Genomic DNA, 288,358 nt, shown 5'->3' on the forward strand with positions numbered 1-288,358 from the left:
TCAAGTTGTTATTTTCATGTAATTGTCTGGTCTCAGCCCAAGTCTCAATCAGATAAACCCACCGAATTCTCCATTGATCAAAGTCTCTCCAAGAGCCAGTGCTATATTCAACATTGATCTTCCATTGATTTAGTGTTATTTAAACAAGGCTAAATTTAAACTAGCATTTTCAGACAGATAATCAAGAACAAACCAAGTTTATTGGGCTTCTTAATAAATTACGGTGGATTGAGGAACTCTGTTAACCAAAGTCAGTTTTATTCTTGTAAAATACAAACCCAGAAATGGTGTCAAACTAGACAGTGGAAAGATGTTCCAAATACACTTTGAATTATGTAGCTCTTTTTCAGTGTTGAAATCTCTGTTTATATTTTTATGAAGGCATTTGTTTTTGTCATCAAGAAACCATGAGAGAAAAAATGGGTGTAGTACAATATTCACAGAAAAATCATGGAGTGAGACATCTCTTCTTTACCTCCTCCATAAATATAAAGCATCAGATAATAGAAACCAATTCATGTGATGTACTGTAAGTCAGGTACTATTAGAGTCAAAGGTGTTATCTGCCTTAGTAAATAGTCGCAATAATCTATAGCCTAATACACTGTAAACGATGGTAATAGATAAGAAGAAAGCCAGGAATACAAATAGTATCTAATCTTTATTTGAGTTTTCAGGCATCAACATGGAAAGATTTTCCTACCCCATCACAATCCAACCTGTGCAAATTAAACAAAATAAATAACTACTTTTGAAAAGATAAAGAAGTAAGAGTCTGGAGAAGCCAGAATCTCTCAGAACTGTTTCCACCCATTAAATTTGAGGGAGGAGGAACAATATGTTTAGACTCAGTTTCTAAATCAGGTATCCACAGAGACCAATATCAACGGTTGGTGAATATTTGAATCTGAACATTATGATTCAGCAGCCTTGTGGAAGCTTCTCTTGACATTATATTGGCACCTCAGGTATTTACTCTACGTAGCCAGTATACTGACAAGTAAGAAAAGCACTAACATTGATTCACCTGACAGAAGAGTAAAACTGCTAGTGCAGCACACTCTAGCTAATTCTGATTTTTACAACCAAAGCTTTCCACTGTCTTTAACCTGAACTGTTTCCATTTATTGACAGATGGAGATGTAGTTTTCTAAGCATTTACAATAGATACTGCTTTGTACAAAGTCCACAACCATATCAAATATATAAACCAAGTCTTTAAACACTGGTTGTATGAGAGACAGCCTAGTAATACTAAAAAGTTTAGGACTCTGATCAAAAAAAAAAAACCCAATCCCAGTCTTCAACAACAAATTGCACAGGACCAAACTCAAAGTTTTTTTATACATTTTATTTATACATTGTTTTAATTATGCTTCTTTTTCCCCACCTTCATTTCTTATGCCTTCTCTGCTCTGTTCAGTAAATTTCTGTATTCATATTTCAGTTCTTCAATGTGTATATCTTGTAGCATGTGCTTTCCTGAAATTTAGGTAATTTTCATTAGTGGTTTCTCACTTGTATCAATATAAAAATGAACAAGTTGAGCAGTTTTAATACATTTCTTGGCTGTGATGCCTTTTTTATGAGTCCACTTTGATTGCCTTTAATATATTTCTAGATATTTTGTACTCTCTTCTCTTACTGGTAATTCTTATGTCTTTCATATATCTGAAGTTGGACTCACAAGTTAGCTATTTCCTGCATACTCCATTATGTTCTTTGAAGTGTGCCTCATAAGTACTCAACATAATGTTACTGAGCATACCTATGAGGAAAATAGCAAGAGGTTAATATATTAAAATATGGTGGGACCTATTTGGTGGAGTCACACACCTGTCTACAGAAAGGAAGGGCTACATTTCAATTGAATTCTGTGAAAAGAGAGGATAAAATTACAAGCAGATGATTTTTTTCTTTTATTTGTAAGTCCAAATGACAGAAAACATCATTCTCACTACAATTCTGTTCCATGACACTTCGTAGAATTATTAAGGCTCAGGGATGCAGAACATCTCTGAACATTGTATCTTTCATCCTACCTTTACCCAAGATAGATAACAGGTTCTGCTGAGGTTTTGACATATTCACATCACTTTATATAATTGTAAAAACATCACTTTTAATTATCCATTTAATTATGCCTTTGTTTTTTCCTCAAGTAGGGACACATGGCTTGTGACAAGAAAAGCAAAAATACCATAGAAAATGTCAGTTAAAGCAATTTCTCATAGGAATAGGAAAAAAAATCCATTATGAATTCTACTTAACTTTCCAACTTAAGTTTCCAAATAAAAAAATAAAATCAGGAAATTCAGCTGAAAATACACATTGCTACAGAGATATGTGAGTGGATTTGGAGGATTCTTCCTTGCTAATTGGCCAGTGATGAGGTTGATTGTTCATATATGTTTGTGAATAGTGGCGTTAACCTCTTCTGATGTACAGTCTAATGAAACCACATTTAGATTAGCTTTGTTTAGTATTGCATTAGGACTTCTCAACAAATCTGACCATGTTTAATTATCTACGAGACTTTATCCTGAAACTGAACCAGTAAGTGAAGTGAATACTTTCAGTGTCATGATATGGTTTATATATCACTCTTTCAAAGGTTTTAAACTGATAGCTGCTTGTTTTCAGTTACATTGGATTTTGATAATTGTTGTTTAAACTTTGTTGCTGTTAAACAACTACAAAAGTGATGTCTTAGTGGTACAAAAGCACCCCAAACCTGTGTGAAGTTCTGTGAAGTGTGGTTTGAGCAGCATGATCTGGAGAGACCCAACGCTGAGCAGAGTCACTTTTCACTAATCAGCCTGGAGCCTTTTAAAACATCTGTTATGGGTTGCAATATCAGTAACTCAAGATATTCAAAGAAAAATGAAAAAAAAAAAATGTTTAATCTCCACAAAAGAGAGAGACAATTAGTTGCTATACAATTTTTTCTATGACCATGTACTTCACAGAAAGTTGAAACACTGACATCTCCTTTCCCTTTTCAGCTTGGGCTATTTTTCCTCTCTCTTTTTTTTGGAATTGAGGGTTTATTTTTCTTTTCTTTCTTTTTATTTTGCTTTGTTTTTAAACTTGAAGTCCTCCAACCCAGTCCTAACGTACAGACAGCACAGACTGTTGCTATATGTGACTGTCTATCCTTCTGCCAGCTCTCACAAATGTTTAATAAAGGGCCTCATAAGGACTACATAGGCAGCTGAAATATTCATACACTTCATGGTTATATTATTCTTTTATGTTCAAAATATGCAGAAATAGACTATTTCCTGTCTTTCTAGTTCAAAGTCAAAAATAAAAAGGAGAGGAAATGACCAAGTTGCTCATACCCATCATACCAAACCCATCACTGAATTTATCCCATCAGCAGAAGCTGCAAGGGTAATGTAGAAATGAAAGTCTTCATCATCTTTCCACTTATTTTTCCTTTCTTACATTTTCTGAAAGCCTCATCAGTTCACTTTGATTTATATTTTGCAGTGGTTACTAAATCTTTAGGGAAAAATCAGTTTATATAGGAAGCAATTACGCAGTTTACCAGCGTTTCATCTATCAGGCAAGCTGAGACATTGAGATGGCCAGCAGTTATTGAATGTGGTGGGGTAGCAGAAGTAGGCCAAGAAACCAGAATACCAGTGAATACAGTGATGGGATGGTGAATCTCCCACACAGGTCATGAAAGGCAACTAATCTTGTCAAAAAAGCTTTGCAATTATTAAGATGATCTCTGTATTTGACTGCTAATTTTGCTAATGACATTCACCCTGCATTACCAAAATAGAGAGGCCAGCATAAACACTACACCCAAATCCTCATGTAATCCCCTAAATAATTGCAATTTGCATTTCAGTCTTTTAAGAGGTATCAGTTCACTGGTCTGAGTGGATTAAGTCTTTGTTGGGTTGTACAATGTGGGTTGCTGGAGTCTGATCTTTCTGGCTGCTTCCACAGCGTTGTGCAAGTAAAATGTCACAAGGATTCTCGATGCCTGCTTTTCCTGGCTGTTTGCATATGTTTAATAGAGTCTGATTCACTTATGATTTCTGACTGCAGTTTATTGGTTTTGCCAGAAAGAATAAAATGCAAGGCAAATTCGTTATAGCAGATGTGAATGTTTTTTAAAAGAAAATGTCATTCTTTTTTTTTTTTTTTTCCTCCTCTTACTGGTCCAAAACCATAGATTTCCAGGAAATCTTTAGGGAACCCTGGGGAAATTAGAGTAAAATATTTATAACTGAGTTAGAATAATTGGTTGATTTGGATACAACTGGAAAGGTATCCCTGCTATTTTTACCCTATTACCTGGAATATCCTTATTGTAACAACCTTTTCATATTCAGGAAAAATGCAGTTTTAGCAGGTGATGGAATATGCAGACAGTGGCCACATCTAAGCAGTATATATTAATGTGCCACTGGACTGATTTTCTCTTTATTGTTAGAGACTTCAACCCTGATTTTTCATATAAATTATGTATATAAAAACGAATGAAGTTGCTTGAGTAGCTATTCTGAAAAACTTTCTAAAATAAATTGTAGTTGTTGTTAGTGACCTTCTCTGTTTTCTTATTTCTAATTTTGATATTGGAGGTGAAATGTTGAATTTTGAAATGTGTTATTCTTGTCTTCATTAATATCTGCTGTGCAGTGATACTGTGTCAGCTTCTTTAGAAAAGGCTTGATGCACGTGGCCTTGCTTGAAAAACTTGTAAAGTTGACAGTCAAAATGAACAGCTGATGTGTGAACACAAGAAATAATATCAGAGTTGAGTCACAGATTGGTAGTTTCTCTGTCTTTAAGGAGAAAAATAATAGGTCAACTCACAGTTTCTAGACATTCTTTTAAGATGTGATTGAGGAAGAAAGGACATTGAAATCATTCACAATCAATGACTAAAGCAAAATAGGTGTCCATTTAGCTAAAATAGCCTGAGCCTTCAAAGGATAAATTTAAAATTTATTGTTCCAGCTGAGTTTATATCAAAATCATATTTAAATGATACAGGTGATCCCATCAGTGACAACTGGCATTCCTCAGGGGTTGGTGTTGGGACTGGTGCTGTTTAACATCTTTGTTGGTGACATGGACAGTGGGATTGAGTGCACCCTCAGCAAGTTCATCGACAACACCGAGCCATGTGGTGCAGTCGACACACCGGAGGGAAGGGATGTGCCATCCAGAGGGACCTGGACAGGCTGGAGAGAGGGGATGTGCAAAGCTCATGAAGTTCAATGAGGCCAAGTGCAAAGTCCTGCACATGGGTCCGGGTAATCCCAGACACAAATACACACTGGGCAGAAAATGGCTTGAGAGCAGCCCCATGAAGAAGGACTTGGGGTACTAGTAGATGGAAAACTGAATATGAGCCAACAATGTGCTCTCACAGCCCAAAAAAACAACTTGGGTTGTCCTGGGCTGCATCCAAAGCAGTGTGGGCAGCAGCGCGAGGGAGGGGATTCTCCCCCTCTACTCAGCTCTGGTGAGACCCCCCTGCAGTGCTGGGTCCAGCTCTGGGGGCACCAACATCAGAAGGGCCTGGACCTGCTCAAGCGGGTCCAGAAGAGGCCACAAAGATGGTTGTGGAGCTGGATCACCTCCCCTGTGAGGACAGGCTGAGAGAGTTGGGGGAGTTCAACTGGGGAAGAGAAGGCTCCGGGGAGACCTTAGAGCGGCCTCCCAGGTCTTAAAGGGGGCTACAGGAAAGATGGGGAGGGACTCTTGATCAGGGGGTGTAGGGATAGGATGAGGAATAATGGTTTTAAAGTGAAAGAGGGAAGATTTAGATTAGATGTAAGGAAGAAATTCTTTACGTTGCAGTTGGTGAGACACTACAGCAGATTGCCCAGAGAAGTTGTGGCTGCCCCCTCCCTGGAAGTATTCAAGGTCACATTGTATGATACTTTGAGCAACGTGGTCTAGTGGAAGGTGTCCCTGCCCATGGCAGGGGTATTGGAACAAGATGGTCTTTAATGTCTCTTACAGTCCAAACCATTCTATGAATCTATGAGTCTGTGACTATTTTCCTTACCTCCCTGAATAATCTACTTTCTTCCCAGTAGTATTGTTGTTCCTGTCTTAGAAAAAGCTTGAAAATTAAAAAAAGAAATAAAAGCTCTCGGATTTGACATAGAATAATTACTTTTAATAACCAATGTAAATCATCACAGATTCTTGATTCAATATAGTGACTTCTGATTTACTTTGTGTGACTGATGGGAAAATCAGGCCAATTGCACTTGCACTTCAAAAGGCCAGCAGTTTCATTTTCATAAATAAAATAGAGGTATTCCTAACAAGCAGCTGTATTTATTTATTTGTGGGTGTTTGTGGGGAGGCACAAGAAACTATACAAATGTTGCAGTGTAAACCACTCTGATGGATTGCTGGTGCAGAGTGCCCTTAATGTGAGATGTTCAGCTTTGCATCTCCCCTGCTCATATGTTACCACTAACTTGGTTTTTGTGCTTCATTATTAATCTGTAAACTGTCTGCAAAACAACAGGAGACGAATGTCCAGGCTGAAATGGGCAGGGGTAGTCATTGATCAAACTGCTCAAGACAGTTCCCATCGATTTCTTGAAGATATGCATCCCTACACGTCTGCAATAATATTGGAATGGGTTTTGCAATAGGAAAAAATAAAAATAAAAGTGTGTTTGGGTTTTGGTTAGAAGATAGAAGATTTTATAACGTTATATGTGTATATTGTTTGTTTTATTGGCCATGTTGACATTAGTAAATTCTGGGGACTAGACTGTTAAGAGTTTTTTAATTGTAGGTAAAAAAACCTGAACAGAATAGTGACTAGAGCTTCTGTAGGTGAAGAATTTAGATGATTCCTTTCATGTCTCTAAAAAAACTTCCAAAGTCCAGCATTTTATTATAATGGTGCAAATAGGTTGACTCAGTTATTTGGATAAACAGGCTATATAACTCATTGACTTCCATGTACATTATATGGCTAGACCATGATGCGAATAGGTGTGGTTTTCTCCCGACAACATGTTGTCTTAATCAGAGAAGAAATATCTGAAAAATTTAAGAATTTTCCTGGGAGATTCTCCAACTGTTATCTTTACCTAAAAGAAAAAAAAAAAAAAAAAAAAAAAAAAAAAAGCCTGAAAAATTTAGCTGGAACCCTCTGAGGGGAAATAGTTTCTTTCTGGTCCCTGCTGCATTAGACTGACCTTTCTAAGAGGATATTGTCTGGAATCTGAAAATATAAATGAAAAAATAGAAGGAATTGAAAAGTGCTATGCAATGACCTAAGTAAAATATTGAATTTGGCTTAAGAGATATCCAGGTTGGTTTCAGTAGAAAGAGATGCAAATTTCTATATATACACACACACAAACATACAGTTATGATGAATTATTGAGAATTAAAACTGAAGATTAATTCTGGTGAAAAAAGTATTGAATGAGATTAATAAACTTTGTGCTACTGTTCATTTCTGTCTCTTGGCAATATCTAACTGGGGATTTGATACAAAGCTGGAACAGGAAAAGTTAAATATTTCTTATAAAACTTTTATGACTTGCCTTGTTATATGCTGCACCTTCAAATTATGCGGAATGAGGAACGTTAAGAGATGGTAAAGAGGGTAACCGGTGCCTTTGTAAAGTTCCTCCAGTCCGCTCCAGATCAAACATGAGCATATTATACTTTCTTATAAGGAATTCACATTTATGCTTTTTCACCATTTTACCATCTGAACCAAAGTTAATTTAGGTGGAAGAATATGGAAAGCTATATAAGAATTTCCTCTCATGGAAGAAAATTTGCATCTTTTCTATATGAGAACTAATTGCCATGAATCATATAAACAATAGTGAGGAATACTGGATGTGTTGATGTTATGATGCCACTTCCGTCTTCCATTTCTTCCTCTTCAGCAGCAACGTTTATGCAAAATTTACTAGAAATAAAGATTTCAGCTTTGCCTTGCAGCATTGATCTGAAGCACAGTTGAACCAGTTATTAAAACATAGAGTCTTCTGAGCCAAAGAAATAATCAAAATTCCAATTAATGCTGCTGCAGCATTACACTATTGTCATAGTAACAGTGGCATGAAAGTTTACATCAAAAGCCTTGTTAGGAAGTGCCAGTCTAAAAGCAATCAAATCCCTGGGAAAGCATTCAGAAGTTCAAAAGAAACTAATGAAAGAGGCCTTTAGGATGTAATTTCATTGTCAGTTATTCTTAGTTAATAGAGGCAACCCAACTAGGGTCTTCTGTTACAAGGAAGTTCAGTGGTTAAAACAACTTGTATTAGAGCACTAGTACTAAGATTAACAGAAATAAAGAGACACGGTGCAGGAACACCAAAGCACAAATTTGCGTTTGTAAAAGGTAAATCTACAAAACATTAACAGCATTAGGAAGATTCTCGAAAAGTTGTTAAATGGACTGAAAAATGGGTAAGTAACTTGGGTTCAGAGCACACAGAAGAGAGGACTTCCAGGTTCTTGGAGACTGACCAAGTATTTTAAATGCTTAGGTAAATGGTCCCTAGCTTGTGACATGTATATAATATGCTGCCTGTAAGACCATCTGATCTGTCTTGAGGGCACAGAGGGAGGAAAAATACCAACAAAAAATAAAACAAACTGGGTGAGCACATTCTAATGTTGGTCAGCATGTTAGTTTTTATGTGATTTCCATTATAAAGTTAAGGAATGTGTACTAAATGCTTTTTCTTATTGTGTGTTTTATGTGGGGTTTTGATGGGAAAGTGGATTGTCATTGATTACAGTTTGAAAGCAGCTGAAATCCCACAGGAAAAGACATTCTTTCATAGCATTCCAGGAAAAGATAGAGGCATTGTCATAAAGATGGATATTCTCATGAGAGTTCTTCTGCTTGCATGAAGGGAAGAAAAAAACTCACACAGGATCAGAAAGTCATTCCAATATGTCCTAAACTCACTAAGCTGCCAGATTCAAACTGAGATAGAAGTCTTGATTTGCAATCTAACAGAAAACGTAGTCCTCATTTTGAAGCAAATTTAGACTCAGTGGTCAAATTTTGCAAGCTTGGATAGCTAAAATCAAGTGAATGTGACACACTGAAATAATTATTGGTCATGTCCCCAATATGTGCAATGCAGTCCTGTCAAACCAAAAGCAGACAAAAAAGAATAACAGATGTGAAATAGCATCTAAAAGCAGAGAAAGGAAGAGAAGTGATTCCTGAGAGGAAAGGGGGGTATAAGAGATTCGTGCACATTCAGGTAATATTCTTTTGATCTTCTCTCACTCCTGTATTTCATGTTCATCATTAATGCCTGCACAGAGGGGAGGAAGGATGGAAAATCAGGTAATTAGTTACACATGTACTTTGATCAGTATTGCATTTTTCTTTTTCAAGTTGTTTGCGAAAGTGCTAGAGACAAAAGGAAGGGTTTCATTTACGGCAATTGTTCAGTCAAACACATCCTCAGGAATGTTTCCATAATTTCTAAATTTAATCCTGTTCTTCTCTAATGCTAATTTAAAGGTGATTTAGACTTGATTTTTTTCCACATCATCCAATTTTTCTTCCTGGTAGAATTTATATATTTCCATGTCCTTGATCTCAAGTCACTGTACACAGGTATGTAACTAGCATGCTTTTGCAGATAATGAGCACAAGGTCTGGAGAGATAAATGGAAGGTAACTTAGAAAGTTAGAATTAGATTTAGAAATCTCCTGCTTAGTGCTCAGATGTTGACTTTCCAAAGAGAGGAAAAGTTCCCCTTCTCTTTCCTGTTGGTGGTATACACTGTCCCTTATGAAGTAACATAGTGCCTGTCATACAGATAGGGTCCCCATCTCTGCCTTCAGCTTATCATATCCTCTCTTTACCATTCAACATAAGAGAGAGGGAAAAGAAAAGAGTGGGAACACACTTCTGTAAAAGAGGCAAGGTCCTTTATTCTGCTGGAATGAACCATTTTTAGGCTAGTGTTGACACTGAAATAGGGATATAATCTAAAGAGGGGCATGTCTGTACCCATTCAGTTCCCAGCTGGAAGGGGAAGACGAGTGATACACCATCAAGCACCACAAGCGTGCATAGGTCTGTTTTTGTCCTTCCCTAACACTGCAGACAGGGAGCTGATCGGTTTGTGAGATGAGACACGGGTCATTTCCCTTTACATCGTGGCTGGGTCAGCATTTGAAAGTAGGGTTGTGTGTTAACTATGACAATTCTCTATAGGAACTTTTACTGGAACTTTAAAAATGTGCCCTATAATAATCTTAGACAGCAGTCAGCACAGGTCTGGCTTTACAGTCCTTTTCCTCTCCATCACAGAGTCCCAGGACACCTGTCCATAGAGCTCCCTATAGTCACTATAACTAATGAGGTTGTGGAGCACAACAGAACAGCATAGGTCACTCACTACCAACAGTATGACAAGTGTTGGTTCTGTATAAATTACCTTGTAGATATGTTTTGTAGAATTTTTTTTGTGTGTGTGGCAGCTTCAATAGCAGCAGTATGGAACACATCTCCCATTAGTAGTGTACAATATATTTTCTTGTCAGTTAGTCTTGAAAGCTGGCTACTGTTCCTCAAAAAGTCTGGATCTTTCATTTCCTTCTAATAAATACTTCACACTAAACGCATTATTGCCAGACAGATGTCAGTAATCGAGTGTTTATCATCACATTTTCCTTGTGGCTTATGACAAAAATATTTTCTGTAGTGGATGCAAAAGGACAGTAAAAGAGGTGATGGGAGTAAAATAAGGAAAGGAGATCAAATCAAGTGATAGATTAATACACCACAGAAGAGTCAGCTTTCCTGTAGACCACACAAAGACTGTAAGACTCCGAGAACTGTAAGAAAACAGAGACTATGTTTCAGTGGAAAAAAAAAAAAAAATAAAAGGTCTGAAGAACAGAAGTATGTAAAGTATTAATATCTCCTTGAATATTTTGTGAATCTTCTATGGTGCTTACTCTGTTCTATGTACTTTATAACCTATCTGTGTATGTAAGTGTGAGTATTTAATCTTGGCATACTTACACGCATTAAAAGGCAGTTATTGGAGAACTGGCTCTGCTAAAATTGTTGCTATGAATTTTTTGGTAGCATAAATGTGTAGGCCAGAGCAATGACCCACTATTTCTCTTGCATCATTATCTTTTGCCACTCTTTACAAAGAATTAGCCATTTTAGATGTGTTGCATCTGTTTCAGTTTTAGATTGCATGCAGAAAAAGACCACAACAGCAGCTTGCATTATATTTATTCCAAGCAGTCATGATGCAGCTGCTGTATGAGTTCTGAGAACACAGACTCATCAAAAATTGAAGCAAATGAAAGAAAATACAAAGGACTCCTACAAAAATGATTGTGAGGAAGTGGTGAGTGGAGGAATGAGAAGGGACAGGCTCAGGGTCTTTGTTTGCTTTTGCTTAAAACATTTTGAAGATCAGAAATTCATACATATTTCTAAATAAACGTGTCTGCAGATCATTTACTTTGCAAAAGAAGATTTCAGCTGATAACTTATTGACTGAATCCCACTTTTTCATTAACCGTCCAGAAAGGAACAGGTTTATAGCCTTCTTAGCTGCAAACTCTCAAAGGCTCCAGAGAACCAACTCTCCCTCAGTTATGGCAAAGTAACAAAAGTAATCAACTGAATCCTTTCACAAACCAAGCCCTGTGCCTTCCAGACCTATAGTGTGTCCATCCATCTTAGTGTATATCTCCATCCCTTTCAGTTAACAGGTGGCATGAACCCTGGTGGTTCAGGGACAGGATGCTGATATATTTGGGTCTCAACTCTTCTACAGGCTGAGAAAATCACTTAGTTTTTCTATGCCTCTTACTCCTGGTGATGGAGATAAAATCTATCATTATTTCTATACATTTTCTTGCCCATATCATGTTTATATAAGTTCTTAGGCTGAGCTTCTTATCAGCGATAAAATGGTATTTTGTAAACAGGGCCAATTTCAGTGTCAGAGGTCCTTGGTGAACTGTTGTACAGGTATTAATGAGAGAATGAGGTGAACAGGGGTATTTGGCACATACCAGGTCTCAGAAATTCAGAAGCTGCTTAACTGGAGAGTTTTTAGGTATTTTTGAGCCCTTAAAGCCCACTGATACATTTAAGGAAAATAAAAGTGAAAATTCAATCTGCTCTAACGTATCTGCCTGTCTATCTGTGTGTTAGTTTTACATTACTGTCCTATCACAGTATCTGAACAGTTTTCTCAAAAAAAAAAAAAAAAAATCAATAACAGTGGTGTTATATCTCCCTGCTCTCACTGGCTTTTCTCCTTTTCACTCCTTCTCTTAGGCTGGCTCCAAGTTTGTCACCTTCATGCTGTGAGCACCAGCACTGCCCGACAGCTGCCTCAGCTGAGGAAGGGAAGGCATTTCATTTGAATCGGCCAACAAGTGCGATTTATCCTTTTTATCACAACAACCATGTATCATGCTGAGATGCAAAAGTCTGACTGGTGGTTTTGGTGGATGGGAAATCTGCTAACACAGGAGATCTGCGTCCTGCCAGGGGGAACATGTCCTCACCTCCTTGGGAAGAGGACAAAAAATCAAGGTGTACATCTGTGGCTTTGCACTGCCCTGGGGAGGGATTTACCTGTTCTGTTTGACTTCAGTCACTTGTTGAGCCTAGGCAGTCTGAAGTTCTTGTTGTCTTTTTTTTCTTTTTCCCTTTTCCTATTTTTTTTTTTTTTTTGGCCAAGCTCTCCTGACTTTTGCATTCTTTCCGTGTGTGATGAGGGTGGTTGTGTGAGTTGCTCAGAGAATAATTATCCTTGCTGAGACCTGAGGAGGCAATTCATCATGTCAGACTAACAATGGCTGCAGATAGCACAAGGAAGCCTACATAACTAAGCACTGAAAACTAAGCACAGAGTGCACTGAATTTCCCTGGTGAATATAGAATTTGGGGTTGTTATCTCACATTTTTGCTGAATATCAGTGGACGTATTTTGAGGCTAACAGATGCATCACTTTGGCTTTATTTCCATCTGCCAAGAAAACAGAGGATTTAGGGCTATTTCACAGAGCCCAACAAGCAATGCTATGAATAGTATCAAACAGTCTTTTTGCTAAATTCTGCTTGCCTTGGGGGTATGTGTAATTATCACTTCTGATATATTGCATATGGAATTGTATTTATTTTTATTGTGATGTGCAATGGTATGTTTCTGTTCCATTTATTGGCATCTTGCAGATAGATGCAATTTTATATAAATTTGTTATTTGTTCCAGAGGAAGGCTGCAGTTTTCTCTGAGTTTTTGGACCTGGGCAAATAAACTTCATCTATAACTCTTGTAGTGATGGGCTCTTTCTTCCTTTCAGACCTCGCATACAGCAAGAATACCCATACTAACACCATGCCTACTCCTGCATATTTCAAGGCCCCAAATTCAAAGTCTTCTGAACTCAGGGAACGTATTTTCTATAAGATGAGAGAGCTTTGTTTAGGGCTGCATGGAAGATATGATTGAATTTGTTCAGTATGTCACCAAAGAAGGTGAGCCAAACCTTGCCAGAGATCTCCTTTTTTTAAAGGCATCTAGAATACATACTTACATACTTATATACGTATTCAATGATGTTTGTGAATGCATGTATATTTTTATTCTTCTTTAAACAAAGCTTTGATAATTTTGTGGATAGAAGATAGAAGAACTTGTTTCAGAGCTGCTGCTTCACAGAGCAGACTGTCCGTTCACAACAGGATTCAGAAGATAGAAGATCTTGTTTCAGATGTCCTCACAAGGTAAAAGTCAGGTCTTTTCTGTATGTCTTTTTATAGGATAAAGTATATTTTCAGTTCTTTCACAGGAGGGAGACAGAAAAGACAAAATTTTTCAAAACCTTAGTGTGCAAAAATGTAAGAGCCAGATTTTGAACAGAAGATTTTTTTTGCTGTTCTTAAATGAAAACTATATAAATACAGCTGGAAATAAAGCCATTCTCAAATCATCTGTTACAGTGACCCAAAGAAGTTCAGTAAGGGAAACCTAAAATACAAAGTATATTTAAGATTGAAAAAATAATTCCTGTGCACTCAGGGTGATCTGCATGTAAAAAAGAACTGTGCCAGAGCAGTACACTCAGAAAAATGTAATGACAGGAGAGGGAAGTTCTCTAATCAACCTCCATGTGCATCGGTACCCACCTCGGTGAATTGTTCTCTAAGGGTTGTGTTGTAACACAGATTTTTTGGCCATGAAAGAGAGAGAAGACATATCAGCTCTCTCTTACTCCTCTACGGGGTATGAAGAAGAAAGGTGAGGTCTGGGATATGTCTCTCCTTGATGCCTCGCACAACATGTTGACCAGGCTATCCATAAATCACTAAGCCACAGTTTAAAAAGAAAGAGTGATGCCTTAAAGAGGGACCTCCAAAGCAGAGTTTTGTGTTTGCACCTTGTTTTAAGACTGCATCTAATGCTGCTGACAAGTCCCCCCTCAGGGTTTCAGACTATTATCACACAGAGAGCTTGTCAGGTCAAGACATCATTGTGCCAGGGAGCAGACAGTGTGACAGCCTCTGTTTTGGCATGATTAAAGTGGGACCATTCAAAACTCTGTAACTTCCCAAAGCTTGATCTGTAGTTTCACACGGTTTAACAGCTCCTTTCCTTCTTGCTGAACTTACAGGCTTCTGTGCCAGCTGGCCAGAAATCATTTGTCTGGAATTCACAATGTTTTTCATCTTTTGCAAGACTTTTTTATTCTGTTGAATGGTGAGTTTGAGAGATTGGACTGTAACTTTTCATAAAATAAAATCAGACCTGGTCAGATACTAGAGCCTTTGTTTTCTGGAAATTTTGAAAGCATGCAAAAAGTTAAAATAGATTTCCTTACAATAGGTTTATTGGAGCATAACAAGTGATGAGTCCTCATGAAATTCCACAACTGTGTTTAGAAAATGAAAGTTGTGGTAATATTCCCTGTCAAGATGTTAAAATTTGTCTAAAGCTTGACTAGTTACAGGGTTAATAAAGAATTAGTCTTCCTGGAGAGTTGCAAGCTTTGGATCCATGCATACCTTGCTGGGTGGCTCCTGATTTCCATACGACCACGCAGGGCTACCAAGCAGGGCCAAGCAAAAACCATCTGACTCTGGATACTTTTGCATAGCAAGCAACAAATTCTCCCAGACCTTCCTAATTTTTGCCAAAATTATTTCTGATGAAGTAAATGATTCTCGTTTCTATGCAAAAGAGTTGAGTTCAGAAGAGGAAAACCACTGAGTCGATAGTCTCAGTCACAGATTAGGATACAGGGAGACGTATGTATCTATCACAACCTGCTGTGAACAGACAGTGTGCTCTGCAAAGCAGCAGCTCTGAAATGTGTCAAACACACAATTTGGGATTTTGTTTATAGAAAGAGAGGGGAAGGAAGTGGCAAAATATATACAACTTGATACTAACCTGGAATAAAATTCCAATAAAATTACATTTTTAATATAAAATAAATTGCATGGCTGCAATACATCAACACCCCTCTCCATTCTGTGACTTCTGAAATTGCGAGCATAGTGTGAAAACCAAGGTGATTTCTGCCATGTTTCTACTTAACTGAGATGCAGAAAATGCAGCTCTAATCTTTCTTTGCTGTTTTTCAGACCCCCAGTTTAGAGAAGTTAATGGTCTGTTGTAATTCAGTTACGAACTGAGCTCAGTCACCAAATTTTCGAAATTTGCAAGGCTGGGTTACATTTTTCAGTTTCCCCCAAAGGATTGTAATTTTTAAAAGTCAGGAGGATGTCCAAATAGTATATTAAAAACAGAGTTGAAACTTGTTTCTCAATTCATGCTTCAAAGTCCTGGTTATAGTTTATTCCTTAACAATGTCTCATATAGGAATAAGATTAGTTTCTTTTGATCCATAAGATATTTTAATGTAATTGAGAATTTCTTAGCTGCAGAGAGAACCCTTCCCCTTTCCTTCCCAGCCAAGGGAATGAAGGGAATCCTTCCCATAATAATTTGCAAGCATAATGAATTTTATGACTCAGTATATCGAGGATTTGCTGCTATACTGCTAGAATAATACAGTTTATGAAGATGCTTTAAAGGAGTTTATGATTTGAGGAATATTTTCTTTATTAGCATTTTAATTTCAGTGAAGATGATCCTAATTTTAGGATAACAAAACAAAACTCACTCAAAGAATAAACTTTTTTTCCTAACCTATCATTTACATCTATGACACAACTCAGCCAGGTTTCAGGCTCCACTCCAAAAGTTGACTTCAAACACCTTGAAACCATAAGAGGTTTTGAGTTCTTTTGAAATAAGAGTTCATTGCTTAAGGTCTGGCTGTTCATGTGTGTTACTCCAACAGCTGTGGTCAGAGACCTAACACTTCACCTAGCACCTAGGAACAAAAATCATCCAAGGCTGTACTCTTCAGGTGTCTCCTCTTCATCCTTTATTCACTTGGAAGTCCCTCAAGCAATGAACATTGCTCTATTTTTCACAGTCCAGGAGTGATAGTCCTTAGGAACAGTGCTTATCCCTGTCCAGTCCCACCACCTCCCCTGTGCACCACCACTACCCACCTATTCTAAATACTGAAAATGAATGCAATAAGTGATATTCGCTCAAAAGCAATATACGATGTAAATGGACAAATGAACCATGGTTATTCCTGTTTCACAACTGGAGAAACTGGGACAGTAAAAGGTCTGGTGGTTTATATAAAGCTACAGAAGTAGTGGCAGAGAGAATTATCAGACTCACAAAATCAAGACTTACATACCAGTCCTTCCTCAAGATTGTAGGAGTCACATTTAACTGATGAGCTGATTTAGGATGAAGCAGAGTTTGCCATCAGTTACAGAGCAACATTATTGTGTCTAACTTTGCTAAGCCCCTGAATGAACCAAAGGTCTGGCAGGGCCAAAAGGGCCCCAGTCAATTCTGCTAACTGTGTAATTCAACAGAGCTGAATTCTCCTAAGCTGTATTTATGCTAAATTTCATGGCACTGATGACCTCAATTAAAACCTTTCAGAGGAAATCAAGAGTGCCATCAAGGTCCTGCAAGATGAATGTCTATGGCTTTCTACTGCTAACTGCTGATATAAACCTGGTGATTTTAAAGAAGATTTTATAGCAATGCTGCTGCTGTTTTTATCGAAGGTGTCAGAATGCCAGTAGTGATAATGTCTCAGTGAATGAGCAGCTTGCTTTCTCTGGTCCCTTTCCTAAAGAACATAATAGACATCATTAGCATCCAGATAAATCTCCCTTTATGGTACATTTGGTCACAGAGAAGAACAAAGTTGTGTTTTCCCAAATTTCCCAAGATAATTTTCATTATGATCATGGTCAAGGGCACAAACTTTTGTAACTTTACTGGTCTTTATTGGACAAGTCAGTAATTACACAGAAGAAAAGGTCCATTTCTTAAGAATGGATCTATTTTGACAAACAAGATGAAAGCCTGCATGCCATTGGCTTTAAAATACATATATAATGTAACTTGTAGGTTACAGAGAATGGTAGAGGGCAAATTCCAGGTACAAGCATAAGCACTAAACCCCACACATAATTCTCCTACAACTGAATAAATATATTTACAAGAGTTAGAAAAAAAAAAAAAAAAAAGCCAGATGCTTAGTGTTCTTTAATATCACATTCTTGAAAAGATAAATGTATGCATCTACTGTTCTTCTGACAACTCAAAAATTTCAGCTTAAACTTTTCTATGAATAAATATTTAAGCCCTGCCAAGGAGTTTAGAAATTTCCTATTTTAAAAATTTGAATAGGAAATCACACTGAAATGACCATAGAAGTTGTTATTTCATTTGCTTCAACTTCAAGTAAGGACTTCTTGAAGGTTCAAAAATGTTTTCATTATTTTAATTGCAAAGAATGATATTTGAACATTTCTTGATGCTTGTGATAAGCAAAAACTTGGCAAAATATCCACCTTGTCAGAAATGTTTTCAGCAGTGATGGAATGCAATTCTGAGGATAATATATTTTTAATTGCGTGTCTGTTATAATACTTAGGACTTAAAATAATTGTCTAATTATGATGAAGTTTAGGCATATTTTTAACTGCACTGACCCACAACTTAAATATATTTGCGCTTGAACACAGGATTTGCTTGAACAATTTTAAATCCCCACAATCACAAGTATGCAGCAACCGCAGTCTCAAATTGTTCATTTAATGTTAATCACAGCCATTGTAACGTGGAGCCAAGCGGCTCTAAGGGACATGACCTTATCACAGTGGACAGATGGCAAAAAATTTTCAAGCCGTGTTAAACCTTTTTCTTCAACACTTTTTTGTTCTTAACATATTTATTGCTGACACTATATATCAGTGTTATAGCTTCTGTTGAGGTGAATACGATCAGTTGGCAGTAATAGGTTCAGCTCTGGGAACCTTTCAGCCATTGCTTTTTGAGCTGTTTCTGTAAACTCACCGTCTGGAAGAAACAAGGGAAAAAACAAGAAAGGGAGGGAGAGAAGCTTTTGGAAACCCTTCAGTTTGGCTTAATTCCCATGCAGAGAGCAGAATAAATTAATGCAGACAATGTGTTTTCCTGGCTTGGATGTCATATTTTCCTGTGATTGGAAAGATCAGTGGCAGTGTAGGATTCATGGAAGAAAGAGGGGGAAGGAGAAAATGCGAGGGGAAAAATATATTTGAAAATGTTAAACTCAGCTCTAACAGTACTTGTTAAATATCTCCTGCATTTGTAAGAAGACTCTGTTTCCCCACATTAATGTTGAGCCTCCGCTGCTTCACTGATGTCTGTCATCTTAGTGAAAGAACCAAATATGGTTTGAAGTCACAGTAGGAAACATGCCTTAATAAATGCTTTTGCAATTGTATCGTACGACCTTATGAATGCTCCGCATAACTGCGCAAGCTACAAATGTATTTTATGCATGTCAAATCTTCTATTCCCTTGCTTCTTCCATATTTTTCCCCTGTTCTTGAAGAAGAGAATAATATAGACACCTTTCTCATTATATTTTTAGGTTGAAGAATTATCCCTGTCTAACTCCAATTCATCAAGTCCAAGAAGGGCTTTCTAACTTCAATAGCACTTTTCTCTTCCACAGGCAAGTATCCTCATGATATGACAAAAGAGTTTTTAAAGGGATTTTGTGTTTTCTGTGTCAAAACCAAACTCAGCTGCAAATACTCATTCCTATTTGGTAAATATCTTGGCTGAGGTGACCTCGTATACATTGGACATATGTTCCGCATGAGAAGTGTGAGCATCAGTAGGAAGAATAAGAACATCCCACCCAGAGAGTCATCACTCAGAGGTCCTAAGAGCAAATTTACTGAGATGAGGATGGAAGGAGGTGTGAGGATTGCCTCTCTCAGCAGCGAGGAGCACTGATCCTTGGTAAGTAGCATCCCTGCAAGGTTGTATGGTTACAAATGCATCAGACTGACAGTGCACAGCATGTATTTTGGGCTGAGAGGCTCCCAGTAATTAAGTTGTACGTTCAATTAAACCTAATGCCCCAAAAACTTTGAAAAATGCAAAGGGCCCATGGATGTTGGAAAGAACAAAATCCTCAGGCTCCCTTTACTGGCCAATAAACCTACTACAAATGCTCATGACTGGAGGCCCAGATCTTTATATATAGCTGCAAAGCAGCGTTTCCATTAGGTTTAGCAGTGACAAGCTGGTTTCTGTTGGTTTCAGAATAGGTCGTGAAAACTCTAGATAGTGCTCCTGTGCCACTTGGGGAAGGAGACAAGGGGCAGTGCTTCTTGGTCAGGGACCAACTTTTAAACTCAGTTCTAAGCATTTCTTAGTAGATTAAGGCCTTTTAAAAATAGGGGAAAAGTTAAAAACATAGTTAAAATTATTGCCTGTATGCTCTGTTATTTAGAAAGCATTACTCCAGCTCTCCCACCGAGGGTTCCTGAAGAATTCACCAGGCTGACTCTGTAAAACAGGTAGAGATTTTCTCACCTAACATTAACTCTCTCAAAATTAAGAAAATGGACAGTGTGGCTGAATACAGAAGGAACCAAATCACTTGTTTCAAATTAAAAACGTAATAATTAGGCAGATATACCTACTGAGTATATTAGCTGTAAAGAGAAGCCCACATAAGGATCAGTTTAAGACATATATGTCCAGCAGAGTTAAACCTCACCTAAAGAGAGGTGCAAGGTCTTCTTATCTTTCTGGCAAGTAACTCCCTCTCCTCTTGTCCCTACCCCTAATTCTGTGTTTATGAAGCTCATCACAAAGTGATCCACCAACTGAAGACAGCTCTGGTAATGTAGTGGTACTAATACAGATATTTCATTATTTGTTGTTTTCTCATGCTCTACCCTGTCTTTTTTTTTTTTGTTTTGTTTTGTTTGTTTGTTTGGTTTTTGTTTTGTTTTGTTTTGTTTTGTTTTTCTTTTTCCTATCTATGTTTCCTGTGTTAGGCTTAGAAGGGAAATTGTAAGAAACAGAGCCTGTCCTTTTATTTTGCTAGCAGAGACTTCTCAGGAAATCTGAGCCTACATTTGAATAAAGACTCGGCTACTCTGCTGTATTATTACTGCTCCTGTTTGTTTTTCTCAGATGGTTCATCTTTGGGTATGGAAAGAAGGAATCATTCATCATCCCCAATAAAACACAGCAAGTGAATGAAAATAACATTCAGACAGCAGACCAAACCTGGAGCCTTTGCAGAGAGGTTTCCTTTTAGATGAGAAATCAGTGACCTGGGACGTGGAGTACTAGGGTGGGAGCAAGGGGAGGAGACTGATTTCTCATGGCAGGCTTTGGGATGTGGTGTGACAGTTATTAGCCAGGAAACACAGCTGAATGTAAAGTGGCAAGGCAGACTGGGGAGCTGCGGTGCTGCTGAACCAAAACTGAAGGAAAAGGTGCTGCTGAGTGAACTGTAAAGATGAAATGTGTACTTGGCTGGAATTGATAATAAAGCATGCTACATTCGGTTTGGCAGCAGACACCAAGAGCTTATCAAAAACAACATATTCTCATGTAGTAGAAGGCAGAACAGCAACTATGTGATTGCTGAGCGGGCTATGTAAAACTGTATAAAAATTTTCTTATTGTACTTAAGTCAGCAGGAGACAGAGATTCTCCCTGGCCTTACAGGGAGAGAGGAGAACGATAGAGTCATCTTGGCTTACACAGAGTAGAGCAAGTGGCAAATGGGAATTTCACAAAGAAGCATTTTCTTTCTTTTTTCTTTAAAGATATTTTGACAGCTAAGTGTAAGCTGTTCTGAAAAGTGTTAATGTCCAAATAGTTTTTATAAAAAATAAATCCAATAGGAGTCTAAAGAAATTATAGAATTAAACTTTTATAGTAACTTTTAAACCAATAAATAATTTCAAACATGTATATACCCAGTCGGGATTTCATGGGTAAAATTGTGATTGTGGATTAAAATCTTCTTAATGTGTTCTAAATCATCAGAATCACCCATAATAATTTAAAGGTCCTAAATGAAAACACAGTCCTCCACAAATTCTATATCTTGTCTTAGACTATGGTTAAGGTTAGAGAGCAGTTATTCTTCCCTCAACTGATTTCATAGAAGGGAGTGAAATAGAAAATGTAAATAGAAAATTTAATTTTTCCTTATTGAAACTCTTTCTTAACCAGATGTACAAAGCAGCTAAATTCCTTTGGATTTGGTAAACAGACACATGTGGTTGATAACCATTACTATTGAAAAAGACCAAAAGATTCAAGGATCCACATCTAAGAGGAGCCTGATTGTTGGAGGTTCATTTGCTACAGATTAACCCAACTTTGACCCTAACCACAGAGTATATGCTGTATATGCTGTATAAATAAATAAGCACAATTTACTCACTCAACCTGTAGGACCAAGATCTCCTTACTGAATACAGTGACCCGGCTATACAGAACAGCGCTAATTACAAAGTGGTGATTGCCTGTGATTTCATGACATGATTAATGAGCCTGATTTGCCACTGTGTGATTATTGATTGAAACTGTGTCTGGTAATTTTGTATGGATTTAGTACTCCAGCTACTAAAACTTAGACAAAGATACCTATAAGATATGGAAAAACTTTTTACACATTAAAGTCAATGGCTTGCTGTTTAGCTCACATGCAAGAAATTACATGGCTGATATTGAGCAGAGAGGAGTGTTTGTTGCAATAGAGTGGCCTGCAAGATCTGCTGGCAGCTGATCACTTCCAAAAGGTAAGAAAGATCCTTCAGATCTTTCAAAACTGTAATGCAGTTACTGAAAATTTACAGGATATGTTTTTCACCTTTTGCAAAATGAGGTTTTGCAATAAGGATGAAATTGGATTGGACCAGCAGCTGGCTCCATTAAGCATACAAGCTGAATTAAAAAAAGAGAAAAATAAAAATTCTTGTTCTATAAACTAAGCCAGATGGTTGGCAATGCAGACTCATGTCAGAGTGGAAATAGATGGCTGATTTGTCCATGCATTTTTTGATTTATTAAGTAAAATTTCCAGTGGAATAATGACAAGTGAGAAATGGTGATATGAAAACAAAAATTATACAAATATTAAAAAAGGAACATATCAAAGAAGATAGTTAGGTTGTGCTGGCACTACACACAGTCCAGAGGAAGAGATGCTGTAATTGTCAAGAAAAATGTGTTAAAAATGGATATGCAGCTGATTTTTTTTTAAAATTATATGAGTGTCTCAAAAAGACAAAGAAGACATGTCAATGAGACTTTTACAGGAAAAAAAGAAGCTGGAAAAGAGGTGGCAAAGTGATAAAAGATGCTGTAGATGTTGTAAACATTGAATTGGGTGGAAAGAGACAAGCGAAGGACATCAGAGAACTGAAAAGAATAAAAAATGTCGGTGTAGAGGAAAGAAACATTAGGAAAGCATTGTGTTCTATGTGTCATTAGGAGTTTGATCAGCTCTCAGGAAAAGAGTTCACTTTGATGTAGCCCACACCACTTGTATAATGGCTAAGAGAAGTAAGAGAAAAAAATGATAGATGTTCAATCAGCAAGAGCTGTATAAGGGTTACTGCATTTGAGGTGATGGTAAATGGAGAGTGGAGAGGTCTGAGCTGTAAAAGGGAGGATGTTTAAAGAGAATCAGCAGCTGCATTTTGCTAGTTAACAAAGACTGGTTAAAAGTCCCAGGGAGACATTTCAGACTGGACACTGATAGAAACTATCTCATTTCCTAGCAAGAGAAAAACACTGAATAGTAGAAAAGGTGAGTAACACACATTGTAGAGTCTCTGGGTGGGAAGTCATAGAATATATAGCCAGAAAAACTGAACACAGGATGCCAGAACAACCGAATACATGATACCAGAACATGACAATAATGTTAATCACATCCTTGCAAAAAACGTGTCTGTATAGTACTGCACTTCGACAATGGTCCAGAGCCAGCACAAAAGCGAGAGGAAAATGGTCTTTTTATGACAGTCACTATCTCTCACATGGGGGATCCTAACAAGCAAAAAGCTGGTGTGACTGGTTCTATGCTACCTCTCAATACGTGAAAGAAGTGCTTTGGAAAAAAAAAAAATAAAAGAAGCTGCCGTAGCTAAATGTTCCTCAGCTCTCTCCAGCTGATATATAACATTTTGATCTGGACTCTAGCAAAGGACCCAGCAGCATTAATCTACTTCTGATAGCTTCTCCCTTTAAGTGTGGAAGCAAATGATACATTCTGGTAGGTAGTAGTAATATTTTTTCCCATCTATTATATATAGTTTCACGGCCATGTTGATAAATCTATCCCCTCCATTTAATACTGTACTAACAAAATTTTCTTACCAAAAGGTCATCATGCTTAATTGTCTTATTTGTAATTATAACAGTAAAAATCCAATATGAAATATGTATTTGCAAATAAAATGTTTTAGCTCAACAGTTATACTTAGCACAAGGATAAATTCTTGACTCATGAAATAATGCAGATAGATCGAAGTCAAAGGTAGAGTGATAAACTTTCTTGTGCAGTGGCCTTTTCCCATGAAAAAAAATCATTATTCTTTAGCATACTCTAATTTATACCACTTGTTTACATCTACAGTGAGTTTTAACAATTTCGCACATATTTTCAACTTGTTAATATTTCTCTTGTTTTCAGTATCTTTACTTTTCCCCTTCACCCCCTCTGCCATTAAATTCTATTCCATATTTATGGCATAATTTGTGTGATTTGCGGGAAAGAAGAGCAGAAGCACTTAATATAAAACAAGTTCTACAATACATAGAAGTTGATCTGTGTAACGGACCTAATGAAAATAATGGGTTTGTGTCCTTTATCTTTGCCATTTTTCTGTCAATAACTCTGAGTGCTTCACTGTTCCAGTGATTCTCAATTTCCCATTTCCCCCAATACTCCTAAACCCATTCATAAGTGCGTACCATCAGGTTCCTCTCATGTTCCCCAAATCTTCTCGTCTATTATACACACCTCCTCCCCAACCTGCTCTTTGAGACTGTGTAACACCTTTATGTAATGCTCTTTGTATGTAACTCTGACCAATTTCTCTTCACAATGCCTAAACTCTTCCCCTCTCCTCTGTCTATATATTTTTTGGCTTACACATGGAAAAACATTGGAATATAGTGAAGGTAACCTGTAAATATGTATCTGTTGATTTGTTATCTGCTATTAACAGCCAAATTTAAATGGATAAGAACTGAGTTTTTTCTATCTTTTCTTCAGTAGTAGCATCCAAAGTTTTTATTCCTTTACCCAGATGTGTAGGGACCTAATATATTTCAGAATTCAGACTTTCTCTCAGATTTTGTTGAATTTGACAAGAAAATTAAAGGTTATTAAAGGAAGTTAAATTTATTGACATCTGGACAAGAAGAATGAGACCATGACTGTGGAAACCCTTTTTCTTTAGGAAACTATGCTAAAAACCTGTCATCTCAGAAATGCAAGGCCTAACTCTTCTGGGCAGCTGAAGGATTCTTCCAGACATGAAGCACATTGTCATGATGGTGCAGTGCTGATACAACACGGAGAGGAGTGGCTGATTGGTACATCAGATGGATGCGTCTCCTTTCAGAGAGGACTCAACAGGCTGGAGAAATGGACCCGTAGGGATCTTGTGAATTCTAGCAAAAGGAATTGCCAAGTCCTGCACCTGGGAGTGACTTTCCTCTGAAGAAAGGGTCCTGATGGGCAGAAACTTGAACCATCAATGAGCTTTGTAGCTTCCTGGGAAACATTAGGACCATAAGAAAATAAATTTTGCTGTAGATTTTATGAAGCTGGCAAGAAAACTATAAAATATCAAGAAACATTCATTCCCAAGATCTGCAAATATCAAAAGCAACCTTGGGAATAAAGATCCTTCCCAGTGAAAGGATTAGCTCAAGAGAGCTAGAATATATACTTCATGTTCCCTTCCATAGTACATTTGTGCTCTCAAATGTTTTAAATAATTTTGTTTTTTTGTTCATGTTGCCTTGTAGACATAGGAAAAGCTCAACATAATGAATATTTGCTGAGACACTTCATTAATCTTCTTGAAACTATCTTAAAACTCACCCTGATGTAGAAAACAGGATTTCAACAGCTGCATTCTAAGCCGATTGCTATAACTGTCTTGAACAGTCTTAAGTAAGGCCTACCACTGGTGTCCTTTTGCTCAATGGCTGTCATTTAAGCTTTTTGGGCAGATTACTCTCTCTTTTTCCACATTTTAGGCAACAGTAATTATAATGATCATGATTGTAATAAGCATAATAACAGATTTTATGCAACTCTGCATTGTTTAATTTTAAGCATACTATTTGAAGGCACTTCCATTAACTTCCAAGAAGGTTACAGTCAAAAAAATGCATGTATTGGTATGAATGAACCACTCTAATTGCTCTCCATGCTCCATTGTACTTCTCCAGACTTACTTTTCTTTTCACATGAGAGTTACCAGGCTCTTTTATCTTCCTGCCATGCTGGGCAGTGGCATATTTGCGATATGGTTTCTTTCTGGCACTTTTTTCTCCCTTGTTAGCCCCTGGGGTTTCCTGGAATTGTCAGACACCATTTATGAAGCTTTTCTGATGCTGATAAAGCAATGTCCTCAAGGTTCAAGTGTTGTTGGACTGTAGCACTAGGGGTAGAAACTCCTGTTTCCCCTGATCTGTTTCATTTAATTAGAGATTCTTGGGATACGTCTCCATGTGTCATTTAAAGGCTAGAAACGAAAGGGTGCTTTGGTCTTACGAAAGGACATTAACTCTTGATCTCCATATGGAATATACCAGTGAAAATGTTGATAGTGATGGCTGGTTTCTCTATGGGATGGTAAGCCTGATGATAAAAGTCTGAGAGCATGACAACCTTAACACTGATGTTTTGCTGTATACAGATGAGGCCACAGTGAGGCTGTAACTAACTGCATGACCTGAGGGTGGAATAGGGAATCACGGAAGTCTTGTAAAGATCCTAAAGTACCCATGACTCTAATGTTAGGAAGGCAGAAGAGCCTACTAGTATCACACAAGGCATTTGTGTATTACCTGTAGGCAGAAGAGTTTTTGTATTCCCTTATATTAGAAAGTATATGTATATTACCTTCTTTTTTTAAAATATTTTTCTCTTCCTTGCTGTTAGGCAATGTGGCCTTAAGTCACTGCTGGAAAGGCATAGAATTAGAGTAGAAAGATCACAAGCAATGACCACAATTTAGACTTTCTCTGCTTCTCTGTGCTATTCTTCAGTTTGAGGAAGATGCAATGAAAAATTGCAGCCATTCCCTACTCCAGTAATCTTTTAAGGTTTTTTTCCCATAAATGAAGAGCTTTGATATAAACTCTTGCATTGCTGAAAAAAGCTGTGGTTTCTCTGTCACTTCAGGGAGCAAAACCAGGAGACTGAACCCTTGAGAAAGTGTCAGGGAGGAAAGGAACTTTCCCTGAGGGGAAGTGAGTGAAATTACAAGTCCAGACATCATAAATTTTAGTGCCTGCTGTTTTATAACTATTGGTGATTTTTTTTTTTTGTTTGTTTCCATCACAAGCCTCATTATAAGCAAATTCTCCTTGCTGCTCCCTTTAGGAGATAAGTACCACCTATCAGCTTCATGGTGAGAAAACATTAAGTCATTCCAGTGAGACCTGGGACGACAATGCAGCTGGTTAATAAAATGGTTAGTGTTCAATTATTTTATCACTCAAGTCTCTGTCTGGCTTGATGGAAATAGCGGTAGGTCACATGATGCAAATAGCAGTAGGTCACATGGCAGTACCCGTGTGCAGGTAAATGATAGATGGGGACTTTCATCACTAAAATGTCTCATGAATATGCTTAGGTGACAAAGGTCTGAGTCCTAAAGTTTGTCCTCCACAAATGTTTTCATGTTTTTTGTCTGGAAATGTTTCATCCAAGTTTTCTTCTAAACTTAGGAAGTGGAGGAAAAGGAGCTGAAGAAAAACAGAAAGCAATAAGTAATGTCACACTGCTCTCCATCCAACAGTTTGGTGGGCCTTGTCTTCACAGAAAATGGGTCCCACTGATGGATTTTGACCTTTGTGATTTCGTAACACTAAAAATAATGTCTGGAAATTGTGCTCATAATATTTTAAATCTAAAGACCACGAAGCTTATCAACAAGTTCTTCAAAACAAAAACAAAACCAAAACCCCAACTAAATTAAAAAAAACCCCAACCACTACCACCACAAAAAAAAAAAAAAAAAAAAAAAAAAAAAATCAGCTTTGAATATCCAGGTTTTGGATGTCTAACTTGAAATGTCATTACCATGTATAATATTTTAACATTGCATGTCCCTGCCTGCATTCTGATACAGGTGAAAACTTAATAGCTATAGGAATAACTAAAATGCCAGGTTTATGAGATATAGGTACAGAAAATTATAACCACCTGGTTTAATCCCCCTGTATTAACAAAGACTTTAGACTTTTCCTATGTGAATTGGAATTTAATTTTTAGGGAGAAAAATCACAGAATCACAGAATCATTCAGGTTGGAGAAGACCCTTGGGATTATTGAGTCCAACCATCAGCCCTACTCTACAAAGTTCTCCCCTACACCACATCCCCCAACATCTCATCTAAATGACCCTTAAACACATCCAGAGATGGGGACTCCACCCCCCTCCCTGGGCAGCCTATTCCACTGTCTAAACACTCTTTCTGGGAAACATTTTTTCCTCATGTCCAGTCTGAACCTCCCCTGTTGCAGCTTAAAGCCATCCCCCCTTGTTCTCTCACTAATCACCTGTGAGAAGAGACCAGCACCAACCTCTCTACAATGTCCTTTAAGGGAGCTGTAGAGAGTGATGAGGTCTCCCCTCAGCCTTCTCCTCCTCACACTAAACAGTCCCAGCCTCTTCAATCTCTCCTCACAGGATTTATTCTCCAGACCCTTCAGCAGCTTTGTTGCCCTCCTCTGCACTCGCTCCAGCACCTCAATATCTCTCTCATATTGAGGTGCCCAAAACTGGACACAATACTCCAGGTGTGGCCTCACCAATGCAGAGTACAGAGGGACTATCACCTCCCTGCTTCTGCTGGTCACACTATTTCTAATACAAGCCAGGATGCTGTTTGCTTTCTTGGCCACGGGGGCACACTGCTGGCTCGTGTTCAGCTGCTTGTCAGTTAGAACCCCCAGATCCTTCTCTTCCACACAGCTCTCCAGCAACACCTCCCCAAGCCTGTAGCAATGCAGGGGGTTGTTGTGGCCCAAGTGCAGGACCTGGCACTTGGCCTTGCTGAAGCTCATCCCGTTTAAGTTGGCCCATCAATCCAATCTATCCAAGTCCCTCTGTAGTACCTCCCTATCCGCATGCAGATCAACACTCCCGCTTAACTTGTTGCCGTCTGTGAACTTACTGATGATACACTCTATGTCCTTATCAAGATCATCAATAAAGATGTTGAACAGAAATGGTCCCAACACTGATCCCTGAGGAACACCACTTGTGACCGGCCGCCAGCTGGATTTAGCTCCATTGACCACCACTCTCTGGGACCGTCCATCCAGCCAGTGCTTGACCCAGCAGACCATTCGCTCATCCAGGCCATGGGCAGCCAGTTTTTCTATCAGAATTCTATGGGGAACGGTGTCAAATGCTTTTCAAAAATCCAGGTAGACAATATCCACAGCTTTTCCCTCGTCCAATAGTCGGGTCAATTTGTCATAGAAGGACATCAGGTTGGTCAGGCAGGACCTACCTTTCATAAACCCATGCTGACTAGGTCTGATCCCCTGGTTGTCCATTATATGACTTTTAATGGCACCCGAGATGACCTGCTCCATGACCTTCCCTGGCACTGAGGTCAGACTGACAGGTCTATAGTTTCCTGGATCCTCATTTCTGCCTCTCTTGTAGATGGGTGTCACATTTGTCACCCTCCAGTCCAATGGGACCTCCCCAGTTAGCCATGATTTCAGGTAAATTATGGAAAGTGGCTTGGTGAGCACATCTGCCAACTCTTTCAGCACCCCTGGGTGTAACCCATCTGGTCCCACAGACTTGTGTGCATCCAAGTGGTGTAGCAGGTCTCTGACCCCTCCTCTTCAACTGTGCTGACCTCATTCTGCTTCCCCTCCCCATCTCCCAGCTCATGAGGCTGGGTGTCCAGGGAACAGCCAGTTCCACTGCTAAAGACTGAGGCAAAGTAGGCGTTGAGCACCTCAGCCTTTTCCTCATCCTTTGTCACTATGTTTCCATCTGCATCCAGTAAAGGAGGGAGATTTTCCCTAATCCTCCTTTTGCTGTTAACGAATTTATAGAAACATTTTTTGTTATCCTTAGCAGCTGTAGCCAAGTTGAGCTCTAGCTGTGCTTTGGCTCTCCTAATGCTCTCCCTGCATAACTTCACTACATCTTTATAGTCTTCATGAGAGACCTGGCCCCTCTTCCAAAGGTCATAGATTCTCCTTTTGTTCTTGAGATCCAGCCAAAGGTCCCTGTTTAGCCAAAAATGAAACAATGCAAAACAAAACCACATCCAATCTCCATTAAAATTGTTGGTGATGGGCTCTGAGGAACTAAATCTGCGTGCAAGTGAAGCTAACAGTAGAAGAGGACAATCTTTTGCATATATTCCTTAAGATAAATAAGAAAAATAATTCAATGCCTTATTAATATAGAGATGGTATAGTATACCTTGCATAGAATACACAGTAACATATCTGAGAAAAGGGAAAAAGTTCCATTTTTTACAACAGGCCTGCACTGGTTTTGGCTGGGATAGCGTTAATTTTCTTCATAGTAGCTAGTATGGGGTTATGTTTTGGATTTGTGCTGAAAGTAATGTTGATAACACAGGGATGTTTTAGTTACTGCTGAGCAGCTCTTACACAGAGCCAAGGCTTTTTACGCCTCTCACCCCACCCCACCAGCAAGTGGGCTGGGGGTGCACAAGAATTTGGGAGGGGACACAGCCGGGACTGCTGACCCCAACTGACCAAAGGGATATTCCATGCCATATGGCGTCATGCTCAGCATATAAAGCTGAGGGGGATGAAGGAGGAAGGGGGCAATGTTCAGCGTTACCACGTTTGTCTTCCCCAATAACCGTTACGCATGATGGAGCCCTGCTTTCCTGGCAATGGCTGAACCCCTGCCTGCCAATGGGAAGTGGTGAATGAATTCCCTGTTTTGCTTTGCTTGTGAACACGGCTTTTGCTTTACCTGTTAAACCGTCTTTATCTCAAGTCATGAGCTTTCTCACTTTTATTTTTCCAATTCTCTCCCCCATCCCATTAAGGAGGGGAGTGAATGAGTGGCTTTGTAGGGCTTAGTTGCTGCCTAGGATTAAACCACGGCAAGGCCATAGGCCTGGTATCTTATTCTCAGAGATTTAACAAATAAGGACATAGAAAGAAACCTTGTTATAATAGATAACAACAGATTCGAACCAAGTTGAACTAGCTGGGTATCTTTTACTAGGAAGATAATTGATTTCCTCTGGAAAATATGTTAGATCTCATTTGTTTGGACTTCAGTAAAACATTTGATATGGTGCACATAGGAAATGCCAGTGATATTTGAGAAGAAAGGGATGAGTATTATAATTGTGCAATGGATAAGGAGATGGCTACCTAGGCACCCATTAGCTGTTAGAAAGCTGGATGGTATTACTGGAGAAGAGTTACTAATGGCGTTTCTCCAAGACTTGTCAGGACAGGGATTGCTGTTATTTTTTATTATTTTTATGAATGATTTTGGTCATTGAATCAATCATATTAACAATGTATGACTAAGTTTAGTAAAACAGAGGTAAATACAATGTACATTTATTTTCTAGTAACACGTAAGTGTAACCTCTGGATGTCATATCTTTTTTAAGACTAAAACTAGTTTTTCAATGAGCACTAATTAATTCAATAATAATCAATTCAATAAGGAAATAATTTAATAAAATTCCTACTGATCTTAAATATAGCCTTACCACCTGAAGGTCCTGGGTCATAAAAAATGCACCCTACAGCATATCAAGAAGGGAGAAGAAAGGTTTATGCAAAAGGATAATAATAAACTGAAAATAAATAATAATGAATGAATAAGTTTAGCCTGAAAATTAGAGTGCTTCTAGCAATAAAACCAGTGAGATTCAGGAAGCAGTTGTCCATTTAGGATAACAAGAACAGAAATATATCCCGTTTAAGAGGGGGTTGGATTAGAAAGGGATTATATGAAATGGCTGCTGGAAAAATGGGTTTGTGGCAATCCTTGTTTCTCTCTCATTATTTTTAATGCCTCTCTGTCTTCAATTACTAAATTCTAAAATGTGTCTAAAGAGGCTTATTTCCAGAGGACTTTTACTCGCTGATTTACACCATGAGAGGTTCCCCATAGTAATTAACCTGTCCTAGCAACTGTTGGAAATTAATTTCCACAGAGCCATCTTAAGGCTGATGGGGTCTCTGCTCTTTTGCTGTGTGCTGGTCAGTCTTTGGTAAGTCATCAGCTTTGGATACTTTCAGCAGAGGGAAGAAAAAGGCACTTTTTTTGTTTTTCTCTTGAGATTAGGAAGGTTTAAAGATCATAGGTGAATTTCACTCTTAAGTCAAGGTAGCTTTACTGCCTGTGAAACATAGTTTAATTATTCAAATGTTTCATTTAAACAAAACCCAACATTAGGCTTGGTGTGAATATATGTACTGGCATAAATTATTACCTGCTTATTTCCTTACTGCTTTTTTTGCAACAGTAATTCAAATTACTATAGTCAAAATTATTTCAATAAATGTAACAAATTATGGATGTAATTATTACAGTGTATATTTCAGCACGCAGCTTTATTTACAAAGGACACAGCATTGATTAAAACAGCTTGAATTATGCTAACTACAACACTGAACTCTCTTTACAACACCATCTGAGAAACACAGTAATTTGAGTTCAAGGGAGAGGCGGTATTACAAGAAGGCTAATGATAATCGTGTTTAAGGTCACTGGCAACTAAAGTAGTTACTGTACAGGAGCCTTCTGTCAGAGACAGTTATAGTGAAGGGCCTTTGATTGGGGTCGAAACACTCGGAGTGTGTTTCTGTGACAGCTTTGTTCCTACAATATTTAGTCTGTTTCTAGTTTATCTGTAGCACAGTATTAAATTTAGAGTGTCATGAGCAAGTGGTTCATGCAAAACTAAATCGACAGAATGCAATGATGTTGTACTTATGCCGCAGCCTTTCTAATAATGGCAATGCCTTGTTAGATCAAAAGCGTCCCCCAGGACCTAGGATGCAGCACCAGTAGCTCTGTTCGTGTGGATTACAAAAGCACTGTTGGCTGCACAAAACTGATGGAAATAAAGAAAAATCTAGGATCACATTATTTTGTATCTGGTCTTCAGTCCACAATAGACATTTTTGAGTGTGTCCTGTTTTTATTTGTTGCACATCTATTTTATTTCATTTTACTTTTGTTTGTTGAAAAGAAGGAAGTAGATGAGCCATTTTAACTGTTGTATCTAAACTTCTCAGAGTCTTCAATTTGTTTAATCCCACCACAAAACTTGATGGTACCGTGAATATTACAGATAGAAAACTGAGTCATGCAACACATCAGGTAACTTGAGATTAGGAAGGTTTCCTAAATGGTGGCAGCGTCCATTCTTCAACTTTGTGGTTTGGAGACCTCACTATGCTGCCTTTCCATCCCAAATTATACTGGTCTCCACTGGGGTGGCCTCAGCACCCTGAAGTGGCAGAGGAATTGAATAACTCCAGTGTGTATGGCAAAAACTTGTTTTACACAAACAGGATATTTAACCAGTCACGTGGGTCAGGAGTAACACACCGTCAGATTTTGAGTGGCACACATTACACCTGCGCCTGGCAACAGGGGCAGATCCAGCATTGCCTTCCCTCAGTATCTGTTCCTATGAGTTGAAGATAGACAATCAAACTAGATCTTAAAGCTTATGGACAATCAAACTGTATCTTAAAGCTCATGGGAAATTTTTCACAAGTACTGAACTTTGGAGATGATTGTTTATAATACTAGTTGTGAATGGAATAATATTAGTTGTCTACCAATATATTATTATGCTATTATTTGTCTGTTAAAATCAAAAGCAGAGACAGAAAAATGTTTTCATGGTAACCTCATTAGATGTCAGCTTGTCTTTTTCCATTTTTACAGCAGCCTTTTTGCAAACTTTGGTCTCTGTTATTTTCCTGAGAAAAATTAACTTACCTGGGTTCTGTCCTCTATGAGGATTAGTTAGAATTGAAAGGCAAGATTAAAAAAAACAATCTATCATTTTGACAACAGTGTTTTAATTAACATCTGGATTTATGGATTAAAAATGCCTTAATATTTTAATGAAAAAATAAGGAAACTCACAATAATGTTGATTCATCTTCAAATAGGTTTAGGATTAACTTTTAAACAAATAATGGAGTTGCTCAGATATCTGAATATGCTGCTATCTTAATTTTTTAAAGTGTTCTTTGCTACATAATGTAGTTTGAATTCTTTATGCTTATATCACATTTATGGGCCAGGCTGTCTTATCAAATAATAATTTTAATTATTTTACCCTTTTACAGAAGTGAGGAAAGTAGCAGTAGATTAGGCATGGTGTTTCCTTGATCATGCACTTCCCCACAAACTGTACTCAGAAGACATGGGAAAACAGGAGCCAACAAACCCACCATTTCCCGAATGCAATGCAAAATCTTATTAAATTTGCCACCTTCAGTCTTCAGTCAGATTATTGGGTGTTTATTCGAAATAAGGTAAGTTAGGTTACCAAAATGATATATTTTCATCACAGATATTTTAAATGGAAAAAACAGCTTTACGAATGTCATGGTCTGAACTCAGAGGGAAATTGAACACTACACAGTTGCTCCCTCCCTGCATCCCCTGCAGTGCTGAGAAGGGGAAAATAAAGCAAAAGGCCCAGGAAATCAAGATAAGGACAGGGGGGCATGGTCTCATTCATTATGGCACAGACAAAAGACAGGATCATTAGGGGAAGAAAAAAATAATGTAAATTTAATACAGACACTAACAACAACAACAACACGTAACAGACAGAGTAGGGCTATAAGAAGCATTACCTCATCTTGGAGACACTTTCCCCCATCCCTCCTTTCTATCCGGGCTCAGCTTTGCTCCTGATATCTCTACCTCCTTCTCCCCAGCAGTGCAGGGGACAGGGAATGGGGAGTGCAGTCAGTTCACTGCTTCTTCTTCTTTGGTGGGGGGGAACTTCTGGCATTCCTCCAGCATGGTCCCCTTCTCACAGGAAGTTTGTCCTCCACAAACCAGCTCCAACATGCGTCACTCCCATGGATGTGTGGGTCACCCCACGTGTTGCAGTCCTCCCAGTACTGTATTACAACAGTGGGGCCTTCTTCTCATGGGGTCCCAGCCTTCTTCGGGCTCAGTCAGCTGTCCTGGTGTGGAGCCCCCCACATGCCACAAATTGGTATCTGCTCCTCTGTAGACCCCCACAGGTGTCAAGGGGTGGCCCTGCCATCTCACCATGAGATACAGGGGAGTCTGCTCCGGCACACCTCCCCCCTTCTTCTCCTTTCTTCCACTGACCTCAGTGTTCGCACAGATGTTCTCCTCTCAACTGCTCCTCACAACTCTTCCCAGGTTCCCCTTCTTAAATACATTATCCAGAAGCATGGCCACCATCGTTAATTGGCCTGACCTTGGCGCAAAGGCAGGTATGACTTGGAGCCAAAGGAGCTTTGAGAAGCTTCTCACAGGGGGCCATTGCTGTAGCCCTCTTCCCTGCTACCAAAAACCCTTCTACTCACTCCAACCAGGACAATGAAGAATATAATTTTCCATTAAAAAATCATAAGTTATATGCATTTTGTTACAGAACCTGATGTGTACACTTACTACTTTACAGCAAACTTTGATCCTCTTAAGCATATGGATATGGAGGATTATTCTGCTTGTTTCATTTTAAGTGACAGACAAGAAAAGCAAAATTTAAAGCACATACATTACAGTGTGCATTAACCACAGACATATCAAAAATCATGCACTCTAGCAAATTCATAGAGTGCCAAGCAAAAAGATGTGGGGTTTTTTTCTAATGTACATAGGAGAAAGAAAATCAGCTAGATTTTCTGTTCCCTGGTGAGTGAACATAATTTCCCTGTGTTTAAGTCTGAATACTTTTTATACTTATGCATTAACATAGGCTCATTTACACAGTTTTGAACAGATGTCAGACTTAAAAATAATACACACAGCCACGGGTCGATTCTTCTATTGAGTGATCCATTTCCTTCTCTGATGGGGAAAAATGAGGGGGAAAAAGAGGAAAAAAGAAGGCAAGGAAAACCTGATCCTTTAGTGATTGGTCGTAAAGGTTGGTCTGTGAAGGCAGAGCCATTTGAGGAGGTTTCGTTGCAAGGTTTCGGGCATCTCTGGGATGCACAGAGAACTACTGGCATTTGGTTTCACCCTTAATAGTACTATCTCCTCGGCACCTACTGAGGGACATTAAATATTCATGCTCTTCTTAAAGGCTTTTGGAAAGAAAGTGTTAGAAAGGAGCATTAACATGCTGATCTTTTTATTAGCTGGTGTCAGCAAGGGGATATTAAATAATTAAGTCAATTTAAGCCATTTTTTGCACAGAAGGAGGTTAAGATTAGCAGCCCCTGCGTGCTGGGAGATGCCACCTTTTCCACTGCTGGTGATTTGAGGCCTAGGAAAACAAAACCAGAATAAAAGGACCAGGTTGACTCCCAATAAAAAATGCACTAAAGCACCATTTGTTCCATGTTGTAGCCCCTGTGTGAGATTAGAAGCGTCTTTTTACAGCTCCAGATGGAAATGTGACCTCGTAAAAACCTCTCTGTACACAATATATTCTCTAACCTCTGCCTATGACAAGGCTCATGCAAAAATTAAACAATCGTGTAAAAAAGACTCAGTTTGCTTGTGAAAATACAGATCCTCAAAGGGCTGTCCTCCCAGTTCCTGCCTCCTGACAGCTTATGTTTTATTTTCCTTTTTTTTGTTGAATCTCAGAGAGTTGAGGCGGATAGCTCTCATTGGCTGAATGTCACTGAAGCTGAATCTCCAGGAGGGTACTTTATCTCTGGGCATTTGAATCAACAGACCAAGGGTAATTTTAACCTAGTCAAAATGGGCAGAACATGCATATCTAAGTGATGAAAACACATTTGGGGAAGTGTCATGCACACACAGACACTCACGCACAAAAAAGTTCAGAACTACAAGTTGTAAACAGCTGGGCACCTTTGGACAATGTATTTTCTAGTTTGAAATTTTGGGTGGAGAATGGAATTGAGCTAAAAAATGCCAAAGATTGTCTTGGAATAATTTTCAAACCTTATCTCACATGGAGATCTGGGTTCAATTTCCATCTCTAATTAGTATTTAACTGTTTGTACAAACTAGGACTGTTTCAGCTGGGAGCGTTAGAAAACTCTTTCTTCTGCAGTGCATATTTAGGAGTTGATGCTGTGCATCAAAAGATTCAAGGCATTGATCTGTAAAAGGCAGGAATGAAATGTAAAATAGCTCTCTGACATGGCAGGTGATGGTTGGGCTATTAGCTGTTATGGGTAGATGCAGGTCTCTCACCCTCATTTTTCATAGTAAATTTGACAGCTCTTGAAACAGTCCTGAGACAAACTGTAGGGGGGCAAGGGCGGGGGGGGAACAATCATTGGGTGGGAAATGCATTTCCACACAACTCTTCCAAATGGTGTTCAGTACTTCCTATTGCAGAACAGAAAACCTTTCAAGTCAATTAGTGCATTTTTCTCAAATACATTTTTAATACTTGCTGTATTTATATCCAACTCATTAATTTCCACATACTGAACTCAAAACACAACAGAAAATTTTACTTACAGAGACTGACTCTAACTTGATTTACACTAAGGTGGGAGGAGAAAACAATACTAAAAAAAAAAAAAAGTCACTATAAAAAATGCAATGGTAGCTATAAAGAATGAAACAAAATCCCTGTTTTAAGCAAGATCAAAGCCAATCAAAGCCAAGTTTGTGATGTGGTTACAGAACCAGTCTTTTTGTAACCACACTGCTTGCTGGAGAGATTGCTTCTATGCATGTTATTTTAATGTTTTCTAAACATAGGATTATGACTACACCAGTCATAGAAGCACAGGTGCATATTAATAAAGAGCTCCTTTTACATGGCTTATGATTTTTATGCAGCATTGTTTCCTTCAGCTTTCTTTTTCATTAATATTTAAGGAGAAAGTCACTTCACTATGATATTCAGATTCTAGTGAGAACATTCCTAAAATATTTAAAGTGAATAAGGCAAGTTTCCAGACATAGTGATAAATATAACCTCAATCTCCTGACCCCATAATACTTGCAGGTGGGGAAATATACTAGAGGCATTTTAAAGATCCACATGCCAGACTGACCCCATTTTTTATATCAAGAAAGAGAGACAAACAAGGACAAAGCCATCAGAAGATTGTCTGATGTATTCTCCTGGCCACAGTGAAGGTCTTTACAATCTTTTTCTGAGAGAGCATCTGTTAAGAAAGAAATCCTTGCCATGACATTGGGTTAGAAATATAATTTCTCTGTGCTTTGGTTTTACATCAGAAGTTGGTGATAATAACTAGATCATGTTGAGAAATGTGGATTTATTTATTTTTCTTAGAATAAGAAGAAAATAACAAACTTTTTCAGCGATTACCTGTTCTGGATGATCTTCAAAGAAGTTCTGAAATACAGCCTATCTTTATCTGAGAACCTCCCTTCCCTACTCTTCCCCTGAAGAGAGAAAAAAGAAAATAAAGATAATATTTTATGTGTCAGTGGTGCTTTTTGTTGTTCTCTTATTTTTCTTTCTCTCATGGGTTCTTACTATAACTCTCCCAACATAATTTTTACCTGATCATGGTGAAATCCTGGGTATTAGAATAAGAAATAAAAGTTTCAGAGATGAGTCACTATCCATCCAAGTGTGTCTAAAGTCATGGAGCAGAGTTTGTTCCCTCTGGAGCATCCAAACTCTCAGATGGCATCCTGAACTCTGAGCCTCACAACCTCTCCTAATGGGGAATACAGACCACTTCTTTACATCCTTTCTGGTCTATGTGAGAGAAAGACAAGTTATCTGACTGTGGAAACTGTGTAGAGGATAAACAAATAACCTGCTTTATAACTATGTTTACAAGAGAAAAAACAAATAATACACTTTGGGATTTTTTTCTTTCATTGTGGCTAACCAAAAAGTGGTTGACTGAAACCTGTTTAGTGCTAGTGTGTTCAGAGAATGGAGTGATTAAAGACAAGAAATTATTTTCCTCTATCCTTCTCCTTATCACTGTTTCCCCTCTTTCTGTTCCTGTATCTTTCTGGTTGCTGGGCTCTGGCTCAATTTTTTACCAGCTGCAGGTGTGAGACAGTATGAAACCTTTAACGAACATGTCTTTGGCTTGTGACTATATGGAGTACTTTGCACACAACAACATCTCGTTTGGCTGAATAAATAAAACCCTCTAAACAAACATCCTTTCCAAAGGCAAAGAGCTACTTGTATTTTGGACTCAGCACTTACTGCATTTGTAAATATGCATCAGCGTGGCTTGTGGTATAAATGATTAGATGCTACATAGGGAGTGTTATTGTTTTGTAGTTACTGCAGCAGTAACAGTGCAGCACAGAGTACATGAAATTTTGATAATTGTGGATGGGAACTAAGGAATTTTAGTTACAGCTATTCTCTTATCCATAAATTAATCTGTGTTATTTTCTTATTTTGTTTGCAACACTAACTTTAAGGAGAACATAGCCGGGACTCTGTGCTACTTTTCCCTTCCACTCCTGTTTGAACATGCAAGTACATCCTATTGATACAAAAATAAGGGTCACTCTTCTCATATAATATGAAGTTGACAAACGACCAGATACGTACATAAATCCTTTAAATGACTAAGGAAAGCTCATTTAAAACTCTCAACTGACATCCTCATTACTGCTGTTCAACAACACAAGGCTATTCACGCAATCTGGCTCACATACCATTGTTTGAAAACCATCAAAACCACAGACAGCCGCACGCTGAGATACAATAAATGTCAAGTCTACAGTGCATATTTTCTAGAATTGTTTAATGCTGGCACAGTGTGGGTGCCAAGGAACGCATAATCAAACAGGCAGTGCTCTTCATTGTGGCCATCCCACAGGGGTTTGAAAATTGTTCAAATTCGACCCAGTAGCAGAAAATGACAAAGCAGAGACATGTTAGGACTTTGGATAGAAGCTACCTAGCAGAAAGAAAGCAAGCATACCATTATGTCAGAAGGTTTTTGATTCATTGCTACAAAAATCACCACTGTATGTTGACAACATCAACTTCTAGCAAGCAAGGCTGAAGGAAAGTCCTTCAAATTTCAAGTTTAAAAAAACAAATGAAGGTCAGCCAAAAATATCAATTATTGTCACAAGTCCCCTGAGGTCCCTTGATCAGAATTTTGTGGACCATTTCGATGATTAATACCCCCTGGCAGCTGGTATTACTGGATGGTATCAGCAGATCTACTTGTGTTTTGCACACAGTTTGGCATCTCTGGTTCATTTGTCCAGGACATATTAATGATTAGTCCCAGAACATCTCAGCTCATCCACATCTGGGATAAAGGACAAAGTGACATTCATTACACTCCTTTCTAAGACTGTCCTTTTTGTAATATATTCAAGTAAAAACTGAAAAATGAGGCATTTGTTTATGCAGTCTGTGCAAAATGTAAGTCAGAGGAGAAAGAAGCACAGGAACATGCTTTCCTAAACAGCAGTGTTGATCAATGGAGTCCAGAAGTTTTTAGGAACCCTGGGAGAGAAGAAGCAGGTAGGGAGCAGGGATGAGAATTTTTTTGGCAGCACAACCAATATTTTTTTCTGTACCTGAAAATCCTGACTGGATGTAACTGGAGATTCTTCTATTGGGCTAGATGTTTCCCTGGGAGGAAAAATTACTTTGATAAGGCTGCCAGATATTCAGGAATCTGGAACATACACACAGCATGTGTGAAAAATAGCTCTGCACATTCACAGTTAGCTTGACACATCTGGGAATTGTCAGACTTGCAAAACAAATGATCTGTGTGTCATGGATGTCTTGGGTTGACTGAACACAAAGGGAAGCTATAGGTAGTAAGTGTCCCCCAGCTGCACACCACTGGACACACTGGGCATCCCATGAATGAGCCACCAGGTGCAGTCCCCAGATGGGACATACCTGACCAAGGTCCTGACTCAGCACAAATACAACTTCATCCAGTCCTTCCAGGCTTTCCCTTTCATTCCTCCTATTTCTTCTTGTGTGACGTCAGAAACATGAACTTGAAATTTCCATCAGCATTCAGAGTCTCCAAAAAGTTGTTGTTTTGAACACCATTTATTTATTACTGAAGCAAAGTGATCTCAAAGGATTTGGCCCAGGCTATCTCTGACAGTGATATTACGTAGGCATGGGACTGAAATTGGGGAAGTTACTATTGGTATAAACCAGCAAACCAATTAACAAAAAGTAGATTCTTTTCAACTACATAGATTTAATTTTTTTTGTAATGAAGAAAATAACTAACTTTCCCTTAAAAATGATAGGAAAATGGAAGCAATAAGAAGTAAATTTAATTTTTCTGGGTTACTCACCTAGACAGCAGTAGGTCAGAAGCTAGAATCACAGTGTCTTGAGCAGTGTTTCTCAGCCTTTTAAAGCTAAGAGCCTTCTAGTTCCCTCAGAAATTAAAAAGCCCACCAACCATCCCAGTAATGTTACCAAACTTTATTTTCCATTTGCAGCTGAATAAGAGCTGGGTTAAACTTTGTCTTGTAATTTTATTATTTGCTTTTGTTTTCCTTTATATGGTTTATTTCCTCCCTACCTTAAAAAAAAAAAAAAAAACTATTACAGTTATTTCACAGACCAATTTCTGTCTTACATAATAAGCCCACAGGCAGGGATAGACAAACACTGCCCCAATTAAACTCCATCAGAGATAAATGTAGCTGTGAATGGCCGAAGATATAAGACTTGTATGTACAATTGCAAGATACAGTAAACCAATTGCTAAACTGCAGAAACGGTGAAAAAGGATCTTCTCTCTCATGTGGAGCAGCAGCTCTTGGAATAATCAACACAGACATCTTGTTGCAAATACGGGTGTTCTTTGCAGAACTTCTAGGGATTTTCTTACTGTAAAAAACCAAACAAACAGAGAGAGAACACACATGTAATAGTTTGAAGCCTTTCAGATAATTCAGAATATACTGGAAACAAGTATATATTCCTATGGAGGGAAGAAATTTAAGTGCCTATTCACCCATGTGTAAACCTAAGGTTAATAATTCATACTTGCTCCACAGAGTTGTTGCAGTGAGATCTGATTAATTAATGTTGATAAAATACTTTACAAACCTTGGGTTTCCAGAGCTATACTATATATAAATCCAAGTGGTGATGGAGATTACTTTCATTAATTTACTACTGCTGTTCTTTGTGTATGATCTCGAGAAACTTCTGAAATTTTAATCTTAAACTGAAATGTTATTGCATCATACTATTTTAGCATATTTACCTATGATTTCATCACAGTTAAGAGGGCATCAGAGAAACAGATGTAAATCCAAAAAGCTGAAATGACTTATGTTAACACTGTAGTCCCAAAGCATGACAAATCTCTATACAGAATTGTCATAGGATTTTGACAGTACGATGGTATAATGAAATTATTTCTTCATTACACTGTATTGTATATCGTTAAACTTCATAACAGATGGACCAGGACCAGAAGTCAAAGAGGTTTCTGAGCTTTAGTTGTGGGTCTCCAAGGGAAATTAAATGACAGAGTGAGGTACTTTCATTGATTTTTTATTTTTTTCTTTTCTTTTTTTTTTTTTTTTTTAATTTTTGCCTTATGTACCATAGTCTAAAAGAGGAGCTCATAATTCACCGATAACATACTAAATATTTTTGAAATAGTTACTGAAACCCTTAGTGTTTTCATCTTGGAATAAAAAACTCTGAATAAGCTAGATAATAAAAATAGTAAGAAGAGTTGTCACTGGCTGGATTTCCTAAGAAAAACAAGAATTTTGTGGTATGACTGTACGACTGCACACATCTATGTGTGTTGGTTTACCTGTTGTCCTGATAGCTTTTAAATCGATTTGACAAATTTTAACCATATTTGACAAAAGAATGGGCACCTTCAGTACATGAACTTTTAACTAGGTTCATCAGAATAAGTGGGCAGGGAGAAGAAAGAAAACCTGCCAGTATTCCAGCTGAGGTTCAGGCTACACTGTGAGATTTGTTTTTCATCAACACCAGAAACTGCACACAAGGAACATCTGTAAAAATTACCTGTATGCGAGAAAGTTTTTAATTAATGTATTCATTTTTAGAATGGAAGAAATTAATTACCAACACCAAATAAAGACAGAAAGTAAAACTACAAGGCAGCAAGTCTCTTTAGTTCTGGTCCTTCCTCATAGATGTTTCATTTTGCTTTGTAAATTGATATGAAAAATTGAATTCAAGAAGGATTCAGAATAAAGGAATTTGAGGTGAATTCAATATCAATAAATGGAGTGTGCCTGTGAATGTTCTAGGATATGTAGGTCAACAAGAACCAAATACCCTATGCCTATGGCAGGAAATGGATCAAACTTTAGAAAGAGAGAGGTTGTATGTTAATTGTTCACAAGAAAAGATCCTTCAGCTATTCTAATTATCGAATGACATCCAAGAATTATTAAGGGAAAGTGCTGGTTGGAACAAGCTGGTAAATGTTCTGTCAGACTAACAGCATAAAATATCATATTCTAGTGCCTATGAATATTTCCCAGATCATCTCAATTTCTGTTACAAAGACACAACGTATTAAAATATTTTAAACTTAATCTAACATTTATTTATCTTGAAGGCAATTTGTTTGCTTTTGAATGGTTTTGTTAGCTTTAATGAAAAAGAACAAAATAGGAGGATGGAAAAAAAACCCAGCTGTTAGGAAATCACAAAAGATTTTGACATTCTTGTCACCACCATGACAATCCTTCATGGGAAGTGTGATTGCATTTCTATCTCCTCCTTTGGAGCCTGGGTTTGCTGATGGGAAAAAAATAACTACCATGGGTTATGACCAGACACACTCAGAATATAAACTCCATGTGAACGGAGCTGGACTGCCATCCTGAAAATAAAATGTAAATCAGGAACTTTTGCACATTCTCCACAATCTTTGGAATCCAGTGTTGGAATGTGCTAACAGAGCGGTCTTAGCAATGCCATTGAAATCACTAGGTAGTAATAGTTTAAAGCATTCCCAAAGGTGGTGTAAAGTGAGCCAGGATTGTGCAGAACTAATGTTTGACTCAGCTTTATTATGTGATGCCTCAGACTCAGATCCCCCGCTGGCATTTAATCAAGGTTATAGAAAATTTTGGACCCAACAAGATGAAGCTGAAATTTTGAAGTTATAAGATATCTGATTCCATATAACTATTTGTAGCAGCATTGAAGAGAGTAAAATATGTATTAGGGTGTTTTTGGATTTTACCATCATAGTCTGCTTGGATAAGATGATGAGAAAGCTGGATTTTCTCTGCATTTTCCGATTTATTGTTAATTACTATGATGTTTTGCTCTAATAAATTGTATTCACACTAGAATTTTCAAATGCATGCCAATTTTCTGTAATAATTTATCAGAATATGTGCAGAACTGCTGCATGGAGCAAAATTATAAAACTATTTAGAAAAGATTTATTGCACTGCTTGTGGTGTAGCATCTATGACTTAAGGTCATTAGTATTTCGCTTTCCTTCTCTCAGATCCGACAATACGTGAGAGCAGATTTAGCACTGGATGTTTAACAACCAAGGATTATAAACCACATAGATCATTTGTGAAGGGCTGTTTTCCATGAAAAAACCCAATGCTGAAACCCATGTTTTTTCCTCCCAAAACTCTCTTGCTTATTCTCACATTTAAGTACTTATCATAACAGAGGTGCACGGACAGACAGACACGTGCAGGTGCATAACCAAACCCCATCATGTAAAAACCCATACTGAAACAGTTCCTTAGCCATCTGATAGGTCTGGAGACGGGATTTGTAAATAATGTTTTATTACCACCAACAACTCCCCCAAAAAAGACAGAAAGGAAATAATGCTATCATTGATAACAGTGAAGTCTTGATGCTCCTGCTCAGGATTCACTCATTTTTTTACTCAGAAAAGGAAAGATAACAGGAAAAACTTGAGGACAGAACTGATAAATTTAGAAACAAAAGATGAACTTGCAATAAAGATTTTAGTCTGAAATAGGAAATTGATGAATTTTCTATGCAGGAAACTGCACAGCTTTCTGATCTTTACAGGCACAAAGCTCAGATGAGACTCACCTATATGGCGCTGACTCACATTGCAGCGGGATGCAAAAACATGTCAAGATGCTGGTGAATCTTTCTCCCTTGATATATTTCCTGTGCCTATTTCCTTAATATATTCTTTGCTTTTTGTGTCCCAGAAATGTAACCTCTGATTCTTATGAACAATTTTTTTACCCCTTTAAAGCTGTCACTCTCGTCCAATGTCCACTTGTGGCCAATCTCTGGCACTTCAGAGACAGGACAATAACCTCAAAATATGCTCAGTCAAAGGGAGAACTTTATAAAATGCAGTGGCAAAAAGTACTTGCCTTGATTCCTTTCATACCGATGTCAGTAGTAAATCAACTATTTAGTTTAGTGAAAATAGAGTTAAACCACTTATCAAACCCTTATTATAGGAGCACAAAATATTTAGCCAACATCATCTATTACCAAGTGCTTGGTTTAGCATTTTGGCTGAGCTGCAGGAAGTATACTAATGAAATTATTGTCATTTGGGAAACGGCCCACTCTCTGGAAGCTTGCCTGGATGATTTGATATGAATCCAACATAACATGGAATATTTTTTTTTTAAACTGAAACATACAGTAATGCAAATATGTTAACTAACACTATCTTCATAAAAACCTGCTGCTGTGCTAAGATATTCCAGGCTGTGCAAGAATTTTCATTTTAAAGTCTGTAGAAAAAGTGACTATTTTTGGCCCTTTTACCTGAAATTATCATAGTAATGAAAGTCCCAGTTTCTCAGTTGAGAGTTGAAGTGTAGCTTTTGTGCCCAGTAAGATTTAAGCCTTTTTATTACAGTGTTTTTGTCTCACCATATGTTTAGAATATTGCAATCACCTTGGTAACATTACTTCTACTGCTCTAGTGAGATAATGGTTTTATGTAACTGCTAGTACTGGTCAGTCCCTTAATTGCAGAAGAGGCCTGATAAAAATGAAGTATGTTTTTATAACAGGCAGCAACATCCTTACAAAGAACTCCTAATCTTCATCTGCAGATCTAATTGTTTATGGTGTTTTCTTCAGGAGGATGTTCATCCAGACAAGCGTTTTGAAACTTTCTCAGAAACGGCAATATAGAATAGAAACAGCATGCTCCAAATCAAGACATGCAAAAAGGAGGGTAACAATATTCCGCTTCTAACGTGAAATTTAGAATTCTAAATTCATGCACCGTAATCCCTGCCTGACTGCTTCGTCACATGCTACATTTTAATAACTTTCATAGTTGTCTTAATGCTGTGTATGCCCAGACTTCTAAGACAATGAACATATGGAGCCATCTCAGATGCATAAATTAGGGCCTATGGATGGATGAACTCTGTCTCACAGCCCCTGCATCCTGAATTCAGAGTGATCTTTACTTACTATCTTAGTCTGCTTTCTTAGTACATTCCAAGAAAGAATAAACACTTTTAGGTGCTTAAAAACAGAAGAAGACACCAGCCTAAGAAAGTTTAACTGAGTTTTAAGCAGGCCACAGAATCACGAAATAAGCAGGATCTTATATACTCACCTCGAACACTGCTTTATGCTGACTAACTCAATTATTTGTCAGTGCTGGACTTTAAATCCCATTCATCTTCCAGCACTGCTTACACTTTGATTAAAGAATTCAGAAACACATTTTGGGTATCTGATTTAGGAGACTGGGAGTAAAACCTTCTCACATGAGGTCTAGTTTTTTCTTCAGGCTTTGGTTATATGTGCTGAGGGCAGATCTGATGTGAAATGTTCATGGCTGTAGATGTGTGCATGTGTGCTTTTTTCTAAGTCACACACCTACATCAGCTGACAGGATTTGTAGAAATTGTGTACCCACACATCCACATCTCTTTTTTTTAAAAAAAATATTTTTTTTTTGACTAAGATGTATGAGTTACTGTGGAAAATAAGAAGAAAAAAAAGAATTGAATCAGATTTTTCTATAACAAATTTTATTTTTTGTGATAAAATGAAAATATTTCATTAAAACATATAAAATATGGGTTTAAAGTTTAAATCCAAATCTCATGTTGTAATTTAGGTTTTCATATTCTTTAACAATACTACAGATGCCATCAAGTGATGAAGAAATATATTAATGTTATTTTGAAAAAAAACACAAAACTGTTGTTTAGTGTTAGTAGGAGACTCCAGCAGACATTTTCAAGCAGGAACAAAATTTCTATAGATACCTTCTTTCTCTTAGTGCCTAAAAAAATATCTTGTGCTCTCAGAGATAACCTTATAGGATGGGGTGGGGCTTGTCTGATTTGGCACAGAAGTGCACCTGTCACTGTGGAAATGGTAGGAGTTCCTATGAATTTTATACTTCTCATTGTAGCTGACTCCACTCACCCTGTTGAAGATTTCTCCATATATCTAAGAGAAAGATTTTATTACAGCTTGAGTCATTTGAATGCCATCATACATGTTTTGAACAAAAGCTATGTAAAGATGAACGCATTTTGGACAACTTCAGCTTTATAATTTCTATTTGCCTTGAGTGCATGAAGCTGAAAATACACCTATGTCACTGGAAGATCCGTTATAAACTCAACTATGCTCCAGATTTGATAACTGAAAGATTGTGTGAAACAATAGCAATGGTATGTAACAAAAGCAACGCTGTCCTCCTGTACAACAGCATAAAAATCTAAGATATTTAACAAGGATGGAAAAAGAGTTTCATAATATGCTTCCACCATTCTCTTGCATTTCAAATTGTCATTTAATATTGTAAGCCAATTTTCTAACAGGCTTAATTAGAAGAGATCATTATTTGTAAAAAAAATGCTTTATAAATTCTCCATTTTCTTTAATGTTTAAACACATTTGCCAAGCACAGAATTACTTAGGGCCCAAGGCTGCATTTCTGAGACAGTTGGAGGCAATCAAGTTAAAACTGCCATGGCTCTGCCCTCCCCCTTGTGTTGCCAGGTTTTGAGAGCTAAACTGGCAGAAAATTAATCATTTTGCTGCTCTTGTTTTGCTGAGTGACATCTCTGCTCCACAGGTTTAGCTGATGTGGATGGGTTCACAAAGAGGGTCAGTGAGTATAATTTCTGCATAAAGCAAGAGGCAATATCATTGCTTTAAGCCCTACCTGGTCATGTAGTAACATGGGGAATGTCACTGCCATAAAGAAAGACTGCCTGGACAAAGCCATTGTAAATCTGAAGACAGATTTTGCTGAATCCCTAACAACCATAAACCAGCTCAGATTTAAAAAAAAAAAAAAAAACCAAAACAAACAACAACAACAAAAAAAAACACAAAGGGAAAAAAAAAAAAAGAAAAAGGTAAAAGAAAAAATGTTTTTTTTCAAAACCCTTGAATTCTGGTGTTTTGGGGTTTTTTTTAAAAAGATTTCCATCAAAGTCACCTTGAAGGGAACAAGAAAACAATTTTTCAGTGTTTACTACATAAAACATTAACTGGAAACAAGGAAAACACACAAAACATGCCTTTCGATAATCAATATTTTCTGTCGAGAAGTTACAGATTTCTAGCTAATGTATTAATTTTTATATACAAATAACCTGACATGTTTGGAATTTGTATATATGATCTGCAAAAATTATTTATGTTCTTAAATTCATGTATATAAGATGGCTGAAATAATGCACTCTAAGGCTATGTTTAAACAGAGGAAAAGCCTCACTGAACATGGTATTGTCATGGGAAGCCTTCAGTAAACCAGTTTACTGCTCTTAAAAAGATTTTTTAAATCCTCTTACTTCACAAAGGGTTTCCTAATTGAAATGGTTCTTAAATAATCAAGAGTTGATTAAATCTGAATATTCCAGCTTAATTCTTATTTTGTCAGAATAAAATCTTGCTGTGTTATGACACTGTTGTGCACTTACATTGTGTACGTTTATGGGATTTTTTGGGGTGTGGGAGGGTAATAGGAGAGACCCTCCTTATCAAAATGACTTGGGAGGTAACCTTGTGAGACTATTGCCTTGACCTCTAAGAAAAGTGATTAGTTCAATGAATTTCCTGACAGCTTTATAACTGACTTTGAAAACCCTAGAAAATATGTTCAGAGAGACTTCAGAAATGTCCCTAAAGCTTAGGTTATACAACCCACACAGGTGGTGTTTCATTTTAAATTTCTGTGCTCAGATGAGGAGAGTGGGACTAAGGTAAACTGAACGTAGTGGGAGAAAAACATGCAGAGTGACCCAGAGTTGATGCAGAACAGGACATCCTTCTTAAAAGTTCAAGATCAGTTCAAGTAAATGAGTAACTGCTTTAAATATTTTTCTCCATTGTGGATGGCCTTTTTTTTTTTCAAAAAAAATGAACTTTCTCAATGCATCGCTGCTTCTAGACTCCGTAGCACTTGTTTTCCCTGCAAATTCAAAGGTTACTCATATTTCTTCCTGATGACCCATAGAAACTGAACTTCTATCACATCTCAGAACAGCTGCCACAATTCTCTCAAACTTGTTTTTACATTTACAAGGCAACAGAACACACATAAAGATCTCTGACATAGTCTAGTGACTTGAAAATATTCCAGTAAAAATTTTGTTGGCTGCACTGGTCCTGTGCTACTTTGTTATCCTTCATTCAAGGAGCTACTGTGAGAAACGTGAAATAGCTTGCTCCCCTTATAGTAGGAAATTACAGGTTCTTCTATAGTGATTACTTTAGAGGTCAAATTTGTAATTTTGTGTTGGAGAAGAGTATGTGGCCCAGAGTCACAGAATGAAGCAGACATATATGGACCTATCTGTAAAATATATGTAACTAACATATCTCAGAGTACTGAGGGTGTTACCTGGCTCTATATTCCTTCAGGGCAAACCCAGCTCCTCAGAAGCAATGTCCTGGCACTGTTTGGACATTGGCATGGGTCAGAAATCAACCCACGAAGTAATTCACAATAAAACACCTTTTTATCATGGGGTTGTGTTTGTCTCTGCCCAAGGAGTGCCCGTGCCACTGGGATGTACCACGGTGTCCTGCAGGGCCTTTAGCTGCTGCTATGGAAAGGTTGGGGTATCCTCTTGGTACCATGTCTGCCAGCTCTGTGTGGGTGCTGCAAATGCATTTGAGTTGCTCAATAGGCAAGAAAACCCCACATTTAGCTAATGAAATCAAGCCCTAGTTGTCCAAACGCTGTTTTCTACAGATAATAACCAGAGAAAGTCTGTGAATTTTTGACATTCATAAATTACTCTTTCTACCCCTGGAGAAGAAAAGGAAAATCATTCTTGTTTCTCAAGGTTTCTCAGGAAGGTCTCATGCAACTTAACCTGGATGTTGTGGATTCAAAAGTTTACAGGCCCAAAAAAGTTTTCCAGAACAAATTAATGGAAGAGGTTCAACTGAGGATCACTGAATTCACAGAAATAACTTCAGGCTCAGGAAGTTTCTCATGAATGGTGTCTGAGAGACCATACACAACATATCTAATATGTTTTAATCCTCTTTCCTGGGATTCTGATTTGGCCTCAGCAGGAAGCAGGTATTTGGTTGTCTGCAGTACAAAACATACATTCTTCTGTATTGTAAACGTTAAATTAAGATAAAACAACAGGAAGTACACTGAAAAAGGAATCTACTGACAACATTTCCTCCTATAAGATGATAGATGTTAGTCATGTTACCTAAGTCATTGCAAGTGTTTAAACTCTGAAACCTAACCAAATAATATCCCACAAATATACTATGAATTGATCTGCATGAAGTAGATCCCTATTCCTTTCAACTTAATATTTTCTAAAGATAAATGCATTTTATTTCTAGGTAAATAATGCTCATACTTCTTCCAAATCCAGGCATTGTTTTGTAGTCAGCAGCATAGCAACCCCCTGTAGGAATGTGAAAGCTAGAGAGAGACATGATCTATTAAGCTGGGACAGTTCTTAGTAGGACAAGACATAGTGCTTTATCTTGTCTAAATATAGGTGACCTAAATGTAAAGGCCTTTAACAGTTCCCTTGGAAGCTTTGCCTACCATCAGATGTATCTCACAAGTTGGAAGTTAGCCAAATATTGAACTTCTATTTACTTCTTTCTATTACTACTGATTAATGTACATACCCAAAGTTGTCCCAGTAGACTCCTCTCTCTCTCTGGCCCACTTTTATTATATAGACTAAAAATCTCTGAAATAAGTCATATGCAAGTACTCCACCAAGTGCCCACTCATCCTCACCATGAATTATTATAAGCCAAATATGATGCACTTGCACAAGTTTAGTACTTCTTTTAGGTAAATATAACCACATAAAAGTTATGCACTGAATTTAAGTTACTTTTCCTGGCTTTCTCCACAGTGAAAGTAAGAGTATTCTGGTTTGTATGGTTAGGAAAACAGTAACTGAAAGATATCAGATGAGGCACGTAGAAAATACATGCTGTGGGTATTATCAGTAATACTATCAAGAGCACGGTCTATTTTATTTTCCTCTGGTGGCACAAAAATGTGGAGAAAAAAACCTGTGGGTTTTTTTCACCCCAGCTTTACTTCAGATGCAGTTTGCAAGATAGATGGGGACAGATTAAATTCTGGGGTTTGAACACAGTGTGTGTTTGTATGATTATACATGTGTGTGTCTCTGATATTATTGAGGATGTATAGAGTATACATTTTCTAGTGAGAAAGCAGTCATATTGTGTCTGCCCTGCTTTACAAGATGAAAAGAATACATATAGCTCCAAAATGGTAAAAAAGCATTTTATTTAACTCTAAGACTTTGACATTTTTTGCAGGAAAAAAATGTGTCAAGAAGAGCTGTCATTCCCCTGCTGTTTGATCAGCACAGCTGAGGGATGGTGGGGAAAGCACATCTGCCTTCAGATGCCTTCCCACAGGTGACAGTGCTCTTGCTCCTGCTCACACCCACCCCAGGGGAAAGGACCAGCTGCAGCCCAGAGGGTTGTGATGGATGAAACAAGGGGAATTCTTCCTCCAGGTTCCAGCTCTCTTAGTCTCTACCCCCTAAGTGAGCCCACAATTGACCTTAGGCCCAACAGCAGGTTTGTAAGGCAGAGCCAGAGGTTTAGCCCTCAACACCAATGCAACATTACTGGTGCACCATATGGCAATAATAAAATATCTGGGGCTGCAATTTCTATATAGTATCTGGAAGGTGTTGTCCAAGGACAGCAGTCTGCTTCAGTATCAAGGTGAAGATCAGCACAGATGCTTGTGTATGAGTGAAATTATTGTCCCAGATTTACATCCATAGTATACTGAGGGTTTTTAACAGTGGTCTTCAAACCTGATTTAATTTACAAAATCTGACACAAGGTGGGCTGTCTGCAAACCAGTCAGACCTCCTTATCCATTAAAAGTGAAGGTCCTTTTGTGCCACAGTATGTTTTTTCCCCTCCTGTCTGTTTGAATCACCGTGATTCCCTATAAGGATTTTTATCACTCAGTGGCAAGTGGATTGAAAAGTCTCTGTCAGGTGAAAGAACTGATATGGTACTGACTGTTCTCAAATTTCTCGGCAGTCCCTGGAGGTCTATCCTGGCTCAGAAGTTTTATCACAGCAATATTTTACAGCTTCTATAACTTAAGTCTTTCTGAAGTTTATTGTTGGCAGGTATAGCATATTCTCCTAGGCTTTGTGGTTTCATCTATTTTTCTTCACATCTTTCATCCACATCATGGTAATCAACTCTGCACAGGTCGAAGAACTCTTCAAAGTACTCCTTTGAACATCTGCCTCCTTAAAGACATCCCTGCTGTATTCTCTGATAACTTGGATCTCATCCAGTTTTGCTAGATAAAGACTTAGGAGTATTTGGTGTACACCTTATTAACTAAACAAGGGAGCAGAAACAGGTTCCTACATTTTTCACTAACATCTGGTCTGAGAACAGTGGGAGGGAAAAAGCCAGCAGCAAATGATCTGCATGCACTGGTTGCAAACTGGTAGCTGCTCTCCCAGATGAAATCACATATTTGAAGTACCATTTAAAATCTTCAGCAGGGAGCTATCATATCATCTTTTATGTTAGTTATGAGGCATATAAAGGAAGGTTTTGCTACTATCATTCCAAAATTACAGAGCTGAGTATCCTACTTTTTCCCCAACTGTTCAGTTGAAACCAGCTGCTTTCAATTTCTGAAGCATACACAGTACTGGGAACCAGCAGACACAGAGAGATTGGTTCTCATAAGTATCCAAAGAAGCTTCAGTGAATAGGCAACTTATTCCATAGTCACCTGTATTCAGAGTCTCATTAGAAACCTGATGCATACTGCAGGGAAGGAAATCTAAATGTCCCATTCACTTAACTGAGTTTGGTATTGTTTCTTCCTGTTTAATTTTCCATTCTGTGCTGTGTTTTGGGTTTTTTTGGGTTTTTTTGGGGTTTTTTTATTAAAATGTGTTCCCAAATTGTCTTGCATATTCACAGCAGTAGTAATTTTTCTGACACCTTCATTTTCTAGGCCAACCAAGTTGCATCATCCACAGGATGAAGCAATTCATCATCAATTTTTATTACTTTTAGTATCACGCATCTCATCTTAGTATCCTCCTCCTATGGTGTGTGCACTTGAATCAAATCTCTAGAGACTGTCTATTTTTGCCATTATATCTGCTCTTATTCCCTTTCTAGAAGGCATGAAGACACATCCAGAGTAGGGAATGGTGTAAGGTATTCCAAGTTCACTTGATTTTCGTATATTTACTCATAATGTATTCTCCACTACACTTCTGCCTGACCTTCCCATTGCTAATAATCTCTTTATTCTGTCTTCCTTAAATTGTCTTTTGCTTTGGGTTATGGCTCTTGTAAGTTTCCAGGGACAGAAACCTCATCTTCCTCTCTGTGATTGAACTGTATTCATCATCATGCAATAATGTGTAATTCTTTTCTAAAGACGAATGTGAATCAACTATAAGATTTTTCCATTGCCTTCAGAAGAGCTGCCCACTTCCACTGACTGAATACCTTAAGTGTTGAAGCTTATTCATTCAGTGTCCTAGATAAAGAGGCATGTGTGATTAGTCAGGAGTGTCTAGCAGTGTAGCTTGCAGGAGATGTCAGCTTCTCATTCAGAAAGCTGAGTGACTTTGCAAAACTTTATCATTAAAAATATTACTTATTCTTTTCGGTATGGTTTTCGGTATGGACATTAAATTAATAGGAAATTTATGAAGAAGACAGAAGATGCAGTGCCTTTAGTTTGTTAAAAGCACCCAAGACCATCTTTTACATTGCTGGGAGTGATGCAAAAGAACAAGGGAAATAAAAATGAAGAAGAGTGAGTTTATCTGGATGGAGCTCAAGACGGAGAGGCTAGCCTTGATGTTTTGGGGTTGCAGATTGAAAATATAATAAGCTGCATAAGAATCTGTCAGTCTGCAATGTTGGAATGGGCTGAATGAAGTCACAACCATCACTTATGAAACAAATGCTGAATATATTACTTCTATCCTGATTTATTGTTTCCAGGACCAGGAATTCAGAACTAATTCATTTGCAGAATACAGTAAAAGCAGACAAATATAAAAGTTTTGTCCATTGAATTTCATAGATGTGAAATAGACTGCCTTCCTCTTCTATTAATTATGCTTAAACTATAAGGTTAAAATGATATTTTGTTCTTTTATAAAAATAAAGGCAATGTAATGTTAATATAAAAGACTTGCTTTACTTTATCCTCCTAACATTGTTCGTCAACTGCAATTCTGTTCCAGCTGCAGCCATGAAAAATAGAGCTTGGTCATGTAGTTGTTGAAACAGTTCTAAGTCTAAAAGCACTGTAAAAAAATGATGCATGACAAAGTGCTAGAATGGGAAAATCTCATTGCCACATTAATTATCTATTGACAGAAGATATACAGTAGGTGATGCAATGGCTTTAGATGTTCTTGTCTTTATTACCTCTTGGGGGAAAAGTTCAGATCACAAAATGAGTTTGGTGCTCTTGAGTGGACATTTGTCCTCATCACAAAACAACCTCATAATTCAGCACGATGTAACAAAATTGGAGAGCTCGAATTGAGGAGGCTTAGAACCAAGAGCATCAGGGAGTGATAAATCAGACTGGAGGTGCAGGGCAATGCCTCTTGGGGTGACTTTCACAGCATCTGTGAGACAATGCCATCCCTATTACAAATCATTTCGCCAGGAGGACAGCCTAAGGAGCTCCACATACTTGAAGGGACAGATCAAGTTAGAAACAGTGTTAAAAAGGAAGCTGATCAGAACTGGTCTAAAACATTATTCTGTTCAACTGCCATTCAATTTTATGAGAACAGACATTTTAATACAGTATTAAAGTCCCATTCTGTCTAGCTTCTGCTACTTTTCAGGGATTTTTTTCAGAGTCATAAACAATGAGCAATGGGCATTATGCACACTTGTATAAATAAGAGTCATAGAATCACAGAATCATAGAATGGTTTGGGGTGGAAGGGGCCTTAAAGATCATCTAATTTCAACCTCCCTGTCACAGGCAGGGACACCTTCCACTAGACAGGGTTGCCCAAAGCCCCGTCCAACCTGGCCTTGAACCCTTCTAGGGAGGGGGCAGCCACAGCTTCTCTGGGCAACCTGTGCCAGGGCCTCACCACCCTCACAGGGAAGAATTTTTTCCTAATGTCTAATCTAAATCTGCCTTCTTTCAATTTAAAACCATTACCCCCCATCCTATCCCTACACCCCCTGATAAAGAGTCCCTCCCCACCTTTCTTGTAGGCCTCTTTAAGTACTGGAAGGCTGCTCTAAGGTCTCCCCAGAGCCTTCTTTTCTCCAGGCTGAACATCCCCAACTCTTTCAGCCTGTCCTAACAGGGAAGGTGCTCCAGCCCCTCGAGCATCTTTATGGCCTCCTCTGCATCCATTTGAGCAGGTCCATGTCCTTCTGATGTTGGTGCCCCCAGAGCTGGACACAGCACTGCAGGGGAAGTTCTTACAAGAGCTGAGTAGAGGGGGAGAATCTCCTCCCTCAACCTGCTGGCCACACTTCTCCTGATGTAGTGCAGGATATGGTTGGCTTTCTGGGCTGTGAGAGCACATTGCCAGGTCATGTTGAAGTTCTTGACAACCAACATCACCAAGTCCTTCTCCTCAGGGCTGCTCTCAATCCACTCTTCACCCAGCCTGTATTTGTGCTTGGGGTTGCCCCAACCCATGTGCAGGACCTTGCACTTGACCTTGTTGATCTTCATGAGGTTTGCACGGGCCCGTCTCTGAAGCCTATCCAGGTCCCTCTAGATGACACATCCCCTCCCTCCAGCATGTCAACCACAGCACACAGCTTAGTGTCATTGGCAAACTTACTGAGGGTGCACTCAACCTCATGCACTGTCCATGTCACCAACAAAGGTGTTAAACAATGCCAGTCCCAATACTGACCCCTGAGGAACATCACCCATCACTGTTCTCCACTTGGACATTGAGCTGTTGACTACACCTCTTTGGCTGCGATCATCCAGCCAATTCCTTATCCCTTGAGTGGTCCATCCATCAAAACCATGTGTCTCCAATTCAGAGAGAAGGATGTCATGTGGTACAGTGTCAAATGTTTTGTACAAGTCCAGGTAGATTATGTCAGTTGCTCTTTCCTTATTCACCAACACTGTGACCCTGTAGTAGAAGGCTATTAAATTTTCAGGCACAATTTGTTCTTAGTGAAGCTATGCTGGCTGTCACCAATCACCTCCTTATTTTCCATGTGCCCTAGTATAGTTTCCAGGAGGATCTGTCCCATGATCTTCCTGGGCGTAGAGGTGAGACTGACTGGCCTGTAGTTCCCCAGGTCTTCATTTTTTCCCTTTTTAAAAATGGGGCTTATGTTTCTCCTTTTCCAGTCAGTGGGAACTTCACCAGACTGTCACCGATTAGCCGCTTGTGCACCTTCAGGTTCTTTAGGTGTTCTCGAACCTGATCTTCTCCTACAGTGGGAGGTTCTTCATTCTCCCAACTCCTGCCTTTGCCTTCTGCGACTTGGGCGGTGTGGCTGGAGCACTTGCCAACGAAGGGAAACGGAGGGAAAAATGTCATTGAGTAACTCAGTGTCCCAATCCAGTATCGGGGAGGGTTCTTAAACGATCCCAAGAGCAAGATTAAGACACAAATGAGGTCAGATGCCGTACAACCTTGTGAACTTTATTTCCCGCAACAACTGATAATAGCAATAGGACAGAGAAAAGAAGAAAAGGAAAATTCAGAATACCTAAGCAATCAAATGGTAGAGATGCAGCAAGATTAATTACCACCACCACGAATCCAGCAATGTCCTGTTGGCTCGATCTCGGTGCAGGTGATGGTGCTCCAAGCTCCAAGCTCCGCCAAAGTCCCAACTCCAAGTGGATGAAGAATCAAGAAGATCAAGATCATAAAGATTCCCGAGAGAGGGGTACACAGCCCTTTTATTGCCCCAGTCCCTATGATTTCTTCAAAAAGTCCACCCATTTCCATGGAGCTCATTGTCATAAGTGCCACCCCGTGGTCCTCCATGTGCGCATGCCTAGGTGATCATGGTGGTCATGCCGGGGGAGAAGGAGGGTTGACCTGAGGTTTCTTCAGCCTCCGCACATCTTCCTCACCCTGATTTCCTCTCCACCCGGCTTGTGCTCAAGTGCAGCTTAGTAGGCACTGCCAAGGATGTTGTTGTTCGAGCTTCAGGCGGATGTCATGGATTCTTCAGGGACAATTTGTCTTCAGAGCGTACTCCTCCATGGCAACAGGATGCTAGGGTCAGGAAGTGGTAGTAGTACAGCAGCAATGTTGAGACAAACACAGTCCAACACAGTCCCTTACACTCAGTCTCCTCCATGTCCCACATAACCAGGTATTCTGTTTCTTTCCAGAGAGGGCCACATTTTCCCTAGTCTTCTTTTTATCACTGACATACTATAGAATGTTTTCTTGTTACCCTTGCCAGATTTATTTCTATCAGGGTTTTAGATTTCTTAACCTGATCACTGGCTGCTCGAACAGTTTCTTTGTATTCCTCCCAGGTTACCTGTCCTTGTTCCACCCTCTGTAGGCTTCCCTTTTATGTCTGATCTTGTCCAGGATCTCCTTGTTCATCCATGCAGGCCTCCTAGTGTTCTTACCTGACTTCCTCTTTGTTGGGATGCATCACTCCTGAGCATGGAGGCCGTGATCCCTGAATATTAATCAACTTTCTTTGGCTCTGCTTCCCTCTAGGGCTTTATGCCATGGTACTCTAGCAAGAAGATACCTGAAGAAGCTGAAGTCTGCTCTCCTGAAGTCGAGGGCACTGCGCTTGCTGCACACCCTTCTTACTGCCTTAAGAATCTTGAACTCCACTAGTTCATGGTCACTGCAGCCAGGGCTGCCCTAGAGCTTCATATTCCCCACCAGCCCTCTTTGTTTGTGAGAACAAGGTCAAGCATTGTACCTCTCCTCTGTGGCTCCTCTATCACTTGGAGAAGGAAGTTTTCATCAATGCATTCCAGGAACCTCCTGGATTGTCTATGCCCTGCTGTGTTGTCCATCCAACAGATATTGGGGTGGTTGAATTCCCCCATGAGGACTGGGACTTGTGAACGTGAGGCTGCTCCTGTCTGTCTATCGAGGGTCTCATCCACTTAGTCTTCCTGGTTATGTGGTCCATAGCAGACCCCCACTATAATGTCACCTGTCCCTGCCCTCACGTCAATCCTGACCCATAAGCTCTTTCTCAGCTCCACATGCATCCCCAGGTGGATCTCCATGCACTCCAGCTGGTCACTGACATAGAAGGTGACACCACCCCCCCATCTCCCCTACCTCTCCTTCCTAAAGAGCCTGTGTCCTTCCATTCTAACACTCTATTCATAGGAGCTATCCCACCACATCACTGTGATGTCAATAAGATCATAGCCCTGCAGGCATGTGCACATCTCTAACTCCTCTTGTTTGTTCTCCATGCTACATGTGTTTGCATAAAGGCATTTCAGTTGGGTCCCTGATGAAGCTGACTTACTCCTAGAATTCCTTTGTGCTGCTCTTCAGGTGCTCTCCTGCTGACCTGTGATCCCTCTCCAGGCTCTGGACACCTGTTGCTAACACTGACATCAAACTGGTAGGAGTGGGATGGATTGAGGTTCCGCTACCCCGGCAGCTTTAGTTTAAAGCCCTCTTTACCAGCTTGGCAAGCCTATGACCAAAGATGCTCTTCCCCTCCTCTGACAGATGGACCCCTCAGCCCCCACCAGCCCAGGTTTCTCAAAGTGAGTCCCATGGTCTTAGTAGCCAAACTCCCGGCTGTGACACCAGTCTAGTAACCAATTGTTGATTTGCCAGATTTAACTCTTCTTCTCAAACCCCTTCCCTTTGACCAGGAGGGTTGATGAAAAAACTACCTGCACTCCAGAGTCCCTTACCACCATTCCCAGGGCTCTGTAATCCTTCTTGATACTCTTCGAACTGCTCCTGGCTGTGTCACTAGTGTCCATGTTAAACAACAGCAGCAGCTAATTGTCAGTGGACTGCACAATGTTTTGTGTCTTGGTGACATCCCTGATATGAGCCCCCGGTAAGCAGCACACCTTTCTAGAGAGTGTGTCAGGTCAGCAAATGAATGCCTCTGTACCTCTCAGAAAAGAGTCACCTACTACCTCTCAGAAGATAATTCGTGAGGAGGTTGTCTACATGTGGCTAACTACTGTAAGTATATTTACTTGAATTGTATTAGTACAATAGTCTATGTTAGACATCCATCTTTCAATCGATAGTACGAATTCAGGCAAACACTGGTGTGTTCCTATAACTAACTATAAAATTTTTGTGATTTATATGAAATGAGTTGATGGTCTTCTCTTTAACTTTTAACAGTTGACATCATCACCTCAGTGTCACTTCTGAGGTGCCTGAAGCAGGTAACTTTGTTTACTGTCTCTACAGGAAGGCCCACTGGCACCTATTTTCTTACTGCAGGTACAGCAATCTGGCCTACAGGGAGTAACATTCAACTTGAGAGAAGATGTTGACACAGTTCGAGAGTGTAAATCATCGCTAGAAGACACTAAAATCTGCTGAGGCCCATCTTTTGATTGTTGCATATTATTTTTTTCTGTCATGATACAGAGAGGGCTCAAACACCTAAGAAAGGCTAATAATGAGAGACATATACAAACTATATATAATATAGTTTATATATATTATATAGTGGACAAAATGAGGATAATTCCTTCTTTTCTATCTAGCTATGCATTCTTACAACTCAGTCTCAAAATATACGGGTTTTGGCGTGTAAAGAAATTGTTTTAAATCATTTGTGAAAACATCAGACCGTTAACATAGTTCATGAACTTATAATATGAGGGAACACAGAAGGTTTCTGTGCTTGAGTCCTAGGGCCTGTATGCAAAATCCATGAAAAAGGAAAACTTAAATACTGCAATATTCCACCTTGATTTACAGCCTTCCTCAGATTACTTCTCAACTAGATACAACATGTGATCTGCCATAACTGGGAAGAAGGGTAATTAACTGCCATATATTTTGTATTTGCAAGAGACACCATGGATACATTTGCAAAATGTTATTATTTTACTTTATTTATTAGTTGGCTTTAATTATAATCCTGGAGGAAACTGAATTATGGTCCAACTGCAACACAGTCTGACAGCGGAGTAAGTTATAGCTGCCACCTTCATGGGACTATAGGCAACACAGCAAAATAAAGTGATCGGTTTCCTTCCTCAAATCTTCCAGGCATGATTAGGTGAGAGACTAGTCAGAGATGGAAAAGTCTTTAGACACAGAGCTGCTGGTTTTTAATTCTGTCTGCTAGGTGTGACAGCAAAATACAATCTTCTGTGACGGAATCATAATGATTAATTAGGTAGAGCACCTTCACCCATCTTCTTGTGCAGTTATGACTTATGTTATCCTCACTGACTATAACCTCCATCAGCTCTGCTCAATTAACTGAGGTTAAGCATTATAGATTATTGAGGAATTGGGTGATGGTAAATCAGAATGACTTTCCCTATTTAAAAATAGAAGATGATCAGGTGTTTCAGAGACAAGATTCAATGCCAAGAATTTACAGCACCACACTCTACCATAGATAGGTAGGTGGAGAAATTGTTAGAGATGGGGTTTATCATATCTGAATTTAGCCATCTAAAGGTTAGACTTGGAGATGAAGCTGCTCTTTATGGAGCAACAGATAGTCACTGGAAAGAGGCAGCCATTTCAGGGGGTCATTCATCCTGTGCTAATTATCCAAGCCAGATGGGACATATCACCAACCAGAGGAACCTGCCTCTCCTTATTAACCTAAGAGAGACTCTGAATGACTAGATATCATGCTGAAGTTTTATAAGATCACAGTGGAGTGAGATAACAGAGGCATTTCTGCCCAATACATATTCAGATGCCTGAAATTGTTAATGGAAGACGTAGCGGAGTATCGTCAGAGGGTATGATACCTCGTTCTTGTAGAGATTAACCTAATACCAAATACTTTTCAAAATGTGAAAAGGGGACTGGTTGTGGAGAGACTTGAAACCTGAAGATTTCATGGGCTTGGTACACTTAAAAATATGACTATGTAAGCTGTGTCTGTACTAGTAGTTTGAACACACCCCAGGAGGCACCTGAGCACATCTATACTGTTAAATTGTTAAAATGATCTCTAGCTTGGTTTCAGACCATGCAAGCCAGCACTTTTGTAACCAGTTGCTGAGCATGGTGTAGAACCTAGTATAGTCCAGGGACTGCTTCCAACAGCAGCTTGTGTGTGGTAACGCTGCTCTGAAGACTAAGAGTGCTCATGCCAGATGACCTTCATGTCAGAGAAGGGGCATGTTTATTATATAAATCAATTTAAAATTTAATTTTAGATTATATCTATGCCCTCTTTTGCAAACTTTACTGTATTGCAAACTGGCTTGAACTAAGGTACCCCTAAAGCTACGGAGCCAAGCCAATGTTGCTATACTCTATCCCTCAGTAGGGTGGGTGTAATGACATGATAACCAATACTAAATGGTTTTCAGTTGACTCAAAGCTTAGGCATCTGCCTGAAAAAGACCAATGAGCATCCCTCAAGGTTTCTCAGGATAGTAATTTCTATGGTCTCTTATGCGTGGAATGACTGCTTTGTTCCCCTCTATGCAGTGTGCAGTGTTGGAACAGTCACAGATGTTTCCCCTTGTTATTTATTGTCTCATAGCTGCCATCTGTTCAGTGCAGCCTCCTGTTGTCTCTCCCCCAACACTTAGCTCATAAACTCTTTGGACAAGCACATCTTTTTTTCTCTAGGATGCTTGACCTAAAATCTCTGTGGCAATAAAGGTAAAATAATAATAGTAATTACAATAGTATAAATGCAGACTTCTGCTGTTGGAGGCAGGAAAACAAAAATTCAGCTTAAATACATGTGTGTGTTTGTATTCCTCTGAAACAATATTTCCAAAATAGAAATATATCCATATATTATGTAACTATATAAAGTAATACTTCTGATGGAGAATTATTGACAAGTCAAAAAATATCACTGAATTTTCTTGAAAGGAAAGTGGAGGACAAGACATCAGGTTTTAACGAAATAAAATTCTTCATGAAACCATAGCCTTTCCAAGTTTAGCAGAGCAAAACAAATAAACCATCCCCCAGATCATCCAAAACATAATTATTTGAAACCCTGAAAAACTGTCAAAGATGAAGAATGAAAACATGAACATTTACTAACAAACATACATATTTTTCTAATGATATCAATCACTTCAGGACAGACACAAATGACACTGACTACTAGTATGGTTTCATGGAAATCACAATCTTTATTTTTGACAAAATGTATGCATATTTTAATTGTAAATAAAGTCAATAATAAAAGAAGTTTGGGAAAAAAAGGTCAATGAGACTATACTCTAAACTTCATGCCAGCTTTAAAAAGGAGTATTTAAAAGACCTGTCCAACTGATCGATCAAATGATTCACTTGGATGGTCAAGGACTGCAAAAGATGGTGACTAACCTGATTCTCTCTAGTAAGTCAAGGGCTGAATGCTACATCACAGATGTTGTTATGTTCTGGGACAGAGCTGCACTGCTCTAGGGAGGGCTCTGGGAAGCATCACACAGACAGTGCTTTTGTGCACTCCTTGGTGGTATGCAGGAGTGTGGCTAATGGTGAAACATTGGAACAAATCCTCCAGAGATGTGATAGATGCTTCATACCTGGAAATGTTCAAGGTCAGGTTGAACAAGCCTCTGAGCAACCTGATCTAGTTGAAGATGTTCTTGCTTATTGCAGGTAGGTTGGACTAGATGGCCTTTAAAGGTCCTTTCCAACCCAATTCTATGATTTTAATGTACTGCATGTCTGTAGGACACGGCACCTCTGCTAGTCAGTCCTGATGAGCAATAAGCAGAGGAGACAGAGCAGTGACCCTGTAGCCTCCAGACGGCTGGTGTTATGCTTGCTAACCCTTCTGGCTAAATGGAAAGGACACAATGATGTTAGGGCTCTACAAGGTCAAAATCAGGAGCCCCAGCATTCCCTTTGGGCCTGGTTCACACACACATATTCACACACAGACATGTGCGTGTGGGCTGAGCATAGTCTAACCCTAAACCTACATGTGAATACAAAGCTGAAGGTCAAATCCCAAAGTCCTTAAATAGTCAAAATGTTCATTGAAATCAGTGTTATTCATTCCTGGGATGGTGAAATGATCCATGCATGTAGAGAGGAAGCAATAAGTGCATCCCTTGTTCTAGAGCTGGTGGAAATTATTTCTGCCTTGGATGCTGGCTTAACTCCTGGCATTTGAAGACCAGCCAGGGACCACAGGTGAAAAAACCACAGTATTTTCTCCACTCAGATTTGCAGAGAAGAGATGAGAGGGTATGTTAAGTGAATTTATTTATAATACAGCGGAGCCACAGGGCAACCATGAATTGGGCCTTCAAGGAGCTACTTCTGCAGGAGGGCTGAAGGGAAGGAACTCCAGGACATAGTCTGGAAGATGCTGTGTCAATGCTGCCTTTTTGAAATGTTACAGGTTGTTGTGGTCAGCTCCTGCTGGGTGGCTCATGGGGAACTGCCATCAGGTTGTACTTTCCTTTTTTTTCTTCAGGGATCCTTTCAATTTCCGCCACAGACTATCCTTCCTCTTCATCTTCTTCTCTACCATAGGCAGTGAGGTTTCTTTCCTTCGGATTTCCCTCACTAGTCCATGAAAGACATCATCAATGTAGAAGCGGAGGGCAGCTGAAGTCTCAAAAAAGGAGCAGGAGTATTCTCTGGCTAAGCTCATTCCTTCTTCAGTTGAAACCTACAGGGAAAAAAAAGTCCATAAATATTGTCTAATGCACAGAGCATGAATCAACACAAGAACGATACAGTATATGTAGTCTGACTTTCTGGATACTGCAAATCACTGACCTTTAATTTTACAGGAAAATATTCTAACAGTACCTGACAGAGAAGATTCAAGAATGAAAGGATCAGATTGAATCCATGAGAGATTTGAAGAGAGCATACTAACAATATTCATGTGCTCAGGTACATTATTTCCCTGATTCTGATTTTTTTTTTGTTTTGTTTTGGTTTTGGTTTTGGTTTTTTTTTTTTTCCCCATGTATTTCCTCTTTTAGTGCAGTAATCCTGTAGTTTGATAGTGCTGGTATCTTTATTCAGTAGACTGGAATGGATGTCCAGAAAGACTTACACAGAATTAAGGTCCTAGAAAATCTCTGTTCAGCATTAACCTAACCGTGGAGGCAACTTGACTCTTTAAGCACACCAGTTTTCATACCTTAAGATTTTTCAGTCACATTAATTTCTAAGCATGCCTTTAAGTGTTTTGGTCTTGGCAGGCCTGTAATCCTATCACTTAGCTCATGCCTGAGCCGTATGAAGATCCAAAATCTATTTGTTTTTCAGCTCATCTTCCCTAAGTGGCCTCATGTACTTACTGTTCTCAGAGAACACGGAGGAAGCGCATCTTTGTATTTTGAGGAACTGTAAAAGGAGGAATCACCATGACTCTAGATGTAGCCAAGACAGATTTTTTTTTTAATTTGCCTGAATTTTGAAACAAGGATGTTACTCCTAAAATTTCCATATTGGCTACCTCTTGACATGTGACCTGCCAGTCTGCTAAATGGAGGGGTGCTCAGCATGCTGATTAACATGTGTTTTAAACAGAGTTTAAATGCTTATCATAAGGAGTACTGCTGCCTACCACTTAAGGTACTTTTTGCACTTGGGAGCTCATCCAGTAACATGTAGCAAGTCTGCAGCAAAACAAGGAGAAAACTCTATGAGCTTCTAAATATTAAGCTAGCTTTCCAGCTGATAAAGTATATTTTCTTTTCAGTATTTAAACATAAAACAGAATGAATGAACTGTGTGAACGATATGTATGTTCTATATTCAAATTCTAGTTCAGAAATTCCAGCCTTTGTTTTTATTTGTATTTGGATATCATGATTTATTCAAGTAGCTTTCCAGCCATCTGGATAAAAAGGCAAAAAAGTACTTTGAGACAGTCTTGTGAAAGGCTACATAATAGGCTATGAAAAGTCTCAATTGTTACTGTCTACCACAAAACTAATCTTGTGGGATTTTTTAAATTTTATTTCTACCTTCATGCACCCAATGTGTCATTCATATTTATTAGGAAAATAAACCATGTTTCAAGATACAAACAAACTCTCTTATACCTACCACGAGGATGTTTTTGCATCTGTCTGTAAAGATGGGCACAGTGAGAAACAGGATTTGGGATGAAACTGAAAATCAGTTCACTCCAACCTGGAGGTAAATCTGCACTGAGTATGTACCTGAATAACACAGACCACAGAAATCCTTCCCATCACCTTTGCATTGAGTTACATTTCAGTTTGTAACATTAGTAGGATCATTCCTCTATGTTACAGGTATAATCTTAATTTAATTAAGAATATTGTAAGGATAAGCAGGAAGGTTGTATGCCAACCTGAACAATACTCACTGACACAATGAAAGATTGTTACCGCTTTCCAACTGCTATAATTGCCAACCTTTAGCAAAAGGAGATGGGTAGCAATATGGTCCTTGTTTTTCTCTGGGCAGCTGTGTAAGCAAAATGTGTGATTCAATATGTCTATTGGGCACCATTGAGAAATTGATTGTCTGGATAGAAGAGTATTTTGGTCTATTTTGGAGTTTATAATCATTTTTTTCCTTGCTATGCATTGTTTGAGCTGAAAGGGGGTTTTTATTTCATTTTGTTAAAGAGACTGCAGTTCTGAGCAAATGATTACACAGAGCTGCAGTTTCAGTAAAGACATTATACATTCATTACCCAAAAAGAAAAAAAAAAATACACATAAATTGAACCTTCCTCATGTTAAAGAATGGTGAGGTCGTAAATATAATTAGGGTGCAAGCACAACAATACTCAAATATAAAGCATTGTCTTGTTTTTGCTCTGTGATTGTCTAGTCTTTGCCCATGTAATTCCTCTTTTGTTCCACTCTTTTTTTTTTTTTTTTTTTTTTTGTCTTTTCTAGGATCAAAACTATGTTTTCTCCCACCTGCAAGGAAGAACAACTGCAGGGAAGGCATGCTATGCTCTCTAATGAAACAAGACTGCTAAGAGCTGTGAGAACTGGAGAATACTCAAGGGAAATAAATTGTGCAGAAAAACTTCCTCCCAGTGTCTATGTGGCTGGAGGCTTGTAACTTGGCCAAATTTGGCTGGATTTCTATATAAAGCAGCAAAAGTTTGGTTTTGGACTCCAGTTTCCTGTCAAATTACAGAGAAAACATTAAAGTTATTAATGACAATAGCTCATTTCAAAGCCTGCTACTTTTCTTAAATCTTGCCCTCGGGAACAGATTAACTGCTTTGGTGAAGTTTAATGAACTAATTCAGCATGAGAAGGACACCTGGCACAAACAAAGTCAGGACGTTTAGCTGAAGCTTTTCAGCTTCAAGGCTGAAAAGAGGTTTCTCTGAAATCTAATGTTGTCATAATTATCATTACTGCTTCCAGCAACAACGAAAATATAGCTATAGTAATTTAATTAATCTGTTTGCTGAAGAAAACATAAATATAGAGAGATGTCTACAGGAAAAATACACATTTTTCTTTCTGTTCATAATTTGGTCAAGAGGCTAGACATCTATGGAATGAGAAACAAGGGATAAAGCCCTTGATGAGGTCACTGACACCCTCATAATTCCAGGGATTTACCTTGTTCCCATTTTATTGCTAGAAGAGAAACTATCATAGAAATCCATCCCAGGTCTGCACAGCTCAGGGACTTGTTGACAAAGTGCAGCTTCCGCGGGTGTGTAGCAGTGGAAGATATGATCTGTCAGTGTGACACGGACAGACAGGTCAGAGAGCGAGGTCACTCTATTGAATATATATCTGGGAGGCAGAGCTTTATATCTCAACTTTAGAGTAACCCTCCGTGATTGAATCTGCCACTGTTTCCCAGAGTATAATTCTGGTTATATTGATTCCAATTTAGCTCATTCCTTTGCTGGTAAACCTTAAGAAGGGAATGAAATGAAAGAATGATGTAGTTAAGATAATGAAAAATGAAAATTTAAAAGCTGGCAGAAATTTTCTGAGTTTGATCCAAACTTTAAAAATTGTGATTATCTGGGAAGGGTTTGAATCAGGACTTCCAGAAGCAAGGCATGAAGCTTGCAGTATAAACAAAGAGTAAGATCTCTCAGGATGAATCCATAAAATGGGCAATAAAGCCTCATGGACATGATGTGTGACCCCCCAGGAAAACAGTCATTTCACATCTTCCTTGAAAAGTGCGTGGTTCTGAGTGCCCTTTTGGGCATGTGTGTGTTGAGAGGGAAGATATGCCGGTTACAACAGCATGTGGACTGTGGATAACATATGGGACTGTAGACTGAATTTCATAGTTTTCATCTCTGGACAGTTCAGGGCAGCTGGAACACAGCACAACTTCATACTGACAAGAAGTATTCACTGGCTACAAACCACATTTTATAGCATTAAAATTCTGTTTGTGGCTTTTGCAAACCTCCCTCAGAAAATTACAAGTGAGATTAAATGCAATGCTGACAGCCTGAGAAAGCCGTGATGGATGAGCTGCCATCTTTAAGACAGTCAGTTCCCCACTAAGGTCAGCTTCTGCACAACCAGAAAGAGAGCACAAAGCCACCTGGGCTGGGCGGTGGGTGGGGAGGCACTGGTAATCATTGGTCCCCACAGGCAGAACATAAAAATATCTGTATCTGAGAAGGGAAGTGCAAAGAAACTAAACAGATCAATAGTCTACATCTGCCCTTGGACTGTCATTATCTGGAAAATCTCCATCAGGATCAGATTATTTTATGTTGAGTTTTGTCTCTCCTTTGGTCAAGGCAGCAACAGAAACATCCCAAAGTAGATTTCATTGACAGAGATTGTATTAGCAGAGTCAACAGTAACACCTTGGCTAAACTAGTGGTGGTCTTCATGCAGGAAAGCAGTGCATTTCCATTTGTGCATCTCATCCCTTCAACAGCATAGTCTACTTGAGACAGTTTTGCAGCTTCCCCCTGTGACTGGGATCTCCAGGTTGCCATGGAGGGGTCTGGAAACTGCAGGTGGAGTGGTAAGGATTGCAAGGTTTCTCCTAGATTTTTGTTACAGACTTAATTTTGCAGTCTCATTAATTTTGCAATGGGAAATAGGGTGATAATTATAAATCCAAAAGCTTCATTCTGTGATTTTTCTTTGCTGAAGACATGTCATTTTAATGATGACTCAGAGACAGAAGGAGACACATGTTTCTCAACAGAGTGCTCACCTAAATCCCACTGAGGTTAATAGGAGGAATTCCAGTGGTTTTTGATCAAGCTCTGTATTTTTGACAGGCAATAACTTATGTGAGCTGTAAACAAAAGATAACTGTTTAAGAACATACAGAGTGAAGCAGCATCTTGAACAGCCTTCTTTGCACCACAGTGAGCAATAAAATCAGTAGGAAGAGCCACAAGTACTCTGAATGATGTCTAGGAAAGATCCATGTCCTTTCCCTTCATCTCTGGAGGATTTTTTCTGTTTCCCAAAATGCCCCATTCCAGAAAGAAAGAACCAGATGTTAGGTTGTTTATTAGCACCTGGATATCAGTTTAGAGACAGGCAGGCAATCCTGAATAATCCATACAAATGTTGAGGTCCCTTCCCATCACAGTCCATTCCCTCAACATATGAGAACAAGCATAATAAACTTTTGGTACAGGTACAAATATATAATATGCCGTAGGAAAAAGCTGAAGAGATCAAAGGTATTGCCCAGGAAGCTGCTGGAGCAGGTCATCCTGAGTACCACCACACAACACATGTGGGACAACCAGATGATCATGCCCAGTCAGCATGGGTTTATGAAAGGCAGGTCCTGCTTGACAAACCTGATCTTCTTCTACAACAGGGCGACCTGCTTATTGGATGAGGGAAAGGCTGGGGATGTTGTTTACCTTGACTTCAGTAAGGCCTTAGACACCATTTCCCACAGCATTCTCCTGGCAAAACTGGCTGCTCGTGGCTTGGATGGGCACACGCTTCGATGGGTAAAAAACTGGTTGAATGGCCGGGCCCAAAGAGTTGTGGTGAACGGAGTTAAATCCGGTTGGTGGCCGGTCACGAGTGGTGTCCCCCAGGGCTCGGTTTTGGGGCCACTCCTATTTAACATCTTTATTGATGATTTAGATGAGGGGATCGAGTGCAGCTTCAGTCAGTTTGCAGATGACACCAAGTTGGGTGGGAGTGTTGATGTGGTCGAGGGTAGGGAGGCTCTGCAGAGAGACCTGGACAGGCTGGAGCGATGGGCTGAGGCCAATTGGAGGAGTTTCAATAAGGCCAAATGCTGGGTGCTACACTTGGGCCACAACAACCCCCAGCAGCGCTACAGGCTTGGGGAGGAGTGGCTGGAGAGCTGCCAGTCAGAGAGGGACCTGGGGGTGTTGATTGACAGCCGGCTGAACAGGAGCCAGCAGTGTGCCCAGGTGGCCAAGAAGGCCAATGGTATCCTGGCTTGCATCAGAAATAGTGTGACCAGCAGGGACAGGGAAGTGATCTTGCCCCTGTACTCAGCACTGGTGAGGCCGCACCTCGATGACTGTGTTCAGTTTTGGGCCCCTCACTACAAAAAGGACATTGAATTACTCGAGCGTGTCCAGAGAAGGGCAACGAAGCTGGTGCAGGGTCTGGAGCACAGGTCTGATGGGGAGTGGCTGAGGGAACTGGGGGGGTTTATTCTGGAGAAGTGGAGGCTGAGGGGAGACCTCATCGCCCTCTACAACTACCTGAAAGGAGGGTGCAGAGAGGGGGGATGAGTCTCTTTAACCAAGTAACATGTGACAGGACAAGAAGGAATGGCCTCAAGTTGTGCCAGGGAAGGGTCAGGTTGGCTATTAGGAAGTATTTCTGTCCAGAAGGTGTTGTTGGGTGTTGGAATGGGCTGCCCAGGGCAGTGGTGGAGTCCCCACCCCTGGAGGGGTTTAAGGGTTGAGTTGACACAGCACTGAGGGATCTGGTGGAGCTGAGAACAGTCAGTGTGAGGTTAACAGTTGGACTAGATGATCTTCAAGGTCTTTTCCAACCTAGATGATTCTGTGTTTCTGTGAGGGTATTCACAATTTCCTCAGTCTCTAATAAGAAAATTTGCCAAGAGAAAAAGGGAAGTAATCTCATGGGTCTAGAAGGTGAATACCATCCTGGACAACAAAAAGCAAAAAAAATGGGTATTGCCTATCTGACACGAATGATAATAGTTTTAATCCCAGCCCTAACCACTGAGTTTATGCTGAAGGCACTCCTGCACAGGACCTGTGAGTTTTCTCATTAATGATGAACAAGGACTGACCAATTTTCACTAGTCTTAGTTCATCATTCTATGTCTAAAGTACCAGAAAGAAATTAGGTGGTCCTCGGCCACCCAGCACTGACAAGCATCAGGGACCTACCCAGTAATCTGGATGGCGACAGGTTCTATATTTTGATAGATGGGATTGTGTCTGGAGAGGGTTGAGCTGAATGTTTCTACATTGGTACCTGCCTTTACCAGAGCCAAAGGCTTTCATCATAAGCATTTGATTCCTGTTTTGAGAAACACGCAGCCCAATCCACTAACCCAAAAGCAGATCTATTATACCTATGTCATTTTTGACAGTTATTTATTATTTCCTTGGCCAAGTGTTGTATCAACAGGCATGGTGGCAGAGACTTTCTACAGGCTGGTATAAGGAACTTTCCAAGTGTGAAATGCTATTGTTCAGGTCAAAGCTCAAATACTTGGATATTACAACAGTGGCTGAGGTTGAAAACCTGAGCAGAACCAGAAAAAACAGAAAAATCAATCTTTTTGTCTTTTTAAGACAAGCAGCACTGTTGTTATTTGTTCACATAATATTTGTCATGGAATATTTTTTATAAAGAAGAAAAAATTGTTCCAAGCCCTTTTACCCTTCTTCTCTTTCTTCAGATATTTACATTTATAAACTGCCTATCATATTCTTGCCACTGAGCAATAACACCCCTGAAAGGAGTGGAAAAAACAAGATCAAGTGGAAATCAATTCAGGCTGAAAGAAATGTTGAAGATTAGGCTTTTCTGAATAACCATTGTTTCCTCTCTGTGGTGAGACATTCAGCATGACTATGTTTCAGGTCTAAACAAATGTACAGCAAATACAAAAGTAAAACAAATATCCTTGGTGTTAAAATCTTCAGTTTCCATCTCTCTCAACACAAACATTCTGTTTTGTTTCAGAATTTTAAATAAACTAAGGTTAATTGCTCTTTAAAAATATAATGTTGAAATTTTTCTTTCAACAACCGTAAACAGTTTAACCTTTATTTAAGATCACATTTACAAATGTGTACACTGCAGTTACCAATATGATTTGGCCAAGATTCCACTAGAATTCACAACTAGTTTCTGCTGACGCAAACCAGCATTTGTCATTCAACCACACATGTGCACCTTATTTTTTTCCTCAGTCTATGCAGAAGCAGACACCTCTTTTCAGCAGCCTGAGCAGTAAATGAGTAACACTGCAGATACGTGAGAGGAGAATTTCATGTCAACACCATTACTCTTAAATCCATTTGGAAGTCTTCAGAAGTAATTAGCTGAACAAACCTCACTCTAACTTCATGGCAGGCAATTCTGCAGGCTCAGCTTTGCTAGCTTTCTAGATTACAAGGGTAGATGAGATAAAAGCTGCCATACAATTAATCATTATTGTAAGGGAATTGCAATTAGTTCTGTTCCTCTTTCTCCTTCCCCAGACTTACATGAAAGCTCGTGTCTTGTAAGAGTTTTCCATGTTTTCCTTCTTGCCTTGCCACTCTGTGATGTTTTTTACTGGTTTCACACTTAAGAATTACTGGTGATCAGAATGGGGTTTAGCGTGAATGGTTGTAGACAGGATTAACAGACTGGACCAAGGAGAAGATGTGGTCTTGCTGTGTGAACTTTTGCCCTGACAGACTGGATGGTATGGAAATAGCACATGGAACAGCACTACATATCTCACATCCTCAGCTGTTCCAGCCTCTGAAGGCACTTGAATTACAGAGGCTCAGATACTCTTTCCCTTCCCCTCATAACCTGGCTTTTGTATTTGAACAGGAAGGAAAATGAGGTTTTTGCCATGTGGAAAATGATAGGATTCTCTGGAGCTTCTGTGATGAGCTTTGTGTCTTATTTTTAGGGGATGGAGGATGGAGAGTGTGGGACTGTAAAAGTAATTTGCTCATTTTTTAAAGGAAAACTGTATAATAGTTTTGAGAAAAATTAAATTTCTTGACAAAACCAGAGAGATTCATCTATCCCAAATTATGTACTTCTGGCCTGGTTAGTCACGAAGGTGGGACATGAAACACAGCTTAAACTCTGTGTTCTGAGCTAGGAAGAATCATACCCTCATTAAATGCAAGGGAACTGCAAATTGGAGGCTGGGAAAGTAATCAGATGAAATATCACCAAACTCTCCTGCTCTTCACTAGTGACCACTGTTAGATGAGACTGACATTTCCTCTGAACTGCTATGGTCATTGCTACACTCTTCTATGAAAACTCTAAGTTATTACTACTTATTTCTTTAAATACATCTGTCTTACGCTTTTTCATATGAAAAAAAATCTAGATCCAATGCTAATGCACATTTGAATAATTCCTGGAGTTTTTTAGCATCTTTTGTGATAGAGATTACTGCCCAGCACTCATTTCTGTCTAGTCTTTCTTTCCCTTTTGGATCTATTTTTTCCACACTTTGGATCTACAGTATCCCTGCAACACAGGAGCTATGACTTCAGATAATTTCATTCCTGCTTTGGGCAAATGTTTTCAATAAAGAGAAACATTGTCCATGCAGTTGTCTAATTGCAAAGCAAGCAAAACACATGAGGGTCCTAGGTCTATTGCTTCCAACTTGTGATAATGTTACTTCATTATTTCACAGATGTAATGCTAAATAATTAAATCAACATCTAATTTCATGTAAAAATCACTATGGAATCAGGGTGCTGTCTGCAGGTTAGACTGAAGTTGTTCTCTACTACAGACCATACTCTTTTGACTTCATCTTGTCAAAAGTAAGACTGATGAGTGGGTTAAAGCATCTTTATACCAGGAAATGTTTCTAGAGACATAGCCTCAGGATCTGACTGAATTGGATACTCAAAGCCACACATGATCTTGCATCAGTCAGCAATAGCTCTGGGTCTAATTTGAAGAGAATGTGGAAGTGTTAAATTTTTAGCATCAATCTTCAAGATGAACAAGTACGGGTCAATTGCTCAAAGCATTTTTCAGAGATCTGACAATTTTCTAAATTGTCCATCATCTTTAAAGGTACTTTGATTGCAACACTCAGCTGAAGACATAGATGGCCATAAGATGGTTACAAAAAGCAGACATTTCTACATCAGTTCAGCTTGGAACATCCACAAGAGGGGACCAGGTTTTTGTAGGGAAAAAATTTAGGAATTGTAGTTTTAAGTTTACAAGAAAGGAAAATATTTTCAATTTTTTGTAAGCAACAATAAAATCAATTATCATCTGTTAACAATAGACGTTTATTAAAAATTTACATGTAAAAGAAGTTTAAACTGCACATTTTAGACTTTTTTTAAGCAAATAAAGCATTAATAGTAGTATTTTAACACAGCAAGTGATTTCTATTGCTCTGTAAGCACAAGTTAACTATCAGTCCAGTACAACCAGCCCCCATATCTTTTATCTATCTTTATGCTGGTGTAAGCTATTTTCACTTATTTGTTAGACATTAAAATTCCACTAGTCACATGAATTCAGTTCTTCATTAGGACTCAGGCACTAAGCAGACTGGGTAGTGAGTAAATCTACTTAATACCTCATAACCTATGCAAATCTCTCTGTCATTATATTACTTTGAAGATGGGAGTAACACAGCCTCTAACAGCAATATTTTGTCCTGCAATCACTTCACTGACATGAGAAGATAAGAAAACAGAGCAGGAGTCAGTGAGGAGAGCAGAGCAGGACACTGCTTTCAGTGTATTATTTTCCACCATTGTCTGCTGAAGACTGGGAAACGTGATACAAGAAATTTGAAGGAGATCACAAGGAAATTTTGACAACTAAATAGAAGACAAGGAAGAAGTAGAAAGAGTTTTATATTTATTTATGTGTGTTTGTATATATAGTCACAAAGAAGAATGGTAAATGAAGTAAAAAGCCCTACACAACTAAACAAAAATATTGGTGATTTGCAAAACTGAAATAATCTTTCCAGCCAAAGTATCCAAAGCTTGTGTTCAGTTAAATGTGTCATTTTTAGACATCTGAACAGACTACTGGAATTAAGCTCTGAAAGTTCCCTTTGTGCTTAAGCTGAATATCAGTTTCCAACACTGGAATAAAAAGGTCATAAAAAATACGAGTTCCAAATATAGTAAATAGTGTTGTGTGTCCTGACACCACATATTGCTTCACTCTACGTGGAGTGCAATACACATATATTCTGGTGTATTGTTTTCACATCTAAACATACTCCCAGATGCAGTTTGCAGGCAGACAGAGAACACCATGATAAGTTCCTGGCAGTGAAAATAAAATTGCAACAGATCTCTCCCTGTCCCTTCATCTCCACGCAATTGTCATCTGCTGGGATTCAGGGATTCTGTCTTGGCTGCCGAACTGGGTATCTGACAGAAGGGAGGCAGAGGAGGAATTTATAATGGATTTATAGAGATTTGGACTGCAATGGAATTTTTTTTTTTTTTTTTTTCAGAAATTGTCTGTTGAAGCAAGTGTTGATATGTATGAGATTTCAAAGTGCCTTGTGCGCAATTTACAGGACAATGTTTCACCTTTCCACCTATTACTTCAGTTGCTTTTCAAAGAAAAAGTTAATTGATCCAATGTGAGGGGGATGTTATATCAGAAAATGGGAGTGGTGAGCTGTTGTCTTTTTTCCTGGAACATGTAATTAATTTTGAGTGTTTAGTAATTTTGAAGTTGATTGGAAAGGTTTGTCAAACAATCTCTTTATGGGAAATACTTGCACAGTATCTTTATTAAACTAATGACATTGATCTTCCCCATGTCAATATTAGTTCAAGCAAAATATTACACTTTTGCAGAATATGAATTGACTGAAAAAATTCATGAGATCTTCACTGAAGACTTCCTTATCAGCTCCTTTCTAATGTGGTGAAAGGAGAGCTCATGGATGAGCAAAGGGTCTCTTCTTGGTCACAGGAACATTGGGAGAGGTTTGTGACATAAGAAGCTTAAAATGCGAATGACAGCTGCATAAGGAGCATCCACTTAGCTCCATCATGTGATGTGATCCACCAGCACGGACAATGCATAATAAAATATTGAGTCTGAAGAACTGCATATGAAGGGGATAGCAATGAGAAATGAGTGCGCTGAGGGAGAAAAATTAAAAATCTTAAATGGCCAGTGGGTAAGAAGAGCTGTAAGAATGCATTTAGCTAATTAGACATAACAAGCTCTCTTATTGCCTGCTAACCTCACTCAAATTGCCTCACTTTTGCTGCAGGCTAACTTTCACTCAGATAGTTTCCGTGGTAACTTGTTAGTACATCTGTGGTTAGCTTGTCCTGTTGGCAAGCTCCCCATTCAGCAAGACGTTTCTTTGGATAACCCTTCTGTATTTGCTGCCTGTGGGCTTTGATTTTTACTCAGAAGACTGAGCACCTTAAAGCAAGCAAAGTAACAGCTAACAGCTGGCAGAACCTTAACTTTGTTGAATATAGCCCCAAACATTCTTGTATATATGCCCAAGGCATCTTGGATACTTTACCATCAGAAACTTAAGCAATGATTATGCTTGAGGATTAATCAGTAGGGTTTTTGTCTAGAATCTTAATTTTTGACTGAAACCAAACAAGTCGACTGTGATGATAGTTCTTGTTTGTTGTCACAAAGGAAAAGATATAGTGAAGAGAGAAGGAGAGATAAGCAGAAGAGTGAAGGTGGAAGGATGGTGGAGGGAAGGAAGACAAATTATATCTTTATTATGCTAGCTCAGGGGTAGAATGAGAAAACAGAATTTTAACAAACAGAATGTTGGAAACTCCTTGCTAGAAGCATCTGCTTAACCTCCTCTATCCATGATGTATCCATTCAATTGTGCAGACAGTATTTTGATGTGTAAAAGATGCTGTATTAACACACCCTGGGAGCCCAAATCATGATTACAGCTGAAAAACTCATATTCTTATCCAGATAATAGACTTTTAAGTCCACCACTGATAGTGCTGTAGCTCAGTTTACCTAGCAGCATGTGCGAATGTGCATCTACACACACCAAATGCTGCTGGGATTAGATCAAGTGTCTCCAATACACCTGACAGAAAAGGTTGACCTTGCAGCAAAACTTGGAGCTGGGTGCTGTCAAAACACTGCTCTAAAGAGTCACTTCAGTACCAGAAGGCTTTCAGCATCAGCTTCTCTGCAGATTAGAGCTGGTTTCTGACATTTATTTACTTCCAGTGTTTCAGCCAGCTAACTAGTTCAAACCTGCAGTCTGGCTGGGCTCTGGAAACAGCACTGAAAAGGAGAAAGGACAGCATGTGTAGTGTAGATGCCAGAAACCAGGCTGCCCTTCTGTCCTTTCTTAAGTTTTTCCAGAAATTTGTAGACGAAAAATAGTGGGTTGTAACCTGGAATACAAGCAGGCAGGTGAACTGCTGCTTCTGCATCCTCCCAGACAGAAAAGAAAATGAAGGACAGGAAATAGATAACACATAAGTTATGATAAATAAATAAATAATACTATGTGGGAAATAAACAATATCTTAAAACATAGAGTGTTAAGGGCTGGTGGGAAGAAAGTTACAGTTTCTCAGGAGTAGCCTAATCTGGCCAATGAAATATTCACAGCATTTTATCACTGGTAATCACTGTGGCTGGTAGGTAAAACTGTAACTGGTGCAGATTGCCGTGCATGCCTGGATGCATCATGGTTCAGACTACAGAGGGGAAATGTAACATCTGCACCCAGCCACACAGGTATAACAATGACAAAGAGAGACAATAAGTCATTTGATTTCTCTCAGGAAGCTTGCTCACAATTTCCTAATGGCTGTTTTTTTCTTCTTAAATACATAAATAAGCCTAGGTTTGGAGGAATAAAATTGCTCGTACTAAAAGAAACAGCTGATGAAAACCAGTAAGTGCTTGAAGCCTTAACAGTTACTGTCACTAGCAATTCAGGACATGTTATCACCCCATTATTTTTTTTACCCTTAGAAATAAAATGAGTGTTATTAAATGGTTTAGAAAATGACAACTGCCTGTGGTAAAGTTTTGTTGTACTCGACGGAAGGAATATTAATAAGAGGATAGGCATGATATCTTTGAGAAAAATGTGTGAGAAAAAGAGATGTAGATCCCATTTCAGAGAGAAAAGGCAGTTGCTATGGCTGACACAAATTTTTCAAGCTGGAATTAAATATATTCTGCTAAAGTATGTATAGAAATCAGAGAATCATAATATGGTTTAGGATGGAAGAGTTCTTTGTAGGTTATCTAGTCCAAACTCCTGCTCATAGTGGGTTCACTCAGATCAGATTACTCATGGCATATTCAATCAAGTTTTGATACCTCTAAAGAAGGAAATCTCACAGCCTCTCTGGGCACTTGTTCCACTGTTTAACCACTCTCATGGTGGAAAAAACTCCTCATAATTAATTAGATTTTATTGTGCTGTGAATCTTTTTTCATTTCTTCTCCTTTCACTGTGCACCTCCAAGAATAATCTGGTTTTGTCTTCACTCTGTCAGCTATTAGGTGGCTGAAGTCAGCAAAATTATTCCCTTTGATTCATCAGACAAATCCACAAGCTCAGATCTCTCAAACTCTCCTGTTACTTTTTGTGCTCTATCCCCAAGACCATCTTGGGGATTTCTGCTGAACTCACTCCAGTACATCAAGTTATTTCTTGCACTGTGAAGCCCAAAACAGACAGCATATTCCAGATACATTCCCACAAGGGTCAAATAAAGGTCTAAGGATCACTTCCTTGGACCTGCTGGCTACATTTTTACTAATACAATCCAGGAGGCACCTGGTCACCTTCACTGTAAGGGCTCATGGTCAGCTCAGCCACCATGACTTTCATGTCCTTTTCAACAAAGCTGTTTTCTTTCCAGTGGTGCCCAGGTCGTACTGCTGCATGATGTTGTCCATCCCAGGTGCAGGCTCAGTATGTTTCTGCTGAACTTCATGCAGCTCCTGTCAGAACATTTCTCTAGTCTAGCAATGTCCCCTCTATGTATATACCCTACTTGCCTATCAACCACATCAGTCAGTTAGGTGCCGCTCATGAAGACACCTTCTGTCCCAGCATTCAGCAGTTAGTAAAGATATTCAAAATACTGTCTTGCAATTGACCTCTGAGGAAAGCTACTAGTAATTTGTTCTTAGCTGGACTTTGTACTGCTCGTCATATCCCTTTGAACTTGGCAGTCCAGTTGATTCCCATCCACTTTATAGTCTAACTATCCAAACCATATCTCACTTGTTTGGTTAAAAGGACACTATGAGAGACTGAGTTAAAGATTTTGTTAGATTTAAGGTAAACATAATCCGCTTCTCTCATCCACAGAGTCACTCATCTGATGAACATTCAGTCAGCTTGTCAGGCATGATTTGCTCTTGGTAAACCCATGCTAGCTGTTCCCAGGCACTTTCTTATCCTTCATGTGCCTGGATGTTGTTTTTTGGGAGGATTAGCTTTATAAATGAATCATCCATTTCTTTTAAGGCAACTTAGATTGAAAAAAATTATGGACATAATTGTTTTAGCTTTAGATGACTTAGCTCAGGTATTGATAAAAATACAGACATCAGCACAGGCTGTACAGTCCTATCGAGGAACCTGAGTGTACACTCACCAGCTGACCCCCCTGTCACTTCAGCCTCACTGAAGCTTCTTTCAAGGCTGCTCAAAGAATGTTACAGACAAATGTAACTGCTGAGTTCAGATAAACATAACAAGAAATAACCCTGTCCCATGTAACTAAAGACAGGTGGAAGTTTTTGATAATTAAAGATTTTGGGTCACAACTTGAATTTCTCTACCTGCTAGATGTCTCTTTTTGGTTTTGCCTTTGTTTTTCTAACCCCTTTTCATGTTTTAAAAGCTTAGTTAAATGCTTCTGATCCTTTTTCTTTTTCTTACTAGTAATTTGTTGAAAAAAAGTGTAAAGCTAAAGTAGACCACAGATTATCAAGAAGGGCAGAATACAGCCTCACAGCCTGAGACAATGAAAAAAGAGAGTAGAAGTACTCAATTCCCATGCCATATGGGCAAGATCATTGAGCAAATAAAGCAAAATTACTGAAGTAAATGGAAAAATTCCTATTACATCTTGGTACAGGCCCTAAAGAATCAGTCTGGTAACAAGCAGTCATCCATCTCTGAACAGGTGGTATACCTTAGTACACAAAATAAAAAGCAAACCACCCATGAAGAAAGTGGTTTGCTGTTGCTTTCCTATGTAGATTTGACATTTATGGCAATGGATACTTTTCTCTGATGTCTTTAGTGAAAGATGAACTGGTTTGATCTATATCTGCTATTCAATACTGCTTTCATTTTTGAACATGTGCTGAACTTTGCACTCCATAATCTGATGGTGGGGCACATTGCAGACTGCAGAAAAGCCGTATCTATGGGATGAGTAAATAGCTTAAATGAAAATTACACTACAGCTCATCCGCAATAGGATTTAACAGTTTTCAATTTCTTTGGTCTTCTAAGGATTAAATGTCTGATGTTGACTCACTTTCTTTTCTGTTACTAGTGTTCTGTGTGGTTGTAAATCATGTAGTCCTGTGAAATCAATAAGGTTACTCACAGAAAATATGTATATTTAACTCTGCCTGTCAGCTGTAATAGTTCTCTTGTCTTGAGCAAGGATCTCTGTCCTTTCAACTTTCTTGGGTACAACTAAAACAAAAGTTTGCTGAGCTAGGTGTCAGCATCTTGAGTGCCCTGCTGACAGGAGACCATGAGATGTATCTCAGTGGTATTTCACTTGCCTAAGTGTACCTGGCTCACATATAAGCAAATGGATGGGCTGGAAAGGTTAGAGTTGGAGCAGCACATAGTCTCAGGTAAAACATTAACACTCCAGAATACATAGTTATTTTTGATGTCAAATTAAAGGATTCAAGTGAAATATGCCAAATATGTCATCTCTTGCTACCTTTTTCTTCCTCTTTGTTAAGTTTGTAACTTAATAGTTCTAGAGCAACATTTTCAGATGTTATAGAAGTTTTTCTGAAAGCCCCCCAAAAATTAGAACACTAAACAAAGAACAAAATAAATAAAGAATAAAGAATAATTATTGAAGGGAAACCTTTCGAAGGTAATCTTGCTAGGACTGGTGGCCATGAGTATATGAATAGCTATATTTAGAATGCTATTTTAACACTCATTGATACAGACCAGAAAGCAATGGAGATGCAGTATTTTATCTGTCAAATCAACTGATATAACTGGAAAAAAAAAAAAAAAACCATAGAAAAACTAAACTATGCAATCTGTTTTTCAGGTCTAAATCAGAAGCTGCAAACTTAAAGTTGATTAGAGACAATTGCTTTGGTTTTAGTTTAATGAAATCAATTATCCATACACTAGAGAAATAGGTACTGTAGCACCTGTGAAGGATGCTCAGAAGAATGACATCGTCTTTTAAGAGCTCCTTGTCATTATTTCAGTCTTTCAATGTTTCTGTCAATGACACTATATACCCCATTCAAAAACAGAAGAGAAGACAATAGAAGCTTGTGCCCCATTTCATTACCACTGAACAGCTGTCCTGGAGCCTCTGTACTGTCATGAGATGGTCAGTAACCATCACCCAACTTCTAGGCAGAAGTTGTTCCTTGACACTTAATACCCCTTAGATGTTTTCCCATCATTTTATTTCATTTAAAATGGGTTTTCTTCACAATTCTTTATGTCTTTTCACCTCTTATCAACATATGCACTGTACTTTTATCATCTCTCTACTTTCATTTACCTAGGCTAAAGAAATTAAGCTGTCTTTAATTTCCTGATAGGAACAACCTGACACATATTGTCTGCACCAATTTGAATTTTCCATCATTGTCCACAAGCAGCTACAGCTAATCTTAACTGAGATTTCACTTATAGCTTCTATAATACCTTTGATGTTTCCATGCCACTGATAAGCATATCACTCCCAACACCTCATGAAGTGACATTTATTTTATGCACAATTGCATAACGTTTCTGGTTTATAATCATCCTCTAAGTCGCTGATATATCCAAGACTTTCTCTCCTACCTTCCAGCTGATGCGTTATAGCAAACACTCTCGCTATTAGTCCTTAAGGGCATGGCCTTGTACTTTTTGCAATTACATTTAATTCCACTTCTATAACTCCTCTGGGTCACACAGCTTTTCCTCTACAATAATCCTGTCTCTTCTATATAGAAAATCGTCCCACTTCGTGTTATCAGCAAATTGTGTCAGTACACTTATGCATTTTTATGCCTAGGTCATTAATGAAAATGTTAAAGATCAGCAAATTGAAGGGTAATACCTAATATTCTTAGGGGGTTGATCCGGTTTTAACTAGTGAGGTCAGAACCAAACTGTCCCTTTTTAAAATATCACTTAAATTTAAGAATGTGTGCGGTTGTATATGTGTACAATCCAGCTGTCATAAGTTTTTTGCCAGTAAATCACCCATCTCTGTTGGCCCATCTCAACTAACCCATCTGTTATGTTTATACAGAACATAGTGGAGTGAAGGCTGATTTATGAAACGCTGGATGATTCTCCCTATTTTTATTAATCTATGATTATGATTTCCCAGCTACTTTGGGCAAAAATAGACTAATGCCATCATTTTCCATGTGAAAATGCTGAGTTGACAGACACTAAATGCTCCATGGCAAGGAGCCAGAAGCTGTCCTGCTCCAGACACCCCAACCTGTGAATAGCCCTTTGCACGGCCCCTAGCACAACGGTGACCCTGGTTCACAACCCACGCTGGTCGGCGGCGCAGTTTTAATTCCAATAATCCAGTGCCTCGAGGCCTCTATATGAATTAACTGCACGAGCTTGCTTCTAAGTGCCATTTTTTGGAGACGGGGATGGAGCAGATGGGGATTTGTACAGGCCAAACTGTTGGAAGCCAGTGATAAGCTGGGGGGGGGGGGGGAGGGGGAAGGAAAAAAGAAAAAAACAACTGTGAAAGACAACCCTTTAGTTCGTGTGCTTTGCATTGCCACCTGCCAACCTCAGGCCTTCTGATCTCCTCTCAGTGAACCATAGAGGCATCAGTTGGAAAGATCAGATATAAGCTCAGGGCAATCTGTCAGAAACTACTTTGTCACATTCCCCAACACTAAAACCCATGGAAATAACATCTATGTATTTAAAACTGTAACTGTCCCATATATGGGAGAACTGCACATTTAGCACAGAAAAAAGCACTGAGCACAGCTCCTGTCCTGACATGGTTGTTTTTTTTAACATCACTAAAATATTGGCATTTATGGTTTTTTATCTCCCTTTAGCATCTGTACCTTGTTTGTTTGCCTCTGGCAACACAGTTGTAATGTCATTCTCAAGAGAGTATACTGAATTCCATTATACAAAAAATGAAATAAAAAAATGGCAGAAGAAACTAACAGATAAATCCAACAATTATTAAGTCATTTAAAGATATTATTTGTCTATGTTTTGTCACAGTATCAACACTATTTGGGCCTTTATTTGGGTATATTTGGTTTTTCTGAGACATAAGACATATAAATGGTGTGTATTTTCTATTTTTCAATTAAGTAATGAAGTTTTTTTTAAAAAGGTATATTTAAATATGCATAACCTGTCCTTGAAGAGACAAGAATTTGTGAGCAAATTTCTAACTTTCTTCTTCTGTAATACTTTCATATACCAAATAGAATATGCTATATAGCATATCTCCTTTCAAGTTCAAAGCACTCTGCAGATAATGAGTTAAGTTTTATATCTACCTGTTATATGATATAATTTTATAATATCCATCAAATCCAATGATAAATATCCAAAGCATATTTGGAAAACAAGGAATATATAGAAGAAAATTAAATAATTTTTAATCTATACTATCATCCTTAAAGTAAGGATTTATTCAATAATTGTATTAAATTGAATATTCTAGCTGCAATTGTAACCACCACGCTAAAGCACAGTTTAATGTCATACCTGTTTACCCGTAGAGTTAACAGATTACTCATTTTTTTTTATTTAGCCTATGGGGTGGATATTCTATCCACCCTACCACGTACTAAGGGGGCTCTTGAAGTATTTTCTATTCATTTAAACCTTGTTTCACATGAGTCACATACAGGAATAAGCTTGGCATCTTGTCTGAGTCTGTACAATGAAACCACTATGTGCTGCAGAATTTGGCAGACTGGGTCAGTTTTTGCTGGAATTAAGCTCAGCATTATAATGAGGTCAGGACTGAGTTGTACTGGCAAAGGTCTGTGTTGGGATGTTCGTGCAGTATTTCTCCAAACTGCTCTCCAGTACAGATGTTTCGGTGAGTTTCAGTACTTCCATGATGCCTAAATGTACTCATATCTTTTGAAAGATAAGTTTAAAAATGTTTAAATAATTACCCAGGCAGTATAATCTCTTTGGCACTCCTCACTCTACGATGCTTTTCCACTGTGCTCAGAGACTCATAAATGTACTGACTGACCAGTCTGCCTAATATAGTCTCAGTAATATAACTTCTTTAATTTTGTGCTAGAAAGTAGCAGGTTGTTAAAATAATTATCAAGTCTAGCCATCCTTCAGAATACCATGGTGTCTGAATAATGTAGTTTCATTCAAATTTATGCAAGGTGAATTCAACTCTGTGAGCATATCACTGCAGTTCCTTCTCATTACTGAAGTAAAATTTATCATACATTTTGAGCATGTTACCTTCTTTTTTCTTTCATGTCCATGTCTTGCTGATACTTTCAAAATTGACTAATTTGGGTATCTCCATTGTTTCTCTTATGACTGAGAGCTGCTGACTGGTCTTAATTTTCAAAGGTCAGTTTCTACAGTCTTTTGTAAATAAGAGATGCTTTCTAAATATTCCCTGAAAAAAGATCCAAAAATGTATCATACATGGATATTTTTCTTTCATTTACTCATCAGTGACTTAACTTTACTCTCACTACAATTGTATTACTGGCCTGTAATACTTAGAGAGAGACCAAGAAGAAGCGCTTTTGAAAATCAAGCCACATATCACACATACATCATCATCAGAGTCACTTTAAAATCAATGACAGTCATCGGTCACCCAAAGAAAACCTAATCAACCAAACAAAGGTCGAAAAGACACTCACTCGAATCTGGCCAGTTCCATTTGGTGCCATGCATATTTTTTTAAAAAAAAGTAATAAAATTATAGAGGCAATTAAGTAGCAATATTAAGTCATTTATCAGAAAAGATTTAATCTTTACTATATTTTCTTTTTATTTTGTGCTGTCTTTGTGATGCATTCTGCAGAAGAGTGTTTTCACTTGCCTATTCCCCCTCCTCTTATCTTTTCAGATATTTAGAGGCATGGAGCACAAAACGAGAAAAAAAAGTAGGCTATTTTAGAGGTAACGTAGATCATCTCTGCATGCGGAGAGTTCTCTTAACTAAGCAACATGTCGCCCTCCATTTCCCATTGTAAATAATTGTGGTTATCAGATAAAGCAGTCATCAAAAGGTGTTTTATGAACTATTGTCCTTATATAAAGCAGGGTGCTGCTTTGTCACTGAAAGAAATTCGCAATCACCCATTTTATATTACTAATCAGAATAAGTTCCTTCACAGTCCGTAGATCTGTTTTCTAAGACTTGCACATATCCCCCTCAAAGCAAAAGCTTCTGTCCCACAAAGGCAAATGTCATGAATTTTGACCTCTAGGACTGTGCTTGCAGCAATACCAATAATGATACCAATAAGGAGCTCTTTTCACTGCTACACTGCACAGTTTTGGACTCATTAAGCCTCAGACTGCACCTATTTATTTATTATGAGTGCCTCTATTCAAACATTATGAAATAGAGGTGCCAGCAGACCTATAATACTCAGTATTTTTCTCATTACCTCAGTCTCAAATGCACATAATATATAGATGTAATATATAATATTTATAGACTTTAAGGTATAATTAACTAATCAGACCTCCTCCAGAGTAACATAGGCTACAGAGCTCATTTGTCTCAGTACCTTGTGTTAAAAATTATCTGCAAAGGAAAGGATCCAACCTTGTCAGGGTAGAAACAAGAGAAGGAAAGCTTCTGTGGTGGCATGCTGCAGTGGTCAAGCACTGCTGATAATGCTGAACCTCCTTTCAAATGCGAATGGGTTTTAACCGTAATTGAATTTAGCTCACAACCATTGCTGCTTGTTTCAATGCTGGCTACACTAAACATTAGTGTGGATTTTGCCCCCATCTCTATTCCCCCTAGGGTATTTAAACTCTGCAATCAAGTCACCTCTCAACCTTCTATTTCATAAGGCAAACAGATTGAGCTCTTAAAATCTCTCCTAGTAATGTGCTTTCTATAGGCCTCATTCCTGGGATGATATACATTTTATGAAATGAAAAAATAATATTATTTTTATCCATTCTGGTTCAATAACAGTGAGATACAGAAGCTATTCTAACAGTCAGAAAAGTAGGGACATAGTAGTACTGAAGACAACTTGATTCTAAAGTAAACCACAATGTGAAAATGGGTAGATCTTTTATTACAGCAGTATCTAGAGACTGCAGCCAGTGTTGGGCTAGATTTTTTACTCCATAATAAAATACAACCTAGACATCAGTGGATTTAGTCTACAGAGACCAAAGAAAAGAGGGGTGAGCTAGAAAAAGATACAAAGAGATAAAATGTCTTGCTTAGCTCACAGAAAAGGTCTAAAAGGAGGTTGAGAATGAAAAGCAGCTCTCCTGCGTCATTGTGCATTCTCCCTCCTGCTTCCCTTTTGCTTTAAATTAGTTTATGAATGTATTCTATAAACTGATGCCTCTGGTCAAGATCTCTTTTGCTCAGTCACTGCACTGTCACAGAGTTCTTTGGGTTTTGCTGGTGGATATGTCTGAGTTGGCTGTGAGAGCTGCATGGTTTGACTGGTCTTGGACATATTCTCTATATGTCTCTGAAGCACAAATAAAAACAGCGCAGAAAGAGCAGTGGTGATTGACTCTCCTTCATCACCAAGGCCAGCATCTTCTCTGCAATAGTAGCTATCTCCTATCAGAAAATGACTTGGAACCCCACATTAAATAGGCTGGGTGCATTAAATCACACATTGTTGGGTGGGGGGTTTTGGTCTTTTTTCTATATAATATCTAAATACAGATTTCTCCTGGTGCCGATACTGGGGCTTTACTACCTTTAGACTCCTCCCCAAACTGTGCCCTACTATATGGGTATGGATAAACATCTGGAAGATAAGAGACTAATTAATTTTTTCACTACAAATAAAGTAATACTTGTTTTTTTAAACTACTTGTCAACACATTCTCTCTAAGGCTGATTAGCGAGTGGGTGGAGAGGACTTTCTAACAGGTCGAGGGATATCGTTCTCCCCCTCTGCTCAGCTCTTGTGAGATGCCCCCTGCAGTGTTGTGTCCAGCTCTGGGGCCCCCAACATCAGAAGGACACGGATCTGCTTGAGCAGGTCCAGAGAAGGCCATGAAGATAATCAGGGGGCTGGAGAACCTCCCCTGTGAGGACAGGCTGAGAGAGTTGGGGGTGTTCAGCTGGAGAAGAGAAGGCTCTGGGGAGACTTTAGAGCGGCCTCCCAGGACTGAAAGGGGCTACAGGAAAGATGGGGAGGGACTCTTGATCAGGGGTTGCAGTGATAAAATGAGGGGTAATCATTTTAAACTGAAAGAAGATAGATTTAGACAAGATATAAGGAAGAAATTCTTCCCTGTGAGGGTGGTGAGGCACTGGAACAGGTTGCCAGGAAATGTTTGGATGCTTCCTCCCTGAAGGTTTTCAAGGCCAGGTTAGACAGGGCTTTGAGCAACCTGGTCTAGTGGAAGGTGTCCCTGTCCATGACAGGGGGTCTGGAACCAGATGATCTTTAAGGTCCTTTCCAAACCAAACCATTCTATAATTCTATCACTTCATGAAATGTCTTGTACTGGAGTGTCTCCACATTATCAAAAACTTTCAAATTACAAGAATGTCACACTTTTTATTGTCAATGCATAACCACAAAAGCTACATCCAGAGACTATGTCAGGCAGCCCCTGAATCAGGGAACAAACTCTGTTGACCATTTATTGACTTATGTAGACTGTCTTTTTGGTAAGGTTTTTTTTTAGAGACTTTACTTTCCCAGTCTAAGTCTATCCCCATATATAAAATGGACTGGACACAATTCTCTAATCCTAAATTTATATAGCTAAACTTTCTCTGTACTCCAGAGAAGGACCCCCTTGCTTATACTGCCTAACAGAAATAACCTGTGGCCTTACCTCCCTCCAAATCACCTGTGGACATCATCCTGGGAACTGCTACTTCCCATGCATCAGTACTCCCAGGCAAGCATGCTAACTACTAAACAACACAAATAACTATAGGTCAGTGCTTTAGCCTGGTCCTTGGCCATAACCACAGATTTCAGAAGAGATCTTGGACCAATCTCTGTGTCAGTATGCTTTTCTGAGATAAGCTGTTGTGTAAAAAAGTGGGATCACACAAATTTGACTCCAGAGATACCTATGGTATAGATCTGCTCACCCTAAGATTTTACTATATTTAGTAGACAAAATGCTAAACCACCCTCTGAAGAGGCCTTTCCCAGTTGTGAAGAAGCTGAGAGACAGGCCTCCCAGCCTCCATTGTCTTATTACAAATAGGGTGAATTGCTGCCCAAGTGTGATATGTGCCATGGAATGCCTGGAATTGTTATGGCAGATATTTGGATGCGTTTTCTTTAGTCTGTTACTATACTTGCTGCTCAGGACTGTCAGGGGAGAGAGGACAAAGGAGAGCTGAAGACACAGGGATGGTACATGGTGATCTGCAGACTCACTCGTTAGTCCAGGCAGAGGTCTCTGAGCAGTTTCCAAGAGTGTCTTCCACTCAGGAGACCTAGTACTAGTATGATGGTTGCTATTATTGTTACTAATACTGTCATTATTATTGCTCATTTACTCTAGTTAAAAGCAGAGGGACAGTCACATTTGTGACTTAGCTGTAGATACTACTGTGGACTTTTTTCTGCCAAGGAAGATTTTGTTCCTGATGTTTGCAATTATAAAACACATCCTTGCGTCAAGTCTACAGCATTTTTCCTCACTCTTCCAGTTATCTGTATCAGTTATTTCCCCTGCTTGATATAGCCTTCTTACAATGTATTTCTGTTTTAACTTTACTTTCTCATATAAAAGCAGGTGCTGAATGCTTAGGGATGTGTGTTTTACAGCTGTAATAGATTTGATGGGTGCTCTAAGAAATCCATTTAACGTATGAGTCTGAGAAACTCTAAAAGCAGCCCATATCCAATAAAGCTGATAGAATTATTATTTGTTGCACTTTTACTACAGGAAAATGTTTCACAATGTGCAACATACTCTGATTCATATCCTGTAATTTATCAAGAGACATCTTCTTATTAGACCTTGTTAACCAGAAAATAAACCTTTTTTCCACTTTATGAGGAGTAAAACATGATAAATAATAATGGGAGAAATAACTGTCAAGCAATTTACAAATGATATGCTGTGAAAATATGGCACCTTGATGGTTTCTCCTAGGAAGACATATGCTGCAGTAATACCATGATTCAGAAGGTGCTTTGATTATTAGGGATAAAACGAATGTGCATGGACATATATCAGCTTATAGCTTAAGTTTGAGTTGAATGAGTCTAGTGTCAAACATGGTGTTAATGTCTTGTGCTACATAGCCAAGAAAAGTTACGCAGAGACAAGTCAGGAGACGGCTGATGCCGCATTGAGCTGGATGAAGAAGGTACCTTTGTAGCATAAAGATTTCTGAATGCATCAATATGCAGAAGCCACCCCTGACTCCTCCGTGTGTCACCAAACTGCCTCTCTTCTCAGCGCATCTCCACTGGGAAGTGATGCTTGCCCAGCCCCTTGGGGTTTGCATAGTGCTTGGGAAGCAGTATTAAAACTTTTTCTCAACATCAGAAAAAAAAAGGATTTGCTTCACCCAAGATTACAGGAATTTTAACATGTTTATCTCTACTTTTATCTCTAAGAGATATAGTGAGCCAGAGTGAGAACCCTGTTCTGGACACCTGATCAAATTATACAAGATTTTTCTTAGCTGAATAATAAGAAATAGTGAAGAAAATAATTAAAATAAATGAAACATATGAAGAATGTTAAAAAAGATGTACATTTAGGTTTTGTTTCATGTTATCTGAACAATCATTCAGTAATTGGAAGCCTTAAACAGGTAATTTGAGTATAACCTGTGACATTCTCTAAGAATTCTTCAAACCTTTTTAGTACAAAAATAAAATCTTATAGAATTTTTCAAATGTTTACGTGCACGCGAGCGCACACACACACACACACTTTCATAAGGTTTTCCCTTCTGTTTTGGAGAGAAGGATAGAGAGAAGGAGAGAAAAATTCTGAAAAGCAAGGCAATGAAAAAGAAAATTAGTGAAAAAGTAACCAAACAGAAAGCAACTCGGAGCTTGCTGAAATGTTGCAGGTTGTGCTTTGTATCTGTTGATTGGTTTCATAGTATCCAAGTAGAATATAAAAAATAGCTTTTCTGCTGTCTTGTTTAGTGGCAATTTTCAAATCACGCTGAAGATAACTCGAGTTCCCCAAAGCACAAGATGATCCTGACAATCTACCCTTACAAGAAAGCTCTATGACCTGAAAGAACAACAACAAAATTTGAATCTTATTACAGACCTGGGACCAGTTTGGGGTTTAATGCTATTATACCAATTCTCTTCTCTGCAGGATAACAGTGAACTAAGAAAATATTATCTATTGTCTTCAAGACTGCAGTACAGCAGAAAGGAAAAAAAGATCAGCAAAAATGTGACTATAGCTTTGCTAGAAAGAGTTCATGAAGCTTTCATTACCTGTAATTTAATATATTGAGTAAAAAACACTTAGATAATAAAGTAAAAAACAATTTCAATTTCTAAATCCTCAGCTTGATATTTATGTGTTTTAATTTTAATTGGTGACATTACTTTTTTTTTTTTTTTCCCCTCTATATTTCTGAAGATTCCATTTTCATTTTACATTACAACTTACATATTTCTGTCTTATATATGAGAGGATTTTTCTGTGCTTTAGAGTTGACCACAAATTGAAACCCAGAGATCTTTTGAGATACAGAATATTTAGATTAAATCTCAGCTAGGAGATCAAAATTGAGAATATCCATGATTCAGAATACATACTGAATACAAAGATCTGTTTTCATCCTATGAACTTTAAGCACTTAACTAAGTTAATGGCATAATCATGTCTTGCTGCCTACAGTTAACAGGTAACAGTCAGTTCACCTAACATCTGAATTGCTTTTTGAAGGACCTAGACTTCTCCTCTAGTGGTGAGGAAGCCACGATGACTTAATCCTTAATTACATACAATATTTTAATTATCTAAAAAATAGCCTAATCTAGGCTGTAGCTCATCCTTATTTATACCTTTATGAACATTCATGAAAATATCTACTGTCATGAGGTTATATTATGAAACTTGGACCTACAACTTATTTATCCTTTGAACTGCTATCATAAATCCTGAATATGAAATGGTATACACTGATGGTTTTCTATGGACTTTGGGAAATGAATGATGATGGATTTAAAGAGGTTTAAGTTGAATTTATTTACTTTCATGTGTGTGTAAACATCACCTTCTGAAGTATGCCTCTAATTATTTTATAAAATTGCTGGAAACTTTGTAAGTAGCTATTTACATTTCTTTTGCAAGTGACATATTCAGTAGAGAGAAATAGAAAGTTTGAGTCATAAGCCAAAATCAAATGTCTTCATCTAGATAATAAATAAGTGCCTATATATTTTTCAGATCATTATCTGAAAAGGGGAATTCCACTCTGATTTCTGGACCATATCTAATTAGATTAATGGGAAGGGAAGGGAAGGGAAGGGAAGGGAAGGGAAGGGAAGGGAAGGGAAGGGAAGGGAAGGGAAGGGAAGGGAAGGGAAGGGAAGGGAAGGGAAGGGAAGGGAAGGGAAGGGAAGGGAAGGGAAGGGAAGGGAAGGGAAGGGAAGGGAAGGGAAGGGAAGGGAAGGGAAGGGAAGGGAAGGGAAGGGAAGGGAAGGGAAGGGAAGGGAAGGGAAGGGAAGGGAAGGGAAGGGAAGGGAAGGGAAGGGAAGGGAAGGGAAGGGAAGGGAAGGGAAGGGAAGGGAAGGGAAGGGAAGGGAAGGGAAGGGAAGGGAAGGGAAGGGAAGGGAAGGGAAGGGAAGGGAAGGGAAGGGAAGGGAAGGGAAGGGAAGGGAAGGGAAGGGAAGGGAAGGGAAGGGAAGGGAAGGGAAGGGAAGGGAAGGGAAGGGAAGGGAAGGGGAAGGGAAGGGAAGGGGAAGGGAAGGGAAAAAGAAAATATAGAAACACTTTTTTTAAATTATATTTTTGGGGATTCTGTATTTTTAACATCTTTATGTCTGCTCAGTCTAGAAATTCATATTGCAACCTAAGTATATGACTTTCTTTGACTTCACAGTTCCAATTCTCCCTTTTCATTTATTACTATCACTCATTATGCCTCATCTGACATCTAGCCTCTAAGAAAAAGGGAATAGATCTTGTCATATTTGTGTAAAATATCTAATACACTTCTGGGGTTACTTAAATAATGGAAGAAGTTAAAATAATATATGCAACAATCCTGACCTGGCTCAGAATATACTAGACTAGCAGTTTATTACAAACCTTGTTGGCAGTTTTTCTGGAGATTCTTTTTCCAAATGAAACAGGTTTTAAATTTGTTTCCAGCTTCCAGATCTGTTCTAATGATCTTGTGGGATAAACTGTTATGGTGACACTGTTCTACATCCATAAAATAGGACAAATATGCTTTTCTCACCCCTTTGAAGTTAGATTCCTATTGATCTGCTCATGTTTATACTTGTGCCACGCACATTCATAGTTTCCACACGTACCAGAACAGATACTAACTTTCAAGTTCTTTATGACATGGGTTGTCTTATAGCAAAACCAAGAACCTAAACTTGATTGAGTTTCCACTTAGTTGTTACAGTAAGGATTTGGCATGGGGTTTATATCTAGGAGTAATATTTTTTTATCCTATCACCTTTGCAATATCATTCTAAAATAGACTGGAATTACAGCATCATCTAGAGTGATGGAGGAAAGTTACCAAGGATGTTCCCTCAAAAAAAAATCACCAACCATTGAAAAAGTAGCCTTCTCCCATCTTTATCTGCATCTGAAATTATTTATTTATATGAATCTACATCAACTCCAGTTAAGGATAGGATGAAACTTCTTTACTGTGAGGGTGGTCAGAGACTGGAACAAGTTGCCCATAGAAGCTGTGGATGCTATCCTTGGAGATATTCAAAACTGGACACAACCCTGAGCAACCTGCTCTAGTTGACTCTGATTTGAACAGTGATATTGTACTTGATGATGTCCAGAGGTCCCTCCAAGCCTCAAGTAGTCTTTGTCTGTGATTCTATGATTTTACAAGTAAATTTTAATTTATTTATAAAATAAAATTAACAAAATAAATTTTCTCTTTATTAAATTAGTCACCTGTTTGGAAAGGAATATATTTTATAGTAGATCATTGTACTGCTCTGTTTAGAACAATAAATTCCACATACATAAAATAGTAAGTCATTGCAAGGATAATTTGCCAAAGGTCAAAAATCTGCATAATGTTATCTTTACTCCAGCTGAGAACAACTTGCTTCATTTGTATGTGGATACAGAGAAGTCAAATAGGTTTTCTACACTGGCAACAAGATTCAAGCCTCCTGGACTACAGTCACTCCCATGATCTGAGTTTTATTTGTGTGGGGATTTTTTGCACCATGTAAATCTGCTCTGAATCTGAAGACAAAGGATAGGTATATGCAGAACCAGAGACCAGTACATATTTGGATGAAGATAGCTCTTCAAGTCTCAAGATAAACTTGAAAATAAAATCCCAGAGAACATTCCATTGAAGAGCTGCATTGGAAATTTACAGTCTGGTATTATTCATAATCTTTGAAGAATGTAAAATTAGGAACGGGCCACTTGCAAAGTGTAAAATTAATCTAGTGTGAACAAAGAGATGGATTTTTTGGGTTCACAAGGTAAAAAGAAATCTCCCATTAATCTAGTTAATTTACTGCAGTAGTAAGTGTCATGCATCTCAGTTCACTTTACAGACATTGTGGGAATGTATGGCTTTGACATATCCAGTTTAATTCACCTGTATAAAACAAAACAGTGGTTCAGATATAAACTGTGAGTTGAACATGGCAGTCACACAAATACACAAATTACAGAAGGTAGTAAAAGCCAAAGAGCTATATCCTGGTTTTCAACAACCTATGTGGAACATCATAGAGAAAATTCTAAGGACCTTAACTCAAATAACAGGACAAGAATATCTAAAAAATGTATCTGAAATTAAAAGGTTTCTGTTTCAAAGCTTTTGCATGGCTTTGATTATTGACAATGTATAACACAACAGCTAACAGTGATATCCAGATGCACAATTTGCCTGAGTTTTCTACCCTGTGCAGGTCATTGTACACACAAAGTAAATGAATGGTCCCTTCCATGAGAATTTACACAAAGTGGTAGCCCATGGAATGAGAGAAAGTGAAGAAGTGAGATTAAGAAAATGCTGTACTAAGTGTACACAAGACACTGACATTTTCAAAGTTCTACTGCATAAGCTTCCCTGTTCTTTTTATTGTCATCATTGAGTGGAAAAATACTGAGATGAACACAGAAAGTTTATTCAATAAGAATATCCTTGTTATTGCTTTTCTCTTAGATAATCCATTTCCCTGTGTGCATTCTGTGAGTAATGCCACAATTTATCTTGCTTAGGTCAATTCTGAAACCTGTTTTCTCTTATGTATGATTTTTGAGTTCATTCACTAAATCTCTCTTCACCCTTTATTTTACATAAATGAGGGATTTACATTAGCTCAGCACTCTGCAGCACTGTTCACTAGCAGCATCCCTTTTCTTGTCATTTGTTTTTCATGGAGCAAAGCAAAACTGTCAGGGTATTACAAGATCTGTTTCAAGTCTCATTTTATAAAATTACCATTGTTTTTTTTTTTTTTTTAAGTACTTATAATGTACCTGCTACTATATAAGCTAGAGTTAGAAGAAAAAGATAACTAAAAGTCTGTCAACTATTTTTAGAACTCTCTGAAAAATATATTGTCAAATAGAATAAATCAAAATAGAATAATGTTCCCTTTTTATAAAAAAAATAGTCAAAATATATTTTGTTCAAGAAAACATGTATCCAAAGATATAAAGATATAGCTGTTAAAACTATATTTTTTCTTATGATTTCCCTTCTTCTATATTTTTTGTTCACTTGAGTTTTAAATTGCTGATATCACTGGTCAGTCTGGCACTACAGTGGTGTTTGAGTTTGTACACTCATAGGTGGAGATGGTTGGTGATGGAGTGTACTTACATAAGTTATCTAGTTCCAAGAGTGCATTTCAAGTTCAAACATGAGCTTTTGTTGCAAGATTTAATTTGCTGGCACTACATCTTTGCTAATAAGCCCCATTTACTGAACTAAGAGGTTTGGCCTATGCTGTTTCAATGACCACTGCTTTCATGCTGTGAAGATAACTATCCAAGTAAGTTCTCATTAAAATTAATAGTTGTTACCATCCTTCCACCTCTTATGTTGTATCTTTCCTGCTGTTTCTTTATTCTTCTGCAAACACTTCAAACTTTTTTCTCAGCACATACACTCCCAAACCTTACAGATATTCTTTCCTTTATATTATGCCATTCTTTTCACTCTGTAAACCACTGCTGCCTTTTTCTGTTTTCTACTTACTATTGACTACAACTGGTCACATTATTCAACGCAATTTAAGTGTTTGATGCATGTAGACCGTCCTCTATTTCTCCACTTGCAAACACATCCCGAGCAGTCATCATTTGTCATTGTACACCAACAATCTCCAGACATCAATTTGCAAAGAAAGATTTGTTCCTGAATTGTATATCTCAGCAATTACATACTTCAAATTCAAAGAGTGTAATTTCTAAATCACAGGAAAGAAACTGAGTTCCAGGAAAAAAAGTTTTGGAGCCCTTGGGCTAGGACTCTGTTTCCCAATTCTCATTCTGGGATAAAAGGAGGTTTTGCTGTTGCTATTCATATTTCTCCTTAGTCAAAGCAGCTTGACTGAATTAACTATTTTTACCCTGAATCTTGTTTGAGACAAGTTATCGGGGATTTTTATTTGAGCAGTGACAGGAAAAATACCAGTATCTGGTTTTCTACATTTGTACTCATTACCTGTAGGAAAACACAACTAAAAATTCCTGGCTTTTGAACATTATTTTTTTCTTTCTGGCATTAAAAGCATAGCCATCGTTAACAGTCAACACTTTAAAAGCTTTTAAAACCTAAAACAGGAATTTAAATACCCAAACCAGGAATGCACCTGCTTGGAGTTCAGATCATCATTTAATATGAGTGGCTGACATGACTGAAGCAATGTTAAATTCTGATCACATTGCTATGAAGTAATTTGTTGTAAAGGAAATATTTTTGGGAAATGCATAGATACGATAAAGAAAAAATCTATTTCTAACTAATGGTATCAACTCTATGCTGCTTTCTCCCCCTTTTCTTTTTGCACATTGTGAGAGGAAAAAATATTCTAAAATAAATGAACAAATCATTAAATTAATAAATTACTTGGCAAAAAATAAAACTTTATCAAAATTATTGAAATTGTTTTTAATTTTTTTTCCTGTAAAGCAATTCACAGTATTGTTTTGTTGCCTGACTAAAGGTCAACCTTGAGCAGTTGAAAACATGAGGTTGTTGCATACCCAAAGCATACATTAATTATCCTATAAAAGAAGCTTTTGTCTCATAGCTTAAATTAAGACTTCTGACCATGAAAATTTTTGAGTCACATCATTCATGAGCTACAGTTTGTGGTGGGATTCTTCTGATCAAATGTTAGTCTCTTTAATGGGGACCTCAACATCAGAATTAATCTTACAAGACTCCTGGTCTATTAAGAGAGAGAAATAAGCCTTTCTAGAATGGGTTTCAACCCATCATAAAATAAATGCCTAAAACAGTTTAAAAAAAGATGTGTAGTACTCTACTTTTTTGCCAGTATGCTATTTTAAAAATTCACCCTAACCTTTTATCCCTCTAAGTTATTTGGTATGTGATCTGCAACACTTGATTGTACAGAAATCTTGATATGTAGTCCAATGAGTCAGGTTTATTGCTCATACCTATTGCAAGCAGAGGTAAATCATCCTACTTTTCCTTTGTTCATCGTATAATGTCATCCTTTACTGCACTGCATTGAACTGAAGTTCATAGGCTTGTTTAGGTCCTCTAATTTTATTTTTTTTCAGAAATACTAAATACCTAAAATTTCAGAAATACTGAATACTGAAAAACTCCCCCCTGTACGCAAGGAGATTCACTTTGACATGAAATCTGTGGTGAAAACAAATATTGACGCACAGATTTGGATCAGACTGTATGCAGAAACAAATTAATTTTTTTGTTCTATACCATTCTAGAATAAAAAAAATGGTAAATAAAAATAATATATATTTCATGTTCACGCACATACACACCTATATATATATCCTTTTTTTAATCTCTCAATTACTTATGTAGAAAGTACTTAGTAGAACAATCAGATGTGTTGTGACAGGAAAAAAGAGCAGATTTTAGTTTTACAATGCTATCAAGCTTCTCTGATGAACTTCTAAAGTAATCTAGGAAAGACATGTTCATTAGAGTCTCATTACTTGGCTGGGTAATTGCTGTTCGTATCAGAAACACAAATCACAAGAAAGGCTTATTAAAACAACCTATTAAAAATCTCAGACAGACAGACTGCTCTGCAGTATCTGCCACTAAGTCATGTAAACAGTATCAAGGAAATTACAAAATTGGGAAGCCTTGTTAAGGTTATTTTGTTGTCTTTCTGCTTGTAAGAACAGGATTTTTTTCCCATACTATTGTCTGTTTATGAATACCTTAACCCATCTAGTGTGCAGTGAGTCAAAATATAGAGTATCTATCATTTCCTACAGCAGAAAGTTTCATATACTAATAGACTTTAGCACTAGGAACTTTATTCTTGCTGTTGAGTCTTTCTTTTTCTTTGTTTCATCCTCTCACTTATTAATTCCATTTATTCTAATTGACCTGCCTGCTTTAAATTGATCATCCATTGCCACAGTTGATCACTGCCCATCACCTGGGCATTGTCCTTCTTTATCTTCCTAATAGGTGTACAGATGCAACTATAGCTCTGATTCAGCAAAGCAGATAAAGGGTGTTTAATATTAAGGATAGTCCTTATATTCCTTAATATTAAGGAGATATTAAGTATTGTGATATTTGAGTTAATATTAAGGAGATATTTTTGTCTGCTTCTTATTGTTAAAGTTCTAAAACAAGTGCCCGTAATCAATGCTAACCCTCTTATCCAGTATTTCCTAGCACCACCCCAGTACTTCAGTGGGTGAAGAAGAAACCTGGCAATTGTGAAATCAAACTTTTAACTCAGCAACCCAGAATACCTGTCCAGAAAATACCAGAGGGACCTTCTCTCCTTTCTTTCCTGCATAGGAATAGTTTAGTGCATGATGGCGACATTTATAGGCAATGTAATGATTTTGCAGTCAAACTTATAAATATACCACTGTTGACAGCTTCTAAATGTTTCATCAGTTACATGCTAAGATGATGTGGAAGGACACATTTGGTAAATATTTAATGAATGTCATCAAGACAAGGACAGAGCTACATTTCTAAGAACTTTAAAATTAATAAAAGAAAGTTGTAGGATTTTCTTTCTGAGCACCAATCTTCTATTTCCTAAAAGGTCCTAAGGGGTAGCCTAGGGGATGTTTACAAAGACACACAGAACTAAATTCATGCTTTTACTTTAGGAATGAAAATGCTGCTATTTTAATCTCATTGAACTCTTTACTGTAATTTAAAATGACTGAGAAAAGATATCCTTTTCATAATGTCAGGATAAAAGGTTTGCATGGCATTATGTTTATCATAAGACTAGAGGCAGAATTTTACTAATACACTGTTACTGTCCTGATGAATATTAGTAAAAGCCAAAAATTTAGAATTTTCTTTTTCCTTTAAAATGAGCATTTTTGCTCTAGAGCAAGCAACGTACTCTCTGATATTTAAGTAATAGACCTTTTTAGTTGCTAAAAACAGTCATTATTTGTAGATAAAAATAATTTTTAAAATATATAACATAATCGCATCAGTAAAACTAAAACATAAGATTGGATGCTGTTAGTGCAGAATAAGGTTAAGGATCTCAACATGAGGTCAATGTTAAAATTAAAACTTATAAATTGTTATCCTTAAGTTATAGCTCATATTCAAGTATCCCACTAGGTTTACAGTCCCCTTTCCAACAGTCTCTGACCATCAATTATGTTTAATTTTATGTATATAATACAAGGAATCTTACAAAGAACATTCTTGTGTAAAAAATTACCACTAAAAATATGGTTATTCTCATATGTTCACTTTTATATATAAATATATATATCATATTATCCATGCAGTCTTAATTCTGCCCATCTACCTGTGCAATCTTGTTATAGAAATCAGTAACACTTTGTTAGCTAGATTTTCTAAATTTTTGTTAGGCATACGTGACTCCATTTTAATAATGCCTGTACTGGTGTACAATCAGTCTTCTTGTAGCATTACAACCCTACCACTTGTGGGGTTGCACAGAATGGGGTTTCCAGTTAACAGCCAAGAAAGATAATCTGCTCTCTTACCCTTACTTGTCTGATCCACTCTTCCATCACCCATAAAAAACAGAAAGTGTGGCTATGGACAATGATCCTGATTTTGTATGAAGAAAGCAAACCTGCCCAGGAAAATGCCATTTCATTCATTTTGACTTCTCCGTTTGTCCTTCAACAGTGAGCAAGCTAGGAAACGGAATGTGCCCCACAGATTCACCACCGCCATTGACAGACGTACGATTTCTGCTTTTGAGGACAGGCAGGTTGGTCTCCAGGACCACGTTAGTCCCCAGGACAGGCCCAGGCTCTAGGAAGTTAGGTTGTTGGAGGGAAACATATATCTCCTGAAGAATCATCTCCATCACTGAGGAGATACAACGACAGCTCCAAAATTTTCTTCCTTAATCCCAAACTCAGACTAGGATCTAAAGATATTTGCATTGCCTGTTGGGCCCATGACTAATATGGAAAGGCATTTGAAAGTTATCACAGCAAAGAGATACCAAATGTTAGGAAGGGCAAACACTCTATGACACTGCATGGATCTGACTTGTATAGCTTATGAAGAAAGTTCATTCAGATTGTCTGTATCTGGCTGCAGAAAAAAAAAATGTATCTGTAAGTTGTTGTTCAGTAGGTAGACATTAAACTTCACCACAAATGCTATTTTGCAATAATTATTTGACTAACTTGAGCAGTTACTGTATATAGTGCCCATGGTTGAAATTAAAAAGAGACAAATTGAAATGAAAAGCTGACTCTTAGCCAAAGCTGAAGGGATGCTGCTGATACCATCTGCTAGTACAGCCCACAGGAACCAGGAAAACACAGAATTAGCTCTATGTGAGGAATTATGTTTCATCTGCTTTTTAGGAAAGATTAACAGGAGCCTGTTGTCCAACTGCAATATTAGTACCCATTTAATATTTTTTTCTGATTTTGCTAGCAGTGATTTTAAATCTCTGTTGAGAAGTGTAAACGATTTATCTAAATGACACAACTTTTGCTGCACTGAAAAACTAGGCAAAATCATAGTCATAACTCGTTTTGTTGTGCATTTTCCAGATGTGTTACTAATGTTCCAGTCCTAGGTTACCAAGAATAATTTTTCAAAAATTCTTCTTTTGAAGTTCTAAATGTTGCTCTTTCTCTAGTAAGGTGGGAAGAAGTCTGAGTATTTTGAAGACTGTTACATGTGAGAACGAAGGAATGAAAGTTTTGAGATTTTTTTTGTCCTAGTCCAAATTATGCTTCAGATATGAGACTCATTATTACATTACAACATTCAAAAGATTAATTTAAATATTTTTTTGATAGACTGTGGTGAAGTAAGCTAAAAACACAGAATCACAGAATAATCTGGGTTGGAAAACACCTTGAAGATCATCTAGTCCAACCATTAACCTCACACTGACAGTTCTCAGCGTTATGTTAACCAAATTCTTAAACCCCTCCAGGGGTGGGGACTCCACCACTGCCCTGGGCAGCCCATTCCAACACCCAACAACACCTTCTGGACAGAAATACTTCCTAATAGCCAACCTGACCCTTCCCTGGCACAACTTGAGGCCATTCCCTCTTGTCCTGTCGCTTGTTACTTGGTTAAAGAGACTCATCCCCCCTCTCTGCACCCTCCTTTCAGGGAGGTGTAGAGGGCGATGAGGTCTCCCCTCAGCCTCCACTTCTCCAGAAAAAAACCCCCCAGTTCCCTCAGCCACTCCCCATCAGACCTGTGCTCCAGACCCTGCACCAGCTTCGTTGCCCTTCTCTGGACATGCTCCAGCACCTCAATATCTTTCTTGTAGCGAGGAGCCCAAAACTGAACACACTATTTGAGATGTGACCTCACCAGTGTCGAGTACAGGGGCAAGTTCCCTTCCCTGTCCCTGCTGGCAACTCTATTGCTGATACAAACCAGGATACCATTGGCCTTCTTGGCCACCTGGGCACACTGCCGGCTCATGTTCAGCCAGCTGTCCATCAACACCCCCAGGTCCCTCTCTGACTGGCCGCTCTCCAGCCACTCCTCCCTAAGCCTGTAGTGCTGCTGGGGGTTGTTGTGGCCAAAGTGCAAAACCCGGCATTTGGCCTTATTGAAGCTCATATAGTTGACCTTGGCCCATCGGTCCAGCCTGTCCAGGTCTCTCTGCAGAGCCTCCCTACCCTCGACCACATCAACACTCCCACCCAACTTGGTGTCATCTGCAAACTGACTGAAGCTGCACTCGATCCCCTCATCTAGATCATCAATAAAGATGTTAAACAGGAATGGCCCCAGAACCGAGCCCTGGGGGACACCACTCGTGACCGGCCACCAACCAGATTTAATTCCATTCACCAGAACTCTTTGGAACCAGCCACACAATAATTTTTTTACCCAGCGAAGCGTATGCCCATCCAAGCCACGAGCAGCCAGTTTCGTCAGGAGAATGCTGTGGGAAATGGTGTCAAAGGCCTTACTAAAGTCAAGATAGACAACATCCACAACCTTTCCCTCATCCAATAAGCAGGTGACCCTCTCGTAGAAGGAGATCATGTTTGTCAAGCAGGACCTGCCTTTCATAAACCCATGCTGACTGGGCCTGATCATCTGGCTGTCCCGCATTTGTTGTATGATGGTACTCTGGATGAGCTGCTCCATCAGCTTCCTGGGCACTGACATCAAGCTGACAGTCGTGTAATTTCCCAGATCATCCTTCCAACCCTTCTTATATATGGTCATCACACTGGCCAGTTTCCAATCTGTCAGGACCTCCCCGGTCAGCCAGGACTGCTGGTAAATGATGGAAAGTGGCTTGGCGAGCACCCCAGCCAGGTCCTTCAGCACCCATAGAGTGTATCCCACCCAGTCCCATAGACTTGTGTATGTCTATGTGATGCAGTAGGTCACTGACTATATTCTCCTGGATTGTGGGGGAGTCGTTCTCCCGGTCTCTGTCTTCTGGCTGAGGAGGCTGGATTCCCTCAGTACAACTAGTCTTGTTATTCAAGACTGAGGCAAAGAAGACATTAAGCACCTCAACCTTTTCCTCATCATTCATTGCCATGTTTTCTCCTGCGTCTAGCAGGAGATGGAGGCTCTCCCTCGTCTTTCTTTTGTTGTTGAAGTAATTATAGAAACATTTCTTGTTATCTTTGACTGCTGAAGCCAGATTAATTTCTAGCTGGGTTTTAGACCTCCTGATTTCCACCCTGCATAACCTCACAGCATCTTTGTAATCATCATGAGTAGCTAGCCTCTTCTTCCAAAAGCCATAAACTCTCTTCTCCCTGAGTTGCAACGAAAGCTCCCTGTTCAGCCAGGGAAAAACCAAAAGAATTCCAGTATATAAGAAAATCATAGAATCATGGAATCTTATACTGGAAAAGACCTTTAAGATTATCAAGACCAACTGTAAACCTAACACTGACAAGTCCAGCACTAAACTATGGCCCTAAGTACAACATCTACACATCTTTTAAATACTTACAGGGATGGTGACTCAACCTCTCTGTGGGAAGTCTGTTCCAATGCTTGACAACCCTTTCAGTGAAGAAAGTTTTCCTCATATCCAATCTAAACCTCCCCTGGTGCAACTTGATGCCATTTCCTCTTGTTCTATCACTTGTTACTTGGGAGAAGACACTGACCCCCACCTCACTAAAGTTTCCTTTCAGGTAGTTGTAGAGAGCGATCAGGTACCCCCTGAGTCTCATTTCCTCCAGGCTAAACAACCCCAGTTCGCTCAGTCACTCCTCACAGGACTTGCTCTCCAGACCCTCCATCAGCTTCAATGACCTTCTTTGGATACACTCTGGCACCTCAATGTCTTTCTTGTAGTGAGAAGCCCTAAACAACACAGTATTTGCGGTGCAACCTCACCAGTGCCGAGTACAATCACTTCCCTAGTCCTGCTAGCCACAGTATTTCTGACACAAGCCAAGATGCCATTGGCCTTCTTGACCACTTGGGCAGACTGCTGGCTCATGTTCAGCTGGCTGTCGACCAAGACCTCCCAGGCCATTTTCCGCTGGGCAGCTCTCCAGCCACTCTTCCCCAAGCCTCTAGCATTGCATGGGGGTTGTTGTGATCCAAGTGCAGGACCCGACACTGAGCTTTGTTGAACCTCATACAGTTGGCCTCAGCCCATCAATCCAGCCTGTCCAGATCCCCATGTAGAGCCTTCCTACCCTCAAACAGATCAATACTCATGCCCAGCTTGGTGTTATCTGGAACCTGTCTGGGGATGCACTCAATCCCTTCATCTAAATTTTTCATAAAGATATTAAACAGACCTGGCCCCAGTACTGAGTCCTGGGAAACACTACTTGTGACCAGACACCAACTGGATTTTACTCCATTTACCAGCACTTTTCAGGCTTGACCATCCAGCCAGTCTTTTATGAGACAACTCAGACTTAGGAGTTCAGTTGTGGCACCCTATGCTTGCTCCAAACAGACTAACGGTATTCTGGGAGGGAATAGGAAACATCTTCCAGTGATCTTGGAGCCCAGCAGAACATTAATATAAAAAAGATGTGATATAAATAGAACAAAATTAGCTCTAGCCTTACTGGTGAAACAAGTAGGAGAAATGATTGGAAAAGAGTTTGTCACTAGTGTAAACTAGTGTTTACTAGTACTGTAGTAAAGTACAGTAGATGTAAAATGTAAGATGTAAAATGAACTGTGAATGGGCAGAAGGTTTCCAACTAAATACCTGATGTTGAGCCTGAACCCCAAACAGGTGGATTCTCTGTTTGTTGGCTCAGTGATCTAAAATGGATCTTGAATTAGAAGCAAAGTCAGCATTGTCCCTGGCATTAACACCTACAGAAAAGCTTCTATGTTGTTTGACTCTAGAGAAGTGCAGGAAGTGAGGGAGGTTTATAACATTCAACATTGAGATTTATGTTTTCCTAATTGTGCTAGTATCATGCGGTTACCAAAAAAAAGCAACTAACACAAGGTAAAGTGAAAGAGATATTTTTTTATATCAGTCATTGACAGATGCTGTCTTCTCAGCTACATGTGAGTTCCTGCTAGCTACACAGCTGATTTTGTTAACTACAATAACCGTACAGATGCACTTTTCTTCCAGTAATAAGCCCTAGGGTTCATTTTATTATTCCCTGTGTTGTGCTTTTTCTTGAAAATTAAAATCCTTACTTAAAAGTAACTTTATTTCTTTGTGTGTATGTGGGTTGGGATAGATTTTAAAAATCACATTCCAGGGCATTTTCCATCAGGGAATGCCCTGAGTCTTTATGGACTATGGAATGAAGAAGCCACATACTCTCTGTGTTACTTGTCTTGAACTGGATGCAGAAACTTCAGTGGTGTTGGTATGGGAGAAAATAATTTTCAGCAAAAAACACAGTCATGGTTTATAGAATCACTTCCTGCTTATCTAATAAATTTTCACATAGAAATCCCACGAGGAATTAATTAATTTTCTACACAAGGGCTGTATTCTCAATTCATTATATTTTAGAGCAAAATAGGACAGGTACTGAATGAGAATATTTTCATTAAAGGAAATGAGGTCTAAAAGAAAGGGTTATGTCAAGAATAGGATAAATTCAGGACTTCAGTGAAATCAGTTGCCAAATTTTGTAAATTGTGAATTAACCAGCACAGCAGATCTTTTTCTGTTCTTTCTTAGTGTCAAACGATTTCTAGCAATAAGAGGCATGCTCCTGATTTTCATGCTGTATGAAGAGAACTCCATCTACAGTAATTACTAACCTTATGATCCATCATCAATAAAAGAATACACTGCTAGTGATTTTGTTCTCACTGCCCAACATCAGGTCAAGATTTTGTCATTATCCACGAAGCATTTTTACTTAATGTACAACCTTTGAGATTAGTATCTGTGTGTTTTTTTATGGACAATAGGTTGTTTTGGTTTATTTATTAACAGAATATGCATCACAATGACTAAGGCTCCAGCTGAAACAAAGTCTTTGTATTGTAAATTATTTTCAATGTACCCTGTTCCTGGATTTCCATTAAACAAGAAATTACTCTTGTAAATGAAACTATTTACCATGCCAATTACTAACACTATGATATCTTATTTCAGATTATGTTAATCAGAGAAAATGTAACCTTGAGTGTTATTCTCTTGTCTGGAAATCTAATTGAAATGGTAGCCAGAAAATTCTTGCTTCTCTTCCTTTTGAACCTATTCTAGAAGCTGCATAAAATTATATAACTATCTAAGCATTAAGCAGGGAGATAATAACTGACTTTTCAGATCTATTAATACATAGTTATAAATCAGATAGTTTTATATCTCAGCAGATTTATTAATCTGAAAAAATAATTTGAAGCAGTGGGATTTTAATAATGATATTCATATTAAATTACTTTCTGAGGTTAACCTCTTGCTAACACTATTCTAAGTATTTTTTATTTTTTTAATAAGTGAGAAAGCTACACATGAAAAAATTTTTTAAAAAAATTCTAAGAACATTGCATAACTATAATTTTGCCATTTTTATGAATAAGGTACACCCTTGTTTTGCTAGGCTGTCTGTGCTACTTTAAACCTATGAAATATTTGGAACAGATACTTCCTATCACATTGTGCAAATGCTAGGTGTGAAATATAGGTTCAATTTAAGCCAGTGGGACTCCTTTCACTGACTTCAGTGGGGCTATGATTTCTCCTCATGAATTCAGCTTTCAGTATCTTGTTTTGACTTCATATACAGCCAAAAGCAAGGGTTGATGTACGAGTAGCATTTAGCCAGTAATAGCCCTAGGAAGTACCATAACACATCTAAATCATAACTTCTTTCCTATTTCTTCTTTCCTTTCAGGAGTTGTAGTTTTCTGGTCATCTACAACAATATTAAACTGTTTTACCCTTCCTACATATGCACTTAGCAACTCAAGTTCTCTAAATTAAATAGCGGAGTCATAGACTAGTTTGAAACTTATTTCCAGCCTACTCCTCATATGAGTCTTTTTTCTATCTGGGAAAGGAACAAGTAAGCTGTACTTGCTTTATGCTATAGAGACATAAAAGAAATTCCTACTGTTTCTCAGTGAATATCATGATGGGAAATGTAGCCCGATCAGTCTCTTCCAACAAGGCTAGAAGTGTGAAGTATCCTTTATCATCAAACAAGTATTTTGTATGACTTAAAGTGAAAACATTTTGCTTTTTATTTTTTGCCAGAACTTTTCAGTGTTTCACCCAAGCTCTTTTCCCCCTCCATTTTTTTTTTTTTTTTTTTTTTTTTTTCCCCAGATATGTTTTACAGGAATAGGAAAAGGATGGGAGATAATAGTATTTCTAATCATACTTTGGACTTAAGGGATCATACAAAATTTCTTGGTTTGTATTTTCTTTAAATATTCTTGCTGAAAGCGACCAGACTAACATCTCTAGAACTGAAACTATAGGAGCAGTAAAATAGTCTGACTGGTTTTCAAGCTTTGCTGTGTTCCTCTTTTACATGTTTGTTGGCCAAATATTCAGTCTATAGGTTTTGGTTTTAAATACCTTTCTGACTAAATAACGGTCTTCTGGAACTTCATAAAAAATGCAGTTTTCAAAGCCAAATAAAGTTTTCAAAGCCAAATGAAGAATTGGGACAAAATATTCAAGGAACATTCTCCCTTTCTCATACCCTCAAACAATTTTTGAAATTTAAGAAAACAATGTTTTCTTAACAGTTTAGCTACCTTGATGCCATTTCTGAAAGGAAATCAGACAAGACTAACCTTTCATTGGATTCAGAAAAATTGACCTAGAGAGAAAGAAAAATACATGGAACTTTTTTACTACTCTTATTTTTGTGGATCTGGTAGTGACTCTTGCTTCCATGGCAAATTACTGAAAATACTTAATATGATATAGAAACTGCTTCAATAAGAGTTTAAAGGACTTCTCATTCCCTGATACACTGTCTAAGATGAAAAATTACCAGTTTCTAATTTAGTGTCTGAATCTAAGTTAGGTAATTAAGATCAATAATGGCTTACAAACACATGATAATGTCTGTCTCAAATAAATCTTTTTGCATCTGAAACCTTTCCAACCTTGAGGAGTCATCATGGCATGTAATACATAATATACATTCATGTTTTCTGTTCAATATGTAACAGTCAAAGCCACACTGAAGAGAAATATTTTATTTGATTTTGAAGAGAGGTAGCTTATTCTAATGTTATATTTACTGAATACAATGACCTTAAAATAAAAATAGCAAAGGTATAATTTAAAACCATTGTTGAAGTTATCCAATCTTTGTTCAACAGAGAAGTAGCTAGAAGAGCAGATGATTTGGGAGAATGATGTGGTACTTCAGACATCAGGGAAGTCTCAGAGGCATTGCACTACAAACTGACCTAGTGTTCCTCAGGCTGTTTCCATTGGCATGGTTTTATTACATGTTTTGGTACCTAGGACTACAGACGATAAAGTCCTCCAGTGTTTTATGAAGGCATCGGAGTAGCTAAAAAGGAATGAAGTTCTTCCTCTTTGTCCCCTGTATCTGCTCTCCGGGTGTTGTGGAAATGACCCTTCCATTGTGGATGAGGGGGAGATAGGCATCTCAGTGTGAATTAAACACCTAAAATGATCACATGTTTTTAAAAATATCTTCAAGCTTGCATATGCATTTTTAGATACATTTAAATACCTATTACCCTTTGAAAAAACTTCTCAGGTGGGAGCCTGAATCTTGTATAATAGTTTTTTACAAATGGTGCTGAAGCATTTAGGTCACTTCAGTGTTCTTGCAAGTACTAACTATGGCTAAAAAACTTGCCATGGTCCAAATAAAATAATTCACAGGAGAGTCGTAACACCTCCTAGGATACATCACTGGACTTCATGACAATGATCACAATATTATAAATGTCATATGACAGTTATCTTATAAATTGGCAGTTGTTCTTTCCATAGTACATTACAAATTCTCACTAGGTTTTGACTTCTCCCTAACTGAATGGGACAAAAATTATATGTTATTGTACCATAAAATAAAATTGCAATAAGGGATGCTGACATGCATGAAATTACAGCAAGTTCTCAAGAAACTTTGTATATTGGGTTGCTGCTGTGTCTTTGCTTCTAGTGAATTCTCTTAGTAAGAATGCCTCAAGCCTGATAGGTATGTTTAATACTCTGCTCACTTAGGTATGCAGCTGTGTACTGAACCGCAGCTAGGTGATGCCATAGTGGATGTAGTACATCTGAAAAAACACTCTTGACATGTTTGACATAAATTAGTCATATAAAAGGCATCATTGCTAAACTGTCTGAACATAAAACAAAGTTCACTTAATATTGCTGAATGAGCTGATCAGGTAAGAGTCCTCTAGCTGTCCTTATTCCATCAGTAAACATAACTAGAAGAAGAATTATAGGGAGAGACCAGACAGAATGCGATATGCCTTTCAGCTGAGCAGAACTTAGTGGACCCAATATATGGTCTGATGCATCAATTTTGAAGGTGCTTGAAATCAGTGGCAGATTTGGCTAAATAAGAGTTATCAGACTCTAGCAGTTAACTGTATGAAACTCACAGCTAAGGCTGAATATATATTTACTAAGCAAAATCTAGATTTTTGGAAATGTGATTATGATAGTCTGATGGAAAATCCTAAAAGAAACAAGGCTCCATGTCACACCTGCAATAAGAGACAATGTGAAAGGGTGGCTGAATCAGTTCAGCTGGGAAAAAAAAAAAAAAAAAAAGGTGGAAAGAGGGTGAATATTTTAAAAATACATCATGAGTTGAATAATGTCTCTCAAGCCTAGCCACCTGCAAGTTAGGAACCAATTCTCAACTCATTCTCTAGCTTCCTTTTATACTCAAGAGTGCCATGTGAATGACTTACCTTGAATTTCTACTTTTGGAGTGGTTGAATTGCTCTCTGAATGTTTTTATCTCTATTGATTACAGAAAGGGTCTGTAAACAACAAATTTGTTTAGACACTTATTTTTAACCTTAAGTGTAGTGGGATGAATCTCACCTCAAGTGTCTTAGAATTGCTTTCTCGATATGACAGAAGTGTAAGATAATTTAACTCATGAAGGACAATTCAGTGAAACTGTATTTTGCAGATGTGTAAAGCTGGCCACCATCGTAGGCTGTTTTTTTCAAAATCACTTAGAAAGCTGAGCCACATTCCACTTTGTAGCTCAGTCCTAATCCTAAGAGAAGTAACTAACTGCTGACCTCAGGCACACTGGCTGATTCTCAGTTCCTTTCAAAAATTGTTACAGCCAGGATGTCAGCTGACATTGTATATAAGCACAATAACTGGAAGATATTTTCAGTGTAACAAAATCTGGTTTCTTTTATAGAAGACATTTTCTTCTCTTGAATAGCTGTTAGCATTGCACTTATTCATCTATGCCTTTTTTCTACCTTTTTTACCTAAACTTCCAAAGTTTCTGCTTTTCTTTTTTCTTTTGAGGACTAATATTATCACTTTCATTGGAGCTCATCAAGTCCTGAAACTAAACTTAAGTAGCAGCATCTGATTATTGGGCAAAATGGAAAACCCTGATTCCACCACACCACACTGAACATTCTGTTACCTCTGGCCCATGTATTTAACACCAGAAATAATTTTGTTTTTTGCAAAATATCCCATAGGCATGTTTGGTTTGTTTTCACAGGAGACTGTTACGTAACAGCAGGCAAGGCATATTCAGATAGCTAATGAAAAGAGTCATACACTAATTCTGTGCTTTCTTTCCATAGCAAGGCTAACATCAGTTCTGGGCTGGAAAACATGTAGCTGTGGGCAGAATTTCAAGTTAATGTGCTTTTTCAAAAGGAGTTTAGCTGTTCTTTACCAGCTAAAATCATCTGTCTGTGTCTGGCTCTATAGGAAGGTGACTCCTCATGCATAGCTATTTCATGGTAAAACTATCTTAAGACAGGAAAATCATAGGGTAAATCAAATGGCACAGTTTAATCTTAGGGCTAGAATAACTGAGCTATATGAACCTGTAATGCATCATGATACGTTTTGCTTTGTTTTGTACATAGTAGCAGCGGCAAATACCTGAAGTGATTTTCACAGCTTTTGTAGGAAAATACAACATTTTGGACTTCCTCGAAAAACATATTCTCATATGATTTGTCATGTCCAAAAGATTCACAAAAGGCATGACATGGCCTTAAAGGACAAATTAGAAAGAACAAAGTTGGACTGACAAGAGGAAAGCAGCTTCTGTCTGCCTGACCCATGTCAAGTATGGACAACAAGCCAATGTAAAGGGTCAGCGTGAAAAACAGCCATGGGGAATTTCAGACTTCCAAAGATGAAGCAGTATGGCCAGTCCTGAAATGAATGAAACACTGTCTGAAACTCATTTTACACTTAACCAAGACACAAGTATCTAACACATTTCAATATATTTTCTGCAAACTTTTTAACTTTACAAAACTAATAGCATTTTAAGTCAAAGTATGCTTACTAACAAAATTATGCTTTGTTTTCCCCTATGTGACAGGCAGATATCTTTTATAATGGATAATTTCAGAAGTGTGTTTCCTAATTTGTAGAGATGGATTTAGTTTTCCCACAAACATGTCCTAACTGCTTAGTCACTCATTAAGCCACCAATATTGTTGCTATAATCAGCCTGGAGAAGGAGACATTTGCTTCAGAAGTTATGTGAACATATTCATAGCACAGAGTTAGATAAAAAAACAATCCATACAAGAAAAAAGTATGTATTTTAAGCCAAAAAAAAAAAAAAAAAAAAAAAAAAAGCGGTTTTGCTGGATTCAGTTTTGGGTGATGTTTCAGATATGTACGTGCATACAAATGTCCTTTGTATGTGTGGGCATGAAAATTAACTTAAACTCAGCAGTCTATAAAAAAGCAAAATACTAGCTGATTAGCTTTACTGCCTCCAAAATTGTCTGCTTGAATGTCACCCACATTTGTTGCAATTTGATGACTGAATAAATTCTATTACTGCTTATCATAACTTCTGTGGTTGTGTCATCTCAAAGACAAACTCAGTGAGGATCAGATCCCTGTTGTGTTAGATTCTGTGAAAGTGAATCAGAAGATATGACCTCTCCCTGGAACAACTCAAGATTCAATTTCAGACATAGCAGACAAGTGTAACAAAAAATAGCCCCATCTCACAGTTCCATCTCTAATAATTTGCCTTCAGAACACAATAATTCATTGCGGACCCTCACTTCAGTAGTAAATTAATACTCCCACTCCCTGTGCTGGCTCAGCTATTGTGACTATAAGACCAGAATTAAAGTTCTCACCCATGTTTTCAGATGTACTTCCACCCTACCTACTCACACTCCAGTAGCTTCTATGAGAAGGTAAATTCATTACACATTCTGAAAAGGAGATTCAATCTGAGTTGCAGTCTACCAGTGTCCCAAAGGGTAACAAATAAAAGCAATCTTTCTGAATATGTTGCATTTTTTACACTAATTATTTCCACTTTAGATTTTACCAGAAAAATATATATCATCTTCTTGAAAACTGTCATATAGTAACTGGAAATAAATCCTCCTCAAACTAATAAAGTGGAAGGTTCTTCACAGCTTGTAAACAACTTAAATATTGCATGGCATGTAAAAAGGTGCAAAAAAAGGAAATCAATTCCAAAACTGAAAATGAGAAAAACAAAATCCCAATAAACTAAATTAACAAAAATCAAGAAGGGCAAGTTTGTACTGGTGACCTTAGATGACCTATATTAGAGGGTAATTACTACCCAATCAATAGCCCTTATGCATAACTACGGACACAAATGGTCAAGGGAAAGTGATAAAAGAATGGTGATCAATAAACATTAGAGTCTGGCATACGATTGTCCAAGAAGTGGGGGAAAATATATTACTTTCTGACTTTGGAAAGAACATAGAAGCCAGGATTCATCAATGTTTGGGATTTGAGCAGTTTTCACAATAAACTACATCACCATTCTTTTTCAAATTCTTCCTATACGACTGAGGTAAATGACCTGGTTACAGTGTGGCTGCTTAATGATCAGCTTCAGTGCAATTTCATATTGTTGGTACACGGACTGCCAACACTCCTGAAGGACGCCTCCAAACCTTGCATGGTGTTTGTGAAAATAAACATGCTCCACTTAGCTGTTTGAGATCAGAATCAAATCAAAATATTGCTTCTTTGCCAGGACAACATAAAAAAGAGAAGGAAGACCCTAAGTTTGAGGGCATTTGTTGAGATGCTAAGCCCCTGGTTGATGGCAGATATAAAATTTCGGGGGCCTAAACCAAAGTGCAACGAAATATCTGATGAAGGAGTAGAAGATATTCTTTTATTGAATTCAAGCAATTTTGAATCTGGCCCTTGATGAAGACCCAACTGCAAAAAATAATTTAGTGTTATTCCCTGATCACTGCTAGTAAATCAGTTCTAAGCAGTTCTTCGGAGCTGTACTTTATATTTCAGAAAATGTTCCTGATTTATAATTTTTGCAGTCTAATTTACATTCAATGAGAGACAGCAGTCAGTCAGCTATGTAATATGAAACACATTTACTGCAGCTTCACGCATATACACTCCTCCTCCTGCAGTCAAAGAACATTGATGAAAATTATCCCTGGGACATGGTTTCTACAGACAGCATATGAATTTTTATACAGGCAATGTTTAACTATTCCTGCTGATCCTGGCCAGGATTCACTCCCTAAGTGTGCCATGGGTCAAAATCAAAAATAAAATCCAAAAGCATTCACATAAAAGGACTACAATTTTGGTAATTAAAAATTGGATTATGAAACCCTTCCCTACAAAAAGAAAGACAACAGATTACTATCGCAGAAATATGACAATCTGTCTGACAGATCTTCCTAAAACCAGTTCACGTACACTGTCTTGAAAGGTGCTTAGATGATTACAAAGTAGATACACTGCTTTAAGAATGTGTAACTTCTTGATTCCCTCAAAAAATCATCTTTAGAAGAATTTTACCAATTCTAATATTAAACACAAATAGCAACATAAAACAAATTACAATTATATTGCTATTAGTGCTTTTAGATCTCATCACACCAGATGTCTGAGCATGTGACCCTGATTCTTCAGTTATATCAATAATATAACTCACCTCCTTCAAGATGATGAGTGCTGACCCATGAGTGTAATTCCAAGAACTTCATCAAGTTTAGCTGCCTGAATAAGTGCTATGGAATAAAAATTGCAACGTTCTAACATCAAACAAAGCAAAAGAAAGTTATTTTGCTCCTCTCATCTTTTTCTACACATTTTTCACTAAGCAGTAGGATTGTTTAAGATTGTTTGGTCAGAATGGATGAGTTTGGATTTCAGAATATGACAACACCTTTCATTGACATCCCCCATCCTTTGGCTTTCCCATGATTAATTGCTATTATGAATAGTCAGTTTACATCTGGACATGAAGCTCAGAGTGACACAAGTCTCTGAATCATTTTACCCTGGGGTAGTGATATCGTCTGTTCCACCATTACCCACATTATCTAAATTGCTTGAACATGTTTATGCACAGCTAATGGATTGTTGTGTAAGGAATAATGTTTTGGCTAGACATAAATCTGGTTTTAGACCTCATTCTTTGATAAATATGTTAATAGTGTTTACGCATGATTTTTTTGTACCTCCATGCAGTGCGAAATTGGCAGGCAGTATTGTTGGTGACTGATAGTATCTTTATAACATTAGATTTAGATGATTGTGGCCTTTGATTAAAACACACTAAACTTTCTGCCTGTGCTATTCCCTTGTTCGGAATTGATTAAAGAGATTATGATGTGCTTTCCTGGGTAGGGCTGCATGACTAATTACTGGTGGTTCTCCTTGGAACAATCATATTCATGAAACTGATTGACCACACTTTGTGGACCTTAGTTCTGTGACTTGTACTCAGTAAAACAGAGCTTAGTCCTGCAAAGCCAATGGGTCTGCTCCACTGAGAAGCTTCACATAGCTTATCATTCAATTTACTCTCTCCAGTTAAAAACTGATAAAAGTTTGTGTGAGAGCAAAATGCACATTTGATGTCCTTTAGGTCGCTCATCAAAGGAACTGTAATTCTTTAAGGAAATATTCCTCCTTTTTCTACTCATCCAAAGGTAAAGAGTCCTTAAACAGTCCTAGTGCCTGCAGGATTTCTCCAGCACATTAGCTCAGTTCTGCTGATGGAGAGGACTTGTCAATTTTTCAGATAAAGTCCTACTTGATTAAAAGACCCAGATTTTCATGAGCCATAGCAGTGGTCCTCAGAGCCAGGGAACAGACCACAGGGCCTGTTCTTTCCTGTGTTCTTCATCCCTCATTGTAGTACATGCTTCCAGCACTGAAGTCCCCTGTTCATTCCCTGGTATTAGATTAGATCAAGGTCTCCACTATATTTATTAATTAAAATTATATTATATGTGCATATATGTATGTATCTACATATCTTTTATATATATATTAGACTATATATTTACTTCAGCCTGTACTTCACGTGTATGTGTTATATTTGAGTAGCAGCTGAAACTGCTCCTCAGACAGACAAGGAGGTTATGCATGTCTTTCATGTGGACTTGCAAAGCTGGGTTAAGATAATGCTACCTACCATCTTGCAAGTATTGGTAGATTCTATGTAAGTAACACAGTTCCGGTTGTGGGCTTACTGAGGAATCAACATGGCTTTGATCTCCTCTGTCAGTGCTGACTGGTGTAGTGTGCTTCCATTCCACTTCTGTGACTCTGCAACTTCAGTGTCTTCAGTTATATTGGGACTGCATTCCTCATGGCTGTCCTGTAACTTGGTTATTAGCAACATGTAATAGATATTTATGACTTACATGCATATTAAGTTGAGAACATTAACATAATGGCCATTATTGTTATTAGTAGTAGATTTCTAGAGAAGGGATTATCTGTAATACGGCAATATTTGTAATGTATGACATAAGGAAATGTGTATTCCTTGAACATCTATAAAGTAAAATCAATCCTTCCTTCCCCACTCCCTGTGTATTAAATATAGTAAGACTAGCTGCAGATGAGTGAGAGGGGAAAAACAAAATATACAGCCTACCAAAACATTTTATCTACTGTCTGCTGTCTCTTTCCTAGTTATTATAATTGGATAATGTTCTGGGAAGTATCCTGGTAATAACAGAAAAGTAGAAGGTGATGGTCCTCTCGACATATGACCTTATCAGAAAAACAGCAAATGACAATGTTTCTTGTGAGAAATAGTGCCCTCTGTGCTTGTTAACATTTTCAACACAGAGACAAAGGACCAAATGTATCTTAAAGAAACACATCCTGGAGGTCAGAACTCAGGTATGGTAAAAGTGAATGCTTTTACAGGCCAATTGTTTTAATTATGCTAAGCAGTTCTGCATCCAGAGGTGGCAACACTAGGTTTTCTTTCCTTTGCAAGATTGATGCACAGGGATAACATTGCCTGACCATGATGTACACTTAAATGTGATCTAACTTTATTTCTTGGTCTGTTGAAAAGAGTCAACTTTGACTTTGTATGCAAAGAAATAATGCACTGAATTCCCATGTACCACCTTCCATGCCCAGGAACAGTCAATCAGTCAAGCCACGCAATATTGAAAGAGGTTAAATGTCCTCTGCACACTGTCATAATTCATCAAATATATCAGGCAATAAAATCCCGTGATAACTCACTTTTCATGACAAACCTTGTAATGAGAAGTGAAAATGGGACAAATTCATCTATTCACTTGACATAGATTGTAACTAGAAGAAGAAAAACTAGCCCAGAATTAACCCATTCTTGTAATGATCACACAACTGAAAACAGATGTTTCTCCTTGGCTATATTCTTGAGTGGTGGTTCTTGATTTTATTTACCTTCTTTTCTCTCAAGTACCTCTCTAGCAGCATGACTAGAGAGCAGTAACTACAAATGCATAAAAAGAAACATTTGAAAGTGTCTACCCAACTCATTCCTATTTCCATGGAACAGAAGAGCAATCAAGATTTCCATTGAATTTAGATGCATAATTGAACCACTACCTAATATCTATTCTTCCTTTAAAGAAACCTGACTTTTTCTTTTAGAACTTTTAATTTATTAAATTCAGATATGCTCAGTTGTCACAAAAAGATAACTTCTTCCCATTTTATGGAAACACTATAGGTGATACATTTAATGATGAACTGCAGAGTAATAAGAAAATGAAGAAAATTAATTAGCCGCATCTTCAAAAAGGCAGTGACATGATCAAAATGCCTATAACCAGATCCTAAGGTTAGTGCAGTTTTAATTCTTGGATAGATGATGGGGCTAAAAAGGCTAGAAATCAACAGATATGAGTAATGCAAATTACTCCATATATTTGCAAGAAATGATACAAGATACAATGATACAATGATACAAGATACAAGGCCAATTCTGAAAACTCTGCTGTATCCAGTATTTAAAGATTCTCATGAAGAGTCTCAAATGACTAGAGGGACTTTTGCACCTTGAGCCTTATAAATGAGAAGTCTAAATATTTTGGACATCTCATAAGAATACAGCAAAATGGTACACAGCATATCACTAAATATGGGGGTGAAGAGGTAGCTGAACTACATAAAATTATATGAAAGCATAAAGCTTAAAAATGTCAAGACTATGACATCGCTGACACATTCTGGAAAACTACATCATGTAGTATCAAAGTGACCTCTGCCCATCTTGTCACACCACATGAGCTCGTCTTTTGTTACTATGTCTGTTGACAGCACATTATGTGATGAAGCATGACATAATATGGAGGACAATACGAAATGAAAAGATAAGCTTTTGTGACATGTATTGCATTAAAACACCAATAATACAAGTAACTGATAAATTTTCAGTCTCCTCAGAGGATTAGGATGAATGCCTCCCACTGTTATATAGGAACATGTGTTTACAAATTTGAGTTAAAGTGAGTTTTCAAGTAAATGGACTGGTATCCTGTTATTTTGAATGAATGTGAGATCCTCTTACATTGAGGTTCATTTTCTCTCACAATAGATGTCATTCTGTTCTCTTGTGTGGTGTTAGTAGAGGTTTATTGCCCATCTAGACCCTTTTCAGGAGAGAATGGAAGTGATTTGGTATCTACTGTGATATGTGCAAGAAACTTCTGAAGGAAAACTATGGGAAAAAGACTTCCACTCTCCAGAGAGTTGGAGTTCTCAGAGGAGCAGAGCAACCCCTTCTGCCTTTCACATCAAGTTTAGTGGGAGTGTCCTTAGCTGGGAAGAAGTATGGACATAAGAAAATATAAGAAAAGAAGATAGTAGAGGGAGCAATACAGAAGAATTGTCAGGAAAAGACTGATGGCAAAGCAGCAGTAATATGTGCTTGGAAGCAGACAGTTCAAAAAAAGGCACATGAGGAATTAGTGAGACTGTAATATTCAGAAGAGAAAAAGGCCTCTAGTGATGTGCAGCCCAGAGGGAAACCCTCTATTAGTATTTCAATTATTACTTACACTTCATCATATCTCTGTAACAACAAGTAATACATTATTTTTAATTCCTGTTTCTTGACTTGAAACAGTGCTTTGGGACAGAGTATTCTGTCATGAAATATATATGTTATTAGAAATTTTTCTGTTTTTTTCCTGACACAGTCCACCACAAACTTTTTTTTTTCTTCATATAACATCTCTTGCAGATATGGCTAACTAGTTTTTATTCCTAACCTTACACTACATATATTATTATTTAATGTACCACCTATATTTTTTCATATTATCTGTTTCTGAGAATCTTGGAGCCTACATTTTTTCAAACTTCTTAACTGGCCCTAAAAAGACATTTCTGAAGAGTCTGATACTTTTCTAAAGCAATGATACAGCTTCTAGAATCCAAACTATCTTTGTATTTTTTGTTTGCACAGTTAAACCTATTTCATGCCAGTGTTGTGAGTGCTTTGAAACTGTTAGTTAGAGATATTTATAAAAATATGACTGGTAGGAACAAGGAGAATGGAGATCAATTTTTCACCTTCAAAAAACAAACAGAAAACAACAAGATAAATCAAGATATTTATTATGTGGCAGAACTGAACCTCAAATGTTAAAAATTTTACATTACTCTAAAAAGAGACTGATGAAACTCCTAGGAGAAAAATTCACTGAGGACTAGTACATACACAAATTTGTGACTTATCCTTAGATGAAGGCTCCTTTATTTTGTGTTTCAAAACAAGGTGATGTGGAGTATTATAACTTCTCACTTTGAAGAAAAAAGAGTAGTTCCAGTAGTTCCAAGCAGGAGAAGAGAAAACAATATATTTATTCTGTGTGAGTTGTGCTCCTCTACTGCCATCATTTCTTAAAAGGTATTCTGAGCTCTGTGGTAGATCTCCATTCCTTCTTTCCCTCAGAAGTTGAACTTTTCTTGCAGCTGTGGTTTTCAAACTAAAGAATTGTTAGCTCTTACTTAGTGTGCACAAATTCACTCTGATGACTGAGAATTATGTTTTTACAAAAAGCATTGAGTTAAAAGCATCCAGAAAGAAATAAACCTACAGTGAATAAAAGAACTGGAGAACAGCCAATCTATCCAACTTTTAACAATGAAATAGTGCTGCAATACCATCTGCTGGCCCCAACCCAAGCCCAGAATTTTTATTACCCTAGGCCCTTTGAGCACATGTAATATGCCAAGCTCTGTGTGTTATTTCAATCCTTATTAAGTTGTTTACATGTGTAAGGAACTGAAGGAAGTAATGCCTCAAACATTCATTGACACAGAAAACCTCAAGGACAAATTGTGGCCTTTGTGATTAGTCTAAGGAATGAATTATCTGCCTAGGGAAGCACAGGGTGTATCGAAGGGTGCATGGCTCTGCTTCGTTGCAGCTGTATAACCAAATTCCTTAGATAAGCCTTGAAGAGAGGAGATGTAGACTGAGTAAAACCATATGTTCAGGTTAAGGTTTACACTTTAATTTATGACTATAGCCGCAAAGAAGAGCTAAAAGATTGATAAGAAAGATAAGCAACAGACACCAGATGGAGCTAATGACTGGATAATTGCCCAAGAAACAAAAACTGAAGAAAAGGTAAAGGTGGTAGGGGGAGATTGCGACCACTGACTCAGTTGGACAAAAGGGTTAATGTATCCCATTCCTCCCCAATGCATGCGCAGAACCCTTGCTCCACCTTTTGCCCATCTCTCATGGAAATGAGTTCATAGAATACCTGCCTCTCTTTGTCTAGTATGCTAATCAGCTGATAAGATGAATTTGAAAGGCCACAGAAAACTTTCTGTGTGACCACTACCCAAGATTGCCAGACCTGAGACAACGCTGGATCCTTGGGTGGTGATCTGGATATCCTTGACTCTCTTTATCTCCTTTCTTTTTATTTTATTTTCTTTCTTTTCTTTCTTATAGATTTACAAGAGATCACATTGCTGATTATCCTTAAGTTATTTCTACCACAAGTAGAAACTTAAGTTATCCTTAAGTTTAAGTTATTTCTGCCACAAGTAAAACATTTTAACTAGTCATTTGGTGTCATTGCACCTTAATTTAACACAAGGGGATCACAGAACCGTTTGACTCTCTGGGCTTCCAGTCCGAGTCGTGATGACATGCAATGAAATAAAGAGTTATTATACATTCTTTTGAAGTTTTGAGAGAAGGATGGGGAAGGAATAAATTGCTTATGTCTGCTGAGCCGGTGAGGTGGTAGAAATTAAAGTATAATGTTCCTAAACCCTTGATCAAAAGATCACAAGTTGTCTGAACAATTTTTTTTTTGCATCGATACTTTTCTCTATTGCTTTTCTTCACCGAAGTCCCTCTACAGTGTCTTCCTCTAAATACAGCCTAATAGTTCCCTCTGTTTTTCTCTCTCTTCTTTCCTCCATATTACAATAACAAAGAAACATTATTGCTGTCCTCAAGCTGCAAAAGATGGGACTGGCAAGGTAATCTTATACAGGTCCTGTGAGCACAGTGATTTTTGAAAACACAATTTTGTTCTGAGGCTCCCGCTTTGCATCATTAAGAACTGGTGCTTGGGTGGCGTTATCTAATCAATGATGTCGGTCGCCAAATTGTAATTAATGTTATAACTGAAAGAAGCAAACTCAAATCATCATAAAACTCAATCATCCAAGCTCTGATTCCTGTAAAGCTACAAAATAGATGGTTGTTTTTCTTCTATATGAAGGTTTCAGATGAAACTGTGGTAAGAGACTTCAGGCACTTTCATCAGCTCATTTCATTCTTTCTAGAAGAGCCATTTGCTTTTGTACTTTTTAAAAATTAAGTGATGATGAAAGTTGTCAAGTAGTCAAGCCTCAAATCTAGTTTTCCTCTTTCCTTAATTGTCCCCAATCAGCAGTATCTTGCTGAAGTCAGTGGAAGTGTTTCCAAGACTTTCTAAGGGAAGAATTAAGCCCTTAATTTTTTTGTACCAGTATAGCATATCCAGTGAAATTTCCTCCTGCTGCCTTATGTCACTGTGTTTCAATGGTATAATGGCTGCTGTAACTTTGCTGTTTACCAATCTCTTTGTTTACAAGTCTCTGGCCCTTTAGATTCTCTGAAGACAAGTGTATTTGCAAGGATGATTTCTATGCAACAAAGGACTCTCCCTTAAAATTTTAATGGTACCATGATAACATTTCATATTGGTTAATAAAGCATTGTTAAATTCTTTCCAGTAGGATTATAGATTCCAGTGATCTCTAAGTGTCCTATTTTAATTATTTTAATTATTTTTGTTAATCTGGCATATAATTTAGTTTTTTAACCCCTCTTTTTCTTTTGTTACAGTTCCACACAGACACAGGTGTTATACCTATTGCATTATATACATCTATTGTCATAACAAAATGTGTGAGATCACATCTGATATCTACTGTATGCAGAGGAAATATTCCCTGTTACTGTAACAGTTGATGAGCAAAAATGTGTTGATTACAAAAACCTACATATGTTAAAGTCTTTTGGAAGGACATTATAGATTTCAGTCTAAACCTGGGATAGTGGAAAATGTATCTAATCAAAATAGGTTTCATAGATCAGTCAGACACGGAAACAGCAAACATGATCACATGATTAACTGATTGTTGTAACATATTTGAGCTTGACTGTGAAGGTCTTTACTACCAGACACAGGTTATGATGAAAGTCAGTGGAATTCCCATTATTTACTTTGATGAGTTTTCTGTCAAGTTTATAATATTTAGAGTGTTTGAAATTACAAGATTCAGTCATAACTAGGCAGCAAACTATCATGTAATAGGCAGCAAACTATCAAATAAACATTTTGGCAGCACATGGCCCCAAGTGAACTCTTAGCAGCCAATGGAAGGTTTATTATAGGGTCAGATATTTTTTAAAATGTTCTCTGAGATTTTCATTAATTCCCTGGCTTATACCACAGGAATAGACAATGCTTCTTCCCAACCCAACTGTGTTTTTCTGGCAGTCATTCTTTACAGATGTCCTTTGTCTTAAAACATCTGCAGTTGCAAAGGGATCCAGCCACATGCCTGTGTAGGTGCAGGGCTAGCAGGAACAATTAATGGGATTTTCAATTTGCTTTTCAAGTTTTGCTTATTCCACCTTAGGAATCTAAATAATTTTAAAAGTTTTGTGAATTACAAATCCCATCGAAACCCCTGTATACAATAATCATTTAATTACTCAAGTCTTTCTAATGTTATTGTTGATGCATAATTGGAATTTCTTTTGCACTGTGTATGCTGATTATATTCCTAAGAGAAGGGAAATCTCTTTATTTCACATTTTTTCTGTTCTTTCCCATTATTCTTTTTTCAAATGGAATAGCTGAAGTCTTTCTGAAGATTTCAAAACAGCTAACCCTATCTTTATCCAGAAAACTGAATCTCCAGCCTATTCATCCGAAGAACATTTATTCAGAAGTGTGGCTGTAGGAATGCTGTTTCTGCCTGCTTTCTGAGGATCAGGGAATGCAGCGTCACAGGGTGGGGTTTTTGCACTGATATGTCTTCTTTAGTTGCCAAAGGTTGTCCACATATGGTAAAGAGTGAAAAAGAATGAGATGGTATCCCCTGGGTCAAAGGACAGAAGACTGACAGTAAATGTTGGTGCTTCTTAGGAGGGTGTCCTTTCACATCTTTCTAAAGATGCATTTCCCCTTACACTTGACTCCACAGGAGGTCTGGAAGATGTAAATAACTACAGACAAAAAAGGAACTAAAAAACATGTTTGCAATGTGCAGTGGGTTATTCTATAAAACACTGGATGCATATAGCACTACTGAGCTCCCTGAATTGGCATCTTAATTAGCTGTTTGCATTTATGCATAGTCATCTTTCACTAATATGGGAGTAATACAGTGATCAGTGAAGCAAAAGTTGATTGTAAAATGAACAAGACATGGAAAAGGGTGTATACAAGAGAGATAGTAATGTGTTAATTTGATTAGTTACACAGTAATACTGTAAATGGTATGGCATGGAAACATCTGCCCCATGTAATGGACGCAGAATGTATTACCATTTTATTATAAACCTAAGAAACAGTGCAGTTGCATCCTCGTGGTCGCTGCCTGATTTAGTCATCTAATGTATTGTTAACCCAGCAACAGGCCTTGCAAAATCCAGGTGACTATCTTGTCCAAGTGTTGCACCGAGTCCCTGGTTGTGCCAGCTAGACTTCCTGAACTCTTAGAGACCTCTGTCTGATCTTTCAGCATACAGCGGACATAGCCAGTGTGTTCAAGAAGCATCATTCTATAATTAGAGCAGACATTATTCACAGTTATCATGTGAAACAGATAATCTCATTAAGACTAGCTAATGGAACATGAGGGTTTTTTTTTTTTTTTTTAAATTAGTTATTCTGAAAAAAATATTAACTTCATGAGCTGATTGAGGGGGAAAAAAAAGCTTTAAAATGAAATCCTATCTATAGGTTTGATTGATAAAATATGAAATCATACCTGACATTTAAAAATAGAAAAAATATCCACAGGAGGGCTGAATATATTAAAAATACTTAAAGCATCATAAGATTATATTAATTTGTGAAAATTAAAACCTTAATGAAAGACTAAGGAAATCACTTTGCCAGAACTATATGACATGGTCTTGATCTCCCAGTGGTCCTGGAGGAAGGCCCTTCTTGTGCAAATTATGGGTACATAAATAAACCCCCCCTAGAGATTTATATCATTAAATGTGGCATGGAAGTAATAAGAATAATAAGATAACACGGCCTAGATACTGACACAGACCCTTTTCCAGTTGAAGATGTAATCATGACTCTACACTGCTTCTGCAGGTTTTCTGAATTTGCAAATCTTATATCTTTGACCACAGTGGATTCAGGTTTATCAGAGTCTCTTAAAATTTGGGAACTGTTCGTAAAAACTTATGAGATTAAAGTGAACCTTAAATACACATTTTCTATTTCCCACATCTGGGTCTTCCCAACAATGTTTTATACAAAAAATTAATACCAAACTATTCTGTTAAAAATTAAATTTAAAATCCCCAAACAATAACAAAAATTAAAATTAAAAAATAGTTGCTCATTGTGGAATGAAAACAGTTACAGATGTCTGAAAAATTAAGATCCTGAAACAATTGAGGAAAAAAACCCTCTTTTAATTTCTCAGGTGATTTGACCAGAAATTTCAGCTGTGCTTGGAGCAGGGTCAGTTTTGGAGATGAGTTATTATTTTTCTTTCAGGTTCAAGTGTGAAGAACACGACATGAAAGCAAACATAAAATAAGGCCAGATACTGTACTATAGCATTCTCTGTCTGGGAAAAACTGATGGTAACAAATTATAAATCAACATAACCCCACTCTCATCTCTGAATTATTGAGCACAAAACTAAAACCTTTGAGAGGCTTAAACAATCTATCACTTGCTAAGGTTTCGCTAGAAAATTAGCTCATGATATGTAATGATCTTTCCTATACATTTTAATGCCTTTTAACTGTTTAAACAGAATTTGAGTAATAACTTCTTAATGTTCACCACAGAAGGTAACTAAATCTTTAATAGACTCCTGATGCAACCAGTTTAATGTTGTAAGTTAATTGACGTTTATGCAAAAAAGAAAAAAAGGAAAACTGAAGACACCTTCCTTCTTTAGTATGTAAAATAGTTACTGTATTTTGCTTTACAAAACAGAAAAAAATTAAAGTCAGCTGTGTTTTCTAGATAATCAGTGTAGCTTTATTCAATTCATTTTGAGAATTTCTCTTTCAAAAAATTTTACTTTCTTATATATACCAATTGAAGTCAGACTATTATTCTTCAAGCGTACAGAACCTTTTCTCTTCTTCTTAAGCACAGACACCATGTTTGTTATCCTTTTTAAGACATTTACTAAAACCCTCTTTGAACCAAACCTGCAATTTCATCTTCCATTTAATTTGGAACTCTAGGATGCACATTGTCCAAGTCTTCTTATTTAAGGATATTTTACTTTTAAGATTTAATTTTAACCATGACATGGCAACCTTCACTTCCACTCCATCACCTCCCCCACACATCTTGCCATTGTTCATTTTCAACACAATCTCCTTTAAAACATAAAAAAGGTATTAGTTTAAAAATTCAACAGTATATTGTGTCAGCCAGAGGCTCTCTGAATGATTGATCCCACTTTGTTCTTTTACATTCTCTTGTCATTTATCTTGGAGTAGTATTTTTTTATTGTTTACTTTGATTTCCTTTTTTTTTTTTAAATTTAAGAAAATATGGGGTTTGCAGTTCTCCCTCTATTTATTTGTTTCTTGGCTTCTTCTCACTGATTCCAGAATAGGTTCTCATTTCTGAATTAGTTTTTAAATAAGAATGTCTCCCCTTCCTTCCCAGCCCCACACCTCCATCAGTCCTTTTTGAACCTGAAGAAATCCCAAGCTTTCCCCATGTCTTTTAGACAGGTAGGTTTGTTGTTTAACTCTCTCAGTACTGAGGTACTTCTGAGAAATCTAATAAATCCATATGTCAGATGACAAAGACTTGCAGAGACAGTATAGATGCAAAAGCATTATGCTTGTTTAGCTTCTCACTGATGAAGCCATGCATCTCATTTCTTAACACTCACCTAACTAGATTTTCAAGAATAACTCTAGCTATAGCTAAATCCTAAGGGTTTTGTCTATTCAAGACTTAAGTGATGACCCATTGAGTGTACAATCATCTGTAAAAGCTGCCTTTCAAAGGCTTCACGGCCCATCTCATACACTAAATGTAAAAGATCATGCTACTTTTTAAACAAACCTGTATGATTTCTGATGGGCCATGCACAGTGTTCATTGGGGAAATCAGGGACGGGTTTTTATAGCTGAAACTCATGTTTCCACTTCATGTTGATGATGCAGCAAACTTTCTCACAAAGTCATCAAACATGCTCTGATAGGTATGCATCTTTCTTGTACAAGGATTACACTAGACCTGGTTCCTAGCACATGACATCACCTCGTCAGAGATATTCACAGCCTCTGATATTATACCCAAGGTTTTTAATGACCTAGGTTTATAATCTCTGAAACATTATCTGAAGTGCCTGAATAAAGACTACAGTTGATAATTTTACTTCTCAGATGTAAAAAGGATTTCTAAACCACCATTATGCTACTGTCCAGCAACAACAAAGCTTTATCCAAAGCTTTCTTAAAACCAACTCTAGGAATTACTATTTTTAAGGATCTAAACCGGAAATGTCATGTTTCATTCCAAGGCCAAGATTACTCTTCTTTAAACTACTTTTCCTAAGATAAATATACAGCAGAATGTATTTAAAAAATCAAAAAACCCAAAACATTGCCAACACAAAACACTTACGATCATAGATCACTCCTCCTATGCTGAGAATGAGCCACATGTGACAGATGGCGAACATTTTGCTTATTGTATTACAGGAAACAACTCAGACAATACATCAGTGAGAGTCATATAAATATGTACTTGGAAAGGAGTGAAATTAAATAACTTAACAAATTATATAAATAAATAATTATAGAACAGCAATTTTCCTGATTATTGAAGAGTGTGTATAGCTTCAGATTCCTAAAATAGTTATTCTGAGGGTCATCACATGGCTTAGAATATATCCTGGTAATAGATCAAACACTGTAACCACCATGTCCTTGCGAAAACTGTGAGATTTTGAGGTCTTCTTTTGAATTAAGAAAAAAAAAACCCTGCGTACAGATCATCAATATTTCATATAGTGATCCTTCGAGGACTACCAGCAAAAAAAGGAATAAGCAGGAGGTTGATACAACACTGACATCCCCATAACTTTAATTTCTTTGGAAGTGCTGTAAAGCGGTTTTCAGTTTGGTCAGAATGTCTCATTTGATATACTCTGTTGATTGGCTATAATCTTTAAAAAATACATTAATTTGAGGTCATTCTAAATAGTTTATTCACCTTCAGTTTGGACAGTGAATAAAAAACCGTAATCGTTACTTGTCAAACACCACAAACAATTCCGAGAAGAACAAACTCTGTTCCTTGGAATGGAGGTTTTCACTGGTTAAAACCTTCTAATTAGAAGTCCATGTAAATCTCAGACAGTTCAAGGGTCATTTTAAATTTAACAGAGAAACATAATGTTTTTTCTGCTTGACCCACAAGACTTCTTAGGTCTATCATAAAACTTCTTTACTGTGGTTTTGAAAGTTTTCACTGTATTTATGAAGTGCTTGTGATTCCCAAAAGTTAGACTCAGTATAAGTATGCACTGTTATTATTACTATTATTCATATCTGTGGAACTTTTCCAAAAAACTAATTGTGTCTCCAGATGGTGATTGACTCTGCAAGAAAGTTCTGTAGGAAACAATTAATGAATAGCATTTTCATCACTGTGCCTCTTAAACCATAGGTGCACCTGGTAGGAAATTAGCCACAAAGGATTTCCATTTTATCATTTTATTATTTCTGATCCTATTTAACAGGTTGTTTCTGTATACTATTCAGTCTCCCTAATTTATCTCTATTATGGATGCTCCTAATTAAACACCTATTGTGCTGTGTTCTTACAATTGTTTTCTTTAAACACACCACGCATACCATCCAAAAATAAAAACGCAAAACTCCATGAAGAATAATACAGCAGTTTCTACCCGTAGATTATGACAGATGGGCTGCTGTGAATTTCATTTTCAATGAGATTTTATATGGACATATCCTAGCTTTTAAGAATAGTTAAAATAGATTAGATTTTCAGCTGCCATAAACTGTAATAATCTTACATCTGAGCTAGTCACCTTGACTCCATTTTCTCTTTATCACTGAAAAGAAATCAACATTCTCACATATGGTTCATTCAGAGATCCTCTTTAGGATGTCACTCATCCTGCTGTAGAAGTCTACATTTTAGGTTTCCAAAGCTAGGAGAGAATAGTCCCAACCAAAATGATATTAATGGATGTGAATTTAAGATCTGACCCTGTGAGTGAAATATAGGAGATATGTCTACTTGGGCAGACATCAGCTTCCTTCTGTATGCTGCCAGATGCATCTAGTCAGAGAAGAATAAAGATTCGGCTGGAGTCTAAATACAGATGTAACAGAGAAGGATATGATGTCATATAGATGAAACTATACAATTGTCAGACAAGAGCTTTTGTCTGGCTATCTGCAACTGGGCAAAGTTGTCTGTGTTTCTTTGAAATCACAGAGTTAGACATGTTCTGTCAATCTGCTGGCATTCAAAAGAAGAGAGGGAAAATCCTTGTTAATAATATTTTAGTAAATGGTAGAAACTTCATTGCTTAATGCATGTGTACATAAGGTTGATTACAGCCTTACAGATTATCACTACTCTAGAACATATATAAAAGAGAGGCTGGGGGGAGAGAGAAGATGACTATATAGCAGACCCAGATTAAACCTCCCTTGTTGAAAAAGTGAAGGTCTTCTGCATCTGTAATAAAACCAAGTAGCTCTTTATTAACCAGTTTTCTGATGGAAGCTCTATAATATTAATTTCACTAACCTGAACTGAATTTTATGTGACAAACTACTAGTTTTACTGGGGTGAAAAGCCCTTAATCTTCAGTATAGACTGCAGAATGTTCATTATACTTTTCTTCCTTTGTTTTCTTTCTTAAATTATATGAAATGTGACTCTTCTTCTTCTGGAGGAAAGTTATATTCCTCTGAGCCTATGTTAAACAGGATGTACCTACCAGTCTAATGGACTCTCTCTTCTAAGGTAATTGCAAAGTAATGGAATTGTGTAGCCAGTGTTATTAGTTATTAATCCAGATCTGTTTCTAAATTCCATTTCTACTGCCTTAAAAAAAACCACAATCCACATATTATTGAGCCAGAGACACATAGATCACAATGGTTGTCTTTAAAATATAAATATTAATGATGTCTGTATTATGTTAATTGAAAAAACAGAACTGTGAAGGAAACTTGGAAAGAAAAAGAGGAAGAAATCTCTTCTGAATGTTTTCTCACAGTTCCAGTGAAGATATACTATCACTCTCACAATATATGATACAGAGTGAAAATAAAATCATCACTGTATGCAATAGAAACTACAGTTTCTTTGCAAAGATTTTGAATTAGACATAGGTATTAATTGCCATTAAAAAAATAAAACAATCAAAACCACTACAAACGTGCAAAGTGTAACCATAAAACGAATGTCTGTCTTCCACAGACCTGTTCAGTCTTCAATCCAGTGTCCCAACACACACAATCTAGATGACTGCTTATAATAGTTATAATGTAACAACATGGATCATTCACATTGTAGTGTATTAAATAAGTTTGAAAACAGAGGACAGAAAGATGATTTGACTTCAGATATCTACAAATGCTTTCCCAGCTTTACTAACCTTTATGAAAACCAACTATAATCCTGCTGGTTACAAAGAGCTCTGAGAAGTTTCCTCACCCACACTATCTGCACTTTGGAAATCTTCATTGGTTGAATGCAGATATGCTAAGGTGTTATGAAGATCTACTACTAATTTTAGACTCTTTAAAGAGCTAGAGAACTTAAAAAACTGATGAGAACTTTGGGGTCTGCATATTCCTATTTGGAATATGGTTTTACATGTAACTTATCCATAACTTTTTGATACAAGATTTGTTAGATAATTTCACATATGAAATGATCTCCTCTCTATGGACTTGCATGATGATCCCTGAACTGAGGCTGGTGTTGCTTGCAGTCACCAGACCTGATCCTGACCCTGACTTTGCAGCTCCTATTCCTGTTTTCTTCTCCTTGGAATTGCCTCTTCATTACAGAGTCATCTGAGGATCTGGACTCAGCCAGCCCTGGTTCCCGTAGCTGGATATGCTCTGCTCACCTCATTTGAGTGCTGTGGGACTGCCTTGTGTTGGCAAAGCCACTGCCCTGTTACTATGTACGGTTCCTGGCTCCCGGCTCTTGGCTCCTCTGCCCTTACAGAGCAGTCAGCCCATGCTGCTCTCTACAGTTACACCAGTAACTAGCCCAGTGCTGGTTTTTATATTGAAGTCGCTGATGTATGTAATGATCTTTCATTTACTTCAATAACAAGAATTTGTTCATGGGTGAATACTTCCCTTGCTCATAGAAAATTTATTACCTGGGTCCACATCAGCTTAGAAAATGAGGGGAATTGGCTGGTAATCTCCACTGTGAAGTTTCTCAAAATGAGACAGGAGCCTAGTAGGACAGTATCTCCCTAGGTCTCAGCAGTGGGGAAATGCATGTCTGCTTCTGCTTCAGCTCCTGTTTATAAGTCTCTTAATGGGGAAATAAACAAGAAGCAGAACCAGAAACTTGTGAGTGATGCGATCCATTAAGCAGCATGAATTGCAAATTATGGTGAGCCAGTATTCTTTGTAATAGTCTTGGAGCAAAATTGATGAACAATCTCTAAAATAAACTGCATTCTTATCTTTATAGAGATTTTGAATAATAAAGAGATTCATGTAAGGAAAAGCATGTTCAGTGATAAATTACAGTGAGAAAGAGGGATAAATTTGCTGAAAATTCCACTGTTGATAAAAACCGAGAATGTTATTAGTTGTGAAAGTTATATATGAAATAAATTCACATACTCAATCAAAGCAACAAGTAAATGACAAAACCAGGCTCTGTTAGTTGCTTCTAGGGATGGGGCAGAGACCTCTGTGGAATGGTCCCTTTAGGAACCATTTTCTTTGGACAAAATTTCCACCTAGTCAGACCATTTTCTTTACTAAACCTGTACAATTTGCAGAACATACAATGCTTTCAAATATCAGACCCCCTCCACAGCTAATATCCCTCAGGATAAACTTGTGATTCATACATATTTTTAATTTTATTTTATTTCCCCTGCATTGAGTATGTTTGTTTTATTCCCAAAATCATAAGCCAGAAAGAGAACCACAGTCCAGTATACTTTGCCGACCTGGTTCTCTATATCTGAATGCCAAGTGTAGGGAAGTTACAGCCTGGTGTAATTCAGATATTCTCTTTTAAAGAGCCATATGAAGGAGACTTCCTACTAATTCCTTTGAATCCTCTAACCCTCGATTTCGGCATATGTCAGTGATGAACCAAGTGGTTGACCTTTCTGTCTCCTCTTAAACATGATATTCCTTACAGGCAGATGTATTATATAATGCGTCTAAAAGTCTCTAATACTGAACCAGTCACAGATGTTTTATAATCATCAGAATGAAACAGTGTCAGATATGTATTTACCACAAGACTCTTAAACAGGATGAATGATTATCTGATTGCACAGAACATTTATTTGTCTTCTTGAACAACAAGGGAATAGGTGACCAGATCAAATTTGAACCAGCAAATTGTAGCTTTCTCAGGTTAAGCAGATGAGGGGAATCCTATTCAATGAGGGTATATTTCTAACAGTACCTTTTATGTTGGTGTTGACGTGCTAATGTAATGAACTCCAACTCTTCCCTTTTTTTTTAATGCCTGGAAATTTTCCTAAAGTTTCCATCTGAAAATAAATTGCATTAAAATATCTTGTGCATGAAGTTTGAACTCAGAACTGGTGTCCAATTTGTGTTGAGAACATAACTATATCCATCCACTACTTCCCTCTGCTAATTATTATTTTCATGGGGATCATTTTTTCAGTCATGATCCTGCATTATGAGATATATGGAATAAAAATTTGCTTAACATTACTTACACCATAAAACTTAGAATAAATGCAGGGACTTTGTGTCATTGCTTCTCACAACATAACAACATTTTTAATTTCAATTTAGAAGCAAAACCTAACTGCTTCTTTGAGGAATATGGGTTTTTACAGAAAAATAAATGACCATATTGTTTCATGGAAGCACAAAGACAAAGTAACAGCTAATATTCATCTATACTAAAACTACTCCAGCCCAAATAATTTTTGTTTCAGCCAATTGTCTCTGTACTACTAGCTATAGGATAATTAGAATACAACCAATCTTAGTATTACAATTACTTGAAGCTTAATTCTCACATTGACCTGATATTGCACACCACTATGGCTCATTAGACTTGTTTTATTAACGCAGTGTACCAAAAATTATGTTAACATTCTTGCTAGCTACAACATAATCTTCTGGTTCACCCACACACAAAATAGCTTTCATTAAAGGTGAAATAATAATAATAAAAATATCACAGTAAAACTTAAACGCTTAGTTACTCTGCTTTCCAAGAATCACAACAATTTACATAATTGTTCAGACATTTTTCACTGTGTATTCCTAACGATTCTATTTTGCGTAGAAAATTATATTTATATATGCTTCTGCAACATTCAAAGATACTGTATTCTCTGACAGCAGGAATTGAATAAAATGAGTTCATAAAATCAGTGATGCTAGTGTATTAGCAGTATGCCGTCTATATTTTGTTATAATGGTTATCAAAACTACATTAATCTTTCTTATTGAAAACTATTTATATACCTCTAATTATCATTAAAATGTTATTTTGTCTTCAGCACAACAAATTAATCTTCTTTTCTGTTAAAAAGAAATAATCTGATTTTTTTCCAGGCTTTGCCTGTTAATGATGTTTCTGTGAAGCAAACACAAGAAAAAGCTCAAAGAAGAAGAATTAAAAGAAAAAAATGAAGAACTAGAAACTTGTTAACAGAAATTACAAAGAAGGTTTATCAGTTTCCACATCAACATTCTATTGTTGCCGAAGGCTTTTTTAAGTGTATCTTTTTCAATTAAACATCCACAGTTATTTACTGATTCTTAATAAAATTAATTAAAATGCAGGCCACAAAACGAAAATCTGTGGATCAGTCATGGAAAAAGCCATACTACCCACATGTCTTAGTAAAACAGGACTCAGGCAACACAACCAATCTAAAAGAACATGTTTTAGTTATTACTGACATCTTCAGATAGTTTCCAGTTCACCATTTAGGCAAGAATTAAGAGACCAAAATAAAGGAAACTCTCCAGAAAAGCCTTGCCAAACCTGGAGTGACACCTAATACTTGGGGGAAACACTTCCTTAAAAAATAAGACTTTCTGGAGTTGTATGAATGTCACATCTAATGATTTTTTGTTGAACTAAGTTGTATAGATTCCTGAGTTCATCAAGAATGTATGGGAAATAGAAAATGGGATTATTAGGTGCAATTCTCACATGGGATCCAACGTATTAGCACATTTGAAGGAAGTCAGTTCATTCCTTGAGATGTCTAGAGGACAAGGCAACATTATAAACAGTTACATTGCTGCTGTCAGTTCATAGGTACCTCATTTACACTGACCAGAAGACATTCTGCTATAGATACCACAGAAACACTGCATGAAAGACAGACTGATCTCAGAGTACGCAGTCTCAGAAACAGTATTAAATTCATAGGTCATTAAATTCAAGGGTACTAGATTAGACTTATTTTTAGGTCTGAGTCATCAATCTTGTTTCACATTTCCAACCTTTATTTCGAGAGGCTAAAGCAAGGAATAGTGAGATATAGTGCATTATAGTACATGACAGTACACCTTGTGAATACCTATAATTATCTAGTATGACTAGCAACTTCAGAAATTCATATTGGATTTCAATAACAAAAGAGATGCTGTAATATTTATCTGGAGTTTATCTGATAAAAAGTTTACAGGATGGTAAATATTAGGAAAAGAAACTGCATAAAGAAATAGGTAGTTAGAGTAGAACGAGTATCTCAACTCTCCTGAAATATTAACATTTATTCAGTAGAAGTAGTCTGTGTTTAAAAATGTAGCATTTCACCCCAGGATAATCATACAGACTCTTCCTGAACAACTGAATGCAGTGGTGTTGTTTGCAGCTTTGGGAAATGAGAATGAAACAGCAATTGTCAACCATCTCTGATATGTCTCTGTAGTCAAAGTTGCAGCTCAAAGACAAATGAAACATGTTATCTTTTAATTTGGTAACTATATACAACCCACTATGCACTTATGATGCTGAAGATTCAGTTATACTGACTTTATTCATTATTCCTCCTGATGGAAGGATCAATAGTTCTGTAGCAAACAACTTGAATCACTTCTGACTTGCTGAAGGTCCATCTTGAAGTATACTGAAGCTAAAGGAAAGCCCTACATGAATTTCATTGTCTTTGGAGAAAGACCTCGAGAAAGTAGCAATATTGAAAATATAGACTATAGATTTTATTGAAGGAAAAGACAAAGGATAGCAGGACACTGTTCGTCATTTATTTCTAGCTGTTCGTGATGATCAATTACTGCAAATTATGGGGAGTGTAAACTTGAACTTTCAACATTTCTGATTCAATAACGTTGACTCTCAAAGTTCAGGTAACTTCATGATATGTAAAAGAAATCAAGGATTTTTCCTCAAAGTAAACACAAACTTAACATTTTAAGAATGCCCCATCACTAAACATCCAGCTTCGAAGGCACTCTTTTCCAGGCTCCTCTTCTTGGGAGAAAAGTGAATGCATTTCTGAGAGGACAGGAAACATGCTTGATTTTTCCTTCCTGGCACATCATATAGTTGGGATAATAGCTCTGTCTATGCACCCATTGTTTTCCCCACATTGCTATAAGCATCTCAGCTCTGTGCTACAGAAAACAAACACTTTTTATGTTTCCCTATATTAGCCCTTAGATTCCAACTATCTTAGAGAAATGGGGTCACATAGATCCTTTGCCTTCTATTTGACTAGTCTTAATTATTTATTTTCTGTCATTTGGGTTTATGACTATGCAATAAAAGACAGGTTTAATGGGCCAGTAGTCCAGTATGGGAAATCCTCCAGCTAGTGAAGCATTGAGGACATCAAATTAGTGGCAGTACTGATCAGTTTTTTCCCCAGCTTGACATCTGTTTGCCAGCACTCATAGCCAAAATTGTTTTGAAAGGCAATGTCAGCCTTAGGCTTTGGAGCTTGCCTCCTCAGATGCATCTGTGAATCTCTCCACCCCTTACTACTTGTTATTTTCTGCTGTGAAATGACACAAAGCATATAATCATGCACAAGGGAGACAACATTATCTGGTGTTTGATCTGATGAGTAGAAGTTAGGATTCCTGGGCTCTATCTCTGACACCATTCCTAATTCTCTTGTGATTCCTGTCTTATGTGCATATTTAATATGTACATTAAATTAGAGAACACAACCACACACGTAAGAAAAGTTTCTGGAAACCTTTAGTTTGAATTGAATTAGCTGTCACCATGTGATGATTCTTTGTTTTTCCTTTTCATAAACTATTCTAGTAAATGTGACTATTGTTAAGAATCTCCCTGCACTTAAAGAGAAAATAGTAAATTATTAAAAGGTGAACAGACTTTTGAAAAGAAAAGCCTCTTGGGACCATTTTTCTGGACTGCTTTATAGTGCAGACTGAACATCTTTATCCAGTGATTTCTGCTTCAAGTGAAAATTTGCTTGGAAAATAGAGTACCTTAGAAAAAGAAACAAAGAAGAAAAAATAAGAGACCCAATGGAAACCAGTACCAATCACAATTAGCAGTAATTATTATATAATGTAAATGATTATTTTTCAGGATGAGGTTGGTGAGGCCCTGGTACAGGTTGCCCAGAGAAGCTGTGGCTGCCCCCTCCCTGGAAGGGTTCAAGGCCAGGTTGGATGGGGCTTTGGGCAACCTGGTCTAGTGGAAGGTGTCCCTGCCCGTGGCACGGGGGTTGGGACTGGATGGGCTTTAAGGTCTCTTCCAAGTCAAACCATTCTAGGATTCTATGATTCTATGATTAAATAATAATCATATGATCATAATGTAAGTACAGTGATTATATTAACACATTAATGTATGAGTGTATGTAAATGTAAATATTTATGTAAATTATAGTTTTTATGAGACCTCTGTGTATTTGTCTTATCAAAATTAGCTGTCATGGTTCAGTTTTTATACACATTATAACAGAAGAGCAGTGACACAAAATAAATCAGCCCACAGTTCTGTCTTATCCCTCATGTTACCATCAACAGCAGCAACTTGCTTAGGGACAGGACATGAAAATAGACCAAGAATAAAGAATACTTATGCTATATCCTTGCAGCTTTTGGGAATTTCTCAGGCATGCATTTCCTGAGTTAGAAACTTAATCCAAGGATGGCTGGTTGAATTACTTTTCTAATCCATTAAAAAAAACTTTCACGTTTACAATTCCTGCAGCAATGAGTTCCATGGTTTAGTTATGCACTGTGTAGGAAAGCATTTTCATTTGTTTATCATGTAATCTGATTAATCTAGTTTAATTTAATTCTTTTCAATCCTTTTATTGTTAGGAAAAATGAATATTCTTTATTTATTCATGTTTTCCACAACTTTTTCTCACCATGTCAAAATTCTTCCAGTTTCCTGACAAAAACATCAACATTTATTTGATGTGGCCACATATGGAAGCTGTTTAGTACCCCCTGGTTATCTCTGTCTACCTATTTTTCATTTTCAAATTGTACTATCACTTCTGAGAGGAGTGGAAGACACTACCACTTCTCGTGGTATTTAAGCAATACATAATGATATGTAACATTTGCTTTGTTCTGCTCTATTCTTTATTCCCTTGCTAACATTCAGGTTTACTTTTTTGCTCCTACAGGGCACTGAGCTGACAGAAATCAGTCAACATTAATTCCAAAGTGCCTTTTTTCAGTTGTGGTACCTTGTTTACAGACGTTTGTCCATGTATTTATTGTCATGACTCTTCCTTTACTACTTTCTAATCTTCAGAACTGAATTTCGTTTTATCATACAGGCTTTAAATATATTAAGAATCAATCTTAAACCTCATCATGATCAACTGTCATTTTTAATATCCAAAATAGTTAAACAACATTGAAAATATTTCATCTTATTGTCAGATACTGATGGATGTATTTAAAACAGGAATAGCTATATCTACACAGAATTACAGTGGTAATGTCTGTTCATTGTTGACCATTTATCCCTGCCTTTGTTTCTTCTCCTTTTGATAGCTATTAACATGTGTCACGTCTTCCTTCAATTTTATTTTTGTTATTCATGTAAACCTCTTTGGAAATTTAATTGGAAAATATAACTGTAACCCTTGTCCCTTTATGTTTGTTGACTTAATCAAAGAACTCTAAAACACTTGTTAGGTATGTGTAACCTCTATGAAAACCATGATGACTTTTTCCTGTAAAACATATTTATTCATATACTTGTTATTTCTGATCTTTCTTATAGCAGCTATCAATTTGCTCAGCAAAACTCAGATTTACTGGTCTGTAGCTCCCTGGACTGTTCTGAACTTGCCATCTTCCATTTCCCTGGTGCTGATTCCATTTTAAGCACAGTTAGTAGTTCAGCAATTTTATACTTGAATTCTTTCAGAACTCTTGGGTGAATACCATCTGTTCCTGATCATTTGTTACCATTCATATTATCAGTTAGTTCTAAAACCTCCCATTTCTAGCATTTTTATAAGCTGCCCAAGTACTGAATTTAGACAGCTTCCTAGAGAAACCTTCAGACCTGAAGTCCTACTTCTAAATTTTGGGAAGCTATGATCAGACTGCAGATCTTCTATAACTATCACTCTTATTCTGACATAAATAATGAACTAAACTTAATGTCCTAGTCCCATTTTTCAGTTTTAGGTACTCACATTTCTATCATTCAAAGTCACCTCAGCATTCTCCCTCTTTCCTGTGATTGTTCAGAATACAAATATCACAAAATCCTTTCATTTAGGTACATTATTCATCAAGATAAAGCCACAGATACAGAGGCAGGTAAAGGCAGAACATTACTGACTTTGTTCAGACGTTAAATAGAATTTAAATGAGAATCACAAACGGGAAAAAAGATATGATATAGGCACTGTTGATACTCTCATCAATATAGAAAAATTGAGATGTCCTAAATTATCTATTTTCAATCACTACAGAGACAAATAAAATGATACATGGAAGAAGCAGAAGTCTTAATACATTATAATGGATAATGGTATTATGGAGTTTCTGAGTAACGACTTATTACTTAATTTCAGGTATCATAGGATTTTTTTTTTATTACTGTGTTGTGTTCATTTTCTCTTTAAATATTACAGCTTTCTTACACAACTATTTTCTGACAGATACTTCAATACTATGAAGCTTATTACTTCTTCTTTCTGTTTTTACTTTTTGAAGGAAAATAGACATTCCAATCCTATTTTGCTTTAATGAAACACACCTCCAAAAACCAACAGACTTTCTAGTCACAAGGCTAAGGAACTTGCTAATTACAAAAATAAAGATTTCTATGCTACTGTGTAAGTTTGGCATAACAAAAGCTTTTAAGTGCACAAGGGGAATACAAATATTCCTATCAGAACTACTCTATAGTTTTTTATTATTTTTTATTAATTATCTTCTCTTTCCATTATGACCTTTTTACCTGTGTTCCATAAAAACCAATTTCTCTTTTACGGGTGTTCCATATTGAAAATGTCAGGCAATCAGGACAAATATAAAATTATTTTTATGTGCTATAGTTCCAAAATTAGTAAACGCAGTATTTTTTATATTTTATGTTCAATTTAAATGACATAAATAGTGTTAGGTTGACAGCCCTGGAGAATGAAGCACTCTTTCTGTGCACAGAACAGTGGTACAAACAGTGGGAGTTTCTCCAGCATGTTCTAAAAAACTAGCTGCACCTCAGATGGACAGAGCATTGGCATAGAGGAAAACTCAGTTCTTATTACCTTTAAATTTTTCACCCCTGTTACTAAGAATGCCAAGAAAGATTTTCAGAAGAGAGCACAAGGGCACTTTTATCATTGTTCCATCAAGCCATGGCTTCATACCCCAGATTCCACAGTTTGGAAAACAAAATGCAACTTTTTTCCCCATATTTTTAATAAGTTATATGGACATTTTTCATCTAGGAATTATCCTTATGCACACTTTTCTGGTACTGGTTCCCTGCCAATAAAATGGAAAGGACTGAATCATATGTTTTCAGTCCTTTGTAATTTTTGAACTGAGACCTATGAGCCCCCCACATTTCGATTTTCCTTCTCACAGGCTCAAATGTTTATCAAATGAGGTATAAAACCCTAGGAAGAGCAAAGACATCAGATGTATCAGTGAAATACTCTTTGTCTCAAAATTCAGAAGTATGGTAACATTAAATACTTTTAAAGTCTTATATAACAATTTTTCAGGATCTCAGGAATTATTTTCTTGCAACCACCACTATGTCTGAAGTCCTGCCTGGTGTTTTCCAAAGGACTTTCAGGCTTCAGTCTCACTAATCACAAAGTATTGCTGACCCACCTATGATCTCTATAAGTCTCTCATTCCTCCTTTGTGCTGACAGATCCTAGGGATTCTCAGAATTGCAGATCCTTGCAATCTAATCAAACCATTCTCAAGTTCTAACCCCCTCCTGGTTTTGAGAGCATTATAATCCTGAAAAGGTTAACTGGCATCACCAATCATTTTGTAGTCACAGGCAATCACAAACGAAACGATCCCATTCACTGCAGATGGGAAAGAAAACGGGATTAAAAGTGAGTACAAATTCTCCATAAGCAACAGTTTTTCAGTGGAGTGCACTGGGAAATAGCTACACAAATCTGTAGCCCAAATCAAGTCAGATGCCACTAGGTCTGATAAATGCTCAATGCACAGATTCATGGTTGGACTAGATGATCTTCAAGGTCTTTTCCAACCTAGATGATTCTGTGATTCATATTTCACTCCAAGGAACATATGTGTCATCTCTACTCCCTCTTCCAACCTCCTGCTCTTCCACCTTCTCCTCTGATTCTATCAAACAAACAACCACCTGCATTTCCTTCCCAACCTATAGCAAATAACCTATTAAAAAACTATTTTAAAAAAATCTCTATTTTTAACTAAATGGAGAAAATCCACAAAATTTTCTTCATATGATACGTTAAGAAAGAGAGCAAAAGAGATCAGGAATGCCACCTGAAGCCCACATTCCTGCACCAGTTCAGAATTCATTAAGTGAAAATTCCCAGGTAATTCTGAGAACCTGACATTACCTCCCAGCCTGATAACCTGCAGCCAGCATAAATCTTGTGTTTGACTTAGTGGAAAATAGACAGGGAATTTTGTGGTAATAGTTTTTATGTGGTTTGAAGCAATTGTTAGGAAGGTTTGACACAATGACAGAAAGCTGACCAGGTTTGGTCTGTAGTTTCAGTGGGCTAAGACTAAGCATGTCTGGGATAATGTCACTCAGATTTCAGAGAGGGAAAAACAACAAAACCTATTATCTCATACATTCTTCAGGTTTAAAAAACCAAGAAATCCAAGAAATCTAAGCTGTAGAAATGAATGAGTCTCAGAAACAAAGGCAAAGTTTACTTTTTTAATAATAATGAAAGGAGATCCTGTATGAATCACAGGTAGGAAAAATAATGGAAGAATTGTCCCATGGTTTTGCTAATGATAAACACTACCTGTAAAGACACTGTTTTCCCCACTATCTCAGAGGAGAGGTAAAGCCAATTCAAAGTTCCAATGACTGATTATATATGACAGGAATACCCAAAGAGTGGCCTGTGGTGCTGATGAATATCCTGTACTAAGTACAATGTTGGTGTTAGATTACAATGTTAAAACATGTGGACATACACAAGCACACACAAAACCCCACACATTTCTGTCAGTGCCTGTACCAGACAATTTAAAAGAATTAACAAGTCATATTATTTTCCTCCTTCTTAATTTTTTGGATTGTAGTAGGTGCTAAAAATGACATAGATGGAAACAGAGGGAAAGAACATTCCCTGAGCAACAGAGAAAATAAATGCAGCAATGACAAAAAGAAAGCTCATCCTTTTTTTCTTTTTGAATTAACACCCATCAAGACAGGGTGGATGAAGATATTAAACTGTAAACAACATACCATACCTTTATTCCCAGACTGGGTCTGGGGTTCCTATTTAAAAAACTATGGGATTAATACTGTAAATGACTAAAGCTGAAACCTGAATTGTGACATTTAATAGACATTTAACATCTTGAGTTTCAACTGTAGTAATGTACTTTAATGTCAATTTATCATAGGTACTTTCCTGGAACTTCTTGAATTAACTATGCTATATCAAACAATTTACTCAGAGATTTAGAAGCTGCCATTATACATAGACTTTATATTGTAAAATTTGGACATTATGAATGAGAGATTGGAAGTTTCCAGAATGGGTATAACACAGAGACTTTTTTTCCTTTTATTTTCTTTTTCAGATTGGTTTGTTTGGGTGAGGTTTTTTTGGTTGTTTTTTTGGTTGTGGGGTTTGGGTTTTTTTTTTTTGCTTGTCATGTCTGCAGAGCTTAAACAATATCACACCATGTGAAGTTAACATGCTGCTATTCTTAGCCAAGTTGCTAGATCTGGATAAAAACAAATCTCTCTAACTTTCTAATTCATCGGGGGGGGGGGGGGGGGGGGGGGAAGTGATTAAGACAAGAATACAAGCAATCTTCAAAGAACAAAGATGATTAAACTGGTTAATCTTATTTTCTTTAAATGCCACGTCATGCTCTTATTTGTGACACCATGATGAGCTATAATTAAATTCTGGCAAAATTTCTTCTTTCAAGTAATTTGAGATACTGCTGCAAAAACACACAGGAAATTATCCTTGCTACCAAGTATTCACATTTTTGTATAAACAATGAACTCAGTAAATGCTGCCTCCTATATTAATCTGTTACTTTGCCAAGGGACTTACATTTTTACAAAGTTGTTCATTACTGTCTCACTTTCAGGACAGCATCTTCACTCAACTGCAGATTAACATGAAGAACATGCATTAGTTCCACTCTAATTAAGCATATGTTTAAATAGTTTCCTGAACTGGAACTGTAGTAAATAATATATAAGTGTTAGGCTGAAACTTCAACTTTGCTGATGTAAAAATAGCAGCAAGTATATAAAAAGATACCTTCCCATTGCATGTCATTCTCTCTCCACGTCCCTGTGGAGAAAATGAGAGGATAAATCTTGAGAGATGGGAGGTCATATTGCTTCAGGCACAGATGATGGAGAGACAAAATGGTGTCCCAATTAGTACTGCCTGATGTGGCATGTTCATGTCTCTCCCCTTTCTGCACTAAGAACAGGTTGATACCTGGCTTATACACAGTGTGCAAGAAGAAGATTCACAGGCAAGACAATGAAGATTTCAGCAAACAAACTGAAAATTAATAAAATGGAATTTTACAACCAGACCTGGAGTAGGTCAGGAACCGGAGTGAGTCACACACAGCTCCCTCCTTACGCCTTTCTCTGCTGGCAAAAAAGTGAACTATGGAAGTCCTTCAAGGATAATTAACTTCCTTGCAAATTTTCCCTTCCAGCAGAGGAATTTGCACAGACTCACAACTAAGCCCTAGCCAGCCAGCAAATGATACCACTGTAGATTTCCTTGCAAAGCTGCACCTCTTTGTATGGTCACTGTGTAAGCAATGGGTTTCCCTCTGGGAGGCTCTGAGGGAAGCAGCAGCATCCTGAACTTATTCACAGAGGCCCTACACAAGGCTGTTCTGCAGAAGGCTTGTGTGGGAGTTTTCTAACAGCACTTGCTTTAGTTAAGATAATAGATCCTGCTGTCATGGCTGCCACATGAAAAAAGTATTGAAGTCTTCACAACTGCTAATCTCCCAAATTACAGACCAAGCAGGCAAATTTCATAGCCCAAGATCACCTCGAGGAGCAACCTAGATCAAGAAGACAAAAGGTGAGAGAGCAGCTCTCACACCTCTCCTCCAAGGTGTTCTCTCACTGAAGTCAAATATGGCCTCACCAAGTCAGGACCTGGTGCATGGAGAGGACAAAATCTCTGAGGTGAAGAGGTTGACAGTGAAGGTAAAGCAGGTAGAGGTAAGAAGTACTGGGGGTCTTTTAAAACAATATCAAGTGTGTTGCTGTTTAAAATCCATAGCCGTGAAGTGACCTTGCAGCACCCTCCCCAGTGTATACACATTGCTACATGTCCTCTGTTGTCCTGCTTTGGCTACAAGCAATTAGTTGCCTCTGTATTTATCTCTGAATATCTAGGCATTCTGTTACAAACGTTTTTTTATCTGAAGTTCAGCTATCGCTTTTCTGTTGTTTCTTCTCTTATAGAGCAGCTTGTTATCTGCATGTTAGGCCCCTTCAAGTGTCTTCTGCTCTGTGTTGAAGGGATTACAAGGTTTACTGGATGGTTCACTAGAGGTTAACAAAATTGTGAATTGAGAAATGAGCCAACAGTTTTATTACAATTGTCTGTGTGTCTGATTGCATTAACTGCAGCCTGGGTAATATGAAACTGTGGTTTGGGGGTTTTGTGGAAATATAAAAGCGTTGTAATGACAAAGAGGTAAACTATGTATAAATGAACATTTACTAGAGACAGTTAAGTTGATAATAATAGAATTTCCTTCCAAGAGACTACAATAATAAAATTGACTTTTACAGTTGAATTGGCATAGGAAAGCACACACTTTTTTTAGAGGGTGGGGCAAACACTAAAAACATTTTTTTTAAACAATATAAGGAAGTCTTCTTAGGAAAGTGAACAGTGTGAAAGAAACGTTGAAAAAACAAAATCAATAAAACTAAATAGAAATTAGATATGTAGAGGAACATGACAGAATCCAGATACATATTTTGGTAATGTAAAAAAGTGATTATCAAAGGTTTGACAGTTTTCTAAGATAAAAAAACATCATGACAATTTCAATGGTTTTAGTGCCAAATATTCAGGCAACTGTCATAGCATTATCAAAACAGAAAAAATGGCTTATATTATTCAGAATTTGAAGACCAAACAAAGACCATGATATGATGTCATGTGGGAAAGGTAATATGTAGGCAAGCTAATGGAAGTGATGAGGGCAGCTCCTCACAAATGTAATTCATTTTCAGCAGGTATTCATGCTAGCAAAATGTAACTGCATTGGCATCCATGGAAAATGAACAGCCAACATGACATCAAGATGGATGAATTAATTAATCTAAAAATTTGTTTCAATATTCAAATAAAAAGTTTTGAAGAATTTGCTCTTCTGTGCCGTATTCTCCTCTAGCTGTTCTCCACTGAGGATACCACTATGGTTTTTGTAGTTGTTATTCAGGGTAAGCCTGCCTGAATACATCTGAGATATTTTAATATCACAGCTCACAGTGATCTTTAGAAGGGAATAGCACCTAAGAATGACTAGTTGTTAGATTTCATTAATTCAAAAACCAAAGGCATGTGCTGAGCATGTTTCAAAAGTCTAGTCTGTAGTTAGCAGCCACAATAACAACAGAATGAAGCAGTAAGCTTAGATTCTCAACTGAAAGGATGTCATAAACAATTTTGTTAGTCTTCCTCTGACCCAAGTATTTCTGTATAAAAGCTAGGAAGTTAGTTGTCCATGCCTCCCTCTACAGTCAAGAGAAAGACAGACATCTTCATGGGCATATACATCTCATTTTATGATACACTTCTATGATATGTGATAAATCCTGGGGTTTTTTTGCATGGACTTTAGAGAATCTGGACAATTCATTTGGTTTAATCACTTTATCATGTCTATAGTTAAATATATACTATTTTTCGTCAGTAAATAGCAGAAAACGTATTTCCCTTCACTTGCAGTTAGAAGGTTCAGAAGAAGCAATTAAACCTTTCATTCTTTGTGTAGGGTACTGGCCTGATAAATGGGAAACAAGAGCTTTCAGCAGACAGACTCTTCCGCCCAAATATCTTTAAGAGAAAATGGAACTGGTGATAGTAAAGAACATTTAAAAATTTGAGAGCAGTTTTAATCACAAAAGCAAAGGAATTCAGCCTAATGTTAAGGTAAGAAGTTCAGAATACTGCAATTTCATAACTAATATGGATAAGAGAGCATCTAAGAAATTGTAGTTCATAGTCGTGTACTGGAAAATGAAAATAAAATATAATATCATATTCTTTAAGTATTTTAGGTGTCTCACTGAGGCACCAGAAGGTATAGACTAACAATGTTTGAAATATACTGAACAGTTATTCACAGAAAATAAACCAAAACAAAAGAAGTTAAAAAAATAAATTAGCTGTGTCAGACTCTACAGATACTTCAAGGTTTTTGAAGCCAACATGAAAATAGAACAACTGCCAAAATAAAAAATCTAAAAGTTGGTGCTCAGAGTATCTGATAACCAGTCAGCTCCTCTTGAACAAATTCCAGAGTAAAATCTCATCAAAGTGAGAATGTTCTGTGGGCAGCTGATTGAGATCATGTGAATGTATTGAGTCACTGCAATCCTGGTTTGAGAACTATTTTATGATATAATAAAACCTTAGAAAGAAAATCTAATGAAGCCCCTGTAATTAATTTGCATTTCAAGTAAGATATTGTTCCATGCTAAAGACAGATTTCATATTGATTTCATATTTACTACTGAAGGACAGAGACTGTAGAAGGAGAGAGAAAGAAGGAAATGTTTTCAAAAGCACTGCTGCTGCTCAGATTTGTGCTTGAAACCAATAAGAAAACTCATGCATGGAAGGGTAAACAGCTACATAATTCTTTTCAAGACAAAGACTGTACTATCAAAACTAACAGCTTTGATGACAAGCTTCCCAGAGAGGCCAAGAACTGAACGAAGCATGACCTGCCCTCATAACCTTGGACTCAGTGGACATCAACATGTTATCCATGGGCTTGACTGAGTCCACAGCTTATTCCTCTGGGGTCAGACAAAAGCATATAGGAAAAACTGCTTCATGAAGGCTGTGCAATTTCTGCATAGGTAAAATTTCCAGAATGGTTCTCACATATACCATAAAAGTTTGAAAAAGCTTCTAGAAAGTATTTCTTCTTTCCAGCTCAGAGCTACAGCAAGCTGTACATTGTTCAAAGGAGCTTATGTAGTTAGTTCCCCTCTGAATTGCTGAATGTAATATATTGCAATGATCAGTAGACAAAGCCTTATGGATTTTTTTTTTAAAAAATATTTCAGCAGTACCACATGTCTTTATTATAAAATATTTTAGTTAAAAGCTAAAATTTTGCTTTAGTGTGGCATGAGCTTAAATAGGATCAGTTGCTTATTGTATTTTTAAAGATGCATATGTTTTAATTATATATTTATCTATTATACAGATTTAAAAATTCAGTAAGAACCGATGTTTATCTGGGGTAAAGCAACAAAGCTTATCTGAAGTTAAAATATCTATTGTACTTCATATCAGCTGGTCCTAAATATTTCTGAAACTCTAATGACATTAAAAGACGTATAGCTTATCTTTATTAATCTAATTAATGTTAGAAAACACTGAAATTAAAATGGTATCTAATCAAGCACTTACCACTCTGTTTTTTACATCTAACATCTATGGGATAAAATACGTATAATACTTAAATATTTCTTAGAGCAATGGCTAAAAATCAAGGAATGGACACAGGTCTTAACCTTAATCACTCATGCCCATTCACTTTTCCAGTGAATCTCTGAACACAAAACAGAACAAAGTCAGAAAGGAGCAGATGCAGCTGCAGTACAAATGAATGGAAAGGAATGGAGGGTGGAGGGAGGCTTGACACCAGATATGCACATCAGGGTAATGAGTTATTGTATTTTTCCCTATAGTTTTTACAGACTTGTTCCCCCACATTGTTTCAGAGAGAATGGAAAGTCTTTATTCTTTAGGTTAATGAATGTAATTAAAACTTAAGGACTACAGACAAACCCATTTCTTAAGACATTAAAAATTACAAGCATACTTAAACACAACAATAATTTCACTGAAGCCATCAGAAAAGAAAAACATTTTTTTAAAATAATAAGCTTCTTGGTTTTCTTTTTTAGTAGTGTTTCTCCTAACACAAAATTTTACTTGCAGATTAGTTTTATTCTTGTAGTCCTGTTGATAGATTTGAGGCAAGCGACATACATCATTAATTGTATTGTGCAGGGGATCGCATTTCAAACAAGAGCTTTGTCTGACTGAGCTACTACAGCCTGTCTGATTGTTGTGGAATTGCCATTAAATGGAAATGATGCCCAGGAATGTTGAACTTAATGTTATGTTTCCAAATACCATGAATAATATTACAGTAGCTTTAATGAATTTCATAGTAGAAAAATGTCAAACAAAGCAACAACATTAGCCCTGGTGACCTGGCCAAATTCCAATCTGGCTAATTGCATTCTGACACCTACTATTTCTCAGCTGTTTGAATTTGGTATGTTTGTGTACTTCACTGCTTGTTCATTGATATGTTAATGCCATTGTCTGCTCATTGCTGTCTGTCACTCCAGAGTGAGCTGACTACCACTCTTGAACATCCGAGTGTTTTTAATGAAGCTGTAACTTGACCTTGAAAAGATTCCTTTCAATCCACCTTCCCACAGTTCATCAAGTTACTTAGATATTGCTTAACCTAACAAGTAAGCATAGATAACTTATTTCAGTGTTTGTTAAACATACAGCACAACCTACATCCCAGTTCTGAAATAATAAGTTGCTGAAGTCCATTAACATGCACTTAAAGCTGGACACAGAGATGACCTCCCACACAGTGGTGTTTTAATTAAGGTCAGCGAGGCAGTGAGCAGTATCTCTTAATCACTACCACTTAACCATGCTTTGCTTTGAATTGTGGAGTGGTCTCTGAGAACATGACTTGAACTATGGATGAAATTTAAGTGAAGATATGCTCCAGGAGCACAATTTATACACCTCAGCACCAACTAATCATAGAGACAATGGCCTTGGAGTAGAGCTAGTCCAAAGTTAAAATCAAATTCCCAAAATGTGGACTTCAGAATAAACTGTTTTGTTCTACAGCTCTGTTCCTGTTGGTTCATACTACTTGCTTATGTAGACATAGTCATATTCAAGTGCTTTGTTTAAAGGAGCAGATCTTTATTGTATTGTCTTACTCGTCTATGATATAAGGGTGTCCCATGGCTCAAAATCTGGATTGCTGAATATTCAAGAAAACCCTTCTAACATTGCCGTACTTGTTGACAGTTGTGGAGGGCTTATGGAGGAATAATTCCTGAAGACCTAAATCCTGGCTCACTGAAAGCTTTTAAGAAACATAGGACCATGGTTTGAAATTGCCTTCTTACAAATTCAGGCAGAATCTTCAGTGGCAACCTTGTGTAACAGTTTTCTGTGTGTCTGTCACATCTCAAAGACATAATTTCTAATACAATTCCCAAGAGCCTCCCCACACCCTTTAATCTTGAGTGCTGTTTGTGATACTCAATTCATGCGCACTAATATTCCTGTTTGGGAGACCAGAGAAGACCATCAAGGAGTATGTAAAACATCTAAATAAAGCATATATTTTTATATGCATTGACAGTGATTAAAATATGAAAGCCCAACATAACATACGATCAAAAAGAGGTAGTGCCAAATATCACTGGAAGAGAGTCTTCACATCACTTAGTGACTAGACTATTCCTGGCAACCTTATCTATAGGTAACTGTAGGTAATTGGTCTTATCCTATTTCTGTTGGGATCAGGTGCAATGTCCTGTTTCTCACAGCAGAACTGGGTCCACACCCCTCCCCATCTGGTATATAAGTAGCCCAGAAACTGCATGGATTGTACTGCGTGTTGCACATGGCACTGTTATTTGAAGCCTCAAGCTGCATGTTAAACTGCAGCTGGATTGTCACCATTAAGGTTTTTTCACAGTCTGATATAGGGAGAAAGTCAATGATCTGGAAACAGATGTGAAGTTTTAAGTACATCATCAGATCTTCAGGACTAATTTCAGATTTAACATTGTCTTGGGTTTTCTTCAGGTAGAAGAAAGACAAAGAAATAGGGAGAAGAGTGACAATAAGTGGAAAAATTAGGCAGGATCATGTGAGCACAGATGCTAATGAACTGAAAACCACCATTTTATTTAACTGTTACACACATCTGCACCGAAATCAGTCATTTGGAAGCAATCACAGTGTGTATAAAGAGCCTCTTAAGATTTCTGTATAGGAAAATATTTTTTGTCTTATTTTTGAAGTTTCTGTTAAAGATTAAGGGTATTTACCATTCAGTACCAGGTCACAACCAAGCCATTTCTAAGATGGTCTCTCACTCCCGTGCACACACACGCACACATCAATACAAACAACAAGGAGGAAGCAGAAAGGAAGCAAACCAGTGAGCTAAGATTACTAACAACTTTGAGAGAGCCACAGCCAATGCCCTCATAGTCAGAGAAGTCTATTGTTCTGTGGGTGGTGGTGGCTTAAATCTTGTATACAAATCAAAGTGAGTTCAAGTCTTGAATGTTCCCATCCCATCTGAACACTCTAATAACAGCTGCTGGCTTTTCAGGCGAAGATAATCTCATATGTATTTCTCTGGTTTATCTATAAGTTTTTTCAGTCTGAGTTTGAGAAACTTTTAACGAAAACTAGTATGTTTATGAAAAAAAAGTTTCTGGATTTAATGGCCTGTAAAATCCAAAGCAAACAGGTTTTTTGCTGTAAAGATCCTGAGTGAATCTTTTTCCATGTTGAACATATATATAACTTCCAACAAAAATAATGGAATTCCTTTTCAAGTAAAAACAAAGAACATTTTAAGATCCATAACATATGAATGAAAAGTACTGTCAAGTCCTTAATTTATTACCAATCCTAGTGTGTTGCTCTTCGATTAAACCTCATCTTGTACTAATAATTGTCAGTAGTACTCTACAACATATGCTACAGAAATCCCTGAGGTAGTCAAGGAAAACCAAGCCAAAACCAACAAAGTTGCTTACCTGTCTGAACTCTTCCAGATCTATTTTGTTTCCTACCAGCACCAAGGGGATGTCATAGGTATGCCGGACGCGATAAATGAGTTCCTTAAACTCAGCAGCTTCTTGAAAGGATTGACGGTCTGTGATGGAATAGCAGATAATGAAACCTTCTCCACCTCGCATGTATTGGTCCCTCATGGCTGTGAATTCTGCCTGTGGAATGGGAAGAACACGCTCAGTAATTTGGCAAACAAAATTATCCATCTGTAAATAACAAAATTCCTAAAAACTTCCCCCATTCCCTATATATTTTTTCATTGCTTGTTTTACTGTTTTGATTACTGCTTGCTGAAACTTGTGCATCCTTCTGGGGTTGTCATCATGAATAATACACCACCAGGATGTCTTTAAGGACCTTTTGTTTTTTTCTCTGCCCATGAAGGGAACTCTGTCCTCTAAGACTGTGAACTTATTATGCCAGCGCTTGTATACAGAAAATACTGTCTCTTGTATTTCTAGAACCATCTGCAGCGCTTTCAGTGTGCATAGATGACTTGCAATTAGATGAATATTAACAGGTGTAAAAGAAGAGTTATATTACTATCTAGGGATTGGAGACAGGTAGAAACTCCTTATTATGCACTCAATTCAAAAGCTCAGTAATATCAAAAAGACATTCACTGACTCCCACCAGCTTTGGAATAGTGCCTAGTAAAACAGGAATAATATCTGCAAAAAGTTCTGCTCTTTCAAATGTTCTCAGAGAAGCTGGGGGTTTCAGTTTAGTGTGGGATAATACCATTAAATGAAAATGAACAATTTCAAATAGTGTGAGAATTGGCCCAATTTTCTCCTCCTGCATTTTTTCCTATTTATGTATGTATTTAGTGTCACAGAAACTCTTCTGGTTATCGGTATGGGTTTTCAGAACTATTTAAGAACTGCCACATTGTACAAAAATAAAGATTTAGTTTTCAAAAACTAGTCTCAGGCACTGTGGCTTGAGAATATATTTTAAAGCCTGTTCCTTTTTCAAGTTTGTTTGCTCTTCTTGATCACAGCCCAGAATAATCCAATACCATGGCAACAGCCGGTCAGGATCAGAATCCTCCTGACAGAATCAGTTCTCCAGAGATATTAAGATGCAGGAAGGTCTGATAAAGCAAGGAATACACATATCAACATCGGACCATTTCTATGAGCAGCAGGATGCAATATCTAGTCCTGTATTTTTTATTCTGTTGTGAATTTAGGCTAGGATTTTTAAAACAGTTTAAGTTATATATATATCTAGTTCTTGCTAAAAATTGAAGGGAAGTGGATTGCTTATGCTGTTTTAAAAGTCTCAGCCTTAAATCTTTCTCAATAGTCACTCATGTTGATTGATAATACTTCCTGTGAATAGACTTTCATGTTGACCGTTATCATTTATTCATGATGTATCTTTTACCCAAGAGCTTTCATATATATCATTCAAAATATTTCACCTAGTACAGGAAAAAGTTCATAGACTAAGCTCCAAAATAGGAGACTAATAGGCAATTTAAGGGTAGGATTCTGCTTTGAGACTTACTCAGAATTTCAAAATCTCTAAACTATCACCACTGATATCCCAGGAGAGTTTATTAACTACCAAGCTACAGCACAGAGAAGATCAGGCCATATTCTATCTCATCCTCTTGAATCTGGATGTGTAAGCAGGGCAGCAGTGGGGAGAAACACAGAAGATATCAGACAGAAAGGATTCTACACTCTGCTGGTTCAGGCGAGACAGTGAATGAAGATCTGTCTCTGTTCCCAGGTCTTTGCCTGCTATCTACGTTAGATAGCCACTGGATTAATAAACAGTGCAAGATCAAACTGGAGACCTTACCCAAGGTCTCAGAGTTATGGGCAGGGAGTGTTAATGACTAGACACAGAGACATTCACCCTCTCCCTTACTCACCCACAGATTCCAGGCTTTTGTGCCAGAACATGGGTCTCTCTTCAGTCCCCCAATTCCCCAGGCCCCAGCTTTTCTTGTCTTTGCATTAATCACTTAGAACTCTTCTGTACCATGATTAGTAGGGTAGTCTCCTTTGTAGGAGAAGCTGAACAAGGCCAGGATCCCCTCAGGCTTAGCAGACAATGGAAAGTTTAGATAGAAATAAATTTGTGGATTAAGGCTCCTGAATTTAGTTGTCTGTGTAGCTGCAGGCCACTCTCTAAGCCCCTCTTATAAATAATGGTAAGCTAGTCAGTGTAATTTATGGAGTACAGATTGCTTCTGCTGACAAAAAATAGTTATCTCTTTAGTTATCTAATTACCTATTTTTTGTTTATCTGTTGTAGAATGAGCTGAACATTTATACAACTGAACAGGGACACTAGCTCCCATGTAGGCACCTAAAAGTAGATGTCTTGGTATGGAACCGAAATCCCAGCCCAGATGACCTGTCTTCCTGGGTTAGAGATTTGATAAATCATCTACTGTAACACCATATGATTATTCTGCACACTTTTACAAAGAATGAGCTCTGCTTAAGTGAGATGGTCCACCTCTGGGAAGTGCTCAGAACTTTGTACACTCACTTATAGCCATTTATGGCAAACTAAGAAGGAATTAGGTCACATATCCCTGTTCAAGTTCCTCACAGTAAGTGACTTTCTGTAGCATGGGGACTCCCAGGATCACTCCCAGGAATGTTTAACAGCTTTCCTTGACTGCCAGGAAACTTTGGGTTCCCCATTTTAAACATTCCAATCATTCCAAAGGGACAAAGTCCTCAGCTTTCAGGCACTGCCATTCTTGAGTTGGAGTCATTTACCTACGCCTTCTTGTTCACGACTGGGCATAGTTATAATTTTAAGGATATGAATTAATTTACTTCTGCAATTTTTTGTTATGACATGTTACTGCTGTTTATGTATTAAACAGCCAAAATACTTTAACATCATGTTTGCAATGATTCATTTTTGGACGTATTAGTTATTCTATGCATACTGGACTGGGGACATCTACTTGGTTTTCTATTGTTAACATAATTAGTCATTTCCATTCCATTTTTTGATGTTGACTTTCACTTCTCAGCTTTTTCCCTTTGGCATGATTGATCATTACAGAGTCAAGGACTCCAAGGTCAAACATAAATAAGGTTTTTTTTGGATTTCAAAAAAAAGTGGTTTTTTTTTCCCTCTGTTCACCAAGAACCCCAACATAATAATATATACTAAGAAAAAGAATAAATATTATTTCCAATAAACATACTTTGCAATAATGTATGCATATTATATATACAAGAAAAAGGACTAAGCTATAATTAAATCTTTGTTTATTTTTTAGTTCAAGTCTTACTCCAAATTTCCCACTTTAAATGTATCTTTACAGTAAGCAGAACCAAAATCCAAGTTCACCTCAGTTTCGTGGATGTTCAGAGGTAGACCCAAAGTTTTACAGATTTTTCAGTGGTTTTATTTTTATATTTTGCCTGGTTGTCTTATAAAATAAACAACAGTGTATCTGTGCAGCTGGCACACTCATATCTTCTTTAATTGTTTCTGGTGTAGAAGTGGCTTTTAAAAAAATTATTCAAGAATAGCACTACATGCCATTTGCTACTCAACAAGGGGAAAATATGAAACATTCCCAAGTCAGTAAATGTGAAAGGGAAGAGGCAGAAGGAAATCACACCTCCTGAAAAGAAAATCAATTCTGAGAATTAAAGTGAAGATTTGTCATGCTTATAGCACTTTGCAGCTTGACATCAGTCTCTAATACTCTCTTGTGTATTATGACTAAGACTTAACTTAAAAGTGTGGTAAGAAATCTTTTGAAACAAAATCACCATTCTTGGGAGAAATATTATACTTAAGAACAAGCATGAAGTCTGGATAGAAACAAAAATAAAACTTTTCTAAAAGTTGAAAGAAGGCAGCATAACTTTTTCCTTTTCTTTTCCATTATAATTGAATGCAGAAAAAACCTGATACTAATCCTCAAATGATTTTATATGTCTACCTGTTGTTGAAGAAAGTTAGCAAGAAAACCTCTCAATGATTATGTTGCTCCTAAATAGTGATCACATTTGTCTCTTATCAGTTATCAGGCATCTCACATGATTTTTGAAAGATGACAGAATGACCTCACAATGACATAGAGCAGCTCCTTCAACATGCCTAGATGTATCCCATTCTGTTGTATCATACTGCATACATCCAGCTTAACTAACTTGTCCCTTGTTGATCCCTCTCTACTGGGGGTAGTGTATCCCTTTCTCAAACATTCCTGAGAGGCATAAAGAGCTGGGAGGGATAAGAACACAGCTTGTCTGTAAAGGCTAGGATAGAGAAAGCCTTAAGAGCGTTAGTTCTTTCCATGTTCCTCATCATTAGGTTACTCACTAATTTCAGCATCAGCTACATATTTTCCCTGGTTTTTATATAGTTGCCCGTGTGCCTGTAGAAAACTATCTCATTGCCTCTTACATCTCTCAAAAGTTCCACTTCTAGCAACATTTTGGCTTTCATAACCCAATCCATTCATGCCCAAGACATACTTCCATACTGACCCTTGGGATACTGTCCCCATTTCCACATTTCATCCTTCTGTATATGCTTGCTTTTTCTATTCACTTTTAGGAGAACAACTTAGCAGAGAAGAAAATACTTAACCTCTGTTTTCTCTCTGTTGTCTTGGTTTATTCTCTTTTGCCCCACTTTTCAAAATAAACAAGAGAAAGTTTTTCATAAAGAGCAATATTTCCAATTAGTTTTAAAATTCATATTGTTTTCATAGAAATAGAAATAGAATTCGTGTATTTTATTTTTTTCATTAGAGATTAGAATCCTTTTCAAATAAGATCAGTATCTTAATGTCTCCAGAAGAGGAAATAAAGACATTGAACAACAAAGTTAGACAGACTATATTTACATACCTAGATACTTACGAAGGTTTAGTTTATGGTTGTTATGAAATATAACAGTCTGGATCTAACATTCAGCTCAGGACAACCCTACCTTGCTGACTGAAAGAATCTAGGAAAGTGTATCACAATGTTCACTGAAACTAAGCTTGGTTCTTTACTGTCTCTTAAGTATTTTGTCCTGAAAAATGTTGGAGAAAAAACGCTGGGCTAGAAAAGCTTTTATCCAACTCAGAATATAAATTGTTAAGAAGCAACCTCCTCCACATTACTAATTTACACCAGCAGAACTCAGAACTGAAGTCAGTTTTCCTGGATCCCTCTGTTACGCATTGCTAACAGATAGCCTTGTCAACCCTGAAAGGATAAGAGAAAAGCAAGGGGAAGAGAAAAACTAACAAAAAAGAGGACACAGGCAATGAGCATAGGGTCAACATATCTCTCCTTTTTCATTTTGTGGTGATGTGTTTGAGAAGTAAACACGGTGCAAGGCTTAGAAGTGCAGTCCTTCTCCCCACCCCTCAGAAGTGTAGTGCTTAGAAATTTAAAGATGCAGCACCTCAGAAACAAAGGTGTCATGTTTTCCGAACTACACACACACTCCACATATTTTGATGTCTGTTCTTTTTTTATGATCTTGGCTTGTATCTCTGGAAGAGGTCAGAGTCTCCCCAGGGAGGCCAGCCTCACAGTTTGAGAAATGCCACTTTCTATATCTTCTTGTCTTATGTTCTGCTTGACTTTAGAACCGGGAATCTGCTAACAGATGTTCTTAATCAAAGCTGTCTCCCTGATTACCACAGGGGTCATTCTTATTATGAAGGGTTTTTTTACATTTCTAGTGAACACTAAGAGGGGGGGATATATACTTGGAAACAGGCAGGATATTGTTTATCTATGACAATGAACAAACAAGGGTAAAATGAAAAAAAAGGACACGGGAAACTCAGTGGGGAAAAAAAGTCTTTCCAATAGTGAGAGAATCAGAGGTAAAGACTATACAACATAAAAGAAATATGTGAAAAAAAATTGTTCACTTAAAAAAAAAAAAAAGTCAGAATTTTTGGTTATAAACAAATTGAGAATTTCTTCTATCTCAGGAAAGGTTTTTGCAAATAGGATCAATGATTTTTTTTAACATCAAATAACTTTTTTAATCCAAAGTGCAACCCTCCCATATCTCTTTGTTAATAAATTCTCTTAGATACATAAACATTACAGTGGACTTCACTTGGATTACATACCATTCACTTGGCACTGCTTCTCATAAAGTGTGCTTTTCTTTTGTTTTACCTCCTGAAATAGATTTACGTAAGGAAAGTTCACTGGTGAATAAGTGCTGTGATAATTATTTGATTTTCACTAATTTCTTTTAGCCTTTTTTTTGAAGGGTGAGGTGTAAAAGCAAATAATCTTTTAAAAGCTTCTTTGTAAAAGCAAGCAGCAAGAAGCCTGCAGCAGTTACATTTCAAATGCGAAAGCATCCAGATAGGAAGTTAGGTGGATAGTATATCTTATAATCACTATAATACCGCTACTAATCCAGATGCAAAGGATGGGACTTGTTTCCTCTGGTTTCTGCCACTCAAGAGATAGTCACCTCTTCTACATTAGTCTTCAAGTATCTCTCTAGTCAGGAGAGAGAGATGATTGACTCTAGAGAGTAATTCAACCTATCCTCAAAGAAGTGTTTAAGACATCAGGGGTGACTTTCCTTCGTACCTCTCTCACTACCTCAACAGAGACTAAATACCAGCCCCAGCCTCTGAGGTCCACAATATCAGCCACAGCCCCTGTCCATTCATATCCTTCATGTATTTGGATGATAAGGCTTATCCTACTCTTCATTTTAAACTCTTCATTTAGTTTCTACAAGGCTGGTTTATTTCCAACAGGGTTCAAACGGTCAAGAGGATGTAACATCTAGTGTCTAAAGCCAATAGAGGATTTTTCCCTTCACAGCACTCAGCAGTGGGAAATACTATCCCTCAGCATGGGTTAAGTTACACTAGCAAATAATAAACAGTTACACTTTTTGCATCACAGAAGTCAAAGTTCCAAATCTGCTGCATTTCCTTGCAAGATCCCAGCATGTACTAGTTATAGGTTCCCAGCAACAACATTAAAAAAAAAATACAGGAAAGCACTGAACAGTATCAGTATCACTTAACACTCTCTTCTTGCTTCCCTCCTACTTCTAGTCATCCTTTGCAAACAGCAACAACAAAAGGAATTATATAGCAAAAGATACAGAAGAATTGGCAGCAGGTGGTACTCAGCCACCTGTGCCAGCTTAAACCATCTGCCACATCACTGGGAGGAAGGAAGGGAGCTTAATAACAGCTCAGACACAGACCAAAGAAAATGCAGGGGCTCTGGCTTAAATACTAGAGGACAGGGACTGATCCTTCTCTGTGACAGGTCTCTACACTGTTCTGGTTGTACATCAAACCCCTCTCTCACGACCCTTTTTGCCTGCTCTAGTAATGATCCAGGAGCAGTTCAAAATGGGATTAGTATAAATGAGAATCAGCCCATAAGCCTGCAGTGGAAGTGGATTATTATTATAATCAGTCCCTTGATTAATGATCAGTCAGTGTCTCACGCCTTATAATTACAGGAAGGAATCCTTGCTTCTGTTATAAAACAGCGATATCCCTTTCCTTCTGTGAATTTGTACTGGGGACAAAATGCACATCACTGATGATGGGAACATAGATAGAAAACGTAAAAGATGTAGTCCATGTGCCTAGCAGACTAATGTCTTTTTGAACTTAATCTGACAGCCTTCCAAGGCAATATTATGAACTCTGCATTGTACAAAATCAGTAGCCTTTTCTTAACTCTGAGAATGTGTAAATAGAAAGCTGAGACAGATACAGAAATTAATCCGTAATTTAGAAGAAACCAGCAGCAACTATATCAACCCTGTTGAAATCAGTGCCTATTTATCTGTCTACTCCTCCCCATGTTTAAGCTAATTTATTTACCTGGAAAGGGAAACAGGCAGGAAGAAGGAGAATACTCATGACAGGTGATCTTTTCTGGAAGACACAGTTATGATTTTAATTCTGTGACAAATAGCAGCATTTCTTCTTAGCTGCTAATTTCCTGAGTTTTCTGGGGGTCAGTGTACGCTCTGGAAATGGACAAGTTAGGCTCATCTAGGGAGAATGAATGACAGGGAGCACCTCAAGACCTTGCCTATGGGCAAGAAGATGTTCTAAGCTGAGTGAGTCAACTGAATGTATGGTTGGCAATTTAAGAAACACAATTAGACTAGCACTGCACATGAAATGCAAGTATAGTCTTATATCCCTAATTTTCATAAAATTTTGACAAAAAGCTTTCTAAAATAGTTTCCCTCTCTTACCCTTCCCTCACACCTGTTCTTCAGCATCAACCTGCTCCCTCTAGGTCTTCCATCCCAGACAGGAGCTGGTATTACACTAGACCTCAGTTCAGGATTCTTTCTGAAAACTAATGTATTTGCATGGAAAGAGATGGATTCCTTCACACTGGTTAATACATCTTTAATCTCTGACTACTGGAGAGACTTTATGAACCTCTAAAGTCCTGAAAGTAAAGAATGAAATAATTAAAAGTAAAGACTTTTGTTTCTTAATCTGAGTTACTCTATCAGGTTAATTCATGATGACATTAATCTCATCTTCGTTCAGATGAGTCTGAGACTTTGAACTGGTATGTCTAAATTTTCACCCTTTCTGAAAATCACTAGTTCATGAGTTTGATTACTGACTTCTTTAAACCATTGTGGGACACAATCTGTTTTCATCATTTGTGAATTCATGTCATTTCCCATATGTGGGCTTAAAGATTCACGTTCCTCTTCTCTTTTCAGCTATGATACTTCTTCCCATTATATCTGGTATTGTTCATAGTCACAGACTGCAGAATTAAGTTTCATGAAAGGAAGGTGTAGATATTCCTCCAAACCCTTTACATTGATGGATCACTGTTGCACTGCCCCATTCACTAACTGCAGAACATTTTGTGTGCACTTGTTATTCTGTATTCACGTACTCTTCTGCATCATGGCTAGTTTATGAAGTAGGATTGAACCACATCAGCCTGGTAGAAAACAATAAGTAAAGAAAAATAAATAAGGAAAAAAACCCCAAACAAACAAATGAGAACAACTTCCAATAAAATAATGCAGGACTTCAAAAAATAGAATTGCACAGTGACCTTTCTTTCTCACTAAGGAACTACTAAATAACCTGCCCTGGCACTCAGACCCTCCCTCCTGTAGCTTCTCTGCACTGATGTTCCCAATGTTCCCACTCTAATTGCCCTCCTATCTTCAGGTGATAATACATTTGCCAGTTTGCTGCAACTGTGCTTTTGTTAACTTTATTAATCCTGCTCTTCCAAATATGGCTTGTCCTATGCAGTAATGAAAATATGCGGTCCATCACCTGGGAGATGATATCTACTTTTCATTCACCCCAAAATATGGATGAAATCACCACATCAATTCTCCACAATGCCAGTAAAAATGTTTTGATGCTACACTCCCTAACTCAGAGAACTGTCTTTTTCTTTCATATTAATGTTAATGGTGTCTCTCTTAGGGATAAACACCTTGGTAATTTTCTCCTAAATGCAGGCACTGAAGCAATCTTCACTGTTAACTACCTCTAAAACCCCCAACTGCATTTGGTTTATCGTGCACCATATAACACTTTTCCCCCCTCCTTATTTGTATGCAAGAAAGAATAAAGCCAAATTTCACCTTTTATCACAAATGCATCATAAATGGTAAAGGGAAAAAATTAATAGCTCAGTAATTACATTTTAGTAAACAGCACACACACAAAAAAATTGCAATAACCCACTAGTGAAAAGGTAATGACTGCAGCTGCAAGCAAGAGCTCACCGGGGATTCAAACAAGCTCTTGTCAGCTTACATGGGCATTGCAGACTTTCCATCTTCCCCGGTGAGACTTGTACAGCCATACAGAAGTGAAGCAGGAGGCTACGAAGTCAGACACCTCATTGCTCTGATAAATGACTGCAAATGATATTTTGGCTTGCATATATAGTCTCTCATGATGACTTCCATAACAAGTGTGCTTACCTTAAAAATTCCACAGCATAGGTATTTCTCTCCCCTCCCCTATGCCCTGCTGACCACCAGAGATATAATTTGAACTAAGAATCTGAGGAGGGGGGAAAAAATAAGCCAACAACCTGCAGGGTGGCTTTTTTAGACTTTTGTAGCATTTAATCATTTGTGTGCTCATTTCTGCCACTGAAATTTAGCTTGATGTTTATTTCAGGGATGTGCTCCCTGAAGACTACATAAATCATCACCAATACAAATGCAAAATAGTTATGTTATAGCTGCACTGATTTTGTACTGCTTACAGTATTAAAATACCACAAAGAAAGATCTAGAAAGAAGAAAAAAGGTTTTGTTACTTGTATAAGAATTTGTAATAAAGTGTTTTCTTCTTTTAAATGTTCTTATTTTATTTAAAGAAGTCATAAATCATTCAACAGTATCACTGTATATCTAATTTTGGAATTATTAGTTAAAGAAAGACAAAAAACAGCAAGAGAGAAAATATTTCAGGAGAAAAAAGAAGAATCTTCTGGAAAAGAACAGACAACAGTGGAAAGTATTTTTCCACTTGCAATATGGAACCACTAGCATTGACTCTACTGAAGTGGAATGGTAATGAGGGACAGGAAATCAGTATTGCTAGGCTCAATCAACTCTGATGCTCACCCTAGATGTCTGCACCGTGCAAAGTCTTACTTCACTTGTTTGTCAGAAAGATAAATGCAGACCTAGAAATACAAACTGATTCATCCTTTATTGCACCATGATTCATTCATTGACAGAGAAGGGAAAGGAAGTTGGGAATCTTAGTTGCTAGTTGCCTATTCTTGCTACTCTAATATACTCTTTTTTTGACAGTATATTCCTAGATCTTTTCCCACTGAGGCCAAATAATATTTTGCCCATAATTTAAAGGAAATTGGAGTCAGGTCTGTAATTTCTTCTATGATTTAATGGAACTGCATTTTCACTCAATATCTGCGCCAAATAAATGTTTTTTCAAAACTCAGTCTATTCCCAAATTAGATGACTTGGTCATGGGAGAGATTTTAGTTGTCCCTAGAAAGTACAGAACAGCTTGTCTTGAGAATCCACCAAATAATCAGTGCTATGGTTAGACTTCCTAAGTATGTCATCATCAGCCTATGAAACAGCAACATATAAAGAAAATAATGTTCTTCACCTAATACACAGTGTTAATGTTTGCTACTTAGTTCACTACCATTATGCTTTAAAAATAAAATGGATTTCATTTACTTACTACAGTACCTAGCAGAAAGTGCACTAAAAATATTTTCCCCTTAAAAGAACATACTGTAAAGGCCCATTAAAATATAATTACTGCCAAAAAGGGAATTTACATTTCCTTGAGATAAACTGCAATATTATACTTTGAAATTCAACTTCCATTGATTCAGGATTAGAGCAGCATGTTTAGATAATAAGCAGAAGTATCTCAGATAACACCCTGAGTGAGTCATCAGACTATAGCGTTAAGTCTGAGAAAGTGTGTTTATCTGAAGGGCTCTTGGGACTAATATGGTTCCTCTTCAAAGCTTGAAGCAGGGGGCAAAAATCATAGTCCTGGAGGTTGGCAGGATAAACATGTCCTGTGATTTGCTAGCAATTTGAGAGATGGATTTCACTACAGAGCGCACTGTTGTTGTCAGGTTGAAAAGTGTCTGCCTGGAAATGAATTCATGTGCACACAGCTCCAGACAAAGGAAAATCTCCCTGAAATGGCATGCCATCACATTTTAAGGCCAATTTTTCAAGTCTCTGACTCACACCTGGGAAATATACTAGTACACTAAGTTTATCATAAAAAGCTCACGTTTTAACAAGCAAAAATTGGTGCAATAATCTTGAAACATAGTGTCTCACTGACAGGTACAGAAATCCATTTTTTTTTCATATTTGACTGCTTCATGTCTGAAAACAAGTGTGCCTTTTCTACATATGGTCATCTCAAATGGGTTTTCGGTGAAGGGAATGCTATCTGATGCTCTTTTAACATTTGATGTGAGGTCTAAACAGGGAGGCTGGGTAATGTGTCATCAGGAGGAAAGCTGTGGCAGGAATAAAAGCTCCTGTGTCAGTCAACAGTTTATAAATACAGCAGGAGAGATAACTGCTGTGTATACTCCACAAGAAGGGTTTCAAACTGGGCTCTAGAAGTAGAAACATATTTTTAAGTTAGGAGAGTGAGAAAGTGTAAATGAGTGAACAGAAGGTTTCTATAACTGTGTGGAGGCTTTTTGTGCACAGTTGGAGCAGTTGGGGGTTGTCACTCTCTGAAAATAATTGTGAAGGGAACTAAACACAGAATAAAGGACTTAAGGTCTGAATGTCCTTTCATTTGCACCCTCAAGTTTCCTGGAAATCAAAGAGTTTACACCAGTTTAAATCAAATGTATGTAAAAGCAGGTGAGGTTTATGATGCATTGGATAAGAAAAGGGAAGTACCAGAACTACATCCCCCCAACACATCTCCCAGCCTTAAGTGATAGAGAGAGACACATGGGTGAATCTCAAGGGAGAGTCACTCAAAAATGTCCTATGAACATAGTTGAACAAGGAAGATCAAGCTATATTTAAAGATAATAATTTGCACTTACAGATTTCCATTAAGGTTTTATTATTTACTCCACATGCCAAACTGTACCTAAACTAAGGGGGTTAAAAGCAAGCTAAATAAATTTTCTCCTGAAATTCAATCTTACATTTATGCTGTGTTTGCTCTTTGTTTTTTGGTTTTGTTTTAATGGAAATATAGATGCAAAAAGAAAACTCTTGGATTAAAAAGAAGACTTCTAGTTAAAGAAGAGCCAAAGGCGTCACTGATAGTTTCTTCTGCCACCAAATACGAGCCTAAGGATACATATCTTCTAGATTCAGCTGTGCCGTTGGAAAAGGAAACCAACATCAATTTTTTGTTCCTTTTCTTCTTGCTGTATGCCATGTTTTCAAGCCTTATGGTAAGAACTGCTCAAGTAGGTGCTGTTTATGACAATTCAGCTACAAGCAGCTGCATCAGCAATACCTGCTCTTGAAACTCTCTGAGGTAAATGTAACCTTATTCTGTCTGAAGTTGACTGCAGTGAGTAAAGACAGGCTACCCTGTTGGCAGATGTAGCAGGGGGTGAAAAGCAGCAGTGAGTTCAGTGAAGCATAACTACTTACACTAGCCCTACATACATTAAGAATGTGCCTTGTGTTGTATCTTCAGTGGAAAAATGATATTGAAGAACACTAGAGCACAACTGATGATGTAGAAAATGCATATCCAGAGTTCATGGAACATCAGTCTGTTTCCTGAGAGGAGAAATCTGTCGTATTTAATGATGTCTGTGTATGTGCATAAAGAGAGGAAGACCAGCGACTAGATGAGCAATACTAATAGTTTATTCATGTTTCTGGTTTTCACTTTGTTTGAATATTTTTTAACTTCAGGTAGTTGAGAACCAGAAATGTATATCTGAAACACCATCTATGTTTTTCGTGTTCCAAACTGTATCTATTAAAATATCAAAGATTTTTATCCAGTTTCAGGAACGGAATCAGATACGGATTTTTAACTCTGGACTTGAAAATAAAGAACTATATTAATTATTAATAAATCACAATATTTAGTCAGTGTTGAAGTGTTCAATTAGTGCATAGGTACAGCAGGCAAAAGAGAAACATATTTGGTGAAACATTCTCTAGAACAACAACAAAATATATTAACTTTAGTCACTATTGACATCTTGTGTTTCCCAAATAGGGAAGAATTATAATTTTAGCTCCTTGATCTTCTGAAGTAATTAAAGTCATTATTCAAAGTTGATGATGAAGTATTTATGGCTGTGAGGACATCAAGAGAGATATGAGATTTCCACTACACAATTCAGAAGCTGCAACACCATCTCTGCTTAACATGAATCCCAGCAAGGTACAGTCAGAGCACACCAACATCAGCATAACTGGGCACTTCGGGTTTTTACCCTGAGTCACCAAAGTAACAGTAGGATTTCAGTTTGAACTTCAGTGAGAGCAACTTTAAGTCCTCTGTGAGGAACAAGTCTATTTTAGCTGCTGACTTCAATGGGAGATGGATTAGGTCTTGATTTATTCTGGAGCTGTGTAATGCAGATAGAGAGGCAACAAATTCAAACACATCTGCAAAGACAAGCAGCTAAATCTAGGATACTTCGAATGGACAGTCTCTAAAAAATAGAGGTGTAGGAAAGTAGGAAGAGCTTCCTTGCACAGATATACTGAGACATGTTTCAGTGATCACAGTCTGCACTGGAAGAACGGGGAAATTTAAAACAGAGATTTTTTGGTATCAATTTAACTTGTATCTTGAGGTAGAATAACTATGCCCAGGCTGTACAATGTCCTGGATTGATGTATCTTGCAGAGTGTGGTGCTACTGTCACAAGTCTCTACTTGCTACAAAATCTCTGCACCACATTTAATTACATGGTCACTACATGCCATTGGCCTCTAATATTGTGGGTATTTTGGTCTCTTCTTGAAACAAAACTTAAAATTCTCCAGCCTTTCTCTACTATCGTTCTTACCAGCTTCCACTGTTTGCATTTGATTTATCATATCTCTTCAGCTCTGGGTAAGAAAATATTTTACTTTTTAGCATTTTAACTCTACAAAATAGGATTACATTGAATGTAGGAACAGAATTAAGTAAATGTAGACAGTGAACTATATTGAAGGATAACACAGGAAGTCCCTAACACATAAAGCCTTACAAGACTGAACAGCTGGAGATGTAACTCCCCTAGTGATTTTGTACTAATGACAACATAGGACTGAAGTTACTATAGGCTCTGACTTCCTGAATGAACAAAGATGTTCCTTCCCCTTCTCCAATCGAAGTACAAATGTTTTCAGACATATTGAGTGGCAACTATGATGTTCCTTCTTTCCCTCAGCCTAAGAGTTGCTGAAGCTATTCTAGGACTACTATGCATAAGAAACTTATTGGGCCTGTTATAATAATAAATTCTAGGTCACTTATATTCACAGCTTTGGAGACATTCTTTGAAATTTAGGTTAAATTTTCTGAGGAATAAAACACTTTCACAGGAGACTCAGCAGCAAGTCACCGGTTAACTGCTGAGACTGTATAATTTTGGGTCAGGAAGAATAATTCAGGGCATCTTTTGATTGCTGAAACTGGGTTGAGTTCACTTTGAAATTGACCTATATTTCATTCACATGTAAAATGTCACATTCCACTTGAACTACATTCAATTTATATAACTTTATGCCATTCTAATTCCTAGCAGCAGATTGCATTTCCCACCATTTGCAATGCCCAGCTCAGGTGCATTCAGATGTTTGGTAAGCTGAGATCAAGGTTTCCAGGCTTATACTTCCTAAATCTTTTTTCATTTGTTTGTTTTAAGGATCTACTGTCCTTGTTGACTGACTCATTCCTGTGCAAGGTGCACATAGACTATGGAAGCTCATGAAACTATCAAAGCCTTCAAACAGAACCTGACACATACTTCAGGAAAAGATCAACCAGTTGCAACATTTTAGTTAAACAATAAAAATGTTTTGAGATGGAAAGGGGGTGAACTGAGTCAGGCAGAAGAAATTCTTGTATTGAACTCCTTCTTTCGCCTTGCTGTATGTGAAACTTAATTCCCTGACTGATTCTCACACATGCATATACACATTATATGTACATTGTGTGTTACTTTTGACATTAGGATCTTTTCCTTATGGATGAGCATTTGATGTTTAAATATAATGCAGGGAGGAGAAGAATGGTAACAAAATACTTGACCTACAAGTAGACCAGAAGATTCCTCTAATGTATAGAAAAACAGGAGGATAAACACATAGGACAAGCCAACAACAGCATTTATTCATTCCGTGTTTGTGATAGATGTTTTTGCATACAAGAGAAAAAGAAACAAGCTGTTTTTTTTATTTTCTAGTCGATTAAATTTGTCTTTCTCTTGTGGTCAGATTCTGAAGTTTTACTATACCACTGTAACACTCTTCTCTTTTGTTAATTCCTCAGTGTTATTCTGCCAGTGTTCCCTTTATGTTTAAATAACTCTATGACCCATATAGCTGAGGTTAAAATCTTTTGGTTTGTTTCTGATTGAATAATTCACATTGGGAAATTACTTACCTGTCCAGCAGTGTCTAGAATGTCCAAATAGGCTGGTTCATCATCAATTCGGACTTGAGTTTTATAGGCATCCTCTGAAAAACATAGTGCAGTATGGCTAAGCATAAGAGTGACTCAGAGAATGGAAAATGAAATAGTTTTGTTAGTTTGGAGTAGGCTTTTCAAAAGCTCTCCAGTCAGACCTAACTTTTCTTTCTTTCAAATCAAAAAGACACTTTTTGAAATCCTACAGTCGCTGAAAAGTATTAGCAAAAGGGAGTGATCTATTACACTCAAAATATTGAAGAAATAAATTTACCTCTCTTTAAATGGGTAGCATAGACCATAGGTGGTGTTTAAGTCACAAAGATTCAGAGGTGGTGTGCTGGTGCTATGCAGCAAAGTATTTTTACCTTACCACAATGATGCTTCCACAGAGCTTTTCCAGCAAATATTTTCAAGCTTAAGATTGTCTAAATTGCTGGGATAGTCTCCCTGTGGTTGAAGGAGGTTTCTGACTCAGATATGTCAGAGCAATTAATTAGACCTCTGTATTTCTCTGGAGAGGATGCAAATGGATTTTTTTTTAAAAAAAAATCTGTAATCAGTGTTCTCACAATCATCGTGGCTGGGGGTGGAGGAGAAAAAACTGTGCTGGGTGGACTGTTCCCTTAGCTTATGATTTTGTCAACTTAAATTTGGAAAGAGAAAAAAAAAAAAGTGAAATACTATTTGCATAAGTAGTCTTCCTCACATTTCAATTTCTTTCCCCTCTCAACATTTGCACTTTCTTCCTAAGATTATACAGATCTTAGATACCAGGCTATGTTTATAGTCAAAATAGTCTTGGAAATTATCCGTGTTGTTTAATTAAATAATACATAGCAGCCTGAGTGGTTTTGGTGCTGATATTATGCTTTGGTAGCCGGAATTCTCAGGACATTCCAATTTGTGCCATAATGTATATAACATCTTACGAAACTATAAAACAATGTAAAACTTTGGCCACAACAACCCCCAGCAGCGCTACAGGCTTGGGGAGGAGTGGCTGGAGAGCTGCCAGTCAGAGAGGGACCTGGGGGTGTTGATTGACAGCTGGCTGAACAGGAGCCAGCAGTGTGCCCAGGTGGCCAAGAAGGCCAATGGCATCCTGGCTTGTATCAGCAATAACGTGGCCAGCAGGGACAGGGAAGGGATCTTGCCCCTGTACTCGGCACTAGAGAAGCCACACCTCGATTCCTGTGTTCAGTTTTGGGCCCCTCACTACAAAAAGGCCATTGAATTACTCAAGCATGTCCAAAGAAGAACAACGGAGCTGGTGTAGGGTCTGGAGCACATGTCGTACGAGGAGTGGCTGAGGGAACTGGGGGGGTTTAGTCTGGAGAAGAGGAGGCTGAGGGGAGACCTCATCACCCTCTACAACTCCCTGAAAGGAGGTTGCAGAGAGCTGGGGATGAGTCTCTTTAACGAAGTAAAAAGTGATAGGAGAAGAGGGAATGGCCTCAAGTTGCACCAGGGAAGGTTTAGACGAGATATTAGGAAGTATTTCTTTATGGAACGGGTTGTTAGGTGTTGGAATGGGCTGCCCAGGGAGGTGGTGGAATCCCCATCCCTGGAGGTGTTTAAGAGTCGGGTTGACATAGCGCTGAGGGATCTGGTGTAGTTGGGAACTGTCAATGTTAGGTTAATGGTTGGACTGGATGATCTTCAAGGTCTTTTCCAACCTAGACAATTCTGTGATTCTGTGATTTCTACTTACACAAAAAAAAAACCAACCAAACAAACAAAAAACCAAACAAACAAACAAAAAAAAACCCAAACCCTAAAGCATTTGGATATGAACGATTCTGGATAGCCTTAACTCAGCCCACTTCTGCACAGTCAGTGGTAAGCTATCTTTAATGACATAATCACATACAGTAAATTCCATTACTCTCCTTCTTTCATGCCTCAGGTCAATGAATTATTTAGGCACATTCCTTGTTTTAAACAAATATCTAATTTCATTCATATTAGGATAACCCAGAGACTTAATTAATTTTATGATACATTGCCTTTCTGAGAAAGCCAGAACAGTCCAACCAGTCAATAGATCTCTTGTTAGGGATTGTGGAATAAAAAACTCTGTGTCAAAGAGGGACCATATAGAGTGAATTAGGCTCTTTACAGTTTAAGTAATCTATTATGGCACAACAATTATATAAGCAGTAGAATTTTTTTCTTTTTATTTTTTATCTTTTTTTAAACTAAAAATGAAAAACAAAATAGGAAAATGTGTAAAATCAAATCTGGTATTTCCTTCATATGAATTCTACCAATACTATGAAGTATTATTAATATATTTCCATACAGGTGGGTGCCCATTTGCATTACATTCATGCATATATAACTAATGTATGACTTGCATAAATCTAGCTTGCACTTTTGTGTCTGCAGCTGGATACTCTAAATATGCTGTGGTCTTATTTCTCTCTTCACTTAGATCAAAGTGAGTTTTAATGCAGTAGTTTTACAACACTTAATGTAGAGAGACATTTGATACTTAAATTCAAGTTGGATAAAAATGAAGCTGGGACCTAGATAAGTTCTGCTAAGGAAATCAGTTAGGAATTCAGAGTTAGTTATAACTCGAAGACCCACTAGCCTCTGAATATACGTGAGTCATAGCTTTCAACAAGTAAATGTAAAATTTCTACATCAAACAGCTACTCCAGGTGTACCCCGATATCATGCCGCTGTAATCAGTAAAGCTTCAACTGTTAACAGCTGGAGCAAGGCTGTTTATAACCCCTTTACTTTGCACAGATAACACTGAATGTACAAACCCATTGTGTTACTGTCATTTATTTTGTTTTCTAAAACTACTGAACTTAAAATATTTCACAAACATGTGCCAGAATCACTGTCCCATTTTAATTCTTAATATATGCTAACGTCTTCTGTTGGTGGTAGTGAAACATATTCTGTTGATCATTGACCAAGCACATGATTCTAAATGGTTTTCTAGGCAATTTTATTCGGAAGATGTTTTTTACTTATAAAATTTGCCTTTGCTCCAAGGAATATAGAGATGAAACAGGAAGGAGATATGACTTCCCTTTGTAATATTCTCTCTCTGCATATGTGCAAAAAACAGGATACTACAGATAATTTAGAAAAGCTTAAAAATAACCTCAATTGTGGTGTGATAAGCAAGGTTATTCTCAACCCATATTTGAATGGAAAATAAATGGGAGATTTACACCTAATTTTCTTAGGGCACTCATTTAAGAGGAAGTCCTAAAACCCACACTTAGCAAGGGAATTCCTGTCTTGAGCCAACACCCTCATACCAGAGATCAGATCATAGCGCCCACTTATGACCTATCAACTTCTTAATGTTCAAACACAACCAGCCTTTTGAGAGGCACTATCTTTCCATTTACCCTGTGTATTCAGTGATCGCCTGGGCTACCCAGACAATGAATTTTTCCAGCACAGGAAGTAGAAGGAAGATGAATGAATTGAAAACTATGTTTCCCACCACATGTCATACGGACCAAGAAAACAAGCTCAGAGTGGAAAACCTATCCCATTTAGTTCTGGCCTGTGATTAATAGTTTTAAAGTGCGATTTCATCTCAGGAAGTAATAGAAATAGAGCTGAGTGAGGGATTACATAGGTAAACATCTTTATTTTACTCAACTGGACTACGGGGCACAGCTGGAAATAAACAACCTCCTAGAGATCAAGAGCTGGATGTGACTGTATGTTAGAAACACTGGTGTCTTCAGATGCTTCCTAAAGGATGTCAGAAGTGACTACTATGTGGCTAGGCGTTTTAGTCCAGGGGACATAGTACACATTACAGTCACATTAAGGAAACAGAAACCCTGACATCTGAGAGGAATGTGCTGTTTACATGTGGACGGAGAAGAACAGAAGTGAAGATGTTCCACTGAAAAAACATCTAAGTGCATATAAAACAAAGCAAGAAAGTCTTCATCAGGAGCACTAGCAAACTCACTGTCTGATCTCCTCTCTTTAAAAATTATTCACATTATTACAAATGCTGTCTAGTATATTTACACTTTCTACAATATTTGAGTACATTTTCTTTCACCTAATTAATTTATAATACTAATATAATGTTTCTTTTAAAGTTAATTGGGGGTTGTTAAGCCTTTACATCCTACAGCTCTAAAGGGTGATATTTATTAAGAGACCAAACTCCAGCTGCCATTTCAGTAAAAATTAAGATAACATATGAAAAAAAAGAGACAAGAATAATGATGAGACATCAGACAATTACTATATTTCTTATACTAAGTTCAATATTAGTCTTTTTCTGTAAGGGTCGCTGTAAGATCCCACTTTAGGTTTAGATAAAACATATCAGAATGATAAGGTATTATAAGAAAAATCTGTGGATGGAGTTTATCGATATTGTGAGGTATAACCATGACTCAAACACAGTCTGCAAGAATGATCAGTTTGTAGGGTAGCAAAGAGAAAAATGAAATAAAAACTCCTACATCTTTACAATCTGTATAATATGTGAATATATGAATATTTAAACTGCATAATTAAAGTATTTGGTAAGACTTATTTTTAAAGATAATTATTCACATTTTTTCCCATATAGAATATAGACTTTAAGAATTTTATTTCCTACGAACATTAAAAATAAAAATGAAAATAGATAGAAATTCCAGCTTTAAAAGTTATACTACTTGAATTATTATTGACCGTTTACTGTTTCCCAGGGTGAGAAAAAAACAAATAGAGCTCCAATTGCTTTCTGCAAGGCACCTATTATTTTTTGTTATTAATTCTTTCCCCTACTGAATATCTCATTTAAACCAAGAAAAAAATTATTTTTAAAAGTCATTTTTTAACTTGTTTTTCTTATTTTTTTGATTGTCCTTTGCTGTACTATAAAAGAAAACAAAACAATTCCTCCTTAAGCCTTTTGTTATATAGCTTCTTTGGTAAAATTAATACATCTTTTTTCAGCTTTCTTTTTTTATAGGACATCATTCTTTAGACGGAAGTACAATAATTAATGCAAGGTTTTGTTGCAATCAGTTACCTTAGCACTTGAGAAGCTACATTCATAAAAAATATATCAAAGCACTTTTTCAGCTATGAGCAGGTAACTGCTTCACGAGAAATAGATTTGGATAGTGAACAATTTAAAGGGGAGTTGGAATGGGTTTTTCATCTGTGTTACAGATATATTCCAGTCCCTGAAATATAGGTCACCTGCTTCTTCCTTCCATTTGTTAATTCTGCTTATATTCCTTCTAAATAAATAGTATCTCTTCTCTGTCTTATACGCTATCAATTGCATTTAAAACTGGTCAGATTCTCACATATACAGATGGGCCAAAAATACTATATTTGACTGAGGAGGTGCCAAACCAGCAGAAGGAAATCCAAGCTCAGTCAGCCACACCTGGACTTCTGCCTCTTGTTGTTTTTCCTGTGTGCCAGACAGCAGGAGACCTGGCTCTTGGTGTGCTTAGATTATCTGCTTCATATGCATTTTAATTCAGAGGTGTTCCTGAATGTAGGATGATCATGAGTCTTTGGCTGGATGGGTGCTGTTTCTATTTACAAGGAATTTTTAAATAAAAAGAAAGAGGATGAACAGAGACTTAAACCACTGTACCAACTACTACACGTAAACTGCTTCTATTTAAAATATAAAAATGCATGTGGGAGGAATTGCCCATCAAAATACATTGGTCTTATAATTTCCCTTAGCGTATAATTATTTTCCTGGAATATGAGTGTTTTATAATTTGGTTGAGCATCGCTATCAGCATTTTACAGACAAGGACACCAGGTCACAGAGGTTGCCTTCCTATGAGCTATGCAGACATGATAAGCAATGAATGGCTTAGAAAAGTAGAACTGACAGATTTGATTGCCTTGTATTCTGCAAATGCGCACGTAGATATCAGTATCCTTTAAAATAAGGCAAGTAGGAAAATTAGTACTAGACTAGTAACTAGGGTACTTAAATATCCCATTTCCAGTTCTGTCTAGTGTTTCATAATTCTACATTATACCAGCAATTAAGAATACTTCAGATTATTCTTTCCAGTGCTGCTGCTTTTCATTTCTCAGCATTGAACTCTGCCATTATGTTGTCATTTGTTTAGCTTTGTCAGGTCTTTGTCAGATCTTTCAGATTTTTCTCAGTTTTATGTTAACAGCACGAGTTGTCTGCTCCAGCCTATACAAGAGACAGTAACAGACAATATCATTCCAGGCAGAAGGATCTTGATAATGGTTTGCAGAACAGAGAAAAAATGACCACTCCTTTCCTAACTCATACATACAAAGTTTTCCTTCAGTAACCACACACCTTGAATATCTCTACTGTTTCTATGAAAGAGAAGAAGGTAAGTGATGCAGCATCTAATGCAGATAGTACCTCTCTGCTAGCCTTATTCTTATAAAGACTATAGTGTATGTCTTGAGAAAGTTAAAATAGTCTCGGAAAAAACAAAGAATTAGTCATGCTAAGTGTTCATCGTAAAAGGAATTCATACATTTATTCATTATACATTCAGTTGCATGATGAGAAGCACAGCACTTTTTATCTTTCAGTTTTCATTTTAGCATTCAAATTACCATAAACATATTTTCAGATAAAATATTAAACCAAGATCTTGGCCAAATATGTCTTCAGAAGCCATTCTGTAATGTTGACTTCAAATCGCCTTGCTAAATTCAAATGCATATTACTGTTGTACATTCCAACTCTCCTTATTAATTTCAATTGAAGATTCAATTCTTTGTTTCCTTTATTTAGCCTTTGTTCAGGGTTATGACATGTTCTTAGCTAACTACTGTGTTCTGTTTCAGAGATTCCTGTGTCTTCGGTGGCACATACAAATCCTTGAGTGTTCATAAAATGATTCATGAGTAAAGATGAAAACAGAAATATAACAAGGTACTTCTCTAAGTCTGAAAGCAAAAGAGCAGAACAACTCACAACTTTTAGTTGATTTTGTCCTCCTGAAATAAGCACTGTTAATATCTTCAGTGAAAGCAGAAGCATAACTAGACTACGCCCAGACCCTCGAATAAACCTCTGCACTTAATCTTGCTACCATCAACGAAAATGCCTAAATACCTGGAGGGGGACAGGGCATAAATTACCTGTTGAGCACCCAGAATCATTGCAGCACAATAAAGATTTAAGTTTAGGTCGAGTAAGTCCCATGAAGTCTGACTATTTGTTATTAGTAGTTTTTAACTGAGCCATTTTCATTGTCACACTCCTCTCCTTTAACTTAAGCTCTGGCTTGCTCTGTCTGGGTCTGGTTACAGTAATAAAGCTAAAAGCTTCCTCAGCTTAATGGGCATTCTGTTTGGTTCTCACCTCACAGCAGTGTTCTTTTTTTAATGCTATTATACCTAATGTTTCAGATCTGTTCTCTGCAGGGCAAGACTGATAACACACAGCTGCTGAAGGAGTCTGATTGATTTTCAGCTTTGGGTACTTACATGGCAGCTTTCTTGGTGACCTGAAATGCACTGAGTGCCTTCCAAATTGGGAAATGGGTTATCCATTGCACTTTATGCCTTCTTTTTCTTTTTCTTTTTCTTTTTTTTTTTTTTTTTAGTTGTACCTATAGATAAGTACAAGCACCTCTTCTTCAATGTCAGCTTGCAGTTTCATTACTATGGTACCCTTTCATTCTCTGATGAAAAGCAGAGGAAGCAAAAACAACTTAATCTCACTTAGTCTGTGGTAGGCACACAAAAAAAGAAGCATTATCTGTGCTCTAAAACATTTTATGTGAACAGAAATTTGAGCGAGTTGAACTTTAAGTCAGGTAATGCTGGTTTGTCTTCTCCCTTTGGGTCCTTATTATCATGATGTTTACTAACAAAATGGTTGGAAAATGAAACAATGGCCTGGGTGGCTTTCAAGAAGAACCAAAATTAAGAGTGATTTTGTACAAAATGTTGGATGGGAGAGTTTTTCATTTACATGTATTCATCAAGAAGGAGACAAAGCAGAATATACAACAGAAAATTCAGGGTAAGATATCCACTTTCAGGCAAAGAAGGTCAAAAATGTAAGACCTAAGTGGCCAGCAAGGCAAACTCATTGCTGCATTCTCCAGTCATACAGCACCTTGGACACAGTCAGATCTCTGCAATGACAGCTCAGAGTTTTTATATGGTGAAAATAAATTATAACCATACATGTGAACGTAATACTTTCAGTCTGCATTCATGGTAGCAAATGCTCCACAGAAGTCAACCAAAGTCACCCACCATTTCTAACAATACTGACGACTAGAACCACCTTCTCCACTATTAATTCCCCTCCATACACTGAATGTTTTGATGCTGTTGATTTGAATGCATCATAATTCTTTTACTTCAGTACTTCTGACTCGGTATTCTGATGCAACAAGTCAACAGATCCTTCTAAACTGAGTATTGATATTTTTCCATTCCCGTGAGGTGCTTCGTTATAAGGAGATTAGACATATACACATATATATGTTATCTGTGTGTGGTTTTAATGTTTGTGCATTGGTATGTATGTACCTGTGTGTACAAACACAGAGAGGCATTTAAGACTGAGAGTATCTGGATGTGCCAGAAGAGAGTTTAATAAATTAATCCCTATGTGGAGTGCCTCCCATGTGAAAACTATTTACCTAGTCTTGAAAAAATTCAGGACCAGAAGCAGATTGAAATTTAAACACAAAATTCCAATGCAAAGGTCTTCTGCTATAGAAATTTAAGCTATTTTTATATTATTACACTATATGTTAATTTTTTTACTATCTGCAACATTTTCTAGTTGCAGATATACATTTTCCCTCATAAAATGTAATTATTAATAAAAGCAAAATGCATGTTCACAAGAGCTGATGAAAAAAGCATTAGAGTTCTGATCAAGTTCTAACTACAATTCACATAACCAAGACGAAGTCTAGAAAGCAATGTACCCCTCTTCCTTCTTTCCCACAGACCTATGGATAGAGAAGCTGATTGTATTCTTACATAACAACATATTGTTAAATGCGGGATTCCCCTGGAGGTAGCGTAGGTCACCTCCTATAAATGACAGGCTTCTGCAGAGAAGCTGGGATACAGCGGAGATTTGGATAAACGACTGACACAGTCTATCTGAATAATTTGTCCCAGTGCAGTAACTACCATTCATGATGCAAATGCTGTTATCAACAAAGCCACCATTTATTATTTTCATCTGCACAAGATGTGACTAAATTTGTACAAACATTTATACAGGGTATGACTAGCTGCCCAGACAACACTCAATTCTTCTTCAGACCTTGTACTGCAGTCCTTCAAACAGGCTAAATCTTCTTTATGAAGCGTTCTACTCACGTGAATAAGACTGAGTAACAAACATTTTTGTCAGAACCAGCTCTCAAAGAGAAAATACGATTTCTTACAAATGTTAACATTTTTGAAAATTGAGGCTAAAGATAACTCAGGCAAACCTCTGCTGTAGCACTTGCTTTTCTTTTAGAAACCATTTACAATATAGATAATGCTGCTAATATTTAATAAAGGCATATCATTACTTTCTCTGCTTCCAGAAAAATGTCGTTTACTTCAAAGATGTACATGAACAAAGTGAACAAAGTACTCCTGTTTAATCAAAACATGATAATTAACAGGAGTCCAAGTACACTTATCCTGGGGAACAAGAATAGCAGGTAGCAATTTCACTACTCTTTCAAGTCCATGATTTTGCTACTGAGTAGGAGGATCTGACAGCTACGAACTCACTTCTTGTCATTTCAGGGGGAGTAATTAACAAGTTGACTACATCTGCGTGGCTATTAGCATGGCTTGGATTTAGTAAGGTGTAGATGACTGCCGGCTTCCATGAAAGAAAGGTTAATGGAGACATTTGTCCTGTGATGAAGAATTTTGAATAGAGCATAATAAATCAGCCACCTCTAGGAAACCATAGCATGAGAGTCTCTTCAAATTTCAAAAATTGTTTAAGTAATATTTTTACAAATCACAATACATAGTAAATAGGTAAGAAAATTTTCCACTGATTACTCTATTTTTGGGTTACAAGTCTCTCTTAGCTCCTTCTCAGTTCATGATCCTAACCATAATTATCATCACTGTATGTGGGTTGTGATACCTATAACAGAACCACTGGACTAAAGCCACAGAATGACTTAGGTGTTCACTCCAACTTCAGTCATTTAATTCCCACGATCTTTGAATCTCCTCAGCTACCATATAACATGACATTCAATCCTGCTTTAGCCCTAAGAACCTAGGCTTTCTTTATAGCATTTTATGTTTGAGATCATTATTCATCTAACTAACTAGAGATGCAGATGCTAGGATGAGATGAATCATGCTCTAGAGCTTTAGTATATTTATGTTATGAATTCAAAACCACAACACGCCTGTGACTTCACTGTGGTTTATAGTTCTGGATAAGCATAAAATCTCCTGGCGTAATGGCACCAGCCAGATGGACACTTTGTTCACACTTAAACCCAGTCAGGATCTGTAGACTAGAAGCTGAATTCTGCAGATTATGAGAATGCCTCAATCCAATGAAAGCATGTATATGAAACTCTACTAAAAACTTATAGTAGCAATGAATACAAGAAGAAGATGTCCCAATTTTCTATGATAGGTCAGTGTTTGAAGTATCGCTGTTGGCTGAAGGGACACCTGAAGAGCTCAGCTTTGAGAATAAACTCATCTGTGATGAGAAGAAACACCTTTCAATGCCTTTTATAAAATGGATCTATCAGTTTATAAAATGGATCCATTAGAGACTTGGTGAATCAAAGCATGGGCAAGTGAGGATTGTTGGATTGAGTCAAATCAAAAACACCAGTTGCTGAGATAGAGGTTTTCTGCCTGTATGAACCTGCTATGGAAAAAAAATAGACTATTTTGTGTAGAACAGTCAAAAACAATGTTTTCTATTCTTGGCTGACTCTTTCTAAATTCTTAACTGGTAGATACCATTATGAAAGTATTCTAATAAAATAGTTTAATTATTATCTTTATTACTAATATTACTATAATTAACAAATATACCACAGAAATATTGTCATGGTTATGAGAAAACCTTTTTTTTTTCTTCCTAAATTTTAATCTGGCTAATCAGTGTTTAAGAATAGCAACCACAAGGTCACACTTCTATACAGTATTTGTTTATTATTCTTCTATGTTTAGGAGATATACAGTTAAACTCAGAGGTTTTCAGGAGGAATAGAAGGGTTATATACTGTACTTTGATCCTCCATTGACACTTTATCCAGTGGAGAAGAGAAGATGGCCAAGGCAGGAATATATCTTACTTCTAACACAGAGTTAATGGAAGATAGAAAATAATAAGTATGAACCATTAACAGTTAAGGAGTATTGGTGTTTTTTTGCATGTAAACATCCAGCATAGGTCTCTCATGGCAACACATGGGAGAAACACTTTTATATCCTGTTCCAGCCATGGTAAGTAGATGTTGGGCAGAGATGTTTGAGAAATAGAGTAGTTCATCTGTTTCCTGTCGGGGTCACCATTAGGCGGGGTCCTTATTTCTCCGTGCAGGAACAGAAACGACGCAACACCAATGTGATGATCAGGTCATCCATCTTTTTTATCTTTTTTTATTATTCCTTTCCTGGTTACATTTATATTCTACTAAGTTCCGTACACGCACTCATCTATCTTCTAATAGGCTACAGGTCATCTACACGCGCTGTTCACGCACCTCTACAAGCATTTGCATTGGTTAATTGCAATTAGCACGTAAAGCCCAAAACTTGCCAAAACTCCCTTATCTCATACCCTGTTTTGCTCAGACTTGTGTGCTTTTGCTGACCACAGGTGTTTCTCACTTATCTGCTATCTTGTGTGTTTTTGCCAGCTTTATTTTGCTGGCCTTGTCTTCATCCTTGCATTCTTCTGTCTGCCCTAACTTTCTCCCAGCGCGGCCCAGACTCCTACAGTTTCCTTTCTGAAACAAGGGAGAAAGGGAAGTCACATCACTGGCCAGATTATCAATTAAAGTCATTCAGATTAGGCAAATGCTCCAGATAAGAATATAAAGAGTAGAGCCATAGAAGATCAACAGTCCATCTAATACATTTTCCTCTTTTGGAGAGTAACTAATAACTCAAGGAATCCCACACAACAATTTTTGCTTGGCATATCTTCTCATCTTCCAGTTATTTGCATCTCAAAGGCCCTTCTGAGCCAGAAGCAGAATCTTTGTTTTTAACAGCCCTTGATGGATATTTTTCCCTCCAGTAGCTTACCCAAAAGGTTTTTGAATCTATCTACATTTCTGGCACAGGTAATTATTGTTGTTCTTTTTAATAACAGAGATCAATTTGGAAAGGTATTTTAGCTCACAGGCTGGTGACTGAGAATGACTCTGCATGAGATGGTTGACTCAGTTTTCACATCTTGCCTGTCCCAGAAATAAAAGGATCTCTTTTCTCCTCTTTCATTCCCACTTATTCTCCCATTTCCCCATATGTGGTTCTACACTATCTTTTTGCTGCTTTTTGCGCTTGCAGAATTGGTTTTGCTGAAGTAATTAAACTCACTAACCTGATAGACAACTATTCTGTGTTGGGATGGCTTAGTTTTGTTCTGGACTACTGCTGAATCTGCCTGAAAAATTATCCAATGAATGCCAGAGAGACAGTAAAGCTGAGAGAAGGGCAGAGTTGAAGAGTGGGACTTCCTCCTTTTCCACACAAATGAGTTGTTAGATTTGGCTCATCTCACAAAACTACAGTCTGTTGCAGAGCCTCCAAAGTCTGTTCCTAGCAGGTGAGAGTTCATGCATCAGTTCTTGTTCATGATTTAGGGTAAAGAAATTAAATAGTTCTACACCTGGTCTCCCTATACACTATTTCCTTCCCTGACACCTCACAGTGTGCTGCAGAGACTCATAACCGCAGCTACTGTCTGGCACCACTGTGAATGAAGTGAATCTGCTGGCATAGCTGCTGAGTTAAGGTTTTCTGATGACATGAGTGATAGACATAGACAGACAACTGCATTTCCAAGACTAAACTGCAGAATAAATTCTCTTCAAGGTGTTCTGATCAACCTCCAACTTTTGAGCAGGTGTTTGGTGAAATGGTAAGGGAGAAAATAACAACTGTAAAAGCATGTCTCTGGGTCACTTACTCCCTAGAAAGACACAGACTGTATTTGCTTGTCTGCTGTTGTTTATATCAGAAATAGAAGCAAAGGAAAATTAGTAGATTAAGCACTGTTTCCAGAGTCTCTGAAAATGGTAACTGACAGTGAGCTGTCACCTGATGTAAACAGCCCTCAAATGATGAGTTACATTTGTAAAAAAATATGAATGGGACAAAGCAGTAGCAGACATTAAGTGTCTGTCCAGGATTGTAGAGGTGATTTATCTTGAGGATGGACAGGGAAAAATAGTTGGTTGATTTGGTTATTTCTTATAAGAAGTCTGCAAAACCTTTAGGACTAATTGGTTTATCAAAGCAAAGTCCCAAGAAAGTTTAACAACAGAGCTAGAGATCATGTATCTGAGTAGCACAGCATATTTAGAATGGGCCCAGACTCGTTCATTAATGAGGAAAATACCAAAGTTCTCAACAGAGGAAGGGGTAAAGGATCAAAGCTCATCTTCAGCTGAGAATGCATCTAAGTTAGAGGATATAGCTAAGATTGAAATGTTGAGAGATGATCCAACTGTCACTAATCTGCTCTTTAGAGGGAAACTATCACCTTTAAAAAAAAAAAAAAAATATTTCCCAGAGAAATAGGATTTTTTTTTTTTTTTTTTAATCAAATTAGTTCCATCACAGAGAGAAAAATCTGCTATGATTTTCTAGTCTCTATTTTACATGGCTTAAAATAATTTCTATTTCCCTTCATGGCAGACAACTAACAACACTAAGCAGAAGGCATTTTGTTGCTTCATTGAAATCTAAGCTAACTGAGCAGTTTAGACACTTTTTTCATTCTTCATTTCTTAATATTACTCCCTCCTTTTCTATTCATGGGGTGTTTTCAGTTTTACAGTGGGAACACCTACGCTGCCAGACAGATGCCAATGTTGTCCTTTCCTTTGCCACCTTAACAAGGATTCTGCATGAGAAGTCTTACTCTGCATTTTCCTCCCTTCACCACAGGACATCTATCCAGACACTGAGAAAAAAATACGTGTCTACATGCAAGGTAGGTATCTAAAATCCCCTTACTCTTAAGGAAAACATACATTGTCCATACACAACTCTTGCCATTTGATATGGTCTCAGGAATATTGTCTGGCTTTCATTTACTCAACTAGAAAGGCTCTGATGTTCCATAAATTCTATGTCACAGTCACAGGGATCAGATAATGATGACACAAGACCCATGGGAGGTCAGCCTTCTGGATCAGGATGCTAAACCAAAGCAGGGTACTGTAGGACTTGTCAAATGGCTCTTGAAGCCTGTGATAAAGGAAGTGAGAAAAGACCTAAACCTTCACTCTTAAATTTCCCTGAATCCCACATAACTGGAATCTAGCTTATGTGTAGACATTTAATTTATGTGTCCTCAACATGAAGCTTAGTCCTAACATAGTAGGCATAATCTGTTTGCTCTTCTTTGTGTATGTAAGTCAAAACATTTTATAGTGAAGGTATTAACCTCTTAATGTGACGTATGATGCAGATAATACCAACAGATAGAAAAATGAAAACAAATAATGAAACACACTTTTAAGAGTATGGTTCTAATGTATGCTCTGGCATTCTTAGATATTCCTCATTTCTCATTTTAAATTATGACAAATATGGAACATAAACATAGGCAGTTTAGCTACATGTACACAATCAGTCTAAATACCCTTGGAGACAATCTTTGGAGACAAATTGTGCTGATTCCAGATTATTTTATACTACTTGTTTATCCAGTCTCAGATAAGTCTGATAAATATATGGAGAATGACAGACAGCTGTGAACTCAGTTGTGAGCTATCGATCATACGAATTTGTTTAAAAAATAATAATTTTGGAGTTCAAATCCAGTTGTGGCTTGTTCAGTCCAAATATTTTATCTTCTATGGTAAAATGAGAATTGGAATTAAATTAGGGATGGAGTATACACATAGATATGTTTTAGATAAGAGTAGAAATTATCTAGAAACTTTTTGTACCCTAAAATGAGTTTGAATAGTACTTTTGTGGCAAGATGCCCCTCTCCTAATCTAGTAGATGTGTCCCATCTTTTTCTTCTTTCACACTGTCATTACTAATGAGTTTGTATTTCCCTTGCTTTATCCTTCTCATTATTGTACCCTGAAAATGGATATAACATTTTTTATAACACAGACATTTTTTGGCATTCATTATATAACCTTAGAATATTTTCAGTTGCATTTTATCTTTTTCCTCAAATTCAGCCACGCATTTCCACCACCTTATTAAAGATGAGTTTCAGTGTGTTTTATTTGATGCATTGGTGAATGCATTGCTTCGTTAGGAAACCTCATGGAAATTCATGTGCTTAATGCTAAAGTGCCTCCCATCCCACACCCATTTCAATTAAAATTTGACATTGACACAGCCTTAATGCCCTCAGCTGCTCATTTGACACAATCTCCTGCAGTGATATCTCACCAAAACAGGAAGCTGCTTTCACATCTCGTTTGCATTATGTATTCATTCTAAGATTAGTCACATGGTTAATGAGCATCTTGGAGGCTGTCCAGTTTGCTACACTATGTCATGCTTCCTTTCCTGCCACTCTACTTACATTAACTCTCTGTGATATTGCCAAAGACAGTACAGAGTGTAAATTGCTCTTATCTATTTGTTCCAGAAAATGATCACATCCACTGTCACTTGGAAATTGTTCCCATTGTTGACTACAATTAAATATTAAATGTGCGCTGAAATAATTTCATTTTCATGAAGTGCTAACCTCTGAAATTTTGCCCACATCCAGTCTAATGCTAAAACAATTTTGTCCTTCCCCTCCCCATTTACTTACAGAAATAACATATTTCTGTCTCAAAATTCTGAAGTGTTTGTAAAAAGCCCAAAATACAGTCAATATTCCCCCTTTATCCTGAAGTGGCATTAAACTCAAAGTGACAACATTAAAATTAGCACACCTTTTAATTGATGTTTATATTTTAAACAAATAGTGGCATATCTGTGTGTTTATGTGTATGCACATTTATTTATATCTGTATATAAAGTCTGCAGCTTAAGTTTCTTGAGATCTTATCAGCTTTTCCAAACTAAGACGACAAAAAAAAATTAAAAATTAATAAAAACAAAAATAATAATAATTTTAAAAAGACATTTTCATACATCAGAAGGGACCATTGTTTATTTTGGCACCATATGTCTGATGCACACTGCACAGAGGACTTCTCTGAATAAATACCTAGTGGAACAAAAATACACCACTTACTGATGAAAAAAACCCCAACAGAACAAAAAGCAGCCTCTTCTCTCAAATAAATTCATACTACTCTTTAAAAAAGTCTTGGTCTTAAAAAAGTGTTGGACTATCCATCCAAACATCCAGTAAATTCTTCAAAAGTAGAGGTAATCCTTCAATAAATTACAAACACAGAAAGAAGAAACATGTAAATAATTCTAAATTTATTTGCATAGTTCTTTTAGGATCAAAATTAGCACATTTGAAATATATGTATGTATGACATACAAACGTATGAGCACACGTATCACATAATGTAGCAACTGAAATAATCTTTTAAGAAAATCTCTGCATCATCTCACAGTGGCGACAGCTTCCTGTGATCAAGATCCCCTGTAATATTTCAAAAATGTCAGTGGATAACAGAGAAAAAGTTGTAAGTACAAAGCACCATTATATTCAAATTGTATATTTCTACTATATTGCTAGAGATATGAGCCGTTGTAGAAAAAGAAAACTCTAATGCATTGGTAACATAATGTTGAACCACAGTGAAAAAGAATGGTAGGGAAAATCCATGTTCCTAGGGACTGCCACAAAAAAGAGAAAAATAATGCCTCTGGATTTTTAAAGCTACATGATTATTACTGTACAACGTTTAGGATAAATTCCTAACTGTGTGTTTGTAGGGAAGCAGAAGTGGGAAGGGGAAGAACATTTGGCAGCATATTAAAATGAAAGGACTCCTCTATATTCTCCGGTCAGTTGCAGTAAATAATTTTCACCGTAGCTTCATGTTGGGCTGGACAAAAGTGAGATATATTCTCATTTTTAGGCTCTCTTTAAAGCTCACTGTTTTATCAGTTTACGGATGAAGTATAAAATAAAAATAAAGTAGGAAGAAAAAAATTCTCCTAAAATCTTCAAAAGTCAATTGCCTATGGGTATACTTCCATGGAGCAAGGAATAGGTCAGGACATAAAATGTGTTCTTTACATCAAAAAAATCAAACTTCAGAACATTGCTCAGGGTTGAAAGGATTTGGGCTTTTATGAAATAAAACATGACAACCAGTTGGCAGCCATTTATTTTTAAGTTAAAGCAAAAACTATTGTAGATTTCTTGTTTCAGGTTTTCCATATGTTTCTAACTGATCGTACAAGATGGTTTTGTTGATCTTTTGTAAGGACTGAATGTGGTTTGGTTCTGTCTTTCAACTAGGATATCAATCAGATTACATCAGTCTTACGCTCAAGTGTTTTGGGAATGGTTTATTGTCCCCTGTCTTTTTTACCTAAATGTAAATATATTTCACAAGAATACAGAAATGAAAACCAGCTGAAATTATTATTCCACTTCTATGTCAATGCTTAAGGTGGACAATGAAAAGTTAAAACAGACAAAGTGATTATAAACATTTAGTACCCCCAGGGGTCACTGAAGTCTTAGGCATAAAATTGAAAGTGCTAGAATTTTGGGATTTCAAAGACAATTATATTATTTACAAAGACCCCTTTATTTCACAAGTCCCTGCCTATCTATTTCTATGAGGACAGCTCTTAAAAAAAGCCCCATCAAAGACAAGGAGGTATAGTATCAATTTTGTCACCACTACCTACTTAAATCATGACTGAATTTGCACAGTTAAGTATTGTGGTCACTGCTGTCACAATTTCACATCATAGAAAGCATAAAGAATGGAGTAGCTAGTCCAAGAACATCAGGAAAAACACATAGGTATTTATTAGATTCTTATGTCCATGTAAAACAATAGAAACTATAGACCTTATCTTAAAGCTCAACTGGAGAACAGTAGACTCAGCAGGTTGGTTAATACTGGAAATCTGTAGATTATCATTTAATCACATCATAGAACTTTTTTTTGCTGTTTCCAGAGAATATCACCCTCTAAGTGACACCTACAGAAACTGTTGTTTTTCTAAATGCTCAAAGACAAATAAAACCATAGGTAGGCAGAACAAGGTATTTCCAAAAAAGTACACTAAAGTCTCAGGTCAGTGTGCCCAGAGAAGTTCAGGACAGCTGGTGAGTCCCCTAAACAGAACACAAATTGCTGAGAAATGAAAGTGGCCTAAAATGTATTACACAAAGGAAAGGCAATATATTGATATCCGGAGAGATCAGTGATCTCAGACATAGCTGCTTTGCATTTTCTGCTTTGCCACTCTACTGGAAAGAAGGTACATTTCTTATGTGGCCTGTTTTATTCTTTCCTAATCACCTGCTGGTGGGTTACCGTGAGAAACAAAACTCGAACAAGATAGATCACTATTCTGTCCTGGCGTGGTAACTTCCCCATGACACAAAATCATCTCTTAGTGGCTAGCACCTTATGACCCTCGAGGAATAACCTCTCCTCTGGCAACTCCTGATATCAACATAGTCTTGTCCCTGGATATGCTCACTCTGGATCATCTGATTTTTTTTAGATAGATGGAAAATAGGTAAAATATGCCTACCAGTGTATGTATAAAAACACATGAGAGAAATTCTGTGATTTGAGACTAGGGGCTCAAAAGTAGTAAAAGCAATCTCAACAGTATAATTTTTTTCAGTGTACTGAGACTTTTAAGTATATTTGTTATTACAGGTCAGATAAAAAATCATTCCTTTGATTCACTTTTTGAGTTTATGTCCAATTTTGAGGCGTCATACCACAAATTTACCCAAGAGGAAATGTATGTACTTAACCCAAGATTATGCTCAGTTGTTTAGTACACGTTTTAGAGCATGAATAGAAATAAGCCTTTCTCAGGATGTCCTCAGTATGTTCTGAAGGACAGAAGTGCTGAACAGATAAAACTCAGCATTGTACTTCCAGTTCTGCCTCTAGCCAGCTACGTGAGTTTGAATTCACAGTATTTCATTTATCTGTTCTCTATCTCACTCTCTCTCCTCCTATTTAGGGTGTTGGTGTTACTGAGCAGAAGCTGGCTCTTATTCAAGGAGACCTTCATCCTGATTAGGTCCTCTAGGCATTTCTACAGTATGTACTTATAATGCATCATAAGATTTCCTTCTCTTTATGATTATCTATTATTCATATTGTGGTAGTGTCTAGAGACCAATAAGTTAAGATTATGACAAGATACAATATATAGATAAATACAGATGGCAGGTGGATAGTTAATAATAAAGATGGGTGTATGTACATAACTTAATGGTGTCAGTAACTAGTAATGTTCCTTTTTTCCAATTATATCTAGTGACTTTTTTTTTTTTCCTGAGTGCAACAAATGAATTTGTTGCAATTCTGTAGTAGTTTTTGCCTTCTTTAGAGTTGACACATCTCATTTTTCATTTTGTAATATTTTTAATGGTTATAAAATTACAAGTGGCATGAAGAGTTTATGCATTTTTTTTCTTCATTAAAATGTCACAATTTACGAGGAGTTAGTATCAAGGAAATGTGGAATACTGTAGAAATAACAACTTATAAGAAATGCTACCATTAGTTGTTCTACTTAACAATGAAGCAATTTTATAGAGGTTAAACCAGAGTTTGCAATATTTGAAAATTTCAAAGATAACAAAAATTTTGGCTGAGGGAGTTGGAAAAACCTTTTTTTTTCTTTCCAAAGCAATCTTTGTAAATGCTAATATTGTAGTGCCTCCCACTTACCAGGCCCAGATTCTACCATACTTTTCTTGATATAACAAAATATTACACATGGATAGTCCCTATAAATGCAAGGACTTTTTAGTATAAATAAAACTAATAAGCCACTCTTCAATGAATAAACATTCAGTTCTGTTGATTCCTACCTTGATGTCATGCACGTTTTTTACTACATTCATGTATATTAATAATTATAGTAGTTCCCAAAAGATTCTCAACAGCAAGAAAAGAAGTCTTCTGACAACCATTTTTGATGTTATAGAGTCACAGAATTATTGAGGTTGTCAGGGACCTCTGGAGGTCATCTGCTCCAATCCCTTGCTCAAGCAGGGCCACCTAGAGCAGACTGCCCAAGACTGTGTCTATACACAGGTTTTGAGTATCTTCAAGGATGGAGACTCTGACCAAACTATACCAATGCTCTCCTGTACTGGGGAGCCCATAACCAGGCACAGTACTCCTGGTATGGGCTCAACAGTGCTGTGTAGAGAGGGGAAGGATCACCTCTCTCAACCGGATGTCAACCCTCCTTTCAATTCAGTCCAGGATACCATGAGCCTTCTCTGCTGCAAGGGCATGTTGCTGCTCATGCTCAACTTGGTGTTCACCAAGTGTCTGGCAAATGTGTATAGATGATACCCAACACAACAGGAATCCAGGGCTGTTCAAAGCATTAAATTAGTTGGGTTTATACCTGGTAAATAACTTATGAATTTGTGCACAACTTAGAAAGGGGGAAAATACTTGAAAAGTTTTAATGGGACACAATTTTTGCCACAGCCTTTTTGGGTTACCTGTTTTAGAAATAGAAATTAAGTCAACCAGAATTCATCCCAGATCTCTCTTCCAGCTCAGACTGTCCCTTTGTACTCCAACCATATAGTCATGTAATGGTCAGCATCTAAAGTGGATTTCAAAGTATTGCAGATACATGTGAATATTTACCATTACTTAAGTTTATAATGCAGGTGAACTCAATGGACTTAGCAGAGTACGTGATACCAGAGCACAACTCCAGTATATTAAATTCAGTAATTACTTGATTTTTCTAGAGAAGGTCAACTAAGATTTTAATAGTGGAAAACAGTACTAAAATAACAAAACTTTAGAAAGCACACTTCAGACTGGAGTTTTTACATTATTTTAGAATTTTGAAAGACTGCTCTCTATCTTGTAGCACTTTTTGGTTTGTATTCTGTGATTATAATTGCACAGACATTAATAGTTATAGAGCATGAAGCCACGAATCTGTTGTTGAAAGAGATTTTGTACAAAGCATTCCAAGAAGAGGTAACTATGGTATGACCATGACACAATTTAATTGTCATCACAAAATTAAGGTTTAATCTAAAGTTTACAAATCTGGCTTTTATCTAAGTGCTATTTAGGAACAATTTCTCACTGTATGGTAATGTCAAATAGGCAGAGAGATTAAAAGGTATGAAGAAGAGAATAATCTCTACTCACCTATAGTTGGATCATGATAGTCAGGGAACCGATGGCTTATGAACTGCATTGTCATTGCTGGAGAGGACAAAGACAGGGGGAATTAAAAAGAATGATATTACTGTCTTTAAATGACAACAGTGAAAAGAACAAGCAGAGAATTCACTCATCCAAGTTTCAACTCAGAAAGTGAGTCAAAAGTCCGTTCTATGTCCACAGCTACAAGAATACATTAACATTACAGTGATGACTAAAAACTGATAAATGGAAAAAGTATTAAACTTCTTTATTTGTTTTAATTTCTTCTTTTTTAAACTGCATTTTATCAATTGCTGTATTAAATCGTTATATCTTTTTAAAACTTGGTAAATACGGTTAACCTGATATTCTATACAGTTGAAAATTGCCATGAAAAAACCGTTAAGTATTATTTATAAGGCTGATTCATAAAAGTTTCCATAGTGTTACAAAATACCACTAACTGCAGTACCTGATTTGATTTTTGATGTATTTTAGGAATACCTAACTCATTAAAATTGATGCAACAGACAAATGTTTCTGTTAACCACCTATAGGTTAGTTTCTTTGGAACAGACTGTTTTACAGTTGAGTATTACCTGCTTTCAGAAATTTTAGGAAATTTACATGAGTCTTCAGGAAAATTACTTTTCATCATTTAAGCATGTGGTACCATGGATGTGAAATTCCAATTTATTTAGAAAGCCGAAAGTATTCATATCCTGTCCACCCATAAGTTTTCAACATGACATCTAAAGTACATGGATTTTTAATATTTCATGGACTCTTCCATCGACCATGGAAGTGGGCCTAAGTATTCAGTGGTCATAGTAATGCCATCAGTTGTCAGAACACATGGGAAGTTATGTTTTCTTTGTTGTTTTTCCTGAGGAGTTTGAATCTCAGCTTATTTGAAAAGTAAAGATATCTATCTAACACTGAGAGCTGTGAAGAAAAGACCTTCAAAACTGAAATAGGTGAATTTCAATTGAAGGGGAAAAAACAAAAAAAAAAACAAAAAAAAACCCTTACAATTTTTTTTAAAATATTGCTTGCTTTTTAAACCAACGTCACTGTTTTATTTTTTTCATGGTTTTTTAATGCCTGTATTAGAATTCCTCCATAGATGTTATGTGGACATTTGTTTAAAAAAAGGTACCCCACCTGAATGATAAATATCAGTCACAATACAGTAAATCAAATACCTGATTCTGCCTTATGTCTTGAACATCTCAGTTACCTTCAACAACAGGTTTTGAACAAGAAATGTGACATTTAAAAATTTCTGCATATAAATACACCCATTTTTTAAACAATATTGTTTTAGTTTAGTGTTTGTCCTCCTTATATTTTCAAGAATCAGGGGGTTAAGGAGATAGTTTTACAGAATGAAACATTTATTACCATGTTAATAAATTATTGCATCTTTAGTGTAGACAAATATAAATGTTAAGAAGCACCATTATAAATTCATAGTAACTCAGAGAGGGTAACTGTAAGAAAAGCTCATTCAGTCTATACGTATTATAGGGAAATAAATCTACATTCAGTGACACTCATATCTTCTATATTATCTGTTGTCAGATATATTACTTTTAAGTGCCATTTATGTTTAGACACTTTCATTTCCAGGACACCTGTTTTTTGAATCACAATAGATTTTTAGGCACCTCCATCTGATAACTGTTAGTGGTCTATGAAGAGTAAATGGATGCTTAATGTAATCTACCTAGTTTGCTCTGAGAAGAGGCAGCTATCAGAGATGTTGTTCATATGGTTTATGCCTACACATTTTGAGCTTCCTGAGGGCCTGTACCACAAATTAATTCAATTTGCTTCACTACCTGCTGCTTTTTCTTGTCAAGCTTTTTTTTTTTTTTTTTTTTTTTTTTTTTAAGCAAACTACTCTGTATCTGATCTCATTCTGCTTCCTTTTGGAGATATGCCTGCATCACAAAATCTGTTGTTACAGCTGAAATGGAAATTCTCAGAGGACACCCAGAACTCATGGTAAACATTTTCCCTCTCTCCTGAAACAGCCCCAAATCAATACATCATTTATATCCTCATCAAATCCACAGGATCTAAGAGGACTGAAATAGTTTGGAAGCTACATACTAACTTTCTACTGCAACGTGAAAAATGTCAGCCACTGGGACATGCAAAATTTATATTTCTCACACCACTCCTTGTGTGTGAATATGCATGATCAAAACTTTCACAGGAACCTAGGCTGCACACAATGCTTTAGAGGCAGATCAGGAGAGGAACTTATATCTTGCAATGTCAAGTGTAACAATACTGACTTGTATATGCCTGATCCTAGTCTCAGTCCAGAGCTCTACATGAGCTATGGTTATATATGAAATGAATCTGGAGAGGTCCAAAATTTGAGAAAAGTGTCAGAGAAGCACTCTATCTAATTAAATTAAACCATCTTACAGTCAGCTGGCTAAGGAAATGGTGAATAAAAACTTTGGTTTACATGTATTTTGTCCCACAACTGCTTCAATGACAGCCCTTTGCCAAGGGCTCCTCCTAATAACCAAGGTGAGGAACCTCTTTGGCTTCTTTAGTGCTTGTCACTTCTTGCATGGGGATTAGCACCCTCTCCCTGAAACAGGTTACATGGTTTTGTTTTCCAGACAGAAGGAATTGAGGTACACTGATCTTTTTAATCAATGAATTAACAATGTAAAACAAGGAAACTGGTGTATAAGGGGTGGGAATTGCAACCCACCTTCCTCTGTGTGTTCTTTAAAATATGAATTTGCATTTTATGTCTAACCCTATTGAATATTAGTGCAGTAAGCATTTTCAGAGCAAGCATAACAGGCTATTTCTTCCTCTAAAGGAAAGGAAAAACTAGTTTTTGGCTTTGAAAAACAAACCCCTTACTCAATGAGGATGGAGGGCAAGGAAGTCTCAAAACATCAGGTTTGATGTACAACAACAGTGGTGCCCAGATTTACCAGATATTCCACAGTCTTGGCTGCTGGACATGCAGACATTAGTTCTGAATGATGGTCAGAAGTTGGTGGGATGCTTCCCAAAGCAAAACAAGGCTCAATCACCACTGGCATGAAACCACACAACTCATCTGGATCTTCGGGAATTAGACTTGCTTATAATCAACTCTGCCTGGGCTCCCCAGCAGGACAGCTGCCTCAGCTGGTATACGTTGGCTTCTTCACTAATACTAACATCAGCTCCAAAGTAATTTTCCAGAGCAAATTAATTTGGAAAACTAATACAAAAATGGTACTGGTATTTCATGCTGCTTTATTAAAATATTCTCCTTGTTCCCTCCTTTTTTCCTTATCCATTATCCTTTTTCCATATAAATTAACACTCATATTTAACAAATCCAAACCATCATCAGATATTGTTGTGACCATTTTCCTTTGGAAATCCAAATAATACCATTTCAAAGTTTTACAGATATATAAATGAGGGAGTTTTAACTTTAATTTATGCCACACATAAAGCACTGTATAAAAACATGGCTTTAAAGCAGGATATTAAAACAGAATAAATGGATAAGACCAATATTTGAATAAATACATATACATATACAAGCAGAGTCAGTTAAAAAATGGTAAAAACCAAAACAGAACCTTTTAATCCATAACAGATATTATGAAACATTTGATTTTCAAGTTGCCTGAAAATTTTTACTGAATATTTTATAGTACTGTAGAGATCACTCCATTTAAATGGGATATGTACATCACATGGAGACTACAATAAGTGAAAAGATCATTGGTTCAGATGAATAGTATCTTTTTTATACCCTTCTGTGGCTAAGAAAGTAGAGTTTGTCTCAGCTGAATAAATGTAAGCCTGATATGCATGAGCAAGTATGTAAATTTAAAGTTCTCTTGTGTTTTTAAAATAAAAAAATGCGCTCAGATCCTGCATTTAATTTCTAGTTGTTTCCAATTATGCTTATCAATGTTCATTAACAACCTAGAAAAGTATGCATAATACTTATGTTTTTTCTATGAAAAACTTAGTCCTGTCTGCTACTTTCAACATAATTCCTACTCTCTTCCTAATAATATTTTATTTACCTCCCAGTAAAGTTCAGTTTGTAAGTTTAATAAATCAAGGTAAAAGACCCCCCCAAAAAAAAGCTACTAAAGCTAAAGGGAGATTTTGGTATGAAACAGATGGGAGATGCTAGCTATAGACAAATCTAGGTTACAAATTACAAAATATTTCTAGCCACCAGATAAGGGCTTTTCTGAATCAGAGTTCAAACATGGATGGAAGATGCAAGAAACCTCTTTGAATTTAAGGTGCTTCCTAAGTTAAAGGATTGCCTTGCATCGGTGACACAGAAAGTTCTTTTGGAGAATTTTCCCTTGTATCCTCAATTTCAGGTGGGGAAAACATTAATTTAATGTATGATAACATTAATTTTATATATATTTTAATGTAGATAACATCTATAGTCAGGTCTTCAACTAATATCAGTGATGGAAATTAATGTTTGCTTTCCTAAAATACTACATGCTTTTGATCACAAAAATTTTATAAAGATTCTCTTGCTTTCCAGGGAGAAGTTTCCATATGGAAAACATAACTTTGTAATAACCAGGGATAACTTAAATGATCCTATAGTCATGATATACTGGGGGGGGGGGCTGCGGGAAAGGAGAGAGAGAGCTTTGTATACAATTCATGCGGTCAAAGCCAGCCCAATCTGAAGCCTTTGCTGTTTCGAACTTTTAAAATATGTTGCACTTCTAAGGTTGCTCTGTTATCTTTTTTTTCCTACCCCTTATTAAGAAATCTTACAAGATAGCAGACATGCTATCAGATGACAGTTTTCCAGGTCACAAAGGACTATGTGATTTGAGCATAAAGTGTATTTCCTCTATTTTATTTGTATTTGTTTTATCTATGCATGCTGCATGTAGATCACAGTACGTTTTAGAATAAATAACTGACAGCAGAAGTCACCTGAACCAAAACAAAAGGCATCAGAATGATGAAGTAATGTTGTTACATTCAAGTGCTTCACATCAGTGTGAAATAACATCACCAAACAACGGCTACAATATCAAAGGTGAGAAAGGTTCGTTTATGTCAGTGGAGAGAAGTTCATCCAAACCAGCAGTTTTCCATGACGACATGTAGCTGGATTAGATGGAGATAAAAACCCTTATCTGGAAGAGCACGTGAATGTCCTGCCTCACCCTGAAATCAGTGGGATTACACATTTTATCACTGTTGAGGTATGTGTTGCATTAGATCTGAGCACTGAACATCCATAGTGGCTGAAGGTTTTGTCCACCAGAAACTATATATATGACGAGTGTCTTAAGGAGTATCTATTTGAGTCAAAAAGATAAATAATAAAAGTGATGTTTAATGCAGGGTATTACAGAGTTTTAAGAAATTTTAAGAGTACAGGGAAGATAAATAGAGAACAGTTACCTTTTTTTTCTCTCACCACAGAAGCCAATATTATCTAGCAAGAAAATATTTTTGCACACTGATTATAGTTAACTGCATGTTTGTCCCATGACGTGGTAAATGACAAAAGTGTGTTGTTGGTTTAAAAAATTGGACCTTTTTAAAACTGATTCTAATGAACTCAGAGATCTCATACCACTATAATACACTCTTATCTTCATACTGCTGGAAGATGTGAAGATTTTCAAGAAGTTTTAATACATTTTATTTTGTTCATATATTCTTTTCAAAACAACCACTACAGGCTAGATTCACTGATAGGCTACCAGCTTAAAGGCACCTTTGTTCTGACCCAGTACAGCCTTTTTTACATTGTTATACCCTGTAAAAAACAGGATAAGAGCTCTACTACATCATTTCAGAAAGGAATGCTGCAAAGTCTGTGAGCTGCAATTATTAATTTTTTAGGTATAATGATGTATTATTTATTGAGTGTTGGCTGTGAAATGAAGGCAAGCTAAGTTTTATTTCTCTGTGTTAAATTCATCCTGGTATACTAGAAAAATACAGAAGCTTGATGTGCAGCAATCTATTGCATATGCTAGGCTGCTGATACACCATCACTTTTTGCACTGCTTTTTTTGCTAAAGTGGTGTTTTGTTCACCTACTGGAGTTGAAGTCCACAGCAAAGAGTAATAAGCATCAGAAGGGCTAGTCTTAAAAGCCAAAAGTCTTTTAAATTATATCTGTCTTTTTAGAAAGAAAATCAAGCACACAAAATCCCAGAACACATAAATTTTAAACAGAGAATAGTTAAGTTACTAGGACAGCCAGAACGGAAACAGGGAACTCCTCCTCTTCTGTTGAATTATTACAGATCGATCCCTCTTATAACTTGTGTTGACTTGGTCTTGGCTAAAGGCTGAGTTGCTGAAAGCACTGCACAGGCTGCAGTGGTCCCCTGGAAGATTATTTCCATGACCTCTGAGGCCTGTCCATCTTCTATTTGCTCCTGTCAGTTCTGACTCTCACTGTCTTGCATCCCATTTCCTCTCTGGAACTCCACATTTTCTTTCCAGGAAGGTCATGGTCCCAGCTAGATCACTCATTTCCTTGTTAAAAAAAGTGTAACACACAATACTAGGGAAACATGTTAAAATATGTCTCAAAAGAAAAACAAAATCAAACAAAAAGTTAACATTTTTAGTGACTGAAAAAGGAGAGCTAGTTTTGTTTTTTGGGCTGCAGAACAAGTGAAAGGCTTGTTCATATAGTTTTGTACCCTCTATCCTCATAGAGGATACTATAATCAAAATATGTTTAAGTGGAGTTGGTGGTGACAGAGAAGGCAGAAAACCACTTTCTTTGGAGAATAGTCACAGTGTTATAATTTCTCCTCTCGTATGAGAAGGAAAAAAAGGACTTGATGCAGAAACCTACACATCATGGCAATACATGCCCCCAGGGTAAAAGCAAACAATTAAGAAGCAGCAGAAAAGCCTAGCTCCCTCAGAAAGAAAAGATAGAAAAAAGTCTTCGCTTTCTTTTGGGACCCACCTTGAATGAATAAATAAAAAATCACTTCTCTCAGAGTATTGCTCAAGCTGTTCTTTCTCACAAACATTAGATGTAAAGACATGACTTCTCACTATTTCTCCTCAAAGTGGGATCAGTGGAACAAAGATATGTACTAGGTACTGGTTACAGCTTTCCAGCAGGGACTGAAGGACAAAAGAGAAATTGCTCAAAAATTCATCCTGGACTTGAGAAACTTTCAGGAAACCTTCATCAAAAACGCTCTCACTGCAGAAAAGTTCCATGTGTACTGAATCAGCACATTCTAGTGAAAAATGGTTGTACTAAAAACTTCTGACTAACATAAATATCTACACCCAGACTCAGTTCTCAGTGCAATATAGGAACACAGAATGCACTACATTGTAAAACTCAGGTTAAAAATTTTGTTCAGTATTTAAGGAAACAGGGAAGCAGGTGAGAGTTGTATTTATTCCCCATATAATAGACATCATCTTAACGTGATACAAATTAACAATAATGACAAGGTAGATTGCCACCACTTATGCACCATTTCCACTATAGTATATCCCTGACCCCTACTAGAAAGTTCTCCCACAAAAATACTGAACATTCCCTACCCTGCTTGGCTTATGTGACTTGACAAGATGCATTAATAAACAGAAATTACTTCTGGTAAATGCTGCTATTAGCGCATTTTCCCACTGTGTTTCTTCCATCAAGTTAAAATTGGTGAGAAAACTTAATGTGTCTTTTACTGTACTTCAGCTAGAAAACCCAATGGTAACTTAAGCCTTCCATTAGTGAGCAATCCAAAATGTAATGACATAAAAGGGTTTTAAACCAGACTCCAGTATAATGTGATTTTAAAAACAGAATAAATTAAATAAAGCTAGAAAGACTCAGTTTTTGCGTATTATTTCAGAGAATAATAGAGATGACCTTGAACCATGACAAATAGACACATTTCTGTTAAAGTCAATGGATAAATCTCCTAATTTTACAAAAGAAGTACAGCAAACAAGAAAAATATAAGGTAGTTCTTTATACAAGAGGGCTGTGACTTGCAGATATGGGTCTCAAGTATGATTATCTCACTGGAAAAGACTTTCACAAAAGGATAAAGTCATTTCATTCCATGGAAAGAAACCTCTCAGCAGCCACCTTTATTTCTCTCCCTTTTTTTTTAACTGCTGACATGTTTTTACGTAATGATAACTTGAGATGCTCTGACTTGGTTTACTGCTGTTTCAGGTAGTGGTAAATTGACATTGTTTGCAGGTTTCCTAACATAAACTAGTGGTTAGCTCCTGTGATACCCTCCATGTGAAATTATACCCCATGTGTCAAGCAGTGATGAATTGGCAGTGACAGCAGCTGTATTTTCTTGCAAGTGGGAGAATAGTTGCTGTTCTGTAATGTACCAACTTTTCTGTACTTCAAATATATGGTCTGGAAAATTGATGACACATCAAAAAGGAAGATATAACTCTTCCACTTAACCCCTCAGAGAAGTCTTGTTCAGGGTTAAAACACAGCCTGTTTTTTATTTATTTTTTCCTTACCAATCCTAGGGTTTCTCAATATATCAGTTACAGTGAAGTAGAGGATAACATTCAGATTTGCAGATATTATTGGCATCCAATTGCCTTTAACTTAATAGGGTTTAGGTGATTATCTGTGCTTGCTGATCTGAACACTAACCTTCTGTGTCTCTCTCAAAAAATCAGATCTGTTTTTTAAGGTGTTGATGATTAAAATGGGGAACTTGATTCCTGCTGCTGAATGAACTTTCATTGAAACGAAAATACTTCATGGAAATAAAAATTATTTGGATGAAATTCAAGAGAGGAAACTAAACCTAATAATGGTTCGGACTGACAGTATCAAAATTATTCAAAGTACAGAACTGATTTAATATTTTTACTGTTAAATATTTTATAGCATATTACTTATATTTACACATCTATAATAAATTATATGATTTATAGATAATTTTTCATCACTTTCATGATTTTTTTCAAAATTTCTACTTATTAGGGTAATTTTTTAATATTAGGGTAATTAATATGCTGGTTTTCCCTTCAATGTAAAATGCAAACAAAATCTAAAATATTTTATTTTGTTCAGAAATTCTCTCATCTATTCTTTTAACATCTGACACAAATTTTCCAGTGATAACAATGTTTTTTAAATCATATTTAAAGGAAGACCAAGAAAGAAGGAAGCGTTTCTGAAGATAGACCTAAAACCAGAAAACTGACACCAGAACACTACTAAAATCCCAATAAAATTGAATTCATCAAAGATATTTGATTATTACCAGAATGCTGTCCTCAACAATTTGTTTCCTACTCATATATATAAATCTATATATATCTTCGTGGAGTTATTTATCTCAGTAGAGGTAAATATCACATATTTTGCATTATATGAATCGAAAAGTGTTCTTCACTACCAACATGACTTTGAACTGAACATGTTTTCCTTGTCAGATCTCAGAGATGTTTTTCTGTCAGCTAATTAGGCAACACTTCACAATGAAGTCTGACACATTATCATTTATACCGACATGACTTCTTAATGTCTTTTCTCCTGTATTAGAAACATTTCCGTAAGATTAGGGAAGGGTGAGGCTCTTCGGTTGTTTACTCCCCTCCACATACACACATACACATAGACAAATCAAAAAGCCTGATAATTATGAACTGTTACCCAAAGTACAAATCAAAGAGTGGAGGAAGCCTAGAATTAAGGTTAACAAGGTCTTCTGGATGGGGAAGAAGTAGTTCTGTTTTGCTACCAGCACCACTTAGAACATGGTTATGCAGGGAAAATGAAAATCACAAAGGTAACAATATTGAAAATAAATTGTTGAAATAAGACTCAAGTTCTGAGGCAATGCTTTCCCATTGTAAATCAACTTCTAGATTTATCACTTATTCAATATTCTTACAGTGTTAAAATACTCATTTCAGTTGCAATATTATAAACGTATACAAAAGAAAAGCTGTCGCTTTGCACTAACAGATCTAAAGGGCTGTAGGTTTTGTGTGCTGACTTTAGGTGGCTCCCAGCCTCGAGTGCTGCCTTTCCAATCCCTGGGTGAGACACCAGACTCTTCCTGGTGACAGCTGATGTATGTGTTTCACATCTTGATATTGCTCGGAAGCAAGACACATGAGAGGCCTTAAACATTTAGCTGTTAGGATCTGACCTCTACAAATTTTAGACACCCTGGAACAGACATCCTACAGTTCTAAATATCAGCTTTAACATTTTAAGGACATGGAAAGGAATGCAGTAACTAACCATTGAAAGGTTTCTGATGCTCGAGCTGATTGGGAAGAGGAGAGCTTCTAGATCTAGAAAACAGCATGTAATTTGGACTCAAAACAGTGGGAAACAATGAGCTATCTTAGAGGACAATACTAGCCTTAGGGTTTCTGTTATTTTTACTTTACAAAGTCCTAATAATCACTGTAAAACTACTCAAAGCTTATGTTATCATGTGAATCTGGGGAGAGGTGTTTCTAGCTTTTGGCTCTGCTATCAGCTCTTTATCCTTTGATTATCACCAACATCTTTTTTGCATGAGTTTCCACATCTGGAAAAAAAAATCAAGGCAACAACAATACAGACAAAGAACTCTCAGATTTACAGGACTGCTGCATAAGATTTGTCTGTGAATGCATTCCTTAACTGTTTATCTAAAATGAAGTTAGTAAAACTATGAAGCTTTTAAGAACAGACTTAACCAGTCCCTTCAACATGAAGTTATCTGGATGAAAGGAGACAGGAGGTATGGACTCGAGGCTTGGATGGGCACACGCTTTGCTGCGTAAAAACTGTCTGAATGGCCGGGTCCAAAGAGTTGTGGTGAACGGAGTTAAATCCAGTTGGCGGCTGGTCACGAGTGGTGTCCCCCAGGGCTCGGTTTTGGGGCCACTCCTATTTAATATCTTTATTGATGATCTAGATGAGGGGATCGAGTGCACCCTCAGTCAGTTTGCAGATGACACCAAGTTGGGTGGGAGTGTTGATCTGCTCGAGGGTAGGGAGGCTCTGCAGAGAGATCTGGACAGGATGGAGCGATGGGCTGAGGCCAATTGGAGGAGTTTCAATAAGGCCAAATGCCAGGTTCTGCTCTTCGGCCACAACAACCCCCAGCAGCGCTACAGGCTTGGGGAGGAGTGGCTGGAGAGCTGCCAGTCAGAGAGGGACCTGGGGGTGTTGATTGACAGCTGGCTGAACAGGAGCCAGCAGTGTGCCCAGGTGGCCAAGAAGGCCAATGGTATCCTGGTTTGTATCAGCAACAGCGTGGCCAGCAGGGACAGGGAAGGGATCTTACCCCTGTACTCGGCACTGGTGAGGCCGCACCTCGATTCCTGTGTTCAGTTTTGGGCCCCTCACTACAAAAAGGACATTGAATTACTCAAGCATATCCAAAGAAGGACAACGGAGCTGGTGCAGGGTCTGGAGCACAGGTCTGATGGGGAGCAGGTGAGGGAACTGGGGTTGTTTAGTCTGGAGAAGAGGAGGCTGAGGGGAGACCTCATCACCCTCTACAACTCCCTGAAAGGAGGTTGCAGAGAGCTGGGGATGAGTCTCTTTAACAAAGTAACAAGTGATAGGAGAAGAGGGAATGGCCTCAAGTTGCACCAGGGAAGGTTTAGATTAGATATTAGGAAGCATTTCTTTCCAGAATGGGTTGTTAGGCATTGGAATGGGCTGCCCAGGGAGGTGGTGGAATCCCCATCCCTGGAAGTGTTTAAGAGTAAGGACAACATAGCGCTGAGGGATATGGTGTAGTTGGGAACTGTTAATGTTGGGCTGATGGTTGGACTGGATGATCTTCAAGGTCCTTTCCAACCTAGATGATTCTGTGATTCTGATTCTACGTATGAGATCAAGGACCTTACACAACAAGTATGAGTTACTAATACAATGGAGATGAAGAGACAACACAGTACAGAACAATAAAGTAAAATAACTGCATATCCTCTCATCTTCTTCCCCCTTTCACAGTACAAACCCGTCTGGAAGTTTATATCTACCAAAAGCACATTCATATTGCTTGACACATGTACATGCTACATTATGATGATATACTGACAGCAGCACAGTTGCCAGGCGTGTTTGGGGGTGAAAGGTAGCACTTCAGGCAATAAAAGAGGTGATTTATTATAGCATTAGTGTGATTCTGAAAAGGTCAGAAAGCTACCAAACACATACAAAAGTTCTAGAGGGCTGATTGTACTTTTACAGAGGAAATCTACATTAGCCTATTCAGGTTTGTACCCTCAGTGTGAATATGAAATGTTAAAGCTATCAATACTAGCAACAGGGAAAGAGTTTACAATTTTTTTTCCTACAGCTGGAAGGGGATCACTCATGACCCAGGAATAAGCTTCAGAATACTTAAGCCCCTAGAGCAGGCTGAGTTTTGGTCTTTCATCCTTCTGGGGTAAACTTACTTTCATGTATTTCATAATACACTTTCTGCCCTTGGTGCACTTGTCATTTATTCGGGTATGAACCTAGCTGTCTCAGGAGTTTATGGTGCTATGTGTCACCTTAGCTTGATGGGTGACAGAAGCCATATTTGGTGACCCTAGACCATTCCATGCAAAACCAGCAGCAGGTAAAATAAAGCAAAACAAAACCCCAAAACTCCCCCACCGCAAACAGGCAAACAAGCACCGAAGTGGATTTATAGGAGTCTCAAAAACTTCCCTCGTATTAGACACAAAATTGGTCTCAGGATTTCTGAAGAGTCTGGATATTTGGAACATAATATATTGAGATGGGACTGATGTGTAGAAATAGTTCTTTGAACTGTGAAAAAAATGCTTAGATTAAAATTATCTTCTTACTTGTAAAAGACCATAAAAGACATGGAGACACTTCACCGTTTCTGGATTTTTCCTAATTAATCTAGAAAGTTGTTCCATAATCAGATCTCCTTAACAAGAATAATTTTGCCCCAGAGTTAGGAGCTGTACTTCATCTGCTCCATCATAGGAATGAGACTCATGTTTTCCCAATCCCTGCAGTAATATATAACACTGAAATTTTATCTTGGTGGTGCACTGGCATAATAACTCAGTTCTCTGAAGATAAAGATTTGGGAGTTGATTGGGAAACAGTAGAGGAACATTTTCAGGACCCTCATAAGATTACGACTACCCAAAACACAAAACAACACACAGGTTATAACTGGGAATGTTTCCTCATGCATGCTAAACAGGATTTGGAAGGACTTTTAGGGGCTCAGTGAAGAAGATGGTATTGAAGTATTCCATATCCCAACAGTGTGATGACACTGTGCTATGCTGATTCAGAAATGAGACAGTTCAGTTAACAGGAAAGAGGAGAATCGGGTCTTTTTTGAAGGTATTTGAAGTGATATAGATGTGACAGAATGACTCATCTGCCATCAGTGTTTTAGTCAGCAAAGTCTTTGGCTCAATGGCAAATATTTATAACTGGAAAATAAAAGGAGGCAATCAAAATGAAGTAAGCAAAAAAGATCTGGATGTTAAGTCCGTTATATAACATCCAGCTATGGGGTTATTACATCCCTAACCCTAAACACCATTTTAATTCTAGTATCTGTCCAAGTCTAATCCACTGTACAATGGGCTTTATGCATTTCTGTCTGTTCCTGATTTAGAGGATGTAAGTTTGCTGCAACACTCACCTAAGTACAGAGTGACAAATTTCTGTCCATTTTCTCATGAAAATAATTTTTTTATCTGTATTATTTCCTTCAATACAGGTTTTAGTTCAGTTTTAGATGGTATATGTGACAGTGCTTGGAATCTTTTCCTTTGAGAGATCCCTCCATAAAGCTTTTGAAGGACATGAACCAAGATACACAGAAATCAATGGGAGATTTTCCATTGATATTAGTAGGTGTTTCATTAACTTTTTTACTTCCACAATGCTCTTTTCACAATTTTCTTGAGTAAGAGTAATTAAATATCTTTCAAAAGAAATTATAATGGGTGAAATTGTAACCCCTCTGAAATGAGTGGAAAACCATTCTTTGTCATTATTGGGGTTGAAATTTCTCTGATATCAATGTATGACTATGGCTATTTGCCTTTACATTGTATAAGTGAGTATATTCACTACTTGTAATTTTGGTTTGGTGCAAATATATTTTCACACCTCAAAATTCTAATGATTCTCTAAATGGAAAAAAAAATAGAAGAAATACCTACAAAGCACAACCTGCTTTTCATAGTTTTTAGTTAAAAAAAAAAAAAAAAATAGAAACATCTAATAATATTCATTATTATTTTTAACTGAGAAATGTCTTTTCTTTCAAAGAAAAAAAAAATTATGAACACTCTGGTCTAGAACACAGCTGTGTATTGAAAGGATTCAAAATCTGGGTGAACTGTGGAAAGACAGTGCAAAGTCTAAATATAAAGACATCTTTTGTTATAGGTTTTTTAATTCTTTTTGAATATTGTCATCCACCTTCATCTCAAACATGTTCATAAAAACTTCTCTGTAGGTTCTGGCCAAAGGTGTCTAGTGCAGCACCTTATCTCCAGCAGTAGGAAGGCAGAAAAGTACAAGAAACTCAACAGATCTAAAGTGATCTTTCCTGGTATATAGTTTTCTACTGCTAGTATTCAGTGGTTTATGCATTTCCTTAGCTAGCGATCACATCTGACCCAATGTGTTGCACTCAAATTTCACTTCTGAATTGCATATGGAAATTTCTTTGGCCCAACTGTCTATCCTCCATGAGGATAGTTATAAATTAGACTGTAATAGATACATTCAGCTAAGACAAAAAAAAAATAGTTACCATTATACAGGATATTCAAATCTCTGTATAGGTGAAACCCAAGCAAATATAGAGTATGTATGTCATGTTAAAATTATTTGCTGGCAACTACGAATTGACTGATTTCACTTAATGACCAAACCAAAACAAGGGCATTGAGAAAGCCTTGGTTCTCAGCTAAGTTTTTTCACACAATAGATCACGTTTTTTCTCAGAAGTTTTCTAACAATAGAAGAATATTTTTTAATAGAAATAAAGACTAATATTTGCTGGGGGAGGGGAAAAAGTGACAAATACCTACAAAATTACTTCACCTTCCAGTTTCTCATCAGAGTGATCTAATCTGTTAGATGCTTCATCACATAAGAGCTGAGGAGACTACTGGTCTTATGAGTGACTCTAGGTTTATCACTTCCACATTGTAAGCTGTATTTTTCTCAAGTGTAAAATGGACACAGTGATACTGTTCTTCTTTGCAGTTTTATGTTGTACTATAGAAAGAGCTGTACGTATACAAAAAAAGTGATATTGTATTTTTTATTTCATACAGCTGGTCTGCATCTGTGTTTATGGAAATTATGATGGATGAAATCCTGAGTTCAGTAAGGCCAGTGGGCGTGCATGTGAATTTATCTTATTTTCTGTGTGAGAGTCTTCCCTTTTCAGAAGCATTTGGTAACAGATTTCTCTTTACTCTGATACAACATTTGAAAAATAAGTTCATTTAAGGTATTAGTACTTTTAAAGTTGACAAAGATGTCTGGAAAACAGACAGAAAAATTCGAGAAAGAAGAAATAAAGCAAAAATAGGACATAGTAGAAGTGAATAAAACAAAATTCTAGTTATTTTTTGCATATGTACATCAAAATGTATATAATTTATAATGCGTCTTCATTGCTACCTTTAATATATGTTTTTGAAGTCAAAACTGGAGGACGTGCTTTATTTTAAAGGCAATGAGGCTATTTGTATGTCTAAAGATAAAATTATGCTCTTGTAAATTGCTAAAATTAGTATAATCTGCTAATTTGGAAAATTCAGCAATCATCAGTAAGTTCTGTTATTATAATTTTGAATTATCAAAAATATACACTGTTGAAAATCAAATCAAATCAAACCAGAAACTATTCTTGATAAAGATATTTAGAGAAACTGTTATAAAAACTGTATATTTAGAAACTAAAGAGTAAAATGTATTTAATATACTTCTGTGTTTTTAAATATATATTCAATAAATTTCTATTTAGAGAAACTAAACTTTTAAAGAATTTTGATATTGAAACATACTACCAGCCTTGTGGATCATCATGATAAATGGTTAATATGGTGGCACAACTAAAACTGTCGGCTTTTTTACTTATTTTATTGTAGCTGAATCAAAACAGAAAAAGATATCATGAAACAAAACAGAATTTTGTAAAATCCCCAATCAAGACAAGAATTTACATCTCAGGAAGAGCACTACATGGTAGTCTCTGAATTGGCGCATGGAGACCAGTGGTCCTTCAGGGCATTAGTCGAACAGTTAATTTCAGTATGGCATAAGGAAAAGACAAATATACGTCCCCACATACAAGGTTCCTTTTACCTATGTCAAAACCAAACACCTGAACAGCTGCATGGAGGATAGTTTTGCCTTCTTGGCAGTTTGAGCACTCTGAACAAAACAACTTTTTTTTTTTTGTCACTGTAACAGAGGTCAGACAAACAAAAAGTCTGACTAACCAAAGAGAGATAAATAACCTGGGAATGGGATGAGGAGGAAAGCTTTATTATTAGTTTAAAGACTTCTGGAGCAGAGTTTATAGGGAAGCCAAGTAACAAGTAGCAAACAACTTGAAATGTTTATGCATGTCTATGGAACCCAGTTATTCTCCTCTGTCTTTATGTCTTCCCCTAATTTACTGTTCTAATCAACAGACCTATTTTCTGCCCTCTTGGATACTACCAACCCCCTTATGGGTTGACGTAAATAACAAACAGCTCTAGCCTTTGGCTTCACCAATATGAAACACTATATACAAAATGAGTTACTGCAAATAAGGCAGGGGCTAGTGCCGTAAAGCTGTCACCTTTACCTCCAGGATTTTCCTTCCTAATAGACCTACATGCTTTCTTGTTATCATCCACAGTAATTTTTTCTAAAATGCTGAAGCTGCTATTAGTTAGATACAAAATCATTTAGGGGCAGCAAGCAAAGGCATGTTTCCCTAATAAACGGCAGAGGAGACAATAACTGTCAGGAATTTTGGAGTTATTTCTGCCAAAGAGAGAGTCTGACTCTGCACTTCTTGGTGTTAATGATAAAACTCCTGAATTCTGGGGAGCTGGGGAGGGTCTGACTAAATTCTTTCCTAAATACTCTTAGGTCATTGGGATGCTGAAACAATTGTATTCCAAGCTACAGCTGGGGATTTATCTAGATTGGTGTATCTCTGCTGCCACCCTACCTGTTTTCTAAATTACAGCTTGAGTCAAATTTGCCAGCTGTAAATAACAGTAAAATTAACTAAACCACGTACGTGGTACAGTCTAATATGTACAACAACATAGCAGTTTGAAGTTGACATTTGATTTAGTAAGGGGGAAATCTCAGATGATTTTTGAGGTCTGGTTGCATAAAACAATCAAAAGTTCAAAGACATTATGATGAAATACGGCATTAAGAATCTATTACATACAAATGCAAACATTCAGGCCTTATTTCAGTGGATGAGTTGGTTCAGCTCTATGAGGTCTTTATGGTTGTTTTCTCTGACTTTTTAATATTTATGGTCACAATGAAATTCATATTTATACTAGGGAGAGACTCTGCAATTCTAGCCTTTGTCTTTGTACAGACAGCTGTGTTCAGTCCCAGAGCTCAATCACTCTTAACTTTGCTTTCTATATTCCAGTCTATTGTTCACTGAAGTCAACAGATCTGTTTAAAGGGATCATTGAATTATACCCACATTCCTAAAGCGAACATTCATTTCAACAGCTTGGGTGCACATGCTTGAGAAGGCACAGGTTTGTTCCCAAGTTAAGCAGAATGAATATCCTGGATGTCATAGTTGCTTGCAACGGCCAAATTTTGACTGAAGAATCTGCAACAGATAACTTCACTTTTAGAATAGATGCAGCGGTTTACACCAAATATTTAAAATTGAGTTGCATGAGCCCTCTGAGCACAGCAAATATTACAGCAATGCCCTGAAGCTCAGAACACTGCCAATAACCGAGAATCACCATCTGGCCCAGCACCAATGACTGGACTGTTTCTGGGAAGAGATAATTTACAGACTGAGTTCAACTAATAAACTTCATGTCTGTCATTATAAGAGACCTGTGCTGAAGGTACACCGAATCACGGGTTACAAAAACACTGAAAAAATGCTAAAGTTTTGTGTCTCTTGCACTAATCCCCATTTTAACCTAAGCTAATTGCTCAGAATTCTGTTCAAGATTCTTCTATGGACCAAATTAGTTCAAAATTTTATAACTCAATTTATTCAACAATCGCAGCACAATTCCCTTTCAGTTCAACAACATTCCCTTTTGTGAGCATTAGTTACATCTTCTTTAATGCCTCAAAGACATCACAAATGATCTGTGTCCTGGACACCTGCAAGGAGCTGAATTTTAATCACTTACCTGGGAATGATAACTATCTCACAACTCTTCAGAAGAGTTACTGTTATTCCAATTTTACCAATGTAACGCTCAAGGAATAGGAATTAAATGTGTAGACAAAGGAAGAATATTAGCAGCAGACAGCTCTGATTTTTACCCGTTACCACAATTCCTTGATTCCTAGAAGCTGTCATGGAACTTTATGGTAATGAGGGTCTGAGTTTTTCTTGATATCCAATGAAGAAATGTCATTTATTTTATATGTTAATGTTTATATGTTTATATGTTAAAATAACTATGTGAATGGAACATTTCATATTAGTAACTCATAGAGAAGTAGTACTGTTTATCTTGGGTCTATCTTTTATATATATTTGAGAAATGCAGACAAAACTAAACATTCCATTTGTTATCTGAAGTTCTTCTTTAGCATTAACCATACATTGAATTTGAACTGCATGCTGCAAAAACCTAAAATTATTAATAGTGAGTAAGTACCTAGTGGCATCATTCAACAATAAATCATACTTCTACCTGTTCAGTTTTACACTGCATGCAGAAATGTTAGTCAGAATGAAAAACGGTGGTTATCATAAATGACAGTTTAATTCAATGCTCTGGTCACTTTATAAAAGTAACACTGAAAAGAACATATGGTCTAAATGATAACTGGACACACAAATACATATACATTTATTTATATGTATGAATGTACATGTATGTATGTATGTAGTTCTGCTTGCACATGTCCTTGCACACTTCTTTTTGCTCTGGAATTGACAACACTATGGCATGTCAACCTTTGCATATGAACTACATGGTGCATTTAATATATTTAACATGGTCTTGTGCTGTCCTTTAATTCTTCAGATTTTCAGTCTTTCACATGTTTGCATTATATCCAAGAACACTTTTGTATGTAGAGTCAGACATGTATAAATTTATATTCCAGAGCCTCAGACAGTTTATTTCTGTGTTGTCATAATGCCCCATATGAACAACTAGCTATTGAAAAGCTAGCGTAATCTGTGGTATTCTGGTTAACTAAGGGGGACAGAATGAGAGTCCATTAGTGTACAACTGAAAAAAGCAGAACTTGTCTTTCTTCAACTCCAGTACTACTATAAAAATCCATTTTGTGTGCCGAAAGGAATATTGAAATATTCTTTATGAGACACTGTAGGTAAACAAAAATGTCTTCTTTTAGGATTCTATAGAACATTCACAAAGCAACAACAGTAAGTGCATTGTAGTTTACATAACCAAACTTTTTCCTCTTAAAAATACAGCATGTATCTCACATGCAATCAGTTTAATCTACTTATAACATTTCCTGATAAAGAAAGACATGATTTTAGGAAAAATATTAGGAAAAATGAGAAATTATGAAGTTGCATGTTATGATAAATGAAATTGAAACATGTGACTTTATCTGATCAACTGGGAAAGTGTAAAATTTACATGTTAATTTATGGCAGTATTTATATGTGAAATATGATGACTATTAAGTAGATTATAAAGTAGATTATATAACTTGCAGGATAATGAAAATATGGTGAACTACATCTACATCAAGCTTCTTGTGCTTGAAATATTTGCACACTTTTCAGAGAATTGTGCAATTTTGAGTAGAATATATGGCTTAAAACCAAAATTTCACACAATATATGAGAAAGGAATTCTGGAGTTAAAATATCATCTACTGACATGAAATACCCTCTGCATAGTCCAGAGGCTGACATTTGTTCATTTAAGAGATGCTTTGAAGTCATACTTCATGCATTTATGAAACAAATTACAAAATACCTCAACATAGCTACATTTTGTATTTTAATTAGACATATTTTTAGCACTTTTTTAGCCTTGATACAGTGTTGTACCACTTATATTTCAGCCCCAGCCACTGTGCCGGTAGGTTGTCTCTAATCCTGTCTTGTTTTAATGGTCATTGCAGTCATATCAACATAGATATATACATCAGGAACTAAGGAATAAGACACATTTTTGCACTCTGAAATTACAGAACTTGCCAGAGTAGCTTGTTACTAGTTAATAATACAGGCCTTCTAAGTCAACATGATTTATTTTCTTGGAGTGATGTGTCAAGGTAGTAACTGCTATAAAGAATGATGGATGTGCAGTGATTTCATAGTTTGTGTACCATTAAGTTTCATACAATCATAGCATCACAGAATGGCTTGAGTTGGAAGGGACGTTTACAGATCATCTAGTCCAATCCCTCTGCCATGGGAAGGAACATCTTTTCTTAGGTCAAGTTGCTCAAAGCCCCATTCAACTTGACCCTGAACACTTCCAGGGATGGGGCATCTGTGACTTCTCTAGGCAACCTATTCAGTGTTTCATTACCCTTTTCATAAACAATTTCTAGATCTACTCTAAATCTACCCTCATTTAGTTAAAAACCATTGCCCTTTGTCCTATTGCTACAGGTTCAACTAAAATGTCTCTATCTTTCTTATAAGTCCCCTTTAAGTACTGGGAAGCCACTCTAAGGTCTCCCTGGAGCCTTCTCTTCTCCAGCTGAACCCCCCCAACTCTCTCAGCCTGTCCTCACAGGGGAGGTGCTCCAGCCCCATGATCATCTTTGTGGCCTTTCTCAGCCTTTCTTCATAGGAAAGGCGTTTCAGCTCTCTGATCATTTTCATGGTTTATTCATCAACAACTGTTTTGGGTTTGGTTTTTTTTAGGAAACATTCTGACAATCTCTGGTGAGTTTATAATACAAGACTGGTGGGCAGAAGAGATTTTTCTCAGAAGACACAGAGAAAACTTTCTGATTTTTCATATACAGCAGCTTATCAAAACATTACCTGGAAAAACATATACTAGCTGTAAATTTTGTTGTATGCTTTTTTAGAATACAATATCCAGTTTGGTTCCTGTCCACTTTTTCGTACTGCTCGCTTGACAAATCTGCTTTAATGCTGAAGATCATAACTACAAACTGCTTGTTGCTAAATATACTTACTTTCTACTTTTAATTAATCCAGAATAAGTGTGAATGTCTGTGAAATACTGCTGCAGAGACATATAAAGAAAATATCATAAAATATAATCTTTGTATATGTCACAAAGTAAAAGATTCCATAGATTCCCATGTAAAAGAAAGGTTGAAGACATATTTCAACAGTGGGATGATGCCGATCTGCAACAAAACAGCACAAAGTAAAAGCACCACCTTTCTTTTTAAAGGAGGAGTAGCTTATAGACATTGGACAGTTTCCTCCTCTTAAGGAAAACTGTAAAAGGAAACTTATTACTAAAGAATTCTTGTATGGGAATTTACTGTTCAGAAGCTGTAATTGTCCCTTTATGTTTTCAATATCTGTTGGACATTTTTCTGTAGTTGGCAAAGATTTAGTGTGTTTCCCTCACCTCTGTGTTTCAGTTTCCTAAGCATGACTTTTATCTGAGTTCAGTAGAACTTCTCAGGCTGAGTCTTAGCACAATTAAGTCATGTGTGATTATTGAGACAATGTACACAAGACTAAAAATATTGCTGCATAAGGAGATGTTGCATTTCTGACCACTGCTTTCTGGGTTTCTCCCAGTTGTGATACAAGAGGGAGGGGGTTTAGTTGACTAATCCTGGACAGCACCCAAGGTTTGCCACATGGACTCCACATATAGTCAAGTAAAACAACCAATTCTTATATATGATGAAACTTGGTTTCACTGAACAGGTGATAAAATAGGTCTGCTGGATCATATGCAGGAATTCCTACTCTCTCTTTTGGGTTAAAAGCTATTAGATTAGGCTAGTTTTAAACAACTACATTTAATGTATTTAAAGTTAAGTGAATAGCACATGGGTAAAATCCTGTGCAAAAAGCCACATATCCTGTTCCTTTCAATTCTTAAGAATTTAAATATTCCCATAACATCAGCCTAAGAAATTACCTGAGAGCAACAGCTAAACAGCTGCTGGAGTATCACCACTGCCTTTTATGCTTAGCCTTAGAGTCTCCTTGTTCACTTTTTACCTCCTTCATCTGCTTGTTATACCTTGTCTATTATTTAGGTAATATATATTTGATTTTTTTTCAGACAGAATTCATTGCACAACACAGCCCTAATCCTTCCTAGGAATTACACCAGTGCAAAATAATCAGCAACAGCTATGATAAAAACACTGATATTAAGTTGAGGAGAGAACAGATAAATTCCCTGGGACTAAAGGTTCAGATGAACCTGCAAGAACTAGAATGATTAATTTCCACACTGTAGGCTGATTACAGAAGGCCTGTCCTGGCTACAATTTCTTATAAACATAATGTAGCTATTTAGCTTTAGAGAGGCTTTTTCTTGTCAGAGGAAATTGGAAAAGGAGAAACAAAATCTATATATATGCAACCACGGATATGAATTTAGAAGAATTATCAGGTTCATATACTATGAACCTAGTAGATATATCCTGTTAATGCTATAGTGTTAACAGGAGTTTAATGAGGCGACAAATAGTTCCTTTTATTTCTATCACATTATTTGCTACAAAATAGAGATACAACTATTGCCAGTACTGATGGAGTTGTTTAACCTGGAAGGGACAAGAGTTAAAACTGAAAAGAACATTGGTGGAGCAAATGAGTTGAAAACTGCTAACACAAAACAGAATATTTAAAAAAAATATATATTTTAGGTGATTTTCTGCCACATTTTCCCTGAAATAATTAAATGATTTGTCCACCAGATATCAGGCTTAAGCAACACTGGCATAAACCTGTGGTATATACTTAATATTGGCTGAATTATGGTCCAATTCTGGATCTTGGCAACACCTAATTCTGCAAAGTCTTTGCTATGAAAATTATTCAGCAAAACTGCTAAAGAATTTAATTATGCAAGTATTCAAGCATGTATTTAAGCAATTGTTTTCAGTAAAATTTAGACATATACTTATAGCTGTCTGTGTGTTTAAATGTTTTAGAGAGTTTGCTTTGAGGCACAGAGAATTCATCCCATAATAACGTTTCTAAGACAGTTTTAAATCACTGAAAACAGGATCATAACATTTTCTATAGAATCATAGAATGATTTGGGTTGGAAGGGTCCTTAAAGATCATCTAGTTCCAACACCCCTGCCACGGGCAGGGACACCTTCCACTAGCCCAGGTTGCCCAAAGCCCCGTCCAACCTGGCCTTGAACCCTTTCAGGGAGGGGGTAGCCACAGCTTCTCTGGGTAACCTGTGCCAGGGCCTCACCAGCCTCACAGGGAAGAATTTCTTCCTAATACATAATCTAAATCTATTTTCTTTCAATTTAAAACCATTACCCCTCATCCTATCCCTACCCCCCTGATCAAGAGTCCCTCTCCCCTTTCCTGTAGCCCCTTTCAGTCCTGGGAGGCCGCTCTAAGGTCTCCCCAGAGCCTTCTCTTCTCCAGCTGAACCCCCCCAACTCTCTCAGCTTGTCCTCACAGGGGAGCTTCTCCAGCCCCCCGAGTATCTTCGTGGCCTCCTCTGGATCCATTTGAGAAGGTCCATGTCCTTCTGATGTTGGTGCCCCCAGAGCTGGACACAACACTGCATGTGGGGTCTCATGAGAGCAGTGTAGAGGGGGAGAATCCCCTCCCTCGACCTGCTGGCCACACTGCTCTTGATGCAGCCCAGGGTACAGTTGGTTTTCTGGGCTGCGAGTGCACATTATTGGGTCATGCTGAGACAACCCCAACTCCTTTCATTTTAAAGTCATTATTTTCAAGCATTAAATACTGGACTAGACAAAGTTTGAAGACGCATACATTGAAAACTAGAATCCAGTCTTTTCAGTGTCAATTCAGTATTCTAAAAGGTCTTTCTGGTAAACATGATTTTTCCTATTGCTGCAGCATTTCCAGCTGACGTGCACTTGTTTTGTAGATAAAAAATCTTTTCATAGCTCCCATTACTAATGATGCTATTTTACTCAGCATAACATATGAATTAAATAACAAGATATAATTTCAGAAAGAATACTTGGCAGATCTGATAACATGCTGAAACACATTTCAAAATAAAGAACTCACTGAATTAAGACAATTATATTTCTGCATGTTATTTTGTTTTTATTTCTAACATAATCACATCTTGGGTATTTATAAAACTAATATTTCACATGTATATAACAATTTCCATACTGAAACATCCTCAGAAATATTAGAGGCCATAATCTACAAACTCATAGATAAAGAAATCCCAAGCATGTTTTTGGTTTGTTGGCCACTTGATCAGACAGTAAACTTGGAGGCTTAGCCTAGTATTAGCAGGAAATACCTTCCAGAGTACACAGATCTCTGCAAATCTGATGATTTAGCTATTGATTACCATTCAGCAGCTTAGCATTTCAATGGAATGGCTGGACTGGTGTTTGCTGACAATTAAAGAAACATATGGGGATCTTCTAATTTTGTGAGGTAGATGAATCAGGTCATATGCAGAACAGACCTACATAAGATGGTGTTCATACAGATGCCAGTGATAGTTTTCCCGTGGGCTCTATGAACAGTATAGTGAAATCAGGATTTTTCTCTGCCTGTTACTGTGAATATGTGTGTGTTTGTTATATTCTCTTCCTTTATTAATAATCTTTTCTTTTTCAAGAAAGAAATAAAATAGCTCCTAATCTGTAAAATGACTATTTTTGATTCAAGTTTAAAAAACAACAAAAATCCTGCTTTCTTCTTCAAGAAGCCTACTACCAAAAAATAGGATAACACAGAGTGCATTGTAAGAAATAAGTTGGTGGAAACACTAAGGAAATAACAGATTTTTAATGCCAACAATATTATATCATACATCAGGAACCAGGTATGTCTCCATTTTATATATCAGAGTTCATGCAAGATCTTGTGGCCCTAAGCCTCATTGTGAAAATTGTGTTCCAGTCTCAACTGTCTTTAAGAACATCAGTGATAAATAAATGACAAAATATATGACAACATGGCAAGTCTTTTGATGAATATCCTCAATATTTAAAATAGCTATACAAGATGACATATGCCAATGCTGATTCATTTTACCCTCCATCATTATTCTGTCAGGATGTAGCACATCAGTCAATGCAGAAAAGATATATAGGAGCATTTTACAGGTGATCATATTGATCCGATTGATTGGCATATATAGAATCATTGACCATGTTATGTTTGATGGGTCAGCATTTGTCTGACTGTCAGTTTTATTGTGTAGGTTATAGATGTGATTGAATCCTGTGGTATCTGAATTATAGTGAACATTGTGTGCTATACTTTGAGAAGACAAAACTGTAAAACAAAGTAGTGAAAAGTCAAACTAAGGAAATATTTCCCCTGTGTATTAGCAGCTCAGCATTTGCAAAGATAGATGGCATGTGTCTTGGATAAGTGCCCAAGCTGAAAACATGCCACTCTCAAGTTCTTGCAGTATAAACAGTGAAGTGCAAGAAGTAAATTAAGAAATAAGAGTTATGCAGTCCAAATGCACACCAGCATATACAATGGTTACTGTTCCTAATGATCAGCTATCTGTTTGGAAAAGGCTACAAGACAAAAAGATGTTAGCTGTTAGACTGGGAATGCAGCATCTGCACTGTGCTTAGGAATAGCTGAGCCGATCTCTGTGCAGCAAATAGCTGGAATTTCTTCCCTCCCTCTCCCCCAAGAATGGATTAATTTCTCCTGTCTGAGTGAACAAAGCAAACTCATTCTTTCTGTGTTCAGAGAGGAACTCTATTATCTATAAGCTGATCTACGTTGCATTTTCTGCTCAGGTATGCCTCAGTTTGTCGCTGTTTTAGCACATTATGGGTCTGAGTTAGCGATGCTCCTTCAGAATATCTCAGAAAGAAGAAAATAGTGTCAAAGATTCATGAGCCTATAGAACAACAATTTCACAAAATTATTCCTGCCTGATCCTTCTAGGTTTTAATCTTATTATTAAAAATTACATGACTATTTTAATTACCAGTCAAGCTATGCAACATCAAAGACATAAAATCTTCAGGCCCACAGAGCTACACAAGCTGAGAATAACTGCAGAGTTGTAGATGGCCGAGACGCGAAAATGCGAGATAGATACCTCCATTTTAGGTCACACATCATAAGACAGCTAAAAACATCATAAGATAACTAAGAGACCAGTTTCTGGAGTATAAAGAAATTGCTGATTATAAGGGTGACAGGTTAAATGATTGGAAACAAAGAAGTTTTGACTCATCTACAACATCAGGAAATTTTAATCATGTACATATCTTCCAAAAGTGAATCAGCTAAGACAATTTATATAAGTTACATTTTATTTAAAAAATATATGTTTAATGTTTAATGCACATGTGGGTTTTAAAAGATCATTTAAAGTCCATTGTAAGAGATTTCCCAATTCCTCCCCAGAAGTCTACTATGAATATACACAGCACATTTCTCTTGAGAACTGTAAAATCCACAGACATACATTCATTTTACTTTCTCTTCCAAAAGGTGACTGAGTAGCTTTTTTTTTTAGTGTACGTGAAGAATCCTCACTGTAAGAGGTATATCCAAAGAGAAAAAATAGGTGATCATCTAGCAACAAAACATATTGTCTAGGATAAACTAGATTCCTGAAGTTTCATTATCAATCTTTGGACATGGTATATTAGACATGTGTCGCTGTTTTCCCCACCTGAGGTATATTTAGAATTATAAAGTTATATAATCATTCTGTTTGGAAAATGTCTCAGGAAGAAGTCTGGATCAACATCTTGCTTAAAACAGTAACATTGTATAATCATATTCATTCTATAGACAACTGATTAAAAATCATGCAGTCTAGTTCCCAAGTATTATTTATGAGTCTTATAGATGTCTTAGAGATGTATCCATTTAACAATTATTATGATAATTCCTGTTATAATTAATTTATAGTCACACAGAATTTAGTTGAAAACAAAGTTCGAGAAATAATGAGTCTGGAAAAGTAAAAAACAACACTTAAGCATTGCCAGTTAAAGATACTGCTGTATATCTTCACCCCAATATACAAAGTTAAGACATTTTAAAATAAAAGTGTAATTAAAAAGATATATAAATAATGTAGATGCCTGAAGACAGCAGAAGATGCTCAGGCACTGTTTCAATAGATCTGTATTCAGAGAGCACATCACTGAAGTCTTCAGAACCAAACACACACTGTAAAGCTGTTTTCAAACACCAGATCTTACAGTTGTCCACAGTTATGCTCTGGGCCAAAAGGTCCCAGATACTAGTCACAAGGCTAATGAGCTCTGTGCTGGTTATCCATGCCAGAAGCTAATACATTTCTGTCAGCAAGCTAAAATATCAATGAGGAGATAAAATAACATGTAGAAAGTGCAGTATCCCCCTCTTGCCTCCTAAAAAACTAAAAAAAGTTTTCATTTCCATACTGAAAAATATAAGTTTAAAAGTGTGCCTGATCAAAAGATAGTCTAGAACTTCTGCCACACTATTAAAATGTTTGTCAGAATGGCACTGTTTTGTGGAAAAGCAATTAGCAAATCCTTAATTTTTGCAGGCATCATTTTCATCTCATAAACCTGAATCAAAAGAAGAGAACGTGACCAAGGCATATCTGACTAGGAAGAAAGGCATGAGTAAGTCATAAGAAAATAAACTATTGTTTTTCCTTGTTTTCAAGGGTCGGTCACTGTCATTACTGTACTTTCAGTTTAGCTGTAGGTATGCTTGTTAAAGCTTTTTCTTCTGCTGACTCTCTAAGGAGTGTTAAAGGGACTTTGTCTCCAACAGAGGCTTCAGATCAGCTGAAAATAATGATTATTTCTAGCTCACACAAAGCAGATTTATTTTTAAGAAAGATGAGCTGGTCCTGAAAGAACAATAATAGCTATCACTGACCATTTTATTTATAGAAACATGATTCAAATTTTTAATGATTACTTATTCAATATATCAGTGATTAGCTAAAGTGTCCCTTACCTTACCATGTCAAAATCAGCTGTCAAATACTTCTTCATACAATGCTTTGAAAAACAGAGCTAATCAACTAACAAAGCAAAAGTTAATTTGACTTGATTTTATTTCCCTTTACTGTGTTGAGTACCATACAGTAAGTACCTTTTTGCTTTCTGTCATGAGTACTTCGACAACTATCACTGTCTTGAAACGCAGAGTTGCATTTTTTCTCAGTTTAGATGCTGCACTGGTATATCAGAGAAGGTTTCAACCATCCCATTATTTTAACTGACAGTTTCCCTGTCCAAAGCCCTTCCCTAATTTAGGATCTGCTCCATACTCTTTAAAGTCTATGGAATCACCTCTTATTTACTCCATTGAGCAGCAGATCAAAAGAACTATAAATAATTTCTCATTTTTAGTTGTTGGATTTTTTGAGTTTTTAGTCTGATGACTAGTTCTCGGTAGATGCACATGTATTCATATGCAGAGCATACAGATTAGGTCTAAAAGACCATGAAGACTTATATGTTTATTCCCATAAAGCACTCTGAGTATAAAATTAAGCAGGAGTCATCACCTTGTTTTTCAGAGACTTCAGGCCTGAATGCCACTTTAAATGGTTGTGCCTAAAATTTCAACTTTCCAAACCCTATCTCAGTTGCCTGGAGAAACATCCATTCCAAAATTAAGTTTTTTCATTCAGCTTCCCTTTTAATATATCTGTTCAGACATATCTGTTTCTGGACCTTCTCAGAAGTAACTGGATCTGAAATTTGTCCCCTACACTGTACACGTAAGATTCAGCTGTACAGGGTGCTGGATCATCTTGTCTAGATCATGCTTTTGCTAAGAAAGGTTGCACCAGATGATCCTTGAGGTCCCTTCCAACCTGGTATTCTACTATTCTATGATCTAAGTCCTTTGGTGATTCACTTCAGCAAGGGACATTTTCAGAAAGGCTTTTAGAAGTCATACTTTACCAACTCTGAACATTCGTAAGAAGAACGTAGCAGTGCTATTTTAATCACTTAGTTACAAAGTCCCTTGAAATCAAAGAAACTTTCAGCTGATTTCAAATTCCTTGAATCAGACCTCTTAAATGGAAGAGTCAACAGTAGGTAATGTTTCTGCCTGAGAAAATTGTCTCTTGAGATTCTTCATTTGGGAGTATCTCCATTACTTCAAAATAGTACGGAGGCACAATATACACTTAGTGTACACTGAAGAACCATTCAAGAAACATTCAGGGAATGAAATGCACAAAATCTGGTTAACTTAATTCTTTTTGGCTAGGACAGTCTTTATATTCCCTGTTACTCTTCAAGTATTCACATTGCAACTTCAGAACCTAGTCATTTGAAACTCTCTCCTGAAAGATGGTGCCATACAGGGAAGAGTAGACTTGGACTCAGGAGATCTATGTTAAGTTACTTCTTTTCACGAAAAACCTTAGGTAAATCAATTAGTCCCTTTCTTCCTCACTCCTTACTGGGTTTAGCTACATATGAAGAGTATAGGGATCAATTATTAAATATTGCAAATAAATAAATGTAAATGTACCTTAAAAAAAAAAAAAAAAGTGAATCCTCTATAAGCTATTCCTTATCACTGCCATTTTTGTTCCTCTCCTCTTTTATTAGAATAGTTCATACAAAAGTACTGAACTTTCAGGAAAATGGTCTGTTTTGTTTCTTTTAAGTAATCTATACATTTTATTAAGCTTTTTCTTTCTAATACTCACTCTGATTTAACTTTTTAGTTTTATATGATAATAGCAGAATGCCAAAATCAGAATTACCATGGATGATATCTTATATGATCTGTTAGATTTATACGCTGCTAAGGTGAAACATTTTACTAAGACATTGGTAAATATCTCTACTCCCTGTTAAACAAATCTATGTGTAAACACAAAGGAGAAAAAATACTTAATATTAAATAACCTTTTCAGGGAAATGTAGTAGTTCATCAAACTATTCTGCAGCTGAACTCTTTAAATGCTGTGATTGTGAGAGACTGAAATGTCCTATGAGTGTCTCAAAGCTTGCTTGTGTCTGTGCAAACCTCCAAGAGAAGCTGCTGCGGCCTGTGAATTGGTCTGGGGGATGTCACCCAGAGAAGCAGGAGTGTATTGAAGGATGCACCCCCCGACTTCCTTGCGGTTGCATTGTCTGAACTCTTTAGGCAAGCCTCAAAGGGGCAGACCTGTACTGAGTTGGCCCCATCCTGTAGCCATTTGTGGCTCTATTGTGTAGGCCAGACCCCATGCATGCCTTGCTAATGAACTGACAAGAGGCAAACGTTCCTGCCCTGAAGTCAGATGCAACAAAACTTGTTGGACCAGAGAAAAAAAACTAAAGGTGAGCAGATATGCTAATCTGCGGATGTGATGAACTTAAAAAAGCAGCAGAAAATTTTGCTCAGTGTGCATCCACCACCGAAGCCAGATCTGTGTGCACCCACCACCGAAGACCTGAAGACTGAGGACCAACAGGACGTCGCTGGATCCATGGTGGTGACTATTCCTGCAGCCCTATCCTGCATCCTTGCTTTATTTCTGTCTTTTCCTTCCATTCTGTCCTATTGCTACCCCTCTTCACTTTTTTAATAATAAAAACCTGGCTTGGGTATACGGCATTTGACCTCATTTGTGTCTTAATCTCGCTCTTGGGATCATATAGAAACCTCCCCCAACATTGGATCGGGACAGTGATGAACACATGACACTAGCTAGTCTTTAGAAAGATTAAAAAAGAGCAAATATTTAATTCAATTTGTCCATTGAAATCTTCCTTAAATCCCTATTTAATATTTTTTTTCTCCATGTAATTGGTGTTTTTTCTTTGTTATGTTAAGAATAGAGATGGCTCTCTGGGGCTTTATTCAGATACAAGGATAATTGATTTAAATATTGAACATGGGTCATCTCTTCCCCCAAAGGCAGTACCTGCACAGAAGTCTCTTAAGTGTTTAATATAAGTGGACTGTATATTGCGCCTAAAGCCAAAAGCAGGATCTTTTGATTCTAATGGACACATGGGAGGAAGTGTTCCCTCTTCTTAGCTGCTGGTATTACAGGTGAGATATTTGTTTGCTGTGTGAATACTAAAGAAACACTAGCTCTTGTTTTTTCAATCTATTCTTATGTCCAAATTTCTATTCTTATGTTTTTATGTTCAACAGTCCTACCCTGATATCTCAATTTTCTACTCCTCTTTCTCCTACCATTATTTTCCTTGGAAAAAGAAGGGAAAAGCAATTCAGTTTTTCATAAAGTCTAAGACCACAGTTGACCATCTCTTCTAAACTGCAGAGAACTGACAGTGGACTCCTCAGTATAGAAACTACACATTAAATTTGTGGCAGGTGATTTAAAACATTCACAGTCATTTCATGACCGAAAGCTGTTTTCTTGTATGACATCCATTCTAATAGAAGATAACATTTCACAGTAATACTTTATCCAAAACCTGTTGGAATCTACAGGAATTTTTCCACTGATTCATTAGATTTTGAATAAGGACACAACAGTCCAGTTCAAGAAATACCAAAACACCATCTCTAGACAACGTAAAATATGTCTAAATAAATATCAGTACTTTTCTAAGTAGGGAAAGACTTCTGAAACTGAACCTAAAACCTTTGAAAATATTAAGTGGACTTCCATCATGTTAATCTTCAAAATGAATTCTCAGTGACTGAATTGTCATTTTCTTGTGTTGCTTTATGCTCCAACTAGACAAATTTTACTATTCTTACTTCCAAGTACTTATACCAAACTGAGATTCTTCAACATTTTTGTACAACTAATAAAGAAAGAAAAGAGAAATTAGTCTTTTGAAGGTCACTGAATTTCACATAAACCTGAAACTTGTTTCCTATCTGGTGTCAGTGTACAAAGGACAATAAAAAAATCCTGTAATATATCTGTTGTATATTTACCACTGCATGGGAAAAACTCTTGAGAACTGAGGAAAGATTAAGAGTAATTTTATTAGTAAAATTTCTTGTGCAGTTAAATACGGAGAACATGACCATTACTTCTTTGTTCTCAACGCAGGGAAGTTGACATAAACCTCCTTACTATCTTCAGCTGGCTTTGAAGTCCAACATGTTAACTACAAATTTATGTAACAGAAAGAAAAATCAACCACATAACTTCTCAGACATTCAGTCAGACTGATCCAGCCATTCACATCATATTCAGAAGAGCATAGTCACCTTTTCAATTTATTTTTTAACACAGAGTGACATATTATTGATTCTTTAGATTATTGCTTTAAAAGAATTACTCTCAGAGTTTGGTTTTTTTTGCCTTCTTTTGAAAGTCTGATATTCTCAAGTGGATAATGATAAGACAAGTGCACAGTGTATTTTTATGCATTTTGCAATTACTTAATTGATTTTTGTAAAGAACTGATTTTAGAGCAAATGTGCATCAGTTTTGAAATGTACAACATTTATCAGAGATTGGGTTTTAGTTTATTTTTATATATTTCCAGAGACTTGACAGTAGTAATCTCTATCTCATAAAGGGACCTTCCTGACACCAATGTTCTCCACATGTTTTGTGGCTGTATCAATGTCCTATGAAATGGGATTTGGAGCAGGCTTCTTCTGCTTTGAGTCAGGGGCTTGCAAAGGCCAGGTGGTTTGCATGTCTTTTTGCAGCCTTCTGGAAACCCATGTAGTCACTCTGTTTAACAGCACACACACCTGAATCTCATTCGGTTATCTTTTTGCTAAGTAGCTTTATCTGGTGAAAAGGGTCAGAAAGAAATGCTGATACCTTTCTCAATACTAGTCCCATTTTAAAGGGCCTCAGCTTTTCCATGTTTTTTCAATATTTCTTCCTGAACCCTGGCTATACAATGAATGTCAAAGTCTGATAAGGTTGGCCAGGAATAAATATAGAAAATGAGTCAGGGAAGTCCTTATGATTGGTCAAATAGCTGCTGTAGAGCAAGAAATTCAACACTTAAATCCATTGAATTTATACTTATATGCATTTAATTTATATTATTTATTTTTAAGATTGGGCCTAGTGAAGGAATAGAGACTGAATTCTTGACATTATAAGAAGATCCTTCTTGTCTGACTCTCTCAAGGGATGAGAGGCCTTGCAGAGGGATCTAGAGAGACTGGAGCACTGAGCAATCATCTATGGCATGAAATTTAACAAGAACAAATGCCAGATTCTACACCTGGAACAGAGTAATGTGGACACAAGTATAAACTGGGAGAGGAGTGACTTGAGAGCAGTCCTACAGAAAGAGATCTAGGGGTGCCAGTTGACAGCACGCTCCATGTGAGTCAGCAGTGTGCCCTGGTAGCCACGAGGGCAAACAGCACCCTGGAGTGCATCAAAGACAGTCAAGAAATTCATTGACAGTATTGATCTACCTTTGAGAACTCAAATAGAGAAAACGTATCTTCAGATACAGGCAGACCTTCAAATATAGGTCATCATATAGAAACCTGAATCTGTATTACCCACCTTACTGGCATGGCTGAGGATATTCCTTTTAGAGGCTATCATATGTAAAGAAAGTGACAGGCACGACATCATATCATTCTACTTTCGATAATCTAGTCACCTGGTGGAGTATCCATTTACATCTGACTAAATATGGCTTCCTGCACAAGTCTGTCCAAGTCTGTGAAATTTTAGAGGGATATTGCTCATGCTAACCACAGCATTGGTCAGGGAAGACTGGAATTGATCTGTAATGTCACTCCTGGAACTGCATAAACTCATGCCAACCCCTGAGCTGACACATAAAGAGCATTGCTTCCTCCTCCCTGAATGCATGCAAAGCACATGTAAAGGTCAATTACTCTCCAATAAATGACTCTCATAAGACTTATAGAAATTTTGGTGTTTGTGAATAAAAAACATGTGCAGAAACACATACATGAAGAAAAGAAGCAGATTATGTTAATTCTTAGAAAGCGTTAGAGATGTAGCATGAGGCAAAAAAACATGACAGGAACTGTCCTAAATTGCAGTGACACAAGCATCGTATTATCACACAGCTTTTGAAATGTAAAGAGAAATGCGTCTTCTCTGCACAGTAGAAAGAATCTGACCATATTTATCTGTTTAACCTGAATATATTAAGACAGAGAAGCATGGACAAAGAGGTGAAATAATGAGAGTCTAGGAATAAGGAGGTGCGTGATTTCTGCTCCCTTACCTCTGTTATGCACCACATGTTCAGCTCTGACACATGTGCACTAGCTATTTATTCATATTGCACCAGATGACTCAACCACTTGTTTTCAGGAAAGTAATTTGTTCAACTCAATTACTGTAGTCAGCCACTAGATAGTTTAAATTACGTATCATCTGTCTCTTATGCAAAGTTCTCACTTCATTTGTCTCTTTGATTGTTTCAGATGCCGCTTTGCCATACAGGAGATAACATAAAAGGCATCAGACATAATTTATCAAATATCACAATTTCTAGGTCTGATGATGTGCAAATTGGACTCCCATTCTGAGAGAGAAAAGGCACTCTTGGGGATGAGACTCTGTCCTTCAACTTAGGAGCTCTGTATTCTCTTCTTGGACCTAATAATGGCTGATTGTATAGTTTTCATTTCAGATTCTCCAAAGTATCTACAGTCATACACTACCCCAGTTCTTGTAGTTGAAAACTCTGGTGAAAAAAATGGATCTCAACTGCAAGTTTAGAGAGAAGTACACATTACAGAGCCATTCAGCTTGTGGAAGATCAAATTTTAGTGTAGATGAGTAGGTATGATAATAAATAAAGGTATAGCGACACCAAGACAGGATGGTATTTATTTATCCAAGTAAGATAAGTAGTTTAAAATGGGAATTTTCTTTAAAAAGAAATTTGTTGTTGATATAGGTGTATATATATATTTCTGGAAATTTAGTACGTAGTATTAAGTGGTACTTACCGTCAGGGCAGAAATAAATTCCTTTCCACAACACACTCCCTTAGACGACTTACTTTTTGTCATTACTTAGATAATTCAACTTTGTAACACATTATCTTTGCTTTTGCGTGAGAAAATGGAGACACGCAGATGTACTTGCTCTCTCCACAGAAATGCCAGAATTGCTATACCCCATAAGTTTTCTGCTCTCTAGAGGAATTAATTGGCCTGAATCCAAAGGGAAAGAAATATCATAAACTACAAAGTATTTGTTGTCTTGGGATGAATTTTTCATGCCCTTGGATCACTGACCGTGATGAATCAAGTGGCACAGAACAAGAGATCAATCAAGAACAAGTGCCAGCGAAAGTGAGAAGCACAGCAGACAAAGTGATATCGATGTCAGAAGATATGTCTGCTCCATGAAACACTGACTCATCTTTCACCAAAATCTCTAAATATGGTGATACCATTTTGAGACTGTTGACTTAACATGCTTCAGTGAAGCTGTGAATATCAAGTACCTATCTGGTAAGATCTGCCTGAATGCAAGCAAAGCAAAGCCTTGCACGCTGTCAGCTACCTTCAATCTTATATTTCTGGAAAACTTAGCTACCCTGTGATTAAAAATAGTCCTTACAGAGATGTAGTCTGTGATGATGCTTCTACCTTATGAGATTCTTAAAAGAATTTGCAGTAACATACATTTTATAAAGTATTCTACAAAAATCTAAGGTACCTACTGCAGACAAAATTAACACTTTCTAAACAATAAGTGATTCGCAGGTTGGTCATGTGTGGAAGCTAAATTTTTTCAGTTGGAAAATGGATGAAAAGAAGATTGCAGGGGGACAGCTTACTGTCCAGTAATTGCTTACTGTTTACTTCACTGAAAATAAAGAAGTCATAAATCTAACTTGCTTTAATAAAAGCAAAGCATAATTAGAAACTTCACCTCTGCGCATGTTAAAGGCTACTGTATTAGAACAGGGAACTTTAAAGTTAAATTTATCAGTCTGCATGAGCTAAAAGAAACAAGCTTTTTAGAAGGGGGACTGAAAAATTCTCACATATCCAGTGGATTAAGGTCTGAGGAAGATGCACACCATGTTGACCACCACATTATGCATTTTCAGTTTAAAGGGGAGCATTATTATCACTGAAATTATAGATGGTTTTAATAGAGGAAAACTACCTTCAGAACAAATTTAAGTGAAGCAATCATATACAACTTATATAAAAAAAAGAATAAACATTGATAAATTCTGCAATAATAGGAACTGGTACTAAATCCTACAATTTATTATGTTCAGGAACTCTCCACATCGATCACAGCCACCCCTGCCAACATTCAGGCTATTCCCACCTATCCTTTGACAACTAGTCATCCTAGTTGCCTAGTCATCCAGGCTTCTCTCAAAAAATAGAAAGCATTAAGTATCTAGGATTGTGCACCAACCATAGAGAGTACCTACATATCTAGACTCAGATAACATTTCCAGAAGCTGAAATTAGGCAAGACAAATTTCAGCACTAGTACTTAATTTTTTTTCCCACAGAGTTTCCTGGATGCTTCTTTCTGGCATATCCCAGAGTTACCTGAATCTTGAACACCTAGCTAGGTGTTTCATATTTAAGTCTATCAAGGTGTAAAATAAACTATTATTTGTCTTTTTGAGTTTTGGTTTAGGAGAAATTCCCAGAGGAATACTGGGCCCTGTCCAAAACACGGCCAAGAAGCAGCTGGCTATTTCTCCCCATCTGCTCAACAATTCAATAGCTCTAGCAAGTAGACATTCACAGTTCCTTTTCTGTTTGAGGACATATACACTAATTTTGCTGATTGCTTAGTTTACAAAACATATTATAGACTCTCTTTCCTTTAATTGTTATGTTTAGTTATAACATCTTTAGAGAATTTCTCTTAGTGCTTATCACATTTATCTTAATTTGCTTATTCAGATGACATGGACTGTGAAGAAATTGTTGGATAAAGTTCAAAGAACTTGTCACCTGGTACCACTCACAGACTCTGCTGCACATGATGACCACAAGGTGGCTTAAGTATCTACAGAGATGTATCATTTAATAACTTTTAAAAAGTATTCTGCATTTGAAAGTCAGAAAGCTTCTTACATACAAAGGAAGGCAAATATCTCTGGTCTCATTTTACAGATGGGAAACAAGCAGAGAAATAGGGTTTACACTAGACCACAAAACAGTATAAAATATGGAAATTGGATAAAAGGCTAAGATTCTGTGTTCCAATGTACGTTTTTACAATTAGGTAATCAGGAGCAACATGACCCCGTGTTCCAGTGTCAGGGGATTAGGAAGCTTAGATCAGATTTATGTTTACATTAACTCATGTATTATGCTTGCAATATCTTTCTGATTTCCACCAACATATGCATCAGCTGCCACAATAACAATACCAGTGATTTGATTGCTATCCATCATGAAGCTTAAATTTCTTTCTATTTAAAAGTAAATGATAAGATCATTAATCATACAGATTTATGTATTTAAAAACCAAAAATTAAAACCTAGCCACAGATTTATGGCTGTCTGGGGACTACTAAATCACTCAAAGATTTTGTGTCTTTTGAACGCCCAAAACCTAACAAATAGATGTGATGTTTAAACCAAGATGGTGAAAGGAGAAACAACACAGAAATACACAGGCTTAAGCTACAGTCATTAGATGAAATTATGAAGAAAGTAATGTTATTTTTTATTTTTTTTATTTTTTATTTTATTTTTTATTGCATTTATGTCTATGGAATCAAACACAAGAAAGAGGGACAATACCTCATCTGCCTTTAATAACTGTCACTTCAGTCAGTCTTGTCCACTGCGTAGTTCAATATTAACTACTGTGATTGGTAAGAACATGCTAACAATCTTTGAGCATCACCGTTCAGAACTGGCCATTCCCTGCCACAGAGCAGATCTCAAGATTTGCCAAGAATCCTGACAAGGCCAAGAAACTACTATGCTTTCAAAAATAGCACCTGGGCATTGAGAACTGCAGCCAGTACTACAGAGATGCCGAGAGTTGCAGTGTGAAGGCAGCACTGTTGTCCTGCTCCAGCGTGTTTCCTGCATGGCACCAAGGCTGCCTGGGAGACTGCTGCTGACCCACGACACTGTCTCAGCTACACTGCACCATGTCTACATTCTGCAAGTGGCTGATATTGGCTCAGAGTTACTGAGCTGTAATAGAAGAGCTTCAAAAGCAGTTTGGCTTCCCAGAGTTGATTTCCAAATACTGTGCTGTATGGAGAAATCTGAGACTGAGAATTGAAGACCTGGTGTGGAGAATGACTTCAATACTGGCCAGGGCTGACCTGCAACATGGGCTTCAATAGATTCCTTCCAGGAAAGACAGTTCAAAGTGATTTAATTCTCCTTGGAACTGTAGGTACTTTAGCAGTAGCACCAAACGTTAAGGATACTGACCCACCTTTTGCCAATGATGATTTAATGATGTTATAAATATGGCATTCCTCATTTCATGTGCAAAAAATGTAGCATGCCATGAACCTCCTCCTGTGTGAAAAAACTGCAAGAACTCTGTAAGTACCTTAGCACCTGACTGTAAGATTCATCTGGATTCAGCGCTGGGGTTCCCCAGGAGCATGTGAGACAGCTGGACAGCAAATATTTCTAAACCACTGTGTGTTCACTGCAGAGATGACCTACAAGTCTGTGACTAAACCAGTGTTGATAACACACCAATGTTTTGGCTTTTGCTGAACAGTGCTTGCACAGCATCAAGGCTTTTTCTTTTTCCCACTCTGCCCCCAGTAAGTAGGCTAGGGGTAGGCAAGAAACTGGGAGGATACACAGCTGATCCAAACTGAGCACAGAGATATTCCATATCATAGGATGTCATGCTCAGAAATAAAAGGTCAAGGAAAGTAGGAGGAAACAGGAACATTAATGGTTATGGTACTTTTATTCCTGAATAACCCTTATGTGTGCTGAGGCCCTGCTTTTCAGGAAGTGGCTAAAAATCTGTCTGCCAATGGGAAGGAGTGAATAAATTATTTTTCTTTGCTTCTGTGTACAGCTTTTGCTTCAGCTATTAAACTGCTATCTCGATCCACAACTCTTTCTGTCTTCTCCTTTCTCTCTTTCCTGTAGAAGAGGTGAGCGAACAAGGGGCTGGGTGGGTGTTTGGCTGTTGCCTGGGGTCAAGCCACCACAATTGCTCACCCAGAGACTTATGTCTTAAACTTTAGAAACTTCTTTGTAGCCCAGGAACATTTATTCTGTTAGCTATTTTCTTCCATAATGTATCAAACTCAAAATGCATTTGAGGTTCTTTGTCCTTCAATTCTGTTATAAATTCTATTATAATATTTGCTGGACACAAGACTATTTGATACTTCTCCCCAAAACTACAGAAATTACTAGAGTAATTCCTAGATTTCCCCCCTCTCTCTGCTCCATCTCATTTAATGATGCACTGTTTTAACCATTTTAATGTAGATATTTGAGCAGGTAGGGGAGAAAATAGAGGTCAAGGCATCCTATGGTAATCTCAAAGAGGCAGTCAGGAACAAATGCAGATTTCTTTCAGCTGCATAATTTTTCCTCTTTCCCTCCCCTCCCCACCTAATCCAGTGTGAGTGGCTTCCCCATTAAGATGCATTCATTTGGATGGAACTCAGTATAAGAAAAAAAAAAGCTGTATTCTTTCTGCTCTACTGCTAAGGTCAAGCAAAGAATCTGCGTTCAGCTGCCAGTTTTCTTTGTGATACGTGAGGCAGCACAGAAAACAAATTGCATTTCCACTCTTTCTTCGTCTCCTCTTTTAAATGCCACAATACTGACAGTAATCACTGAGCTGAACAGATATGACACAGAAGGCACTGATGGAACAAATAAGGCGCATCCTATCTTTGCTTTCCAGTGTTAAAGTAAACAAATATGTATTTAGTTATCAGTTTAGCTAGAGATGGTTCTGAAGATAGGTAAGTTTTTAACACTGTGCCATTGTGGGAAACTCATCATATGTTAAACATCCTGAAATTAACATAAATATAGAAACAAATTAGAGATATAAGAAATTCAAAATGGGAACAGAAAACCTGTTTGATAATAGGTTATCAGTCTAAGCCCTTCAACACTGCCATATTCCTGGTAAAATATTTTATTAACAGGAAATACACTTAAAATAAGTTTATGAGAAAGATAAAATGAATTTTGAAAGATAGCATGGGCTCCACACACTGTACTAACATAAACAGGTGATATTTTACATTTCCCACATCCCTCATAAATTCTACCATATGCTTGAAGGGAGAGCCTGCAAGAAAAAGGAGAGAAAAGTGGGAGGAAGGAATTAGAACTCAGAAGCAAGTAATTCTATCACCAACCTCTTAACGATTTTTTAGCAACATGTTATGCACTGAACCTGAAAATAATTATTCATGGTATTTGTCTATTGCATTGAACTTGAACTGCGAGCCAGGGGAGCCTTTGATTCCCTCAAGAACTTTCATCACAGTGCAAGCTGGTATTGTCTATCTAGTTTATTTCCTGAGCAATCATGTCAACTACAGTCTATCTAATCTGTTCCCAGTCCACATCCTACTATTTGTTGTGACTAAATTAACATCGATGGTGCTAAAGATACTCCCATGAGTTCCAACCCTGTAAAGTATTCACTGCCTACAATTTTTATCAACTTCATCTGAGATACTGAGAGCCAGGAAAGGAAGAGTTAAAAATTTCTTGGCACAAAAATTTTAATTTCTGAATTTTTCCTGCTAAATAGACAAGAAGAAATATGCTTCATTAACAAGCTTATTAATGTATTTGAATGACACTACCTTAAAGTATCCCAACATATAAACTGGTTTAACCAATACTTGAAACTTAATATACTAATATTCATCCAACAGGTACAGTGATGCTTTAGAAACATACGATACAGCTTCGCAAACTAGTTTGATCCATAATTCTTTTTATGTAAATGACATAGAGGAATAAAGGCTTTCAATCACCAAATAATTCTATTCTTTAAATGTACTGTCACTGTCAATCAATAGAAGTGGTTATCTCACTGGGTTTAGCAGAGCTTTGTGTAATTCCTTGAATAACACATTGGCACCAACAACTATTTTCCTTAAAGAGTGAAAATATGTGTTACTTTACACTTATAAATATATCTCACATGAGTATATTTCAATGATATATGTATTCAAATCTGTTTATAGTCACTGGCATTTTGTTTTGATTTGTCTTCATAATGCCATTTGTCCGTATTTGATTATAGGGAGGTAGGTGTTCGTTTATAGGCAAGTGTGATGAGCAGTAAAAGCTAGGGAATAGGAGTGAAGGCAACAGCTGAGTCGCAAAGAATAAGAGAATACTTCACATATATTTTTGCTTTGCATCTCGATATTTTTCCTAGATTGGGGAAAAACAGAACTTGATTTTATTTCCTAGTACTGGGTGAAATATATCTCTAGTACCACTGTGATTCATTATTTTATTTGAGATTTTGGTGTGTGGATAGATGTAATACTTCAAGGACCAGAGAATAGTCTGACAATGCTGGGCATCCCACTGAGGTATTGCTAAGGCCGGGGCTCACAAACTCCCCACAGTTTTGGATGATTGTAAGAACACTACACAGGAGAAACATGACTTTGCCTAGCACCCCATAAATTTATGTTAATGTTTTAATTTACACAGCCTTGTTCATGGCTGAGGAAAGCCTCTAGAGCACCTGAAGAGTTGGGAAAAAAAGGGCTGTGCCTAGAAAATCTATGCTGTTACCTCTCCAGCTTCATACTCTAAAAAGCCAGTGGGTGAGAAACATGGGATAAGAAGCTACAGAGACAGGAGAAAGATGCACTAATGTGACACCTGTATACATTTTGGCCACCAGTACCTACAGAAGGTGTTGGGTAAGACCACAGGCCAGTAGTAACTAGATGGATAAGCACAATCAAAAGACATCATCTGAAACCAATGCTTTTTGAAGTATGAACTACTGCCCTTTCCTTCTATTCCTTTACTCCCTTACTATTGCTTTTACTCATCTTTGTCTAATTTTCTGTTCTCAATCTTTTTGCTATGCCTCTGTTTTTTTCTAATTTTTTATTCTCTGTCTTCAGTTGTTCACCTCTGTTACATTTCCCCTTTCCACTGCTGTTTGCTTCTTTTGTATCTTTTGTTTTGCTTTTTTTCCTAACCACTTCTCCACCCTCAAATATCACAGCCAATTGTCATTTTGAGCATTTTATCTGAAAAACAGTGGAAGCTTCTATGATTTCGCAATTGTTGTTATGTCAGACATTTAATAACTTGTATCTTGGTCAATTTTCATGGAGGAAAGATTTAAAAAATGGGCCTTTTGACTTCCACTTTTATAAAGACAAATCAGTAAACAAACTACCCTCTGAGAGACTACGATGCAAATTCACAGATATTACTAGACACTGGAAAATCCACTGAAACTCTTACAAGTGAAAGGAAGGTGTAGGAAACAAGGTTTGTGGAGCTCTTGGGGGGCTACTTGATTACTGTGATAGATTGCTCTTTCTTCTCCTCTATTCCCAGCAGCGAAATAAAGTGTCTCTAGAGCATATCTACAAGCATAAGGAGACCTCATGAGGCCCAGGAATACTTTTTGGCTGTATGCAGTGGCAGATACTGTACAAAGCAGACCTCTTGGATACCGGGTGTGATGTGAACAGATGACCCTGTCACCAGGCAACTCAGGTAAGATTATTCACTGTGTAGAAAATGTCTAACATTACATTTTATTCAAACTGAGAAAGAAACATTATTTCTGTTTAAGAAAGTCCCCCCAAAAATTTTAGAGAATAGGAAACTTTCCAGCCTTCCTGGCATTCTGCACGATTTAATAAACTAGAGTTCTGCTGGTTTGAAACAATCAAGAATTTGCCAATCATTGGTTTTGGTTTTGAACATTCTGAGTAAAAATCTGAAACAATGGTACATATTTTGCAAACTGATAAAATGACATTTCTGTAAAGACACTGCAGATCCTGTTCAGCAGGTAAGGGTTCAGTATAACACAAGAAGTTGTGATGCAGTTGTGGGCTAGTGAATTTACTAAGAAGTCACAGGATCTGACAGAGAATATGAATTTCATCTAGGATTCCTTTATTTTGTGCATGTGAAAATGGACAACAACTGCAGAAGTACAAAACTGCATAGCACTTCAATAAGATTGAAAGGAATAAAATTAAACAACAGCTCTTTTTGTAACTGTAATCAGTGTAAGCTAAAGAAGAGCTACATGCAACAGTCAGCTGATTACAGCTTTTACTTTGCAAAAGCTTATAAAATTATTTTTTAAAATTTATAAGCATTTGTGGGCCCACCTTTGGGTCCCCTGAAATAACTAATTTAGTTCTTCATTTTTATCTGAATGAAAAGATAAAACGCTGCTTTACAACAGGTAACTGAGTTGAAAACATACCTCTTTTGGAAGCCAGAATAACAATAGCCCAACTTGGCAACTCTTGAGATAGTCTTTTATATATACACACCCCCCACACACACACTGTCCACTCTCATGGTTTAACCCCAGCTGGCAATTAAGCACCATATAGCTGTGTTTTCACTCTCCCCCACCCAGTGGGTTAGGGGAAAGAATTGGAAAAAAAAAAAAAAAAAAAGTAAAAATCATGGGTTAAGATAAAGACAGTTTAATGAAACAGAAAAGTAAGGGGAAATAATAAGAGAATATAGAAAATAGGTGATGCACAATACAATTGCTCACCACATGCTGACCAATGCCCAGCCAATCCCCAAACTGCAGTGTCCCCCGTTGGCCAACTCCCCCCAGTTTATGTAGTGGGCATAACGGTCACATGGTATGGAATATTCTTTTGGCTCATTTGGGTCAGCTGTCCTTGCTGTGTCCTCTCCCAGCTTCACGTACCCCCCAGCCTCTCTTTGGCAGGGCAGCATGAGAAGTTGAAAAGTCCTTGACTTAGTATAAACTCTGCTTAGCAACAACTTAAATATTGGTGAGTTATCATTATTCTCATCTTAAATCCAAAACACAGCACTATGCTAGTTACTAGGAAGAAAATTAACTATATTCCAGCCAAACCCAGGACATCCACACAACTTGAAACAAAGTGGTTTTAACCAGTGTCTCCACTGGGATCTGGTTAGCGGGTGAGTAATGCATTAGCAAATCATTATAGCTTGCAGCAAAGTGTCTTCCCAAGACAGCAAGACCTCTGAAGCTGGGACCCTGCACAATGCTTTGCTAACATTCAATACCTGTCAGTGGAGCTGTGTGAGCATGATGAGGCTTCTAGCCTCCAGGAAAAAAAATTAGAAAGACTTGCAGGCATAAAGGAAGACTAATTAAAGTCAATGAAAAAATTAAAAGTGGAAAAGGATTACCAGAGGAGTGGAAGGAAATAAAATGAAAAGTATGGAAGGAAAAGAGATGAAAGCAACAACAGAAGGGAAAAAAAAAAAAAAAAATCTTTCCTAATTGTGCTTTCAAGAGTGTCCCTATTGGATTTAATCTCATCCAAATTCTAGCAGATACCATGTGCCGAAAATGCTGCAGATGGCTCAGCTCAGCAGCAGGGATGGCTTGGAAAGGAAACAGTTCCTGTGGCTGTCTCAACAGATTGTTTGCAGCAAAGATACTGACAGTGCCCAGTCATTGTCATGAAACAATACTTGTTCCCTATTTGAGACTTCAGTCTGGGCGTTTCGAATGTCAGATCTGTGTGTGGTTGAAACCAGGAGGGTCCTTTATAGTTCAGTTCCTGTTGTTGAGGAACAGCCCAGAAGGTTTCCTATCTCTTAATAGCAAGTGGTATGAATGGGAAAAGCGGACCAGTATACGTCTCAATGAAATCTTAATTGTGTAAACGAAGACTTTCAATAAATCACACGATGAAAAGCAGATTCATTAATGTAACCTTCCATGAGTTCTAATCACTTCACATCATTGTTCATGCAGAAGAGGTTTCGATGAAGGTCCCAAATCAGTAAAACCCATTTCCCTCAGCAGAATGGAGAAGAGGTTTTTTGCAAGTGGTGAGCTAATGGATTGATCTACTTACCTTCCATCTGCACCACCACCCAACATATACATTAGGTGGCCATTACTGTTAGGGTGCCACATGAGCATGTTCGCAGTAATAGAGGAGTTCATACTCTAAAGGATGTATTTTAGCTCTGTGTGAGGCAACATAAGTTACATTTTTTGTACAAAACAAACAAGTCCAGTCTTGAGACCAGCCTTAGGATCTCTCTCAAGCAGTCTGAACATATAGATGCTGGTTATGCACATTAGTAATGCCACATCAGCCACAATTCCTCACTTGTGGACTTTTAACACATTTCATAATTTTGAGGATGACAGTATTCCTTCTCCTCTGTGAGGGAGTTTGAAGACTAAATGCTTCTTCTGTTCATTAACATTCAATCTTTATAATGTATTCTTTTATCTTAAACCAAGTAGACTAATACAGCTTTCACCAACCTGTTTTTTCAGACTATTCCACAATCTGCCCCATCTTTCTTTTAACCATGATTAAAGATATATACTGCTCTTGTTGGCCAAAGGAAGTCAGGCCTGAAGATCTCATATATCTCTAATGATACGTGTTTTAATTCTAATTTTACCACTTAGCTGGTTGCTCTACATTAAGAAATTCTTGTCCTTTTCCTCCTCAAATTTTGAAAATTTGTCTTCTTTTCTTGATATTTATTACCTGCAAATATCATAAATTCTCTGTCCCCCATGCCAAAGTGGCACAGTGACCAACTCCCTTGTTAGCCTTATCCATGCGGATATTCATTATCTGGATGTTATACTGGGAGAAGCTGGATAGATCAACCCATTCACATCACAGCTCCATCCAGTCCCATTTACATTAAATCACTGAATACATATGCAAGTTGCACAATAAAGAATCATGGACAACTGGTTGAGAGAGCTATTTGAATATAGCCATTTGTCATCATAAATCATATTGTGTCAGCCCTTTTATCATCTCTTGATCTTCTCTGAACTCTCTCCTATTCATCAGACAGCTTCTGGTACTGAAGAAACCAGAAGTGCAGACAGCTTTCTCAGTAGGAAATTGGTATCTTACTTGCAGAAACCATCTTATTAAATGCAGGAGCCATAATTGAATCCTCCACCCCTCCAACCATTGAATTATGTGAACTGGCAAAATAATGAAAATATTTTTAACTAATTTCCCCAAGGTAAATAATTCTGGCCACAAGGTCTACCCATAGTCAAGAAAATTAATGAATAAGCAATGTGTTTAATCCTTTCAAGTGGATAACAAACACACTAAAGATAAATGAAGAATATTGGAAATGGATCCAGAATTATTTGAATCATCAGCTTCAGTGATCACCACCCAGCAAAGGACTACTGAAATAGCATAACACATACGGAAATGCAGAATTCAGGTCGTCACTAGAGAGGTGATAGCACAGGTGACTGTGTTGGGGGAAAGACCAAGTAACTTAAGGGTTACTGAAGATATTTCTCTGTATGTGATCTCTGTGAACTACACCGGAACAAAAGAATTCATTATTCTCAGAGGAACAAGAAAGGACCATCAAGAAGAAGCCAGCAAACAATCTTGCTTCTAGTAAAACCACTGATAGAATAGCATGTGAATTTTTGGAATTCATATTGAGAAAATGATGTGGAAATACTAGGGCACTCAAAATAAGGATACAAAATGATCTGAGCAGGAAAATAAGCTTCTACAAGTGAGGTTTCAGACTCAGTGTATTGAAGAGAAAGGAGATCAAGGTGTGAACTGATTATTGTCTACAGTTTAACTGACAGGAAAGTAAGAGAATAAGAAGTTTCTTATAGTTGTTAACAAAGAAGTGATAAGATAAAATAGAAGTTGGAATTACACAAAATTGAGCTTGAAATGAATTCAATAACCTGTCTGAAGGTAATTGAAACATAATAACAGTTTTGCTATCAAAGATCACAAATATATATGAAGTCTGCTTTTATAAAGTCTCCAATGTTTAATCTGGTTTATGGAAAAAAATGGAAGCTGCCCATACCCAGGGATGTAGTTACCCAGCATTAATGGGCCTTCCTTACAATGTTTTTTTTTTTTTTCATGGTGAAAATACAACATACACCACCATCAATCTGCATATAACATTTGTAATTCTTCATTAGAACTATGACAGTAATTCAGTTTACAGCATCCCAGATATGACAAACTTAGCTGGTGGCTTACAGTGTTCAGTGAGGATTTTTCCTCCATAGATACATATTTGTCAAGAAATATTCTTGTGTCTTTTGGGCTGTATCACTGATGGTATTCTGCTGTGTCTTCTCTTCCTTTCCCACCCTTGCTCTCACACTTCCACATCAGGACACAGCTGATCTCAGGTTACAGTCTATTAAGTGACCAAGGGAATTTATATGTCATTTTGACTGATACCCATATACTTTATATATATATATATATATATATATATACACTATTACCAAGCAAGGAAGTTTTTCAGTGGTCAACAAATAGATATTCTTTTTCACCTCCCCTCCCCCCCCCCTTTTTTTTAAATTAATTTTTCTTCATTTGAATGAGTACAATTAATTATTTTCCTGAAATTCCCAGGGTCTTATATTTGGTCTTGAAAATCAAAATTTTTTTTTTTTCAGACAGAGGATGATGAGGAGACAAACATTTATTTTCAGAGGGATGCAGATGTGTGTCTTTATTAATAAAGTATCTCAATTTCTACTCCAGTTGAAAAAAGATGGGTATCTGTGGAGTGATAGAAGAAGCAGCACTAAACTAGACACCAAAAACTGTATTTATATTGACATTGGGGGAAAAAAGAAATTTGGTTTGCCTTAACTGTAACCCATAGCATACCCAGGCACTTGAAAGGCTACTTTTTTCACCTTGACTCATAGTGAGCAACAACTTAATCCTCCACTTTCACTCTGGTTATTGATTTGACTTAGAAGACAATAGAAGCCCAGACTCTCCCTTGATGCCGGACATTAAAGGGAAGCATAGCTGTACCTCAGAGCATATTGGGGGAAACAAAAACCAAACCAAAACCAACCTCCCCCAAAAAACTGAGAAGCTGTTTGAACAATGCGTGAGGTGTGTTCTACAAAATCGAGTCTTGTGATGGTGTAAGAACAGCATCAGCAGACCAAAACGGTACTTTTCAACCTCAGATCTTTTGATGCCAGTGGAATCGCTACTTTTGATTTTCTTCCTTTTCCAGTGTAGTCTGGTTCATAAGAGAATTTATTTCCAAGGGATTAGCAAACAAATGGAGTGGACCAGTTCTCCAGTACACATTCCATAGTACTATCTGTACTTACTGGGCAGTCTTACTATGAGGATGTGCTTGAAATGAATAGGCACATAATATACTTTATCTAGACAGAATAAGAAGCAAAACTAGTAAAAAAAGGGCAGTTGATCACACAAATTAAAAAAAAAAAAAAAAAAAAAAAAAGAAGATACAATCTAATTCCTAGCACAGAAGTTCCCACATCACAAAAACCATTGCTGTTTTCACACATTTTGGAACTTATTTTGTACACATGATCCTGAAATTAATTAGATGAGTCACATGTATCTGTAGAAATATGGCATTTATGCAACACTGGCAAAAAAATGAGGGAAGTCAACGGGGTAAGCATGTCTCCCTTAATCAGATCAGGCTGAAAATAAATTTCTTCATATTTTTCCTCTAACAACTCTAAGAGAATCTTTTCTTAATTCCTTCTCTTCCCTTCTCTTTTATTATTTTATGATTGAAGCCTGCAAACATATATCTAAATATTTTCCAAACCTCTATATTAGAACTAAAAATATATGTTTTACAAAAATCTTGGGGTAATTAATTGACAATCACTTCATTTTTTTTAAGGTGGCAAGAAATAAACTGGCAATCAGTCTGAGAAATAAATCATGAAAGAAGTACATTTTCTCTAAGATTAAAAAACAACTTACTAGCAACAAATATTTATTAAGTTTTGATTTTTTTTAACATTCTTCTTCTCATCCGAGATGCAACTTTCACAGGATAGGTAACATGAAATTCACTTTGCATCTATGATACATCCCTTATATGGATAAACATGTAATTCCATTTACCAGGAATAACAGTAAATCATCTTCACTCTTAAGTAAAACAACTTTAACCAGCAGTAGGAAAAAAACAAAACAAAAACCAAACTAGAATAACATTTTTATTCAATCAATAAGATGTATGTAAATTTAGATTATGGTGCAATCTGATCAGAATTTGAAGGATGTTGAGAAAATAATTTTTCATTACATAGAGGTTTTCTATTTTATTCACTTGCACAGGTACATCAATTTATTTGTTCTTTCCGGTAGTCACTGTGCAACCCCTCAGTTAATTATTCTTAATGTTTTGTGGAATGTGCTGCAGTTAATTATTGTTATTAGTATAATTAGTTTGCTACATATAAGCCAGAAATGCATGGTCTCAGGATTTAGAGGCTCTTTTGTATATAGTTTTTATAACACTGAAAAATAGAGCTAAATCAGAGGTCTGAGCTGCATCAGACTAGGGAGCATGAGAGTACTAGTTTCACTGACCAGGTGCAGAGGTCTGAAGTTCTATATAAGCAAAACCTGTTTCAAAACCACTGGGATTCTTAGGGTTTAAACCCTGTGTCAGGCAACTTGAAGTAGGTTTGAATGGTACTGAGCCGGCCTGAGATTTGTCATTGAACCGTAGAAGACTGATTGAATTTTAACTACAATTAGGAATGTGTAGTTTTGCTATGGACTATAATCAAATGAAAGTCAGGAGAAAATTTACTTTTATTTTATTTCACTGCTGTTTAATTCCTGTTTCAGCCTAATTTTGGTCTGAACTTGCAACAGAGTGTATAGCTGTTCTTGATGTCAGACACAACCTACACAAAATAATAAATTAGCATATTGCTCTGAAAACATAAATAGTTCTATTTTCAGAAGTTATTTCAGATAACTCATTCTAGGGAATCTATAATCTATCATTACAGTACAGAAATCAGTTCCTAGGTAAACTTACATATAACACTGTACATTTTAATTAAATGCCACTCTTACTTATTTGCTATGAACGTGGGTTTTTTTTTTTTTTTTTCTGGTACTGATTTTGAAATGTGAGGACCCCTAAGCAACAATTCTTAAACAATTTGCAGTTTACACATCATTACTCTAAATGTGGTAGGTATCAGACTTGGATGTGCTAAGTTTATCTTCTGTTACCAATTCTTCTGAAATTTCTACTACACTGAATAGCCCAAATAACAGGAGGTTCGCTCTCCTCCTGGACTGTCTGCCATCTTAGAGCACAGAAATGGAGACAAGCCTGACATCTCAAAACAAATATTCTGTAAACACCACTGCCAAAAGAACATCCCTTGATGGCGTCCTCTTCCTCATTCTTCCCTGTCCACACATTCAGTCACCACCCTCAGACCCTTATAATGAGCATGCAATTTTCAATGCATACAGTATGAAATGGCACAGTAAGAGAGCAGACGAGGGTGGAAAACTGAAGATCAAAATGCCCAGAAGATGTCTAGAAGTGAACTATGTCCTGGGCAAAAAGAAACCTTTTAACATTTCTGCAGCTTTGCTCCTAAGGAAAATTCTTTCCAAACTTGAATTATTTAATACTGAACAGAAGAAGGGGCTTTCATCGAAAGAAGTTTCACACTCAGCAACTTAACCTCAGTTGTTGCTGCTTTTATCATGACAAAAAGTGAAGGAAGATGGAGAAGGAGAAAGAAGCCAGGATATTATCAATACACCATCCCATATATCACTTATCTGTCAAACTCTAAATTGGAAATCGAACCTTTTTTTTAATCTTTCATCCTTATTCTACCCTTATCGTTTTTTGCAGTTAAATTCATTATTTCCTGGACAGAGTGAATCTAGGTCATTAGGGAAAAGCAGAGCTCATCTTGGAGAATAAAAGTAGTCATTCAGACACTTTTCTGCTTTTAATCCAGTGTAAATTAATCTTGTTTATACAACGGTCAGAATGAATTAATGATTTATGGAATTATTTCAATTTTTCCTTATCTCTATCAGAATTCTATCAGTTGAACTATCTCTCAGAATTCTACTCAAATATTTCATGCCCATTCCACATTGGAAGATCATAGCCAGTAAATGATGAACTGCCACCTCCTTTCTTCTAGACTCTTAATTCTCAGTTGCTGTTTTTTCTCCCAGAAGTTTCACTTCTGTGAAAACAACAGAAGGTTTTCATTAATTCCATTGAAAGTCATAACTATGCACTTTATTTTTTTTTTTTTTTTTTTTTTTTTCGCTAGACCACACAGACACTAGTTCTTCTTGAATAATTATGTGGTCCTCAGCTTTGGAGATGTATCATTAACTCGTGTAATCCACAGATTTGAAGGTTTTATTCTCATGAAACTAACTGATGTTTTCTGAATAATGAGATCTGAATAAGCTTCATTTGTGTTTTAAAACTCTTATCTAAGAGTAAATGGGAACTCTAAAATTTCCTCAATGTGTATATAAAATTTGGCTGAGATGATTCAGTTACATTATGAATATGTTATAATTTGCAATATCTTTTGTTTTGATGAATGAGTCTTCTAAACAACATTGTTCTTACAATAATATATTTGGGAAAAATTGCTGCCATCTTTTGGATGCACTCAGGAAAAAAAAAAAAAAAAAAGAAGTGACATTTTATTGAAAGTTCCAGCTGACATCCTGGATACCTGCTTTACCATGGAAAAGATAATTTGAAATTGCAGAAAGTTACTCCGAGATAACCAATATTTTCTTCTTTCCCATTTTATATAGTGATCATAGCATAACATCTGTGCAAGAATTTTTTGCTTGATTAAGCAATACGGATGGGAAATAGCATCCACTGAAAGATGTGCCACTGAAGTTGAAGCCAAACATAACAAGAAAATGGAGATTATGGATACAGAAAGAAAATTATATCCACTATCAATATTTAATTTTTTGCATCTATACTTTGTCTTGTTGTTTGAATAGGAAATAAAACTTTTTTGATTTACACAATTATTACAGTTTAGTGTCACATCTTATTTATCCTGTTATTTCTTTGAAATCTAGCCTGGATATATTATATTATCATTTTTTTGATGTTTGTTCTCTTCTTCTCTTTTTGTTTTGAATTTTCAGAAGATATAATCAAATGCTTGTTGTGTGGCCAGCTCAATACACTGGCTTCTGATACAAACACTGCACATTCAACAGTCTTTTTAAGAACAGCAAATTCTAGTGTCAGTGAGAATAAATCAAAGTTGATAATATCTGGGAAAAAGAAAACATTGTCCGAAGAAAATAATGACTCCTCTGAAGAGATAGCATTGTCAGACACTAGCATATCTTGCCAGCACTGGACAGTGATATTAAAATATGCTGCAAATCTACCTTATCGCCTGAAGTGAGACTCAGACATTTATTCTGTAACTGTCCGGACAAGAGAGACAACTAACACCAGCTGAGCTACAATGACACTCAACAAAAAAGTCAAAAGGAGATGTGAGGAAGAAAACAGTCACTGCAGGCATCCTCCTCACTTTGCACTGTGCAGCTGACTTTGCAGTTAGTTTCATTTCTGCCCGGGGACAAGGACCAGCAGGCCACGTTACATCCACACTGTCCAGCAAACCATCACCCCTCACCAAGTGTTAGAAGGACATGACCACTTGCTGTTAAATTAACAGCAGCAAGCTGACCACTCTCTCCTCCTACACAATGGAGCCAAGGTTAGTTTTACAAAAACATCCAATTAAAATGCTTATAACATTTCAGTCTGTAACAAATTAAGCTGACTCATTGCCCCAGTCACGAATTATAGAGTCTTTTATCCAAGCCATGTGCAAGAGAAAGAGGAATGAAATCCCTCATTAAACAACGTTCTTGTTCTGTGAACTTTACTCCAAATTCACCCCTTCTCCCCAAAAATTCTGTTGCTGAAACTTACCGCTTTTGCCAACTCCCCCTGCTCCTAGCATCACCACCTTGTACTCTCTGGAGCCTGCTGAAGAATTGCTGGAGGAGCTGATCATTTCATTTTCTAGCTCCATCTTGCACGAGGCAGAAGAACGGAGCAAAAGGGAAGAAAAAGCAACTGGCAGGTGCTTTCTCTGATCTTAAACAACTATAAAAGCTTTGCTAAAAAAAAAAAAAAAGCAGAAAAGAAAGGTATAATGCAAGAGGTACGATTTATCAGCCTCACACTCGCTGCTGTGCCTCTGTTAGCTGGAGAAGGTCTCATAGCAACCACTTTAACAGCTTCCAATAAAATTCTTTCTCTGCCCCCTCCCAGCTCTGTATCATTCTCTGTGTTTCCCTTCCTGGACAGAAGCAGTTTTGTGAGGCTCAAGAGCCCTGGTACCTCTGGGTGTTGCTGTGTCATTGGAATCAAATTGAGCAGAGCCTCCAGAAAAAGAAAATGGATCAAATGTCTTAATTATGATGTTTGTTATTGCATGTAGCACTTGCTTGAATTTTAAACAATAATAAAACAGACCAGACAACCTCCTTGTCACCTTGGAGTTAAAGATTCATCCTATATTCATCAAGTTTGCTAGATTTACATTTAATAGTATTAGAAGTGAAATAAGCAACAACTTTTACAAGCCTTTGTTCTTTATGAAGCTTACTACAAAGCAAAGAAGTTTTCTAAGGTTAGGTTTGCCCCCAGATCAATTCTCTTTTGGTTCAGTTTACATCAATTATTTGCAGAAGTAAACCAGGTATTTTGAAAAAAGGTTTGTTTGCTGTTTTTCTTTTTTCCCACACAGAATTTCAGAATGATGTTGGGGCTGAAGACAGGGGGGAAGATCTATTCATCCAGAAAATATCCATGTAAGCAAAGGAGAAAAACAAATTATTATAAGTATTTCATACTAATATCAAATGATTTATTTAACCAAACTGGTAAGCCCAAATATATAAGAAGAGAATAAAGCAAGAATTTCATGAATGACATCAAGTGTGAAAATCTCCCATTAGAATTATTCAGTGAAAACTTACTACAAACAGCTTCAGGTCTTCATTGATTTCTGATTATATCCTTCACAGATCTAGTATATTTAAAGAATGTGATAAGTAATAAGATACTTGCTTATCTTTAACTGTTATGCAATGTTTTTGAGGACCAAAAAGCATCTATCGCAAAAAGGGTCTAAAACAAAAACTTGCTTTCCTTTGAAAAATGTTTTCATGACAAGTGGAACAATTAAGGAGACAGGGAAATGGAAGCAGGAAAGGCAAAGAGTAAAGTGTCTTGCAAACCAGACACCTTCATCTATCCTGTCCTTCAATTATTTCACAGAGAATAAACATATGACATTACACAGGAATACAGAATTAAAAGTCGAAAGGGAAAGAAAAAACATAACAAAATAAAAAATTCATAGCCTGATGAAGAACATGATTTAAAGAAAATTAGGAAAGGGAGGAAAATATAGAAGGGCATATGTATGAAAAATAGTTTAATGGACTAAGAAAATACATGATTAAAGTGAAGAGATATATAAGTATGATAATAGTATTATAATGAGAATAGAGAAGGTGAACAGAACATGAATACTCATTTTCCCTAATACAAAAATTAGGAAACATCAGATGAAACAGGCAGTAGCCAGATTCAAATCCAAAGTACTTATAGGAGTCATAGTTGACTTAAGGGACTTCTTGACACTTGATGTTTTGGGCAGTAGAAATGAGCTTGTAGTGAAAAAGAGTTTAAATACAGAGTAATTAAAAATGCATTGTGGCTTATTAAAGTCACCACCTCTTGCTTAAGACTCACACTCAAGACTCACACTCAAGACTCACACCAAGAGATCCTGGGAAAACACTGACGAATCAAAGTATGACAGTCTTTTTTCAGTGACAGAGAAAAAGAGAACAGAGGGAAAACCACTGAGAACTCCTCCAGAATCAGGACCTGTTACTGTTGTCCTACAGAATTTTTGTAATAGCCATGCTGCCAGCATCTTTGTACTGTCAGGGCTGGGTGGCTGTACTGATGTCTGGATGGAAACCTCAGAATTCAGAAGGATTCGGTCATCAGAGCATAAAATAGGACTTAAACAGGAAATTCTGAATGTAATAATCTGATGTCTAAACATTGAACTTCAGCAGAAAGAGACAGGTAGGTCAGTTAATCCTTGCTGTGATTAGAATTTGATTTTCATTCAAATCATTCTTAAGTGCTCGGTATTGACACATTGGATAAAACTAATAATGATACCAAAACCACTGCTTAGAACAACTGGGTTTTCCTGGTAATCTCCCATCAACACAGCAACCTACTCCTCAGGAGCTTTTAACCCCATAGATGGCAGTAACATTTGGTTGACATTAATACATCAGGAAAGTGTGTGTCTGTGGGGATGACAAAAAAGACAACCTAAGCAAAATATTCCAAAAAATAATAGTGAAAATTATGTATATATAATAGATAAGAATTAGTCAGATTTTTTTTCCAGGTGTTTGCCACAGAAAAGCGGCAAGTCATTTTTTTGTTTTGTTTAGAGCTGCAAAATGGGGAAGGAATATGAGAAATGGAAGAGGCTTCAAAAGGGAATTATATTAGAGCACGAAGCAGAATAAGACAGAACTAAATGGAAAGCCACTTCCTCATCTTTTAAGAAAATTTAGAAAAACAAAGACAGCATTTTTATGCCTGAAAGAGTGGAATGTATCTGTTGATTGAGGATTAACCATTTAAAATACCTGCTTTAAAGACAGATTAATGTTTATGAAGCATCAACATTTTAATAAGTATTATTACATTATATAAACACTTGGACAAACATATCCTCCTAATTTTCACAGAGCCTAAAAAAGATAATACTGTATTACTATTTATAATGCAGGACTTGTTCTAATTGGTTTTCATCATAACTTCCTATTGACAAACAGCTTACTCTGGCCTAATTTCATTCAATTCAGTAGTGGAGGACAAGTATTTAGCTTCATCCCCATTTATGTTAACATCATTTAGTCTTCCTTCTCCCACCTGAGCGGAAAAGTACAAGGTTTTGCTTTCAGTATGCTGCCAACAAAATTAATACTGAGATGGATTGAAAGTACTCAGCTTGAAATACTTACCTAATAATATAGGAAAAAAACCACCAGCATAAATGCTTTACTAACAACAGGAAGAAACAATAAAAAAATACAATTGAACCTCAGATACTAGAGTTTTTACAATGAGTGACTTATTCTACAACAAATTTCAATCCTCTACTTTATCTCTTCATTTCTCTGCTTTAAGGACACATTTATCATGATGCAAATTCATAGGAAGCTGTCCTCAGGCAAACCAGAGCAACTGCAAAGGTGGGAAAAAAGCTTGGGGTACTAGCCTATAGTGAATCATTTATTTAACAAAATCAGACTCTATTATTGTTTACATATTGTTTATGACTCTACAGCAAATCTGCAGATTTTTTTTTTGCTATTTTTAATTTTTTTTATTCAAACTGACTGCAAAATACAACAATCAAATGAAACCATTCAGTATTCAAAATCTAGCAACTGCTTTGCTTGAATTCGTATTTTGTTGGTTAATATTGAAATAGCTGTATGCTCAGATCTTTAAGAACGCTTAGGTCTTAAGCAAAAGACAACATACAATATAGGTATGTTAGAAGACAAGTAGATAAGCTTTTTCTAGAGAAAATGCCATTAGAAAACACATTCCATTCATCCTACATCCCCACTTGCTCTGGGGGTGTTGAATAAAATAATGAGATGTTAATACAACATGTAAATGTTCTGAAATTGTTTCCTAGAGCACTTTATGTTGACGAGATTTTATCAATTAACCTGGATAAATATTCTTGTCATTAGACAAGAAGCTTATGAGTTTAAAAACTTGAATAGCAAACAAAATGCAAATCTTGACTGATTTTGCCCCATTAAGTGACGGGTTAAAGCTATGTGAACCATTTAATAATAGGCAAATATGCATGAGCCTACTAGGGTCCCTGCCATTATGGAAACAGCAACCACTCTTTTGTCCCTTATGTTTACATATTAAGCACAGAGATGCAGGAGATGTAAAAAGCATCCTTCATAAAAAGGCACATAAACCCGCCTTGCTGAATTGCTGAAGTGCTGCTATGACAAGAAAGGGTGCTAATGCAGAAATCATTGCACAGCACTGGAGAGCTGATTCAATCTGTTCCTGAGAAGAGATACATTTGGCACACTGGCTTAAATTGATAAATTTTGAGTAGAGCTAGCATAATAAAATAAATGCTAGGGGACGTCAAAAAATTTTAAATTTAAATTTTACATTAACAGGTTTAACTTATTCATTCCTATATATGCTGAGCACCTCTGATTCATATTGCTAAGGGACCTCCAACACATGACAGAAGCAGCTCTGCATTTTTGGAATTCAGATGTCTACTACAAATACCCAGTGGTTCAATCACTCATCTGCCACAGGCACCCTGACTTCCTTAGGTAATCCCGATCCTTTTTGTTCTCCAAATAACTCATCTGTAGGACCACTCAGTGTGTCACACATAATATACTTAATGGGGCACTTGACAACTTCCCACCTTGAAGCTGGCTCTTCAGCTCAAGCTGTTAAGACATATGCCTATCCTGAAGTTCTTATTTCCCTCCCTAGTGTCAGACAACATAGTGTCCCCTTCCTCTGCTGCAACGCATTTTAATCTCAGCCTTATTAGTACGTCAAGTGACAAAAACAAATTAAAGGAAAAAAGGTGTGAGTCTGACTAGTAACAGAAAATGTGAAACAACTTCAGAGTCCATAGAGTAAAGAAGCATTGTGCATTTGGTCTTATCAAAGAAAGGAAGTTTGTCATGAACAACGTCTTTCTTTTGATTATCCTGGGTCAAAAATTGCAACTAATATTGTACCTGCCATACAGAGGTTTGAGAGATAAGGGCAGTTTATCACATTATCACATTCTTGAGAACACTAAAATACTCTTAACTTTTAAATTCTTACAAATGACTGGTCTAACTTCTTATAGAACAGAAACATTGAAGGTCATGTCTTAGACTGTGTCAAAGGGAAAAACTGTTTTCTCTGGGTTTCCAATAAAGTTTCGCAAATTATTTATGATCTTACTGTCAAGAAGTACTAATGATTGCAGGTCATTTATGGATTTCTGTTGAATTTTAATTACATTCATAGATAAGACTTTTATACTTTCAAATGCAACACTGATATTCAGAATGTGAAAATCTTAGAGATCTCAATGCCTTAGATCCAGATAAACATGTTCTCTGTGAGCATGAATATGTTTATTTTAAATTCATTCACCTTCCAGTGCTTTTGCAAGGAAGGAACATTATAAGCATTAATATAATATGAAATTCTATAAAAATAACATTAGAAGAGCTCTGAAGAGGCCATCTTTTTCATCCATGCCCCACTCCACAAATCCATTTAAGTAATTTGAACAATATTTGCTTAACCTCACTTTAAAGTCTTCCAGAGAGAGAAATTACCCAGCGTCTCAAACGTCGAAATAAATTGCCTCACTCCTATTAGAAATGTCTTTGAAAACCCAAATGTCCTTTATTACACAGTAAGATTATCACTTCTCATCCTACCTACAGCTATTATTAAAAGGCATTGTGATCGTACCAAACACATATTTAAATAGTTAGCTAGTGAATCAAATTAACATGGTAAATATAATGTCATTCTTCTCAGCCTTCTTGTCTCTTCTTTTTCTTTTTTTTTCGTGCTTCTTTCTTTTCACCAGAAAGGTAACTCTATCAATTCTCCTTCATAGGTAATTTATTAACCTTTTATGCTTCTTGTGTTCCCAAAGTCTCTTCACTGTCTGATTTGAAGTGTGCTTCCCAAATCTGACCACATTATTGTTTCAAGACTTCATACAACATGGATTTACACCTACTACCGGTGCATTTCAAGCTTAGTACAGTTACAATTAACACAGGTGATCAACAATAACGCATGTAAAATTTTTTGTATTTTCTAATCTGTATTTGAATGCCAGTTTCTGACTTCTAGCTTTTCACTACTCTTTTCCTATTCAAGTCATCCTTGTCATATTGGTTTCTGGAAAAAGAAGATTCTTTCAAATATGATTGATACAAAAAAGATTCTCTCATTGTTACCTTGAAGGTGTTTATAGATGATGGTAATGCCTACATCCCAAAAGTCCTTGCACTTGATAATAGTTTCCTGAACTTCACTTCAAGCATGTGCGTTTTAACACTGAACCATGTCAAATGGTGTATCAGTAAAAAAAAAAAAAAAAAAAAAAAAAAAGAAAAAAGTGGTAGACAGACTCTTCAATTTGATCAGCTGTCAGTCACTCAGATGTTTTCCATTTTGCTGTCCATATCGAGTAATCCTACAGAGACTAGCTTCAGCTTCACCAGGGAAACACCAAACAGGATAAATCTGAATTTGTCTGACCTAGACTTGCTTAGTATCATGGATTATTTTCTGTGTTGAGATAATTTTATTCTAGAAATCAAACTGTTTATTGGTATTCTGTTGGTTGAACAGAAGTGAGCACTTTTTCAGTTCTTAAATCTGTTCTGATTAACAGTAATCATCTAAGTGCATAATTAAGCTGAACAACTCTACCAACAATAAGAAAAACACAGTCAGTTCCTTTAAAACCATCAGTGGAAGGTTTCTTCAAGAAAATTCAGACTTCTTATTAGCTAAATCTCCCACTGGTCATATTGTTTCCTATACTAAATAAAGGAAGTCTAGAGTAACAGATGCTTGGACTCAGCTACCTAATGGGCTGAATAGGGGATTACAGGAAATTGAGCAAAAGTTAATATATATACGCTGCTGTTTTCGGAGGTAGGAAAGCAATCTCTTTGTGACTGAAAGTTTCTGTTGCCATTCTGTTCATATCTGTGCTTGAATTCTGATGAACCTACCTCTTTTGATAGCTTCCAATCTGTTTAAAAGGATGTTTCATATGTAGAAATATCACTAGGAATCCTCGATGAAAGATATCACTGCATTTTACAAATCTGAGGTAAACTCTGGCATTTAAACTCTACCAAGCAGTTTATAAGCTAGATAAGTATTTAAATGCATTTATTTGGAAATTTCTTACAGACCTGTGTTGTAAAATATTACAGATATCCCACTTGTGACTTTCACTGCAATTGATTCAAGATCTTCTTCTACCAAAGACATTGGACACTGCAGTCTGACACCAGGTAGTCTGTTAATCAGTTTTAAGATGCTATTCTTACAAAATATTGTAAGATCAATAGGCTCACGTGTTAGGAAAAGGGATAATCTGACCTCTGTATAGCATGAAAAGCAAAGCACTGTAGTAATTTCATACTGTTGTTAATTAACCATGAGTGAAAAAATCCATCATTGTAAGCTTCATTGTATCACTAACTGTTTGACTTGAAAAAGTTCAGCTTTAGCAAAAAAAAATTTCATTCAGAAAACTGGTGCAAAATCAGAACCCCAGTTCTTTGTATTGGAGATGTTTAATATCCCTTACTGGAGTCATATTTATTAAGGAATCTTCCAAGACAATACTGTGTATTAGATTCATATTTTATTTCCATGTTTTAATGTCAGTTTTTATATCAGATGTGGTCTTCATTGTTCTATAAAGAAAAGAAACATCTTTGGAATATGGAGGAAGAAGGATAAAGACATAAGATGGCTCTGAAAATTAAAATACTGAACCGATTGAGGGGTTAAATTCATCAAGTGGTGACTTTCTTGCACCTATCAGCAGCATACTGAGATCACATAGACTCTTTAGATACCCACAAATAGAGATTCTTCTGTCTGCTCAGCAAAGACAATATTTTGATTAGATGTCCATTGGTTGTCCTGTAAAGTTAGTAAAAATATAGCCTGAATGGAGGAAAAAAAAAAAAAAATCCAAATTAGCCCTGCTTCAGTGGCATGTCATCGTTACCAAGACTCTGAAATGCCAAAGAAAAGCTTAAATCTGTTATTTGTGACTACATTATTAAAAAAAAAAAAAAAAAAAAAAAAGAAGAGAGAGAGATAAAACAGTAAGGAGTGGTTAGCTAGATAAAATCTTTCATATTTCAGTGAAGTGCTTTCAAGAATGACTGCATAATCAAATATTTTCTTCTCTTAGGAGGACAGATTTCTCTTGACAAGGAAAACATTTTTCAAATTCTGTACTGAGGATCATCTCAAAAGGCCATAGTTAATAAAGCCTGTAGACAGGACTTAGAGGGGTTAAGGAAAGCTGAATCCCCTTATGTTTGTCTTATTTCAACTGAGAAAGCTCATAAACGGGCAAAGTCCTGTGATGTTTAAGAAGTTAGTTAAATTAGTTACTGAAACCATATAATCAATGAGTCTCCAGGTAGACACACTGCTGGCACAAGTTAATTTTATACTCAAATTAAGTCCCACTATTTCTCTGTGTTTTCGAAAGACTCTAAGTAGCCTGGAACTTCACAGAAGCTGTTAGTGATTCCAGCTATCACTACCTGGAAATACAATCACTTTAAGAAAGAAAAAAAGGCTTGGTCATAGTGTTTTCCTTGATTCATATTTAATCAGTGATGGAGAAGGGTCTCATGGTTAGGCCCATACCTAAATTATTTTAAGCAACTGAGCTCAGAGTTTTGAGATTAAGAACCATATGTTACTGTACAAAAGAAATATATCTTGTGTATTAATCTTGATGACAACTGAAATTAAAATTATAACAAATACATCCACCTCCCAAATTCCACCTTATTATGTCCACAAATCTCTGATAGGACATTTTCCTTCTCATGTTTTTTAAATTTGTAATAAAATGTATACATACATATATATACAAACTCATACATAATAATACAAGTATGGACAATATAACTTAGAGCATTTCAGAACAAGACTTAAAAAAACACCTTACATTATTTCCAAGCATGTATTCTGTTGATGTGAAGTTTTACCATTTTCTTACTGTGGTTCCAGGGTTCCAAGAGGTGAGAATGATATTATTGAGAAACCATTTAATTTGTTGCCTGTAAGAACAAAGTAGTAAAAACAAATATCCTGCCTGATTCTCTCATGAAAAATCTTGAATGGGAGCCAAATCTGGTCAGGTCTCAAGCCCCAGATAGCTTTTCCTTCCATAAGATCAGGTTCAGAGTTCTGACATGGAGGCACAGAGGATCAGAACACGTGTTAGACTCAAGTTTGGAGAGAAAGAGAATTTTGTATGTGCCCATGAGACATTTTTTGGTATTTTTTGCTGTCTGTGATTATTAATGTGCCTGGAAGACATACGAACCATTATTCATGAGGAGGGCTAGACTGCAAAATTTATTCTCCTTGGTTTTGCTGTAGCTGCTTGTTGTAGAAGGATGCTGACAAAATAACAAAAGGAAAAAACTGAGACAATAATGGATCTTTAATAGGAAGGAGTACACAAATACCATGTTAGACAGAGGCCAACAAAGAGATCAAAGGAATTTATGTTCCTCCTATTAACTATAGACCATAAAGGATTCTTGAATGCTGGCTACCAGCCAAACCTCTGATACACATCAGATGGAAAACATAGTTCTTCCAGGACCTTGAGTGGATTTTAGGAATCCTTTGTTAGCTGAGTAGCATCTCAGGACAGCTCTTGTAATATCCTCATTTTACAGATATCAAGTAGGATAAGCTGTGTCACATTTCTATTTTGAATACATATCCTTCAATCCTTGGTACAAGAAGTTTACAAAATTTAATTTGAAAATCAAACCCAAAGTTTTACTCAAGCTATTTTTCAAGACATCCTTTACTTCCATGTGATTTTAATTAGAATTTCAGGTCTATTTCAAATCAATTCAAACATCTTTTTTCCTATGGAAAGATATTTCATCTTCTCAAGTTTGTATTTTCATTCACACTTATATGACTTCAAAGACTTACACTTTCTAATGGTAGTAGAATGAACTGCTTTGTCTCTCCTACCATACCTGGAAAGGTTCTTCTCTTTCTGTGTTGTAACATGCATCTCCATTTTTCCGTAAGTTCCTCAAAAGCATACAAATACTTTATTTTTCCTTGAGCAACAATTATTTTTATAATCACATTGCTTAAGGTTTTAGTAGAACATATACATCTCAATAACAGTAGAGTAACTCATGCTCTCATCTAAAGGCCCACTTGCCAAAAAATCTCTCTTCAGCATCTTAACCACCAGATGAGAAGCAGACTATGTATTTGAGATACGTGTTGCCTGTCAGCTGTCAATATTCTCTACAGCATTTAAGCTTCTCATGCTCCAGAAATATTATGAGATACATTGACATTAATAGGAGAATCTTTAAAATTATGTACTTTTAAAATGGAAGGTTTATTTCTCTTTCCTTTTTTTCTCTTTTTTTTTTTTTCTCAGAGAAGATGAAAATGCAACCTCTTTCATGACACATTACTCCATTTGATTATCCCAAAACCAGATTATCTGCTACCCTGAAGAGAACGTTCTTACATTCTTTATTAAATCAGCTTCTCTTTTAAGATAAAGACCATAGCTATGTCTTACTTTTTTTCACATAAAGGAATAGATGTTCTGCTCTTTTAGAAGACAGTCTAGTTCCAAGTTTGTCTGAAGTAAATGGTGTCTAAGTTTATCATGCACCTCATTAAATACAGTTATATTCTTCCATGAATTAAGTAATATTTCTTTGTGAAATACTGACTTGGAAAAATGTTAGGAGTTAGAAAGAAGAAATAGAAAGCGAAAGCAACATACCATGATAAGGATTCATTGAGTGTAAAGATGGATTTGAGATACTGTAAATACACTTACAGGTAAGTAAGAAAGATATTATCCCTTTGCAATTATAGTTATTGCTACATAACTAGAGACATAGCTTAGTAATTCCTTAATTACCTTTGACATCTTTTTCATCTGGCTATTAGTAACGTAAATTTATTTGATCATCTAGAAAGTGTCACTGGCAATAGCTGTATTACATAAAACCACTAATGAATCAAAATAAGTTTGATTATGATTTTTATGTTGAATGCATCTCCACTTACAGTAATGTTCAAGCATCACTAAAATTTTCTCAACACAAACTTTTTACTTTGCAAAACAGAATCACTACAATTTTGGTCTTATTTTTTAACAATCTTCCCTCTCTTAGCTCTTTTGTGTTTCTCAATGATTTCTAAAAAAAGAGTTCTCTGACCCATTTCTCTAGAATCTGTAACTACCTCCAGTGGAACTTTTTCTAACACTACTACTGCAGCACGTCACTTACGACAGCTGAATGCTAAATGTTCATCTTTCCAGTTATTTTTTTTCTATTTGTGCTCAATGTCAGTATTCATTTCTAGGAAAAAATGACAGGATTATCTCATTTAAATCTTCCTATGAATCCTATTCACACAAACAAGTGCTACACAACTTGTTTCTAATTAAAGGAAGTTTTAATAGCCAAGCTTGCGTATGGACAGAGTCAAGAAAGCCCTCTAGAGAAAGTTTGTTCCCTGAGCCCTCAAAATCCCGAAGAAAACATTCCCAGAGCAAATATGGAATACTGAATTTGCCAGCCTGCATTTCTTTTTCTTCTCATGTATATGTAATAGTGATTCATCTGGCAGGTATGGGCCATGAACCATGCTAAAGAATCTTCCAATTGCAGCAGAAATGCACTATAATGAGTCCCATAAAAATCACTAAGTCTGACATTGGAAGGACATTGGGAATATTAAAATTGAGATTCAGGTGTCTGGAGAGCATGGGTGCACATTACCATACATTTCCCTAAGCCTGTAAACTATTCTTGTCCTGCTGCAATTTGCACAGTATAGCAATTAATTGTGGATTATCTTTATAGGATAACGGTGAGAGTAATCAGTCAAATTTAATTGACAGCCCACTGGAACTTAAGGAGATTTGATTTTCTAGACATCGGAATCTTTGGAAACCTCAAATTAAAGGCAGACAATTAAGACTGATACTGTCAAAGACTGTCCAATTAATCACAATTTGTTTATCAGTGCACTTTGCAAGACGATGATTGCCTCACATCCTGTTGTACTGAAGAAAATAATGTCAAATAGATGTTTTCTTATTACATTTTATTTTTCAGATGGGCTTTCATTTTCTTTCCTAAACCACTGGCAATATGAGTAGTTCCTTATGACTTGCTGTTCTTTTTCATTCATGTGCAAATCTTCAGCTATTTAAGTTTTCTTTTTTAATATAATTTATGTGAATATTGTAAATAATAATTATAAAATTTCTTTCACAATGGTTTCTGATGTTCTATCCACAGAATCTTATCCAGTTCATGACTGAAATTACATCTTCATTACATCTACTACCCTGTTATTTGTTTGCACAGAATTCACTGAAGCATGTAGTAGAAGGGTATCTAATTTGATTGTTGCTTGTTACTTCCCACAATCTTTGGACAGAATTAGTCAATCACTTATATTTCAGTGATAAACATCCGGGTTTTCTTTTTTATTCCTGGACTTTTGTTTTGATTTATGTAAGGTAAGAATAATCACAAGCAGGAAAAACTGGAAGTGGAGTCTGAGTTGTGTAGTTCTGCTAATATTCTGGGCTTCTTCTGTCTACCTACTCTTCTTCAAATTAATGAATAGTAAGTGAGATCTGACAGATGAATTAATATCTTCCAGAACAATCACTGTCATCAAATTACTTCCTCAAAATCATTCATAATCACAGAGGACTTTTACAGTAATGTTGTCTCAATGTACTCTTCAACAAAATTATGTGAGATGGGGGGGGGGGGGGGGGGGCGCTTCTGCATGTGTATGATGCACATATGCCTAGTGTGGAAAAAGATGATAGTGGGTCCTCGAGACATTTACTTAGACTAGACAGATGTTTTCTGAGAAGGCATGGTATATCTGACAACAATAATTTATCAGTATGCTTACTTTTATTCAAAGTAAAATAATTTTTTACCTACAATGGTCAGATTTAGATGAGACCTTATTATAAGAATGTCACTGCTCTGGATTTCTGTTATTTTTTCCTTTGGTGCTCTTATTAGAATGAAGAGAACGGTAAAGGCTCAACCCAAAAAACTCTTTTCAAACTACAAAAACAATTGGTAAGTCTAGCAATCTTCCACTTGAACCCCCACTCTATTTCCCCTTTTTGCTTTCAATGGGGCACAAACTTTGTTCACTTTGAAGTTTCACATCATTAATCCAAGGCAAAACCATTACTTGATCTAATATTCCAACAAAATTCTTTGTTCTTTCTTTGTTGTTTCTTCAACTTTGCAGGAGTCAAGGAGGAACTATTTTACTTGCCAAGTTGAACTGCGTGGGGAAATGAAGTGCCAGATCTCCAGTTGGTATGATTCTGCATACCTTTGTTAATATAATTCATTTATTAACAGTGAGATTTAATGCTAATTGTTGGTGTCAGTATGTCTAGGATGAAGGCTTTACAAAATTCCTTATTAAAAAATTATCCATTTCATAAGTCATCCTAAATGACAGACAGCAAGAAAGAGAGGCAGGCTGATCCTCTGTAGGGTAGTAAAGTTACAGATCTGGGCAATTTATTGTGCAGAACCAACTACAGCTGAGATCTGCATAAGAGATGTTTTGATGACACCCAGCCACTAATCCAAATACAGATGTTATACTTTCATAAACATCACACCACACAGTTTTGACAATAAACAAACTCTGGAATGCCATGAAGTTGATAGTTTTTCTATTAGTAAATGGTCAAAAAGTGGACCCACCATAATTTACCACAAATCACTTACATGATTTTTCTATTTTGGCTTACCTTTTTTAACATTGTGAAGTGTTTGTCTTGTGTTTTTATGCTTGCCTTGCAGTCAGTTCCTCTGTATTTTATAATACCTTTGTCTTCTGCTCTTGTCCTTGTCACCTAATTTAGTTGTTTCTATCTTATTCACCATACTAGAACACAGCAGACAAACTAGTAAGAGACATCTGGGATGTTTATAGTCTTATTTTACTTTGCTTACCATGAAGTTCATGATAAAAAAGGTACTGCATTGATTCTGATCTCACCTGAACTGGATTAGTGTTTTGCTTTGGTTTTTATCATGGATTTAATGGGGCCCAAAAATGAAAGTTGTTGGACCCCAGCATTGGTGGAACCTCACCTTGAATACTGTGTGCAGTTCTGGGCCCCACAATTTAAGAAGGATGTGAAGGTCCTTGAACTCATCCAGAAGAGGGCAACAAAGCTGGTGAAAGGGCTGCAAGACATGCTTTGTAAGGAGCAGCTAAAGACTTTGGGCTTGACTAGTTTGAAGAAAAGGAGGCTGAGGGGTGACCTTATTGCTCTCTACAGCTTCCTGAGGGGAAGTGGAGAGGGAGGTGCTGAGCTCTTCTCCCTGGTGTCCAGTGATAGGATGCATGGGACTGGTTCAAAGTTGCACCAGGTGTGGTTTAGACTGGACAATAGGAAGCATTTCTTTACCAAGAGGCTGGCCAAACACTGGAATAGGCTTCCTAAAGAGGTGGTCAATGCCCCAAGCCTGTCAGTGTTTGAGAGACATTTGGACAATACCCTTAACAGCATGCTTTAACTTGGTCAGTCCTGAAGTTGTCAGGCAGTTGGACTAGATGATCATTGGAGCTTCATTCCAACTGAAATATTCTATTCTATTCTATTCTATTCTATTCTATTCTATTCTATTCTATTCTATTCTATTCTATTCTATTCTATTCTATTCTATTCTATTCTATTCTATTCTATTCTATTCTATTCTATTCTATTCTATTCTAAAGTGTTTAAAGGTGAATCTAGATTAGCATGTTTGTACTAGGAGTGTGTTTTGGAAGAAAATTAGTTCACTGCCCTCAGTAATGTGTTTAGGGAGGATGTTTGCTCCAGAGCACCAGGTGATTCACTCTACAGATTTGCTCTTTTGGGCTACATACTCACTAGTAACATTGCTGTCGAGTCTTACTTCTAAGAGCTAAGAAACAGAGAGCAGGGAAGGATGGGGAAGTGTAATGATTTTTCTCCAGGTAATTAATAAATAATGGCTTCTTTTTTCCTCTCTCCACAACCTTTGGATCATCCAGTTTCATAAACTTCAAAGTACTAGCAGATGTAAAAATTCAATAAAGCTGTAAAAAGTGATAAGATAAAATTGGATCCATGTGTAGGAGTGGCAGTTTGGGATACAACACCTTCACCAGTGTTTTATGAAGTGTTGATAAGGGTATAATTCCATCTCCAGAAAAAGAAGATTTTAATATTCTTCACAAAAAGGAAAAATACAGTGATTGCAACTTTTATGTGATACTGGCTTTAAACAGGGAGTTTTAAGAAAAAATTTCTTATTGAAAGAAGAGGGACAGAGAGTTGCAAGACATCTGATGCTATTAAATGCAAAATAAAAGATATTTTTGTTCACATCTTGTGTCTAATTAAAGCTGTAGCACCAGGTTTCTCATATTTCTGTTGAATGCTAAGGGAGAGAGCCTTTCCACTTCACAAAAATATTGGCCTGTTTCAGTAACAGACCAAACCTGTTACGCAGCTATTAGATCTGGATAGCTGATCCAAAGCTGCCCAAATACCAATAAATCAACCCAGTGGAAAGACTTTTACAAATGGGAAGAAATTGGTAGAGAGTCTTATAACAATACCTACAGTGTTTTGGTCTCTGGGAGAGGGAAAAATCACATAGGTTGTTCTTAATTCTCTCCTTGATTCATGGCTGCCTGACATTATGGACATTATGTCAGGAGTCTTTGAGAAGTCCTGTATTTTAATAAAATCCTCAGACTGGAGAAATCTATTTCAGGAAGCCAGTCAGAAACGCTCTGAGAAATCTAGATGGCTTTTAAGCTAGCGTGAAACCACTTTTATCCTCATTTTCCTTTAATCTTGTTTTGGGATAAGACGAGCCAAACCAATACAAGCCACTAATTATTACAAGAAGAAAACATTAACACGTCACAATCATGTCCTTCTTAAGAAAATATATCTCACTGTCTACAAACAATTAGTTCCAAATTTACAGCATGTTTACTTCAAGTACTTAAAAACTTCTAATAAAGACAAGAGGCAGACACATCCATAAATCATAAGCCTATATAGTACTTTCAAAGTCTGAAACTGTTTTTAAGGATTTCTAGCAAACAGGTGTCTCTGGAATTACCTGAAGTGCTCAGGGACCCAAAAACATGAGAACATGACAGGTATAGATTTCTAAACTGGAGTTTCATTTTGCATCTGACACTGGAGGCTATGCGCCAGTGCTGAACAGTATCCACAGAGCAGTCAGAACATATGGCCTAACATAATGTATGACAAGCCCTGATTTTAAATAACATCCCTCAAGGGCTGAAAAGAGTGCCCTATAGCAACATTCCTATAATGTTTCAGTGACACTCTGCTTGGGCATACAAGTCTATGTTTATGTCTATTAATCAGCACAACAATAGTAGCAATAATAACTAGAATTTGCAAAAGAATTTAAGATCTGTTTGCAGAAGAAACACTATGGTAAATAATATTAGGATTAGTACTGTGTTTCTTAGCTTGCTGCAGTGTCAATGGCACCAATCCCTCCAAATAATATTTCAGAAATACCACAATTTCAACTTTAGATGAAAGAATAGGTAGTTTGACTTATTAAGGAAAAGACATAGATGGAGACAGAAGAAAGTAAGAGAGAAAGAGTGGGAGCAAAGGAGAAAGGAAGAAAAAGACAAAGAAATACAGGAAGACAGAAAACCAGAGAAAAACGGAGAAGGAGGGAGAGAGGGTTGATTTAGATCCTTTGTAGTTAAAAATCCAGATTGTCTAAATGCCATAGTTACATATATGTCAGAAAATCAGTATCCAACGCTGCCTATTCCCAGGGCAACTGAAAAGTAATTGCTTCTGTGGCCTGTTCAGAAGTTTCCCATGGTGCTTATCATGCCTAGAAACACTGTAGTCTGGACAAAAAGGCAATCTGAAAACTCCACATTTTTGTTTCACTCTCGGTATTTCTCTTCAGTTTCTCCATCCAATCAGCATGCTTAAAGTGGGTCTATAACACACCAGAAAAAGCGATTTATTTTAAAAATGTCATTATAGTTACAACTCATTTTGCTCAAAAAACCTTTTTCTATTATAGTTCTGAACCCTTTTGAAATCATATTTCCTATATCATAGAAGGAGCCTTTTACTTTCAGTCCATAAGCAATTTGGGGAAAAGAGAGATATAGGGCACTTCCACTTGTGGTGCCAGCACTCTACACCACCAAAAATGCAAGACAAAAAGAAGTGTCATTCAAGCTCCACAGCTCTCTTTAAAGAATTTAGGAACTTAATCACATAATTCACATCTCACAGAGGAACATATTAAACCACTGAATATTGGTTACTAGGACAGATTCCATTTGCCCTACCACAACTTTGCCACTATGCAGATGAATAAGATTGATAGGACAGTATTGTAAGAACAGAGCTCTGACCTACTTGTTGGGTTGGTCAGCTAAGGATGAGCTCTGGACTCCAGCTGATGGTTTCTGAAGGATTCATGTATTGTTAGTAATATTAGAAATAACAGTATTTTACTGTGAGCTGGCAGAGCCAGAAAGAGAATATGTCTGCTTCCAGAATGGGATAATACTTCAGCCAGCTGCCACTTAAGCTTGGCAGCATGTAAATTCATCCTTTTTTCAGCAAACCTCCCAAATTTCACCCAGCAATCACAGTTCATTTACACTGGATATTTCCTTAACTTCTGTAGAAATACTCATCACTGCTGGCCCAGTATTCTGATGAGTTTACATAGCTCTAGGTACAGACTCATGCCTTTCCACCTGCATTGCATCAAAAAGCACATTTACACTCACTATACCCATTTCAGATAATCATAATGATAATGCACTTCTTAAATGCTCTCTGTACTAGGCTTCTGCTCCTCATTCCCCATTTTCCTGAGAAAACATAGAGTTGTCAGGAAGTCTAGATTTAATATCACTGGTGACATGGATATAAATGATACTGATGTGATAAGCTGGACATCACGTTCAGCATCATTTCCTTGTGTAAAGAACATGCATTAAATAACATGATGATAGAAGGTGCAAAATGTGATGTATATTTGTAGCAAAAATCCTTCAGTGATTGGCATTCAAGCAGAATAAATGGATTGCACTTAACTAGCTGAAAGCAAGAATTTTCCCTATCACAAAGGAAACAGGCATCAAATGACTTGAATCTCTGCAGTCATATGAGAAAATGAGTTCACGGAAAGTTGCATTCCTTCCTTCCTTTCACTAAGCATAACGACAAATATAAAGCAAATATTCAGTGGGTAACTATTCCTCATCTAACAGTTTGTGGCTTCGGTACAGAAAGATTTTCAGAAACTCAGGACTCAGATCAGGCTAAAAATATCAAAAATCATGACAACTCAAATTATTAGTAGCCACTGAAGTCTGGGTCAGCGTTCACCATTGTGAATTCCAGTTCTCCCTATGTATAATTTTTAGTAGCATGAAGCTACAACAGCATGCAGTCCAGCAGATACTTAGGCAGTAAATTCCTACTACAGCTCTAAACAAATAACAAAACCAGTAACATGATGTGCTCTTTTCCCATCTCCTACTCAGATCCAAATTCACTCTGCTAGTAAATTCATATTTCAATATATCAGACTCTTGCCTAGGTGTCCACATAACACAGTCATCACAACTCAAATTAGAACATGCAAAAAGGCTTACAGGATGGGTAACTCCCATCTCTGTGTTCCCAGTTCCACTTGCATGTTCTTACCATATACTTGTATGCTTATTCCATGCATGTTCATTTCATTGTGTCTTAAATTAAGATGCAAATAGCCTAAAAAACTCTATTAAGATTGCAGGTATGTATATTCCCCTCCCCCATCCTTCAAAGCACAAATCTCATTTTACCTGTATCATTATGTTGAAAGAATTGCAAACGGTAAAGAATCCGCATAGGGAAATGATCACTACAAAATACTCAGTTCAGTGCCACACAAGGTATTCTAGCATCTTGAGATTATCCACCCCAAAATCTAAACAAAAGGAAGAAAAATGCTTTGAAAAATCTATAAGACGGTATTCACTATTATTGTGACTTGTAATACACACTTGACTAATCTTCTTGGAGAAGTACGTCTACAGAAAATGTGGAATGTATAAAGAATACAAACACTTAAAAGATAAGAATAAAACACTGTTCTTTGTATAGGAGGAAAGAGAGATTTTACTATGGGAATTGTAGAGTGAATTAGATTCAAAATGTACAAACTAAGACAAATGTTATATAACAAAGTAGAACAATATGTACATCAAACAAGGAACGACTGCTATTGCCCAAGAGGGGTGACTGGTACTAAATGTTAGTGGAAACAGATTTTTATTTTCTTCTGTAAATCTGTATCCTTAATTAATACAAACCAAAAGCCTAGCAGAATCTTGAGTTTGAACTTGTAAACCATCATGGCAACATCTTTCACTCCCTGACAAACAAGCTTATTTTTTTTACAGGAGCTTCCATTATAAACAATAACTGCACAGACTTAGACACCTAATTTCATTTGGACGTGAGACAGTTTCATGGCCTTTCCTTCCAGAAGAAACGAAGCAGATGAAGCAAGGGTGAGAAGTAACAGATGACACCGCAGCTACAGGGAAGCTGCAGTTTGAATCCAAATCCATCAAGCTGTAGAAAAAAGCAAAACAGTTGGGAAGAAGGAGCCCCTTCTACCATATACAAGAGCAACTCTGCAATATACACAATGGGTGGACAGAGAAAGCAGTTGTTTACCTGTGGTTAAGACACAGACCCAGAGATGGTTTTAAGGTGGTGTCTCATGTTTTCAGTTGTGGCATCGTTGAATACCACATGGGCGATGGTGTTCTGAAACACAATTTGAGAAGTAGGAACATAAGGTGGGATTCCTCTTACCCCATTTTAGATTATAAAAGGAGATCAGGAGATGAATTCATGTGTAGATATTTACAGCTAATAAAAGAAAACATATCTCTATACCTTATTTTAACTTTCTCAGTTATTTTTGCTTTCCCAGTGACACTGAACGAAGCTTTTCCAGGTGGAAACCAATACATCTGTAGTGGTTAATTCTTAATCTTGTCTGAGAATTCATCCAGTGTTAAGCACAGGCACTCACTGGGAATGTTCCTAACATTCAAATTGCTTTTTGTTATTTTAATTGAGCCTGTAGCCATTTTAGTCAGAGAGAATAAATCTGCAAGGGTTACAAATGCTGGGGGAGAAAACTATAAACTACATAAAGATTACATTACATTCAAACAAACCTGGTGTCATTTAGCATGGCAATAATTGATCAATGGAAAATATATCAGCCAGATGTGTTAAATTACATGTTCAGGTGCTTAACCAAGGGGGAGGTGATTTTTTTTTTGAACACTGACTTACAGTATACGAAGCTATAGCATTGGGGTTGGATGCAATCATGATATAGATTGAACAAACACAGAACCATAGTACGTCTTGCCATGTGAGCTTCTCTGAACAATGTTTACAGAGACATCCTTCCCACTACCTTCCTATTAAGTCTCCCAAGGAATCCTCCTACGAACTGTGAAAGAACTGGCAGACTGTAATAAGAGTCAAAACACATCTACAAGAACAGTGTAGTTCCATGTAAGTTTTGTGGAGTTTTTTTACAAAAAAGTCAAGATTTTTTTTTTTTTTAAATTTTGTTTGTTCGCTTTTTTCTGTGGAATGACAACAATAATAGAAAACAGTGGCAGGATATAAAGTATTAGAACAGAGAACAGAATTTTTTTCTTTCATAAAGGAATTCTGCATCTTCATAAGTGTATAACTTTAGTTCCCCTTCTTGTTGTTTAATGGAAAACAGAAAAGTTTCTTATAATCTAGTAATTAATTTGTATGCTTTAGTTGCCATACCTCCCATACTTGTTACTCATAAATACTCATTACAACTTTTGCATTGGCCTAAAAAACATCCTTTCATTAACAAAACCCTTCCTCTCATGTCAAAGAAAAGCACCATCACTTTTGCATTTAAACTCTCTAATCTTTCTTTCCCTACTAAAATATCTGTCCTATAATGGATTTTTCAGGGATGCTGCCTGGAAAAGATATGATCTTCATAAGTGGCCTGTTCACTGCACAGTGAAATCAAGAGGAATATTTTTTTTCTCCATCAGCCTCAGACAGCTCTGGATAAGAAGTGCATTTTCAAAGCATGGTTTGGGGATATATGGAAATCCTATTGACTGTTAGGATTCATATGACTAAAACCCATATACACTGATTTGAACACTTAGGGGTAAGTCATTGATTTTTTTTTTCAGGCTTGGTTTATAAACTGCTGTAGGGTTTCAGCACTCCATGTCAAGCCTTGTGCCTTAGTATTAACATATTTTTCTGTCCTTTGTTAAATCAAATAGATTTTTCAGGCTACCCAGCTGCTTCTTATTAAAGCTATGATTCCCTCATGGACTTTAGCTTGCTATAGATTTTTCTTAAAAATGTTGACAACCTCCTCTGCTCTGAAGAGATGAGCTTAGGCAAGATAAACTTTGCACAGACAAAGCACCTGTATTTGCCGAACCTTGGTTCAGATTCATTTGCAAACTGCACTTTGGAAATCACAAGGGTTTTTAGATTTTTCTGGACAGCAGACAGAAAACATTCTATTTCTTCTCAACTGTATAAGAATTGTTACAGTTTGAAACAAACAATAGTTTTATTTTTATTTCTTTTTTTATCTGTCCCAATTTCACCTATGTTAAATTCATTAGAAACTCTGAAATGTGGGAGATTTTGGTTTAAGAATGTTTGTCATATTTGAGTCTGATATTTTGGGGAAGAATCCTTATTGCACAGGTATGTTCTTCACAGAGATGTTAATAATGTAAACTGACAGGAGAGTAATCCCATACATGAATAACAAAGAAACAACTTAATCTAGCATCACTGAATGCTGCAAACAGTCCATCCATCCCAAACATTACCACACTGGAAACTGTGATACGAAAGGAAAGTTGTGTTCAATCACTGACAAATTTATATTAAATCCAAAGCTACCAGTAACAGAAAAACAAACTTGGAAAAGGCTATACAGGATTCCAGTGCTTCCTTAGGTTAATACAACTACCTCTCAGCAATGCCAAAAAATAAGTCTGCATGAATAATTGATTTTTTTACTTCAGTGGCCAAATCTACAAATCACGTGAAAGGTATTACTTAAAAAAAAAAAAAAAAAAAAAAAAAAAAGTACTGATGTAAGAATAGTTTAATTTTGTTTAAAACTGTAAATATTTTCATACTGGTTGAAACTGTTTTTCTATGATAAATAACACAGCCATGAACATTATTAGCCAGCTGGAAGCAAAATATGTTCCAAAGCCATGTATTCAGCCTTTGTTAACAACTTTGTGATAACAACTTTATGATAACCTTATAAAACTTCATCCCATAATCAGTGCATCTGGTATTATGGATTTGACTTTATTTTTTAAAAACTTTTTATTACAGAGGTCATCACTTGGTTTTGCTTTAAAATACACATTTGGCAAAGCTGAAGTATGGATTGCTTTTGGTATCTGCTGTAGGTGGAAACAAAATCCTTACAAAATGCTGAAGTGCGTAATGGCATAACGTTAACAAACACAATTCACAGGGTGAACAAATCACAGGTTGTTAAGTGGTTTCGGTTTCTTAAAAAAGTATATAAATACCAAAAAAAAGGAAGATTATGAAAAGAATAAGTGCCCAAAGCAGTGATTTCAACCTTCTATTATTTCTCTGTATTCATCCATTTTCCATCAAGCCACTATAATTAATGGGAACTCTAACAAGTATATGTTTATTCCAAACTTCTGTGAGTTTTTTTCAAATTTCACTGAGATTTGCAATAAAAGGACCTAAAGCATCAATTCAAAGTGAATTTGGTATCAAAACCTGAACGATACTACTGGTACCAATTGGGGAAAAAGGGTCCATTTTACTTTAATGGATCACTGATGAAAAACGTAACTGTATTAACTTTTATAAGATTGATTCAGGAATCTAACATTTTTATGCGATACTTCACAATTAGAAAATAATTTATATCGATTGAACACAGATAATCAAGCCCCTTTCCTCTTCCAAAAAAAAAAAAAATCTGGTTCAGAAGTCAGCTAGTATTTGCAACATAAAATGATATTATTTTGGTAAGTGGAAGTTCTACAGAACATAATTTCTTAATATCATATATGAAATTAGTACATTAAGAGTTTTCTAAGAACTATATTATTTAAAATTGGAGAGTGAAAGCAATCTCTGGATCTAAATCTTGTAAATACAAGCCTCAGCTATAAAATAATTTTGTCTTAGACTCAAAATCCACTTGGACTAACATGCACAAAAGCCACTGGCATTACTTGAACCCAAAATACAATTATCATAATTCGGATTTTAAAACTAAATAAATAAATTGAATGCTGAATTAATTTGTAACATTTTACACTTCAGTTGGAAAACTGTGTGATGGATTCTGGTGCAGCAGACCTGGAAATAAAGCAAAAGATAAAAGAATTCTGGGAAAAAGAAATCTAACTGATCCTACAGAGCAGAAAGCTGGAATTTGACAACTTGTGAAAACAGCTGCCTTCCAGTCTTCTAAGCTCTTGACTTTCCATGGATTATGCAAAGTTTACACCCAGAAACAGAGAAAGACAACCACAAGCTTTGACTAACATTTCTTTCAAGATAGTTCATTCAAATGATCTTATAATCTTCCTACCTGGGAAAATAGATGAAGTTAATGAACAATTTTTTATTGACTTCAGTGGTTCATTATCATGCTGCTGTCAAAACCAGATTTAGCTATAACATATAACATAGCTGGCCAATGACAAAAATAGAGACCGCATTGTTACAACAGGTTTAATATAATAACAAGAAGCTAGCCTTGATTTTGTTGGGTGTTTTTTGTTTTCATTTTTCTGTTTAACTTTTGCAACCATTTAAAATTTTTTTATCTGATAAGCATTTTTTTTTGACATTTGTATCTGCCAGTTAGATAAGTCCACTGCTACCATATTAGCAAATTAAGGTTACCTTTGAAAGAACACCCTGCTCCCAGTCTATTTCTGTAAGTTCAAAGTATGGCCAGTAGATACTGATAGCTATTAATTTGTAATTTTAGGGTAGAATGACCGGTACTTCAAGTAACAGAAGTAGAATTGGCAAATTATTATCTATCATAAATACAGTAACCTTGGAAAGTTGTAGAGCCATAAAATGCACATCACAAAGACAACTCTCTGGATGAAAAAGGACCTGGTATTAACGAGCAGTAGAGCACCATCAGTCTTCCTGATAGATGGACATAGATTAATCTGCTGTTCAGTGGTTCATAGCAAATCATGGAATGCCTACCTTTCTTTACCCTGTAAATGCTACTTCCTTTACTTGTCAGGTTTTTGTCTTAAACACAGATTAATCTCTTTCTTCCTGTGGTGATAAACTCAGTCTATCTTTGCTGGACTTTAATAAGTACCTCCTAATTTTATTCTACTGTATTTTTTGCTAAAAATTTTGACCAAATAGGATACTGGGGGGTTGTTCTACCATTTATTTTCAACAAATTAAGTTAAGAAAGTGCGTGTCTTACTGTATAAGAAGTAATGAGAGTTGCATTTTTTAAATAATTCTCACACTGCCTTTTTAAAAATTATCTTCTCTTTATTTAACTATTCAACTTACACCTTCTATGTATCATATTAATCAGATCTTGAAAGTCCTGGAATACAACTGAAGCTTTCAAACTGCCCTTTATCAGTTTTATCTTGAGTTCTGTACAATAATGCCAATTTGGAATCGAATCTGAATTTGAATTTCTCTAGAGGATTAATTGATTTTCCACTAGTAATTAAGCCTGGAGCCCTGAGATGCTTCCACATTATTTCATTGTCATATAACTTTTCTAAAAATTAAATTTCAATTAGCAAAATTTGATTTGGCTTATTTTATTATTATGTTTCTTTCTACCTACTTAGTCCTCCGTTTTTATTCGCCATTCTAAATTATATACACACACACAAATATTTGAATAGTTTTTTCATAAAAGTGTGTAAATGTTAATGAACTACCCTTGCCAAGATGCAAGATGAAGTTAAACTCACGTTTTATTGAAACAGTTTTCGTTGTCTACTGATACCCAGCTGCTTTTTTTGCATGGTTCGTTCCCTACTGCAAACTTAATTCTGAGAATGTTCCATATATATTAAGCAAGTTTCGTTTTCTAGCTAATGTAACACTGATCTGACTGCATCTTAAAACCAATGTGTGCCTAAGAAATACAATCACTTGGGAAGATATGTATTTTCATACCTAAAAAGGAGTAACACCTTAGCAAACAATGACATTTACTGCAATTTAGCCTGGGTATGAAAACACATGGTCCAAACTGAGGATTATCTTTCCTTTAAAACTTGTAGAGTTGTTGTTTTGGGGTTTGTTGGTTTGTTTGTTTGTTTTTGTTTCCCCAAATAAAAATTGGCTTTTAAACAAGTGATTCTTTTTCTTTTAAGGGAAAAGATATCTTTCTCTCAAATAGACTTTAAAGAAAGGAGTTCAAAAACTGAACAGTCCTAAGTCTGAGGTCACAGATCCATTCAAAAAAAAGAAGAAAAAGACGGTGGAGAGGGGAAGTCTTCAAATATTGCAGAAAACACTTTTCTATACTGGCTTCCCAGTTTGTTAGTCGACACACTGAAGGATTTTCCTATTTTTCTTATTTTCCATTTACTTTTAAAGATAAACTAGAGTTTCTGTGACAATATGGATGTTCAGTAATCATGTTGTGTCATTACTTTTCCACTATTATATTTTTCTGTCGTGGCCTGCCTTGGGCATTTCTGAAAAAAAGTCATCTTCTCCATATAAAGTTCTACCACATTTGATAATTTTGTCTTTTTTAATAATTTTAACTCTTCCATTTAAATTAATCCCTTAAGGACAACTATGATAACAATACTATTGTATAATTTAAGTGTAAAACAATCAAATTACATTGAAAGGAAATGAAGTGTTTCATAATTTAACAGTCCTTGTGAGTACTTGAAGTCAGAAATTTCCAACTAAAGTTGAGAGACCTGTGAACCTTCAATATCAGCACAACTGAACAGTATTTATGGTACTTAAGAATGTTTGAAGTACTGATCTGGCACCTTGAATATGTGGTTCTGTCACAGACTTCTTGCATAGCATCTTAATATCTCTGTTTCTTCTCTTCAACGGTAAATGTAACACTATTAGATGTCACATACACAAAACAAAAATTACAGTATTTTTCAAATGTTTGTTTGACTTTAGTCAAGCCCAGAATCATTTTATGTTTGTTATATGACTATCTGAGGTTCTATGTTTCAGTATCATGCTTATATATTGACATGATAGTGTAACTATGCTCACTCAAGTCATTTAATGCTGTTGAAGTGTCAAAATAAGGACCTTAAAACCATTTATATAGATTTCTGTTCCTACAGTAGAGTTAATATGGACAAAAGACTCAGAAGAGCACTATAGGTTTTTTGAAGAAAATTTGGGAGAAACAGGAAAAAAGGTGGACTAATAGAAAACCAAATGATAATGTTTACATGTTCTATCTAATAATGGTTAACCTATTTTATTAATTGTACCATTAATAATTTTTATTATTTGAAAGCACATGGTAGAAAACTACAGAGTTTAAAGAGTTATAAACATTAATGTTTTCTGCTTTGCTTTATGCTTACCAAGCCAAAAGAGGTCAGTTGGTTAGTTTTCTTTTTCTTGGCAAATACTAAAAAATAGTAAATGCCACAAGAAGGAAAGGATCTGTTATTTTCCAATTGGTAAATAAAAATAAGATTGAAAATTTAATTTAAAAATGAAAATTTGTTAAAAACATTCTGTATGAAAAGAATCTCCCATGTCCAATTATAATATTAGGATGCATTTAGTTATGTGACGTTATGTTCCCATATAGTTCCCATAAGACCCTTAGAGCCGTATAATGCCTTTCACATTATAATCCTATGCATAAAGTTCTGATAAGCATTTCTTTGCTGAGTAGCTCTATAGCAAGTCAGAGTGAAAAATTGTTTAAAGCTGTTTTACCACCTCTCAGAAAAGTTCTACCAAAATTTTATTGTTTCCTACTCTTGTGATTCAAACCACTATGCATTACATTCAGTTTGATGGACTCCCCGCATGTTCATTTTAAGCATTTCAATGAGTAATTTCTCCAAGCACCACAACAGAAATACCTCTTAAAATATTTATATAACTTTACTGCCTTAGTGATAGAGGCAAGATTCTTAATATAACAGTTAATACAACAGCAGATTTAACAGACCAATGTTTCACTTCCATGGAGCCTTGTAATGTTTTCTTACAATAGGTCAGAACGACTTTCTGTTTTATTTATAATCTGAAGTTAAATATGCTTCACACTGATAGCACAACTAGAGTTCTAACAGCCAAAGGATCTTGCAAGTAATCCAGACCCTAGAAACAATCCTTTTTTAGGGTTTATTGCGAAGCTCATGAATGGACTATTCTTTGTTTGCATGGTAACAATCCTGGTAAGGATCACAAAATTCTGACTGTAGTACTAAAGCACTCCTGACATCAACCACTGGAGCAGCAAATAACATCAAATTTGCCAAACCCCCTAGACCTGCAAACTTTTTCAGGAATTGCTTTGTCATTTATATGTGCTTGTGGATGACAAATAATAATTTGGAAATGCATTGTATTTTTGCTTAGAATAGCAATAACTGAGAGTCAAGGATTTCAAAAGTCTTTGTCATCCAATACTTTGTAGCCTTATAGACATTAGTGAACATAAGAGAAATCAGCCCATCTTTTTCTCAAAAAGAAAAAAATAGTCTCAAATATTGATCCTCTGTTTTGCTTTTCACTTTTTTTTTTTTTTTTTTTTTTTTTTTTACAGAAAGATTGGTTGTCTCTTCTTCCTTCCTCCTCATCTCTCTTGACAAGAACCTCTTGTCAAAACCTGCATTGAGATAAGGAGATATGAGGCTACCTTCTAGCCAGTCAGCCCCTAGCATATCTTAAAGCATGGGGCTATTTCTGTCCCCAGCACAGGACTTCACATTTGACAGCTGAAATACCTAACTTTGCTTTCAGCCCCTTCCTCCAGTCTGTTGAACTTCCTCTGACCCACAGCCCTGAGGAACATTACTCACAGCTGACAGCCAGTTAGACTTCCAGTCAGTGACACCTGCCCTTTAAGCCCAACAGTCCTGCCAGTTTTTCACCCACCTCCTAATTCACCAATACAGTCCGTATGTCCTCACTCAGACTGGAAGAGTACCATGACAGACTGTCAGAAGCCTTGTTATTGTCAAGGTAAGCTACTTTCTCTGCCTTCCTCTTGTCCACAGAGCTAGTCACTTCAAAATAAAAAGGCAATCAGGTTGGTCTTAGCAAAATTTAACTCTGGTAAATCTATGTTGGCTGTTCTCAGTCATTTTCCTCTCCTTCATGTGCTTGGAAATTTGTTCCCAGGGACAGAGATAAGACTGACTGATATCTAGTTCCCTGTATCATTCTTTGCCTTTTGGGGATATGGTTGAAACACTTGCCTTTTTCTATCACCAGGGTTACTTTAGTTTTTTAATTGACACAGAACAGCCTCACAGTGTAGCTCCTTAAACCTACTCTATCTGGTCTCAAGGACTTCTGTATATCCAGCTAATTAAGTCATCCCTTCCTTGATTCCTCTTCACTGTGGGTAGCATGTCTTTCCCAAAAACTTTACAATTATACAGAGAGACTAGGGAGGCCCAGCAGCAGACTTGGTCTAATAAAGACTTTGTCAAAGAAGTCACTGAGTACCTCAACCATGTCATTTACATGTAGAACCCCTTTTATTTTTATCCTCCATACCCTTTTCCCATGTCAACTCCCACATAGCTTTGATCTTCCTTGATTCCATCCCAACATGTCTGAGTGACACTTCTGTATTCCCCTTTGGTTGTCTTTCTCTACTTCTGCTTCCTGTATGCTTCCTTTTTTGTATTTGACATCAGTCTGGAATTCCCTGTTCAAACAAGCTGGCTTCTTGTCATGCTTGTTTGCCTGTAAATAAAGATAGGTAGTTCTTGGGCTTTGAAGCAGTTGTCCCTGACAATCAGGTCTCTTCTGGGTCCTGCTGTCCTTCAAAACAGCTTCCCTGAGGAAGATGTATACTCATTCATTTAGCAAGTCAAAGTTTACTTCCCTCAATTAGTCAATTACTTGTCTTCCTCACTTCCCTTAAGTTCTTAAACTCTTATCTTCCTTGTTGAATTGGCCCTTATTTAAGAATAGTAAATCCAGCAGAGCACCTTCTTTTGACAGTCCTTCCAGCTTCTGAATTACTGGCAATGCCCCTGACAATTCAGAACTCTCCAGGTCATCCACTCTCCCTGTCATATTTCAGCAGAAGCAGAGGTAGTTCAAGTCACTCATGAGAACCAGGCACTGTAACCAGGAAACTTCTGCCACCTGTAGGAAGAAGCCTTCATCCAACTTCTTGACCAGAGACTCTGTTGCCCTTTGGTTGACCTCATCTCGGATCCAAACTCATAATCTCTCTAACGTGCCTATCATCCCTTCCACAACTGCCTAATTGTGTCCCAGCTGTTTCTTGGCAGAAAAAGTGCATTTCCCTGCGCTTATGTTCCCTGCCTGCCATTCCTAACAGAGCCTATATCCATCTCTTCAGTAACATTTCCATAATGTAAGCTATCCCATGACATGTCTATATTTTCACAGCTTAGTGACTTTTTTGTGGGTGTGTGCTTTGCTAGCTGCATTTGTATCAGGCCCATGAGATAGGCTTGTGTCACCCTGCTTCCCAAGGGGAATGTGAAAGGTCTCCGTTGCTTGTCCTGTACATATTTCTACCTTATCTTTCTTTCTCATACTTTTCTGTGTTCTTTGGTCTCCATCCTCCAATTAAATTGGTTTAAAACCTTCCTCAATGGGTTAAGAAGCCTACTAGAAAAGATGGTCATATAATCATAGAATAGTTTGGATTGTAAGGGACCTTTAAAGGCCATCTAGTCCAACCCCCCTGCAATAAACAGGGACATCTCAACTACATCAGGTTGCTCAGAGCCCCATCCAGCCTGACTTTGACTGTTTCCAGGGATGGGGCATCTACCATGTCTCTAGGCAACCTGTTCCAGTGTTTCACCACTTCCATTGTAAAAAATTTCTTCCTAGTCTAAGTCTGCCCTCTTTTAGTATAAAACCATGACTCCTTGTCTTATTGCAACAAGCCCTGATAAAGTGTCCCTCCCCATCTTTCTTATAATCCCCCTTTAAGTACTGGAAGACCACAATAAGGTCCCCCTGTAGCTTTCTCTTCTCCAGGCTGAACAATGCTAACTCTCTCAGCCTTTCTTTATCAGAGATGATAAAGAAACATGATCTCTGATCATTTTTGTGGCCCTGTTCTGGACCTGCTTCAACAGGTCCATGGGTCTTGTAATGAGGACTCCAGAGCTACCAGTATTCCAGGTGGGGTCTGATGAAAGCAGAGTAGAAGAGAATACCCTCCGTCGACCTGCTGACCATGCTTCTTTTGATGCAGCCCAGAATACAGTTGCTTTTCTGGGCTGTGAGAACACGTTGCCAGCTCATGTTCAGTTTTTCATCCACCAGTACCCCATAGTCCTCTACAGGGCTGCTCTTAACCCTTTTATCTCCTAGCCTGCATTGATAGCAGGTGCAGGACCTTGCACTTGGCCTAGCTGAACCTCATGAGGTTCATATTTGCCCACTTTTTGAGCTTGTACAGTTCCCTCTGGATGGTGTCCAGGTCCCTCTGAACTGCATCCAGTCCCTCATACATGTAAACCACACCACTCAGGTTGGTGTTGTCTGCAAGCTTGTTGAAGGTGCACTAGATTCCACTGCCTATGTCACTGATAAAGATATTAAACAGTAACGGTCCCAGTATGGATCTCTGAGGGACACCTCTTGTCACTGATCTCCAACTGGGTATTGAGCCATTGACACTACCCTCCACATGTGACCTTCCAACCTATTCCTCATCCACCCAACAGTCCACCTATCAAATCCATATCTCTCCAATTCAGAGGGAAGGATGTTGTCAGGGACAGTGTTAAAGGCCTTACAGGAGTCTAGATATATGACATCCCCAACTTTCCCTTGTCCACTGTTGTAGTCATTCCATCATAGAAAGCCACTAGGTTGGTCAGGCAAGATTTGCCCTTAGTGAAACGAGCATGGTTCACCTTTTGTCCTGTTTTGTCAGGTCAATGGAAAAGTCCTGACATCTCATCTCTCTTACCTTAAGATTGAATGAATCAGAAGAGATATCCACCTGTCCTCACTGGTCATATGGGAAACAAGATGATCATTATTTAGACATCTAAATTTAGGCAAGCTGAATTCTAGCTGTTACACTGGAACCTCAGCCTCTCAGGCAGATTTTCTACCAGTCATCATTTCCTGATGTTTGACATATCTTATAAACAGGCTAGAACTTGACTTCTGGTGGACTTCCATACTTCTGGAAAAAGATGAGAATTTGGGCAAACATGACTGTAGACTTGGATAGATTGGATCGGTGGGCTAGCGTTAAAGGGATGAGCTTCAACAAGGCCAAGTGCCAGGTCCTGCACTTGGGCCGCAAACCGCTCCACCCCCCCACCCCCCCACCCCCCCCCGACATGACTACAGGCTTGGGGAAGTGAGGCTGGAGAGCTGCTGGAAGAAAAGGATCTGGAGGTTCTAATTGACAAGCAGCAGAACATGAGCCAGCAGTGTGCCTGGGTGGCCAAGAAAGCCAACGGCATCCTGGCTTGTATTAGAAATAGTATGACTCACAGAAGTAAGGAGGTGATAGTCCCTCTGTACTCTGCACTGGTGAGGCCACACCTGGAGTATTGTGTCCAGTTTTGGGCACCTCAATACGAGAGGGATATTGAGGTGCTGGAGTGAGTGCAGAGGAGGGCAACGAAGCTGGTGAAGGGCCTGGAGAACAAATCCTGAGAGGAGCGATTGGAGGTGAGACTGTTTAGTTTGAGGAGGAGAAGGCTGAGGGGAGACCTCATCACTCTCTACAACTACTTGAAAGGACATTGTAGAGAGGTTGGTGCTGGTCTCTTCTCACAGGTAATTAGTGATAAAACAAGAGGAAATGGCTTTAAACTCCAACTGGGGAGGTTCAAACTGGATATTAGGAAAAAGATTTTCCCAGAAAGAGTGTTTAGACAGTGGAATAGGCTGCCCAGGGAGGGGGTGGAGTCCCCATCCCTGGATGTGTTTAAGGGTCATTTAGATGAGATGTTGGGGGATATGGTGTAGGGGAGAACTTTGTAGAGTAGGGCTGATGGTTGGACTCGATGATCCCAAGGGTCTTTTCCAACCTGAACGAGTCTGTGATTCTGTGATTAAAATTCCTTGTATACCTGTATCCAGTATTTTCATCAGTTCTCTGTCTTTTCTCTGTGTCTACAGAATGATGTTACCACTGTCATCATACAATCCCTATACTTTTTTCCCCACAGTCTATTGGGACTTCTTTTTTATCTGACACAAACCCATCTAAGATGTAATCCAGACATTTTTGGCCTGCAGTTTAAAATGTCTACAAATCCTCTTGGGCATACTTAGTTTTGTAGAAGTTTGAAATACTAAAGGTAGTCACTTATAAGGTAACAGTTCTCATTCATATACTGCCACAATTAACATCTTGGCTAACACTACTCTGGTTCTTTTTTGCTGGCAAACTCAAAGAAATGCCTTCAAAATTCACAAGCTGCTTCAAGCTTTTTTCTTCGGATATCATTTTTGCTCTGTGCGGTGGTTCTATTCAGGTACAGAAGTTTCCCTAATGAATATCTTTTACTTTTTTTATTATCATGCCCTTTGCTGTCATTTAAACTACACCACTGACCTATCAGCACAGAAAATCAATTAATTCAAATCCTTTTAGATTGGTTTGTTCTGTGTTATGTTTAAATTCTGAGTAAAAGAAGCATTTTTTAAATTCTAGCCTTATTGGTAAGATAAATAAAAGCTCAATTTCTTCTCTCATGATGATCTGAATGCTTTACTTTATGCAGCTAATTCTAGTCTTTCCTACCTTGAAGCTGTTACTCACTGGCAGAAGACAAATATGAATCCTGTCAGTGGCACTGCTGTACTAGAAGCCAGATGTCAAAACAGAAAACTATGATATATATTCTTGATTGGAGGACCCTGTGATAATATACAAACTATTCCTTGGAAATTACCTAGAATAACTAATGCAAAACAAAAATTTCTAAAAAGACAGGTTCTATTCTTAATTATGACAAGACAAGGGATGGGTTAAAGATTTTGGGGCATATATTTTGGAAATGTTTCTTCTGACATGTCATGTTGTGATATTACACATCTTTTGGCATTAGTCACATTATCACTTCTCACATGGAGAAGCATGTTCAACACAACACAATTTGACATGTCCAAAGTAACATATCTGTAAAATAAGACTTAAAGGAGTTTTCCGATCTCAGAAGCATAGCTTCTTTTTTTTAATTTAAAAAATATCTATTTTTCTGGATGTTTTCCTCTCTGACACTCCCCTTTTAAGTGAAATACAGTACCCCATGTGTCTCCCAGACTACTCACAATGGAGCAAGTTAGGATAAAAATATTCACTACATCAATAGCAATAGAGAAGAAAATTTTGTGAGAGGGGAAAAAAGTGGGGTTTACTTTCTTGTTTATTATGTATGTGGGTGGTACTTTTTAGCTTTTGAATGATCTCACCATGAACAGTTCCTCCATCTTCAGATTTTAAGTAACTTTAAATACAGCTGGGAACATTTGGTAACTTTATTTGTTTTCCCCACTGAATAGAAGGGCCTAAAAATGATACTTTCAACCCTCTGACCTTGCATGGCTGAAGTTAGAACTTATCCTGGTGATTAAGTCATGATACTTCTTGAAATGACAGAGGCAGAAATAAAACAATTTTTAGTATATCTCCTGAGTAATGGCTGATGCTCTACTGAAAGTCTTTTTTTTTTTTTTTTTTTTTGTTATTATTTTTTTCAGAAGGGAAATTGAGCTCCACAATCCAGAATAGGAAGTGTCTAGACAATAATAAAATACCTGAAGAATATTTGTTTTTCAGACTGATAGGAATACAATGTACAATGTGAAAACTTGCCTCAGTTGAAGAGATGCCAGGAGTCTGTCCTGTACTCTATGCAATTATTAATAAGTTCTTGCTAAGAAGTACACATATAAAAGTTATAAAAACCAACAAAGAGTTCCTGGTGTGATATCATTTTTGTCAAGATGCAAGAACAAACATATCCTTTGATATTAACACAGAATGAATGCAATTTCCACCTGTAAATTCATATCATCATTACAATAGGTAAGATTCAATTTAACTAGGAAAGAAAAATCTTTAGTTTCAGAATACAATTTAAAAAGTTCTGATCTAGTGCAGTATCTGAGAATATGACTGTTGTTATTATATTCAGAGGTATTTTAAATGGATATCATGAAAGAAAATGCAGAAAGAGCGTTTGCTGTCACAGCCTCCTGCAGGAAAACGCAGCAAGGTACTACTTCCTTAAGTGTCTGATATTCAAGAGAAAACAATGCTGAATTTAAGAAGGCAGGAAAGACAAAAATATCAGGGAGAAAGAAAGGTGTATGGCTTGGGAGAAAAGCATAGAATTCTAAAAAGAAGAACATCTTCCCATTTTGCACCAGCATTATTCTGGACTTACTCCAGTTTTACAGTAATATGCATGAGAATCATACCCAAGAGCTTGATTTTAAAGTGGAATACTTAAAACAACCTCATCCATGCCTATTTGTGCCCTGAGGCTTGTAGGTTGCTGTGTGGGTATAAGTGGACCTAAGAGGCACAAAGGTTTCAGAAAATATGTTTGTGTATTGCAAAGGGTGATTAATTCTTACTGAGTAGAGACTACTTCACTTAGCCTGACAATATTGCGTTCCTTGGTTGCTAGGAAGAGGGAGGAAAAAAGCTATCATAAACAAACAAACAAGCTTGGTAACTCAAGATATCGCCTCACTTTATGAAATTACACCGACATCCTCTTCTGTAATAAAGAAAAAACAATGTATTTTCCAACTGATGTCATAATACTGATTTTTTGCTTTTTTACAGGGCGTTGGCTCTTCAAAAATGTATCAACATAGGCCATCACTCATCTCAAACAGCTACAGAGTTTAATCATTTGGAATACACCCAAATCATATGAAACAAATCCAGTTTATTCACCTAAACCAAAAAGCAGTTCTGGTACATTTTGATGAAAAGAAAGATACATAGTCACACCAAATAAAACCTTGAACAATTATCTGCATTATACAATCTGTGTAGTTTCTAGCCTATCCTCCAAACTGTACCACTGGGAGTGTTAGATTTTTTTAATCTTTACGTCTATTTTTAGGAGAGCTGCTCAAAAGCTTCATGCCCCGGCTCACATCCAGGCACTTCTAGCTTAACTACCCTGATATTTAGTCACCTTTTTCTTCCTGTGAAACAAGTTTCCTGCACACAGAAATGTGACTTCCAAGAGCCCCATAGTGTATATATATATATTGTTTTTTATCAAGAAGCACTCATGTAGTGTTTATACTTGGAGCTAATAACAAAAAGTTCAGTTTCTGGAAGGCGTTTGCTAAATCTAGAGTGGCTCTGCAAGCTTTTGCCTCAGGCACATTGATTCCCTCAGATTTGCAACATTTTCTCAGCTGCAGAACAAACTTTCAGTTGCAAGACCATGAAAAGTCATTCTTGATTTTTTTTGAAGTACAAGCCAGGATCACATTTTTCTTTCCTAAGGTAATCATATTCTGTTGGTCCCTGACATGCTAACCAGTACTCTAGGCAATTGATGAGATCACCCCAATGATTCAATGCTGTCTACACGAAGGACGATTTTAACACACCAGTTCAACAATGCAGTCTAACTTCCACCAAATAACTTCTCTGTCCTGCCAGACTGGACCCCCTGTTCCTATGTCTCGGTCAAACATTTAGTAGCCAGGGATCATGACTATCAGAACTGGTATTTGTGCAGTCATATGGCATGGAATAGGACCATACAACACTAACAGGAACGCCTGACTTTTGGATTCTCCACTTGACTGGCAAACTGTATAGAGCAATTCCTGGGAAATATTTAAGATATGAAAGTGCAAAGGAAAAAGCTTGTTTACTGCAGTCAGAAGAGGAAATATGTCTTGGGGAGGAAGGAATACTGTATAATGAGAAGCAGTGATTTGGAGGTCTGCCAGATATTGTACAGAGTACTGAATGGGAAGAAGGCAGAGGAATACTGATGTCAAGAAAAGTTTAAGAGAGAGGAAGATATTAAACAGGGTTCTTTTGACTAATTCTCACATTCTTCCACTGCAGTTATATTATCAGAGCCCTACAACAACGTGTGGGTGAGGTATTGATGCATGCCAGATAAACAAGTCACTTCTGATCAGCTGCTTTGCTGTTGCTGTAATGGTTACAGTAGGTTGACTTATCTCTGAGGGATATCTCTGCCTTACACAACTGCACAGGTATCTCAAAATTCAGTGGCAGGCAGGAGCCGGTAACCTACAGAGGTGAAATAGACTGTGACATTTATATAAGATAGGAGTACACTGTGAAGTGTTTCCTTGTTCCAAGGACTGGATGTGCACCTCTGCATCCCTGTGAAGTATGACTCTCCCAGTCCTTTTTCCCCCACCTCCATCATTTTTCTTGGTCACAAACCACAGAGTGTCATGTCCTGAACAGGAGATTGCCTGGACAGTTAGAGAACAATTCCCCCAGGTGCCCTGCACTTGTCATGGAAAGGCTAAAAGTGCGATCAAGTTTTCAACAGATACCTCTCCACATGGAAAGAAAATACTTCCATATGGAAAGAAGATACAGAGCAATATTCTGAATTAGTGCTTCAGTATTCCTGGCTCTTGCTGAGTGAGAAGAGAAAGAAAGCTGAAAGCATCAGTGACTCACTCCTTTATGTGACAGACCCACCCCCGATATACAGAGCAGTCAGTTAACCCTCCCAATAAAGTTTCTGTGTGATAATGGCTGACTGCAAGGGCATGGGCTTCCAATTTTGTAAGGGTTTTTGCCTCAAGGCTTGTTTTCACCAAACAAGCACAAAACCAGCAATTGACAAGAAAGTGACCAATAACTTCTGTTTCTCAGCAGAAAGAAAAAGAAAAAAAAAAAGGCAAAAAAAAAAGCAGCACATAAAACTGATCTTTCATGTTCTCTATAACTCATTTTATTTCCCAGGATATTCCTAATAGTTGGGTAGTGAGATCTGTTAACCATCTGTAAGTTGTCTTCTAACTTTTTAGTCTCACTCTGTGAGGGATGGCTATTTCAAATGAAGAAATCCCACAAGATGGGTTTGCAGCATGCAGAAGTTTCTGATATAATTGCTGCTGCTGAACAGATCACATACTTTTTGCTCACCAAGAGATGTTAGTTATATTAATTTATTTAGCTTCATGGAGAAGCTAAAAAAGGTTATCTGTACTGCTTCAAAGAACATTATAAAAATCTTCTCACTGTGATAATACAAATTAATATACAAAGCACAACAGGACACTGTCAAACCTTCCTTATAGTCCAGAAGACTGGTCTTTAAGATATTTATACAGTATTGACAAATGAAGGATGTAGAAGCTTACTTAAAACCTTGAGATCATTTAAAATAAAATAATATTTAAATATAATTTTTTTCTCCTTTGGTTGTTAATCATGACAGAGTGCATTTATGACATCTTTCAAGTTCTTCTCTACAAGCTGAGAGGTTATAAATTTTCCTTGAAAAAATAATACAAAAAAAAGAATGTTGTTTTGATCCACAAGAAGACTTTTATCTTCAAGCTGTGGAACTTCAGGAAGAAAATACCAAGTAACACAAGATTATTATATTTTTTTAATCATATCCTAAGGTCTATCATTAGAGATGTTGATGCACATGTTAAATCAGAAGACAGATATACATATTTCTCATTATTTTTCAACTCTTTCTGGGCTGAACTGATGTATAATAAGCAGATAAATGTAAAAAAACCAAACCAAACCAAACCAAAACAAAAAAAAACACAAAAAAAAACCCCAAAACAAACTAAAACCAAGCTTCAATTGAAGTCCTTCACAGTTAATAGATTTCTCCTCTCTGATTTTGGTAAGCTTTGAGTTGAGCCTCAGAAGACAAAGACAGCTGTAATCTAACAAAGCAGTACAATAAACATGCACCAAAATAATATTAGCTCTTATTCTGGACATGCAAGTAAATTTACGATATAGTCTTTTATTTTTCCCCTCTTTTTTTTTTTTTTTTTCTGTAAAAGGGTAAAAAATTTTTTTCACAATTTCATCTTCCTTAGTATATCAGATTTACATTTCCCATTAATATTTTTGAATTTGCATGTTATGAAAATCAAATTAATTTTAAGTTTCAGTAGCACTTTTTGTTCCAACATTTATATCAAAATCTTTCACTTAGGTTAACAGAATTATGTTATCAGTGCATAAGGGTGTTATAATTTTTCATCTTAAGGACTCCTTTGAAACTTCGGTGCCAATATTTTGATGGGGATTTGTGTCATAGAGCTGCCAGGCAAAGGAGATACAGGTAATGCAGAGGTGAAGTACAAACTCTAACTGATTTGCCATATATTTTAGTAAGTCATAAAAAACTGTGACAAACACATGAAGAGACAAAATGTATTATTCAGAACCTGTTGTCATTTACAATTTTATTCACTGCTGAGTTTTAAAAAATAAGAGTTTCATGTTTAAATCCTGTCAAGCAAGGGAGGGGAGTTTATACTATTTTTGTTACTTTTAAATAACTTCAAAAATGAATAATTTGCTCTCTGAAGCTAGGAAAAAGAGCAGCTGAGATCTTCAGTAACAATGACTAGCCTTCCTCTTCTCCCCCAATTTCTCGAAATAAGATTCAAAGATAATGGATCAGTTTTCCTACATTTTGAGGAGAGTTCCACTGAGAATATAAAACATTACAATTCAAAGCAATAGATTTAAGGCACACTCTTATCCATTGTTTCCTTAGTAAAGAGCTAAAACAGCCTACACTCAGCATTCACTCTTGTGTGCCCCACTCTGATTCACAGAACTTTCCCCGTAGTGCCTAAAGAGTTTAAATATGACTTCAAGTCTGTAACTCAACTTAAAAAAACATTAATCTAGTTGTACATGAAAACATACCTATGGCCCAAGTAGAAATGGGAAACAGAACTTTCTGATCTTTCAGGGGCCATGAAAACCACATTCTTCTTTTATTCCAGGAAGACTTAACCCCTTACTTTACCCTTGCATTTCATGTTTTCTCTTCCCAAGGGTGATGAAATTTGCAAGCAATAATTTATTTGAAGCACATATATGAATTTGAGCATTCAAATCTACTGGCAGTATCAGAACCAAACGTCCAGTGGATCTTTAGCACTTTCTAATATTCTGACAAATCTCTCTGAGCAAGATGAACAGATGTGAAGCAGTTTTAGCATGAGAGTGCCAGGTACCTGAACCACTAAAAATCTGTGTACAGAAATGAGTTGAAATATGGATATCATCTTGAAATAGGGAAAGCTTTTATCATTGTCTCAGCTCTTCGAGAATCTATTACAATAATTCCCGCTGACTTCAGAGATGCCTACCTGATTAAAGAAGAGCTGATGAATTGAAGGTTTCCCAGATGCTAAGCTCAGCCACAAAGTCACTGATGACTTCAACAGATGGTCCTGCTTTTAGGCCATTGAGAACTTTATGAGCCATTTATCCTCCTTCAGGCAACTCATCATCTGAAATAAGGAACAGAATGATGTAGTAATGTGCATTCTAACCAAATGCTCTGGGACACGTCTTTCCTGAGTGGCATCCAAATAACATCAACTTGAACACAATTACTATAGACAAAAAAAAACAGCAGAGTTCAATTTAAAAAAAAAAAAAAAAAAAAAAAAAAAGAAAATCATCGAAACTCTTTGAACAATATTGCAGATACAGTAAGAGGAATTGTCTTCTCATCTGAAATAAAACTGTTTGGATAGTTTTTATGAAATGGACTTTATAGGGGTTGTGAGGTAGCCAGCTCTCTTTTTCCGCTCTCTTTTTGTTTAAATTCATAGCCACAACAAGGTTATTCAGTAAACATCATCTTACTTCAAAAGCAGTCCCTGGGTTTGAGCATAACTGCAGTTGCCTTCTTGCCTAGAGTCAAGTGATCAGACAGCATCATGACAAAATTTTCCTACGCAGTTTTTCATAACACACTTTTTTTTCTGACATAAGACAAAGTTAATGAGACAAAGAACAAACTCTTAAATAGCTTGTACTGTGATAAATCTCCTTTGGAAGGATTACCTTTCTGAAAAAATCAATTAAAGCAACTGTATGTTTAGTCCAATAATATTTGATTATATATCCATATGTGTGTCTCATGAATATAGTATATGTTCTAGAAGAATCTGTTGGATCACATCTAGTCTCAGTTTTACCAAAGAATTCAATGAGGTTCCCCAGACAGGACCTTTCAAACCATGACTTGTTTTTTTCCAAAATGTATCTTAGTGTTTATGAGTGATAACTCTCTTCAGTGCACAGAAAGGAGGTCTCCATGAGTTCTGGGACCATAACAATTAAGGACGTGTGTCTACATTAACACTTCTAAAAGGGTCACTAAAAGAGATCTGAAAGAATTTGGGAACAATCTTATTTTTAATTAATTATTTCGTTATTTGCCACTGTTGTTAACCCAATCACAGTTGAAATAATTTTATCCCTACACATCCACTTTTGTCATGCTAGCTACTGGGCCAAATGGCCAATAAAAGATACTCTAAATGCCATACACTATACTGATTTCATTATGTCTTTTACATCAGGTCTTATTTCATCCTTTCTAGTTGTAAAAAGGTTATTCATCTAAGAAAATGTTGCAAGTTCAGAGAGCAATACCACTGAATCTAACTTATTTTCTGTGTTTATTCAGGCACTTAAAATGCATTACTATTATGATTTAAATTTAGGATGACTATCCTGTAATTCTATTGCAAAAGCATATGTTGTAAATGTCTAGTTTTATATCATCAGTTGTTGCGCTTATTATTATGGTCTCTGCTGAACTCATTGCATTAGCTAATGGTTGATATAGAAGCATCAACAACTCTCAGCAGCAAAACTCTGTGACTTTCAGTGAAACCACAAGAGCTTGTTAGTTGTGGGTGGTAAAACTGCTGATTTTTAATGTTATATTGAAGTTGCAGGTCAGCATTTCAAGTGTGTATTTTCATAAATAATTCATTTCCTATTATTGAGCATTTATGAAAAAAGAAAGAATAATGAAATCAACAGGGATGGCAACGTGCTCCAGTCTTGGATGAAAATATTCCAAATATTATTCTCTGTCTCCAGAGGTGTTTGTAATAGTGTAACCCTAATCAAACTTGCTATGGGGTTTCCGACAAGCTATTTATTGCTTAATTCTTTTTCCTTTCTGCACCAATAAAATTTTTATTCTAAACGTTTGCTATTGAACAATAGAACCCTGCTGTGAGATCATTCCCACTGATTGAAGGCTGATTATTTTCATATAGCAGCTGTCACTAGGTATTCCACATTCTTAAACTCTATCATTAGAGAGGAATCACAGACCCATTTCTGACTGTAGATCATGGCATTCTGGTAACTGTGAGCCTGCTGAGCTAATTTTCTACAGAAGGGAAGTGGGAGCTTAGCTTAACAAGTAAAAAATTTGTTCAAGTTCTAACTGTATTTAAGTGACTAGACGAAGGTTATACTACCTATCACTGTAGGAATGTTGCAGGCCAGACTTCCTTGTGGGTTCAGACCCTTGGAAAGAGAAGGATAGACCTATCAAGTCACTATTTCAATGAGAGCCTAGTATAATTTCATTTAATTCATTTGACTGTACAACATTTATTAGGTCTTGCATTCTGTACTTAAATTTTCTTGGCTTAGACTACACTTCCCGTACTTGATTAACCTTGTAAAGATTCTGGTATTAAAATAATCACTAATAATGATCTATTAATGAAATGTAAAAGTTATTTCTGACCACTGTACATGAATGCACTAATATATATCTTAACAGACTACAAGGTGTGTCAACAGATTACAGGTTGTTATAGCTCCTACAGTAAAGAATTTCTGGTTCAGTAGAAGTACATACCTTATAAATCCTCACGTAGGTGGGAAAAAATGCTTCTGTTAAATTACTCTATTTCAGTTCTGTAGGAAAGTGTCAATATACCTCTTTGAAACGGTAATGACCTCACGTAGCTCACTAACAGTGATAAATAGGTGTATACACACTATGGAAAAAAATCTGAGAAGTTACAAAGGTTGATTCTGAACCAAAAGTTTGGTAGGCCATACATTTGTGTTAATTTAACCTTCTCAGTTGCAATTATAGGTTTAAAACTTATGGTACTAAAATCTTTTCAGAGAGAATGCTATCTTCAAGCCTCAAAGGAGGAAATAAAGAAATACATCCTTTTGCAGAGAGATTAGTTCAATTTATTTTGTCAGGGCCACTGATGTTTAGATAATATGGCAGATGCCTCAGATCTGCACAGAAATCTTGACCCTGTGTGGCTCATAACAACAAATTCACCCACAAAGTCACTCCACCTCCTTTTCCCCTTTCACCTCATCCCAGAGCACACTGGATTAAAAACAGGAATGCAAACAATACAAGGAGGTGTCAACCCTCGACAGCTCCTGACAGCATCATGTATCCTCTGATTTGAATCTGTAGTTTCAGATTCATAAACTCAGATTTGGAAATGGATCATCAAGGGAGATGCAGTGGAAGAGTATTAGGTGTTCATGAAAAAATGTTCTATCGATGGGGTGACTTTTGTCTCCAATTCCACTCTGATGAGTTCTGTAGCAGTCCCATGTATTGGTATTCCCATGTTGTGAACAATGGTACTAAAACATACAGGAGCACTAAGTTCTTCAAGAAAGACATTAGATAGAAGAAATTATTTAATTCTGTTGACAAATCCACTGTTTGTAGAACAAAAGAATACTTCCTGTTACATGCAGCCATTGTTTGTAGCTATGTGGCTGTATCTGACATGGGATATCTATGTAGAGCTGCAACAATGGGTGCCTATTATTGGAGGACAAGATATGATGCAGATCACTTATGGGATCCATTAACATAACTCCCCATCTAGTGATGAACATGTTCGCAATGTGCTGAGGCTCTGCTTAATGTTGAAATATTGAAAGTAGGAGAAGAATTTGTTTGCTAAGTTTCACATTTGATAAAAACAACATCAGTCATGGCAAGACTATAAAATTGTAGCCTGAAGCCTGAACATTTCAGAAAGTTATGAGCAACTGAGTAGACAAAGGTGTAATGGAAATGTCTGCAGACTGTAAGTGTAGCTCTTGCTAGCTCTCTAGCCACAATGTTTATGTAGAAGAGTATGATTTGTGTTTCTTCTGTTTAAAAAGTTATTACAGATACTAAGACATAGGAAAGTAACAGAAAACCAAAACAAGTGCAGAACCACAACATGAAAATAAGAATAGATTTGAATCATAACTAAAGCTATGTAACTATCAATTGTATAATGCACTTTATAATCTATGTAACAATGTTAATAGCAAATTAGCTTTATGTCAGGATACTACTGAATTACTGTTTTTTCAGAAAAAGCTGGAAGGCTGGGTGTAAGGTTTCCTCCCCAATGCCATAAAGCCTCTTCTGAAAACTTCTTTGGGAAACCAAGAGCAAAGTGATGGAATTCAGTAAGACTTTCTTCACACATATCCTTCCTTCCTTCCTTCCTTCCTTCCTTCCTTCCTTCCTTCCTTCCTTCCTTCCTTCCTTCCTTCCTTCCTTCCTTCCTTCCTTCCTTCCTTCCTTCCTTCCTTCCTTCCTTCCTTCCTTCCTTCCTTCCTTCCTTCCTTCCTTCCTTCCTTCCTTCCTTCCTTCCTCCCTTCCTTCCTTCCTCCCTTCCTCCCTCCCTTCCTTCCTCCCTTCCTTCCTTCCTCCCTTCCTTCCTCCCTTCCTTCCTTCCTTCCTTCCTTCCTTCCTTCCTTCCTTCCTTCCTTCCTTCCTTCCTTCCTTCCTTCCTTCCTTCCTTCCTTCCTTCCTTCCTTCCTTCCTTCCTTCCTTCCTTCCTTCCTTCCTCCCTTCCTCCCTTCCTCCCTTCCTCCCTTCCTTCCTTCCTCCCTTCCTTCCTCCCTTCCTTCCTCCCTTCCTTCCTTCCTTCCTTCCTTCCTTCCTTCCTTCCTTCCTTCCTTCCTTCCTTCCTTCCTTCCTTCCTTCCTTCCTTCCTTCCTTCCTTCCTTCCTTCCTTCCTTCCTTCCTCCCTTCCTTCCTTCCTTCCTTCCTTCCTTCCTTCTTCCTTCCTTCCTTTCTTTCTTCCTTTCTTTCTTCCTTTCTTTCTTTCTTTCTTTCTTTCTTTCTTTCTTTCTTCCTTCCTTCCTTCCTTTCTTCCTTCCTTTCTTCCTTTCTTCCTTTCTTTCTTTCTTTCTTCCTTTCTTTCTTTCTTTCTTTCTTTCTTTCTTTCTTTCTTTCTTTCTTTCTTTCTTTCTTTCTTTCTTTCTTTCTTTCTTTCTTTCTTTCTTTCTTTCTTTCTTTCTTTCTTTCTTTCTTTCTTTCTTTCTTTCTTTCTTTCTTTCTTTCTTTCTCTGGGAAAAAAAAAAAAAAGTTATAGTTGGGATTTATCTATTTGAACCTCCCTGTTCGATGTAGTGCCCTTGCTTCCTTTAGAGTCAAAAGTAAGACAGATTTCAAAAGGGACTTATGCTATCTTAAAGTACATTTCTAAGATAAACTTGTTACATTTCTCTATTGTTTTTAAGAACGAAAACTGGCTGACTAATTGCAACTAAAAAGATGAGTCAAAGCCTTCCAAGTGTTAGCTGTGTTGATGGATGCAATCACAGTAAGTGTGAAGGTCAATACAATAACACCAGGCAAACCCAAAGTAAATGAAACTGAAGAATTGTACCTGAAATATCAGTAAGAACTAACAGTACAACTTAGCTTAGGCCCAGACTATCTAGTACCATCAACTCCAGAGTCCTCCACAGCTATTTTAGCTCATTCTGAAGCAACTGAAGAATCCCTCTAGCTTCACAGCCTCAATCAATCACTCTCATTAGATTTCATGAGATCTTAACTCACTAGAACAGATGAATACCTCTAAATGAACTCAGGAGGATCCCCTATTTTGTATTGAAATTCAGCACTAGAAGAATCTATCATACTAGGTCTAAACAGCTTAAGATTCTATTGAAAGGGTTTAAAATTAAAAGCTACAACCAAAATATTCACTCTTTTTTGAATTGCAGAGTTTGAAAACTTTCCATGAGAGGTGCAAATGCTGTACAGAAAATTTGAGATTCCAGGAGACAGACTTGCCAGTTACCTGTCTTTCATATCTAAAATTTTTCATTTCTCCCAAACACCTGTAGCTTACATGTTGAAAACCACTGAACTGTTAAATTTGGCACTGGTTTTTTTTTTTTTTTTTCCCCATTTAAAGCCTATAACCTGGAACTAGTTGGTTTCAGTCATTTCTTTGTGCATTTCTGTCCTTTGACTTCTAAACAAGAAACTTGTCAAAGCACTCTGTTTCTCCTACTTTTTCTGTTTCTCCTACTTTTTCTACAGTCCAGACAATGGAATAATTTGAGGCTGTATGATGTTTCAATATTATTTCACCATCACCACCACTGTCTCTTTTTTGGAATCAAGACTAAAAAACAGATAGAAAGACAGATGTGGACTTGGAATGTTTAAATGGTTTTTCAACACAGTGTATTTCAGAATGTACTGAAAAACTGCACCAAGTGATATAATTAGGTTTGCAGCACAATAACTCTTCTATAGGGAATTTTGTGAATCAATCAGATGACTTCCAAACCATTAAAGACCTATTTGTTTATGGCCTATGTATCATTGCATTTGCTCTGTCTAGGATGCTCTTCCTGAGACTAAAAAAACCCCAAAAAAACCAAACAAACAAAAACCAACTAAAAACACAAACCCAAAACCAAACCCATGAACAAGCCACACACACAAGTAAACAAAAAACCCAAAGAGCATTCAGTGAGACAGGTTTCAATATAAATTCTTTAGTAAGAGACTTGAGTTTGGTGAACTGGGTATTTTAGCAAGGTAGGGAACAGCATCAAAGGCAAGAGAGTTTAAAACAGTAAAGCCTTATTCTTGCTCACAGCATGGTAATGGAGATGTTTTCTCTGCATGAGTGCTTCTACTAGAGCTGATGTGAGACAAAGAGGAAAAACAAAGACTATGACCTACTTTCTCGTACAGAAGGTGGAAGAATCCCATAACCATTTTTCGAACACCAATTAGTTTTGTGGTAAAAAAAAAAATATTATTGCAATGAGGTAGGCAAAGCTGCAGTGGGAGTCCCTTTAAGAGTACTACACAATGAATACTCATCCTTATTTATTGTCTCAAAATAAAAGCAAGGGGAAAAATATCAGACTACACTTAGTGGAGTGATGAATTAAAGGGAATAGAGGGTCATGAAGAAATAGTCAGATGTACTTTCTAGTGAAAAGTTGTTTGAGTATGACTAAACTAAATGAACTTGGACTATTGATCAATTCCATAGAGAAGACAAGGATTTGACCAGGAAACCGCTGGAAGCTCTAAATCACTGTTTTCTCCAAAGATATATTTATACCATGCAGTTCAACTCACAATTAGACAAAACACCAAACACTTCAATGAAGTTGCACTAATGCAGGAAAATAATACTACCTTACTTAGCCAGTATCTGAGCCAGTGCATTGAGAACCTCTATATGACTTTCCTGAGGTCTTTGTTGAGTCAGCAAGCAGTCTAGATGAGAAGAGCGACAAAGAACAAACATTTCAGCCACAATGCTGAGTTTGTGGCTGTTTACTTATTCAGAAAGTTACAGTGGAATTGTTGACCAATCATATGGCGACAACACAGTATCTATCTAGCTACAAGGGACATGTTTGTGTATCCTTTTTCCCAATCAGTTATGTAGGACTATAGCTTTCCGAGTTATTTACAAACATTAAAAGCATTCAAAAACATCCTTTACTGAAACTCTTTTTGTGTTTGTTCATCTATCCAAGTAGAGAGGATGGCGTTAAGCCAAACACATTTTCCATAATGTGTTAGTTTAATGCCAGGCACAATTTAAGCCATTTTACAGTTTGGTTCCATTTGAATTCAACACAAACATAGCTGCTCTTTGCTGTTACAATGATTTGCTTGGCTGTCATGCAGAGGAACATTATAGCTCAGTGAGCGTTAAAACCAAAAATGTTAATGTAGTTAATTAAGAGAGAAAATATTTCTCTTTACAACTTTCATACTCACCTCAGCCCTTAAGATGCAAAATTATTATTTTTGTGTTAGGTCCCAAACCAGAATGGACTTTTTGTTATTGGTAGGGCTTTTTAACATGGAACATAAACTAATGGTACACTAATAAAATCACTAAAAAATTAGGACCAATGCATGGAGTTATGGAAATATTTTCTCTCTGCATGTTCAAAAGGATTTTTGAACAATGCAGATGTTTCTAGTTCTGTATTTTGCTTTTGCACACTGCCAGTTTTTTATTTTTACAAATAATTCTCAGTATTGGCATGGATGAATAAATCAGATCATTACATGAACACCTGCCTGAACATATAAATATGAGTCCCTGATCTTGCAGTAAAGTCTGACAATCAAATTATACAGCTTTCCACATTTTCCTCTAAAGGTCATCCTATTACCAATTTTGTTTCTCTCTAGAGACTACTGAGCTTTTTTTCAGATTACCCTCACATCTTTTGTTCCAGTCTGATAATTACAAGTAAAGGGATTATTTTTTTGGAGGGGAGGTGGTGGTAAGTTAGGCCTGTAAGTAAAGTCGGGACTTAGAATTCTGATTCAGTTACAGAA

General features: G+C 37.0%; 1 protein-coding gene across 1 annotated transcript; it reads right to left on the reverse strand.

Moving 5' to 3' along the window:
• Positions 1–62,563: 62,563 nt before the first annotated feature.
• Positions 62,564–240,652, reverse strand: RIT2 (Ras like without CAAX 2). The gene is made up of 5 exons (XM_074855732.1): positions 240,311–240,652; positions 187,092–187,148; positions 165,598–165,671; positions 149,474–149,665; positions 62,564–64,087 (listed from the first exon to the last, which is right to left on the reverse strand). The coding sequence occupies exons 1-5, from the start codon at positions 240,411–240,413 to the stop codon at positions 63,860–63,862; spliced, it is 654 nt and encodes a 217-aa protein (XP_074711833.1). The 5' UTR covers positions 240,414–240,652; the 3' UTR covers positions 62,564–63,859.
• Positions 240,653–288,358: the final 47,706 nt, after the last annotated feature.

Source organism: Strix uralensis, chromosome Z (genome assembly GCF_047716275.1).
Source record: "Strix uralensis isolate ZFMK-TIS-50842 chromosome Z, bStrUra1, whole genome shotgun sequence".
Taxonomy (NCBI): domain Eukaryota; kingdom Metazoa; phylum Chordata; class Aves; order Strigiformes; family Strigidae; genus Strix; species Strix uralensis.

Bases quoted from the DNA above. Each gene is read 5' to 3' on its own strand.
- RIT2 (XM_074855732.1), bottom strand. From the start codon at position 240,413: ATGGAGCTAGAAAATGAAATGATCAGCTCCTCCAGCAATTCTTCAGCA. The intron at 187,149-240,310 runs GTAAGTTTCAGC...TGTCCTCTCCAG, and splicing joins AGGGGGAGTTGGCAAAAGCG to CAATGACAATGCAGTTCATA. The intron at 64,088-149,473 runs GTAAGCAACTTT...TTTTCCCTGTAG, and splicing joins ATCTGGAAGAGTTCAGACAG to GTTTCAACTGAAGAAGGAAT.